At 43.1% G+C, this 288358-nt stretch overlaps 1 protein-coding gene across 3 annotated transcripts; it reads left to right on the plus strand.

Annotated features, from left to right (window-relative positions):
• The first annotated feature begins 11432 nt into the window (after positions 1–11432).
• STAT2 (signal transducer and activator of transcription 2) lies at positions 11433–129742 on the plus strand. Of its 3 annotated transcripts, none has more exons than XM_075852097.1 (24): positions 11433–11522; positions 21845–22038; positions 23788–23932; positions 25886–25981; positions 30517–30609; positions 48279–48357; positions 52464–52549; positions 53577–53725; positions 56511–56669; positions 62276–62368; positions 63855–63917; positions 71779–71799; positions 71931–72018; positions 72518–72574; positions 73101–73184; positions 100330–100428; positions 101989–102124; positions 106591–106640; positions 113704–113798; positions 117994–118133; positions 118284–118472; positions 118943–118997; positions 125128–125258; positions 129214–129742. In XM_075852097.1, the coding sequence occupies exons 2-24, from the start codon at positions 21908–21910 to the stop codon at positions 129345–129347; spliced, it is 2373 nt and encodes a 790-aa protein (XP_075708212.1). In that variant the 5' UTR covers positions 11433–11522; positions 21845–21907; the 3' UTR covers positions 129348–129742. The 3 variants fall into 3 exon arrangements, with proteins under 3 accessions (XP_075708212.1, XP_075708214.1, XP_075708215.1); XM_075852099.1 differs by having other exon boundaries at positions 11458–11515; XM_075852100.1 differs by lacking the exon at positions 11433–11522 and adding an exon at positions 11628–11649.
• The last annotated feature ends 158616 nt before the right edge of the window (positions 129743–288358 follow it).

A 288358-nucleotide genomic window follows, 5' to 3' on the forward strand; every position in this document is an offset into this window, starting at 1 on the left:
CTGAGATTTATTGCCAAACTCAATTATAATAATATCATTCAAAAGGGGTGTAGGCTTGAGGTTAACCAATCAGAGGCAATGTGACAATAACTCTTATTCAGCCAATAGCAGACGATAAGAATATTTCAAATGCATTATTATAATTCTTTATTATCAGGTAACACCTGGTCTATTTCTATTGGCAAGAATATAATAGAATCCTTGTAAGTTATTCTTTCCCATGAGGCCACTTCAGTGTCTATTTTATTCTCATCTCACTCTCCTTCTTCGTTATGAATAGTCTGTTCATACAATTGCAACTCCCCCAAGGTCAAACACACAGTTCTCTGTAGCAAACATTAGATAACTCAGAGAAACACATTTTTGCAAACTCAAGCAGAACTACACCACCGTTCAAAAGTTTAGGGTCACTTAGAAATTTCCTTATTTTTTAAAGAAAAGCACAGTTTTTTTCAATGAAGATCACATTAAATTAATCAGAAATACACTCTATACATTGTTAATGTGCTAAATGACTATTCTAGCTGCAAACGTCTGGTTTTTAATGCAATATCTACATAGGTGTATAGATGCCCACTTCCAGCAACCATCACTCCAGTGTTCTAATGGTACATTGTGTTTGCTTACTGTGTTAGAAGGATAATGGATGATTAGAAAACACTTGAGAACCCTTCTGCAATTATGTTAGCACCTCTGTAAACAGTTTTGCTGTTTAGAGGATCTATAAAACTGACCTTCCTTTTGAGCTAGTTGAGAATCTGGAGCATTACATTTGTGGGTTCGATTAAACTCTCCAAATGCTAGAAAAAGAGAGCTTTCGTGTGAAACTCGACAGTCTATTCTTGTTCTTAGAAATGAAGGCTATTCCATGCGAGAAATTGCCAAGAAACTGAAGATTTCCTACAACGGTGTGTACTACTCCCTTCAGAGGACAGCACAAACAGGTTCTAACCAGAGTAGAAAGAGAAGTGGGAGGCCCCGCTGCACAACTGAGCAACAAGACAAGTACATTAGAGTCTCTAGTTTGAGAAATAGACGCCTCATAGGTCCTCAACTGGCAGCTTCATTAAATAGTACCCGCAAAATGCCAGTGTAAACGTCTACAGTGAAGTGGCGACTCCAGGATGCTGGCCTTCAGGGCAGAGTGGCAAAGAAAAAGCCATATCTGAGACTGGCTAATAAAAGGAAAAGATTAATATGGGCAAAAGCACACAGACATTGGACAGACGAATCGAAGTTTGAGGTGTTTGGATCACACAGAAGAACATTTGTGAGACGCAGAACAACTGAAAAGATGCTGGAAGAGTGCCTGACGCCATCTGTCAAGCATGGTGGAGGTAATGTGATGGTCGGGGGTTGCTTTGGTGCTGGTAAAGTGGGAGATTTGTACAAGGTAAAAGGGATTTTGAATAAGGAAGGCTATCACTCCATTTTGCAACGCCATGCCATACCCTGTGGACAGCGCTTTATTGGAGCCAATTTCATCCTACAACAGGACAATGACCCAAAGCACACCTCCAAATTATGCAAGAACTATTTAGGGAAGAAGCAGGCAGCTGGTATTCTATCTGTAATGGAGTGGCCAGCGCAGTCACCAGATCTCAACCCCATAGAGCTGTTGTGGGAGCAGCTTGACTGTATGGTACACAAGAAGTGCCCATCAAGCCAATGCAACTCGTGGGAGGGGCTTCTGGAAGCATGGGGTGAAATTTCTCCCGATTACCTCAGAAAATTAACAGCTAGAATGCCAAAGGTCTGCAATGCTGTAATTGCTGCAAATGGAGCATTCTTTGACAAAAGCAAAGTTTGAAGGAGAAAATTATTATTACAAATAAAAATCATTATTTCTAACCTTGTCAATGTCTTGACTATATTTTCTAGTCATTTTGCAACTCATTTGATAAATATAAGTGTGAGTTTTCATGGAAAACACAAAATTGTCTGGGTGACCCCAAACTTTTGAACGGTAGTGTATGTAGAGGAAAAGTAATTAGAAAATGGAGAATAAATATCTTCATAATTCGGCATGCTTGATAATTCATAATGTAATTTAATACAGACAATATAAGCAAATTGACCATCCATCACAGGCCCATTTACCCGCTCGAGTTTGAGACCCCTTGCCTAAAGCAACTTAAAGGGTAATAATCATACTTGCCAACTCTCCCGGAAAAAGGGATGAACTTCCGGACTCCCTTAACCCCTTCCCGCACCTTGGCGTAAATGCACGTCCAGGTGAGCAGTAACTTCGCGCACCTGGGCGTGCAGTTACGTCCGCACTTTAACAGTTAACCACCGCGCGGAGCTACACCGCAGCGGCGGTTAACTATCCAGGGTGTCAGCCCGTTGCCGATCAGCGGCCTGTCGCCGCTGAAATCGGCAATTAACCCCTTTGATGCGGTGGTCGATTGCGATCACCACATGGAAGAGGTTTACAGCGGATCGGCAGCCCCCCACATGTATTTGCGGGGGCTGGCGATCCTTATCATGGCAACCAGAGGCCAGACAATGACCTCCGGGTTGCCATGTACAGAAGCCTCGGAGGATCAGCCTCAGGCCGGTCCTCCGATGCTTCCTGTCAGTGTGACAGTTACGTCACAATGACAGTTAGAACACATTACACTACGTGTGTAGTATAATGTGTTCTAGCAGCGATCAAAGCTGCAAGTCTAAGTGTCCCCTAGTGGGACAAGTAAAAAAAGTAAAAAAAAGATAATAAAAATGTTTTTAAAAAGTGCAAAAATAAAAGTTATAAGTGACATAAACAAAGAATGCTTTTTTTCCTATAATAAGTCTATTATAGGAAAAAAATTAACACGTTAAAAAAAGTACACATATTTGGTATTGCCGCATTCGTAACGACCCCAACTATAAAACTGTAATATTAGTTTTCCCGCACGGTGAACACCGCGAAAAAAATACACGAAAAACTGTGCCCGAATCACAATTTTTTGGTTACCAACCCTCCCAAAATATACAATAAAAAGTGATCAAAAAGTCGCATGTACGCCAAAATGGTACCAATACAAACTACATCCCGTCCCGCAAAAAACAAGCCCTTACAACGCTTTTTTGACTGAAAAATAAAAACGTTATGGTTCTCAGAATATGGTGACACAAAAATTTATTTATTTTATAAATAAGTGATTTTATTGCACAAACGCTGCAAAACATAAAAAAATTATATACATCGGGTAACGCTGTAATCGTATCGACCCGCAGAATAAAGTATAATGGTCATTTATAGCCCAGGGTGAAGGCCTTAAAAAAACGAATAAAAAACATTGTCAGAATTGATGGTTTTTGGTCACCTTGCTTGCCAAAAAATGGAATAAAACGTGATCAAAAAAATTTCTGGTACCCCAAAATGGTACCAATGAAAACCTACAGATTGTCCCGCAACGAATAAACCCTCAGACGGCTCCAGTGGAGAAAAAACAGTTCTGGCTCTCAGAATATGGCGATGCAAAATGTGCAGTGTTCCAAAAGCAGATAAGATCGGGCGCCATTTATCAGTGCGACACCGGCCACATGTCTGCAGATTATTATTTACTTACTGCATTATTATAACCTCTTATTATACCCTGATGTACCCCGCACAGATAACATATGCCCCCACATTATAAACAAATACCAGTGAAACCCCAAACAGAACATCTACCAAGCAAACTCTGCGCCCCAAAAGCCAAATAGCGTCCCTCCCTTCTGAGCCCTGCAGCGTGCCTAAACACCAATTTACGTCCACAGATATGGCATCGCCATACCCGGGAGAACCCGGTTAATATTTTATGAGGTATTTGTCTTCAGTGGCACAAACTGGGCATAACATGTAGTGCACTAAAATAGCATATGAGTGGAAAATTATAATTTTCACTCTGCACCATCCGCTGCATATTAACCCCTGCGCACAGCACGACATAGCATGTCTTAGTGTGGGGGGTGATGTATGGAGCGTCTCACGTGAAAAATAAAGCATTTAAAACAGCAAAATCACTGTTTTTTGGTCACCTTGGCTCTACCTAAAAATGTAATAAAAAGTTCTCAAAAAGTTGTATGTACCAAAAAATGGTACTAATAAAAACGACCGCTCGTCCCTCAATAAATAAGCCCTCACACCGCTCTATTGACTGAAAAATAAAAAAGTTGTGGCTCTTGGAACGCGGGGAGGAAAAAACTAAAAAGGAAAAGAAAAAAATGGATCAGTCTAGAAAGGGTTAATTACTTTCTAATGAAAAACCATTTATGACCACACGTGTGGTATAGCCGTACTCGGGAGAAATTGCTTTACAAATGTTGGGCAGCTTTTTCCCCCTTTATCATTTGTGAAATTGAAAAAATGCAACATTTTAGTGGAAGAAATGTTGATATTCATTTTCACGGCCTAATTCTAATAAATCCTGCAAAAGACTTGTGGGGTCTAAATGCCCACTATATCCCTAGATAGATTCTTTAAGTGGTGTAATTTCCACTTTTGGGGGGTTTCCACTGTTTTGGCCTCTCAGGGGCTTTGCAAATGCGACATGGCACCCAAAAACCATTTCAGCTAAATTTGAGCTCCAAAAGCCAAATAGCGCTCCTTCTCTTCTAAGCCCTGCTGTGGGTCCAAACAGCAGTTTATTACCACATATGGCATATTTCTGTAATCGGGAGAAATTGTTTTACAAATGTTGGGGTGCTTTTTCTCCTTTATTCCTTGTAAAAATAAAAAATGGCTACCTTTTTTCAGAAAAAAAGTCGATATTTACCTTTACAGAATAATTCCAATGAATTCAGCAAAACAACCGTGGGGTCAAAATGCTAACTTTACCCCTAGAAAAATTACTTGATGAGTGTAGTTTCCAAAATGGGGTCACTTTCCGGTGGTTTCTACTATTTTGTTCCCTCCAGTGCATTTCAAATGCGACATGGCACTGAAAACTATTCCAGCAAAATCAGAATTTCAAAATCCAAATGGTGCTCCTTCCATTCTGAGTTCTGCAGTGGGTCCAAACAGCAGTTTATTACCACATATGGGGTATTGCTATAATCAGGAGAAATTGCTTTACATATGTTGGGGTGTTTTTTCTCTTTTATTCCTTGAAAAAATTCAAAATGAAATGAAAAAAACTGTGGGTTCAAAATGCTAACTATACCCCTAGATAAATTCCCTGAGGGGTGTAGTTTCCAAAATGAGGTCACTTTTGGGGTTCTTTATTGTTTTGGCCCCACAAGACCTCTTCAAACCTGACATGGTACCTAAAATATATGCTAAAAAAAAGGAGGCCCCAAAATCCACTAGGTGCTCCTTTGCTTCTGAGGCCTGTGTTTCAGTCCATGACCGCACTAGGGCCACATGTGGGGTATTTCTAAAAACTGCAGAATCTGGGCAATAAATAATAAGTTACATTTATCAGGTAAAACGTTCTGTGGTATAGAAAAAAATTTATTACAAATGAATTTTGTAAAAAAAAAAATGAAATTTGTAACTTTCACCTCTACTTTGCTTTAATTCCTGTGAAACGCCTAAAGGGTTAATACACTTTCTGAATGCTGTTTTGAATACTTTGAGGGGTGCAGTTTTCAAAATGGGGTGATTTATGGGGACTTTCTAATATATAAGGCTCTCAAAGCCACTTCAGAACTGAACTGGTCCTTGTAAAAATCGCCTTTTGAAATTTTCTTGAAAATATGAGTAATTGCTGCTAAAGTTCTAAGTCTTATAACGTCCTAGAAAAATAAAAGAATGTTCAAAAAACGATGCCAAACTAAAGTAGACATGTGGGGGATGGTAACTAGTAACTATTTTGTGTGGTATTACGATCTGTTTTACAAGCAGATACATTTAAATTTAGAAAAATGCTAATTTTTGCAAATTTTCTCAAAATCTTGGTGTTTTTTACAAATAAATATTGAATTTATCAACCAAATTTTTTCCCTACCATAAAGTACAATATGTCACGAGAAAACAATCTCAGAATCGCTTGGATAGGTAAAAGCATTCCGGAGTTATTACCACATAAAGTGACACATGTCAGATTTGAAAAATCGGCTTCGTCCTGAAGGCCAAAACAGGCTCAGTCCTGAAGGGGTTAAGAGTAGACAAATCTACTGGGTGCCGCGCGTCCTTATAACACACTCACCTCTCCCTGTACCTGCAGTCCTCTTCGGTCCTGGGCACTGCCGCCACAGACAATGTGCTGACAACGGGAACCCCTGTAAGACCCGTCTGACATGGCCTTGGTTATATACTCACACGACCGTAAAACATCTCTGTAATTGCGGACCGTAATACCGTCCACAATTACGGACCCATTCGGTTCTTTTGGCCGCGGACACCTTTCTGTATCGCTACGGATTGGTGTCCGTGCCATAGAACTGTACCGCAAAAGATAGAACATGTTCTATCTTTTGCATTTTACGGGCCGTGCTTCCGTACTTTGTATGGCAGCACGGCCTGAAAATGCGTCCGTTGGCCTTGCCCGCAATCGCAGGCCATGATTACGGGCATGGTCGTGTGCATGAGGCCTTAGGCCTCAGGTCAGTGACCTTAGATACCTATCCCCTGTGCCAAGCCTGCAGCTGTTCTCTTTTGAACTGTTTTACATACCTGCACATTAACCCTTTATCTAACTGCACATTCCCTTTGTCCTGGCCACCTGGTATTTAACCCTTTACATACCTGCACATTCCCATGGTACTTAACCCTTTACTTCCCCTAGACAAACCTCTCTATTTACCCCAACCGTACAAAAGTTAACCCATTAGTAACAGAGACAGCTAGAGTCAGGTGGGGGTGGGACATAGAAGAAAGCGTGAGTGTACTGTATTTTATATGTATGTTTTAGTACGTGGGTGGGTATTGGGATAGTGTTGTAATATATTGTATTAAGACTGTGCCGCTTGTAGCGTCAGTGTATTTAATTCATATTGAGTTATTATGTGTATTGAGGTATATTGATACTATACTGTGAATATATATTTTGTGTATTTGTTGAGTGTTATTTGTTTAGGTAATAAACCTTTATCTACTATACAGTTGTGTCATGAATCACCGCGCGCAAACACTTAGGCTACATGCACACATTGCGTATTTTGCTGTGGAAAATACGCAGCAAAATCGCAAGAAATTTGCAGGAAAAAAACACACCTAAGGCCTGGTTTACACGAGCGTGTGCGTTTTGCGCACGCAAAAAACGCGGCGTTTTGTTTGCGCAAAGGGCACTTACCAGCTCCGTGTGTCAGCCCTGTATGATGCGCGGCTGCGTGATTTTCGCGCAGCCGCCATCATGATGACACTCCGTTTGGATGATTGTCAACAGAAAAGCACGTGGTTCTTTTCTGTTTGCAAACATACTTTTGACTGCTGTTGCGCGAATCACGCGCATCCCACGGAAGTGCTTCCGTGCGGTGCGCGTGATTTTCACGCACCCATTGACTTCAATGGGTGCATGATGCGCGAATAGCGCACAAATTTAGGACATGTCGTGAGTTTTTTTCAGCGGACTCACGCTGAGGAAAACTCACGGACTGTCTGCATGCCCCCATAGACTTATATAGGTCCGTACGACACGCGTGAAAAGCACGCGCGTCGCACGGACGTATATCACGCTCGTGTAAACGATGCCTAAAGATGTGTTTTTCTGTGCGGTTTTCCGTTTTGAGGCGCGTTTCTATGCTGCGGATTTTGGTGCGATTTTCCTCTGCACTAGAAAGATACAATTCGCAAGCAGAAACGCAAGGTAAGTTGACATGCTGCAGATTCTAAAAAACGCACAACAGGTCAATTTCAGTCCTGAAAACTACTGCAGCATGTACATGAGAACCTCATTGACTATTCTGGTACTGTATTATGCTTCGGACTTGCCGCACGCAAAACCGCACTTAATACGCATTGTCTGCATTGAACCTTGGGCTACATTTAGACGAGCGTGTCCGATTTGCGTGCGTAAAAAATGCAGCGTTTTTCCTACATTTCTAGTCTGTGTGCGTTGCGTATGTGCATCAGTGCGCTTTACGTGTGGCATGTGTTTTTCACGTCCGTGCAAGCACTTCATTTTTAAAAATAATTAATTATTTCTTTGCTTTTCAATGTATTTGATGCGTGAAACACGGACATCACATGTGGTTTTCACGTACACCCATGAACTTCAATGGGCAACTAGGTGCGTGAAAAGGCACCAATATAGGACATGCAGTGTTTCACACAACGGACACCCGCTGCGTAAAAAACAACGCATGTGTGAATGGCCCCATTGAATTGCATGGGTCCGTGTGCTGCGAGTGATTTGAACGCACAGAACACGGACGAGTATTAAGCCATTAGATAGGCCTCATGCACACGACCGTAAAAACACCCGTTATTACGGGTCGTAATTACGACCCGTAATAACGGGCTCATAGACTTCTATTGGCCACGGGTACCTTCCCGTTTTCTTACGGGAAGGTGCCCGTGCCGTTGAAAAAGATAGAACATGTCCTATTTCAGGCCGTAATAACGGCACGGACAGCCCATAGAAGTCTATGGAGCTCCCGTAATGACGGGTGGCTACATGTGTGCACCCGTCATTACGGGAGCGTTGCTAGGCGACGTCAGTAAATAGTCACTGTCCAGGGTGCTGAAAGAGTTAACTGATCGGCAGTAACTCTTTCAGCATCCTGGACAGTGAATTCCGATTAGAATATAGAGCAACCTGTAAAAAAATAAAATAAAAGACGTTCATACTTACCGAGAACTTCCTGCTTCCTCCAGTCCGGTCTCCCGGCCGTTGCCTTGGTGACGCGTCTCTCTCGACATCCGGCCCGACATCCCTGGATGACGTTTCTGCCCATGTGACCGCTGCAGCCAATCACAGGTCAATCCCAGGCTGCAGCGGTCACATGGACTGTCGCGTCATCCAGGGAGGTTGGGCTGGATGTGAAGAGAGGGACGCGTCACCAAGGCAACGGCCGGGTAAGTATGAATTTCTTTAACTTTTATTACAGAAAGGGCTGTCCCTTCTCTCTATCCTGCACTGATAGAGAGAAGGGGCTGCCGATTAGTGCAGTGCTATTTTGCAGCCAAAAACGTGCCCGTAAATACGAGTGGAATACGGGTGACACCGGACCCATATTTACAGGCACGGGTCCGTAAATACTGGTGCAAAACGGGTCGAATACGTGTGACCAAGGACCCGTATTTACGCCAGTATTTACGGGTGGGAAAAAATACGGTCGTGTGCATGAGGCCTTAGGAGGCATTCAGCTTAAGTTTTTTCAGCTGTTTTTCAGGGCGTTTACGGCTCGAAAAACAGCTGAAAATGAGCCATGTGAACATACCCTTAGGGTATGTTCACGTGGCCTATTTTCAGACGTAATTCAGGCGTTTTACGCCACGAATTACGCCTGAAAAGATGGCTCCAAACCGTCTGCAAACATCTGCCTATTGCTTGCAATGGGTTTTATGATGTTCTGTTCAGACGGTGTAATTTTACGCGTCACTGTCAAAAGACGGCGCGTAAAATTACGCCCGCGTCAAAGAAGTGCAGGACACTTCTTGGGACGTTTTTGGAGCCGTTTTTCATTGACTCCAATGAAGAACAGCTCCAATTACGTCCGTAAAAGATACTGCGAAAAACGTGAGTACATGCAAAAATGTCTGAAATTCAGGAGCTGTTTTCGCCTGAAAACAGCTCTGTAATTTCAGACGTATTTTGCGTTTGCGTCTGAACATGCCCTTAAAAATGGCTGAAAATCAGAGGCTGTTTTCCCTTGAAAACAACTCCGTATTTTATAGCCGTTTTTACCGTGTGAACATAGCATAAGGCTGGGTTCACACGAGCATGTTCCGTTCGTAAATGACAGAACGTATTTCGGCCACTAATCCCGGACCGAACACACTGCAGGGAGCCGGGCTCCTAGCATCATAGTAAGGGTATGTTCACACGGCCTATTTACGGACGTAATTCGGGCGTTTTTGCCCCGAATTACGTCTGAAAATAGCGCCTCAATAGCGCTGACAAACATCTGCCCATTGAAAGCAATGGGCAGACGTTTGTCTGTTCACACGAGGCGTATATTTACGCGCCGCTGTCAATTGACGGCGCGTAAATAGACGCCCGCGTCAAAGAAGTGACCTGTCACTTCTTTGGCCGTAATTGGAGCCGTTATTCATTGACTCCAATGAATAGCAGCGCTAATTACGGCCGTAATTGACGCGGCGTTCAAGCGCCTGCACATGCCGTTACGGCTGAAATTACGGGGATGTTTTCAGGCTGAAACATCCCCGTAATTTCAGCCGTAACGGACGCCCTCGTGTGAACATACCCTTATGTACAATGCTAGGAGTCCCTGCCTCTCCGTGGAACTACTGTCCCGTACTGAAGACATGATTACAGTACAGGACAGATGTCCGGCAGAGAGGCAGGGACTCCTAGTGTCATACATAACTATAATGCTAGGAGACCGGCTCCCTGCAGTGCGTTCGGTCCGGGACTTACGGCCGAAATACGTTCCGTCCTTTACGGACGTAACATGGTCGTGTGAATCAAGCCTGAGGCCGGATTTACACGAGCGTGTGTTTATCGCGCGCAAAAGGTACTTAACAGCTCCGTATGTCAGCCGCGTATGATGCGTGATTTTCGCTCAGCTGCCATCATTATGACACTTTGTATGTTTGTAAACAGAAAAGCATGTGGTGCTTTTCTATTTTCATTCATACGTTTTACTGCAGTTGCGCGAATCACGCACCCATTGACTTCGATGGGTGTGTGATGCACGAACAACGCACAAATATCGGACATGTCGTGAGTTTTACACAGCGGACACACGTTGCGTGAAACTCATGGACAGTCTGCACGGTCCCATAGACTAACATAGGTCCGTGCGAGGCGCGTGAATATCACGCGCGTTGCACGGACCTATTATACGTTCATCTAAATAAGCCCTAAGGGGCAATTCACATGCAGATTTGTTGCAGACATTTTTGCAAACGTCCCTTTCATTCGTATGAGGTTTGCAGAAATCCATTTGCCCGATGCAGAAAGAACTCGATTCAGATGAATGGTACTTATTTTCAGCCGCAAAAATTCCTGAAACAAATCTACCGGGTGTGAATAAAACCTAATACGTCAAATGCAGATAAGCGGATAAATCGTGCTGCAGCCGGCGAGTGGTGAACGCCTCAGGTTCCCTGAACATTAGGAAGAACCCAGAACATTCAGCGTCCCCGCCGCAAATCGTACATACTACATACAGCGTACAGACCGCAAGCTACACCCAGAGTCTGACGTAATACCTGGGAAATAGGAATGAAGCCGGCATAAGCCCCGCCCTTAACCTGACATTATGCCCGCCTACTCTAAGGTATCCAATCACTACTAATGATCTGCTAGAGGGGAGGGGTTTGTAGCAATCCTCTCGCCCCTTACCCCCTGTGTGTTATCCTGACTGGCTGCTGTCCGCGGATTGACGTTCAGGGCTACCAATGGCAGCGCTCTGGTACTGACACGAGCTGCTCTTGCGCAGGTTGAGAGGAGGACGAGCGCTGAAGTCGGTGGATGTGTGTGGTAATGTTATTCTCTGTCTCATCCTGTTTACCTTTATCCATAGCACGTAGACCCCGGTTCTGTCTGCTGCCTGAGCGGGCGATGAATGGCGCTTATATGCAGTACATTGACTGCGAGCACTTTACATGTGCGGGTAATATAGTTTATTTGCAGCCGGACTGTTCAGTCCTGAATGCGCTTCATATAACAGGGTGACATCTCCCTTACATAGAAAAGTTATGGTGTAACTAGCGACCAGTCACATTTCATAATCGCTGCCTGTTTCTCTAGCAGTCCTGCGGTTTGCATGCGACTTTGACAGCCATGAATGTTTTGCGACAAATATACACTATCAAAAGTGACAACCTACATGGCTTCACTTCCTCTTGTCACTTCTGCGGAAAATGACAGCCACAGCAAAATAGAAAAGGCTATTATCTCAAATTTGCGGTGGCCAATCAGTGTATACGCCGACTTGCCCGTAGACTAATGGTAAATGTGTATCACTAGGTAGGTGTAGGCCGTTTGGCATATGTATGGCCAGGATCCAGCTCTAGTCCTACTGCACGGTTTGATATCAGTGACGCTGATCTGTCTTCTGCGGAATAAATACAACATTAGGCAGAACACGCAAAATTGTGCTGATTGTTGGGGTTGCCAGAGGTCTGACCCCCGTGATCAAACGTTGATGGCCTATCCCAAATGTGACCAAGAACTATAATTTGGCTCCTAAATTGTTACATTTAGGAACCCAAATTGCCTAAAAGATTTAAAACCGAATATTCTGACTGCCTGCAGCCACCACTAGAGGGAGCTCCCAATAGTAAACACCTTTGTGCCCTCTAGTGGTGTTTGCCAGGACATAGATCGCATCATTTTCTGTAAGGGTGTATTCAGATGTGGATGAAACCGCATCAAAAATTTTGATGCCGATGAGGTTTTTACAGGTGAAACACATTTAAAGGGTAACTATAGTGACGTGTCAGAAGTTTGGGTATGGAGTGGCTGAGCCCGGTCCATATTCAGCGGCTTTTGGCTGTAACATACAGCCGACCCTTCACTATAACGGCCGGGATCGGAGATAACTCCGGTTCCGGCTGCTTGACTAAACACAAAACACAGTGCATTATATGGTACAATAAAAGGCGGCATTAGAAACTACAACTCATCCCGCAAAAATCAAGCGCTCATACGGCTATGTCGACGTGAAATGAAAAAAATTTGAGATTTTTTTTTAATTTGGCAAACAAAAAAATAGATTTGGCTACATTTTTAGATTCTATATATTTTTTTATGCCTAGAGCCCCGTATTTAGCTGCGTGCACTGTATTTTGCATAACTATTCTCAGATCTTTTCTTTGATGAAATATTGGGAATGCAAATAATGCTGAGTCACTAGGATATTGCGGCCGCACCTTGGGCATTTATTTGCAAGCTCAGGCTCCACAGGAATCCTATAGAAGTACAACCTCTATATTCCAAACCTGTTCTCGAATACCTAGAGCTTCGTCTGCTTACTAATGTACATTGTGTCCAGATATATCTGTATAGAAGCGTCTCGCGGGGGTGCAGGAAGAGGAGACGTGAGCGTTCCCAAACCTGACACCAGCGCTTGCGTTTTTTTTGCTTAGAAGGGCATCCGTCGTAGGAGCGTTCAGTTATGGCGGTCTCGTGCGTAGTGACCGGCTTATGCTGTATTCATGTAACGTCTGACAACTTGAGACGGTGGTTGTGCAGAGCTCGTCTTACTGGATGTTTTTTTTTGTTTGTTTTTTAATGGTAGTCTCATGAAGACAACCCCTTTCCATATATTAGTGTCTATAGAGGCTATAAAGGGGGGAGGGGGAGCGCTCGGAACCCCCCTCTATGAGGCAGACTGGAAAGCCGCTAATATAGAGTGGCTCTTACTCTAGTGCACCAGCCCCATTCATGTAATACACGGTCGGCCGTTTATCGGTCTTTGCTGTCATGTCTTCTCTATCTCAAATTTAATCTTTCTAAAACGAACCCCCTTCTATTCCCTTCATCATCTTCTTCACCTAAAGAAGATGATGATGACCCCCACTGTATGTGATGGCGCGCAGACCCCCGCTGTATGTGATGCCGCGCAGACCCCCGCTGTATGTGATGCCACGCAGACCCCCGCTGTATGTGATGCCGAGCAGACCCCCGCTGTATGTGATGCCGCACAGACCCCCGCTGTATGTGATGCCGCGCAGACCCCCGCTGTATGTGATGCCGCGCAGACCCCCGCTGTATGTGATGCCGCGCAGACCCCCGCTGTATGTGATGCCGCGCAGACCCCCGCTGTATGTGATGCCGCGCAGACCCCCGCTGTATATGATGCCGCGCAGACCCCCACTGTATGTGATGCCGCGCCGATATAGCTGTATGAGACCTTATGCACCACCAGATCAGTAATTGTGGATAAAAATACGGATCCATTAATTTCTATGGCCCACGGTCACCTTCCCGTATATTTACGGGTAAGTGTCCGAGCCATAGAAATGACCTGCAAAGAATAGGACATGTCCTATTTATTTTAATTTGCGGACCGTGCTCCTATACTTTATAATGGGAGCTCGGCCCGCAAATGCGGGTGACAGTCCGTGCCCGTAATCACGGACTGTGCACGCTGCTACGGCCTTGTGCATGAGGGATTTTTTTTTGCTAAACGAGTTGTAGTTTTTCACCACACCATTTACTGTACCATATAATTTACTGGGAAAAAAAAAATCTTATTGGGGTGAAATGGGAAAAGAACACTCTAAGAAAACTATGTTTTACTACTTTTATATAGAAAAAACTAATTGTTAAAAAATAGCGTGTAGTGTGGCGTAATCGGCACAGGCACAGAAGAGCGACCGGTAAAACGTTACTGCTGTACTGCCAAGCCGAGGTGCAGGCACGCTCAAAAGAATACAGCGCAAGGCGTGATCACGTCTTCTTTTTTTTTTTTTTTTTGCAATTATTTTTATTATAATTTTCAAATAAACAACAAATGTTACATACAGTGCTTCATATACAAGTATATATCAATGCTTCAAAGTAGTCCATCTTGCACGCAAAACTTTTAACAGAGAACCAGAAACAAGGGGAGGTACAGGGGGGAAGGTTAGGAGGGAAGGGAAATTGCTGATATCTGTGTTATCTCCATCTCCACTTTATGATATATTATCCAGGGATTCCAAAAGGCGATATAAGAAGCATATCTCTGTTGTCTTAGATAAAAAATGCGTTCATATACACAATGCGTTGACACCCTAGCTATTACCTCCTCTTGTGTGGGTGGTATTGGAGACTTCCAGGCTTTAGCTATCAATAACTTCGCTGTGAGCAAAACATGGCACACTAAGGGTCGGTAAATCGGCGGGAACTTTTCTATCTCCAAGGATAATAATGCTACCCCTGGCTCCTGGACAACAGGAATCTTCAAGACCTCTGATAGTAGTTGAAAAATGTTGGCCCAAAAGGTCCTCAGGTGGGGACATCCCCAAAATATATGATATAGCGAGCCCTCTTGACCACAGTTACGCCAACATAGGTTAGAGGTTTGAGGATATATCCTCGCCAGTTTGGTCGGAGTATAGTACCATCGCAACAGAACCTTATGGAAAACTTCCAAAAGGTTCATGCAAACTGAGGACTTCAAAGTCCATTTAATCGCTGTTTCCCATTGTGCCATGGAGAAAGATTTCCCCATGTCCCTTTCCCAGTTCAGAAAGTGTGCTCGCCTAGAAGTCTCCACATCCCCATTCATTGCATCATATATTCTAGCCGTAAGGTTGCTACCCCCCCAGCCAGATCCAGACAGAAGTGCCACCGCTGATTTGGATGCTTGGAGTCCGGTCAGAGGCGAGGACGTCAGATAAGATTTAATCTGAGTATATTTATAAATATCTCTCTCCGAGATCCCAAACTGTCTCTGAATGTTGTTAAAGGACTTCATCTCTTTCCCCAAAAATAGATCAGAAACGTACTGGATACCGTTCACCGGCCAGTGTTTGATTCCTAGGTTGGGGATTAATGTTTCAAGTACTCCCAGCGGTATCTGAGTCGTGCCTCTCCCCGGAATCCCCGCGGGTTGCGCCATGAAATAAAGCCAACATTGTATTGCAACTTTAATTGTAGGGATGTTGGGAAGGAGAAGGTCAGGCCTCAAGGCATAGGCCATCAGTACTGTAGACAACGGCAGCCCCCCTATCAATTGTTGTTCAATCGTTGGCCAGCTAACTCCAGAAGAGCAAGTAAACCATTTTTCAGATTGTTTTACTACAAATGTTCTATGATAAGCTAAGAGATTAGGTACTCCCAGCCCCCCTCTATGCTTCCGTTTCAACAGGAGGGACGTTGCTATTCTAGGCCTCCTTCCTCCCCATAAAAAGTTTTGAAGCTGCTTCTGGAACCTAGAGAACCATATTTGAGGTATAGGGATTGGTAGGGTGCGTAAGTAGTATAATATTTTGGGTAGTATGAACATCTTATAGCACACATTGCGTCCTAACCATGAAGGCTCGTGCAAAGCAATTTGATCCAATTCCCTCTGTAAGGACGTTAGAAGAGGATCAAAATTTATTTTGGGAAGTTGCGACAAGGGGTAGCTGATTTGAATTCCCAGATAAGGAATTGAAGAGTTTTCCCATTGATATGGGAACTCTGTTATTATAGATTGTTTCAGGGACGGAGAGATGAAAATCCCAAGAATTTGAGATTTAGATGCATTCACTTTATAGTAGGATACTAATCCAAATTTAGAGATGACTTGAGAAATTTCCCTTAGGGAGGATAAAGGGTCAGTGATGGTCAAAATTATATCATCTGCGAATAGTCCAATTTTATGTTGTCGAAACCCTACTGGGATACCCCGAATCAGCAAGTTAGATCTTATAGATTCTGCTAATGGTTCCATAACTAGCGTAAACAATAAGGGGGACAGCGGGCACCCCTGCCTGGTACCATTAGTAATGTTAAAGGGGGTAGATAAGTAACCATTAGAGAGAACTTTAGCTGTAGGTAGAGTATATAGTGCCTGGATAGCCTTAAATATGTTCCCCTCGAATCCAAATTTCATCAACGTCGAAAATGCGAACCCCCAGTGTATTCTATCAAACGCCTTCTCTGCATCCAGGGTGAGGAGGAGAGAAGGCGCTCGAGACAGACTTATTTTAGTTATAAGATCCACTACCCTTCTAGTTCCATCCGGAGCCTGCCTCCCCTTCGTGAATCCCACCTGATCCGAATGTACTAATGTGGGTAAAATGTCAATCAAGCGGGTGGCTATAAGTTTAGCGTATAATTTAGTATCACAATTAAGGAGGGAAATGGGTCTGAAGTTGGCCGGGATTGTAGGGGACTTCCCAGGTTTAGGGATAGTCACTATCGTGGCTTCCAGCATCTCTCGGGGCATATTACCTTCTGACATTGCCTTATTAAAGACTGCGGTTAGATGGGGGGCAAGAATGGTATTAAAGGTTCTGTAGTATTCGTTGGAGAACCCATCCGGACCAGGGGATTTGTTGGATTTAGATAAATTGATAATTTTGGACACCTCTAAAAGTGATACCGGAGCGTTTAAACTGGATAGTTGATCCGGAGATACGGAAGGCAACTGAACCGACTCTAAAAAGGTTTGGATTTCTTTATCCAAAGGTTGTGGAGTTTGGGGATCAGACTTCAAGTTGTATAGTTTAGAATAATAGGAGCTAAATTGATCTGCTATAGTTTGTGGGTTAGAGATCCTAGACCCATCTGCTGGATCGACTAAGTGAGTGATTTTAGTTTTTTGCTGACGTTGTTTAATTTTATTCGCCATCAGTTTACTGGACTTATTATAAGAAGTATAATAGTTTAATCTTAAGGCAGCAATCTTTTTATCAAATTCGTCTATAAGGAGGGCCTGCAGCTTCCTTCTAAGGGTCATGAGTTTGTTATGCAATGACGAAGATGGATTTAGTTGGAGTTCCTGTTCCGCAGAGCGTATATCAGACAGTAAAGAAGTCAGAGCAGCCGTTTTCATTTTTTTATATTGTGCCCCTTGCTGTATCAAGAACCCCCTCATAACCGCCTTATGTGCATTCCATAGAGTGAATGGGTTTAGGTCCGGAGAACCATTCAAAAGAAAATATTCTTGTAATTGAGAGTAGATTTTTTCCTTATATTTGGGAAGACTAATAAGAAAATTGTTGATCCGCCATGAGGATCTTGGTAAGGGGGCAGGCCCTAAAGAGAGAAGGAGATATGAGGGGGCGTGATCCGACCAAGTTATCTGTCCTATCTCAGAAGCTTTAATCCCTGCTATAGAATTCCTATCCACCAAGAAAAGATCTATTCTAGAAAATGATCGGTGTCTTGTGGAATAAAAAGTATATTCTCTAGAAGAAGAATTCATACATCTAAACGTGTCATATAAATCTTCCTTAAGTAACCATGGGGTCAGAGTCGGGGGAGATCTTCTCCCCTGTTTAGTAGAGTCCCATTTAGCGTCCGGGATTATATTGAAGTCCCCACAGACTATAAGTTTCCCTTGCATAATTTTGCGAATTTTGCGCATAGTCTTGTTGAGGAAACGTACTTGTGACGTATTGGGAGCATAAATATTAGCAATAGTGATGGGACAGTTGTTAAGCAGACCTACCAGTATCAAAAATCTCCCCCGCTCATCATTAATGGAAGACTGCAATTGAAAGGATACTGTGTCCTTAAAGCCTATCATCACTCCCGCCCTTTTCTTATCAGCATTAGAGAGGTAAATTAGCGGAAATTTTGGATGAGTAAATTTGGGACAATGGTCTTTGGCAAAATGTGTCTCTTGTAGACAGATTATATCAGAGTTGGAAGCCAAAGCATCCTTCCACACCGAAGCTCTCTTGAAGGGTGAATTTAGCCCTCTGGTGTTCAGAGATACAAATTTAACCGCCATAAATAATACATGTAAAATGCTTCATATGAATTAAACCCCATAATCGAGCTAGGATAGGATCATAACATAACATGCCTGGTATATATGACAATAATCGTATAACAGCAATTTTAAGGAAGGAGGACAGGGAAGGAAGGTAAAAACTTGGAAACTGTAGCAAGAATAACATCACGTAGTGAGAAAGTAACTCCGCCAGATATCCGGCTGAGAGTCACCGAAGACAAGTGGGGAAAAAGTCTACTTGGACACCATCTCGACCTCCATGTAGCAACCCATACCCCGGGACGTTTAAGGACGAGATTTCCCAATCCACTCCGGTGAGAGTCTCGAGGGGGACCTTCTAGTAGGAACTGTATTGGGCAGAATAGGCGTCAGTCCCCATTTATGAAGCAGGGCCGATCCTTCCTCTACATCCGCCATGGTATGCAGGACTCCATTCCTATACACCAGTAATTTGGTAGGGAATCCCCATCTGTATCCCACGTCGTTCTTCCTTAGCGCCAGTGTAAGAGGCAGAAATTTCCTCCTAGTTTGCAGGGTCGCTTGGGAGAGATCCGCATAGATGTGTATCTTTTCATAAGGTACAGGTAGAGCCGGTAATCTTCGTGCCGCAGACATGAGGGAATCCTTGGTATTATAAAAATGAATCCTTGCTATCACATCTCGTGGCAAATCAGCAGAAATAGATTTAGGTTTAGGGAGCCTATGGGCTCTATCTATGATAAGATCCGCAGGTTTGGAATTAGGCAATACATCCTTAATAAGTTGCTGTAAGTAAGCGGTGAGGTTGGAAGGTTGGACGGACTCTGGAATTCCTCTAAATTTGACGTTATTCCGTCTATTGCGATCCTCCAAATCAGCCAACTTGTATTTTAAAGCTTGCATTTCTTCCTCCAAAGACACATGAGCATCCACTATATCGTTATGTGCATTAGTGAGTTCACTCATTTTTGTCTCCACGTTGTCTACTCGGTCTCCTAAGTCGTCAATAGCATTGGAGAGTTTAGTGGTGAATCCTAATAAATCGTTGTGAAAGGAGCCTCGGAGGGCTAGTACCATATTTTTTATAAAGGCTTCTGAAGCCACTTGATCCGATGAGGGTATATCTTCAATGGCCACAGACTGTGTAAATATATCTTCCACCCTAGGAGCTTGTGCACTTGTAAGTCCTGCAGGACTGGGGGGAGGAGACTCCTCTGATACACGAGGTGAGGACGCCATCTTAGATATGGGGCTACTTGATAGTGCAGCAAAGCGTCCTTTCCCCATGGTTGCCTCTTTAGGCGATTCTGCTTCCCCTTCCCCCCAGGGCACAGACTCACCCTCGGCTGTCGTCTTAGAGGGGTTGACGTCCCGATCTTCTTCAGGCAAGGTAGGAGAGGCTGGCGGGACGTTGGTCTCGGAGGTTGTCTCGCCGCCATGCTTGTTTTCCCTGGCGGGGAAGAAGTCTGTAAGACGTTTAGGTCCCGTTTTCGAGGACTTCGTCCGGGTCATCATGCTGCCGCGGTTTCCAGAGGTGAGAGGGTTGTCAAACCGGAGGTATGTATCGTCGCTAATGTCGTAGCTGAGAGGTCTCGGAGCGGAGCTCAGGGAGATGCGACCGCTCTGTTCGGCATCCAAGACACGCCACGTCTTCTTTTTTTGATTGACAAGGCCAGGCAGTGTAGAAGAAAGACCGGATTCACACGAGCGTGGGCGTTTTGCGCGCACAAAAAAACGAGGCGTTTTGCACGCGCAAAAGGTCCACAAAAGCTCCGTGTGTCATCAGCATATGATGCGTGGCTGCGTGATTTTTGCGCGGCCGCCATCATTATGACACTCTGTTTTTATGTTTGTAAGCACGTGGTTCTTTTCTGTTTTCATTCATAGTTTTGACTACTGTAGCGTGCATCACATGCGGCACACGGAAGTGCGTCCGTGTGCCGTGCGCGATTTTCACGCACCCATTGACTTCAATGGGTGCGTGATGCGCGAAAAACGGGCAATTATAGGACATGTCGTGTGTTTCACGCAGCGGACATACGCCGTGGCCGTTATCAGCGTTTTTTTTGTCTCCCATTGATTTCAATGGAGTTTTTGTGGTGGAAAACACCTCAAGATAGGGCATGTCACTTCTTTTTCACGTGAGCGTTTTTTTCCGCTCACGGGAAAAAAATGCCTCCACCTCCCATTGAAAACAATGGGAAGCAATTTCGGCCGCTTTATGCTGCAGTTTCCGGCCTTAGACTTTTATGAGAGAAACGGCAACCACATTAAAACCGCAAGTAGTCCATTGTAATGACTTTAGTATTTGCGTCTATTAAAAATGGCTGAAAGAGCAGAACTTGTGTGGAGGAAAAAATTGCATCAACACCCCATGTAATATTAGTGCAGTTTTAGAAAATTGCATGAAACACCCATTGGATTATTACTAACTTTATGCATTTTTCATTCGGTTCTAAAGGGAAAAAAAACCTGACACAACTTTGTTCCCCGTACATAGTCATGGGCCGGAGCCTCGTCATTTCCAGTTACCGTAATACAGGAGAGAATTCAGCAACGTTTAGTTAAACTGATGGTCATTGTTTTGTGGGTGAGATAAGTGAACGTGTCTTGGGCGTATTGGCCTTTTGATTTCCATGGAGGGATGGAGTGCCCTATGCATATTGGCGGTAGTGGAGAAGGCTGGCAGAGTTGGACACGTCTCCTATCTTTTCCTAGTACTAATAATGCGGTGCATATTAGCACAACATGGCTTCTTAGGCCCTCTTCACATCAGCGTATTGCCTTCCGTTGGCAACTTACGTCCCAATGTTTACCTCTAACGGAAGGCTGCAACGAATCCCACTGTATAGTCACTATATCATCCGAGCCCTTCTGGCAGAGGGCTACCTAATGCCTTACAATGCGGGAGTTGTCGGGCAGAGCATTGGACGCACTCTGGCCCGGGACTCCGGTCCTGGGAAAACTCCTGAAGTCAGGAGCTTCCCCGGGGTGTGCTCTACCTGATGTTCTTTTTGGGGACTGTGGTCCCTCAGAAGCTCTGCCATGTATACATTCTAAGTATACCTGTGACGGATGCCTTACAGTGCCAACCAAAACATTTTGGCTCTTATGTAAAAAAAAAAATCTTAAAAATAAATAAAATAAAACGTATTCTAGTCCAATGGATGCCAAAAGGACACTCTTTTGGCCTCCATTGGGATATTCGAGCCCTATGGACACATTCAGCGTATACGCCAGGAGTTTCTCCATCGTTACAGTTTAATAATGACGTGCACTTGGCCTAATACATTCATAACTCTTGATAATGCTATTTGCCTCTTGTCCTTTCCCGACTTGTATTTTACACTTGTCAATGTGTTCGTTAATTTGACTATAAAGTAATACATTTATTTTTCTTACCAATTCGCAAAAAATGTAGGACGCTTTTTTTTTTGTGTAGTTTACTTGGCTTTCGTTCTCCATACTTTGGCGCTGACTGCTACCTTAGGCTTTTGGTCACAACATGAGCCAATGGGAAGCAATCTTGAAGCTAACTGGTGTATTCCAAGAACAAGCCCTTGCTGTCTACAGCCAAGAAATTGTTCCAGTGGAGGTGCGACAGTACCTGGCTCAATGGATTGAATCACAAGACTGGTGAGAAAGAGGATACTTTTTTTTCATGTATTTATTGCGCAGAATTAAAATAGCGACAACATATTCCAAAGCGCTGTACATAATTCACTTCTTGCCACCCATGGGGCTCACAATCTAATTTCTCCATTACAAACACTTTCTAGTTTCATATAATGGTAATAAACCTTACCACCTAATCTTAGGGGCCAGTTCACACGTTGCATACATACTGCGGATTTTCCGCAATGGAATTTGTTGCGGAAAATCCGCAGCAAATACAGTAGCAGCAAAGTGGATGAGATAAAACAAGTCTCATCCACACGCTGCATAAATACTCAGTGGAAAAACCGCTCAGAAATCGACCTGCGGTGCAGAGTTTTATTCCGCAGCATGTCCATTGTATTTACGTAAACGCTTCTTATTTGATGCAGGATTTCCCCATTGAATTCAATGAGGGGGTAAATCCCGCAACAAATAGCAGTTGTTGCGTTTTTCTTGCGGCGGGTTCGCAGCGATCCCGCCGCAAAAAACGCAACTCAGAAAACAAAAAATATATTATACTTTAGATATCATTATATTATCACCATTGATATCAATGGTGACTGAAACGGAAGCGGTAGTTTCACTTTCCGTTCCAGGGTTCACCCGACGGAAACCTCCGACGAAACCCCGGAACGGAAAGCGAACGATGATGTGAACAGGCCCTTACACACAACCTACGGACAAGAATGACACATTTATTTTTTTTAGAAGAAAGCAGCCATATTTTTGTAATCCTTGACGACACCTTTAATTGTCTTCTGCCCCTGTGCCCCAGCTTAGTGCCATTACTATTAACCTTGGCACCCCTGGGGATGTGTTCTGGTAAAACGTGGGGGGCTGTCAGTGCTAACATGTTTTTTATGAACAAGGGGATGCAATCCACCACTAGTAAGGGAGTAGATAGTGTGAGCTCAGCTCGTCTCCGGCTCTGGGAATTTTGCTCTCTTCAGAAAGCAGCAGAGTGTGTTACATCGTCGCAACGTAAGTCATCGTATGTCGTCTATTCAGTGTAAGCGGATCCCTATAATTGATGCTATGTGACCTATGTGGTATTTTCCAGCAGTGTTCATCTACTCTTTTATCTATACTGCTGCCTAAAGAGTCTAATTTTAGTGTCAGTATAAACTGCTGCCAATTGTTTGAGTGGCAATTTTCTTTTCTGTATATCGTCATAATAATTGGGGAATGACATCATGGGCGCCTCTATATTGAATCCATACATCTGTGGCCTGAACACTTCAATAATAATAATAAAACCTTTAGTGGGGCCAACAGGCCCAGTCTATGCCCGCTCTGGAGTTAGGTGCCCTTTATACATTCAGTTTATTCCCTGATGGTTGCAGTATGAAAGCTCCTGGCAAATACATCAAACGTATACATAGGCACCCTACGCCCGACGGAGGCTAAAAAAAGCGTTCTTCTGGCCTGCTTCATGCTGGTATACGTCGGTATACTTATTTTTTTGCAGTGTGGAAGAGCTATAGCAGACAGACAGTACGTAATAAGAAGAGACCAAAACACTAATGTGAACACTCCTTTAGTAATCACGGTTGTTTTCTTCCATTGACCTCGTATTGAGCAAAGATTTGGCATCTGCTGCGATCTACCATGTTGCTCCTTATTACAGAACTGTTCTGCTACCGATGGCTATTACCATAAAGGCAGTGCGCTTTATATTTCTGACCGTGGGCATTTCCGTTGTATAATTCTTTTCACTCCATATCGCAGGAAGCTGGCAGCAAGAGATCTGTCGTTGGCCACCGTTTTATTTCAGAATCTCTTTGAAAATCTAGACACGCATTACAGCCGGTTTACGGAGACTCATGAAGTGGTGCAGGCATACAGCATACGCAACTTCAAGTTGATAGTACAGGTAGTATACTTACCCCCCCCCCCCCACCGCACTTTTATGTTTTAATTGCACCTGATATTAAGATATGATGTGTGCTCAATGCCAACATGTCCACTACGATATCACTGATCATTAAAGGGAATCTGTCCCCTCTCTGACGGCAGCATAAAGTAGAGACCGATACGCTGATTTCATCTCTATTTCTGTTATATTTAACTAGTGTACTTTTTTAATTTTTTTACAGCACTCTCATGGTGCTGTGCGCGGAGTCCTCGGTATTGTTGCGAGCTCCTCCTTCCCGCCCGCCGTTGTTTGGTTTTTCCCTATTATTGTGCATAGGGAGGAAGCTGTCAATCAGCAGCGGGTGGCAGGGGAAACCTGCATGTCATAAATACATTGGACTCCTTTAACATAATGTACACCACAGACACATAGGACATGCTGTGTCAGGAGTCCAATCAGAGAAGGCTGCATAAATGTGGTGACAGATTCTCTTTAATCTGAAAGCGCACTCAGCGACCCCGCTCTGTAACTTTACGTGGACTCTCACTTCGTGGCTGAGTTTCTGTGGTTCCTAAACACTTCCACCTTGCAATAATACCACTCACAGTTGATCGTGGAATATCTAGGAGGATAGAAATTTCACAAACTGACCTGTAGCAACGTCGGCATCCTATTACATACCACGCTGGCATTCAGTGAGCTCTTTAGAACGACCCATTCTTTCAGAAATGTTTATAAAGGTGACTACACGGCGAGGGGCTGGATTTTATACACCTGTGGAAATGGGACTGAATGATACCCCTGAATTCAATGATTACGTGGTGTATCCCATTACTTTTGTCCATATAGTGTCTGCCCTGGTCATGTGACGGACACACAGGTGCTGAGCTCGTTACAGTGCAGTTATAAGAGCTGTGTCTTGTAATCAGCCAAGCACCAATGCGATCATCACATGATCAGGACACATGGTTAACCCCTGGAAATGAACAATGAATAAATGCAAGCAGAGATCTTGAAAACTACATTATATACGAAAATTGTATAGCTGTTCTCTATACAACGAATAAGATTTATTTGCTGAAACCCGTTTTATAGGGATTGTCCAGTGTAGAAAATCCATTTCCTTACACCCTATTAGGGAATTCTGCGTTTAGAGGGGGATGTTCTGTTCAGAATCCTCGTCTCTTGGCCAGAGTGGAGAGCGGTTACAGAGAGTGTCTCTTTCTGGGGGATCTGTCCTGTCCTGCATTACACAGACAACCCATTGATTCGAGTGGGCACTGTCTAATGGTTCATTTCCATAGTGGTGGCGCTGCAGGAAAACGGAACTATTAGGCCTTGTTCACATGGCGGATTTCGGCAGGAAGATTCCTCCTCCCATTGACTTCAATTGGTGGTTCGCGTGGAATCCGCCCAGAGATCGGGCAGGCCGCTTCTTTTTCTCGTTAGCTGAAAAAATAAGTTAGCGGGAAAAAGAAGCGTCCGACTCTCATTGAAATGAATGGGTGGCAGAATTTTCCGCTAAAGTTCCACCGCGTGAACAGGGCCTTGCCGCCGATCGATGAGACCGCTCGTTGATCGGCGATCGTTTGCTCCTATCACACGGAGCAGTGATTGAATATGTATAGGGACGAGCGCTACACAGGGAGATGTGCTGCCGACAACGATGACTTTTAATTCTGCATAGAAGAACATATAACCTAAGAACGAGCGTTTGTCCGATCATTGGCTCGTGTAATAGGGCCTTCACTGACCGGATTCCCCACAGATTACAGCTCATCGCTGGGGGGTCCTAAGCAGGGGGACACTTTGATCTGCTTATTGACAATCCCTTCAATCCAGTAGGGATTGTCCAAAATAGAGATCTCCTCTTAAGTTTTTTTGTTTTTTTTTCTGTAGAGGCCAATGATTGGAAAATATGTTTGATGAATGTGTCTGGTAACTTATGCAGCATGATCTTTCTTATTGCAGTCCCAGTACCAGGAAAATCCACAGCTCCTAGCAGAATTGATCCGTGCCCTTCTACAAAAGGAGAAGCAGATTCTTATGGAATCCCAAGACACACAGGTAGGTTTTATTTAATTTGCATTGTAAGCAGTCTGGGAAATGAATAGTCGCTGGTTCTCAAAAATCTTTAGAATCTAGTGCGTGATTTTACAAATGTGTAACAATCTTTGTAATGTGTAGAGATATTATACATGAAAGGGTCTCACGACGACTCTTCATTTTAAAAATGTCCAAATCAATGTGTCATAAAAAAAATTGTGCTGTTCCTTTAAAACACCCCTAAGAAAATGAATGCGGTGGACTACAACTTAGGAGTCCGCTGTATTCGTGAGTCAGTCATTTTCTTTGTATCGAATATTTAACAAACGCTATCATTTTTGGGGAGTGCGTGTCTGAGACCTCTTTGAACGTGTCTCTACGACAAATAACTTAAACTTTCATTTAGAGTCTTAATGAACAGTTGTTATTAGAGATTTTACATACGATTTTGGCCTTAAAGGTTATGTAAACCTTTGAATGGCTATTTATTTTTTTATAAAAATGTCAGTCCGGGTGATTGGTGCTAGTTTCTAAATAGTTTTTATTAAAAATTCTTTAGACTTTTTTTTTAGATACAGCTGCTCTGTATTCTCTATACAGAGTAGCTGTATCGTTTGCTAAATTCTGCTCCCGTCAGGTCTGCGGAACTGACGGATTCAGTGTCAGCGGTTCCTGCGTGTCTGACATGCAGGATGCACCTGTTAGGGCGGATTTACACGAACGTGTGCGTTTTGCGCGCGTGGCAGGTGCGTGACAACTCCATGTGTCATGTTCATATGGATGCACGGCTGCCTGCTTTTCGCGCAGCCGCCATCATTATGACACTCCGTTTGGATGTTTGTAAACAGAAAAGCACGTGGTGCTTTTCTGTTTACATTCATTCTTTTACTACTGTTGCGCGTCCCACGGAAGTGCTTCCGTGTGGTGCGCGTGATTTTCACGCACCCATTGACTTCAATGGGTGCGTGATGCGCAAAAAACGCAGAAATATAGAACATGTCGCGAGTTTTACGCAGCGGACTCATGCTGCGCAAAACTCACGGACACTGCCCCATAGACTTGCATAGGTCCGTGCGACCCGTGTGAAAACCACGCGGGTTGCACAGACGTATAAGCACGTTCGTGTAAATCCGCCCTTATCGTTCACATCTAAGTTCATAACAGGTGAATCCTGCATGTCAGAGACCATCAGGACCCGCTGTCACCTGTAACAGTCAGTCCTGTGGACCTGACGGGAGCAGGATTTAGCAAACCATGCATCTACTCTGTATAGAGAATACAAAGCAGCTGTATCTAAAAAAAAAAACTTGGACTTTTTTTTTTTAATACAAACTACTTAGAAATTTGCACCAATCACACTGACTAACCGTGTTCTCGAGAGATCACGCTGTGACGTCACTCACAGGTCCTGCATCGTGTCAGACGAGCGAGGACACCGGCACCAGAGGCTTCAGTTGATTCTGCAGCAGCATCAGCGTTTGCAGGTAAGTCGATGTAGCTACTTACCTGCAAACGCTGATGCTGCTGCAGAATCAACTGTAGCCTCTGGTGCCGGTGTCCTCGCTCGTCTGACACGATGCAGGACCTGTGAGTGACGTCACAGCGTGATCTGCCAGAAGCTGGGCGTTCTGAAGAGAAGTGGATGATACTTCTCATCAGAACGCCCAGCTAGTAAAAGTATTACAAACGCCCCGATGTACGCACATAATACACGCCCACTTGGACTTTTACTTTTAAACACGCCCACTTGGACTTTTGCAAGCCTCATTTGCATAACTACAAAAATGTTCATAACTTGGCCAAAAATGCTCGCTTTTTAAAAATAAAAACGTTACTGTAATCTACATTGCAGCGCCTATCTGCTGCAATAGCAGATAGGGGTTGCAAAATCTGGTGACAGAGCCTCTTTAAACTTCATTTGCCAAGTGGACGCCCAAACACTCAGTTTGTTTAAATCCGCTTGCAATTCACAAACATCTTCCATAGACTGAACAACACTACATAGCTTGGTGTCATCTGCAAAAATAGAAATAGTGCTATTAATCCCATCCTCTGCAGCCACTAGAATAAAATGTATACAGTAAAATGCAGCAGAGAAGTTGCACTACATGACCGTCGCACTCCAGCAGAATGTACATTTTGTGTGAATGTCGGTGATTTTCTTATGTAAAAAAATAACATTTGGTTGCAGTGTAGTCTAGATGTTGTTGTTGGCACTGAAAATCACTTAACCCGTTAGTGACCGGCCCATCGTGTTTCTACGTCGGTCACTAACGGGCCTTATTCCGATGCCATAGACTTTTTACGTCGCGGCATCGGAATAAGTAAACAGAGCAGGGAGCTGTCAAATCTCCCTGCTCTCAGCTGCTAGAGGCAGCTGAGGGCTGGGAGCGTCCCTGCTCTGCCGGGTGAGATCGATATTAGTATCGATCTCACACGTTTAACCCCTCAGATGCGGTGCTCAATAGCGAGCACCGCATCTGAGTGGTTTTGGAGAGAGGGAGGGAGCTCCCTCTCTCCCCCACCGACACCCGGCGATACGATCGCCGAGTGTCTGTGTCTCTAATGGCAGCCGGGGGTCTAATAAAGGCCCCCAGGTCTGCCTGTAGTGTATGCCTGCTAGGTCATGCCGCAGGCATGACCTAGCAGATGCCTGTCCGTGTTAAACGGACAGGCAGTAATACACTGCAATACAAAAGTATTGCAGTGTATTATAAATGCGATCGCAGAATCGCATATTATAGTCCCCTAATGGGACTAGTAAAAAGTGAAATAAAAGTTTAATAAAGTTAATTTAAAAAAAAATTTGAAAAAAAATGAAAAACCCAGCTTTTCCCCTTACACAATGCTTTACTATTAAAAAAACAAAATAAAGTTAAAAAGTTACACATATTTGGTATCGCCGCGTCCGTAACGACCCCGACTATAAATCTATTACATTATTTAACCCGCACGGTGAACGCCGTAAAAAATGTAATAAAAAACTATGGAAAAATTGCTGTTTTCTGTGAATACTGACTTTAAAAAAATGTGATAAAAAGTGATCAAAAAGTCGCATCTACTCCAAAATGGTACCAATAAAAACTACGAGTCGTCCCGCAAAAAAAAAGCCCTCACACAACTGCATCGGCGAAAAAATAAAAACGTTACGGCTCTTCAAATATGGAGACACAAAAACAAATCATTTTAAAAAAAAAGTGTTTTTACTGTGTAAAAGTAGTAAAACATCCAAAATCTATACAAATTTGGTATCGCTGCAATCGTAACAACCCGCTGAATAAAGTTATTGTGTTATTTATACCACACGGTAAACGGCGTAGATTTAGGACGCAAAAAAGAGTGGTGAAATTTCAGATTTTTTTCTATTCCCCCCCCCCCCCCAAAAAAAAGTTAATAAAAGTTAATCAATACATAATATGTACCTCAAAATGGTGCTATTAAAAAAATACAACTTGTCCCGCAAAAAACAAGACCTTATACAGCTATGTCGACGCAAAAATAAAAAGGTTATAGCTCTTGGAATGCGACGATTGAAAAACGTAAAAAATAGCTTGGTCATTAAGGTCCAAAATAATATATAATAAATATTACTTTTTGACTGTACATGTCTCAAGATACCTGCCTCTGCCAACCTGTATAATATATAAAGTTGTGTCCTTGAAAATGTAACAAACATGTTTTTATTATGTTTTATGGAAAATATACAAAATATATATTAATTGGACTTCAAGAGGTATTCCGGTAAAAACTATTTGTAACCAATCCACTGGATGGACAGATAAATGCTAAATCGGTGGGGATCCGACTGCTGGGACCTCCACAAATTACTACAATGGTGGACAATGGTCCCCTGTTAATTCCATCCAAAAGACCACAGTTAGGAAGAGTTTTAATGAAGTGGCGGTAAAGCTTGTGCCCTGCCGCCCTATTCAAAGTCTATGGCACTGACGGAAACAGCCGAGCAAAGCGTACCCCCCTCATTCTGGTATTCAGTCGGGGGCCCCTCGGTCGGACCCCCAACAATCTAGCATTTATCACCGATCTGGTGGAAAGGTGATAAATAGTTCTTACTGGAATGCCACTTTAAATTAGATACCTGTTTCTAAGGCTACATGCAAACGACCGCTTGAGTAGTTTACGGTCGTTAAACAACGGATCCGCAAAACATGAACCGCACACGGATGGCATCCGTGTGCTGTCGGTGGTTTTCACGTCACCATGCACTTGAATAGGTGAGACTGAGTCGCAAACACAGACTGGGATAGGTCCTGCTCTGGGTTTTGTGTCTCAGTCCCATGGCCCCCACACAGATCCGTGAAAACCATGGTAGTGTGTATGGGGCCATAGAAATGAATGAATGTGTGCTATTCATTAAAAAAAAAAAGGATAACAAGTCGTGTGCATGTAGCCTAATTCTAGGAAGCTTTTATAATTACGTTTTTTGTACTTTCTGTTGTAATATGCATAATAATGATATAAATGTTTCGAAATAATAATGTGATGCACATAGAACTACATCTGTTTCTTTACTGTACTAACTACAACTATCTCTACAGTCGCAGAGTGGACAGCAGGTGCAGTTACCAATGGAGACGGGACAGCAAAATAATATAGAGCAGCGGGTTAATGAAGCAAAAGAACGGGTTACGGTAAGGGGGTGTCCTGCACGGTTTCAAATCCTTTATTTAAGGGTAGCATTTTTTTATTTTTTTTGTATATGTTTAAAATCGTATTTTTAGGTCACATTCTGGCGCGGATTTGCTGCAGGTTTCAGTGGGGATTCCACAGCCAAAATCTGCAACAAATCGCAGTACAAATCTGCAGCAGGTTTCACCCTTTGCAAAGTAACAGATGAAATCTATGGCAAATCCACAAGTAAATAACACATCCAGAATATGCTGCGGATTCACATCAAAGTCCACAGCAGATTTTTTTTTCTGCCTACTCTTAATTTACCCCTAATTTTAGCCTTTCTACGAATACATAGTGCACTGTGTGTATGCTAAAAGATACTTCAATTGGTGCATTCAAATTTGCAATATTGTGGCAGTGTCCAGTTTAAAGAGAACCTTTCACCTCGCTAAACATGTGCAGCATGTTATAGGAAAGGCTTCACAAACCCGGTCTCACGTAAAATTATTTTTCTAACTCCCTCCGTTATTTACATATCGGTACCGTTATATTTGGCGCCTGATATGTAAGTAAGCCCCTGAACAGTCAATGAGGTGTTTCTAACTAACTAAAAGGCAAGGGGGCGTGATGTCTTCGCTCTGACACTGTCTAATCAGCTGCGGACAGTGTCAGGGCGGCTTGCGCTGTGTTCCCTCCTGCGAGAACACACAGACTTGGTGTTTGTGCTGCAGATAACATGCGCGCGCCCTCACGCATGCGCGCACGGCCATTCGCTCGCACATCGACGTCACCACTCCCGCCGCCACGGAACGAGCAGAGACGAGGAGGAGATCTACTTACAGCCGTCGATGTGCGTGCAAACGGCCACGCACGCCCACACTATCTGCAGCAAAATCGCCAAGTCTGTGTGTTCTCGCAGAAGAGAACACAGCGCTAGCCGCCCTGACTCTGTCCGCAGCTGTCAGGGCGGAGACCTCACGCCCCCTTGCCTTTTAGTTAGTTAGAAACGCCCTATTCACTGTTCATTTACATATCAGGGGGCAAAATATAACGGCACCGATATGTAAATAACGGAGCGAGTTAGAAAAATAATTTTACGTGAGACAGGGTTTTGTGAAGCCCTGCCCATTAAATGCTGCACATGTTTGGGGAGGTGAAAGGTTCTCTTTAAGGAGAATGCCAGAATATTTATATTAGGCCCTGTTCACTGAGGAGGTTTTTTTTTTTTTTTTCCAGATTCTGACCTGCCTGCAAATTTTTGCAGCTTTTTTCGCCTGCGGCCATTGAGCACCACGGGCAAAAAACGCAACGAAAATTGCCTTGGCCTCCCATTGAAATCAATAGGAGGCGGTTTCAGACGTTTTTTGCCGCTGATTCCGACGTGGTTTCTGCATCCAAATCAGCGTAAAAAAAAACTGAACTGGGCCTTAAATTTAGGGACATAACTCCTTCGTTGCCTGGGGTTTCATGACATTTTTCTCCATTTTGACATACATAAATGAAGCCTCAATTATAATATGGAAAAAAATGAATATCCTCTTACTCATATATTTTCTGAAAGTAGACAGCTGGCACATTTTGAAAATGCCACCCACCACTGTTCATTCATGGTCGCCTTCATGGGATTTTGCATCAAAGTGTAACGTTTTGTAAAAAATTGCATAAAAATTCATATTTGTTGCTGAAAGTCTAACCAAAACTGAGTCTCCAACAAGCAAGACCTCCTAAAAAGTTTGAGATGTGCAGAGTTCATACATGCCACTTATGCCAGTATCTTAAAAAAAAAAACAACAGAACTGAAGAGACCAAAAATCTCTTTGATCCATATGCCGGTAAACATTGAGTCAGCAAATGTTCTGATCAGTTCCAGGGGTTACTAGATGTACGGCTGCATGTGCCATGCCTTAAAGAGGCTCTGTCACCACATTATAAGTGCCCTGTCTCCTACATAAGGAGATGGGCGCTGTAATGTAGGTGACAGCGGTGCTTTTTATTTTAAAAAACAATCTTTTTTCACAACGTTAGGAGCGATTTTGGTTTATACTAATGAGCTTTCTTAATGCCCAAGTGGGCGTACTTTTACTTTCGACCAAGTGGCCGTTATACAGAGGAGTGCATGACGCTGACCAATCGGTATCATGCACTCCTCTCCATTCATTTACACTGCACTAGCGATATAGATATATCACTATGTGCAGCCTCATACACAAGCCCTAACATTACTAGTGTCCTGATAATGAATACACATGAAATCCAGCCTGGACGTCGTGTGTACTCAGAATCCTGACACTTCTGACTCTTTTTTTGTGAGATTCCGGCAAGTGAAACCAAATCTCGTTTAGCTCCGTGATCTCGCGAGATTTGGTTTCACTTGCCGGAATCTCACAAAAAAAGATTCAGAAGTGTCAGGATTCTGAGTACACATCACGTCCAGGCTGGATGGTCATGTGTATTCATTATCAGGACACTAGTAATGTTAGGGTTTGTGTATGAGGCTGCACATAGTGATATAACTATATCGCTAGTGCAGTGTAAATGAATGGAGAGGAGTGCATGATGCCGATTGGTCAGCGTCATGCACTCCTCTGTACAACGCCCACTTGGTCGACAGTAAAAGTATGCCCACTTGGGCATTAAGAAAGCTCATTAGCATAAACCAAAATCGCTCCTAACGTTGTGAAAAAAGATCGTTTTTTTAAATAAAAAGCATTACTGTCACCTACATTACAGCGCCCATCTCCTTATGTAGGAGATACGGCACTTATAATGTGGTGACAGAGCCTCTTTAAAGTCCTTATCCACTTTTAATTTGTTCTATTAATTTATTTTTGGAATAGAAAATCATACAGATTTCTGATATGATTTAAAATTCAGATCACATACATTTCTTATCAGTAAAGTTGCCATCATGTGACCACCGGCATTCAGGTTGGAGGAGTATAATGCAAATTTTATTGAACAAATCTCCTAATGATAACAGATTTTTTTTTTTAGAAGTAAAAAACTCAAAATGCGCTGTTTCAAATTATTATGCACAACAGAGATCAAAACATTTTAAAGGTTGTAAAGAGAACTAAAATGATAATTGGTTGAATTTGCAGCATCAGGAGGTCATATTTACAGAAATCAAAAGCTCTTTCAATCAAAAAAAACTTAGCAGGCCAAGTTACATGTTAACATAGGACCCCTTCTTTGATATCACCTTCACAATTCTTGCATCCATTGAATTTGTGAGTATTTGGACAGTTTCTGCTTGATTATCTTTGCAGGATGGCAGAATAGCCTCCCAGAGCTTCTGTTTTGATGTGAACTGCCTCCCACCCTCATAGATATTTTGCTTGAGGATGCTCCAAAGGTTCTCAATAGGGTTGAGGTCAGGAGGACATGGAGGCCACACCATGAGTTTCTCTTCTTTTATGCCCATAGCAGCCAATGACACAGAGGTATTCTTTGCAGCAAGATAATTTTGCTACGGAAGGCACGGTTCTTCTTTTTGTACCACGGAAGAAAGTGGTCAGTCATAAACTCTACGTACTTTGCAGAGGTCATTTTCACACCGTCAGGGACCGTAAAGGGGCCTACCAGCTCTCTCCCCATGATTCCAGCCCAAAACATGACTCCGCCACCTGCTTGCTGACGTCGCAGCCTTGTTGGGACATGTTGGCCATTCACCAACCATCCACTACTCCATCCATCTGGACCATCCAGGGTTGCACGGCACTCATCAATGAACAACACGGTTTGAAAATGAGTCTTCATGTATTTCTGAGCCCACTGCAACCGTTTCTGCTTGTGAGCATTGTTTAGGGGTGGCCGAATAATAGCTTTATGCACACTTGCAAACCTCTGGAGGATCCTACACCTTGAGGTTCACGGGACTCCAGAGGCACCAGCGGCTTCAAATACCTCTTTGCTGCTTTGCAATGGCATTTTAGCAGCTGCTCTCCTAATCCTATTAATTTGGCAGAAACCTTCCTCATTATGCCTTTATCTGATCGAACCCGTCTGTGCTCTGAATCAGCCACAAATCTTTTCACAGTACGATGATCACGCTTAAGTTTTCTTGAAATATCCAATGTTTTCATACATTGTCCAAGGTATTGCACTATTTCACGCTTCTCGGCGGCAGAGAGATCCTTTTCTTTCCCATATTGCTTGAAACCTGTGGCCTGCTTAATAATGTGGAACGTCCTTCTTAGTTTTCCTTTGATTGGGCACACCTGGAAAACTAATTATCACAGGTGTCTGAGATTGATTACAATGATCCAAAGACACAATAGTATCCATGAGTTTCATTGAAAAACAAATAATTAAGTGTTTGACACTTAAATCCAATGTGCATAATAATTTGTGTAAAATAAAATGTGTATACGCAGTGCCCACCAAAAGTTCCGGAACACCCTCATAACTTTTGAATGGCTGGAGGTAGAGGGTTGAAATTTAGTGGGATTTGATGGGGTCATAAATTCTCCCAGTTAACGCCAAACAAAAAACACCCCCACCCCCTTTGGGGTGTTGGGGTGGGCGGGGTATAGCAAAATCTTAAAAGGCACGGGGGGGGTGGGTCGAGTGGGGGCTCATTTGAAAGCTCTTTTCAATATAAAAACGATGCTGCAAACGATTTTGAGCTAGGATTTTTTTTTTTTTTGCTGAGATATTTAAAGTTCTCATCATCATTATCAGCTACCGCCGGTGATAGCATTACCCAAAATGTACCGCAAGGAGGTCGCACAGTCGGATTTGCATCTCATCGGGGTGCTAGATTAATGTGAGTCCCCTTTGCCTCTGACTTTTGTGTGTGTGCGTGCGTGTACACAGCCCGAGATAAGGACCCCGGGGTTCGTCATTCCCCCAGTATTTAACGACTCCAAACCCTGTGTGTGTGTGTTATCCAACCAACCAAAGCAAGACCGAGGACATGCATTGTGTATTAGTACAAACCTAACAATTACTGTATTAAATCAAATGTTCGAACTGATGTCCTTCAACAACTTGACAGTGTCCTAAGCGAACGTAAAACGTGTCAATAGCGTTATTTATAACATCTGGTGTGATTGAATTCGAAATGTTCACTAATCTTTCCCGCTGCTCGTCTAAGTTTGCGATCCTAGTCTCATAGACTTTACTTTTTAAATACCCCCAGTAAAAAAATTCTAATGGGGTCAGATCTGGTGATCTCGGTGGCCATTCTATCGGGCCTCTTCTACCAATCCATTGATTAGGATAATTATCGTTCAGAAGATTGAGCTTGCAGAGAAAAATGAGCCGGAGCTCCATCCTGCTGATACCAAACATTGCGGAAAGTTTCTCCAGCAATATTTTGAATAGCCGGTATCACTTGGTTTCTTAGCAAATTGCAGTAATTTTCTTTATTTGTTTCCTTCAATGAAAAACAGTCTTACAATATGATTGAGCAATATTCCGGCCCAAACGTTAACCTTCTGAGGATACTGGGTATGACTGTCTCTCATCCAATGTGGATTTTCGTCTGCCCAATACCTCATGTTCTGTCGATTTACAGAACCGTTTAGTTTAAACGTAGCTTCATCCGAAAAACAGGTCCAGTTGAAAATCTGATGATGATCATCAAATAGTGTCATCATTGTATGGCAAAATTCCACTCTTCTGTCATAATCATCTTCAGATAGCTCCTGAACTAGACGTATTTTAGAAGGATGATAATGACGCCTCTTCAAAATTTGACGGACTGATGTGGCGCTGATATCATTTTGTTGTGCTCCACTGGAGACAGATGTCTGAGGATTATCATGTAGAGTGAGCAGAACATCTAAAGCTTTTTCATCATTACTAGCATGTTTGGGTCTTCCGGACCTTGGTGCGTCTTTAATGGAACCGGTTATTTCGAAACGATGAACAGTTCTTTTAAATGTTGACAATGAAATTGGATCACGGATAGGATAAGTGGCATTGAATAAAGCCGCTACGTCTCGATAGGATCTTATTTTTTCTTCGCCATACCCTCTTATCAATAAAGTGATCCTTTCTTTTTCGGTCAAATGCATTTTGTGATAGGACAATAGAAATGTACAAAAATGAAAATTACTCTCCGAATTAGCGCTCTCTGAAATTCACAAGCGACTACCGAAATGTGTACACATGAAATCATGTTACAATCATAGACAAGGTCCATTTTGTATAGCCGAGGCCGATTGTAATACATAATTTATAGTCACATTGATGTGACATTCCCAAGCTCACGCACACATGCGCCCACACACATTTAGGATTTTACCCGTGCTGTACATTTTGGGTAATGCTAACACCGGCGGTAGCCGATAATGAAGATTATAACTTTTAAAGTTAAATATCTCAAAATCGATGGCGGCATTGTTTTCGTATTGAAAAGAGCTTTTAAATGAGCCCCCACTCGACCACCCGTGCCATTTTAAGATTTTTCTGCCTCCAGTGTAGTACATTAATCATCCTTAAAATTCAGAAAAGCTGGCACTCACCAATCAGGATAAACTAAGCTGCCTGAACAAAATATTCCATGTGTCGACTACAAAATCCTCGGTGTCTCAAGCGCCGAGTTGCACATGCCCAAGATCTAGCTGTCCATTGGGTAAGGCCTTCACGTGTTCTCTGGTTGCTATGACAATGCACAACGCTGCGATAGCTGACGTAACTGCAGTATTGTCAAAGGCCCAATCAGCCGCACGATCATATTCAAGTAAGTGGTTATGTCGCGCTATCTTTATTAGGGGCAGATTTCCAATAGTATAGTCTAAATGGATGTATAAATACACACAATGTATCCAAGTCATGGATAATGTGTGTTGCTTTTCACAAATTGCTTGGAAATGCTTCCATTGAGGAAGTGAAACGTTGCATTTGTTGGGTGAATAAAGTTCAAGTTTTTTTGCTTTGAGTGCTGCTTCCGTTGCTCTATTTTTCTACGTATTACACGGGGAGACGTCACTCCTCACTATTTTGAAGCACAGCACCAGCCAAAATTGGTTTTCTGTCACAGTGCTGCTCCTACCTTTGTTCTCTATTTCTTGTGTGTGTGTACATATATATATATATATATATATATATATATATATATATATATATATATATATATATATATATATATATATATATATATACACACACACACGTCCTTCTTGATGATTTACAATATCATCAAAAAGTTAACTTATTTCAGTAATTCAATTCAAAAACTGAAACTCATATTCTATCGATTCATTACACACAGTGATCTATTTCCAGCATTTTCTTCTTTTAATATTGATTTATTATGGCGAACAGTTAATGAAAACCCCAAATTTTGTCTCTCCGAAAATTAGAATATTGGGTAAAAGTTAAAGATTGTAGACTCCTGGTGTCACTCTAATCAGCTAATCAACACAAAACACCAGCAAAGGTTTCCTAAGCCTTTAACTGGTTGCCGACACAGGACGAGTATGCTCGTCCTGAGCGGCGAGCACTTCGCGCATTAGGACGAGCATACTCGTCCTGTGTGACAGCCGTCTCTGTGTGCGCGATCGAGAGCGGGGCAACGGCTGTAATACACAGCCACGGCCCCGCTCTGACAGCGGAGAGGAGAGAAACATCATCTCTCCGCTGTTAACCCTTTGAACGCCGCGATGACAGCTGATCGCGGCGTTCAAGGAGAGGGGACTGCACATTGATCGCGTCACAGAAAATAACTGACGCGATCAAAGCCCACAACTCGTATGGCCAGACAGCCCAGGGTCCAGTGAAGGACCCCAGGGCTGTCTGAACATATTTCCTGTTGTTAGGGCATACTGAGGTATGCCCTAACAACTGCCTGTGTACGATCAGTAACAGGCTAATGTACTGGCATATAGATCTATGCCAGTACATTACAGTTACAAAATAAAAGTCAAAATGATAAATCCCTTTATGGGATTAAAAAAAAAGTTAAATGAATGTAAAAAAAAAATAATGGTAAATAAATAAATAAAAAGTAAATAAAATACACAGAAACACACATTTTTTCTATAATAAATCAACTTTTTAAAATATAAGTCCCAAAACATGAAATAATATAGACCTATTTGGTATCGCCACGACCGTAACAACCTGTACAACAAATGTATACCATTATTTATTATGATCAGTGTATGGTGTAAAAAAAAAATTATTACAACTGCTGCGCAACTGCTTTTTTTCTGCATTTTAATCTAATTAAAAATGTATAGAAATTAAACGATAATGTATTTGTACCAAAAAATGGTACGTACATAAAGTACAACTCGTCCCGCAAAAAACAAAGTCTCATACAACTACGTCTTACAAAAAATAAAAGCGTTATGAGCGTCGGGATGCAAAGAGGGAAATGTAAAAAAAATTGCTCTGTCCTCAAGGCTAAAATTGGCCGTGTCCTTAAAGGCATGGTGTCGCCCCAAAAACATGTTTTTTTTTTAAAATTTAAACATTTAGTGTGTGGGTGATTAAACATTGTTCAAATTTTTTTTATTTTTTTCGCGAGTCAGGAAATATTATAAATTTTTTCAAATTTTTCAAAATTTATAATACTACCCATTTTTGGTCACTAGATGGAGCTGTTTGGAGCTAGTTCCCAAAATTGCAGCATTGCAACATTGGGTTAAAAGCTATCGCTCTAGTGAGCGCTCAGCATCCCCCCCTCCTTTATCCTGGCTAGTGCCGGGATAAACGAGGGGTTTGAAAGGTTTAACCTGCTACACTGTGTGTCGCCATTTTTTGAGGTAACTCACAGTGTAGTAGGTTTACATGCAGTAGTAAACACACACAAACACTAACATACATTGAAATCGCTTACCTGCTCCTGCCGCCGCGGCCCGTCCGCTCCCTTTGCTGCCGCTGTCCCATGTGCACTTGTCCGGAAGCCGCGACCGGAAGTAGTAATATCACTGTCCGGCCGCGACTTCCGGTCCACAGGAAAATGGCGCCGGACGGCGCCAATTTCGAATAGGACTGTGTGGGAGCGGCGCATGCGCAGTTCCCACACAGACGCCGTACACGGCAGTCAATGGGACGGGAGCCGTTCGCAGTCCCTATGGGACTGTGGCTGCCGTATTCCATGTCTGTGTGTGTCGTTAATCGACACACACAGAAATGGAACAAAAAATGGCAGCCCCCATAGGGAAGAAAAAGTGTGAAAAAAAGAAACAGTAAAACACAAACACACAAATGAAAATAAACGTTTATATTAAGGCACTAACATCTTTAACATATAAATAAAATATTTGTGATGACACTGTTCCTTTAAGGGGTTAAAGAGGCTCTGTCACCAGATTTTCAAACCCCTATCTCCTATTGCAGCAGATCGGCGCTGCAATGTAGATTACAGTAACGTTTTTTTTTTTTTTTTTAAAACTAGCATTTTTGGCCAAGTTATGACCATTTTTACATTTATTCAAATGAGCCTTTCTTATGTCCAAGTGGGCGTGTATTGTGTGTGTACATCTGGGCGTTTTTACTTGTTTTACTAGCTGGGCGTTGTGAATAGAAGTGTATGATGCTGACGAATCAGCATCATCCACTTCTCTTCGTTACCACCCAGCTTCTGGCAGTGCACAGACACACAGCGTGTCCTCGCTCATCCGACACGATGAAGTTCCTGTGGGAGGAAGTAAGTGATGTCACAGCGTGATCTCGCGAGGACACGCTGTGTGTCTGTGCACTGCCAGAAGCTGGGTGGTAACGAAGTGAAGTGGATGATGCTGATTCGTCAGCATCATACACTTCTAATCACAACGCCCAGCTAGTAAAACAAGTAAAAACGCCCAGATGTACACACACAATACACGCCCACTTGGACATAACTTTAAACACGCACAGTTGTACTTAAGAAAGGCTCATTTGCATAAATATAAAAATGGTCATAACTTGGCCAAAAATGCTCGTTTTAAAAAAAACAAAACTTTACTGTTATCTACATTGCAGCGCCGATCTGCTGCAATAGGAGATAGGGGTTTGAAAATCTGGTGACAGAGCCTCTTTAACCTCTTCCCGCTCCTGGACGTACTATTAGGTCATGGCAGCTGTATCGTTCGCGCTCCATGACCTAATAGTAAGTCTCGGGAGTAACGGCCGTTTCGGCCATCCTCCCGACACATACAGGAGCTGTGACAGCTGCTGTCTTGTTCAGCAGCTGTCACAGCTCCTACAGCGGGGACCGATCGCTGTGTCCCCGCTGATTAACCCCTTAAAAGCCGCGTTCTATAGAGATCGCGGCTTTTTAGGGGTTAAGCTGCCATCGCCGGCCTGCTACGCGATAGCGGCCGGCGATGGTGACTATGGCAACCGGACACCAAACAATGGCGTCCGGCTATGCCATAGACGGAAGCCTAGTGGGTCCTGACAACGTCAGGACCCACTATGCTTGCTGTCAGTGAGTAGCTGACAGTTCTAATACACTGCACTACGCATGTAGTGCAGTGTATTAGAATTGCGATCAGGGCCTCCTGCCCTCAAGTCCCCTAGTGGGACAAAGTAATACAGTAAAAAAAAAGTTAAAAAAAGATGTGTGAAAATAAAAGTTTTAAAAGTATTAAAAGTAAAAAAAATCCTTTTTCCCTTATCAGTCATTTATTATTAATAAAAATATATAAACAAACAAATAAACTGTACATAATTGGTATCGCCGCGTCCGTAAAGGCCTGAACTATAAAATTATTTCGTTATTTATCCCGCACGGTGAACGCCGTAAAAGCAAATAATAATAAACCGAACCACAATCGCAATTGTTTGGTCACTTCACCTCCCAAAAAATGGAATAAAAAGAGATCAAAAAGTCGCATGTACCGAAAAATGGTGCTGATCGAAACTACAGTTCGTTACGCAAAAAATAAGTCCTCGCACGGCTTTATTGATGGAAAAATAAAAAAGTTCTGGCACTTGGAATAAGGGAACACAAAAAGTAAATGATTGTTTACAAAACGTATTTTATTGTGCAAACGCCATAAGACATAAAAAAAAACTATAAACATCTGGTATCGCCGTAATCGTATCGCCCCGCAGAATAAAGTGAATATGTCATTTATAGCGCACGGTGAACGCTGTAAAAAAAATAGAATAAAAAAACAATAGTAGAATTTCTGTTTTTTAGTCACCACGCCACCTAAAAATAGAATAAAAACTGATCAAAAAGCCGCATGCACCCCAAGAAAACTGCAATGGATTCCTCAAGGGGTCTAGTTTCCAAATTGGGGTCACTTTTGGGGGGTTCCCAATGTTTTGGCACCACAAGACCTCTTCAAACCGGACATGGTGCCTAATAAAAAAGAGGCCCCAAAATCCACTGGGTGGTCCTTTGCTTCGGAGGCCGGTGCTTCAGTCCATTACCGCACTAGGGCCACATGTGGGATATTTATCAAAACGGCAGAATCTGGGCAATACGTATTAAGTTGCGATCTCTGATAAATCCTTTTGTGTTATAAAAAAAATGGTATAAAGAGGATTTTCTGACAAAAAAAAAATGTACATTTCACCTCTACATTGCTCTAAATTTCTGTGAAACACCTAAAGGGTTCATAAACTTTCTAAATGCTGTTGTGAATACTTTGAGGGGTCTAGTTTCTAAAATGGGGTGTTTCATAGGGGTGTCTAATATATGGGCCCCTCAAAGCAACTTCAGAACTGAACTGGAACCTAAAAAAATAAATAAATCAGGCAATACTTGGCTTCTTACATTATACTGATAATGAGCCGTGCTCACCCCGAGATGACCCCAGTTTTGACCGTTTGTATAAACAGAGACCCCTATTAGACCGTTTCAGTGCCCTGTTTTCCCAAGCATTCACCCCCGAGAAGTGTATTTCTATTGATGAGTCCCTGGTACATTTTAAAGGGAGGGTTCAATACCGCGAGTACCTGCCGGGTAAGAGGGCAAGGTATGGCGTGAAGATGTATAAGCTGCGAGAGTGCATCAGAGTATACCTACAGATTTAGGATATATGAAGGAAAGGCCACCCTCAAACCAGACTGCATCCTGGACTACAATAGGTACATGGGAGGGATGGACTTGTAAGATCAAATCCTGAAGCCCTACAGCGCCATGCGGTGTGGTATAAGAAGCTGGCCGGGCACATCATACAGATGGCATTGTACAATGCGTACGTGCTACGTCGATGTGCAGGCCAGACGGGAACTTTCCTGGAATTTCAAGAGGTGATTATCAAGAACCTAATCTTTAGGGACCAAGAAGGGGGGGCACCCAGTACTTCTGGAAGCGGGGCCACACGCATCGTACCAAGGCGGCAACACTTTCCAGGAGAAGTTCCCCAAACTGGCAAGAAGGGAAAAAGTCAAAAGAGGTGCAAAGTCTGCTATAAGAGGGCGATAAGGGATGACACAATATATCAATGTGACACGTGTCCCGAATAACCAGAGCTCTGTATGAAAGTCAGTTTTAAAATTTATCATACATCCCTTGGTTTATAATTTACCCCAATTTTACTTACCCTGATGCACTCCGCACAGCTTATCCCCCCTCGTCTTTCCCCTCTGAGCCCTGCTGTGTGCCCAGGCAGCTGATAACAGCCACATGTAGGGTATTGACGTACCCGTGAGAACCCACATTAAAGTTTATGGGGTGTAGGTCTCTGGTCAAAATGCTCACTACACCTCTGGATGAATGCCTTAAGGGTGTAGTTATTAAAATGGGGTCACTTCTTGCGGGTTTCAACTGTACTGGTACCTCAGGTGCTTCTGCATACATGACTTCGCACTAGAAAATCCCCAGTAGGCCAAATGGTGGTCCTTTGCTTCTGAGCCCTCCCATGGGCCCAAACGGCAGTTTATCACAACAAATGGGGTATTGTGGCACTCAGAACAAATTGCGCAACAGAATGGGGTATTTTGTTTCTTGTGAAAATAAGAAATTTTCAGCCAAAACTACATATTATTTGAAAAAAATTATTTTGTTTTCATTCCCAGCCCAATTCAAATAAGTTCTGTGAAGAAACTATGGTGTCTAAATGGTCACATTACCCATAAATGAATTCTTTGAGGGGTGTAGTTTCCAAAATGGGGTCACTTGTGGTGGGTTTCCATTGCTTTGATACCTCTGGGGCTCTGCAAATGCGACATGGCACCCGAAAACCAAACCAGCAAAATCTGCACTCCAAAGAACACACAGCGCTCCTTCCCTTCTGAGGCCTCCTATGGGCCCAAACGGCAGTTTATTGCCACAAATGGAGTATTGCTGCACTCAGGAGAAATTGGGCAACAAAATTGAGTATTTTGTTCCCTGTGAAAATAAGAAATTTTGATAAAAAATGACATCTTATTGGAAAAAATGTAATTTTTTGAATGTCACAGCCCAATTGAAATAGGTGCTGTGAAAAAACTGTGCGGTCAAAATGCTAACAACAACCATAAATGAATTCCTTGAGGGGTATAGTTTCCAAAATGGGTCACTTTTGGTGGGTTTCCATTGCTTTGATACCTCTGAGGCTCTGCAAATGCGACATGGCTCCCGAAAACCAATCCAGCAAAATCTGGACTCCAACAAACATATAGCGCTCCTTTCCTTCTGAGCCCTCCCATGGGCCCAAACGGCAGTTTATCACCACAAATAGGGTATTGCCACACTAAGGACAAATTGGGCAACAAAATGGGGTATTTTGTTCCCTGTGAAAATAAGAAATTTTGATCACAAATGAAATTTTATTGGAAAAAATGACATTTTTTTCATTTCACAGCCCAATTCAAATACGTGCTGTGAAAAAACTGTGCGGTCAAAATGGTAACAACAACCATAAATGAATTCCTTGAGGGGTGTAGTTTCCAAAATGGGGTCACTATTGGGGGATTCCTACTGTTTTGGCACCTCAACACCTCTTCAAACCTGGCATGCTGCCTAAAATATATTCTAATAAAAGAGGACTCAAAATGCATTAGGTGCTTCTTTGCTTCTAGGGCTTGTGTTTTAGTCCACGAGCACACTAGAGCCACATGTGGGACATTTCTAAAAACTGCAGAATCTGGACAATACATATTTAGTAGTGTTTCTCTGGTAAAACCTTCTGTGTTATAGAAGAAAAAAAATGAATAAAATTGAAATTCAGAAAGAAAAATGAAATTTACAAATTTCACCTCCACATTGCTTTAATTCCTGTGAAATGCCTGAAGGGTTAAAAAACTTTCTAAATGCTGTTTTGAATACTTTGAGGGGTCTAGTTTTTAAAATGGGGTGTTTTATCAGGGTTTCTAATACATAGGCCCCTCAAAGCCACTTCAGAACTCAAGAGGTACCTTAAAAAAAAGGCTTTTGAAATTTTCTTAAAAATATGAGAAATTGCTGTTTATGTTCTAAGCCTTGTAACGTCCAAGAAAAATAAAATAATGTTCAAAAAACAATGCCAATCTAAAGTAGACATATGGGGAATGTGAACTAGTAACTATTTTGGGTGGTATAACCGTCTATTTTACAAGCAGATGCATTTAAATTCTGAAAAATGCAATTTTTTCACAATTTTCTCTAAATTTTGCAATTTTTCACCAATAAACACTGAATATATCGACCAAATTTTACCACGAACATGAAGCCCAATGTGTCACGAGAAAACAGTCTCAGAATCGCTTGGGTAGGTTTAAGCATTCCGACGTTATTACCACATAAAGTGAAATATGTCAGATTTGAAAAATGGGCTCTGAGCCTTAAGGCCAAAACTAGGCTGCGTCCTTAAGTGGTTAAAAGGACTGGTCTGCTGCTCAGTGTCCAAAGTCCTGTTTTCAGATGAAAGTAAATTTTGCATTTCATTTGGAAATCTCGGTCCCAGAGTCTGGCAGAAGAGTGGAGAGACATCAATCCAAGTTGCTTGCGGTCCAGTGTGAAGTTTCCACAGTCAGTGATGGTTTGGGGAGCCGTGTCATCTGCTGGTGTTGGTCCACTGTGTTATATCAAGTCGAGTGTCAATGCAGCCGTCTACCGGAACATTTTTATACCACTTCATGCTTCCCACTGCTGACAAGCTTTATGGAGATGCTTTGTATTCCAGCAGGACTTGGTACTTTTGGCAGTGTGGGCAGGTGCCAATACCTGGTTTAATAACCACACTATCACTGTGCTTGATTGGCCAGCAAACTCACCTGACCTAAACTCCATAGAGAGTCTATAGGGTATTGTCTAGAGGAAGATGAGACACCAGGCCAAACAATGCAGACGAGCTGAAGGCCGCTATCAAAGCAACCTGTGCTTCCATAATACCTCAGCAGTGCCACAGGCTGATCGCCTCCATGCCACGCTGCATTGATGCAGTAATTCATGCAAAAGGAGCCCGACCAAGTATTGAGGGCATATACTGTACATACTTTTCAGTAGGACAACATTTCGGTATTAAAAATCATTTTTGAAATTGGGCTTATATATACACTAAATTTTGGGTTTTCATTAACTGTTAGGGTATGTTCACACAAAGTGTTTTCAGGCGTATTTCGGGGCACATAGAAAGACACCCGTGAAAAATAAGTGCATGTCACGTCTTGGGATGTTTTTGGAGGTGTTTTTCATTGACTCTATAGAAAAACAGCTCAAAAAATGGCCGTAAAAAAAGCCGCGAAAATTGCCGGTGGCTTAAAAAACTTCTGAAAATCAGGAGCTGTTTTCCTTTGAAAACAACTCTGTATTTTCAGACTGTTTTAGTAAGCGTGTGAACATACCCTGCGCGATAATCAACATTAAAAGAAAAGAATGCTGGAAATGGATCTCTCTGTGTGTAAGGAATCTATATACCGTATTTTTCGGACTATAAGACGAAGTTTTTAGCAAGAATAAATCTTGCTAAAAAGTCCCTGCGTCTTATAGACCGCAGTCAAGGGACCTGTGCCTCATGACTGCTTAATTGCTTAACCCCTTCCCGACCCATGACGTGCCGACACATCATAGAGCTGGAGGTGGTTGATGTATGGAGGGGGCTCACGCGCTGACCCCTTTCCATACACTGCAGGTGTCCGCTTCTGACACGCTGCTCTAACGACCAGGAACAGCAATTTTGCTGTTCCTCGCAGATTAAAGGGCTTGTGCCATAAAACACATGTATCCCCTATCCACAAGACACTGCAGTAACGTTATAGTGTGTTTAAGTGGCAGCACATAGCGATATAGCTATATCGCTATCTGCAGTGTAAATGAATGGGGAGAAGTGTATGACGCTGATTGGTCACTGATTGGTCAGCGTCATACACTTCTCTCCACAACGCCCACTTGGCCATATAGTAAAACACGCCCAATTGTCCATTGAGAAACTCATTAGCATAAAGCTAATATAGGTCATAACTCCGTCAAAAATGATCGTTTTTCTAAATAAAAAACACTGCTGTAATCTACATTACAGCGCCGATCACATCATGTACAATATCGGCCAGTAATAATGTGGTGACAGAGCCTCTTTAAGTTTGGCTTGGCTAGTAATTTCCTGTGAAGCGCCTCATCTCTGACACCACACACGCGTCTGTCTCTTAATAGGGACTCTAAACTGTTATTAATATTGCAGTTTTCTGACAATCTGCGCAGCTTAGCAATGTAAGCTGAAATACTTTCACCTGGAAGGCGGTTCCTTTTATTATAATTCAAACCCCTCACCGTTTCAGATGGGGTATGAACAAAATGATTTTTTGACACTGTAATGATCTCCGTAAAAGAATAGTCACTGAGTTTAGCAGGGGACACCAGAGAACAGGCAATATCTTACGTCTTGGGGCCTACGACACCCAGCAGCACGGATCATTTCTGAATAGCATCAGATAATTTGTTTGCTTCTAGGTAAAGCCTGAATCTTTCAGCATGTGAATTCTATAAATATGGGCTTGAGACATCAAATTCCTCCATTTGACCGATGGTAGCCATTTTATAGTTGTAGTATTGCATAAGCTGAGCAGTCTAGTAACTGGAATTCAATATTTTCTTTAATCAAATGAACTGTATATAATCTTACTACTCACAGAATCCCACCCTCGTCACCAATTATGTTTAGTAATGAATTATTATTGAAAATGACAACAACAATATGTTCTTTTTACTGGTTAACAAAATGGAGTATGAGACTAAATACCAACAAGTCTACATAGATGAGAACGAACATACAAATAACTGACATAACTTTTTTTAAAAAGCCTCCCAGTTACAGTGCCATCTAGTGTCACTGGACAGACATAACAGCCAATACATTACAATACCATAATACTGTGACAGGGGCCTCCTGCACTATAATAAATGTATGTGAGCAGAATGTTTAATACATGTTTATTAGAAAACTATGATTGTCGCTTGTTTTACACTGAATCAGTCCGTCCCACGGACCTGACATCCTCAGTGTAGGCGGGTTGGACATGCAGGATCCACCTGTAAATGATCACATCTAAGTAACTTAGATGTGATCGATTACAGGTGGATACTGTGTGTCAGAGACCCGCAGGACCTGCCGACGCTGAACCCGTCAGGTCTTCGGGACTGACGGATTCGGTGTAAAACGAGTGATACAGCTGCGTTTCATAGAGACTACAAAACAGCTGTATCTCAAAGTAAAACAGTTTCGTTTTTTTTTTTTTTTAAATAAAGACGAATTACAAAGTTACACTAATCACACTGACTAATCTATTTATATAAAAAAAAAATGCCCTCAAAGGTGTACTTGGCCTTTCAACTTTCTGTGCGGTAGATTTGTAATGTGTTAACACTCTGACAGATTTCCTCTGTGTTTTTCAGTCACTCCACAAAGAAGTTAAGTTTTTGGAAGACCAACAGGAAACTTTTGACTTCAGATATAAGACTTGCCAAGTACAAAGTGAGTGATTTACTGAATTTTCATCTTTATACCATGTCTGGCTAACGAGTATCGATATTTTTTCGGTTGACTGAAGATTTCCCACTCCGCAGCTCCTTAACGGCTGCTCGTAGAGACCCACAAACACAATTCCACAATCCTTTTTGCTCTGGAAATTAGCACCTTCTTTCCGGGTCACATAACCGCTCAGGAACCCAAACTGCTGGTTTTCACATACCATGTGACTGGAAGCCGAGGCTGGAAATGACAGAGCATTTAAAAACGTGACCCTATGGGGGAAAAATAGCCTTTTGGGTGGAGGAAAGGCTCTTTATACTTACCTGGTCTCTGCCATTCTGGAGATCAATGGGGATCTTCCTATGGAGTGGGGCCTCCTTCTCAACTGCCTTTTCAAGTCCCAAGCAGCGGCTTCATGAGCCCCTTAGAAACTGGTATAGGAAATCACTCTCTGCATGCACATGTGTATCCTAATATTTTAGGCAAAAGAGGCAAATTTTCAAATTACACTTCGCCACACCTTTTTTCTCTAGACCATTCTCTAAACTGTTGAGGTGAACGTAAAGGTATTGAAAAACACATAGTAAATTTGGCGCACACCAGGCACTCCATTTTCTTCACGCATTTTCCAATCGCATTCTGACACATTTTACATCTCCATGCGTGAGCAAAACACGACAGTATTAGTTGAGAATTGCATGGCAGTATTATATGAGCACTGCATGCTGGCATCGCTTTGGATACACTGTAGCACGCTTATCTAGCTCATTTATAGTAATATTATTAAAAGGGGGTTTCCTGAAAAATAAAATGATGTACCACTGTTCATTACCTCTATACATATTTAACGTATCAATATGCTTACCGTTGCAATTCCGTCCACTTCTACCGTTTCTGGGCCGCGTGCCGCAGGGTCGGAAGTTCTTTTGTTTGCACGTTGCAAGGAGTGTGTCGACACGTGCTTGTGCACGCTCAACACTCCTCCCCCAACTCCTGTGTCGGTATGTCACAGCCCGGTCAAGCTAGAGTGGCCGTCTTCCTAATGCTACTGCCTCCCCTTTCGCTACTACTTTCCCCTACACTGCTCATCCCCACGTCCCCTGATTTATGTTGCTGCTAATTTATATAAAAATGAGAACTATATTTATATCTACTGTGACCTCTATTTATTGTTGGCTATGAATAGAGCTCACCGTAGATATAAATATAGATCTAATTTTTTCTCATTTTTATATAAATATGATGTGTAATGTGACAAGTTGGGGGACAAATTAGCTCACAGGATCGCTATCTCCAGGATGAGATGGTTGGCACACATAGAAAGTTCAATCCAACATGCTGAATAAGGGTTTAAACCAGCCGCAGATAGCTTTATTGTCTTCAACACAGCAAGCAGTGTTGCAGCAAAACTGTACAAAGTAAACCCTAGGCCGTCAAGCCTCTAACTAAACATGAAGTGTCCCTCACTAGGTGACATTGAGCTTTGTGCCCAGTACCTCAAAAACCTTCACAGTTTTACCTCACACGGTGGTGCCTCTCACAGGCTAGCATGCCTGTCTTCCCCAGACTGAGAGCCCTGTGTGAACAGCACACACCTGAATTAAAGAGCTGTCTCAGGTGAAGCTCCTCAGACAGCCCAAGACACGGACTGTATGGTGTGGAAGCCCACCCTTCTCCTTCACACTCCAGCAAACCAGGCCCTATTCCGGGTTTTACATCCAAGCAACAGCAGAGAAAACCCTATCTGATGTACATGCTCCCAGGCTGCTTAAAAACCTGACCGTTGCTGCACTGCTACTATATATATATCGGTCACATCATTATGGCCACCTCCTACTTTCGACGACGGTAGCCCGTGAAGGAAGTGATGTGTCGTGGGCTGGTTTGGTGGGTATATAAGGTGTGGGATAGGCTGTGTGAACACATATGACTCATTGTTGGCAAGGGTAAAAGGGGCGATTTATCAGAGTTGCAAAAAGGGATGAGTATTGGCTTTCGGGCCAAGGGTGGCAGTATTTCTCAAACGGCGCAGCTTGTGAACTCTTCGCGTGATGCTGTGATGAAAGTGTATCGTGAGTGGACAAATGGCACCATTGGGAATAACTGACGTGGAAACTGCAGAGCACCACGTGCCATTGATGTGAGAGGTGGGTGTCTGCTACTAAGGTGCGCGAGGGCCGAACAACACGCTACAGTGGAGCAGCGCACCGTGAAAATCAACCAGGGGGCTACCAGACGTGTGTCTAAAACAGTTCAGCGAACCCTACTGCGTGTGGGACTGCGACGGATGGACACTGCTACTATGCTAACAAAGGTGCGTTGGAAAAAAAAAAAAAGCTTCAATTTGAATGGCACTATTGTAATTGGACCACCAATGATTAGCAAAGATTTGCCTTCTCCGATGAGTCATGTTTTCTGCTTCGTTGAATGGATGGACGTTGTAAGCGTGTCAGACGAGAAACATCAGAGGACAAACATCCTACAACCATTGCTGGAAGAATACAAGCTGGTGGCGGCAGCGTTATGGTCTGGGGAACTTTTCCATGGCATTCTCTGGGCCCACTCATCCATGTGGAAGGCACTCTGAAGCGATTTGTGTATGAATCCATAGTTGCAGATCACGTCCACCCATACATGATGTTTGTCTTCCCTGGGGCAGATGGAATCTTCCAGCAAGACAATGCGACATATCACACGGCTAGAAATGTCCGACAGTGGTTGGAAGAGCACGACCAAGACTTCCAAGTACTTCCCTGGCCCCCTAATTCGCCAGACTTGAACCTAATTGAGCATCTGTGGGACCACCTCGATCGTCTTGTTCGCTCTATGGATCCTCCCCCACGCACCCTCCAGTAATTGTGGGATGCATCTTTGCAGAGGTATTAGAGAGAGCAATACTGTGCCGATGGGTGCCAGATGAAAGTATGCTGTTTAGGCTTTGTTCACATCTGCGTCAGGTCTCCGTTCTGGCGTTCCGTTGTGCGAGGGTTTCGTCATTTTGATGGAATGAATAGTACAGTTGACTACAATATAGATTCCGTCACAGCGACAGAACCCTCGTACAACTGAGACAAACCGAAACCATTTGCACCGAATCCGTCATCGTTGAAATCAATGGTGATGCAATTGTTTCATCCAGGGTTCTATTCTGACGGAAAGCTCTGACGGAACGACAGAACGGAACCCTGACGCAGATGTAAACAAAATCTTAGCTTGTTTGTGGCAGGGAGATAATAATAATACATTATTGAGTTGTGGGGTGTAAATGGAGGCAGGGAGAATGCTTGAGTTTAGGGAAGCCGCTGATGTAATGAGCCTGTAAGGGAGCCAGGAAAATGACATGTATGGTGTACAGGGAAGGGAGAAAGACTGTACACTGTATGTGTAATTTCCCCATAGGTGGGAGAATAGACCTCTGAATAGGAGGTAGGGAAAGTGAGAAGAGATGGAAGACTAGGGGGCAGAGAGATATGGATAGTGTAAGCCTGTGAAAGGGTGCATCGGACACAGAAGTTAGGCCGCAATGTTAAATGGATTTTTTTTTTGCTGAGGTGCGCACCCCGCTTGTGGATCACCCAGTGATCGGAAGTAAAGGGGGCTTTGTAGTCCGGAGATGGTTACTGACCGCAAAGTAGAGATTTTTTTAAATTTACTGCTCGAACATGAGGGGGTGAACAAAGAACAGATAAGCAAAGCATTTTAAGGTATTTTTTTTCTTTTTTTGGGAGGGTCGGGCTGTCTGGCAGCCCCTTTAAGCACTGCATTATGTTAGCTTTCATGGTGGTATTATTTGTTACAGTGTGACATTCATTTGAGCACTGTCTGTTTACACATGGGATTGAAATTGTGTATATTATGTCAGTGTAAGAGCACCCTATGAAGTGCAAATTACTAGAGATTGTAGATACCAAAAACTTTTCTGTTCAATCTGCTTTGTTTGGTTTCCCAATGTTGTGTAAAAAGTGAGATTTTAATGACTGTTATTTGTTGTGCCAAAGGTTTTCCATCCAGAAACTGTTACCCTGGTGCCGTCTATGAAGATTTTCTGACATCTTGCAGCTTTAATGTAAGTAATTGCTGCTTTAATATTTTTGCTTTTTCATTTACAGTAACGGCACATCCTCAAGATCCAGGCCTCAGGAAAAAGTATAGTGAGCTGCAGCAACAGCTGAATGAGCTGGACAAAAAACGCAGGGTGAGATAACGTTGGATGTATAGAACGTGGTGTTTCAACTGATTCTGCAAAATATATATCACTGTCTATAAAAGTCTAGTAAAGCGTATGGCAATTGGCTGTGGCTGCTGTATGTTTGATGCAGTTGCTGCATGAAATAGGTTTTCCTTATAATGCTTACCATATGTGCATTGCTATGCTGCAGTCAACAGCGGGCATTTGGCTTAGGGTATTTTCACGCGTGCCAGATTTATTTTCAGAAATTTCTGTGACTAAACAAATCTGCCCTTAATTTCAGTGTATGTGGCTTCACAAAGACCTATGATGTAGGCATTCCCTCGACCAAATCTCAAAAATTGTATAATAATGTATGCTAGATTAGGCACATAAGTTAAAATGAATGACTGTGTAAAGGATCTGCCAGGCACTACGTCTGTGGATACTCCCAGGGTTAATCAGTCGACACCTGAGGCCAGACCTCTTAGACTGACACCGGCTCCCACCAATCAGGGTGGCAGGCTCAGGAGTGGGAGAGCCTATCGCGGCCTGGTCAGTCGGAGTTAGCTCCGCCCCCTGTCCATTTATACCTGCCGTTTTCTCTTCCTCATTGCTTGTTATTCTTCTTGGATTCCTGGCCCCACTGCTGCCTTGCTCCAGCCTGCTTCTGCCGTGCTTCTGCCTTGCTTCAGTTCCCGCTTATCCTGCTTCGCTCTGCCCCTGGCTTGCTTCCTGCTCCGTGCTCCCGTTTGTATACTCCACTACATCCTGATCCTGACTGGCTCGTTCACCACTCCGTTTCCTCACGGTGTTCCGTGGGCTACTGCCCCTTCCCTTGCTTGTTCCCTGTTTGTATCCCCTTGCACTTAGTCAGCATAGGGACCGCCGCCAAGTTGTACCCCGTCGCCTAGGGCGGGTCGTTGCAAGTAGGCAGGGACAGGGCGGTGGGTAGATTAGGGCTCACTTGTTCCCTTCACCTCCTTCCTGCCATAACAGACTGGTTCAAATAAATTGCTGTTATAATTAATTTTGTATTTTTTTTTAAGAAAAGGAGGTAATTGATCTGGTCAAGCAGCTCCTAGGGCTGTGCGAGACCCTTCTTGGTTTTCTGCAACAAGAAATTTCCAATTGGTTCGAAAGGCAAAGATTATTATGTATTGGAGCTGACACAGACACTTCTCTTAAGCATCTGGAAATCTGGCAAGTATAACCATAGATCCATCCATCCTTTATTTTACTTGAGCGGGTTCGGAGGCAGGGGACCAACGTAATAAATAGAATGGTGAACTACAATACTCAGATTATCAAAAGTAGAATTATATAGTTTAGAAAAAAAAGACAGCTGAGGGGTGAACTAATAACTATGTAAAAAATGTCAAAGGTCAATATAGAAATCTCGGTCATGATCTATTTATTCCCAGAACTGTACCTATAACTAGGGGGCAAGGAAGTGTCCGGCATTCGAAGCAGAAACCACGTAATTGCCCATGTGCCCCGATGACACCGGTTCTTGGCGAAAGATGTCGGTGGGGTATTGATCCTACATGTTTTTGAATTCAGACAACACACCGCCCCACTAAGAGAATGAAATGTTAACTGCAGTCACCTGCATAGTAGATTATTTCTTCTGCCGTTACCACTGTCGGCTGGCAGGAAAAAACAGTGATTAAATATAGCCTTTCAGTTTTGAGGCAGATCTAGCTAATAATACAGCCTATTAGTCTTTAGACCGTGTCGGAGTTTTAAGTTATGTGGCTAATTTTAAGTAATCCAGTAAAAGTTATATATTTTATCATTTACTCAAGAAAATTTATAACTAGACTGGAAATCCGGATATTTTTTGGTTTGCGGCAATTAGTTTTGAATTGATTGAGACCTTATTTGGCGATTTACACAGCATTGGTTCACAATTGCAGACTCTGATGTGAAATGGTAAAAGAAACCCTGTGACCCCCATTTTGGAAACTACACCCATGAGGACATTTATCAGGGGGTGTTCTGAGCATTTGGACCCCACTGGTGTTTACCAGAAATTAATATGCAGCGGGTGGTTCAAAGTAAAATTTGCAGCCCCCTCTGGGTGGCATTACCTGCAGGGGGCTGGGTGGCATTACCTGCAGGGGGCTGGGTGGCATTACCTGCAGGGGGCTGGGTGGCATTACCTGCAGGGGGCTGGGTGGCATTACCTGCAGGGGGCTGGGTGGCATTACCTGCAGGGGGCTGGGTGGCATTACCTGCAGGGGGCTGGGTGGCATTACCTGCAGGGGGCTGGGTGGCATTACCTACCAGGTGGGCTGTGGCATTACCTGCAGGGGGCTGAGTGGCATTACCTACCAGGTGGGCTGTGGCATTATCTATAGAGGGCTGTGTGTGGTAACAAATTGAAATGAAATTCATCCGACTTTAAAACGGACAAGGAAAAAAACGGTTGCAAAACGGGTCAAAATCGGCCGTTAAAAACTGCAACATGGCCCGGAAAGGAATCTGAACGGATGCAAAACGGCCGACACTCGGACCCTGTCGTGTGAATAAGGCCTTAGGCACGGCCGTGATTTTCGGGTCGGCCGGCTGCGGACTGTCAGCCGTGAGCCGCCCGCAAATCGCGGGACATGCACATGGCCGCGGCCATTATGTTCAATGAGCCCGGACTGCAGAACACGGCCGTAATAAAACAGGTCCGTTCTTTCTGCGGTGTGGGCTCCCGGACCGTGCACGGACCGTAAAAACTACGGTCGCGTGCATGGCCCCATAGGAATGAATGGGGCCGCAATTCTCCCGTGGATTTTCGGGGGAATTGCGGCCGCAAAAGCACGTTCGTGTGCATGGGGCCTTAGAACTTCGAGAACTTGCTTTTTGTGTTTTTGTTTTATTTTTTATTTATTTTCAATGTATCAAAATATTACGTTTTCTTCTATGTCTTATTTCTTTTTTGCATCGAGATAGAATCATTCCCTTAATCCAGAGTCAATGGAGCCTGGTGGTTGCCAGATTATTCTGGACTAATGGATAGTCATATAAAATTTTGTTGTTAGGATAGAGAACTTTCAGGTTTAATGGCTAAAATCAAATAGTAAAATATTATATTTTATTATGTCCTTGCTTTTTAGGATGGCGCTATACTATACACAGACGTTTTGTAGTGTGACCGTGGCAGCTTCTCTATTAACCATATAACTAAATCTCACAATAGTTACAATTTAAGTTGCTACATAAGGGCCTGTTTGCTTTCCGTCCCAGGGTTCCGTCGGAGGTTTCCGTTGGGTGAACCCCGCAACGGAAAGTGAAACTGAAACCACAGCTTCCGTTTACGTCACCATTGATATCAATGGTGACGGAAACATTGCTAATGGTTTCCATTCGTCACCATTCCGGCAGGTTTCCGTTTTACTGACGGAATCAATAGTGCAGTTGACTCCGCTATTGATTCCGTCGTTAAAACCAAACCTGCCGGAATGGTGACGAACGGAAACCATTAGCAATGTTTCCGTCATTGATATCAATGGTGACGGAAGCTGTGGTTTCAGTTTCACTTTCCGTTGCGGGGTTCACCCGACGGAAACCTCAGACGGAACCCCGGAACGGAAAGAGAACTGTGATGTGAACAGGCCCTTAGAGAAGTCTGTGTATCCCCAGCCCTGGTTATCTCTGCTTGGTCTCTTGCTTTCGGTCTTGTGAAATCCCACATTACAGTTCTATGTCGGACTCCTGTGTAAAAGGACGTTCCTTATAGTTCTATGTAATGGAATTCAGGCTGTATTCTACCCAAGCATAAAGCGTTGTCTCTGTGTAACATCATTACTGGTATGTTAACACTTTCAAAGGGCTTCCCTGTAAAATTAATTTTACTCGGAGTAAAAATTCTGCCACTTCTTAACACTGTCCAAAAGTCACCCTTGCAACTCGGATCTGCATTTTTTTTTTTTTAAAGGTTTTTGTAAAAATCAATTAAAACCCCTTTAAGTGACTCTTTCCATTCATAATTCAGGGTAACAAAGACAGAGGAAGTGTTTTTCCATTTGAGGCGTATCCTAGGTAATCTCGGTGAGCTTTCGAATCAAGTAACATATGAGGGAGACCCTCTGAAAATTGACCCTCCAAACCTACAGAAAAGACTTCTTGAAATGCTGCATTGTCTTCTACAGAGGTAAATCTAAGCCATCACTGCTGGAATACCGGTTTTGGTCCTGTTTTCAGCCAATAGAATTTGAGTAATCCTTATATTCTATTTATTTTCTGTTGGCTCTTTGGAATTTTTACATTTCGGAATTTCTCTAGGGCAAAGCTATGGTCAATGACTCTATCTGCATAATCCAATGGTACTCTTGAGTCTGTGGAATACTAACCAGTACAATAGCAGGTTAAATTACTAGTCTTGGGCAGTACTTACATGAGACGATTATGAAAATTGCCACAAAAAGCGGCCAAACGCTTCTCATGCTATTAACCATTAATCTCAACTTTTACCATCATGTTGGTTTTTAGGTCCTAAATTCCGTGCTGATAAATATCTTAATCTATCTTTATAGTGGGTGGACCTCCATTTTTCTGATATGCAACACCAAATTACCTGCATAGGCATAGATTTTAAAACATAACATGTTAGCTGCCTGTAATGACCACTAGAGGGAGCTTACTACATACTGTCTTATTATTGCGTTAAATGTATAACTGTATGCAGTTAGCGCCTAAACTCCTAAACATCGTTTTAATAAGTGCCGGGCTCGAGGAGAAGGGTCCACTGGGTGACTCCTCCGGCTTCTCCCTGCCCGGCTCATCTTGATTGATATGTCGTTCCCAATACACAATTAACAAGCACAGAATAATTATAGACGGCAGTCGAATAAACTACCAAAAAAATGGTTATTTAACAGACACTCTTATGCCATTGCAAAAGAGGTTGTCAAAAACAAAGGGTCTATCTGTTAAAAAGAATCTGTCAGCCATTTTGAGGCCTCCTAACTGCTGACAGAGCGATAAATGGGAGAGGAGGGAATTTTAAACTTACATTTTTTTTCTCGGTCATGCAAGAAGCTTGATCGAGAATACGTTGTTTAATTCCCCCGGCGCACTGATTGCAAGTGCCACTACGGTGGGACCTAACTGCACTCTGCAAGCCACGCCCCTCTGAGTTACGGCACTAGCGTTCTTTAGATTGGCTACTAGAACAGAAAGGGGCACTCGTGACCGCCACACCGGGGGAATCAAACGTTGGTTTCTCAGTCACGCAACTTGCATGACCAAGTAAACATGTATGTTTAAAATGAGGCCTCAAAACTGCTGACAGGTTCCCTTTCATACACCAAACACACCTGAACACATAATAGACTAAATGCCAAGCACTCAAGCTGGAAATGGAATTTAGTTAAAAATATATTTTATTATCAAATTTATTCAAGTGAAAGATAGAGGACAATTAGTCCAATATCTAAAGAAGTCCATTTGCCTTTCCCACAATTCCTACCTATCAAAAACTCATTGACCAGTAAGTGTAAAGTACATCGCACAAATAAATAATTTCATGAAAAAAGCCGCAAATATAATTGGTACTAGGGATGTCACGATACCAGAATTTGGACTTCGATACCGATACTTCGTGTGGTATTGCGATACTCGATACCAAAATGATACTTTTGCCAACAATAATTTTAAAAAAAACGTTCTTCCATTTTCTGATGTGAGGCGCGTGGTGTGATGAATTTTAAACCTCCACGTGCCTCACATTAATAGTAATTAACCCCAACATTGGACGACATTGGGTTAATGTGTGAAGTACATGATGGGGTTAATAACTATTAATGTGAGGCACATGGAGGTTCAAAATTCATAATACCTCGTGCCTCACATTAGTAAGTGAAAAAGCAGTTTTTTTTATTTTATAACCGCGTAAACATGAATGACGCTATAACTGTGTTATTACGGTCGCGACGATACCGAATATGTGTATATTTTATGTATCGAGAAATATTTTATTGTAAGTATGCCCTAACAGGAAATATGGTCAGACAGCCCTGGGATCCTTCAATGGACCCTGGGCTGTCTGCCCATATATGGTATGGCCCTCGATCTCGTCACAGGAATTCCCTGTGACGCGATCCAAAGGGCATTTCCCCTTCTCATTTTCCCCTGAATGCTGCGGTCCGCTTTGATCGCAGCATTCAGAATAGTGGCAGAGATGAGAGGTTTATCTGATCTCAGCCGTGGGGCTGCGACTGTGTAATACAGCCATTGCCCCGCACCTGACAATAAGTGCGCGCGAGGTCAGCATGAGGTAATGCGGCCGCTGCTGCACTAATGAGCGGCGGCACCGGCACTGAAGACAGAACATGGGGGTGTTTTGCAGTGTGCCCGCCATGTTCTCTGTCTTCAGTGCCGCCGCTCATTAGGAGCGGGGCAATGGCTGTATTACACAGCCGCAGCCCCGCTCTCATACATTCATGTATTACTATACTAAGCTGTGCGGCTTCACCGCTAAGCATCGAAATACATGAAATAACGGTATCGAATCGTTTGAGGGTGCACGGTATCGAAACAGTATCTAAGTTTCGATGCATCGTGCATCCCTAATTGGAACAAGACATAAATTCATGAATCAATGCGTAAATAGATACGGAGCCTAAATATATAGAGGAATTTCTTGAAAAAACAAATAATGAATATGATAAACACTACATAGGTCGTAGTTTTAATATTAAACCGGCATTCATCCATACGGCAAGTGCTTGAGTAAACAGTTATGATATTCCCAGACAGGGTTTACTCACAAACCACTGTTACCGATGTAAAGTGGCCGTAGTCAGGGCGTTCCTCAAAGTCAAGTCTGTCAGACGCTTTCCGTAAATGTCCAGTTTCAGGAACGCAACGCTCTAGCAGGAGACACGGGCAGGTCTCTCCTCAACTCTCCACTTGGTGGTACCGTCTTGTCACTGACACGTTTTGTCTGCTAGACGTACTTCCTCAGGGTGCATGCACAATAGGGTTTCCCCTAGCTTACATAAAGCAATTACGGTGCTTAAAGAGGATCTGTCACCAGATTTTCAAACCCCTATCTCCTATTTCATGTGATCGGTGCTGCAATGTAGATTACAGTAACGTTTTTTTTTTTTCAAAAACGAGCATTTTTGGCCAAGTTATGACCATTTTTATATTTATGCAAATGAGCCTTTCTTATGTCCAACTGGGCGTGTATTGTGTGTGTACATCTGGGCGTTTTTACTTGTTTTACTAGCTGGGCGTTGTGAATAGAAGTGTATGATGCTGACGAATCAGCATCATCCACTTCTCTTCGTTAACACCCAGCTTCTGGCAGTGCACAGACACACAGCGTGTTCTCGAGAGATCACGCTGTGACGTCACTCACTTCCTCCCACAGGAACTTCATCGCGTCGGATGAGCGAGAACACGCTGTGTGTCTGTGCACTGCCAGAAGCTGGGTGTTAACGAAGAGAAGTGGATGATGCTGATTCGTCAGCATCATACACTTCTATTCACAACGCCCAGCTAGTAAAACAAGTAAAAACGCCCAGATGTACACACACAATACACGCCCACTTGGACATAACTTTAAACACTGGGCGTGTATTGTGTGTGTACATCTCGGCGTTTTTACATAAGAAAGGCTCATTTGCATAAATATAAAAATGGTCATAACTTGGCCAAAAATGCTCGTTTTTGAAAAAAATAAAAACTTTACTCTTATCTACATTGCAGCGCCGATCACATGCAATAGGAGATAGGGGTTGCAAAATCTGGTGACAGAGCCTCTTTAAAGAGATTTTTCACGAATCTTTTTTTGTCAGAAAAACATTACTTTATATCTATTATTCAGAAATGGAGACCGTTCATAAATCCTTCCCTGACCCTGTATCTATGGGTATGTCCGTGGATGTTTGCCTTGGATCCTATGATGGCAAACCCAATAACATAAATTCATCTAAATAACTCAAAGGGGAAATACCCATACTGTAAGTGAACCCGTATGTGCCAGTGACATCCCGTGATTAGTCCATTGAGCAAGTGTTCGTATTAACTGCCTTTTGGGCATGCGGTTTTCATCTTCTATTGGATGGTTCTATTTGAGTGAAGTTTCTGGATCGCATCCTTACGGCCAGCACATGAATATTTATTAGTGGTTAATATATTGCATTATAACCGTATGTTGCTGCAAGTCCGATTCTATGGATATTACAGGCTGGAAGCTCATCGATGTGTTATAAGTGCTCCTTAATGATGATTGGGCTGATCAATATACTCCTCACCCCTTCTCAATGATTCCACGGCCTATGTAGTGTTCATCATTTCATTATTATTTTTTTCATGAAATTCCTCTATGTTTGGGCTCAGTAATTTATGCATACGTTGATTGATTCTATGAATTTTGCATTGATTCATGAATTTGTCTTGTTCCTTTTATATATTTATGCATTTTTCCATGAAATTATTTATTTGTGCTATGTACTTTATACTTACTGGTCAATGAGTTTTTGATAGGTTGGAGTTGTGGGAAAGGCGTTTGTGCTTCTTTAGATATTGGACTAATTGTCTTCTATCTTTCACTTGAATGAATTTGATAATAAAATTACATATTTTTAACCTAATATACATTTTTAGCTTGAGTGCTTGACATTTAGGGTATGTTCACACCGTCTATTTTTGGCTGTTTTTCGGGCCGTAAACGCTCAAAAAACGGCCGAAAAACCGGAAGCCAAATGCCTCCCAACATCTGCCCATTGATTTCAATGTTAAAACTTCTTTCTGTTTCGGCGGGCCGTTTTTTTTAACGCGCCCGTTTTGGAAAACGGACGCAAAAAAGAAGTGCAGGACACTTCTTGGGCCATTTTTGGAGCCGTTTTTCTTAGACTCTATAGAAAACAGCTCCAAAAACTTTCGCTAATAACGGCGCGAAAATCGCGAGTGGCTTAGAAATGTTTCCCTTGCAAACAGCTCCGTATTTTCAGACGTTTTTGAGTTTGCGTGTGAACATACCCTTATAGTCCAGTATGTTCTTGGGTGTGTTTGGTAGATTTGGAGTTCAATGGGCATTGAGCGCCATTCTGAGATTTTCTTGTATTATTTAGCTGGATTATACGTCTGTTTGTATTTTTTTCTACCCTCCTCTCTTAGCCAGGAGATTAGCTTCAAAGAATAGCTCGCACTCTGAAGTGCCCAACTTGTCCATGAATTACATAGTTGGCATCACGTTATCCTTCATGCAGCATACAACTGCTGTGCAGGGAAATTGTACATTGCTGCCAGGTTTTCCCACAGCTTACGTTTAAATGCTGGGGTCCTAGTTGCGGTACACCTTATATTCAGCTGATCATCAGGGTACTTGTCCAATGTAGAGAAGCCCGTTTAAAGTACACAAGCCATAACTAGAGCTATCCGCATCACCTAGCGTGCTTGTGGATCATTTTAGGCCCTGTTCACACAGAGTTTTTTTGGAGGTGGAAAAATTTGCCTAAAAATTCCTTCCACACCGTGAAAATTAATGGAAAATATGTAAAAACATACAAAATATAGTGCAACTATTTTACAAAGAGTACATATTATGTTTGCTGGCTGTCAATGTGAGAAACCTATAAAGACAGGCACATAGGAAAATTGGAGCAGTTGTCCATGGTGACCAATGAGATCCAGTTTCTCTCTTCCATTATTTTATTTTTATACATTTCTCCTTGTATATTACCAAAAGTGAAAATTGTATAGCTGCTTTGATTAAATAATTTAACCTGTTCGAATTGTTTCAATCAGATCATTCGTTGTATGTAAACAACCAATCATGACCTTTCCATGCAAGCGACCCTTGGTACTGAAAACCAGTACGCAGTTCTCTGTAGGGGTCAGGTGAGTAGAGAGTAAGTTAGATGTTTGTGGGAACAGATGTATTAATGTTTTTAGAGATATGACATGTCAGAAGTTTCGATCGGTGGGGGTCTCTGTACTGCGAACTCTACCGATGAAAACTTTTAACGTATCACTATGACATGTCAGAAGTTTTTCGAAAGTTTAGTTATCCTTCAAGGTATAATACACCACCGCCTGGAAGTAGAGTACATCGCCGGCCTTAGTGTATGGTGATGGTGCACTGTATAGCATTGTTATTTAGGCAACTGTTTAGAAATGTTTATTGGACAACATATGCACTTTATGGTACTTACAATAGATCATTTTTAGGTCTGGTTATTTGTTCACTGTTTGACAAAATACCATATGAGGAGGGGGGGGGGGGGGCGCCACCAGGGCAACATCAAACGTAAGGCCAGGCCTGGTAAGGTAATTTCCAGAATCATAAATTATCAACTATCGCAGGATAGGTGATCATTTTCAGATTGTGGAAAATTTCCCAACATTGGGACACCCACTGATAGCTAGTTCCTTCTGGCGCTCAAGCATGCGTGCTGCCACTTTATTCAAAGTCTATGGGAATGACAAACAGCCAAGTACAGGGCTCGGCTGTTTTGAGTCATTCTCGTTGACCTTGAATGGAGCTGCCGGCGCATGCTCGATAGCCACTCCATTAAAGCTCCTTCTCACTGTGCGGTGAGGAGGGTCTGGAGGTTTGTTACCCCCGTTCTCATTCTCGGCGGGTTTCCCAGCGGTGAGCCCCCAACAATCAGAAAATGATCGCCTATCCTGTGGATAGTTGATAATTTATGATTCTGGGTAAAGCCTTTAAAGTAGATTAACAAATGTATGGGCAGGTGGAAGGTTCTCTTTAATAAAAGGTTTTTATTACCTATGTATGCAGCGGAGTGCACCATGTAATAGGCAGTGCTGGACAAACCTTGTCTCACTTTAAAAAAAAAATAATTCTATCCTCCTCTGTTATTTAGATATCGGTACCGTTATATTTGGAAGCCCGATATGTAAATAACCCCCTGAACTGTCAATGGGGACGCTTCTTTATTTGTAAATGGCATGGGGATGTGTTACTTATCGCTCTGACACTGTCCAATCAGCAACGGACAGTGTGAGAGAATCTTGTGCTGTGTGATCTCTCTCTCTCTCTCGCGCTCTCTGCAGAACGACAAGACTGTGTGATCTCGTGAGAGAGATCACACAGCACAATCCGCTCTCACACTGTCCGTTGCTGATTGGACAGTGTCAGAGCGATAAGTAACACGCCCCCCTGTGATTTAGAAATAAAGAAGCGTCCCCATTGACAGTTCAGGGGGTTATAACGGCACCGATATCTAAATAATGGAGGCGGATAGACCAAGAACAAGGTTTGTTTAGCACTGCCTATTACAGGTTGCACTCAGCTGCACATGTATGGGCAGGTGAAAGGTTCTCTTTAATTTGAATTGCTTACTTGTTTTTCCTCTTATAGATTCCTTGTGAATTCAAAGGAACTCCGAAACAACAACATGAAGATCTCTTATAGCATAGATAAGTATGTCCCTCCCAAATCCATAGACCTCAGAATTCCACTGCTTATAAAACAAGTTTCATTTGTTATGATTAGTAGTCCCAGCGAATCTGCGCCTTTTCTGTGTGGATTCCTCGCGAATGACTGCTGTGGATTTTTAAATGTGCAGCGCGTTTATTATTTCTTGCTGATTTTATTTGATTTTTTTTAATATCTTTTTTTTCCCGCTGCATGTGAATAGGGTTTCCTTACATTGGATTCAGAACATCAGCGGGTTCAGTGAGGATTGAGCACCTAAATCCTCTTTAAATCCTGAACATGTGAACATGGCCTTAAGGTCCTTTTTAAACGGGCCAATTATCGGGCAAACGCTCATTCAGAGAACGCTCTTTGCCTATATTTGCCCTGTGTAAACCGGGCTTTGATCAGCAGATGAATGAACAAATGCTCGTTTATCTGCTGAATTGTATCGTTTTAAAAAATATTTTACACCCCAGTATACAAAATCAATATATAAGTGTCAAAAAAGGTAAAAGTGGATTCGCCACTAAAGCAAGTGCTGGCATGTCGCTAAGATTAAACGTTGGGGGTCCAATACACGGGACCCCCACCTATACAGGGGGACGTGCTGCCGACATGATGATAATGTATGGGGACGAGTGATCAAAGTAACGAGCACTCGTCCCCATACTAACTCCTTGTGACAGGAGCAAACGTGCGCCGATCAACGAGCTGTCTCGTTGATCGACGCTCGTTTACACTGTTCTGGACGGGCCGTGTAAGAGGACCTTTAGCGTTCTGCTCTTTCACCCCAGTGCTGGATTCACAGCAACACTGCTCATTACTGCTGTGTGTTATCCTCCATTCTACTGCTGCTTCTTTGTGATTTAGGATATGTTCACACGCTCTACAAAAAACGTCTGAAAATACGGAGCGGTTTTCAGAGAAAACAGCCACTGATTGTCAGGCGTTTTTGAAGCTCTATTGCAGTGTATTATGCCTGTCTGTGTAAAACGGACAAGCATCTGCTAGGTCATACACTACACTACAGGCAGACCTGGGGGCCTTTATTAGGCCCCCGGCTGCCATAGAAGATAGACACTAGGCAATCTTAGCTGTCAGTGGGATGAGAGGGAGCTCCCTCCCTCTCTCCAAACCCACTCAGATGCGGCGCTTGCTATTGAGCGACGCATCTGAGGGGTTAAACAGGTGAGATCGATACTACTATCGATCTCACCCGTTTGAGCAGGGATGCCACCAGCCTCTGGCAGCTGAGAGCAGGGAGATTTAAAGGCTCCCTGCTCTGTTTATAAATTCCGAATCAGCGCTGTAAAAAGGCTATTGCATCGCCCCTTATTTATTTCCTGTTGCTTATATATTGCCAACCTATTCTGCAGTGCTGTGCAGAGATTGTCATCAGCCCCTGTCCGCAATAGGGCGAACAATCTTAATTTCTCTATCTGAGAAACAAACACACCAGGGCTAATTCACTTATCTGTATATTTTTGGAGTGTGGGGGTATATACTTAGTACCTGGAGAAAACACGGGCCGAATATACAAATGCCATGCAAGTGTCGTCCTTGGTTGGATTTAAACACTGGACTCCAGTGCTGCAAATCAACGGTGATAACCATTAAGCCAACCATTGCCTAAGGCCCCATTCACACGGCCGTGCTCGTAATCACAGTCCGCGATTGCAGGCACGACCGCCGGCAGTTACCAGCATTTTCGGGCTGTGCTCCCATACAAAGTATAGGAGCACTCTCACTTTTCAGGGGCACCTGACAAGGCTGTCCGTTATCACCCGCCCTATTTGCAATTGCCATAGAGGCATTGGCGATTCGGCTCAGAGCCTCCCCAGACCTTACTGGTATACAATGGAAGGGCAGAACTTCTGTAGTAGGCCTCTACGCAGACGACATAGTCCTTTTTCTGGATAACCCAAACTCCTCGTTTCATGTGGCGGCCAGATTATTAGACGAATTTTCGAAGTACTCAGGTCTGAAAGTTAATTGGCAGAAATCGGCCATTTTATATACAGCTAAATATCCGACCCCAGACCCATTTATGTCACAATATGGCCTTGACACTGTCTCTAGCTTTAAATATCTGGGAGTGACTATAGTCCAAGATCATGGCCAAACTCGAGATACATCCTTAACCCCATTATTGACTAAGGTAGGAGACAGATTTAAGAAGTGGGCTAGACTCCCGTTATCTGTGGCAGGACGCATCAATTTGGTTAAGATGGTAGTCCAACCCTAATGTACGTATATCTTGCAACATATGACTGTTATAGTCCCCATATCGTTTTTCAAATCTCTTAATACCTTGATAACACGTTTTATATGGGGATCTTCTAGGTCTAAACTTAGTCTAGCCACACTGCAGCGGCCAAAACTTGAAGGGGGAATGGCCTTAACGGATTTCCACCTATACTACCTGGCAGGACAGCTCCGCAATATCCAAGGGTGGGTTCGAGATTCCCCTCTGTCTGACACAGATTACTATTTAGCCTCCCTGGTGGCAGGAAAAAATCTGATCAGCTTCCTGGAATACCCTAAGTTTACCCCCCATACAGACCTACTTCCTATACATGTTCTGGCATTGGCGGTCTGGCGGGCAGCCAAGAAAATACTGGTATATCATGATGTAATCCCGGAACTCCCTCTGTGGCATAATCCCACATTACTATGCCTCCAGTCATTGACTGATGCACGGGTGTGGCTGGATATGGGAGTCACCAAATTGGGAGATATGTATGATAGTGGTCTGATCCTTACATTCCTACAGGTCAAAGAGATACATAATATTCCAGATTTGCAGTGGTTCAAATATTTACAAGCACGTCACGCCATACAGACTCAATTCCCAACTCATTCCACAATCATCTCAGCATACCCACTTATAGGCATACTGAAATCTCAAGGCCCTAAGGGTCTTATCACAGCCCTATACACACATCTGATCTCGGCTAAAATTAGCCATACCCCACTCCCGGTCCTAACCAGGTGGAAGACACAAATACCAGACCTTTCACTAGAAGATTTGACTGACATCCTAAATTCACATTTGACAATATCTCCGGCTATCAATAATAAACTCATACAATTGTACATTATACATCAAGCTTATCTCACCCCAGTGAGATTACACCGAATGGGGAAAATACCTACTTCAGCATGTCATAGATGTGGTCAGTCAGAGGCAGATTTCTGGCACCTTATGTGGGAATGTTCATACATATTAACATTTTGGACGAAGGTATATGAGGTTATTACTCCGTTATTGCCTAGTCCTCTGACGTTTTCCCCGAAGATAGCCCTATTGGGACTCATTGATGACGAAAACTGGACACGACACACTGGTATTTTTATTAGAGAATCTTTATTTTTGGCTAGGAAAACAATAGCCATGCACTGGATGGCAGACACAGCTCCATCAATAATCTCCTGGAAACGATTGGTCAATACTGTTGTTACATATGAACAGTTGGTATAGTCCCACAGGGGGTGTCCGGACAAATTTCAGGGAGTGTGGGGAAATTGGTTAGACTCCAGAATAGCTCCTGATGATAACTTTACTCCGCAATAGGATAATTTAATCCCCCGATTCTCCGGCAGGGGATATGGCTTTAATATCTGTGACCTTGCAATGCGACATAGGCGACCTGTTTTGTTTTGTTTGGTTTGATCGATCTATATAAATGTTCCCTTTCATATATGGAAAACAGCATGTAATAATCCTGTAATTCACCATTTGATCGACATTTGACTAGTAGATTATTGCTATAAAGATATCTGTCTTTAATGGTTATATTATATACTGTATATATATTGTCATCATGGATATTGTCATGTTATATCCAATTGCTGTGATACTCTGTATGTGATATTTTGAATAAACTAATGAAAAAAAAAAAGTATAGGCGCACGGCCCGTAAAATTCAAAAGAACGGACATGTTCCATAATTTTCGGAACATTCCTAGCGATACAGAAAGGTGTCCGCGGCCAATAGAACTGAATAGGTCCGTAATTGCGGACCGTATTATGGTCCGCAATTAAACAGAATTTTTACGGTCGTGTGCATGGGGCCTAAAGGCAATTATTAGCTCTTACTGAAGCACCCTGAACCTTGAGACGCTCCTCGTTTTTTCCATAATTTAGAAAATCAGAACTTTGAGTCCGGATAGGAAACAAATTCTGATCTTCTTAAAACAATAGCCTGGGGTGCTCCTGGGCCCTCCTATAAATCTTTCCTTTTAATGACAAATGCAAGATTATTTTAGTTTGTAGTTCGTCATACCAAAAAATACATATTTATATTTCTCGTTTGTTACAATGGAGGACACAGACCGTGGGCACATGCTATTGCCACTAGGGGGCTTGACTCTAAGAAACATAAAGTGGCTACTCCTACAAGATACACCCTGCCGACACTGAGCTTTTCAGTCTTCGCTTATTGTCTGTGGGAGGCAGACACTTCTTTTCATAGCAGCATAGTCTCTACCAAGAATTATTATTTTTTTATTTATTTTTTACGTTTTTTTTTTCATTTAAGCATGAAGGTGGGGCACAGATTTGACTTTGTCTTCCTGTGTTTCTCCCCTTGGTGGGCGTACGGTGTCATATGCAAATGCACCGCTGTCCAACTTGTCAATGAAGACAAGTGCATCAGCTCCTCTGTCACCCACTAACCTAAGAGGCACCTCTACTCTCGTTTATTCACGCTGGTTTACACTGTCTAGGACGGGCTGTGTAAGAGGACCTTTAGTGTTCTGACAAGTGCATCAGCTCCCCTGTTACCCACTAACCTAAGGAGCACCTCTGCTACTTCTCCCACCAGTGTCCCCTTAGTAAAGGAGGTAACAATCGGGGTGCTCATGCTAGTCAGTTCGCCTGGGAGATGGAGAGCAGCGCAGAGTGAGTGTTATGATTGCTGCGCAGTGTGAGTGATATTTTTTGGTTCCTTCTCTCCCACTAATTTAGTGTGAAGTCTTGTAACCCCCTCTACTGCCATGTCTAAACCCCTAAGGATGATCCCTCATGCCAGACAACTTTTGCAATTTATTTTTCCTGCTCTAAGTGCAATACAAAATTTTCTTGTGGTCATTCTACCTCCTTATCCGATGCATGCCGGCCTTCTAGCCAATAGCCTGTGGTTTCTGCACCCCTGCCGCCCTTGCGCAACCTGGTTCAATGGATTGGACCATGAATTGTCCAAATCCCTTTTCCAGACGGTTGATAACCTGGCGAACATCACTCATTCCATTTTAGGCGGCATGTCTGCCCGCCCACCTCTAAACTCCTGTTCCCTCATATCATCATGTGGACGCCCCCGTTCATGTCTTCTTCTTGTGGCCAACCACAGAAGCGAACCAGGTCTTCTCTCCTGTCTTTGTTTTCACCGTCCTCTTCCGTTTCCCCTCCTCCACCAGAATTTAGATTTTGATGCTTCCTCTCCACCTAGAGAGGCTTTGTCTGAGGGCGAGTTATCTGATTCTGACTCCGTTCAGTTGGTAAGGGTTGTACCCACTCCCCACCTCCGGTGAAAGTACTTATTGAAGCAGGCCGTGACATCCTTCAGGTCACTGATTCAGCACCTTCCGCTGACTCAGTTTCCTACCTTCAGCCTCAACGTTCCCGGGCAGTTTTTCCAGGCCATTCGGAAATTTGAGTGTATTGTCCTTCAGGAATTAAAAAAGCACCAGGACAAGAAGTTTTCTCATTCCAGCCATTTAAATGTTTTCTACCCCTTTCAAGAAGGAAATTATTCCACATAGGTTAGGTCTCTGGCGGTGGATCTTCTGGGTTCTTGTTTAGCCAATGCCACTACTTTGCCTATGGTAGACTCCACTACATTCAAAGATTCTCTGGATTGCCGTGTGGACTCCTTTTGCTAAAAACACTTTTGCGGCATCTGGCTATGCCATCCTCCCGATTTTCGCATCTGTTTGAGTTAGCAGAACTATCACTGAATAGGCACACAAACTCCGTCATGGCCTACTCTAGGGTCCTCCAGAGGAGGAGCTAGTAGATCCCTCACCTTATCTCAAATGCGTCCAAGTATACCTGTGGGGTTGCCCGTGACACTACCCATCTGACGATTCAGACTTCAGCTTCTTACGTTGCTATCCGCAAGACTACCTGGTTTAAGGCTTGGTCTGCTGATTTGGCCTCCAAGCGCTCCCTGACTGCACTCCCTTTTGCAGGTTCCTGTCTCTTTGGACCTAGATTGGATGAGATAATCTCCGAGGCTATTAGTGGCAAGAGCACTCATCTTCTTCAAAACAAGCCCAAGCGCACTACTCCGGTCAAAAAGGCAAGTCCTTGTTTTCGCTCCTTTTTGTGCGTTCTCCAATACCACATCATCCAGGCCGCAGCCTCACCAGGATAAGAAGGCCAAATCTTCCTTCAAGGCTAGTCTCTCCTGTTGTTCCCCAACATCCACCTGCGAATGTTGGAGATATAAAGGCCTCATGTGCCTGAAGATGTGCCCCCACTTAATCCACCTTTGATGGGGGGGCAGCGTTCTGCACTTCAAGGATGTCTGGCTCTCTCAAATTTCGGATGCCTGGGTTCAGGAGGTGGTAACCTCCGGATACAAAATCTAGATTTTGGGGTTTGCCTGTGACACTTAGCTCCTTGAAGGGACAGGTGTCTGCTCTCTTGTTCGGTCGCCTGTTAGCATCTAAAGCGGATGTCAAGACTTTTTTTTTGTTTGCAGTGGCTTATGCCGTCCCCCTTTATAGTGATCCGATCCCCTCTTGGGATCTGAATTTGGTCTTGGATATCTTTATAGTCCGTTCTCTTTGAACCCTTGAGAGATCTCTCTCTTAGTTTTTTGTAATGGAAGTTGTTTTTTCTGGTCACGGTCTCAGAGGGTCTCTGGGTTGGCGGCTCTCCTGCAGTTCTCCATTTCTGACTCTTCATCAAGTCAAGGCAGTGCTCCGCACGGTACCTTTTTTTTTTTTTTGCATAAGTTTGTTTCTGCCTTCCACATGAATGAGGATATTGTCTTGCCATACTTTTTCTCATTCTCCTAATCATCAGAGGGAGCAATCCCTCCACATCAAGAATGTAGTCTGTGCCCTCTCGGTCACTGCTTTTTTCCGAAGGTAGATTACCTGTTTTATCCTGCCGGAGGGTCCCATGAAGGGTTTTGCGGCCTCTATGGCCACCATTGCTCGCTGGATTCGATTTTGTATTTTCATGAGTCCTATCTTATATGGGGAAAGGTTCCCCATTTCCGTGTCACCGCCCACACTACCGGAGTGGTTGTTGCTTCCTGGGCTGTGCGCCATCAGGTCCCTGTTTTTCAATTGTGCAAGGCAGCCACGTTGTCTTCTTTGTCTACCAGGTGCACACCTTTTGCTTCTGCAGATATTTTCCTGGGTCGCAAGGTCTTGCAGGCCTCTGAAATAGCTGACCATGTCCTTTGTACTGTCCCCACCCCTGTAATGAATGAGAAAACTGAATTTATTGAGTACTCGCTGTAAGATCCTTTTCTTGTCCAGTTCATTGGGGTACACGACTCCCACCCATTGTATTTTTCAAGGTTTCTTTTTTTTCTTCTTTTTACTCGTCCGTTTGTGGAATTCTCCCCTAGTGTTTGACATACTTATCTTACCTTGTATCTGCTTCTCCTACAGCTTGCGGACAGACTGAATAGCTCAGTGTCTGTAGGCAGGGTGTCCTCTAGGGTTGTCCCCTTTTTTTATTTCTGAGTGTCAATACTCCTAGTGGCAACCGCATATACCCACAGTCTGTGTCTCCCAATGAACTGGACAAGAAAAGGATTTTACGGTGAGTACTCAAAAAATCATGTTGCATGTCTTGGATGTATTTATTTATTGTGTTTTTCTTTTTTATCATTTTTATTAGGGATCCCCCAGACATCAAAGGGTAAGACTCTCTTTAAATCATTCAAGTGCTGAAGTACACCAGCATATCCTCTTCGTTTCAATCATTCTTAGACCCTTTTCTGGTGTTTTAATACAAATGTGACAAGTTCTTTTCCTCCTTTTTTATTTTAGATACCGCAGATTTAATTTGCTCGGTCCACAAGACAAGACCTTGGAATATGTCCAGGGAGAGGGACTGGCAGTAGAGTATAAACATTTGGTATGTCTACATGTTAGTGTTTTTTCTTTGCCTGTGCTTCTTCTTGGACACTACGAACATGTTTCTAAGATCAGGGGTCACCAACCAGCGGCATTCCAGCAGTTGTGAAGGTAGAAATCCCAGCATGCTGCTGTCAAGCACTTGCTGGGAGTTGTAGTTTTACGACTGCTGGAGTGCCGCTGGTTGCTGACCCCTTTCCTAGATGATGGACTAACACGGTATGTCTACATGTGAATTTACAGGACTGGATGTTTTATTTACACATTTTTCTAATTTTTACAACGGCATTGTTTTCTGCAGAAATCATAAGGCTTTAGCACCTATAATAGGCTAGCCAATAGAAGCACATTGGATGTGGTATGATATTACATAAAACGCAAGAAAACCAGTGACATTGAAATGCCAAGATTTACTTCTAAGCTGCCAGAGACTTCAAGTGACCCACCAAATTATCTTAGAATTTGTCATTTTGCAGCCATGTAACTGACTTTTTCTTTAGAACCTGAAAGAGCAAAGAGCTGGAGGAGGAGGAAAAGGAAGTAAAGGTTCAAGTGATGTAAGTACTGCCAGGGACGTATGTAAGGCTCTGTTCACATCTGTGTTGATTTAAACAATGCCCATTGTTTAAATCAAGTTTTTGTGTTTATCCGGAATTCTTTGTTTATTCCATGTTACTATTTATATATATATATAAAAAAAATAATAATCCTGAGATATTGCAGTTTTCACTTTGGCCACTGAGCCCTCAATAGACGGACCATTCCTATTCTCTAGATTCGTCAGAGAGCACTCCCAGTCATATTTTGGATACGGTTTCTTATGTCCATGTAACTGCTGTAAAGCATCTCTCGGTTGCACCTCAGGCATGATGGCTGCCTCCACAATTATGTTAAGATAGAGCAAAAAAAAAAAAATAGAAAATGCAAACCGATCTTTCTCCCTTTCTCTCTTTCTCTCTCACACGCGCACGCTCTTTTTTTTTTTTTTCTTTTTCTTTTTCCCTTCCCATCTTTAGTTATGTTAAAAGTATTTTTTGTATCTTACTGTATTTCTCAATGTTATCCTGTCTGTTTTGTTTTAAGGGTTCGTTGAGTGTCATGGAAGAGCTTCACATAATTACCTTGAAAACAGAATTTAAATATGAGGGCGTGAAGTTGGATCTAGAGGTAAATTGTGGCCCAATCTGTTGAATTTTTTAAAGGGACACTTCCGTCAACCAAATTTTTTTCACATTAACAAGCAATATGTGACTATTATATGTAATTGAAAAAAAAATTTTTTTTTTTTTTTGTTATAATTGTTTTTAAACTTTGTATTGGGACTGGTGAGATAGAGGAGTTGAGCAGACATGTCAGCTTTGCCGTCTTCTTTCTCCTTCCTCCTTGCAAAACCCTGGCTGTCCCTCTCCACCTTCCCTTACTAAGGGTACCTGCATCCTCAACACCCGTGCTATATTTTCAAACGCTGACCATGAGTTCAATGTATCTGTCTGGTGGGCAACAACGCTGCAATATAATAGCGTGGACAGTTTGATAAGGATATTGTAATCCAGGTCCCGAAGTGCTTTCTTCATGTTGAGAGAAACCCAAATACTTAGTACTGTACAGCTAAGACCTGATTCACATTACGTTTTAGCCCTATGTTTAGGTTGTACGTCGAAAAAATTTCCCGATGTGCACTCTAAACGTGTCCATAGAGCTCCATTAGTCCTACGGATGCCAAAAGTGTAGCCTTTTGGCCTCCATCGGGCTAGTTTATGTAGGTATACCTTTTTTTGGAGGATGGAGTAATGTAGTAGACTATCCCATTCCATCTCTAGGGATCCCACACAAAAAAAACATTCTTTTTTTCAACATTGGAACCTTTGCATGATGGATCCTTCCGGGGCTTCCTCCGGGCCGATGTCCTGGGGATTCCGGGACTGGAGAAGCCACTGACGTTACTGTACACAGGGCCGGCCTTAGGCTACAGGGTGCCCTGTGCGGAATTGCACTTTGGTGCCCCCCCCCCCTCAATTTACCATTGTTATATATTGTAGGCATTTGGTGCTTTTGTTTGTACTGTATGTTTTGTTAAGGCTGCTTTTACATTACGTCCTGCCTGCCCGTTTTTATCATATCAGCGGAAAAGCTCCTGTTGACTCAAAATATGTGCAGTATAATTTTTTTTTTTTACTGGACGCCACTGGATAAAGTAGCGCAGTCCCACCCGAACTGAGGCTTTTTTTTTTTACCCTCCATCAGGCTTATGTGACTGTTTACCATATGTTCTGGTAGCTTTCCCGGTGAATACGTTAAACGGATGTAATATAAAATTATCTTTACTCCGTTTTCTCAAAGGCTATCTTTTGTCTGACATAAAATATATTAAAACTGCTGTCCACGTGTGCAATGTTGGACAGCAGTACTTTTTATCACTTCCTTATGGACATGTCCATAAACAAGCATCCATCCCCATATGACCGGAGAGGAGCACCTAAATATTGCGTGCGTATATATATATATATATACACATATACACTACCGTTCAAAAGTTTGGGGTCACCCAGACAATTTTGTGTTTTCCATGAAAACTCACACTTCTATTTATCAAATGAGTTGCAAAATGACTAGAAAATATAGTCAAGACATTGACAAGGTTAGAAATAATGATTTTTATTTCAAATAATAATTTTCTCCTTGAAACTTTGCTTTCGTCAAAGAATGCTCCATTTGCAGCATTGCAGACCTTTGGCATTCTAGCTGTTAATTTGCTGAGGTAATCGGGAGAAATTTCACCCCATGCTTCCAGAAGCCCCTCCCACAAGTTGGATTGGCTTGATGGGCACTTCTTGCGTACCATACGGTCAAGCTGCTCCCACAACAGCTCTATGGGGTTGAGATCTGGTGACTGCGCTGGCCACTCCATTACAGATAGAATACCAGCTGCCTGCTTCTTCCCTAAATAGTTCTTGCATAATTTGGAGGTGTGCTTTGGGTCATTGTCCTGTTGTAGGATGAAATTGGCTCCAATAATGCGCTGTCCACAGGGTATGGCATGGCGTTGCAAAATGGAGTGATAGCCTTCCTTATTCAAAATCCCTTTTACCTTGTACAAATCTCCCACTTTACCAGCACCAAAGCAACCCCAGACCATCACATTACCTCCACCATGCTTGACAGATGGCGTCAGGCACTCTTCCAGCATCTTTTCAGTTGTTCTGCGTCTCACAAATGTTCTTCTGTGTGATCCAAACACCTCAAACTTCGATTCGTCTGTCCATAACACTTTTTTCCAATCTTCCTCTGTCCAATGTCTGTGTGCTTTTGCCCATATTAATCTTTTCCTTTTATTAGCCAGTCTGAGATATGGCTTTTTCTTTCACAAACAGAAAAAATGGGGCATAAATATCAAAACCACAAAAAAGGCCATACTCACTAGGTAGGTGGGTGGGTGAAAACCCGTTCCCATCAGGACGCAGACGGGTCAAAGAATGCTGCAGAAGGAGTGTGCATTAAATAGTGATAGCCCCTCCCACTAGTCTTGAGGGGAGTGGCGGACTAAGTGCTCAAAGGTGTGCGATAAATGTGTGTCAGTGTAGTGCTAGGGTGTGAATGGATGGTAAAAAATAAATATGTATGTATGAAAGTGTCAGAACTGTGTAATAATGTAATAAAAATAAATAAAATAAATGTGATGAATAGGGGTCAGTGCTGTGAATAGTACATGGGGTGTCAGTACTATGTGTAATACGTGGAGGGATAATGTGCTGGTCGTCAGGCATGGCGTATCTTGCCGAATAACAGCCTATTTGTAACGCCGCTAGTGTTAGCTAAAGCGGGCTGCTCTGCATTCCAAACCAAACGCCAGCACATCATGCCCTCCCAGCATATAAGACCCGGCTGCGTCCTGAAAAAAAGTGTAGTATACGTAGTAAGAAATATCCATGAAACATGGGGTATTAGTTGTTATTTTGGCCAAAATACGCAAAGCTCGCAACCCAACGTCAAGGGTCCCCAGTGCCTTGCGAGTCCCTAACCAGAACTTTTCGTTCCTAATTTAAAAACACAAACAGAAAAAATGGGACATAAATATCAAAACCACAAAAAAGGCCATACTCACTAGGTAGGTGGGTGGGTGAAAACCCGTTCCCATCAGGACGCAGACGGGTCAAAGAATGCTGCAGAAGGAGTGTGCATTAAATAGTGATAGCCCCTCCCACTAGTCTTGAGGGGAGTGGCGGACTAAGTGCTCAAAGGTGTGCGATAAATGTGTGTCAGTGTAGTGCTAGGGTGTGAATGGATGGTAAAAAATAAATATGTATGTATGAAAGTGTCAGAACTGTGTAATAATGTAATAAAAATAAATAAAATAAATGTGATGAATAGGGGTCAGTGCTGTGAATAGTACATGGGGTGTCAGTACTATGTGTAATACGTGGAGGGATAATGTGCTGGTCGTCAGGCATGGCGTATCTTGCCGAATAACAGCCTATTTGTAACGCCGCTAGTGTTAGCTAAAGCGGGCTGCTCTGCATTCCAAACCAAACGCCAGCACATCATGCCCTCCCAGCATATAAGACCCGGCTGCGTCCTGAAAAAAAGTGTAGTATACGTAGTAAGAAATATCCATGAAACATGGGGTATTAGTTGTTATTTTGGCCAAAATACGCAAAGCTCGCAACCCAACGTCAAGGGTCCCCAGTGCCTTGCGAGTCCCTAACCAGAACTTTTCGTTCCTAATTTAAAAACACAAACAGAAAAAATGGGACATAAATATCAAAACCACAAAAAAGGCCATACTCACTAGGTAGGTGGGTGGGTGAAAACCCGTTCCCATCAGGACGCAGACGGGTCAAAGAATGCTGCAGAAGGAGTGTGCATTAAATAGTGATAGCCCCTCCCACTAGTCTTGAGGGGAGTGGCGGACTAAGTGCTCAAAGGTGTGCGATAAATGTGTGTCAGTGTAGTGCTAGGGTGTGAATGGATGGTAAAAAATAAATATGTATGTATGAAAGTGTCAGAACTGTGTAATAATGTAATAAAAATAAATAAAATAAATGTGATGAATAGGGGTCAGTGCTGTGAATAGTACATGGGGTGTCAGTACTATGTGTAATACGTGGAGGGATAATGTGCTGGTCGTCAGGCATGGCGTATCTTGCCGAATAACAGCCTATTTGTAACGCCGCTAGTGTTAGCTAAAGCGGGCTGCTCTGCATTCCAAACCAAACGCCAGCACATCATGCCCTCCCAGCATATAAGACCCGGCTGCGTCCTGAAAAAAAGTGTAGTATACGTAGTAAGAAATATCCATGAAACATGGGGTATTAGTTGTTATTTTGGCCAAAATACGCAAAGCTCGCAACCCAACGTCAAGGGTCCCCAGTGCCTTGCGAGTCCCTAACCAGAACTTTTCGTTCCTAATTTAAAAACACAAACAGAAAAAATGGGACATAAATATCAAAACCACAAAAAAGGCCATACTCACTAGGTAGGTGGGTGGGTGAAAACCCGTTCCCATCAGGACGCAGACGGGTCAAAGAATGCTGCAGAAGGAGTGTGCATTAAATAGTGATAGCCCCTCCCACTAGTCTTGAGGGGAGTGGCGGACTAAGTGCTCAAAGGTGTGCGATAAATGTGTGTCAGTGTAGTGCTAGGGTGTGAATGGATGGTAAAAAATAAATATGTATGTATGAAAGTGTAGTGATAGTACTGACACCCCATGTACTATTCACAGCACTGACCCCTATTCATCACATTTATTTTATTTATTTTTATTACATTATTACACAGTTCTGACACTTTCATACATACATATTTATTTTTTACCATCCATTCACACCCTAGCACACTCCTTCTGCAGCATTCTTTGACCCGTCTGCGTCCTGATGGGAACGGGTTTTCACCCACCCACCTACCTAGTGAGTATGGCCTTTTTTGTGGTTATGGCTTTTTCTTTGCCACGCTGCCCTGAAGGCCAGCATCTTGGAGTCGCCTCTTCACTGTAGACGTTGACACTGGCGTTTTGCGGGTACTATTTAATGAAGCTGCCAGTTGAGGACATGTGAGGAGTCTATTTCTCAAACTAGAGACTCTAATGTACTTGTCTTGTTGCTCAGTTGTGCAGCGGGGCCTCCCACTTCTCTTTCTACTCTGGTTAGAGCCTGTTTGTGCTGTCCTCTGAAGGGAGTAGTACACACCGTTGTAGGAAATCTTCAGTTTCTTGGCAATTTCTCGCATGGAATAGCCTTAATTTCTAGATTAAATAGATTAAATTAATAGACTGTCGAGTTTCACATGAAATCTCTCTTTTTCTAGCCATTTTGAGAGTTTAATCGAACCCACAAATGTAATGCTCCAGATTCTCAACTAGCTCATAGGAAGGTCAGTTGTATAGCTCCTCTAAACAGCAAAACTGTTTACAGTGGTGCTAACATAATTGCACAAGGGTTTTCAAGTGTTTTCTAATCATCCATTAGCCTTCTAACACAGTTAGCAAACACAATGTGCCATTAGAACACTGGAGTGATGGTTGCTGGAAATGGGCTTATATACACCTATGTAGATATTGCATTAAAAACCAGACGTTTGCAGCTAGAATAGTCATTTAGCACATTAACAATGTATAGAGTGTATTTCTGATTAATTTAATGTTATCTTCATTGAAAAAAACTCTGCTTTTCTTTAAAAAAATAAGGAAATTTCTAAGTGACCCTAAACTTTTGAATGGTAGTGTATATTTAATTAACCCCTTAATGACCGGGCCATTTTGCACGTTAATGACCAAGGATTATTTTTTGTTTTTTCATGGTCGCATTCCAAGAGTCGTAACTTTTTTTTATTCCGTCGACATAGCCGTATAAGGGCTTGTTTTTTGCGGGACGAGTTGTATTTTGTAATTGTACCATTTTTAGATGCTTATAATATATTGATTGACTTTTATTAACTTTATTTTAGGAGAGAATTGAAAATAAGCAGCTATTCCAGCATTAATTTTCACGTTATAAATTTACGCCGTTTACTATGCAGCGTAAATAACATGTTAACTTTATTCTATGGGTCGGCACGATTACGGGGATACCAAGTATGTAAAGGTTTTATATGTTTTCCTACGTTTGCACAATAAAAACCCTTTTAGAAAAAAATTACTTGTATTTGCATCGCCGCATTCCAAAAGCCGTAATTTTTTTATTTTTCCGTCGATGTGGCCGTATGTGGGCTTGATTTTTGCGGGCCAATGTGTAGTTTTCATTAGTACTATTTTGGGGTACATAGGACTTATAGATTAACTTTTATTTTATTTTTTGTGGGGGGAGTGGGAGAAAAGAGAGAATTTTGCCGTTTTTTTTTGCGGGTTTTTTTTGGACGCCATTCATCCGACGGTTTAACTAATGTGTTCATTTTATTGGTCAAGTTGTTACGATCGCGGGGATACCATATATGTGTATGTGTTATTTGTTTTGACACTTTTTCTAAATAAAACCACTTTTTGGGCAACCACTTTTTTTTTTCATAAACTTTATTTAACTGATTAACTTTTTTTTTTTTTTTTGGCCCACCAGGGGACTTCACTATGCGATCTGTTGATCGCATATATAATGCTTTGGTTTACTTAGGCAATAATGCTTTGGTATACTGTCAGTGTAAAACTGACAGGCAATCTATTAGGTCATGCCACCGGCATGGCCTAACAGGCATTTACTGAAGGCAGACCTGGGGGTCTTTGTTAGGCCCCCGGCTGCTATGGAAACCCGATGGTGATCCGCGATTTCTTTGCGGGTGGCGCCGATGGGGTGACAGAGGGAGCTCCCTCCCTCTGTCAAATACATTAGATGTCGCTGTCACTATTGACAGCGGCATTTAATGGGTTAAACTGGCGGAATCGGAGAGCGCTTCGATTCCGGCAGTTGCAGCAGGAGCCAGGCTGTCTAGAACAGCCGTGCTCCAGCCGCTGATTGCGTGGGTACAGTGACAGTACCCGCGCCATCACAGGACGGATATATCCGTCCTGCGCGAACTAGCAGCTGCAGAGGACGGATATATCCGTCCTTCGGCGTTAAGGGGTTAATTAATGAAAGATGACTGCATCTAAAAATGAGAAATATATTGCAGAACCAGTAACGCATATATATATATATATATATATATATATATATATATATATTTATTTTGTGAAATTTTTAATTTTTTTTTTCCACAATTAAATTATAGCATGCAAACAAATATGAAGGAAGAGGGTCTGGCCCACAGATCTAGCAGGCATAAGAGACAAAACCATGAGGGGTAAAAAGCCAGGTTTAAAAATTAGGCTATAAAGGAGAGTGAACATTTAACCCAAGATTCAAAATGGCACTGCGGATAAGTTTCTGGAAATAAGTACAACGCACCAAGTGAAACATGTTTTGAAACTGCAACAACTTTGATTTTTGAAGGTATCATTAACCCCTTAGTGACTAAGCCTGTTTTGGCCTTCAGGACCAGCCCCATTTTTGCCAATCTGACATGTGTCACTTTATGTGGTAATAACTCCAGAATGCTTTTACCTATCCAAGCGATTCTGGGATTGTTTTCTCGTGATATGTTGTACTTTATGATACTGAAAAAATTTTGTCATTAAATTCAATATTTATTTGTAAGAAACGCCAAAATTTAGAGAAAATTAGCAAAAATTAGCATTTTTCTAAATTTTAATGTATTTACTTGTAAAACAGATAGTAATACCACACAAAATACATACTAGTTTATATTTCCCATATGTCTACTTTATGTTTGCGTCGTTTTTTGAACATTCTTTTATTTTTCTACTACGTTACAAGGCTTAGAACTTTAGCAGCAATTTCTCATATTTTCAAGAAAATTTCAAAAGGCTATTTTTTCAGGGACCAGTTCAGTTCTGAAATGGCTTTGAGGGCCTTATATATTAAAAAGTCACCATAAATCACCCCATTTTGAAAACTGCACCCATCAAAGTATTCAAAACAGCATTCACAAAGTATTTTAGCCCTTTAGGCGTTTCACAGGAATTAAAGCAAAGTAGAGGTGAAATTTACAAATTTCATTTTTTTTCTTCAAAAATTCATTTGTAATAAATTTTTTCTGTACCACAGAAGGTTTTACCCAAGAAATGCAACTCAAGATTTATTGCCCAGATTCTGCAGTTTTTAGAAATACCCCACATGTGGCCCTAGCGCGGTTATGGACTGAAACACAGGCCTCCGAAGCAAAGGAGCACCTAGTGGATTTTGGGCCTCTATTTTATTAGAATATATTTTAGGTACCATGTCAGGTGTGAGGAGGCCTTGTGCTGCCAAAACAGTGGAAACACCCCAAAAGTGACCCCATTTTGGAAACTATACCCCTCAAGGAATTTATCTATGGGTATAGTTAGCATTTTGAACCCAGTTTTTTTGCTAAATTTATTTGAATTAGTATGTGAAGGTGAAAATCTACTTTTTTTGTGAAAAAATTAGGAAATTTTAAATTTTTACAAGGAATAAAGTAGAAAAAACACCCCAACATATGTAAAGCAATGTCTTCCGATTATAGCAATACCCCATATGTGGTAATAAATTGCTGTTTGGACCCACAGCAGGCCTCAGAAGAGAAGGAGCACCATTTGGATTTTGGATTTCTGATTTTGCTGGAATAGTTTTCAGTGCCGTGTCGCGTTTGCAATGCACTGGAGGGAAGAAAACCGTGGAAACCCCCCAATAGTGACCCCATTTTGGAAACGATACCCCTCAAGGAATTTATCTATGGGTATAGTTAGCATTTTGAACCCACAGTTTTTTTGCTAAATTTATTTGAATTAGTATGTGAAGATGAAAATCTACTTTTTTTCTGAAAAAAGGTAGCCATTTTTAATTTTTACAAGGAATAAAGGAGAAAAAGCGCCCCAACATTTGTAAAACAATTTCTCCTGATTACGTAAATACCCCATATGTGGTAATAAACTACTGTTTGGACCCACACCGGGGCTTAGAAGGGAAGGAGCGCTATTTGGCTTTTGGAGCTCAAATTTAGCTGGAATGTTTTTGGGTGTCATGTCGAATTTGCCCCTGAGAGACTGAAACAGTGGAAGCCCCCCAAAAGTAACCCCATTTGGGAAACTACACCACTTAAGGAATCTATCTAGGGGTATAGTGAGCATTTAGGCCCCACACGTCTTTTGCAGAATTTATTAGAATTAGGCCGTGAAAATTAATATCAACATTATTTCCACTAAAATGTTGAATTTTTTCAATTTCACAAAGGATAAATGAGAAAATGCACCCCAACGTTTGTAAAGCAATTTCTCCCGAGTACGGCAATACCCCACATGTGGTCATAAATGTTTTTTCATTAGAAAGTAATTAACCCTTTACGAACTGATTCATGTTTTGCTTTTTCGTTTTTCCTCTCCGCTTTCCAAGAGCCACTACTTTTTTATTTTTCTGTCAATAGAGCGGTGTGGGGGCTTATTTTTTGCGGGACGAGTTGTCGTTTTTATTGGTACCATTTTTTGGTACGATGCCATATCGGTGGACATAAACGGCTGTTTGGGCACGCTGTAGGGCTCAGAAGGGAGGGACGCCATTTGGCTTTTGGAGCGCATATTTTGCTTGGTAGTAGCTCTGGCGTTTTGCTGGTATTTCAGTTTATAATGTTGGGGCACATGTAGGCTGGGCAGAGTACATCAGGGGCATAATAAGAGGGTATAATAATGGGGTAAATAAATAATAATCCACAGATATGTGGCCGGTGTCACACTGATAAATGGTGCCCGATCTTATCCACTTTTGGAACACTCTGCACATTTTGCATCGCCATAATCTGGGAGCCGGAACTTTTTTTATTTTTTCACCACCGGAGCCGTGTGAGGGCTTATTTGTTGCGGGAAAATCTGTAATTTTCATTGGTACCATTTTGGGGTACATGCGATTTTGTTGATCACTTTTTATTCAATTTTTCGGCAAGCAAGGTGACCAAAAACCATCAATTCTGACAATGATTTTTATTTATTTTTGACAGCGTTTACCCTGGGCTATAAATGACTATTATACTTTATTCTGCGGGTCGGTACGATTACGGCGATACCATTTGTATATACGTTTTTTTATGTTTTGCAGCGTTTGCGCAATAAAATAACTTATTTAGAAAATAATGTATTTTCTGTGTCACCGTATTCTGAGAGCCATAACTTTTTTATTTTTCAGTCAAAAAAGCTGTGTAAGGGCTTGTTTTTTGCAGGACGGGTTGTAGTTTGTATCGGTACAATTTTGGCGTACATGCGACTTTTTGATCACTTTTTATTACATATTTTGTGAGGGGTGGTGACCAAAAAATAGTGATTCTGGCATTGTTTTTCGTTTATTTTTTTTGCGGCGTTCACTGTGCGGGAAAAATAATATTATAGTTTTATAGTTGGGGTCGTTACGAACGCGGTGATACCAAATATGTGTACTTTTTTTTTACGTGCTCATTTTTTTTCCTATAATGAAAGACTTATTATAGGAAAAAAAGCAGTTCTTGTTTATATCACTTCTAACTTTTATTTTTACACTTTTTTTAAAACATTTTTATTCTTTTTTTTTTACTTTTTTCACTTGTCCCACTAGGGGACACTTAGACTTGCAGCTCTGATCGCTGCTGGAATACATTACACTACACACGTAGTGTAATGCATTTCAACTGTCATTGTGACGTGACAGTCACACTGACAGGAAGCCTACGACGACCACCCTCGGGGTGGTCCTCATAGGCTTCTGTACATGGCAACCCGGAAGCCATTGTCTGGCGTCCGGTTGCCATGGGTACCATCGCCAGCCCCCGTGATTTCACATGGGGGCTGCCGATCGGCACTAAAGACCTTAATTGTGGCGTTCAAAATCGAGCGCCGCAATTAAGGGGTTAACTGCCGATATCAGTGGCGACAGGCCGCTGATCGGCAACGGGGAGAGCAGGGCTGACACCCTGCACAGTTAACCGCCGCTGCGGTGTAGCGCCGCGCGGCGGTTAACTGTCAAAGCAATGACGTAACTGTACGTCAAGGTGCGCGAACTTACTGCTCACCATGACGTACAGTTACGTCATGGTGCGTTAAGGGGTTAAAATACAACTCTTCGTGCTTTAAGTATGGTTCACCGCCTGAAAGAACGATTAAAAAGTATAGTTTATTAATTGTATTTATAAAATTGTGGCTCAACCAGCCACTGATACCAGACCAGGCATAAGCAAGCGATTTGCGACAGGAGAAAATGGTTCAGAGTGAATGATGTCTCTCACACCTAAATACCAACTCTCCTGCTTATAGTATAAATTCCGCTATATCCTTGCCATAAATCACTATCTATATAGATCCTACGCGTTTCCTCATCACACTTAAGGTGATGTTTCCTCAGGGATTCATAGATATAAATTGTTTAGTTGTAGTTAAATTCTAAAGTGTTTCAATAGTTGCAATGTTACAGCACTGGATAGCACTGTTCGTGTGCTGATTGTTAGCCTCCAGACGCATGCACGGCTCTGATACACTGGCCGTACACGCGCCGAAGAGACCCATGGTTTAAAAGGCTGAGAACCCGCCCTCAAAAGGTCGTCCCCGGGGCAAACCACCAATCCGCGTCATGCACGACAATCTGTGACGTGCCGGAGGCGGCGCCCCGCGGACCTAGCAACCAGTGAGGGTTCTTGAACGACGAACGCGTCCATAGTAACTAGGGGACGCTAGACGCGGCTCCTGAACTGTCAGTCGACAGCAATACACATATGGATATAGTTAATGTAGCACACGGCAGTGTAAAAGAACAAGGCCGTGTAGGTACATGGGGAGAAGTAAGTCATGAGAGCCGTCTCGGTCAGAGACTACACTCCCGGACGTGACACAGTTAGTGTCCTTTTATCCCAAACGTCAGCCAGGGATCACAGATACAAACAGACAGCGTCCATAGCATCGCCGAAAAAGTATGTTAGATAAAAGGTATGGGGGATGCGGTCCATAATATTAATCATCCCGTCCCAGTTTTTCCTTCAAAAGGTCACACGCACAGGCACAGCTCGTGCCCACTGACCGGTGATCCACAGAAAACATCAACTGGTGACCTACTTTAGGGGATATCAATACCAGATGTACGAGTATACAGGGTCAGAGAAGGTACAACAAAAACCGGGAGAACTAGAACGCGGAAAAACGCGGTCAAAAAACGCATGGTGTGCATGGAGGACAAGGGCCGATTAATCAAAAATACCCAAGAGTGGCATATATTCGCATGGTATATATGGAAGACTCCCTAAATGTCACAGCAAGCCATAGGGTCACAATATGTGACTAAAGGAAACAAGAATAAGAGATTTGTTTGTTAATGCCATGAGGGTTAATTGTCTGCATTCTAAATATCCATTCTGCCTCTTTTTGTAGTATTTTCTTATCCAGGTCCCCACCTCTCAGGAGGGGTCTCACATGTTCTATTCCCTGGAAAACAAGAGCAGTGGCATCCCCATCATGGCAGGACCACACGTGTCTTGATACCGGGGTGTCCACTTTCCTTCTGACATCTCCAATGTGGTCACGAATCCTTCTCCTAAATTCCCTTTTGGTCTTACCCACATATTGTAGGCCACACTTACAGGTAATCAGGTAAACAATGCCCTTTGTTTTGCAGTTTATGAATGACCTGTTGTCAAAGGTTTTACCAGTTTGGGTGCTCGTGAAGTTCTTGCTACATAATATGGACACACATGCTTTGCATGTTCCACATCTGTATGTCCCTTTGGTACTGTTAACCAGCCAGGTACTACACGGTGTCACCGGTTGTAAATGGCTATGGACCAGTCGGTCCCTGAGATTACGTCCCCTTCTATAGGTAATGAGCGGGGCGTCCCCAACCAGGGCCCCCACATCCGGATCTGCCTTAAGAATGCCCCAAAAGCGTTTGAGCACTTCCCTGACCTCTCTGTTGGCCGAGTCAAAAGTACCAATGACCCTAATTTGTTCTTCATTCGTTTCCTTCGGTTTGAGGTTAAGCAGGTCATCTCTATTGCACCCGAGTGCATTCTGATATGCCCCTCTCAACACATCCCTCGGGTATCCCCTATGTCTAAATCTGTTCTCAAGGTCACGTGCGGATATCCTAAAATCCGTAATGGTAGAGCAATTCCTCCGTGCCCTGAGATATTGGCCCTTTGGTATCCCTCTCTTCAGGTTAAATGGGTGCCAGCTTTCCCACCGTAGTAGGCTATTGGTCGCCGTCTCCTTGCGATACATATTGGTCTCCAAAATCCCTGTGTCCGTCTTAGAGATCGTAATGTCCAGGAAGGTGATCCTAGTGTCTTGAATTTCAGATGTAAAAAAGAGACCTAATTCATTGGCATTCAAGATCTCCACAAATTCCTTAAATTCCTCCCTGGTCCCTGTCCACAGGATCAGGACATCATCTATGAATCTCAGCCAGAGCAAGATAGATGATGACCATTTGTCCATCAAATCACTGAACACAACCTCTTTTTCCCACCAACCCAGATATAGGTTGGCAAAGGTGGGTGCACATGGACTACCCATGGCCACTCCTCTGAGTTGATGGTAGATCTTCTGATCAAATAAAAAGAAGTTGTGTTCTAGGACAAACCTTAGTAGTTCAATCACAAATTTATTGTGGGCCTGGTATTGTATCCCTTTATCCATCAGGAAGTGTTCAATAGCTCTACACCCCTGACTATGTGGAATGGAGCTATATAGGGACTCAACGTCTAAAGATGCCAATAGAGTCTCACCATCGCAGCGTATACCCTCAAGTCTTCTCAGCACATCCATTGTGTCCCTCACATAGGATGGCAGGGACACAACGAACGGCCTAAGAACCTGATCAAGGTACAGGCTAGCATTTTGTGTGAGGCTGTCAATCCCAGATACAATGGGGCGACCCTTCAACGGGTTCACCCCCTTGTGCACCTTAGGTAGGCTATACAACTCTTCGTGCTTTAACTCTTGCAAATTCATCAATGACGCTGTTCAGGTCCATTGAGTTTAACACATGGTTTTCAATAGATAACACTGCAAGAGAAGATCATCTCTCCTCCGACATAGTTGACCTCAGATACGTCTTTATCAGTTTCAGTTTTGAAAAACTGCGCTCCCCTGATGCAACGGAAACAGGAATTGTCTGCAAAATTCGAAGGGCTATCGACATGTTTGAAAATGTATCTGTGAGGCCATTTTTTGTTACAAAATTGAGACTCTGCATTGGTGTTACAGTTTCCTCAGGAAGAAGTATCTGAATATGCCTGAGCTCATCAGCTTGTTCAGCACCATTTATATCACAAGCGCTGCCACTTGTCAGTCATGTTTGCAATTGAAAACCGCTTTTCTAATTCATCTCTTGTTGGAAGGCTCTTAATATTATATAGAAACCCCCAAATTTGATTGTGAATTTCCATTTGTTGAAAACGTTCTTCCAAAGAGTTAGTAGCTGTATCCACCAAAACATTAAAAAAGTTAGCCCTGAATTTTTGTATTGGCTCTGTAACAGGTTGATCCTTTCCTTCATAGTCAAAGAAGGTCTTTTTAATTCGAATTCGGGAATTTTTTTTAAACACAGGCTCCACACCATTGTCTTCAGCCAGTTTCTTTGCTGCCTTCAATGAACTCTCAAAACCTGTTTCTCTGAAATTCTTCAGAAATTCATAGTTTTTTTTGATGAGATGTGTGGCTGAGATCAGGTCAGCACTTTCATATTGCATGGCTTTACTGACTATGTTAATCTGGAATAAAAGGTCATACCAAACTATTAATGCCACTATAAACTCAAATTCAACAATTTGTTGAGAGAGAGTGTGTGCCTCATGACTCTTTTTTGGTTCTGTACTGGGATCCTCTGCAAGGGCAAATAATGCCTCCTGGATACCTCCAATGTTATGTATCAATGGCTCGATACAGTTTATTCTACATTCCCATCTTGTGGTACACAGAGGTTTCACAGTAAAACTAGATACATGATCTGACAATCTTCCATCGTTTTGCCGAACCCGAAAAAACATTGTAAATGCACTGAATAATACCAAAAAGATCTTTTGACAGTTGGTTAGATCCAGCTGCATGGGCCACTACTAAGTTTAGGTTATGACAACCACATGGCACAAAAATAGCCCTGGGATTTTTTTGGAGTATGTTGGCTGGAACACCATTTTTTTTTCCTGCCATATTGGCTCCGTTGTCATATCCTTGACCACGGCAGTTATCAATGTCTAAATCTTTGCCTGCTAAGAAAGTAAGGATAACCTCTGATAATCCTTTTCCTGTTGTGTCATTCACACTTTTGTAGCCAGGGAAGTGGTATTCTGAGGACTTTTCCTCAAGAAACCTAATTGTAAAAGACATTTGCTCCAGATGACTAATGTCTGTAGTAAAATCGAGTATTAAAGAATAGTACTTAGCCTTTTTACATTGGTCAATAATTGTATTGATAACATGTTTGGCCATTAAAATAATTCATTCATTTTGAATTGTCTTTCCACAATAGTGGTCAACAGTCTTTTTGGATGTGATTCGACTAAGGTGTTCTGCAATTACCACATCATGTTTCCCAAGAAGCTGAACAATGGCAAGAAAATTTCCATTGCTAGGAGTGAAGAGTCGATCTGATGAGCCTATGAATGGCAAACTCCTTTCAGCTAACAGCTGGGTAATTTGTATGAGACGCTCTAAGACATCTCTCCAATGCTTCCGTTGCTGGACTAGTCTGTTTTGGAAGTGTTGGTCAATGGTGTTTATATTTTCCAGCCTAAGTTGTGTTTCCATCCATTTTTTTTCAGACAATAAATGGCTGGTAGATGTTTTATGTGATTTCAAAATGGAGTACATATGAGTCCAGTCTTGTGACCCTTCTGTTGTCAATGACGAGCGAGCATTGTAGTCAAACCGTTTACAGCAAAAACAAAATACTCTATTTGCAGGTTTGGAATAAACCAACCATCGTCTAGGTTGATACTCCCCATTGTCCAATTATCTCTTGTAAAAGTCTTTACAGAAATGGCGATTCCTTTTATCTTTTTTAAATTCAATATTTTTAACCTGTACAGGTCCTGTTTGTACAATTAAATCTATTATGGCAGAACTTAATTTGGGCCATAGAGCTGGATCTGGGTCTACGCTAACAGATGGGGAATTGTTTTCTGTATCCTGTGGATCATCCAAATTTTCATCACTGTCGATACTCTGACTCTTCGTTTATTATGCATGTTGAAGATGAATTGCCCTGGTCAACTGGAGCATCAACATCAGCTTGGCCCCCTGTACATGTATCCCACTCTATTGTGCGCTGTATAGGCGCAAGAGTATCATCAATCTCCTCTAGGACATCAACGTGGTCTTCTGTTTGAAACTGATCACTATTTTCTTGTGCAGTATCTGCAGTTTGGCTACTACATTCTACTGACTTCTGAGAAAGATTTTTCAAAGAACCTGCATACTCTTTGTCGTCTTTTTCAAACAGAGCCTTTCTTTTCCTGTTCTGGGCCCCTGATGGCTTTTTTGGACCCATTCTGACTTGCAAATGTTTCCCTAGAACAAACATAAAATAGTACATTATTGGTATTACACTGCCTCTAACAAGTTCCTAGAGCTCCAATGGTTAAAAAAAGCTAAATGTGGATCCAATGTAATAAATAATGAAAGCTTCCATTCCACTGGTGTTTCAGTGGAAAAAAAATACTCCGTGCATACGTGTTCCTGGAGAACCAGTGTGATAAATACCTAGGGTGGCCATGTCCCTGGAGATCCAATGTGAAGTACTGAGTGCATCCATGTCCCTGGACATGGCCGGCCTTGGATACGTTCGACCAGTGCGGTCGCACAGGGCGCCAGCCGCCAAACTGCAAGAGGGGCGCCAGCGACGAGTGTGTATCCCAGCGTCGTTGCAACTGCCAGCGGGGATATACACACTAACTGCAGTCGCCTTTCCACCCGGGCGCTTCTTCACTTAGTGGCCGTCGCTACCGCTGTAGCAGCCAAAGCGGCTGCTAGCGCCGACTCCGGGCAGGAGGGCGGTGGCGCCGCTAGCAGCTGCTGCGGCTGCTATAGTGGTAGCGACGGCACTATAGCAGAGCAGGGAGGTATCTCCCTGCTGTGCTATCTACTTGCGCCACTGTAGCTCCTTGAAGGAGCGGAATCCCCGTGTGGCCGGGGATTCGGCTCCTGGAGCGCTGCTTGATGTTTCTGTACATATATGGACAGTGACATCAGGGGAAACTCCTGAAGCGGAATCCCTGGTCACAGCGTTGCAGATGCTATGACCGGGGATTCCACTCCAGTAGAAGCCAATGACGTCATGGTCACAGACGACAGGAGCTTCTCCTGGAGTGGAATTCACGGTCATAGCGTCTGCAACGCTACAAGGAGACTGTGTGGCGCGATCTACAAGGGGGCTGTGTGGCGCTACCCACCAGGGGGCTGTGTGGCGCTACCCACCAGGGGGCTGTGTGGCGCTACCCACCAGGGGGCTGTGTGGCGCTACCCACCAGGGGGCTGTGTGGCGCTACCCACACAGGGGGCTGTGTGGCGCTACCCACACAGGGGGCTGTGTGGCGTTACCCACCAGGGGGCTGTGTGGCGTTACCCACCAGGGGGCTGTGTGGCGCTACCCACCAGGGGGCTGTGTGGCGCTACCCACCAGGGGGCTGTGTGGCGCTACCCACCAGGGGGCTGTGTGGCGCTACCCACCAGGGGGCTGTGTGGCGCTACCCACCAGGGGGCTGTGTGGCGCTACCCACAATGGGTCTGTGTGGCGCTACCCACAATGGGACTGTGTGGCGCTACCCACAATGGGGCTGTGTGGCGCTACCCACAAGGGGGCTGTGTGGCGCTACCTACAGGATGAATTTCCGCCTCTGACCTCCAATTGAAATTAATAGGAGGCAGAAAATACCTGCGGCGCTCGTTTGGAGCTTTTTTTTCCTGCGTCTTTTGCATTCGCTTCAACAGCTTAAGATAAAACATAAAAAACAGGTCAAACAACTTTTTTTGCCTTACACAACACGTGTGTGAACTGACCCTATGAGTGTAGTGCTTGTTCGTAGCTGTTTTCTGTATTTCTCGAAACAATTTTTGGTAGGGGGGCCCTGAGGAAATGTTGTTTTTCCAGTGCTGCCTCGAGTCCGAAACGGTTGGGAAACTGTACTAGGCTACAGAATCCCGTCATGGAGCAGCTCAGTTCGTCATGGGAACGGGGCCTAGGTGACTACAGTTTTTGTTTGGGGGCACTGCCTACAAGGGGGAGGTGGGGGACTGTATGGCACGGTCTACAAGGGGGAGGTGGGAGGGCTGTATGGCACGATCTACAAAAAGGAGGTGGGGGATTATGGCACTGTCTACAGGGAGGCTATATGGCAATATGGCAAAAGCACTATATTCTGTGTGGGCCACTAAGCGGACATTCTACTGTGTAGGGGTACTACAGGTGGCATAATACTGTGGGCACAATTAGAGGACAAAATACTGTTTCTTTGAAGGGGTTGTAATATATTATATTATATTATTAAAGATTATTTTTATACTGTTAGGGGGCACTAGTTCCCTTGCTGGCTATCGGCGACGCGACGACACATACTCACAGATGCAGCGCCGACTTCTTCTGGTCTGGTTGCTAGTCTCACGGGTTCTGCGAAGTCGACGCAATGACGTCGCAGATCGCGTGAGACTATCGACCAGACCACCGGAGACGGCGCTGCATCGTGAGTGTGTCATTGCGTCGCCGCAGATCCCGTGAAGACTAGGTACCTTACCTAAAGACAGCGCTGCATCGGTGAGTATGTAGGGCATTCATGTCTGGCTGTGTGGTATAATCTACATCGGGGCTGTGAGGCATCTACATCGGGGCTGTGAGGCATCTACATCGGGGCTGTGAGGCATCTACATCGGGGCTGTGAGGCATCTACATCGGGGCTGTGAGGCATCTACATCGGGGCTGTGAGGCATCTACATCGGGGCTGTGAGGCATCTACATCGGGGCTGTGAGGCATCTACATCGGGGCTGTGAGGCATCTACATCGGGGCTGCGTGGCACCTACATCGGGGCTGCGTGGCACCTACATCGGGGCTGCGTGGCACCTACATCGGGGCTGCGTGGCACCTACATCGGGGCTGCGTGGCACCTACATCGGGGCTGCGTGGCACCTACATCGGGGCTGCGTGGCACCTACATCGGGGCTGCGTGGCACCTACATCGGGGCTGCGTGGCACGTACAGGTAGGCCTTGTGGCACGTACAGGGATGTTTGTGGCACATACATGGGGGCCTTGTGGCACATACAGGGAGGTGTGTGGCATCTACAGGGAGGTGTGTGGCATCTACAGTGAGGCTGTGTGGCATCATATACAGGGGGTCTGTGTGGCATATACAGGGAGGCCTTGTGGCATCATATACAGGGAGGCCGTGTGGCGTCATATACAGGGAGGCCGTGTGGCATCATATACAGGGAGGTGTGTGGCACTGAATTATGTGCCCATTTGCCATCGTTCAATGCCACCTTGATGCCTATTTGCCATTTACTGTCCCTTTACCCTTTGTCACAGAAGAATAAAGGGGCAATAATTGGCAAATGAGCATCAAAGGGGCAATGAACAGAAGGCCACTAAATGGGCAATAAGTGGGAAATGGGCACCAAGGTGGCACTGAACGACACTGACGTGTTAATAGCAAATGGACATCAAAGGGGCAATGAACAGAAGGACACTAAAGGGGCAATAATTGGCAAATGAGCACCATTATTGCCCTTTTTTGACCCCCATTCAACTAAAGCCCCCAGTCATTGACTGACCTGATAGGATTTCACAAACCGTGCACAGCGGCTGCTAATACATGCTGCTGGAGCAAGCTGCCATGGAGAATTTGCAGTTCAGGAGCGCATGGGATGATAGTCTCCTCCCTCCAGTGCTTTGATTATTACTTCCAGCTCCCTGTCTTGTGTCCTGAATGATGTCATCACGCGGCTCACGCTTGATCATCATTCAGGACGCAAAACAAGGAGGCGGGGCAGCCAGTGTTAAAGTCAGTGAGTAGTAGCGGACATGCTGGCGCCCCGAGCACTAGCCATAGCGTAGGGTAGATTCACTGTGCTGCGCCCCCCTTCCAGCATGATAGCCGGCGCCCTCTGCGACCGCACTGGTCGCACGTAGCTAAGGCCGGCCATGACTGTACATATATGGAAAGTGATGTCAGGGGGCTTCCCCAGTTTGAGTCCCCGGCCAGTGGGCTGTCGGTGACTCCGTGGTTTAAAGCTCCCTCCAGAAACGGAATCCGGATACAAAATAGAGCCCCTGGACCTTCCCTCAAGTCACTTTATTATCCCCCCCCCCTGCCCCCTTCTCGAGCCCCAGAGCATTCCAGGCTGTGTGTTACCTCCTTCATCAGGAGTGATTGTTCTCATTTCTGCATTGAAACATTTCCAAAGGTTCTACTCGGCCTTTTCACAGTACCAAAGAATGTCAGGGCCATTCTGGACCTGAAGAAGTTAAACTGCTTTGTATGCACTGGGCGATTTCTGGTGGTCGCCTTGTTGGAACAAGGCAAGTACCTTTCCTCCATAGACATCCGGGGTGCATACCTTCACATCCCTATTGCAATAGCTTTCCAGAATTTCCTCTGCATTTGGGTTCATTACTGCTCCTAGGGTCTTCACCAGGTCCTGGTGACTCCCAATGCTCTTCTCCGCACCAATTGAGTTGCTGTTAACTTTTACCTGGACGACCTCTTGGGGAAGGTCCCCTTCAAAGGGGACAATGTTTCCAGACTCAAGATCACCCTGGATGCCTTGAAGAGTTTAGTCTGGGTCATTAACGAGGAGACGTTGTCTCTGGTGCCAGATCAGCAAATGGAGTTCCTGTGCATGGTTTTCTAAACTGTCGGCGAGAGTTCCCCTCCCAGTGGACAAGATCAGAGCCATTTAAGCCGGGGTGGCTCTCCTTCACCAGGGATAGGGATCTGTTTCCAATTAGTTTCTGCATGAGTGTTCTGGTCAAGATGGTGTTGGCCTTCGAGGACATTCCCTATGCTCCATTTCACACAAGGTCTCTCCAGAAGACAATCTTCACATGCTGGGACAACTCCTAGTAATTCACGAAACAAGATGATTCTTCTTTCCCTACGGGTTTACTAGGAGTTTCCCTGATGGGCGACCTCCCCGGCCATTTGGTCGTTCCTGCCTTTCCGGTGGCTGGTTATTTCAACAGATGCCAGCGTCCTTGGACTGACTGGGGGGGGGGGGCGGTTCGGCCTGCTCAGGGCACGTGGTCCAGGGACAGGGCACTGTTGCAAATCAATCTTCTGGATGTGAGGGCCATATTTCTGGTGCTCTGTCATTTAATGCCTCTTCTCCAGATGCTCAACCGTCAGGGCAGCACTAGGAGATGGGGGGCCAGGTGGGAATCATTTTGGATTCTCCACTGGGCAGAGAGTCACGTCCCAGCTTTCCACATGGCATGTGTGAACAAGTGGACAGTCTACTTCCTCAGTTGGGAGAAGCTAGATCCCGGGGAATGGTCGCCTTATCCGGACATTTTTAACAAAATCTGTCAAAGGTGGGGTACTCCAAATGACAATCTTTTTGCGTCTCCGCTAAACCACAAAGACACAGTCTTAGAGTCTGGTCTGGAGCAGACATCCTTACAGCTATTTCTGGAAAACACCTGTGGTGTTAAAATGCTCTTTACACCCCTTGATAAATGCCTTGAGCTGAGGTTACTTCATTTTTATTTCACCTAGGAGCCAATGCATTTGTGGTTAATGCTGTGTAAATCATCAAATGCGCATGGTGCTCTTTCAATCCTGAGCCTTGTCGTATGTCCAGGCAAAGGCTTAGTGGCACATATTCGGTTTTTCTAAAATCCGGAAACACAGCATAATTAGAGAGCTGTCTTTTTAGAGTGGCACAAACTCAGCACAACATATTGAGTACTGAAATGGCAAATGGGAAAATGTAGTTTTTACTCTGCATTATCCATTGTACACTAGTTCCTTCAACATAACGGCGGGGTCAAATTGCTCACCATACCTATAGATAAATTCCTTAAAGGGGTGCATTTTCCAAAATCGTTTTTGTTTTTACTGTACAGGTACCTGCAAATGCAACATTGCTTCTGCAAACCCATCCACCAAACTCTGTTCTCCAAAAGTCAAATGGCACTCCTTCACTTCTGAGCCCTGCCGTGTGTCCAAACAGCAGTTTATGACCACATATGGGGTATTGCCATATTCGCGAGAAATTGAATAACAATTGGGTGTTTTTGTTTTTTTCCTATATTCCTCGGGGAAATTAAACATTTTGAGCTAAAACTAAAAATTATTGGGAAGAATATATTTACGGTACAATTTTAATAATTTTGTATGAAACACCCATGGGGTCAAATTGGTAGTTACACCCCTAGATAAATTCCTTGAGTGGTGTAGTTTCCAAAATGGGGAATTATGTTTTGGCACCTCGATGCCTCTAAAAAACTGAATTGTTGTCTGGAAATCATCCTAATAAAACGGAGGCCCCAAAATCCACACGGTGTAGCTTCATTTCTGCGGCCTGTGAGCCTCAGTGCTTGCACACTAGGGACACATTTGATTTGGATATTTCTAAAAAATTTGAGTAAGGTTTATTTGTCAGCACCTACAGTCCTACAGAATTTTTTAAATTAAAATGTAAATATCTACAAATAAAAAAAAAATATTACCTTCACTTTGCCTTTAATTCCTGTGTAACGCCTAAAGATTTAAAAACTTCATAAATGCTGTTTACATTTACCAGTAAAATAACGTGCAAGGTGTCACGAAAAAATAATCTCAGAAATCTCTTGCATAAGTAAAAGCATTACAAAGTTATTACGACATGAAGTGACACATATCCGATTTTGAAAAATTGGGCTGGGCCATGAAGTCCACAATGAGCCACATCCTGAACCCCTTCCCGACATCCACCGTATATATACAGCAGAGTCGGGAGGGAGGGAAAGTATGGAGCAGGCTCACGAACTGAGCCCACTGCATTATTTGCAGGTGTCCGTTGTATGTCACAGCCGACACTTCACTACAACGAAGGATCATATATTTCTACGATCCTGCTAGTTTAACTCCTTAGAATCACACATTAACTTTTGACCGTAGTGTCTAAGTTGTTAAAAAGAGAAAGCGACCCCCTCCAATGGCCCATCGCACCGCCGCCAAAATATAAAAAGTTGAAAAACCCTACTTTTTACCCTGAAAGCATTGTTAAAAAACCCGAAATTAACATAACTGGTATCGCCACGTCTGTAAAAGTCAAATATAACAACATTTAATGTGGACAGTGAACGCAGTAAAAATAAATATATTAAACCGCATTTTCCTTGGTCACCTCATCTCTCAAAAAATTGAATAAAACAGATCAAAAAGTCTTATGTACCCAAAAATGATACCAATTAAAAAAATCTACGGCTCGCCCCACAAAAATTAAGCCCTTACACTGCTCCATCGACAGAAAAATAAAAAAGTTATTGATCTCACAATATGGTGACAGAAAACAAATTTCATTTTTAACAATTAATATTTTTTTCCTTGTAAAACAAACAAAAAAATAAATAAATAAATATCTATTATACTTGGTACCACCATATATAACCAGAATGACGTTAACTCATTAGTGACCGCCCATAGTTGTTTTTATGATGATCAAAATCTGTGGTACTCTGCAAGTTCTTCTGGGTGGTTTGGGTAGGGTTCCCACCCCGTAAATCTTAAAGAGGTAAACTCAAGGACTCCTTGGGTTGATTTGCAAAAAGTGGTTTTATTTAAGTGGTTTTATTTAGAATTCTAAAGAAAAACCACTTTTGCAAATCAACCTAAGGAGTGCTTGAGTTTACTTCTTTAACATAGTTGTTTTTATGGCGGTCACTTACTAGCTTTACTCTGATGCAGTAGCCTTTTTACGGCAACGCATCTGAATAAAGACAGGCAGACGGGAGCGGTAAAAGTTCCGTGCTCTCGGCTACAGGATCCTGCCCGTTTAAACCCCTCAGATGCGGCTGTCAATAGCGACCACCGCATCCCAGTGGTTTTAGAGGGAGGGGGCAATCTCTCTCACCCCATCGGCACACTCGTGATGCGATCGCATAGTAAAGCCCCCTAGTGGGACTAAAAAAAAAAATTTCAATAAATTTCAATTCATTTCATAATAATTAACCAGTTCAGGACTTTTTTTTTATCATCTTTCTACACATCCTTTTTGCTATTTTAGAATTTTTAGGCTTAAAGTTTGAAAATAATAGTAAAAAAATAAGCTTTTTTACTTTTCAGCTATTTTTTTTTTGGTAATAACATAGTTTTACCCTAAAATAGACCTTTTATTCGTGGTCGTCCTTGTCTACCGTAAATTTTAATATATTACATGTCTTTATTAGGGTAATTGGGTCAGGGCTAGTGTTCCGACAACGATTGGCGGGGGGGAACGTTTTTTTTTGGGGTGGGTATTTTATGTGTATTATTAATTTTTTTGCACTTTACTTTTATTTTTTTTATTACTATGGACTGTCCCTCACAGGTCAGAAAAGACCTTTGGGGGACTTTTACATATTTTTTTTCTTTCTTTTACACCATCTTTTTCCAGCTGCTTCCATCTTCTCCGCAGGGTCCCCGGCAGTCACTGACTGCCGGAGACCCGACTTTCAGCTCGGGCAGCAAGTTAAAACCCGCGCCGAAAATAGTCTATGGCGCGGGTTTTAAGGACCTGGTCCCTGACCGCTGGCCGTAAAAACACATCCAGCAGTCGGGAGCCAATAAAGTTAAAAAAAAAATTAAACCCACTATTTCCCCTTTACAAAATGCTTTTATCTAAAAAAAAAAAACAAAAAAAAAAAAACTTATACATATTTGGTATTGCCGCGCCCGTAACTACCTCTACTATAAAACTATTACATTATTTAAAACACACGGTGAACGCCGTAAAAACCAACATAGAAAATAATGCCATAATTTATGTTTTCTTCTCATCCTGCCTTCAAAAAAATTTGATAAGAAATGATAAAAAAGTCGTATATACTACAAAATGGTACCAATAAAAACTACAAGTCGTCCCGCATACAGCTATGTCAGAAGTAAAATAACAAAGTTATGGCTCTTGAAATATGGCGACACAAAAACAAATAATTTTGAAAAAAGTGTTTTTACTGTGTAAAAGTAGTAATACATAGCTATGTATGCCATTAAAAATACAGCTGTCACCCCAAAAATACAAGTCCTCATACAGCTATGTCGACAGAAAAATAAAAAAGTTATAGCTCTTTGAATGCGACGATGGAAAAACGTAAAAAATTGCTCATCATTAAGGCCTAAAATAGGCTGGTCATTAATCCCTTCCCGCGATTGGGCATGACTGTACATTCAGAATCAAAGTGATTTCCCGCAATAGGTCGTACAGTTACGCCAAGCTTTAAACTGTTACCGTGTCAATAGACACGGTGACAGCATCCTGATCGCAACGGTCATAGACCGTTGACGAGCAGGACTCTCGGCACAGGACCAATCAGAATGGTACCATGCCGGCAAGCGCTGTGATTGGCCAGTCAGTACTGACTGGCCAATCACAGCACAGGAGGCTGGTTTTGTCGGCATCTCCGGCTCTGACCAGCTCATTTCTGTCAGAGAGCTTGTCAGTCGGAAGTCAGTGAAAAGACAGCGGAAAAGAGATATAAAACCCAGCGATCTGCCCCTTTGGTGCCCATTGATTAGCAAATATATCATTTCAGTCACCCACGGTGTCCTTCTGCCGTACTGTGATCTGTGCCCAGCTATCGCCTGACGCAGTACCTGGTTGCCATCACCCTGCTGTGTCCCTAGTTTGCCCACTGCCCGAGTTCCCTGTTAGGTAGCAATGCCACGTCTCATTTAGTTTTTCCCCTGGTAGGTAGGGTACCCTTACTCATTGAATAAAGCAGTGTCGCTGGGCGCTGGACTGTTCTCATTCCCCAGTTGGGAGTAGCGCTGTTTATTTTTTTGTTAAAAAAAAAAAAAGTTACAAAATTTTTTTCCGTTAGTAGCTGAAAACGAAACTATTCAATATGGCCAAAAGAGTCTTCTCAGCCGGGGAAGCATAGAACTGAACTGTTCCCTAAAAAAATGGGCATTTGATATTTTCTTGAAAATGTGAGAGATTGCTGCTAAACTTGTAAGCCTTGTAACGTCCTAGAAAAATAAAAGGATGTTAAGAAATAAAATGATGCCGATCTAAAGTAGACATATGGGAAATGTTAACTAGTAACTATTTTGTGTGGTATCACTATCTGTCTTACAAGCATATACATTTGAATTTAGAAAATGCTTTTTTTTTTTGCAAATTTTTTCACTACCAATATGTCACGAGAAAACGATCTCCGAATCGCTTGGATAGGTAAAAGTATTCCCAAGTTATTACCACATATAGTAACACACGTCAGATTTAAAAAAATGAGGTTCTGTCATTTGGTCCAAAAGTGGCTGCGGCGGGAAGGGGTTAAGGGTAAATATGTTTATTTTTACCTCACAATGAATTCTGTAAAAACAAAACCCACAAAAACAATGGAGGAACCGTTTTTTTTTCCCATCCCAACCCACAAGGACATTTTTTTTTCTAGTTTCCCAGTACGTTATATGGTACACTAAATGGTGCTATGAACAGCTACAAGTCGTCCCGCAAAGAACAAGTCCTCAAATGGCTGTATCGACAGAAAAATCAAAAAGTTATGACTTTTGTAAGGTGGGGAGGAAACCCCGAAAAATGGCTCCTTCGGGAAGGGGTTAAGGGGTTTTACATATATATTGTTAAAAATATTGTTTTCCATGAATATTGAGATTCAAAAAATACCCCTTTTCGACAGAAGTGTCGCTTTTAAGATTTAACTAAAACATTCTGTTCTTTATTTTGACTTTGGGAGAGCATGGATAAATCTCTTGTCATCTTGTATCTCATAAGTGCCATTACTTCAGTAAGCATTTTTGGAAATGACAGATTGGTACGTGTCATATGAATGTACCCTTGCTTTAATTTGCTTTACTCCTTGGGAGTTCGAAGCATTATAGTGGTTAGGTTGGATCCCATTGCTTTTGGTTTATTAAAACTGCCTCGAGTAGAATTCAGGTTTCTGTGCAGTAACTGAGTAGCAAAGTCATCTATTAATATAATATATCTACGCAAACCAGTTATCTTATAAATCGAGAGTATACAGTGATTTTTTAGTCTTCTCCCTAGCGTACTTAGAAGGCCTTTCTCCAAAATGTTGATCTCTTCCTTCATAACATGATTGTTGCAGTGTTTCTCCCCCTACTCCACAAACCTTTCCATGTTAATGTCTTTGACACGTCTTTTTTTAGGCTACTACCCTGCCTTTTGTTGTGATCTCCAACATCATTCAGTTTGCACGAGCATGGGCATCAGTATTGTGGTTCAACTTACTTAGCTCTAATCCCAAGGTAAGAGTCGCTGTGGCTAAGTACTGTATTTACACTATTAAAATTATACACAGAAACATTCGGTTTTCTTAGTCAGAGATCCTGTAGTGTGCAAAGCCTAAAGGAAAGGAAGAAAACATGGCGCCACATGGTGCAGGTTACCCAAGGTAATGGAGCAAAATATAACAGTAAGATGAATAATAATCACCTATTGAGGTTGTGCAAAAGCAGGTACGACACTGGTGTAGGTAAGTAAATGGATATGATAAAGCTGCGGCTAGGTCCGATCCGGTCAGCACAAAAGTAAATGCTAGACCATACAATAGTGCTGCTAACATCAAAGAGGCATCCAAGTAAGTAATATTGACAGCTTTATTGGTAAAAGCAAGAGGCTACGCGGTTCAACGCCGGACTAGCGTCTTCATCAGGCCAAGAGGGTAGTGTGCCAAGTGCATGTCGACTCTGCTTGATTAGAATGACCCCCTACTTCTTTTAGTGTGTCCTGCCCCTCTATTAGTCATAGCGTGGAGCCGCTAATAAAGAGCGTCTCTGAGGCAGACCTGGACTGTCTTTGTATTACATGTTGTCTTTCCCTTTCAGCTCAGACTCGACTGGTAATGTATGGCCAGCTGAGTGCTCACGCAAAAGTGGTTTTGGGGGTTTGTGGAGTTACTTCAGTGAGGTCAGCTGGATCACTCTTAATTTTTTGGGTGGTGCAGAGTGGTGGAAGAAGTTGTATTTAACTGTGGAAAAAGGATTTCCAGCAATAAACAATTATCGCTTATCAATTAGAATTCCTTGGCATAATGATTAGATGTCTATCACCACTTACTCCTTTTGGCACTAAAGTTCTGCAGCCGTAATTTGCGTACAGCATGAACTTTAAATTGGTGCCAGTTTAGATTGGTATAGAAAATCCATTTTAAAATACTCTATTAAGAAGTTACAAAGGTTTTCCCATCAGAAGACGTGACGGTATATCAGTAGGATTTCCCATAGTTAGATGGCCAGACCCCGACCGCTCATAAAATGAGGGCATATCCCAGTGATAATGACATTACTTTTTAAGAAAGTAATAACTATTTATAATGTGCAGGATACACATATTAGTCAGAGCAAAGCGTTCTACAAAGAGCATCTATGGCCCCCGAAAAACCTGGCATGTACGTCCAGAGGATATGCCATAAATGTCTGATAGATGCGGGCCGCCGATTCTAGACGGTGACTAAGTGGAGAAGTGGCAACTCATGCGCGCGGCTCTATCCATTCTGTTCTATAGGAGTTACAGAAAGAGCCGAGCAAGCACTGGGACCCGCATCTATCAGACATTTATGGCATATCCTGGGGACATGTCGTAAATGTCTGAGATGGGAATAACTGTTTTATTAGGGAAATGTTATGTCTTTCGCATTGAATTACTGATTTTATGTGAGATATTAAATGTTGAACAATAAAGCAATAACTTTGTAGTTGCAGATAGATAAAATCGACTCTAGTGCCTAAAAGTAATTGTTCGCTTCTTGTATGGAGCAACCCTAAATAATTGGCTTCATAAATTTGTATGTATGTTTTTATTTTTAGGATGTGACTTTTTTCTCCAAACCTCCTGCAGCATCTTGGAATCTCATAGCGGATGCTCTCAGTTGGCAGTTCTCATTCTGCACAAAACGGGGTCTGAATGAAGACCAGCTGAAAATGCTGGGAAAGAAGCTCTGTGGTACAGATTTTTAGTTGTTTAGTCTACTTTTTTATCACAATATTTTATTTCATTTGAGATTGGTGCAGGCATATTCCCTATTATTTATGAATTATAGGGCTTCCATACTTGTGTTTATCTATTAAGTCTTCATAGTTCTCAAATACAGTATGTGTACTACTTTTCATATTTGTTAAATTTGTAAAGTGCATAAAGTGTAAAGACCCTTTTTTGGGGGGATTATTAGGCTTTTATATAAAGGAAGTTTAGTTATCGCAGGTATAATTAAAGGGGGGATATCCAACTAGTACATACTACTTCCTTGTGGCAGCCCCCCTAACCCCTTAAGGACTGAGCCATTTTTAATGTTTTTCACTCCCCACGTTCCAAGGGCCATCATAACTTTTTTATTTTTTCTTCAATAGAGTGGTGTGAGGGCTTATTGTTTGCGGGAGGAGTTGTAGTTTCTAATGGCACCATCTAAAGTACCATTTAATGTACTGGGAAACTAAAGAAAAAAAAATATTTGCGGGCTGAAATTGGAAAAAACGGCGATTCCTACATTGTTTTTTGGTTATAGTTTTTTCGCCTTTCACTATGCAGTAAAAATGACAACTTAAAGGGAACCTGTCACCAGCATTTCACCTATTAAACCAGCAATACTTGGTGGTAGTGGTTGAAAAATCATTTCTATATAACCTATAATTGTCTTCTTAGTCAGCTCTGTAGCTTTAGTATTCCGTTTTTTAGTGTTTCCACACCGTATCCTAATGAGCATAAGAGTCAAATCTTCATTTGAAAAGAGTCATATCTTCATTCCTCAAGTCTTCCCGAGTTTTCCCGCCTCCTCACTTTTGATTGACCGCCCCTCGCCTTCCCCCAGCACACAAAATCCCGCGCTTGTACATTGATGTCCTCTTTTGATGTGACACCGGATTATTACGATTAAAGGCGCAAAATGCTTGCAGACCGTTATTTACAGTTGGAGGAGGAGTTTAGGAGAGGGGATAACGGCAATGAACTTTTGATAGCAGCGGCCAGTGAGGGATAAGTAAAGCTCAATAGGTGACATGCTGGTGATAGGATCCCTTTAACTTTATTCTGTGGCTCAATACGTTTACAGTGATACCAAATTTATATAGGTTTTTTGATATTTTATTACTTTAAAAAATAGTACTTTAAAAAATAGTATTGTTTCACCACATTCTGAGTCATAACTGTTTTTTATTTTTCCATTGATCAAGCGACGTGAGTGTGTGAGGGCTAACTTTATGCGGGACAAGCTGTAGTTTTTATTGGTACTATTTTTTTGGTACTTACAACTATTTGATCACATATTTTTTATTGAACAGTTTTAACAAATATAAAAACATACTCAAAAAGAAATCTACAAACAGCTACAATCTACAGCTCATCTACAAAACCCAGCAAACAGACCTTAGGGACCCTGGGCATTGACATAGGAAACACCCTCCACACAAATGTCAAGAGTCCGGTCCAGAACAGATCTAGGTTTGGGCAATTCCACAGCATATGGAGGAGATCAGCAGGGTCCAGACCACATCTCGGGCACGTAGCATCAGGCCGAACCTCAATACGCATCACCGGCGTTTTATAAACACGATGTAGTATATACAACTGAGAGAGTCTATTACCCTCACTCAAAGAAACATTAGGGACAGCCTCAATTATAGCAGAATACTGCTCCTCATCCAACCCAGGTATGTCCCAATCCCATTTTTTCATAGCAACTAAAGGATATTTATCCAAAAATTTGGACAAAAGCAGCTGATACACCCCCAATATAGTTCCTTTCGTATATTTCCAGCAGGGCCCAGGATTTGAATAAGAGCATCCTGTTGTATAACCACCGAAGACTGGGAGAATTGTTTCTGATAGGCATGCCTTAATTGTAAATACCTGTAAAACCTACTATGGGGAATATGTAAATCATCCTGAAACTGCCGGAAGGATTTAAAGTCAGGCCCACTAACCAGTTGGGAAACCCTCGTAACCCCCATCTCTTTCCAGTATTCCAATCCATCTAGCGCAAAAAATTCTGGGAGCGAACCATTCCCCCACAAGGGAGTATATTCCATGTGACCTTGCACCCCTCGCAGTTGTTTAGCCTTCCTCCATGTTCTGTGGCTAAAATCCAACGTTGGACACACAACGCGTCTACCGGAGAGACGTCCACCCTCAACAGCCTCTAGCAACACATCACATGTCAAATGATATTGCAGCATCAATGCCGAGGCCCACGCGTACCCAGCCTCTGAGGTGTTAGGGAGAGCAAGCCCCCCCCCGAATCCTTGGGCCTCTGCAATATTTCCAGCCTCAATCTAGGTTGACCTTTGCGCCAAATCAAATCACGAAACAGAGCATTTATCCTGTGAAACCTATTGTGCGGGATCCACACCGGTGCATTATGCAATATGTAGAGCAACTACGGCATCCGTATCATTTTAATAAGATTTACCCGACCCACGACGAAAGAGATAGCTTGCACCATGCACCAATCTTACGTTTAAACTTCTGTAGTATAGGAGTCAGGTTAAGATCTTCAAAATCAGACAGTCGCCTAGTCACCTCAATACCCAAGTATCGTATCTGCTCAACACAATGGGTCCCCATTCCCACCAAAGGCCGTGGGTAAGGGATCAATTGGGAGCAGTGCCGACTTTTGCCAGTTAATCGTAAGACCAGAAAGGATTTGATCACTTTATTACATTTTTCAACGTTTCACATTTTCCGTTTTTTATGGCGTTCACCATGCGAGTTAAATAATGGTATATTGTAATAGTTCAGACTTTTACGTATGTAGCGATACCAATTTTTGTTTTTTTAACTTTTAATAGTTTTTCACTACTAATAACTGTATTTTGAATACCTATATAAATTCAAGCCCAAAAAAACTTTTAACAATAAACGTGTGTGTGTGTGTGTGTGTGTGTATGTATGTATGTATGTATATATATATATATATCTCAAACTATAGACAGAATAACCATAGACATATATATAGAGACATATGTATGAAAATTAAACCATAACCTATAGTACACAATTTTGTACCATACAATCAGTTATTGCTTGATTTTCATACATATGTCTATATATATGTGTATGTATGTTTATGGGTATAATCACCATTATTAAACTTTTTATTTATTTATTTTTTTACACATTTTATTAGTACCCCTAGGGGATTTGGACCAGCGATCTAATACTAAAGTTTTGCAGTATATTGTCATTTTTACAGACTTCTGTTAAGCCGTGCCAGAGACACGGCTTAACAAAGGCAGACAAAAGGCAAACCTGGGGGCCTTCATTAGACCCCTGGGCTGCCATGACAACCACAGCCCCCTCCTGATGGCGGTGTGGGGGCGCCGATTAGCTGTCGGAGGAGGCCGCCCCCCCCTCTTTTCAACGCATCCGATGCTGCGGTCGCGATTCACCGCATCTTTTGAGGGGTTAAACGGCCATTAACAGCGCAATCGCTGTTCCCGGCCGTTAGTCCTGGGTGTCCGCTATAAAACACCGCTGACCCCTGCAGCGTATGGCGCGCACTCAGCCTCCCAATGACGCTTATCACGTAGATGTACTTGATAATGCATGAAGGGGTTAAAGGAAGACTTAACATAGAAAATGCATGAAAAAAATATATATATATCCCAGCACTAGCTCCCTTTATCTTCGCCTTTCCTTTTGATCTAATTTGTCTTATATGACAATTAAAATGGAGAAATATATAAAGAAATCTATATTCTCTGTGTCCCCAGAGCTCAGCCACCTCAGTGTCCTGTGTCTTGCTGTAAAGCAACCAGTCCTGCAGATTCTCTGAAAATGTTCAGAAACCATGTCCGTTACCAATGATCAGTCTAGTAAAAAACAATACGGATGCGCATGCACGCTGTGGTATTACCGGCAAAATCGAGCGACACTTGGTTTGTTCGCATGCAGCTGCCGCAGTGTGAGAGCAAACTCTAAATAGAAAATGGGAGAGGTGAGGGATGCAGCTGCAGCTTATCAGCCTTTCAATAAAACTACAGCGGGGAAGACATCTGATTAGCTCATACCACACCATATAGCTCCGAAATCACCCAAGGAAGAGCCCACTCATCAAGTATGGACAGAAAAAAAGATTACGTTTACAGAAACCAACACAGAAAAGTAAAAAGATCCAAAAATACGCAGGTTAGACACATTTCTGGCTGCATTACATCTAACTTACATATGCAGGAGGTTTCTTCTTAAGGATTGGTACACCTTAAATGATCAAATCCGGTTATGTATTTGGTGGCGTGTGATTTTATTTTGTGTTTAATTAAAATATGATATTAATATTAAGCATATGTCAAGAACTGGAAAGACATTAATTGCATTTATAGTGTGTATGTTTTTTTTCAGTAATTTTTTACTTTTCTCTTAAAATATTTTGCCCTTAAACAGATCTTTAACAGTTTTTTGTTTTTTTTTTTTGCAAGGGGCAGTACCAAATGAGCACAGCGTTGTGATGTGGAGTAAGTTCTCAAAGGTAAAAGTACATATTAGCTGTAACTGTAATAACACAGATTTTTATTTTTAAGTTTTAAATGAGTTAATCCGATACTTTCAACATTTTTCCTGGGCAGGTAATGGTATAAAAGAATAAACAATCTGATACTGCCTCATGAAATGCCTGCCCCGCTCCAGTACTGTGGCTCTGGTCCCAGAAGCTCCTGCTGCTGTCAGTGATTGGCTGCAGCAGCACATGACCAATGAACGGCACGTGACTGATGCAGGAGCTTACAAAACTAAAGCAAAAGGAACCTGAAGCTGTTGCGGTGGAGCAGGGTGGGCATTTCAGGAGTAAAAATCTCCATATAACCCCTTTTAAAGGGATATTCTTGCCCCTTTTTACTAACTGTTAATAAACATTCATTTATGTCAATTAGTTGTATTTGCCCCCCCCCCCCCCTTAAATACCCCATCCTATTGGTTTGTAGCTACAATGCTATCCTGGGTTACGTTCTCCACTCTACACTCTACACTATTTCGGTATAGTGGGTCTCTTCCTCTCTGGCTCTATTCAGTGAGACTGAGCATACGCAGTTTACCTAAGGGCACAGGAGAGTGCAGGGTGCGCCTCGGTAATGTAGTTTGCGGGCTGTCACGTGCTCTGAAGTGCTGGACCACCCATTCTGCAAGCTTTCTTTGGAGATGTAACAAAGCCTCGGGGTGGCCGAATTGGAAACTGATATGACATAAAAGATAGGTGAAGGCATAGTTAGTGTGCATTCACAATATCTGCATGAATCTTAGCGTTTTAAGAAGAACAAAAAAAAATAAAAAATACATGGAATTTTGGAACAACTCCTTCGAGTGGTTTTACCACCATACCGTTTATTATCAATGTTAAAGTATGCAGTAAAAAAATAATTATATTTGTAATTTACACTATTTCAAAATTATGCACATTATATGTACTATGAAACAGATACCCCATATCCTACTCTTAGTTCATTTCTCTCACTATTAGAGGACGAGCATGCGCAGTGTATATCTAAAGTAGCATTTCTTCCCTTGCTGGGTCTCTGTAAGGCTCGACTCACACGAGCGTGGCGTTTTGCGCGCGCAAAAACCACTTGACAGCTCCGTGTGTCATCCGTGTATGATGCGCGGCTGCGTGATTTTCGCGCAGCCGCCATCATAGAGATGAGGCTAGTCGACGGCAGTAAATAGTCACTGTCCAGGGTGCTGAAAGAGTTAACTGATCGGCAGTAACTCTTTCAGCACCCTCGACAGTGAATTCCGATCACAATATCGAGCAACCTGTTAAAAAAAAAAGAAGACGTTCATACTTACCGAGAACTTCCCTCCCGGCCGTTTCCTTGGTGACGCGTCCCTCTCTTGACATCTGGCCCCACCTCCCTGGATGACGCGGCAGTCCATGTGACCGCTGTAGCCTGTGCTTGGCCTGTGATTGGCTGGAGCTGTCACTTGGACTGAATTGTCAGACTGGAGGAAGAAGCAGGGAGTTATCGGTAAGTCAGAACTTCTTTTTTTTTTTTACACTTTCATGTATATTGTGATCGGAAGTCACTGTCCAGGGTGCTGAAACAGTTTAACTCTTTCAGCACCCTGGACAGTGACTAGCTCCTGACGTCGCGTACCGAAAATTTTTTTGCCGGGTTCGGTCAAAACGAGTTCGGCTGAACCTGGTGAAGTTCGGTTCGGTTGTCCGTATTTGCTCATCTCAAAGACACTCCGTTTGGATATTTGTAAACAGTAAAGCACGTGGTGCTTTTCTGTTTACATTCAGAGTTTGACAGCTCTTGCGCGAATCACGCAGTTCGCACGGAAGTGCTTCCGTGCGGCATGCGTGGTTTTCACGCACCCATTGACTTCAATGGGTTCGTGATGCGCGAAAAACGCCGAAAGAACGGACATGTCGTGACTCGCGCTGAGTAAAAATCACGCACATGTCCGCACGGCCCCATAGACTAATATAGGTCCGTGCAAATCACGCGCGTTGCACGGACGTGATTTCCGTTCGTCTGAATAAAGCATAAGGGAAGCCAAATCCTACATGCATGTTGCTGCCATCCTGGCCACAGCACTATGTACAGAGCGGGCATACATGGTAGTGTTGGATATGTCGTTTAGGAAGGGCAATGAGCAGTCACGTGGCTCAATAAAAATGACTGTCCATTATGAATGCGATAGCCAGAAACAACAGCGGAACCACAAGGGAGAGGATGGCAAGAAAGAAAATTGCTTTGAACATACTAATGAAGCATTTTGACTATTTGGGGACAGGAAAACGCAAGTTGGAATTAAAAAAAAAAAAAATGAAATGTGGTAAAACCCAGTTTAAAGTAGCTAAATGTAGCAGGTGAAACAAGCTGACAACCTTTTCCCCAAAGGTTATATTCAAAAGCAGTTTTAAACAAAAATGTAAAAGCTACCTATATGATAATTATAGAAGGGCCCATGTAGGGTTACAGAGCACCCCTTTCCCTTAAGGTAAACTTGCCTCACTTTACTGCAGCTGCTTTTCTCAGACTTGTGGGTCAGCTTTTGCAGTGTTTGCCTGTGTTTAACTCGGTGCAAGCTGTGATGTAAGGGTATGTGCACACACACTAATTACGTCCGTAATTAACGGACGTATTTCGGCCGCAAGTCCCGGACCGAACACAGTGCAGGGAGCCGGGCTCCTAGCATCATACTTATGTACGATGCTAGGAGTCCCTGCCTCGCTGCAGGACAACTGTCCTGTACTGTAATCATGTTTTCAGTACGGGACAGTTGTCCTGCAGCGAGGCAGGGACTCCTAGCATCGTACATAACTATGATGCTAGGAGCCCGTCTCCCTGCAATGAGTTCGGTCCGGGACTTCCGGCCGAAATACGTCCGTCCATTACGGACGTAATTAGTGTGTGTGCACATACCCTAACATTAACAGAATCGCTTACCTCCGTCTCTGTTCACACTTGTGTCATGGTTTCCTTTTATAACGGAAAACACACTGCATAATTCGACCCATCGCACGACAGATACCACCGGCACCTGACAGACCCTCATGACTTTAAATAGGATCTGTCAAGTTTCGGCATGGTTTCTGTCATTTGAATAGGAAGAATAGCGCTGCGTGCAGAACTATTCATATAGTCAAATCTTCGATGACTGCCGACAGAGACTCAGAACGGAATGAAATACATTAAACTTTGCAAATACAAATAATTGACATGAATATGTTAGAAGATATCACCCCCATCGTGTTTCTACGTCGGTCACTAACGGTCCTTATTCCGATGCCATAGACTTTTTACGTCGCGGCATCGGAATAAGTAAACAGCAGGGAGCTGTCAAATCTCCCTTCTCTCAGCTGCCAGAGGCAGCTGAGGACTAGGAGCGTCCCTGCTCTGCCGGGTGAGATCGATATTAGTATCGATCTCACCCGTTTAACCCCTCAGATGTGGTGCTCAATAGCGAGCACCGCATCTGAGTGGTTTTGGAGAGAGGGAGGGAGCTCCCTCTCTCCCCCACCGACACCCGGCGATACGATCGCCGAGTGTCTGTGTCTCCAATGGCAGCCGGGGGCCTAATAAAGGCCACCAGGTCTGCCTGGAGCGAATGCCTGCTAGATCATGCCGGAGGCATGACCTAGCAGATGCCTGTCCGTTTTAAACGGACAGGCATAATACACTGCAATACAGAAGTATTGCAGTGTATTATAATAGCGATCGCAGAATCGCATATTATAGTCCCCTAGTGGGACTAGTAAAAAAGTTTAATAAAGTTAATAAAAAAAAAATGAAAAACCCACTTTTTCCCCTTACAAACTGCTTTACTATTAAAAAACCAAAATAAAGTAAAAAAGTTACACATATTTGGTATCGCCGCGTCCGTAACGACCCCGACTATAAATCTATTACATTATTTGACCCGCACGGTGAATGCTGTAAAAAATTAAATAAAAAACGACAGAAAAATTGCTGTTTTCTGTGAATCCTGACTTTAAAAAAATGTGATTAAAAAGTGATCAAAAAGTCGCATCTACTCCAAAATGGTACCAATAAAAACTACAAGTCGTCCCGCAAAAAAAAAGCCCTCATACAACCGCATCGGCGAAAAAATAAAAACGTTACGGCTCTTCAAATATGGAGACACAAAAACAAATAATTTAGAAAAAAAAGCGTTTTTACTGTGTAAAAGTAGTAAAACATACACAAAATATACAAATTTGGTATCGTTGCAATCGTAACAACCCGCTGAATAAAGTTATTGTGTTATTTATACCACACGGTAAACGGCGTAGATTTAGGACGCAAAAAAGAGTGGCGAAATTTCAGATTTTTTTCTATTCCCCCCCCAAAAAAAAGTTAATAAAAGTTAATCAATAAATAATATTTACCTCAAAATGGTGCTATTAAAAAATACAACTTGTCCCGCAAAAAACAAGACCTTATATAGCTATGTCGACGCAAAAATAAAAAGGTTATAGCTCTTGGAATGCGACGATTGAAAAACGTAAAAAATAGCTTGGTCATTAAGGTCCAAAATAGGCTGGTCATTAAGGGGTTAAATAACCCATCCTATTTATTTGTTGTTACCATGTTGTCCTGGGTTACGTCCTGCAGTAGTTTGCCTTCTCTCAGGCTGAGCATGTGCAGTCATTCTCCACTCTCTGCTATTTCTGTATAGTGGATCTCAACCGTTCTCTCTCGCTTTCTCTCTCTCGCTTTCTCTCTCTCGCTTTCTCTCTCTCTCGCTTTCTCTCTCTCTCGCTTTCTCTCTCTCTCGCTTTCTCTCTCTCTCGCTTTCTCTCTCTCTCGCTTTCTCTCTCTCTCGCTTTCTCTCTCTCTCGCTTTCTCTCTCTCTCTCTCTCTCTCTCTTTCTTTCTTTTTCTTTCTCTCTCTCTTTCTTTTTCTTTCTCTCTCTCTTTCTTTTTCTTTCTCTCTTTCTTTCTTTCTCTCTCTTTCTCTCTCTTTCTCTTTCTCTCTCTTTCTCTCTCTTTCTCTCTCTCTTTCTGTCTCTTTCTCGCTCTCGCTCTCTTTCTCTCTCTCTCGCTCTCTTTCTCGTGTTCTCCCTCTCTCTCTCGCTCTTTCTTTCTCTCTTTCTCTTTCTCTCTCTCTCTCGCTCTTTCTTTCTCTCTTTCGCTCTCTTTCTTTCTCGCTCTTTCGCTCTCTCTTTCGCTCTCTCTTTCTTTCTCTCTCTTTCTCTCTCTCTCTCTTTCTCTCTCTCTCTTTCTTTCTTTCTCTCTCTCTCTTTCTTTCTCTCTCTCTCTTTCTCTCTCGCTCTTTCTTTCTCTTCTCTTTCTCTTTCGCTCTTTCTTTCTCTCTTTCTTTCTCTTTCTCTCTCTCTTTCTTTCTCTCTTTCTCTCTCTCTCTCTGTCGCTCTTTCTTTCTCTTTCGCTCTTTCTTTCTCGCTCTTTCTTTCTTTCTCTCTCTTTCTTTCTCTCTCTCTGCAGTGAGACTGCTTCCTCTTTAATGCAAGATTTAATATTACCCCATTGGTGGAACAAAGCTCTGTCTGGGAGATGCAGGTCCTGTAAGACTCTGTTCACGCCACATTCGAGGCTTTAATTATTTGGGGGACACATTTGAAAAGTGCAGCCCAACGCGTGCCCCAGAAGTATGCAACTGTATGCCTATAAAGTTGCATACATCTGCCATTGACTGTCCGCATTGACATAATGGTCCTGATGTGAACAACGCATATGGGTTTAAGGCACATCGCTTATGCTACATCAGGAATGGCTGGTGCAACATGAGTGTCAATGGTGGAGTGTGTACAAGAAGGGGTATGTAAATAATGTTGTGTTCAGTGCTTGCGCCTCGAGGGGATAAAGCATTACTAAATATATCAGAAAAAGAGCTGTGGGAATAAGTTAGTCATGGACGTGGCACACAGCGCTCTTAAGGCCACTAATACTAGCATAGCCCACCAATTCCAAGTGAATACAGTGCAACTGACAGAAATAATAAGAGGTTAGGTAGGTCTCTCGAGCACTTCTTAATTGATCTTTTCTTAGTTTTGCTGGAATATGCCTGTAGTTCCTATATTGGACAAATATGTCATTCATTGAATATTTATATTTTTAATAAGAATTGATAAATGTGTGGCATCGGCTTATTGATTCATTTTTTTTTTTAAAGATGTGTATTTTGATCTTAAATGGGTTAGTAACCTGGCTCTTCATTTTTGTAGGTTGTTTGTGTGTATATACCTAGTGTTCCCTTCTTATAATGCTATGTGGTATGTCATAAAATTATGATTGGCGAGAGGGAGTCCTTCTACTAGGACCTTTTTGGTGGCTTTTTTTTTTTTTTAAATGAATTGTATGTATTTTAGCATGGAAGGGGTTTTCCTATGAAGGACATTTGACATATTCACAGGATATGTCATAAATGTCAGATGGATGCGGGTTCCACCTCTGGGATCTGCACCTATCTCTAGAACTTGGCCCCCTAAACCCCGTTCTACCTTTCTCTGCTCCCGCTGCCTCAAGGCCACTTCCTGCCTATATGGTCGGGAGTTATGAAAACAGCGTAGCTGTTTCCGTAACTACCGTTCAGTTCTATGGGACTTACGGAAACCACTTAGCTCAGCGTTCTACGCTGTTTACTTCTTCATGGTCGGAAATCAGCCGGAACACAAAGAGCAAAGGAACCGGGGGCCCAGGAGCTGCGATGATGTACTGGGAAAACTCTGAAGAAGCAGCAGCGCTTAACTGTTTTGGCGATAGGTGGGGTGTGTGGTAGTCGGGCAACTACTGGCCGACAAGTTATGGCATATCCTATTGGTATGCTATCACTTATTATCATGGGAATACCCGTTTAACCCGGTAAATGAGAGTGCGTCATGGTATGACTGAATTACAGTTGCCCGGCCTGTTACGAGACCCAGCTCTTAGAACTGTACAGGAACTAATGAGCTGAGCACCTGTGTGATCCATCACATGACCAGGACAGAGATTTATCCACTCAAAGTAAACTATGACTGTTCCTATTGATTGACAGCAAGCAGAGATCTTGAAAGCTCGTATGGTATGCAAAATGTAGTGAGTGTACAGCAATCTATAAATTTTCTATGTTTACTACTTTGTTTAACAGGAAAGTATGCCAAAGGTTAGCTTCACCTTTTGGGAGTGGTTTGATGCGATTTTGACCCTTGTGAAAGCACACCTGGAAAAAATCTGGAGTGATGGGTAAGTATTAGTAGGAGATAAACCAGTTAGCCATAACATTAAAACCACTTGCCTAATAGACTTTTTTTCAAGCACATCCCACAGATGCTCGATCGCTTTGAGCTCTGGGGAATCTGGAGGCCAAGTCAACATCTGTCATGTTCCTCAAGCCATTCCTGAACAATTTTTGCAGTGTGGCAGGGCAGATTATAATGCTGAAAGAGCCACTGGCATTAGGGAATATGGTTGCCACAAAGGCATTTATTTGGTCTGCAAAAAATGTTTTTGTAGGTGGTACGTGTCAAAGTAATCATAAATGTCTGGACCCAAAGTTTCCCAGCAGAACATTGCCCAGAGAATCACACTGCCTCTGCCGGCTAAACTACATCTTCCTGGTACAATCTCTTTCTCAGGTAAGCGACGCACGCGCACCCGATTGCCAACATGATGGAGAAAAAAAACCTGATTCATCAGACCAGGCCAACTTATTCCATTTCTCCATGGTCCAGTTCTGTTGCTCACATGCCCATTGTAGGAGCTTTTGACTGTGGACAGGGGTCAGCAGTTTTTTTTTTACGCGTTTTCACGCACTTTTTTGGGCGCGTAATAAGACTCCCAATGACCATGGGAATTGACCTGACGCTTCTTTTTTTACGTGACGCATTAAAATGCGCGCGTAAAAAAAAGCGTTTTAAGCACTACAATGCTTTTTTCCATTGATGTCAATTGGAAGCTTAAAGCATGCTTTTTTGGAGCGTAAAACGCGTCAAATACACGCCGTGTTAAAAAGGCCTTAGAAAAAATTTAATTGACAGCTATACTTTAAGAACATGAAGCCACCACTAAAGAGACCTTACTGCGTACTGATTATACATTGAACTCAATAACACATTATGCAGTAAGCTCGGTTTAGTGGAAGCTGCAGGTGTCCAGAATGACATATTTTAACTCTAGGTCTGTTAAAACATTAATCCAACACATCGGAGGGTGAATATGTGCATCCACCCCCCTCAACGCCACCCCCCACCACAATATCCCTGGCATAGTGGGAGCTATTTTTCCTCCTCGAGCGAGTCTTTTATGCTCTGGAGGGCTCCTTATTCTGTCGGGCTGGTATCAACAGCCGCCTCTCCACCAGCAGGACCTAACACATTTAGTTCCTGGCGGACTAGGCCAGGTTTCTCTTCAATGGTTGCTCGGCCACTGTGCTGACTGCTAGGGGGCGAGCCCTGGCATTGTAAGTGGCTTATCAGCGCAGGCTTTTTTCTGGGTGGTCTCTTCTCAGTGTAGTCTTCCAGTAAGGTGGTTCTCCCTTCATCCTGCGCAATAGATAAGTCAGCACCATCTACTGGGCCTGTCAGACCTACTCCCTACAAATCCTCAGCCTCCTGGTTGGTGGAACACAGAACCATGGACCCGGCAAGCCAGCCCTGTGTGCTATTTTTTTCCCAAAAGGGGGGTTCCCTTCCACTGACACTTGGTTAAGGGGGGATACCCTCTCTTCCAGCATGTCTTCCTCCCAGGAGGAGGAACTGGCTGATGTGTCGGTTGTGGTGGCCTGCCTAACTACCTCACTATGCTCCAAGTACCTGCAACCTTGGACAACACACTGTCTCAGGATGTGGCCACCCCCCGACTGGATCTTTCCCAGACCAGAGCAGAGTCTGGAACATCTGCCATGCCAAACAGCGGGCCAGCTCAATGCCCTCCTTGAATCTCCCCTAGGGACAGCACACCCTCTTCCCTGTGGTAGGCCACATAAGGGGCCCAAAAGCGCCGGGACAGATCCCGCTCTTCTTTTTGTTATTCACAAACCTTACCAGTTAGGACCACTAAAGCAGCTGTCTGTCTACAGGATCAGTCTGTCTTCTCTGAGGAATCCTCTGACTCTGATTCAGAGCAAGATATAAATTGGCAGCTGCTATGCAGGACTTGATATGTTCTGTCAGGGATACCTTACATGTTAAGGGTGACTGTCCCTCCCAGGGAGAGGTGTCTTTCTGCTATCACTAGTGCCAGCCTCTGGTTTTCCCCAAACCAGTCTCTTAGGAATGGAAGCAGGCTGACAGGCACTTGGCCGCCTCCAAGAGGCCTAATATACTCTTCCCCTTTCTGGAGGACATGGTCTCCAAATGTGCTGTCTTTCCTTTGGTGGCTCCTTTTGTGTCGCGACTGTCAAAGAGCACCACACTACCGCAGTCAGATGCAGAGTTTCTTAGCATTTAACGTGACAATTGATTGGGCTCTCTGGGTAAAGCTGCATTTGTGGTGACCCTTCGCCCAGCAATTGCCTCTTCCTGAATTAGCAACGACTGCACCGTCTAGACTAAACCTCTTCACTGATCTGGCCTCTCCATTTATACATTCTTCCAAGTTCTTATGTGGGGACTCCCTTGAGTCTGCCCATTTCGCTGCCAGAGCGACAGCTAGTTTGGCGGCGATACGCCACTCAGTTTGGCATAAATGTTTTTTTTTGTTATGGACCATGTTTCTAAGAAGGCCCTTACTGGCCTCTTAGCTGGGGGTAGACTCGTTGGAAAGCATCTGAATGAAATTATCGCTAAGGCCACTGGCGGGAAGAGTTCCCTCCTGCCTCAGAATCGTCCTCGATGCTAACAGCCTTCCCAACATTCTCAGAGGTTTCGTTCCTTTTGTAACTTCCTGTCGTAGGTCAGAGAAGAAGACTAACCATCCATCCTACGGAAGTCAGACGTCCATCCTTCAAGCCTAAGTCCTACTTGCATGGCCGCCACAGGCACCAGAAGCCCTCCACTTTCAAAACTTCTTCACATGAAGGTGTCTCTGTTTTCAAGCCTTTTCTTTGGATGTGAGGAAGATTTCAATTCATTCAGGCGATATGGCTTGCTCACGTTTACGATCCCTGGGTTCGAGAGGATGGTTGGGCAGGATACGAGATAGAATTCCTGACCCTTTCCCTATGTTGGTATTTTCTGTCATCCTCGCTTTAAGCCTAAGAGTGCGCTTCTTCTTTTTTTCAGCCTGTTCGTTCTTTTCTTCTTCTGGAAGTGATCATCCCCATTCCAGAGTCGGAACATTTCCAAGAATTCTGCTCAAACCTCTGTACGGTCCCCAAAGAAGGACAGGTCAGTCAAGCCCATCTTGCACGTGAAAAAGTTTAATTGCTTCGTACGAGCTGGAAGGTCACAGATGAAACCCCTGTGGTCAGTGGTCACCTCATTGGAACAAGTCAAGTTGAGTACTTTTCCTCCATCGACATCCGTGATGCCTACCTCCACATAGCTATCACAAGGACCCACCAGTGTTTCCTTTGCTTCACTGTGGGTACTCCAGAATTTCCAGTTTGTCACACTTGGTTTGCAACTGCTCCTAGGGTCTTCAACAAGGTCCTGGCGACTTTCATGGCGCATTTCTGCACCAGGGGAGTCGCTGTTATCCCTTATGTGAACCTTTTGGTGAAGGCTCCCCCAGAGAGGACAATCTTTCCAGTCTCAGGATCACCCTGGACACCTTGAAGAGATACGGATGGATCATCGTCAAAGAAAAGCTGACTAATGCAATATGCAGTGTACATATTGTCTTTCATTCTATGCTTGCTTTACCATGTTTGCCTCAGAGATATAACAGTATAACCGTGCTCTTATACAGATTGCCCCATCTGGTTCTTATTCTGTTTTTTCTCCTTTAAAATAAATGTTCTGATTTAAAATACTTCATTACATAAAGAAGACTTAGTATCTGTAAACATAAAGTATACACAATCGAGTAGATTCATTAATACTAGCACACCACATGAGCGGTGTAATGTAAGAAAAAGCGGCCAGGAGTTTCATAAATGTGCAGTTTGGCCCAAACGTCATATTTTTCAATGTAAAACTAGAAATAGAAAAATATTTATTGACATAAACTCCACTTACATCATTTAAAATGGAATAGAGGTACTCTATCTAACAATCTTAGGGGCTAACACCATGATACGTGGATAACATAAACCCCTGTACAAACACTATTCCCCTCAATACAAATAGCTGCTATACAATGCAATTCTGTGATCTATATGCTGAAAATGGAAAACAATACAAAGAATGTTGCATCAATAAAGCAGTAAGCAAGCAAAGCAGAATATACCAATGTTTGGGGATAGTGAAGAAAAACAAATAAAGCAACTTTTTTTTGTAGTTATTAGTAAACACGAGTTTTTCCTTTTTTCAGTGTTGTTTTTTTCTCTTGGTGACAGTTATGTGATGGGATTTGTGAGTCGAAGTACGGAGGATGCTCTTTTGAAGACTATGAAGCAGGGCACTTTTCTTCTCCGCTTTAGTGAAAGTTTGCGTGATGGAGGGATTACATGTTCCTGGGTGGACCATCAGCTTGATGGTATGCTCTACCAAAATATAATTGTTATGGTGTGATCTTATGGTGAATTGTGTTAGTTGGTGAACTTTGTTTGCCATTCTTAGCCATACCTTGATGTATAATATGTTAAACACCTTACGATACCACCGTTTTTACCATATCTCCTCACAGGAACCTACTTAATCCGATCTGTTGAACCTTATACCAAGAAAGAGTTAGGCAATATCCCCCTTATAGAGATCATCCGGAACTACCAACTTTTAGCTGAAGAAAACATCCCAGAGAACCCACTGAAATATCTGTACCCCAATATCCCCAAGGATGACGCTTTTGGGAAATATTACGAGGAGAGTTGTGAAGGTGAACGGAGTAGACTTAATATGTGCAATCTTCTCTAAAACTTATATCCCAACCTTTTTTCAACAAGAATATAAAGCGTATCTGAAAATATGGCGCTGAAAATGTATTTCTCCATTTATTTCAACATTTTTCTTACAGCTTTTTCTTCATTTTCCACTAAAAGTATAGTAAAGTTAGACGGTTGCAGGATTAAACAGAACTGCATGCAAACTATACAAGACTGGTCACTGATCATTTAGCCTGATTTGTACATTTGTTAGTCAATAGAATACGATGGGAGAGTCAATTTGCCTATTATTCTCTAAAATTGACCAAAATTCAGTCTGAAAGCTAGTAGATCAATTTGCTCATCTGTAGTTGGAGTTCTGACACTCTGAGCTCCCTGGGTAACTAGATCTTCATTACCTTAGTTTCCAAATATGAAGTGTCTGTCAAACAATTTATATACTGTATATTTTACTTTCTTGCAGCAACTATGGAATACCAAAAGTACATGAAGCGCAGACTCATCATGGTTTCTGAAAGGTATGAAATGGGAAGTGTGACATCTTTAATTACTTGAAAGTTTTTATGTATGACTCGCTCTTATGCTTTCTATTCTGGCATCCGCATAAATAGACTTTGCCTACCCTTTGTCCTGACACTTCATGTTAATTTTCAAGCTACATTTTAAATTATTGCAACATTATATATTCAACTAATAAAAATACGGAAGTTCAAGGGTCACCTGTACATGTGCCTTGATTCACGAATGCAGATTGGTTACTTTTCCATTTAGAAATGACGCTATATGGCACAAAGACCTTCCCTTTGAAATTAGAATGGATATCCAGTGCTTTTTTTACACCTTTTCGATATTCTCCATATCTGTCTTTCAAAGCAAACCGTATCAAGCAGATGAAGATATTAGTCATGATTATTTTGCAGCTTAAAAAAAACACAGGCTTTTTTTCTAAATGTATGTATTTTGTGCTTATAAATGTTTTTCGAATTGACTTATTAAAAAAAAAATATATATATATTTTTGCGATGAAGCTTCTATGTATTCACTCAGTGGCGGATTATCATTAGGGTGGTTTGGGCGGCCGCCTGGGGCCTGAGGCTCCCAGGGGGCCCATAGCCACCCGAACCCCCTCATGCCCAGTGGCGTCGCTAGCCCTGGAGGGAGCCCCGGTGCCAGGACCTCACCTGTCATGAGACGAGGGGAGCTTCGCTCCTACTTAGCAGCCGTGGTCTCTGCTGCTTTAGAAGCTCCCCCTCCAGCCCCCCTTCCCTGCTCTAAACATCTCCTCCTGCTGCTAGCTGTCGGGACATGGGGGAGGGGAGACTGTCGGCGGGCTCTGTGTCGGGCTGTGAGCAGGAGAAGAGCTGCAGTGAAGACTCACAAATATCCTGCATAAAAGGTAAGTGCATGTGTGTTTACAATGTGTACTTTATATGTGTATAATGTGCATACTCGTGTGTGTACTTTATATGTGTATAATATGCATACTCGTGTGTGTACTTTATATGTGTATAATGTGCATGCTCGTGTGTGTGTCTGTGATGTGTATAATGTGCATACGTCACCATCCCCCAACATTGAGAAAAACGCAGCAAAATACGCACCATTTTCTGCAGCAAAAATGCAGGAAATGGTGCTTTTTTTCTGCAGCAAAATTTCTGCTAGTTTCTGCGGAATTGCTGCAGAAAAAAAGCACCATTTCCTGCATTTTTGCTGCAGAAAATGGTGCGTATTTTGCTGCGTTTTTCTCAATGTTGGGGGATGGTGACGTCTCCTCTGAAGAAACGCATCAATTCTGTCCACTTTCCGCATCAGGAATTGACATGCTGCAGTACGAGAAATACGCACCGCAGGACAAAATGTCTGGTCGGAAATTTTACGCAGCGTCAGGATAGGGATGTCACGATACCAGAATTTGGACTTCGATACCGATACTTCGTTTAGTATTGCGATTTCGATACTTTGCCAACAGTAATAAAAAATAAAAAATTCTTCCGTTTTCTGATGTGAGGCGCGACGTGTGATGAATTTTGAATGCGCCTCACATTAATAGTAATTAATCCCATCATGTTTCTCAGTCATAATGGGTTAATGTGCGAGGTACATGATGGGGTTAATTACTATTAATGTGAGGAACATGAAGGTTAAATTCATCGCACCTAGCGCCTCACATTAATAAGTGAATGAAAGCAGTGTTTGTTAATTTTTTTTTTACAGCGTACACATCATAAATGATGCAAAAAAATTGTTGTGCGTGCCATTACTGAATGTGTGAATATTTTATGTATTGAGACTTATTTTAATGTTTATTGTAAAAAAGGTGAATGTATATATTTTTTTAAATTTAACAATACTTTGTTTTTACTTTATTTTTAAACTTTAATGTACTGACATACAGTGAAGGAAATAAGTATTTGATCCCTTGCTGATTTTGTAAGTTTGCCCACTGTCAAAGACATGAACAGTCTAGAATTTTTAGGCTAGGTTAATTTTACCAGTGAGAGATAGATTATATTTAAAAAAAAACAGAAAATTACATAGTCAAAATTATATATATTTATTTGCATTGTGCACAGAGAAATCAGTATTTGATCCCCTACCAACCATTAAGAGTTCAGCCTCCTCCAGACCAGTTACACGCTCCAAATCAACTTGGTGCCTGCATTAAAGACAGCTGTCTTAAATGGTCACCTGTATAAAAGACTCCTGTCCACAGACTCAATTAATCAGTCTGACTCTAACCTCTACAACATGGGCAAGACCAAAGATCTTTCTAAGGATGTCAGGGACAAGATCATAGACCTGCACAAGGCTGGAATGGGCTACAAAACCATAAGTAAGACGCTGGGTGAGAAGGAGACAACTGTTGGTGCAATAGTAAGAAAATGGAAGACATACAAAATGACTGTCAATCGACATCGATCTGGGGCTCCATGCAAAATCTCACCTCGTGGGGTATCCTTGATCCTGAGGAAGGTGAGAGCTCAGCCGAAAACTACACGGAGGGAACTTGTTAATGATCTCAAGGCAGCTGGGACCACAGTCACCAAGAAAACCATTGGTAACACATTACGCCGTAATGGATTCAAATCCTGCAGTGCCCGCAAGGTCCTCCTGCTCAAGGCACATGTACAGGCCCATCTGAAGTTTGCAAATGAACATCTGGATGATTCTGAGAGTGATTGGGAGAAGGTGCTGTGGTCAGATGAGACTAAAATTGAGCTCTTTGGCATTAACTCAACTCGCCGTGTTTGGAGGAAGAGAAATGCTGCCTATGACCCAAAGAACACCGTCCCCACTGTCAAGCATGGAGGTGGAAACATTATGTTTTGGGGGTGTTTCTCTGCTAAGGGCACAGGACTACTTCACCGCATCAATAGGAGAATGGATGGAGCCATGTACCGTCAAATCCTGAGTGACAACCTCCTTCCCTCCACCAGGACATTAAAAATGGCTCGTGGCTGGGTCTTCCAGCACGACAATGACCCGAAACATACAGCCAAGGCAACAAAGGAGTGGCTCAAAAAGAAGCACATTAAGGTCATGGAGTGGCCTAGCCAGTCTCCAGACCTTAATCCCATCGAAAACTTATGGAGGGAGCTGAAGATCGGAGTTGCCAAGCGACAGCCTCGAAATCTTAATGATTTACAGATGATCTGCAAAGAGGAGTGGGCCAAAATTCCATCTAACATGTGTGCAAACCTCATCATCAACTACAAAAAACGTCTGACTGCTGTGCTTGCCAACAAGGGTTTTGCCACCAAGTATTAAGTCTTGTTTGCCAAAGGGATCAAATACTTATTTCTCTGTGCACAATGCAAATAAATATATATAATTTTGACTGTGATTTTCTGTTTTTTTTAAAATATAATCTATCTCTCACTGGTAAAATTAACCTAGCCTAAAAATTCTAGACTGTTCATGTCTTTGACAGTGGGCAAACTTACAAAATCAGCAAGGGATCAAATACTTATTTCCTTCACTGTATATCAGATATGTGCCAGTACATTAGCCTGTGGACAGATAGCACACAGGCTGTTGTTAGGACATACCTCAGTATACCCTAACAACAAGAGATATGGTAAGACACCCCTGGGGTCCGTCAATAGACCCTGGGCTGTCTGCCCATATATGGTATGGCCCTCGATCGCGTCACAGGAATTCCCTGTGACGCGATCCAGGGGCATCCTCCCTTCTCATTTTCTCCTGAATGCTGCAGTCCGCTGTGATCGCAGCATTCAGGGGAATAACGGCGGAGATGAGAGGTTTCTCTGATCTCCACCGTTATAGAGCGGGGCTGCGGCTGTGTAATACAACCATTGCCCCGCTCGAGAGACAGGAAGTGGGTGCGTGGTCAGCATGAGGAGGTGCAGCCGGCGCTGCACTAATGAGCGGCAGTTCAGGCACTGGAGACAGAACATGGGGGTGTTTTGTAGAGCGCCCGCCATGTTCCGTCTTCAGTGCCGCCACTCATTAGTGCAGCGCCGGCCGCATCGCATCATCCTGACCCCGCGCACTTATCATGACTCAGGAGCGGGGCTGTGGCTGAATTACACAGCCGCAGCCGCGCACCCATACATTCATGTATTACTATACTGAGCTGTGCGGCTGCGCAGCTCAGTTTCGAAATACAGGAAATAGCGGTATCGAACCGTTTAGGGATGCACAGTATCGAAACAGTATTGAAGTTTAGATGCACCGTGCATCCCTACGTCAGGATGAGATTTGGTAAATCTCACTCACTTTGCTTCTACCGTATTCTGCGTATTTTACGGGCGGAAAATACGCAGCAATTCCATTAAGTGTGGACAAGCCCTAATACAGTAGCAGCAGAGTAGATTAGATGTGAACAATTCACATCACACGCTGTGTAAATGATAAGTGGGGGAAAAAAATAGCTCAGAAATTGACCTGCGGTGCGTTTTTTATTCCGCAGCATGTCAATTGTATTTGCGTAAACACTGCTCATTTGTTTCGGGTTTTCCCCATTTAATTCAATGGGGAGGTAAAACCTGCAACAGATAGCAGATGTTATGTAAAAACGCAATTTAGAAAAAATAAAAATCTTATACTTGCCCAGAATTCTGTTTCTTCGTCCGGGCCGGCCTCCTGGGATGACGTTTCACCCCATGTGACCGCTGCAGCCAATCACAGACTGCAGCAGTCATATTGGATAAAATGTCATCCCAGGGCTGCAGTGTAGCGATGCTGTGTAGCACTATATACAAGGGGGGGGGGGCACTGTGTGGCACTATATATAAGGGGGAGTGCTGTGTGATGCTATCTATAGGGGGCTGTGTGACGCTCTCTACAGGGGGTTGTGTGTGTGGCGCTATCTACAGGGGGGTGTGTGGCGCTATCTACAGGGGGTGTGTGTGTGTGTGGCGCTATCTACAGGAGGGTGTGTGTGTGTGGAGCTATCTACAGGGGTGTGTGTGTGTGTGGCGCTATCTACAGGGCTGTGTGTGTGTGGCGCTATCTACAGGGGGTGTGTGTGTGTGGCGCTATCTACAGGGGGGTGTATGTGTGGCGCTATCTACAGGGCTGTGTGTGTGTGTGTGTGGCGCTATCTACAGGGGGGTGTGTGTGTGTCTCGCTATCTACAGGGGAGTGTGTGTGTGGCGCTATCTACAGGGGGTTGTGTGTGTGGCGCGATCTACAGGGGGGTGTGTGTGTGTGGCGCTGTCTACATGGGGGGTTGGCGCTGTGTCCCTGCACAGTGTCATACTGTCAGTATGTAGGGACACAGCCCTGTGAAAGGGGAATCGTAACACCCATTTGTTAATGCTTGTGCAAAAAGGTAGTGTTCTCAATGGTTACGGCGCGGCAGGGTGGCGGTGGAGAAGGGGGGCCCAAGTTTGGGTGACAGCCCAGGGCCCATGGTCTTCTTAATCCGCCACTGTATTCACTATACATAGAAGCTGCATAGCGCCGCTTTAATCCGAATTTGTCAGTCTGCTGGACCGATTCCTTGGCTAACGGCGACATCTGTTTGCCTCTAACACACAGTATAACCCTAATATCAATCACATTGAAGTTCATGAACTTAGATGTGATCGGTATTACGATTATTCTGTGTATGAGAGGCAAACAGAAGCCGCTGTCAGCCGAACCTTCAGTCCATCACACTGACAGATTTGGCTTACATCGGCGCTGCGCAGCTTCTATGTATAGTGTATACATAGACGCTACATCGCAAAAAGTAAGGAGCATTTTTTTATTTAAAAAAAAGTGAATTAGAAAAAATATTTAAGCACAATATACATTTAAAAAAAAGAATAGTTACAAAGGTTAACATAGCCTTTAATGGAAAGCTCTTTTGCATAGTACATTAAATGAGCGGTCTAATTTCAATAAACCCTTTCCATATGACCCATTAGGAAGTATGGATGTTTTAGAGGGGGTCACCCATCCGGGACCCCCTTCATGAGCCAGAGGGGAGAGATGCTATCAAGAAGGTCCCCATGTATTACATGATCCATTCATTTGAATCACTGCATGTGATACTACATTTCCCTCGTTGCAGCCACTGCTGGGGAAATGAGCAGCCAAGTAATTTCTTCCATATTGTAGGGTTCAAATAAACTGTCTTTATTTATTTACCCTTTTCTGCTTACACCTGCATAATATTTAATATATTTTTAATTCTAGGAATGTGGATGACTCACAGAGCAGTATGGCTTCAGGAACACCCCAATATTTTTCAGAGGATCATGAAATGCTTCCACATGACCTAACTGAGTATTCCCAAACTGACTCAAACCTGGACGATGTCATTGATCGTGAGTTGTACTCTCAATTGCTTCATATTTTCTGTCTTCCCTTTAAATAAAGTTGATTACGACACACTATTGTGCTTAAAGGGGTTTGCCCATCAGGAACATTTATAGCATATCCACAGGATATGCTATAAATGTCAGATAGATGCGGATCCCACCTCTACGACTCATATCTATCTCTAGAACAGGGGCCCCTAAACCCCGTTCTACCTTACTCGACTACCTCCCTGCCACTTCCTGATTAGATGGTCGGGCGTTATGAAAACAGCATATCATGCCAGCTTCACTGTTTCCGTAACTGCCATTCACTTCTATGGGAGTTACAGAAACACTGTTTTTGTAACTCCGGACCATCTAAATCAAGAAGTGGCCAGGAGGCAGTGGGAGCCGAGAAAGGTAGAGCAGGGTTTAGGGGGCCCCGTTCTAGAGATAGGTGCGGGTCCCAGAGGTGGGACCCGCATCTATCTGACATTTATGGCATATCTTGTGGATATGTCATAAATGTCCCTGATGGGCAAACCCCTTTAATAGTAACCATTAGCTGATCTATGTTACCCTCATCATTTTTCTCTCGGTAAGTGCCCACACCTAAAGATATTTGATGTTCAAGCTCATAATCCTTGTCTTTTCCACCTTTGTTGTTTTCTATCCTAGTAACTAGTGGGGGTCCTATTCTAAGGCCCGATTCACATGAACACTGTATACGTCCGTGTGCTGTCCGTTAAAAAAAACAAACAGCACACGGACCTATGCAAAAAAATTGGCCTATTCACACATGCATTGTTTTTCACGCAGTGTGTGTCCGTTGCGTGAAACTCACTGCATGTCCTATTCTGTTTCGTTCTGCGGACCACGTCGCCCATTGAGGTCTATGGGTGCGTGACAATTACGGAAGGCACACGGACGCCATCAGTGTGTGCGGTTTGTGATTCACGCACCAGTTGCTAAAGAAATGCTGAGAAAAAAAAAAATGTAAACCAACACTGACATGAAAAACTGACGCCACACGGAACTGCAACGCATGAAAAACGTGACTATTCGTGAAACTGCACGTAACCTTGTAGTCTCTATACAGCAGCCCCAGCTTCTGATGACCGCAGCATTAACTGTTTTGATGGTCTCTGGGGCGAACTAATTGGAAGGCAACCGAGTATTAAATATGCAGAGGGAGACTGGTACCTGCAAAAATACAGATTAGTATGGAATATACAGTATATCTTTTTATTGACTTCTCCTCAGCAGTGATACCCAACCTGGGGCCTGTATGCGATCTTTGTCCCCTATATATGTATTTTGTATTTTTTCTTTTTCTAATAATGGAAACCCTAAATCTCCTGAGTGTAAATGTAATGGCTTATTCAGCAACAAAGGCAATCATGGTATTGGTTATGTGGTGTGTTATAAGCGTATTTCGCAGTGCTGTACAAATGAGGCTGAATTTGCTTCAGGTGGGTGGGGCTGGCAGATATCTATATATCTCTCCTATTTCTCGTGTTTGCTCTGCCCAGTTAGGCCGTACCATTCCCACAGCCCTTGGCCAATACATTTTTTATCCTAGTGTCATAGGCAGCCATGACCTGATACTCAGGTCTGCTGCTATATTTATTTTCATAAACTGTGTCAGAGGTGGGGCTACTCAGATGTGGATCTCTTTGCGTCCCGTCTCAACCACGATGTTCCGACCTAAGTGACCAGGGCAAGGGATCCCAAGGCCATCACAGTCGCTGGTCACTCCATGGAGAGCGTTTTCTCTCCTATATGTCTTCCTTACACTTCTACTCTTTCCCAGAGTGCTCAAGAGGCTGGAAGGAGGGCGTTTCCGTGATTCTGGTGGCTCCAGGCTGGCCTTGCTTGTTCTGGTAGGCAGATTTAATCTACTTTCTTCAGACGCACCATGGTATCTTCCGTTTCTTCCTGAACGCCTTTCCCAAGGTCTGCTATTCCACCCCACTTTGCCTCAGATGCATTTAAACGGTGTGGCTATTGAAGCCAAGGTTCTAAAGGCTCAGGGTCTGTAAACCAGTCACTTAGACGATGTTAAAGGCCAGAAATGCTCAATCAGACGTTTCCACTGGTGTGAAGCGCTGACCCATCATGGTTTCTGAACGGTTCGAAATGGGAAGAGCGACATAATTTTCGTCCTTTGAAATGTTCCACACCTAGAGTCCTGTCCTTCCTGCAATCAGGCCTTGAACAGGGACTCGGCTTATCTTCCCTGAGGGGTCAGATTTCTGCTCTGTTCATTCTTTATCATAGGATTTTGGCTTTTCGTTCTAAGGTGAGGACTTTTTTGCCACGAGTGGCTCATGCGGTCCCTCCTTTCAAAGATCCCATTGAGCCTTGGGATCTTTTTTGTTCTCGGTGCTTTTCAGGTGACTCCTTGAGAGACATTTTGCTGTGTCTCCTTTCCTGTATGGTAGCTTTTCTGGAAGCTATCTCCTCCATTATGCGGGTTTTGGAACCTGCTGCCTTGACCTGCAAGTCACCGTTTTGGTCATCGTAGGGATCAGGTGGTGTTTCAACCTGTTCAGTCTTTTCCACCAAAGGTAGTCTCTACATTTCATATTAATAAAGACCATGTCCTCCCTTCCTTTAGCCCCTCCCCATCTCATCTGACGGAACAGTCTTTACATTGACTTGATTTGGTAACAGCAGTATGCATCTATCTCGATGCGACAGTTGTTTCGATGGTCCAATTCTTAATTTTTCCTTTATTTTTTTTTTTATTTTTTTCGTTCCTGAAGGGCCACGCAAGGGTTTGACAGCATCCAAGGCCACTATTGTGTAGGGCTAAATAGCATTTTCACCGTAATGAAAAATTATTTTGTGTGTGTATAATATATAGTATTTGCATAAACATTAAAATAAAGAATCGTCCTTAAATTTGAAAATAATCAAGACTTTATCTTTAGTCTAATCGCCCTAACTATATGTTATAGTATATTATCTATATTATGTCATTTCATGGGCAATAGAAGTATTTACTTAAACAAGCATATCAGGAGAGAGAACGGGTCCACTTAAATTTAAATATAAATAGCTGGGGCATCTTTTCTTGGGACTATATGTAGTGCCGTTCCTCTTGTATTGTGTGTGTGTGTGTGTGTGTGTGTGTGTGTGTGTGTGTGTGTATAAATAAATTGGACATTACCATTCCCCTCATCATTATGGTGTGTCCTACACACTCAAACAGCCAGCACTGATTGGACAGTGTCAGAATTTGTAGGGACACCCTGTATTCACAAGGGGAATGGAAACAATAAGTTGTCAATTTAATCATATTCCAGGAGGAATAGCAGAGTTCTAAGAAAAAGATGATCCAGTAATATTGTTACATGGGGAATGCAAGTATTTGCTCTCCTGTCTGTTTTAGTAGACGGGCCCTCTTGAAACAAAATGGACTTCTCAATGTGTCCTAAATGTATTCACCTACTTCTGGGTGCATGCAGCAAAATAGTTTGCAGAATTATGGATGTATAAACACCTCCATGGAATAACACTGGCTTCCTAGTCTGCATCTATTCCATACAGACAGAATACAGAGCTAACACACATGGCCTTAGCCCGCTTTCTCACGTGGGTTAATGTAGAGAAGTCTGGGAGGCTAAATCCTATGTCGGTTATGCACTTAGATGTGATTGACATGCAGGATCTACCTGTTATCCGAGACAATCCAGACCCGATTTCACTGAACCAGTCAGTCCCGCAGACCTGACTAGTATAGGATTCAGTGAACGAAACAGCTGCTCTGTATACAGGATACAGAGCAGCTGTACCTCAAAAAGTAAAAATAATTTTTAATAAAAACAAATTATAAGGTTACCCCAAACACTTTTTTTTTTTTAAATTTATTTAAAAAGAAAAAAAAATCACTTTCAAAGTTTTTTGGGTAGATTGTTATATAAATCCAGTGGTGTAAGAATGTGCTGAATATGTAATATGACTTATTGTTTTTCAGGAATGACCATGGATAACGTTTTCATAAATCCAGGCACCGATCCAATGTTGTCAAATCTGTCCACAATTCCTAATGAAGTCTCCCTGGAAACTTCCATTGACTACAGAGTCCCAGAAAACTTTGATTTGTTTTAATGTACAGAATGATGGAAAAAGTGTTTCTGTTTTCGGTGAAAGAAAGAAAACTTTGTGTTGCGTTTCCTTATATCAAATTTCACACTCCTATTTCATTATTGACATCTCCTTCTTGTGACCATGTACAAAAGCGGAAAAACAATGGACCAAATTAGATAAATGGAAGAGTTGTTTATATGCACCCCTAGATCTGAAATTCAGAAGGGGCCCCTGGTAAGGAATGTTCCCTACCCTATGAAAAAAAAAAGGCTTATAGAAAGCACGTGAACCTTTTTTTGCATTCTCAGTCCAGTATAGAAGGCATTTTCACATGCAGTACATCAGTGACACATACAATAAGGACAGGTGCATTGTACCCTTCAGTCTCATGAATAAACCATTTCATATTTGCACTATTTGGATTGTATGAACTTGTTTGATCTTTTTTGCAAGCCTTTATACAATCAGAAGTTGAGGGCCGGTGTGTTATTTTAATGAAGTGTGAACTTTAGACTATTTATATGTTATACTTCATAACTTCAGACTAACTTTGAATCCACCATCTGATGGTCCATAATTCATGCTATTCAGGCAAACAATCCCCATAATAATGTATTTTCTTAGGCCTGTACAGATAAATGCAATAACGTAATGTTTTCAGGAATGTGTGTTATTATTTGACATCTGATCTTTGTCTTAGCTGTTGTATTAGTAGAAAACTTGTTGAAGTAGTAGGGTTTTTTTTACTTTTTTTTTTTTTTTTACATTTAGAGGACTTCTCTGCACTTCTGACATGCCTTTTTTTTTTTTTTTAAGTAAATACTTGTATTCCCCATGAAAAAACTAGTGCAGAATCTTTTCTTAGAACTCTACATTGTGCTGTTCCTCTGTTATTTCTCCTAGAAATTTATGAATAAATTGACAACTGGGTGTTATGTCCCTTGTGAAAGGGGCGTATCCCTGCACAGTCCAGCATTGTCAGCACTGATTGGACCATGTCAGATTGTATAGCGGGACTTTCTAAGAAAAGATGTTCCAGCATTGTTATATTATAGGGAATACAAGTAAAATAGACATGTCAGGGAGGTGACCAGTCCTCCTTAGCTGCATGGCCCTGCCGCTAACATGCCCTCATGACAGCATGAACTTTGTGTCCGATAATATCCTTACTGAGGAAATTATCTGACAAACTTATTGCTTGTAGTTCATGGGTGTTGGGCAGTACTGAAACAATAGACTTGTTCTTATTCATAGCCGCCAGCCTGAAACAGCAGAACTTGTAGTGGTGTAAGGACAAGGGGCAGGTAAGAGGCAACTTACGTGATACAAGAACTTCCTACTTGTGATGGCTTCTGGTTGACATTGTAACTGCATTATTGATCTGCACTAATAGAGCGAAAAAGCATTTATATATATATATAGAATTTGAAGACCACACCTTTACTTCTTCAAGACTAAACCATGAAGTGGCATAGACTTCAGGAACGTGTTCTCATCAGCATTGTTGGTTACTGCATTGTAACTTCCACCGGATGGGAAATTTTATAGTCATGGCCTAATAACCTTCTTATGAAATGTCAGCACACATGTGATTGTAACATTTTACCCCTAGTCTTTTTATAATTGTATGTTTGAGCGGTATGAAATGTAAATGCAGTGCATGTATATTGTTTTGCAACTTAATACTTGCGCAGTTTTCAACAAATGGTGTTCAGTTGCCATGCTTGCTTCATTTTTGCATGGTTTTCTGATTTGCAGACGGTGCTGTGGAGAGAAGCTGCATGCAAACAGCGGCTGATGTAATAAAACTTGTCCATTCTAGATCATAATCGTTGCGCTCAGCTGATGTACTCATGTGACCACCTTATCCATATTTCTCATACGCTATATACAGAAAGTATAGGGACACACCTCTACATCATTGAAGTCAGGCGTTTCATTCAGTCCCATTGCCACAGACGTATAAAGTCCAGCACCCCGCCATGCAGTCACCTTTATAAACATTTGTGAAAGAATGGGTAGTTCTAAAGAGATCACTGAATTCCAGCGTGGTACTGTAAGACATATGTAAAATGCCACTGTTGTAACCAGTCAGTTTATGAAATGTATTCCCTCCTAGATATTCCACGACTGAGTGGTATCGTTGCAAAGTGGAAGCGTTTAGGAACTACAGAAACTCAGCCAGCCACAATGTGGCAGACCACATAAAGTTACAGAGTGGGATCGCTGAGTGCTGAGGCGCATGCTGATAAAAGTCGCCAACACTCTTGATGACAAAATTGAAAGCAAATGAAGTCAAGGTCTAAGGCTGGGTTCACACTTGCGTCGGTGCTTCCGTTGTTCTGCTCTATCGGTGGAGCAGAATAACGAAACTACCGGAACCGCCAGTTTAAACGGACACCGCGGCGCCTGTTGGAACCCATTGACTTTTTTTTTTTTTTTTAAATCAAACCAGTTTTTATTGATAATACAACATATATCATACATCTCATGTACATTAACTTGGTTCCAACCGTCAATACATTTTCAGTTTTGTACAACATATACAGTTATATGTATCATAACTCCCACTTCCCTCCATCCCAACTCCCCCCCCCCCCCCCCCCCCCGCAGTACCTCCTCCTTTCCCTGACTCATATAACCATTCTCTCTCCTGCCTCCTACTGATATATCCATACTTGCCTCCTGATCATTCCACCTTAAGGTGTATTCTACCTCCCTGTAGTGCCATAATTGTGTTCCCATTTTCCCCATTGCTTATCGTATTTGTGTATTGCCCCACGTTTTAGGTATATCCGATGTTCCAATGCCACCGTGTGATTAACGTATTCCACTAGCTCAGACACCTCCGGGGGATCCGCATTCAACCAATATTTTGCTATTAGTTTCCTAGCATGATACAAAACCTTTTTTATGGCCAGTAATTCAGCTCCATCTCCTCCCTCCTCCCCCATGCAGCCCAACACATAAATCTTAGGTTCCAACGGAAAAACTCTCCCAAATACCCTCTCTACCATACCTCCAACCTCCTTCCAGTAATCATTCAGCTTCGGACAACTCCAGAACATATGCTTTATGTCTGCCCCCTCAAACGAACACCTGGGACACTCCTGCGTTGGTCTGAGTCTCATTTGCATTAACACTTTAGGCGTCCTGTACACTCTATGTAGGAGAAAAAGTTGTGACCTCCTGTGTGCTACATTAATGGAGAGCATTTTGGGCGATTCCAGTATCTCCTCCCACTCATCATCAGTTATATTCCCCACATCCTCTTCCCATTTGCATCTGATCACCCCCATCGGATCTCCAAGGAATTTGGAAAGTAATGTACCATAGATCACAGAAATAATCCCTTTAGTGTCTTTTGCTCCCAACACCTGTTCCATCACTCCCATAGTAGAGCAGCCCAAGTCCACCAATCTACCCTGGGCCTGCGCCGCATGCCGCAACTGGAGGTATTGATAAAACATCCGATGTGGGAGTCCGAACTCCTCCTGTAACTGTGAGAACAATTTGAGACTTCCCCCCTCATATACCTGGTATACATATCTGACCCCAGCTTGTTCCCACTCCTGAAAGCCGTCCAAGATATGGAATTCCCATAAGTATGGATTATCCCATAGAGGCATATAATTGGAGCACCCAGTAACGCCCAGTATTTTTTTGCATTCCCACCAGACCCTATGTATCAATAGCAAAGTCGGTTTCCCTTTCGCCTCCCTCCTCAGTTTATGAGACTCCATTGCCTCTAGTATATCCTCGCCCCGACTCAAATGATGCACCAGTTTCCCACTAGAGTCCCACTCTTCCCTATTCTTCCAACCTTTAAAATGTTGTGCTTGGGCTGCTAAGTAATATATCCACGCATTTGGAATAGCTAATCCTCCCTTTTCCGTTGGCAATTGTAATTTTTCCAATTTAATCCTGGGGATCCCCCTTTTCCACACTAAGTCCCTAAACAGATTATGTATTCTCCTGAACCAGTATTTAGGCAACCACACTGGGGCATTATGCACCACATAAAGAACCTGAGGCATCAGAATCATTTTAATCAGGTTTGCTCTTCCTAGCGCTGAAAGTGGTAGTCCAAGCCATATTCTGGTCTTATCTTTTAGTTTGTCCAATAATGGTTTCACATTCAGCGCAACAAAATCCTGCACCCTCCCCGAGACCTTAATCCCCAGATATTTAAATTCCTTAACACACGGTACAGCAATTCCCCCCACCACCAGTGGCACCTCCAATGGTTTGAGTGGCAGCAATGTCGACTTACTCCAATTAATTTGAAGCCCTGAAAATTTGCCAAACCGTTCCAATATGGTCATTATCAACGGCAGTGACCGAACTATCTCTCCCAGGAATAGTAAAATATCATCCGCATATAATGCTATGCGTTCCTCCAGCTCCCCACATCGAAACCCTTCTATACCCGGATGTTGCCTTACCACATTTGCCAGAGGTTCGATCGCTAGAGCGAATAATAGCGGGGAAAGTGGACATCCCTGACGCGTCCCCCTCTCTAGTCTAAAGGAATCTGACATCCGCCCATTGGCTCGAATCCTAGCCACCGGTTCCTTATACAGCAATTTTACCCATGTTATAAAATTATTCCCAAATCCGAACCGCTCCAAAACAGCCCACAGATACCCCCACTCCACACTATCAAATGCCTTAGCCGCGTCTAAGGACAACACTGCTCTACCCTGTGTATCTGCAGCCTCTGTCTGCAAATTCAAGAATAATCTTCTTAGATTGACTGCTGTAGATCTTGATGGCATAAATCCCGACTGATCCGGGCCCACTATCTTAGTCACCACTCTTGTCAGCCTATTAGCCAGAACCTTTGCCAAAATTTTTACATCTGCAGACAGCAGGGATATTGGTCTATAAGAATCCGGCTGTGTTCGATCTTTCCCCTCTTTAGGAATGACTACTATTGCCGCTTCATACATAGTCTGTGGCAGTCGTCCATTGGCAAAACTATCTTGGAACACCTCTAATAACTCTGGCAGAAGCTCCCCCCCATATGTTTTGTACATCTCTGTAGGTATACCATCCATGCCTGGAGCCTTTTCATTTGCCATAGAACTCACTGCTTCCTGCAATTCCTCCAATGTAATTGGCTCTTCCAGCCACTCTCTCTCCTCCTCCCCTAAGGTAACCCACTCCATTTCCTCTAGATAGTCGGTCAATAGATCTTCCGGATAATCTACCCTCGTACGATACAGCTCGGTATAGAAGGACTTCAACACATCCAGTATGTCCCCTGTTTCTCCAACCAGTGTCCCCTCTTTATCCTGCAATTGGTGGATGAACGCACCCTCCCGCTGAGGCCTAGCCATATTTGCCAACAGTCTGCCCGTCATTTCCCCCTCCTCATAATATTTTTGCTGCAAAAACAACCTTTTATTAGCTGCCTGTTCCAGTTGATGTTCCTTTAGTAATTTTAGGGCTACCTTCCACTGGGCCTTCGTTTCTGCTGTATTATTAGCTACATGAGTCTCCTCGGATAATGTCACCCTTTCCAGTAGATGTTTTCCCACTTGTCGTGATCTATTTTTAATGGTCGTGATTTCCCGGATATACACCCCCCTGATATTCGCCTTCATAGCATCCCATAAGATATCTATAGGTACCGTACCTTTATTAAACTCAAAGTACTCCTGCAAGCTCGCAGTTATTATCTCCTCCCCTACTAGTCGTATCCAGAATGGATTTAGCCTCCAATGCAGTCTTAGCCCCCCTATCTGCGGACTAGTTCGAACTTTCAATATCATTGGGGAGTGATCAGACAGTGACCTTGGCAGATATTCCACCCCTTCCACACACTCAATCCCTAACCCGTTACTAAACATCAAATCTATTCTAGACAACGATCCATAAGTAGATGACACACAAGAATATTGCGTAGTAGAGGGCCACTTTGCCCGCCAAATATCCGTGTACCCCACCTCTATCATGTACTTCCCAAACCGCGTCAGAACAGCCTCACCTACCCCCCCCCCCTTTTGGAAATTTATCACGTCTTATATCCATTACATTGTTGAAGTCTCCCATAAGTATAGTCGGGACCATCGGCCAACTAGCCAGCCTTTCCAACACTTCTCTTATTGGAACCACCGAGTATGGGGGAGGCACATACAGTACCACAATTATACATTCCCAATTAAACAACTTACAATGTACCCCTACATATCTGCCCTCTCCATCTTTAAAGGAAGCCAAACAGCAAAAAGGTACATCCCTATGAACCAGGAGACTAACCCCCCTTGAATATGTGGAATGATAGGAGTGAAAGCTGTGTCTAATCCACACCCTATGTGCCTGTTGCACAGTATCAGCGGTAAGATGCGTTTCCTGTAGTCCCATCACTCCAGCAGACTGCCCTTTCAGAAAGTCAAATATAGCTCGCCGTTTTGTTGCCTCTCCCATACCTCTCACATTCCAGGACAAAAGATTTACCCTACCCCCCATCTATCCATTTTTTTTATCTGACAGAGGCCATTACCCTTGAATCCAGTGCCAATCAGAGCGTACTGCATTTCCAACTCCCTTTCCCTCCAAAACATTCTCCTCCCTCCACCCCCCTCCCTAGCCCGCCCAACATTCCAGAAACTTACCCTCCAAAGAGGGCCCGGGCTGATGAAGAAAACTCCACCAATGTGACTGTTCAGCTTCCCACTTACACTGCAGAAACACATCTTTTCCCACAATATAAACCTGAGAACCACAAACCTCCCGCCACCTTACTACCATAGATATATAGCATTTTAGTGACTCCAACATCTTCAATTAACCTGACATCTCTGTCTTTCCTTCAGCATTATAAATATAGAGGCTGCAGCCCCAAATTAGAACAGTAAATAAAATGCAGAAAAAACAATGCCTTATTCCCCTGTGCGGCGCATCCTCCTTTTTCATAATAAGCAGAGTCCCCTCTTCAACCATCCACCTGATAATCACGCAGCAGCTTCCTCTCGATTCTGACGAAGGCGATCCTCGTGACTGTCCAGCCATCTTAACGCATCTTTTGAGTTCTCAAAAAATTGTACAGATCCCAGCGCCGCAACTCGAAGTTTCGCCGGGTACAACATGGAGTATTGAACACGCAGATCCCTCAGTCGTCGTTTGATATCCAGAAATTGCATCCTTCTTTTCTGGACCTCTACAGAAAAATCCGGGTAAAATGACACTTTCACACCATTCACCCGTATATCCTGCTTTTCCCGGGCCTGGCGAAGAATTAAATCTCTGTCCTTATAATGAAGCAGCTTTACCAGCACAGGTCTTGGCGGCCGTCCAGGTGGACCCGGGCGAGTTGGTACTCTATGGGCTCTTTCCACCGCAAACAATGGTGTCAACGACTCCTTGCCAAACACCTCCAGTAACCATTTTTCGAAATAGGAATCCGGATTGGACCCTTCCACTTTTTCGGGTATTCCCACCATCCGTACGTTATTGTGACGTAAACGGTTCTCCAGGTCATCCGTTTTAGATAACAGATAAGTAACATCCACAGCTACCGCATTTACATCTCTCCTCATGGGCAGCATTCTGTCTTCCACATCACTGACTCTACCTTCCACCGCTGTTGTACGCTCCGACACCTTCTGCAGATCGTGCCGTATTATGGAAATATCCTCCTTTATTCCGCCCACCTGGCAAGTGAGTTTAGCTAGTGTGGCATTACATAGGCTTACCGCCGAAAAAACATCTGCCAACGTAGGCCCAGGCTTATTTGAATTGTGCGGGCCTCGATCCAGCCCTCCTCCTGAGCTGCCTGCAACATCTTCTCCATTCTCCTCCTCCTCCTCCTCTGAGTCCACCTGTGCCCGCAGCGGTTCATATCTGGACCCGGAGTAGCCTGCCTGCTTTTTCCCTCCTCCTATCATCTCTCCTCCAGCATCTGCCTTCACGGGTGTCTTTCTGGCAAAGCGCTCCAGTCGGGATGCCGCCGCCCCTCTCAAGTCTCTGCTCTCTGCCATCACGCACATGTCGGCGCCATCTTGTAATCCCAGCTCACCTTCCTCTGCCGCCTTAGACTTCCTTGAACGGGTCATTACAGCCTCCAGATTCTACAGAATAGTGTCACCAGGTTCTCCTCCTTCTCCCCTCTCTGCACAGGTATGTCTTTGTTAGAGAAATTTAGCCACAGGATGTGTTTCAGGATATCGGCAGCGGGAGCTCCGGTTCCTGCGTCCGCTCACATATGCCGCTAAGCCACGCCCCCAACCCATTGACTTTAATGGGTTCTTTCGTATTTCCTTCTGGATGTCCGTGGTTTTACCGGACACAATAGTGCAGCATGCTGCGCTATTGTTTCCTGTATTTTCGGTCGGATCTGTGACAAAGGCCCCTAACTCTGCCTCCAACATAGATGTGAACGAGGCCTAATAAAGCGGATTTACAGTCATTGCAAAAAAAAATAATTGCCTGTACATATTCCTCAGGATCCTAAATTACAATATTATATTAGAAAGTATCTGACCTGATTCAAATTTAGTGTAGAATTTTACAGAAGAAGCCATAAAGAAGAGAAGAGACCATGATTCATTTATTTCTATGATGACTCTGTGACAGAATTGCAGATCAATATAGGCTAAAATGGCTGCCGCTATTAACTATTGTTTGGTCTCTGCTGCAAGAGGGAAGAAGTAGTCAGGACTTGGATAAGATAGAACCCACAGCATAACAAGACAAATTCATATGATAGATTTGCTTGTGATTCAGAAGTCATCCATGTATGCTACATCATAACTGTATTTAATATCAACCACATGCATTTATTTATGCTGCACGGTCTCGTTCCTTCTACATGACACATTTTACCTGAGACTATAATTTTCTCTGATTTTTACCCTTACCTCGTTATTATAATGTTTTATTTATGCATTATGACAAGGAAATAAAGATCAATTATGAATTTAAGGGTGTGTTGATCCAGGAATGTTTGGGATGTGACCTCATATAAAGGGTGAATCCTTGTTCGTCTCCTGTATGGCAATCAGAAAATTCACTTCTTTAACGATTTAGCCTAAATTTGGCATACAATCTCTGTACAGGGTAATACTTTATAATGAACTAGAAATTGTCATGTGTATAGAGGGAGGATTTCCTCACTGCTGGTTCCACCTCCCGGGGATGTGCCTGCCAAGTGTCTAGGAGAACACAGGCATTGCATTCCTGAGAAAGCGACTCGTGCTATAGAAAAGGGGAGTTTACCCAGTTCTTCCTCTCCTATATTCAGTTCCTCAATATAAATAAATAGAAAAGATGAGCAGGGAAATGCCCAAGAATGTGAATAATTTAAATGGGGACACATGGACGAAGAATGTTCAAAACTGGCCACATCAACCACTAAGTGTAGCGCACAACGGAGAGTTGTTTGATTAGAAATGTTCTTTTCTCTATTGGATGGGGTCACGATAATAATTGGAAATTGGCTCCTTAAAGGAGTTGTGCCAGAATCGACAATTATCACATATCCACAGGATAGGGTATAATTGATTGCTGCAAGTCCCCCTGCTGGGACTCCCACCGATCTCGAGAATAGATAGATTTGCATGCCATTATTTTGTGCCTGTGCATAGAAATAACTAAAGGTGCCTATTAGGGCATACTATAAGTTTATACATAGAATTATGAACATACTCATCTTGTTGCGGAATAGCCACGGATTTCACCCTTTGAATGTGTAGCGTGAAATCTGCTGAAGATTTCTACCGCTAAGTCTAGAAGTAGTCTAAGGCTGGATTCACAACTATGGTTATAGCTGATTTTCGAGGCGTTTTAAGGGGTGGAATAAGCATGTCACTTATATGGACACCACAACTTCTCGTATGATGACATTCCAGGGATTCGATGGGGGCCAGAATGTCCCATCACAGTAACTGAATGGACAAATTCTGTTCCACTGTTATAATAAAGAAGAAGAAACAGTTCAGTCTCCTTGGCTCTATACGTACATAGTTGGTAATGGTTTCTGGGGTCAGAAGAAGGCATTGCCACAGATGATTTTTCAACTCATGGCTGTGCAGGAACTCATGTATACAATTTTATTTATATTTTTTTAACTATATTAAATTTTCCTTTGGATTTTTATCAGCTTTTATTCTATTTTTTCCCTTTATTTTATAACCGTAGTGGAGCAGGGGCTCAAACACGAAAGGCCCCTGGAGGAACATTTCTTTTACATGGTTATAAAGAAAAGCCGAGAGACAGAGGAACTGGAAATATAAAGTGGAGCAGAGAACACAAAGGAGGAAAAGTGGGGCACCCAGCACAAGAACAGATCTGGGGGAGCAGAGCACACAAAGGAGAGTGGGGAGCGGAGCACAAGAACACAAAACCACTCTTGGCAACAATGATTAACCCCTTAAAGAGGCTCTGTCACCTGATTTTGCAACCCCTATCTGCTATTGCAGCAGATAGGCGCTGCAATGTAGATTACAGTAACGTTTTTATTTTTAAAAAACGAGCATTTTTGGCCAAGTTATGACCATTTTTTTATTTATGCAAATGAGGCTTGCAAAAGTACAAGTGGGTGTGTTTAAAGTAAAAGTACAACTGGGCGTGTATTATGTGCGTACATCGGGGCGTGTTTACTACTTTTACTAGCTGGGCTTTCTGACGAGAAGTATCATCCACTTCTCTTCAGAACGCCCAGCTTCTGGCAGTGCAGACACAGCCGTGTTCTCGAGGAATCACGCTGTGACGTCACTTCCCCAGGTCCTGCATCATGTCAGACGAGCGAGGACACATCGGCACCAGAGGCTACAGATGATTCTGCAGCAGCATCGGCGTTTGCAGGTAAATCGATGTAGCTACTTACCTGCAAACGCTTGTACTTTTACTTTTCAACACGCCCAGTTGTACTTTTGCAAGCCTCATTTGCATAAATACAAAAATGGCCATAACTCGGCCAAAAATGCTCGTTTTTTAAAAATAAAAACGTTACTGTAATCTACATTGCAGCGCCTATCTGCTGCAATAGCAGATAGGGGTTGCAAAATCTGGTGACAGAGCCTCTTTAAGGACGCAGCCACTTTTGGACCTTATGAGACAGCCTCATTTTTTAAATCTGACGTGTGTGGTAATAACTTGGGAATGCTTTTACCTATCCAAGCTATTCTGAGATTGTTTTCTCGTGACATATTGTACTTTAAGTTAGTGAAAAAATGTGGTCGATATATTCAATATTTTTGTGTGAAAAACACCAAAATTTAGAGAAAATTTGCAAAGAATTAGCATTTTCTAAATTCAAATGTATATGTTTGTAAGGCAGATAGTTATACCACACAAAATAGTTACTAGCTAACATTTCCCATATGTCTACTTTAGATTGGCATCGTTTTTTGAACATCCTTTTATTTTTCTAGGACCTTACAAGGCTTAGAAGTTTAGCAGCAATTTCTCACATTTTCAAGAAAATTTCAAAAGCCTAGTTTTTTAGGGACCAGTTCAGTTCTGAAGTGGCTTTGAGGACCTTATATATTAGGAACCGCCACAAATCACCCCATTTTAAAAACTGCACCCCTTAAAGTATTCAAAACAGCATTTAGAAAGTTTCTTAACCCTTTATGCGTTTCACAGGAATTAAAGCAAAGTGGAAGGGAAATTTGCAGAAATTCCATTTTAATCAATTTTTCCTGTAATACAGAAGGTTTTACCAGAGAAACGCAACTGAATATTTTTTGCCCTGATTCTGAAGTTTTTAGCAATATCCCACATGTGGCCCTAGTGCGCTACTGGACTGAAACAAAAGCACCAGAAGCAAAGGAGTACCTAGAGGATTTTTGGGCCTTCCTTTTCTTAAATTATATTTCAGGCACCGTGTCAGGTTAAAAGAGGTATTGTGGTGCAAAAATAAAGGAAACACCCCAAAAAATACCCAATTTTGGAAACTACACCGCTAGAGGAATTCATCTAGGGGTATAGTGAGCATTTTGACCTCACAGGTATTTCATAGATTTCATTAGAATTGGGCAGTGAAAATGAAAAATTACATTATTTTCCAATAAGATGTAGCTTTACTTCAAAATTTTTATTTTTTTCAACAAATAAATGAGGAAAAACACCCCAACATTTGTAAAGCAACTTCTGCAGAGTACGGAAATACATGCGGTCATAAACTGCTGTTTTGGCAAGCGGCAGGACTAGAAAGGGAAGGCACGCCATTTAGCTTTTGGGGTGCTGGATTGATTTCTCTGCACCATGTCGCATTTGTAAAGGTACTAGTGCAGTGGAAACCCCCCAAAAGTGACTCCATTTGGGAAACTACACCCCTCAAGGAATTTTTCAAGTGGTATAGTGAGAAGTTTGACCCCACAGGTGTTTCATACACTGGGCAGTAATATAATAAAATGTAACATTTTTTTCAAAGAAAATGGTGCTTTAGCCCCAAATTCTAATTTTCACAAGGGGTTAAAGGAGAAAAAGCACCCACAGTTTGCAATTTCTCCTGAATACGGCAATACCCCATTTGTGGAGATAAACTGCTGTTTGAGCACGTGGCGGGGCTCCGAAGGTAAAGAGCACCATGCAACATCTGAGGCCTAGTACGATGGCATTTACTGCCCTGTGTCATGAAAACAGAGGCTCTGGGGTGTCAAAACATTAGAAACCCAGAAAAGTGACCCCATTTAGGAAACAAACCCCTCAAAGAATTCATCTAGCAGTATAGTGAGAATAATTAGATTGTAATGTAACACCTTTCAAGGTATTCATCTAGGGGTATAATGAGAATTTTTAATTTGTGAAGTGACAACCCTCTAGGTATTGATCTAGGGGTATAGTGAGAATTTTTAATTTGTGAAGTGACAATCCTCTAGGTATTCATCTAGGGGTATAGTGAGAATTTTTAAATTGTGAAGTGACAATCCTCTAGGTATTCATCTAGGGGTATAGTGAGAATTTTTCAATTGTGAAGTGACAAGCCTCTAGGTATTCATCTAGGGGTATAGTGAGAATTTTTAATTTTAGTAAATAAGGAGGACAACCTGGAAAACCCGCAATGGAGGGAGAGGGAATGGCAGGTCCCACTACCAACCTACCCACCATTCCATAAAATCCAGCCCAAAAAATAAATCAAAGGCCTCAGCCAAAAAAGATTTGCTGAGACAACCAATCTCATCTGGATTTATTCCTCTCACACAGATTTGCAACCTGGATGAGACGGACACTCCCTCGGGTCCTTGGTATAGTGAGAATTTTTAGTTTTGTTTTAGGTGTTTTTTTACAAATTTTAAATGATCAAATTTTAAATGGAGCTGGTCAGTAAAAAAATGAATAATTGGTCATGGCCAATATGAGAGACAGAAAAGCTGAATGAAGAATAATTAAATTAAAAATTCAAGGAGGTATGATATATTTTGAAACATTGTTTCATGCACAGACCGGGATTTGTGGGACATGTCTCGCAATGGTATGTGGTGTCCTTACGAATGCCTCGCTTGGCGCACACACGGCATTTTTTTGGGGCTTCTGTTTTTTTTCAGTGGGAGGGATTTCTGTGGGGAAATGTTGACCAAGAATTATCCTGCTGACGGAAGAACCGGATGAACTGCCCTCCCCTTCCTGGTCACCAAATATCAGGGACTTGATGACCTTTTCCTGAAATTGCAGGACAAAGGCGTTGTATAAAGCCATCTGTGTAAGATGCACAGACAGCTTTTTATACCATACCCTGGTCTTGCGCATGGCGCTGTACGGTTTTATAACCTGGTCAGACAGGTCAACGCCACCCATATATTTGTTGTACTCCTGTACGCAGAATGGTTTGGGTGGTGGATCCGCGTACAGGGACAAGGCTACCTCTGCTGTCGTGTATGCTGGTCAGTATAAGGACGTCCCTTTTATCCCTATACTTCAGGAGGAGCAGATCATCGCTGCAGACAGCTCTGCTCTCCTAATTTTAGGATCTGACCCAGCAAAGTTTTGGGGAGGCCCTTCTGATTTTTGCAGATTCTTCCGCACGCCAAGGTGGATCTGGACGAGAGAACTTTTAACAATGGGACACTGTTATAAAAGTTGTCCAGATATAAATGATATCCTTTGCCGAGCAAAGGATGGATAAGATCCCATACGAACTTTCCACTAATTCCTAGGAAGGGGGGGCATTCTGGGGGATCTATTTGGGAGTCTTTTCCTTCATAGACCCTAAAGGAGTAGGTGTAACCGGTGGCACTTTCACACAGCTTGTAGAGTTTTATGCCGTACCGGGCTCTTTTATTGGGTAGATACTGCCTGAAGTTCAGTCTACCCTTGAAGCTGACTAGTGATTCATCCACCAAAATATTTTGTTGAGGGGTATAAACTTGGGAAAAAATTTGGGAGTAGTGGGCAATTAATGGTCTTATTTTATACAGCCTATCAAAATGTGGGTCCTGTGGGGGTGGGCACTGACTATTATCATTGTAATGAAAGAACTTTAGGATGGCTTCGAATCGCATCCTTGTCATTACTGTGCTGTACAGGGGGGTGTTATATAAAATATCAGTGGACCAATAGTCTCTAATACTGGGCTTTTTTATGAGACCAAAACGTAAAAATAAGCCCCAAAACTTCCGCAATTACACTGGGTTTGTGGGAGTCCAATTTTGGCTTCTCCCATAAAAAGAGTCGGGGTTCTGAGCGATAAATTGTTCAGCATAAAGGTTGGTCTGCTGGACAATTACTTCTAAAAGGGCGTCTGAAAAAAAAAGTTTAAAATAATGGGGCTGAAATCCGTAATTTCAATTTGAATGCCTGAGGGGGCTGTAAATTCAGGTACCTGGGGGGTATAATTGTCCGCAACGTCCCAGGTCAGCTCAGGCAGAGCAGGACCTACGGCTCTTCTGCGCCGACTGGGGGGGGTGCAGACTCAGAGTCACTGGATGCAGAGGAAGATGGAAGCACAAACTGCTTCACCTTCACTCGCGCTGTCCGTATCGGAACACAGCATTTCATACGCTTCCTCGGCTGAGAAGACTCTTTTGGCCATGCTAACGAACTATTGCTACCTAACTAACAAACCTTACAGGGGGCAGTTCAGTTGTGAAGTGGCTTTGAGGGCTTTATATATTAGAAACCCCGAATAAGTCACCTCATTTTAGAAACTTCACTCCTCAAAGTATTCAAAACAGCATTTAGAAAGTTTCTGAACCCGTTAGACGTTTCACAGGAATTAAATCAATGTAGAGGTGAAATTCACAAATTTCCTTTTTTTTTTTTTTTTTTGCAGAAATTCATATTTAATCCATTTTTTTGCAACACAGAAGGTCTTACCAGAGAAATGCAACTGAATATTTATTGCCCAGAGTCTGCAGTTTTTAGAAATATCCCACATGTGACCCTAGTTTTGTAATGGACTGAAGCACCGGCCTCAGAAGCAAAGGAGCACCTAGTAAGTCTTGGGGCCTCCTTTTTATTAGAAAATATTTTAGGCACCATGTCAGGTTTGAAGGGCTCTTGCGGTGCCAAAACAGTGGAAACCCTCCAAAAGTGACCCCATTTAGTAAACTAGACCCCTCAAGGAAATTATATAGGGGTATAATGAGCATTTTGACTCCACAGGTTTATTGCAGAAATTATTGGAAGTATGCCGTGAAAATTAAAATCTACATTCTTTCAAAGAAAGGTTTAGCTCATTTTTTTCTCATTTCCACAAGGACTAAAGGAGAAAAAGCACCGCCAAATTTGTAAAGCAATTTCTCCTGATTAAAACAACACCCCACATGTAATTTGGCTTTTGGAGCTCAAATTTAGCAGGAATGGTTGGCGGAGGCCATGTCACATTTGCAAAGCCCCAAAGGGACAAAACAGTGGAAACCTCCCACAACTGACCCCATTTTGGAAACTAGACCCCTTGAGGATTTAATCTACGGGTGTAGTGAACATTTTGACCCCACAGGGGTTTTATAGATTTTATTAGGATTGGGCAGTGAAAATAAAAAAAATCCTTATTCTTCAATAAGACGTAGCTTTAGCTCAAAATTTTTCATTTATTTATTTCAATAAATAAAAGAAAAATAGAACCACAACGTTTGTAAAGCAGTTTCTCCTGAGTACGGCAATACCAGATATGTGGTCATAAACTGCTGTTTGTATGCACAGTAGGGTTCAGCAGGGAAGGAGTGCCATTTGGCTTTTGTAGTACAGATTTTGCAGGATTGGTTTCTGTGCACTATGTCATATTTGCAAAGCCCCTGTGGGACCAAAACAGTGGAAACCCCCCACAAGTGACCCCATTTTGGAAACTACACCCCTCAAGGTATTCACCTAGGTTTGTAGCGAGCATTTTAACCCCGCAGGTGTTTTGCAGAAATTAGTGTGCACTCGATGTTGCAGAGTGAAAATTGTATTTTTTCCATAGATATGCCAATATGTGGTGCCCAGCTTGTGCCCCCATAACAAGACAGCTCTCTAATTCTTATTCTGTGTATCCCGGTTTTAGAAACACCCTACATGTGGCACTAATCTTTTGCCTGGACTATCGACAGGGCTCAGAAGTGAGAGAGTACCATGCGAAATTGAGGCCTAATTTGGCAACGTACACAGTATTGGTTCACAATTTCAGAGGCTCTGATGTGAAATAATAAAATAAACTGTTGAGAAGTGACCCCATTTTGGAAACTACACCCCTCAAGGCATTTATTAAGGGGTGTAGTGAGCATTTTCACCCCACAGGTCTTTTCCATAAATGATTGCGCTGCGGATGGTGCAAATAAAAATTTAACATTTTTCCCTAGATATGCCATTTCAGTGGGAAATATGTTGTGCCCAGCTTATGCCACTGGAGACACACACCCCAAAAATTGTTAAAAGGGTTCTCCCAGGTACAGCGATGCCATATATGTGGAAGTAAACAGCTGTTTGGGCACGCTGTAGGCCTCAGAATGGAAGGAGCACCATTTAGCTTTTGGAGCGTGGATTTTGCTTGGTAGTAGTTTTGTTTGGAGTTTTACTGGTGTTTCAGTTTATAATGTGGGGGCACATGTAAGCTGTGCAGAGTACATCAGAGGCATAGTCAGGTGGTATAATAATGGGGTAAACAATAAAATGATCCTTAGATGTGTGTTACGCTGTGACACAATCCTTTCTGCATAGGCCAGTGTCGCACTGATAAATGGTGTCCTTTCTTATCCACTTGTGGTCCACACTCCGCATCCTTGCAGTTTTGGGAATTTTGCTGGGAAAGTGTTGTCCGGGTATAATACGGGCACCCTCTCTTCCAGCAGATATGTTTGGGCCCTCCCCTTCCTGGTTCCCTAATTTTAGGGCCTTGATAATTCTCCTCTTGAAACAGAAGAAATGTTCCCCTCAGTCCGGCACAATTGAATATTTTTCTTTCCTGACTTATTGGAGCCTTAACTTATTTTATTTTTTCATAGACGTAGTGGTATGAGGGCTGTTTTTTTTGCGAAACGAGCTGTAGTTATTATTTTTACCATTTTGGGGTACATGCAGCTTTTTGATCACTTGTTATCCTTTTTTTTTGGGGAGGCAAGGTAATAAAAAAACAGCAATTCTGCAGTAGTTTGTTTTAGGTTTTTTTATACAGCATTCAACATGCGTTATAAATTACATGTTAACTTTATTCTGCGGGTCAGTACGATTCCGGCGATACCTAATTTATAGAACTTTTTTATGTTTTACAACTTTTTGCACAATAACTTTTGTAAAAATAATGTATTTTTTCTGACGCCAAGTAGGGATCTGATTGTTGAAAGGCATCAGTCAGGAGAAGGGTACCAAAGAGTTTCCAAGGCATTAGATATACCATGGAACACAGTGAAGATGGTCATCAAGAAGTGGATTACATTTGGCACAACAGTGTCATTACCAAGAACTGGACGTTTCTGAAAACTTGATAAAAAGACAAGACGAAAATTTGTCAGGGAAGCTACCAAGAGGCCTACAGCAACATTAAAGGAGCTGCAGGACTGGTTGTGTAGTGTATGTGACAACAATCTCCCGTATTCTTTATATGTCTGGGCTGTGGGGTGGCAAGACGGAATACTTTTCTAACAAAGAAAAACATCAAAGCCCGGCTATGTTTTGCAAAGACCTACATCAAGTCTGCCAAAAGCATGTGGGAAAACGTGTTATGGTCTGATGAGACCAAGGTTGAACTTTTTGGCCATAATTACAAAAGGTATGTTTGTCGCAACGCCAACACTGCACATCGCCAAAAGAACACCATGCCCACAGTGAAGAATGGTGGAGGCAGCATTATGGTTTGGGGCTGTTTTTCTGCAACTGGAACTGGGGATTTAGTCAAGGTGGAGGAAATTATGAACAGTTCCAAATATCAATCAATATTGGCACAAAACCTGCAGGCCTCTGCTAAAACAGCTGAAGATGAAGAGGAATTTCACCTTTCAGCACGACAACGACCTAAAGCACACCTCCAAATCAACAAAAGAACGGCTTCACCAGAAGAAGATCAACATTTTGGAATGGCCCAGCCAGAGCCCAGACCTGAATCCCATTGAAAATCTGTAGGGTGACCTGAAGAGGGCCATAGACAGGAGATGCCCTCGCAATCTAACAGATTTGGAGCGCTTTTGCAAGGAAGAGTAGGCAACAATTGCCAAGTCAAGATGTGCCATGCTGATAGCCTTCTACCAAAAAAGACTGACTGCTGTCATAAAGTCAAAGGGTAATTCAACAAAGTATTAGTTTAAGCGTGTGCATATTTATGCAACCACATTATTTTTGTTCTTTATTTTTATTTTTCAACCCTAAAAGATTTCAGTTTGTTTTTCAACACAATTGTACAGATTATAGGTAACATCTTGTACTTATTTTGTAACATGACAAAAATGTGATATCTTAACAGGGGTGTGTAGACTTTTTATATCCACTGTATTTTGTATTCCATTTCCTCTAACAAACCCTGTATTCCGCCCTCACAAAGGAAATTTATGGTGAAGGGTAAAGTTGTTTTTAAATTCCAAGAAGAAATCTATAGACAAACTCTGGGTACTTCTATGGGGATGCGCTTCGACCCCGAGTTTCACCGATTCATATATGGGACATTTCAAAGAGATCTTAATCCTTAACAACATCCCTGGATTACTAATATGATTATTTTTTAAAAGAGTTATATTGACAATCTTATTTTTATCTGGAATCTGATCTCACTGCTTTTGTCACTTATCTGAATTACAACGCCTGCTACTTGAGCTTTACCGAAACACAATTCAAAACCTAAATGAAAAATCTTGACATTAGATTGAGTATCGAGAACCGTAAAATCTTAAATAAAACTTATTTTAAGAAGGTAGATAGCAATAGCTATCTTAATTTTAAAAGTGTACATATAAATTTTTTTTTAAAATTAGCCAATATTTAGCCAATTAAAAAGGCTTAGAAAAAAATGTACCAAAAATGGGGATTTCATCAAACAAAATAAGTGCTTGAAAACCAGATTCAGGTTAAAGTGTTGCCAATGAAAGTAGCAGAAGCCGCTTAAACTAGACTACAGCTTTGAAACGTTCTCATTTTGATTGCTTGAAGCCAGCAAAAAATATAAAATAGCCTGATAGGCCCTGTTCACACAGAGTTATTGGTGTGGTTTTTGGCACGGAAACCACGGCAAAAAATGGCCGAAATCTACTCCCATTGATTTCAATGGGAGGTGGAGGTGTTTTTTTCCCACAAGCGGAAAAAAATGCTGGCAGGAAAAAGAAGTGACATGCCCTTTCTTTGGGCATTTTCGTCTCTGACCTCCCATTGAGGGGTCAGAGAAAACTTTTCTCACCGCGATTTTTGCCTGCGGCGCTCAATTGCTGCGGCCAAAAAACTACATGGAAAACACGGCAAACGGCGTGCAGGCAGGTCAAAATCTACCTCAAAATTCCAGACGGAATTTTGAGGCAGAATTTTATGCCTGCAAAAAACTCAGTGTGAACATAGCCTTACACATTTGTTACTAGTTTTATTACCATGTTTAATACTATTCACAACTCCATACAAAACATTTTAAATTAACACTGGTCCATTCTAGTGACTCACACTATCAGAAAGGTTTCATCCTATCAAGACCGACAATCACCAATCGGAACGCCAAAACGGAAATGTATCACCTATATATTTTTTTTACTAATTAAAACCAGATATTAAAACACCGTTTTCTTGTTACATAGTTACATAGTTTGAACGGTTGAAAAAAGACACATGTCCATCAAGTTCAACCAAGGGATGGGAAAGGGGAAGTAAAAAATTTCTACACATAGGAGCTAATATTTTTTTGTTCTAGGAAATTATCTAAGCATTTTTTAAAGCCATCTACTGTCCCTACTGTGACCTGCTGCTGCGGTAGACTATTCCATAAATTCACGGTTCTCACAGTAAAGAAGGCTTGTCGCCTCTGCAGGTTGAATCTTTCTTTTTTCAGACGGAGAGAGTGCCCCCTTGTTTTTTTTAGGGGGTCTTAACATGGAACAGGATTTCACCATATTTTTTGTATGTGCCATTCATATATTTATATAAGTTAATCATGTCCCCCCTTAGTCGTCTTTTTTCAAGGCTAAATAGGTTTAGTTCTTTTAATCTTTCCTCATAACTTAGAATCTCCATGCCCCTTATTAGCTTCGTTGCTCTTCTTTGTATTTTTTCTAACTCCCGGGCATCCTTTCTATGAACTGGAGCCCAGAACTGAACTGCATATTCTAGATGAGGCCTCACTAATGCTGTGTAAAGTGGTAATATTATATCCCTGTCCCGCGAATCCATGCCTCTTTTAATACACGACAATATCTTGCTGGCCTTTGAAGCAGCTGATTGACATTGCATTCTGTTATTAAGTTTATAATTTACAAGTACACCCAGATCCTTCTCAACACGTGACTCCCCCAGTGTAGCTCCCCTGAGGACATATGATGCATGCAGGTTGTTCGTACCCAGGTGCATAACTTTACATTTATCTACATTAAACTTAATTTGCCAAGTGGACGCCGAAACACTCAGTTTGTTTAAATCCGCTTTCAATTCACAAACCTCTTCCATAGTCTGAACTATATTACATAGCTTGGTGTCATCTGCAAAAATAGAAATAGTGCTATTAATCCCATCCTCAATATCATTAATAAATAAGTTGAATAATAGTGGTCCCAGCACTGAACCCTGGGGTACACCACTTATAACCCGGGACCATTCAGAGTAGGAATCATTGACCACAACTCTCTGGATACGGTCCTAGAGCCAATTCTCAATCCAATTACAAACTATACTGTAAAGGATTTGCCAGACACAGCATCTGTGTCGACGCCCGTGGGTAATCAGTCTGCACCTGCTCCTATGTCTGTGAGACTGACTCCATCTTCCACCACTCAGGATGGCAGGCTTAGGAGTGGGAGAGCCTATCACAGCCTGGCCAGACGGAGCTAGCTCCCGCCCACTGTCTATTTATACCTGCCTTTCCTGTTCCTCCTTTGCCTGTGATTCTTCTATGCTTGTTTCCTGGCTTGCTGCTGCTGCTTGTACTACTCATCATCTGCTTGTTATTGACCTTGGCTTTCTTACCACTCTCCTGCTCAGCGTTTTGTACCTCGTTCTCTCCTGGTTTGACTCAGCTCGTTCACTACTCTTGTTGCTCACGGTGTCTCCGTGGGCAGCTGCCCCGTTTTCCCGAGCTTCTGTGTACCCTTGTCTGTTTGTCTGTCTTGCACTTACTGAGCGTAGGGACCGTCGCCCAGTTGTACCCCATCGCTTAGGATGGGTCGTTGCAAGTAGGCAGGGACTGAGTGGCGGGTAGATTAGGGCTCACCTGTCTGTCTCCCTACCCTGTCATTACATAATCACAGGCCCATATACCTAGTCTACCCTGGTCCCTGACACATCTATGGACCCCCTTGAGACCCTGGCTCAGCAGATGCAGGGCCTCTCCAAGCAGGTACAGGCCCTGGATCAGAGGGACAACCTGTGTGATGCTTCCCTGGTAGTGCCCCCACCTCACCTCTCGAACCCCACTTCGAGTTGCCTGACCGGTTCTCAGGGGACCGGAAGACTTTTTTCTCCTTTCGGGAGAGTTGTAGGCTCTTTTTTCGCTTAAAGCCCTACTACTCAGGATCTGAGAACCAGCGGGTGGGTATAATTATGTCCCGGCTCCAGGACGGGCCCCAAGAATGGGCCTTCTCCTTGGCTCCTGACGCCCCTGAACTTTCCTCCGTTGATCTTTTTTTTTTCTGCTCTCGGGCTCATTTATGACGAGACTGACAAGACTGCCTTTGCCGAGAATCAGCTGGTGACCTTACGTCAGGGTAAGAGACCTGTAGAGGAGTATTGTTCTGACTTTAGGAAGTGGTGTGTAGCTTCTCTGTGGAATGACCCTGCCTTGAGGTGCCAGTTTAGGTTGGGTCTGTCGAACGCCCTGAAAGACCTGCTAGTTAGCTATCCCTCTGCTGACTCCCTAGATCAGGTTATGGCTTTAGCGGTACGACTTGACCGATGTGTCAGGGAACGACGACTTGAACGTTTATGTGCCTTCTCCTCTGACTCCCCCATGATGCCTCCCGAGGTTCCGTTGCTTCGTTCTTCCACGGAAGACTCGGATGTACCTATGCAACTCGGGGCCTCTGTGTCCCCCCAACATCGTAGAGAGTTCCGCAGGAAGAATGGTCTCTGCTTCTACTGTGGGGATGACAAGCATCAAGTGAACAACTGTCCTAGGCGTAAGAATAAGCAGCCGGAAGAACTTCCGCGCCTAAGTGATCATCGGGGAGGTCACTTGGGCGCACAGGTATTTCCCGTAAAGATGAAACCTAATAAAATCTTGCTTCCCTTTCAGGTCTCGTTTGGTGGTAGGTCTGCTACCGGCAGTGCCTTCGTGGATTCAGGGTCTTCTGCTAATATTATGTCTGTGGAATTTGCTATGTCTCTAGCTATGCCATTGATTGATTTGCCTAAACCTGTACCGGTAGTGGGTATCGACTCCACTCCTCTTGCTAATGGTTATTTTACACAGCATACCCCTGTTTTTGAGCTCCTTGTTGGCTCCATGCATTTGGAGCAGTGCTCTGTACTGGTGATGCAGGGATTATCGTCCGATTTGGTTTTAGGCCTTCCCTGATTACAGATGCATAATCCCATGTTTAACTGGAATACTGGGGATCTTACCAAATGGGGTAATGAATACATGACGTCATGTTTTTCTGTAAATTCTATTTCTCTCCCTGAGGAGGTGAACACTCTACCTGAGTTTGTTCAGGACTTCGCTGATGTTTTCTCTAAAGAGGCCTCCGAAGTGTTACCTCCTCATAGAGAATACGATTGCGCAATCGATTTAGTGCCAGGACGTGAAGTCCCGAACGTGAAGCCATGAGAGAGTATATCCAGGAATGCCTGGCCAAGGGTTACATTCGCCCCTCTACTTCTCCGGTAGGTGCTGGCTTCTTCTTCGTAGGGAAGAAGGATGGTGGTCTTAGGCCGTGCATCGACTACCGGAACTTGAATAAGGTCACTGAAAGGAAATAGTACCCCCTTCCTTTGATTTCTAATCTCTTCAATCAGGTTCAGGGGGCCCAATGGTTCTCTAAGTTTGATCTACGGGGGGCTTATAACCTTATCCGCATCAAAGAGGGGGGTGCGTGGAAAACTGCGTTTAACACACCCGAAGGTCATTTCGAATGCCTCGTCATGCCCTTTGGGTTGTGTAATGCTCCCGCGGTCTTCCAGAATTTCATAAATGAGATTTTAAGAGACTACCTGGGGGTATTTCTTGTAGTGTACCTTGATGACATACTTGTGTTTTCCAAGGACTGGTCCTCCCACATTGAGCATGTCAGGAAGGTGCTCCAGGTCCTTCGGGAAAACAAACTGTTTGCTAAGACCGAAAAATGTGTGTTTGGGGTGCAAGAGATGCCATTTTTGGGTCAAATCCTCACTCCTCATGAATTCCGCATGGACCCCGCCAAGGTCCAGGCTGTGGCAGAATTGGTCCAACCTGCCTCCCTGAAGGCGTTACAGTGCTTCCTGGGATTCGCTAATTATTACAGGAGATTTATTGCTAACTTCTCGGTCATCACTAAGCCTCTTACGGATCTCACTCGCAAAGGTGCTGATCTCCTCCACTGGCCTCCAGAGGCGGTCCAGGCTTTTGAGGTCCTTAAGAAGTGCTTTATCTCGGCCCCAGTGCTGGTTCAGCCCAACCAAATGGAGCCATTCATCGTGGAGGTTGACGCCTCCGAGGTGGGAGTGGGTGCTGTCTTGTCCCAGGGTACCAGGTCCCTCACCCATCTCCGTCCCTGTGCCTACTTCTCCAGGAAGTTTTCGCCAACTGAGAGTAACAATGATATTGGCAACCGCGAACTCTTAGCCATTAAATGGGCATTTGAAGAGTGGCGCCACTTCCTGGAGGGGGCTAGGCACCAGGTAACGGTCCTTACCGACTACATTAATCTGGTTTTCTTAGAATCTGCCCGGAGGTTAAACCCGAGACCAGCTCGATGGGCGTTATTTTTTACTAGATTCAACTTTTTGGTTACCTATAGGGCTGGGTCTAAAAATATTAAGGCTGACGCACTGTCGCATAGCTTCATGGCCAGCCCTCCTTCGGAGGAAGATCCTGCTTGTATTTTGCCTCCAGGTATAATCATTTCCTCTATTGATTCTGATTTAGACTCCGAAATTGCGGCTGATCAAGGTTCAGCTCCCGGGAACCTTCCTGTGAACAATCTGTTTGTTCCACTGCAACTCCGGCTAAGGGTACTTAGGGAAAATCATGACTCTGCACTATCTGGCCATCCAGGCATCCTGGGTACCAAGCACCTCATTGCCAGAAACTACTGGTGGCCTGTGTTGCTTAAAGATGTTAAGGCCTACGTTGCCGCTTGTGAGGTTTGTGCTAGGTCCAAGACTCCCAGGTCCTGACCAGTGGGCTTACTATGTTCTTTGCCCATTCCCCAGAGACCTTGGACCCATATCTCCATGGATTTTATCACCGATTTGCCTCCATCTCAAGGCAAGTCGGTGGTGTGGGTTGTAGTAGACCGCTTCAGTAAGATGTGCCACTTTGTGCCCCTCAAGAAACTACCCAATGCTAAGACTTTAGCTACCTTGTTTGTCAAACACATCCTGCGTCTCCATGGGGTTCCTGTCAATATTGTTTCTGACAGAGGGGTACAATTTGTTTCATTGTTTTTTGAGAGCCTTCTGTAAAAAGTTGGAGATTGATCTGTCCTTCTAATCGGCCTTCCATCCTGAAACTAATGGCCAAACTGAGAGGACTAATCAGTCTCTAGAACAATATTTAAGGTGTTTTATCTCTGACTGTCAACGTGATTGGGTCTCATTCATTCCCCTCGCCGAATTTTCCCTTAATAACTGGGTCAGTAACTCGTCAGGGGTCTCCCCCTTTTTCTGTAATTTTGGGTTTTATCCACGGTTCTCCTCCGTTTCACCTGGTAGTTCCAACAATCCCGAGGTAGATGTCGTTCATCAGGAACTGTGCACAGTCTGGGCCCAGGTTCAGAAGAACCTAGAGGCGTCCCAGAGCATGCAAAAGACTCAGGCAGATAGAAGACGTTCTGCTAACCCCTTGTTTGTGGTCGGGGATCTGGTGTGGCTATCCTCTAAAAATGTATGCCTTAAGGTCCCATCCAAGAAGTTTGCTCCCCAGTTTATAGGGCCGTACAAGGTCATTGAAGTCCTTAACCTTGTCTCCTTCCGACTGGAGTTGCCCCCGTCTTTTCGAGTGCACGACGTCTTTCATGCCTCCCTCCTTAAACGCTGCTCCCCGTCCTTGGCTCCCTCGAGGAAACCTCCGGTCCCTGTTCTCACCCCTGAGGGGGTAGAATTCGAGGTGTCCAAGATTGTGGACAGCAGGATGGTCCAAGGCTCCCTCCAGTACCTGGTCCATTGGAGGGGATACGGGCCTGAGGAGAGGACTTGGGTACCCGCCCAGGATGTTCACGCTGGGGTATTGCTCAGGAGGTTCCAGCTTCGTTTCCCCAATAAAGCAGGTCCACCTAGAAAGGGTCCGGTGGCCCCTCATAAAAGGGGGGGTACTGTAAAGGATTTGCCAGACACAGCTTCTGTGTCGACGCCCGTGGGCAATCAGTCTGCACCTGCTCCTATGTCTGTGAGACTGACTCCATCTTCCACCACTCAGGATGGCAGGCTTAGGAGTGGGAGAGCCTATCACAGTCTGGCCAGACGGAGCTAGCTCCCGCCCACTGTCTATTTATACCTGCCTTTCCTGTTCCTCCTTTGCCTGTGATTCGTCTATGCTTGTTTCCTGGCTTGCTGCTGCTGCTTGTACTACTCATCATCTGCTTGCTATTGACCTTGGCTTTCTGACCACTCTCCTGCTCAGCGTTTTGTACCTCGTTCTCTCCTGGTTTGACTCGGCTCGTTCACTACTCTTGTTGCTCACGGTGTCTCCGTGGGCAGCTGCCCCGTTTTCCCGAGCTTCTGTGTACCCTTGTCTGTTTGTCTGTCTTGCACTTACTGAGCGTAGGGACCGTCGCCCAGTTGTACCCCGTCGCTTAGGACGGGTCGTTGCAAGTAGGCAGGGACTGAGTGGCGGGTAGATTAGGGCTCACCTGTCTGTCTCCCTACCCTGTCATTACATATACTTTCTAAACCCATAGTCCTTAATTTACCCATTAGACGTCTATGGGGGACTGTGTCAAATGCCTTTGCAAAGTCCAAAAACACTATATCCACAGCGACCCCTCTGTCTAGGCTTCTGCTCGCCTCTTTATTAAAACAAATCAGGTTGGTTTGACAGCTTCTGTCCTTAGTAAAACCATGCTGGCTGTCACTTAAATACTATTTATTTTCACATAATTATGTATATAGTTGCTTAATAGCCCCTCAAACATTTTCCCCACAATGGATGTTAAGCTTACTGATCTATAATTACCCGGGGAAGACCTAGAGCCCTTTTTGAAAATAGGCACCACATTTGCCCTGCGCCAGTCACTTGGCATTATATTATGAAGAATGGGAAAGAAATAACTGAACTAAGCTCCTTAAGATCTCTAGGGTGTACCCCATCTGGTCCCGGGGCCTTGTGTACGTTTATTTTATTTAAATTAGATTGCACCATATCTACATTCATCCAATTCAGTATATCAACTGATATATTAACTGCACTGGCACCAATTACATCAACTGCTCTTTCGTATGTTGTATATACAGCTGAAGAACCCATTACCACTATCTAGGGGTCTTACATGTTCAGACCTTGGCTTTTTTGCATTTATATACTTGAAGAATTTTTTGGGATTTGTTTTACTATCCTTGGCCATCTGCCTTTTATTTTGTATTTTTGCTGATTTTATTACCTTTTTACAAATTTTATTAAGCTCTTTATATTTTACAAAGGCTACAGCTGTACCCTCAGATTTGTATTTTTCAAATGCCCTTTTTTGTCATATATTGCCCTTTTTACAGAAGGTGTAAGCCATGTGGGGTTTAATTTTAGTCATTTATACTTGTTACCTATAGGAATAAATTTTGCACTATAATTACCCAAAGTAGATTTGAAAATCTCCCATTTATCATTTGTACCATTACATGACATTAGTTCTTCCCAGTCTATATCCTGAATTGCAGCCCTCATCCTGGGGAAATTAGCTTTCTTAAAATTAAGTGTTTTTGCCCTCCCAGCCTGTGTTTGTTTTTTACAGTATAGATAAAAGGTAACTATATTGTCATCACTGCTACCGAGGTTTTCACGAACATTGACGTTCCCAACAAGCTCTGCATTATTAGAAATGACTAGATCCAACAGAGCTTCACCTCTAGTCGGGTCTTCCACAAACTGGCCCATGAAGTTTTCCTGCAACAGGTTGAGGAAATGTCTCCCCTTTGCAGTTGATGCCGAACCATGACACCAGTTAATATCCCGGTAATTAAAATCTCCCATTATCACTACAGTACCCGCCTGTGCAGCCCGCTCCATCTGTTTATATAGGTGACATTCCATCTCCTCAGTTATATTGGGGTGTCTATAGATTACACCAAAAGTAATTTTTTCAGTGTTTACCTCCCTTTGTAATTCCACCCACAAGGTTTCAACCTCCTCACAATCTTCACCCTCTTATGTCTCTTTCACACTCGCTTTCATATCACTTCTCACATACAGGCATACACCACCACCTTTCCTATTCGCCCTGTCTTTCCGAAACAGTGTAAAACCCTGTAGATTTACAGCCCAATCATGTGAAGAGTCCAGCCATGTTTCAGTAACACCAACTATATCTATATTTTCTTCCAGTACCAAGGCCTCCAGCTCCCCCATTTTGCTTGTTAGACTTCTGGCATTTGTGAACATACTCTTCAGTATCAGAAATGTGATTATTTGAAATTATTTGGGCATTTTTGTATTTTCACTGCTGTTTTGTAACGAAAGGATCTCCTTATCTTGTTGCCTAGTCCTCTCCCCTTGTGTATTTTCTTTTTCTGATAGTAGAATTTTTTTTTAATTGTATTTTCTGTACATGATTAAGTGGACAGCCACATCTTGCCTGAGCTGCTGTTAACCACATTTGCTTTAGGGAAAGTCCAAATGGAGCGGCCCTCACCCGGCCATGTTATTGCGTGTAAGACGGCCCTTTACCTGCAAAATTGTATGGCCATAAAGGGTGTACTAATTAATGGGCACACAATTTTGCATGTAAAGGGCCGTTTTACCTGCAATAATGCGAGGCGTTAGCAGGCTATTTGACAGCCGCACCGCCCATGGTTGTTGGCTGTGTTGCGACCAGGTCAGGGAAATCTTATTTGGTCTTACCCTCACAGCAGCCACATGGATTATTGGAACCTGTAGACTGGAGATGACTCCTATGAGATTGACTTCTATGGGAGAGTTTTCTAGGCATGCTCTGTGACCAGTGCAGCGATCATTGTGCAGGGAGGAGGAAGAAGGGCGCATCACCTAGGTTTCCATCACCTATTGTCAATGGTGGATCCTGTGTTATCTATATAGTGCCTTGCAAAATTATCCACCCCCTTTGGTGTTTTTCTTGTTTTGTTTGACATTAAAAAATGTTATACTCACCTCTCCACTTCTCTGCTCCCCTCCAGCTCCCTTATCACTGGGACGGAGGTTCACCTTCTAACATGACAATGACCTTAAACATACTGCTAAAGCTGCACTGGAGTGGTAGGGGAAATATTTAAATGTCTTGGAATGGCCTAGTCAAAGCCCAGACATCAATCCAATGGAGAATCTGTGGCATGACTTGAAGACTGCTGTACAACGCAACACATCTAACTTGAAGGAGTTCGAGATGTTTTGCCTGGAAGAATGGGCAAGAATCCCAGTGTCTAGATGTGCTAAGCTAATAGAGACCCCAAGAAACTTGCATCTGTTGTTGCAGAAAAGGGTGGCACCACAAAGTATTGATTTTCAGGGAGCAAAAATGTATGCACACTAAAGTTCTCTGTTTTTTTTGTTTTACTTATTGTTTGTGTCACAGTAAAAAATATTTTGCACCTTCACAGTGGTAGGCATGTTGTGTAAATCAAATGGTGCAAAATCCATTTTAATTCAAGGCTGTAATGCAACATTACAGAGCAAAAATGGGGTGTCAAAACTTTCGTAAGTTTCTATATACAGAGGTGTTACAGGTTTTTTTTTTGTAATCCTGCCTGTAACGATAAGACGACAACTGAAATGTCATCTCTGTGGAACTGGAAGAGTCAATCTATTATGAGGATCAGTGGCCAGAGTGAAAATGCAAAAGGCCCCATGACACGGCTGTGCCCGTAATCACGGCCCACGATTGCGGTCACGCCCGACGGCCGCCCGCATTTTAGTGCCGTACTCCCATACAAAGTATAGGAGCACAGCCCGTAAAATGCAAAAGAATGGACATGTTCCATCATTTTCAGAACATTTCTACAGCACGGACACCCATCCGTAGTGATACGGAAAGGTGTCCGCGGCCAATAGAAGTGAATGGGTCCGTAATAGCAGAACATATTACAGGCCGCAATTATGGAGAGTTTTTACGGTCGTGTGCATTGGGCCTTAGTATTTCTTTTTTTAAATCTAGATAGTAATTTGTAAACATTTTTTAAAAACTAAATTTTTGAAAAATAAAGTTTTAAACCTCAGGTAATTTTCTGACAACACATTTTCTTTACGAATATATTAAAGGGGTTGTCCAGGCATAGGGCAGTTTTTTGTTTTTTTATACTAATGACTTATTAACAGGATAGGTTATCAGTATATGATCAGTAGGGGTTCGACATCTCGACCTCGCACCAATCAGTTGTTCCGGCTGCCTCTGAACGCCAGAAGTTATGCAGTGGTTGGTACTGGAAGCAGATGGCTCCGGTCACAGTATAGCAGCCTTGCTGTAGTACCGCAGCTCTGCTCCTATTCAAGTGAACCTTGCGCAAAAACTCGAATTGGTCAGGTCAGCAGGACTGACGGCTTTGGTCACAGAGAGTCCTAAGGGTCAGGATCTACCTGTTAACGATTACATCTAAGTCATGAACTTAGATGTGATCGATAACAGGTGACCTGCTAATCTGACGGATTGGGGTTTGAACGCAATATACAGCGTCTATGTATCCAGGATACGTAGAGGCTGTATCTCAAAAAGTAAATATTTTTTAAATAAAAAAACAACTAAACAGTTGTTTTAAAGCCTCGAATATGTTGTTTTATTTTTTAAAAATGTACTCAAAGGTTTACATAGCTTTAAAAAGCAAAAAAGTATATTGTTTCCTGATTTATTTTATCTTATGCCTACTTCTCGGCCCATCCAATTACAATTATTCCTTGTAATTGTCTATTGTTACTAGGCAAAGTTTATTTTTACCACCAATTAGCTTTTGTTTTGCCTACATCAGCTGTTGCTGGGTAGATTAAATGGAGTGTCCTATAATTTTCATCTTACTATACTATACTTATATTGGACCTACTGCTCTGTTACATTGCCTCTTTTGGAATATTGGTTTTATAATTATGTTTAAAAAGTATTTATGGAAAAATTTAGTTTAACCTCTTCCCTCTTTGGCCACTTTTGTCCTTCCTGACAGAGCCTCATTTTTCAAATCTGACATGTTTCACTTTATGTGGTAATAACACTAGAATGCTTGTATCTATCCAAGCGATTCTGAGATTGTTTTCTCGTGACTTATTGGACTTTATGTTACTGGCAAAATTTGCCCGATACATTCAGTATTTAATTGTGAAAAACACCAAAATGTAGCGAAAAATTTCAAAAATTAGCATTTTTCTCAATTTAAATGTATCTGCTTGTAAGACAGGCAGTTATACCACACAAAAATGTTGCTAATTAATATCCCCCATATGTCTACTTTAGTTTGGCATTGATTTTGTATATCCTTTTATTTTTCTAGGGCGTTACAAGGCTTAGAACTTTAGCAGCAATTTCTCACATTTTCAAGAAAATGTCAAAAGGAAATTTTTACAGGGGGCAGTTCAGTTACGAAGTGGCTTTGAGGTCCTTAGATATTAGAAACCCCCAATAAGTCACCCCATTTTAAAAACTGCACCCCTCAAAGTATTCAAAACAGCATTTGGAAAGTTTCTTAACCCTTTAGACATTCCGCAGGGATTAAGGCAAAGAAGAGGTGAAATTTACAAAGTTCATTATTTTTTTCCAGAAATTCATTTTGAATCTATTTGTTTTGTACCACAGAAGGTTTTTACCAGAGAAACACAACTCAATATTTATTGCCCAAGTTCTGCAGTTTTAGGAAATATCCCACATGTGGCTCTAGTGCGCTACTGGACTTAAGCACTGGCCTCTGAAGCAAAGGAGCACCTAGTGGATTTTGGGCCTCCTTTTTATTAGAATATATTTTAGGCACCATGTCAGCTTTGAAGAGGTCTTGTGGTACTAAAACAGTGGAGACCCCCCAAAAGTGACCCCATTTGGGGAACTACACCCCTCGAGGAATTTATTTAGGGGTATAGCAAGCATTTTGACCTGCCAGTTTTTTTGCTAAATTTTTTGGAACTAGGCCCTGAAAATCTACATTTTTCAAATAAAATGTAGGTTTAGCCAATTTTTTTTCATTTCCAAAAGAACTAAAGTAGAAAAAGCACCACAACATTTGTAGAGCAATTTCTCCCAAGTAAAACAATACCCCACATGTGGTAATAAGCGGCTGTTTGGACACACGGCGAGGCTTAGAAGGGAAAGAGCGCCATTTGGCTCTTGGAGCTCAAATTTAGCAGGAATGGTTTGCGGAGGCCATGTCGCATTTGCAAAGCCCCTGAGGGATCAAAACAGTGAAAACCTTCCACAAGTGTCCCCATTTTGGAAACTATACCCCTTGAGGAAATTATCTAGGTGTATAGCGAGCATTTTGACTCCACAGGTTTTTTGCAGAAATTATTGGAAGTAGGCCGTAAAAATGAAAATCTACATTTTTTCAAAGAAAATGTATGTTTATCTAATTTTTTTCATTTCCACAAGGACTGAGGAGAAAAAGCACCACAACATTTGTAAAACAATTTCTCCCGAGTAAAACAATACCCCACATGTGGTCATAAACGTCTGTTTGGACACACGGTAGGAGCACCATTTGGATTTTGGAATGGTTTCTGGGCGCCGTGTCGCATTTGCTGAGCCCCTGTAGTACTAGTACAGTGGAAAAAAAACAAAAGTGACTCCATTTGGGAAACTGCACCCCGTGAGGAATCCTCTAGGGGTATAGTGAAAATTTTGATCCCAAAGGTTTTTTGCTGAATTAATTAGAATTAAGCCATGAAAATGGAAAATATATTTTTTTCCAATAAGATGTAGTTTTAGATCAACATTTTTCATTTTTACAAGGAATAGAGAAGAAAAAGCACCCCAACATTGTAAAGCAATTCCTCCCGAGTACGGTAACACCCCATATGTGGTTATAATCGGCTGTTTACATATATGAGAGCATTCAGAAGAAAAAAGCGGTATTTATATTTTGGAGCGTAGATTTTGCTGGAATGTTTTGCGGACGCCATGTTTCATTTGCAAAACCCCTGATGTACCAAACAAAAGTGACCCCATTTTAGAAACTACACCTCTAAAGGCATTTATCAAGGGGTGCAGTGAGAATTTAGACTCCACAGGTGTTTTTCCAGAAATTAATACGCAGTGGATGGTGCAAAGTGAAAATTGCAATTTTTCCACTGATCTGCCTATTCACCGAACGATATGTTGTGCCCCTGGAGAATCTTAACCCATAAATTGTTAAGCGGGTTCTCCCGGGTATGGTAATGCCTTACTTGTGGACATAAATTGCTGTTTGGGCACACTGTAGGGCTAAGAAGGGAAAAACCGCCATTTTGAGCATGGATTTTGCCTGGTAGTTTTGTTTGAGTTTTGCTGGTATTTCAGTTTATAATGTGGGGGTATATGTAATCAGGGCATAATAAGAGGGTATAATAATGGGGTAAATAATAAAATTAACCATACAATTATCCATAGATGTGTGTTACGCTGTGAAACAATCCATTATGAACAGGCTGGTGTCGCATTGATAAACAGTTTTCTTTCTTATGCCCCTTTTGCAACACTCTGCACCTTTTGGGGACTTTTCCTCCTTCATAGTTTGGGAAATTTTGCTGGGAAAGTTTTGCGCTGGTATAATACGGGCCCCCTCACTTCCAGCGGATGTGCTATGTCCCTTCCCTTTCCTAGATACTTCCTAAAAACTAGGGCCCTGAAACTAAAAGAATGTTCCCCTCCGGCCTGCGCATTGAGATGTTTTTTCATCACCGCATTACTAGTGCCATAACTTTTTTATTTTTCAGTTGATTGAGCGGTGTGCGGGCTTGTTTTTTTGCGAGACAGGCTGTAGATTTTATTGGTACCATTTTGGAACACATCCGAATTTTATTAGAAAATATAACTGAGCAGATAAAACATCTCCCGAAATTGCAAAAGTTTGCACGCAGTGCAATACAATGAATTCAAACTGTATAAAATGTTACAAAGACATATAAACATATAAACAATGGTAGGAGGTAACCTCCCAACCAGCATAGTAATGGAAAGAAAATAATAAAATCTAGTGGTAATTAACAGTACCATATTCACAGCAAAGATAGTGCAATATTTAGGGAAACCAGTCCCAAAAAACGAGTAATAATGACACGGTTTAGTGCAAATTTTAACACAAAGTTACATAAACACAAGACGACAAAGGGAAACACAAATGGACAAAAGCACACAGATTTTGGCTATATGAGCAGTCAACAAAAAAGGCCATCCAACCAGAGAGGCAGATCAGCACCACCCAGGAATCCGGACCAAATTGACCAAGTTCGAACAAAGATCTCTGATGTACCCCGATCAGCAGACATCAATTCCTCCATCCTCATAATCCTGTTTAAGCTCCGTAACCCATTCCTTCAAAGAAGGCATAGTACTAGACTTCCAATGATGTGGGATGACCGTTCTAGCTGCAGTCAGAAAATGCCTAAAGACACCCTTTTTGAGGTGTGGGAGTGATCCAGGAACTATGGAAAGCAACCCAATAGAAGCCGAGGTAGGAACGTCAGTGCCAAAAAGTTTGTTGCCAAGATTAAAGATTTTTCCCCAAAAGGGACGTAGCTTGGGGCAATCCCACCAAATGTGCAACATAGTTCCAGGAGCCTCCCCACACCTCCAACAATCGGCAGACACATCAGGAAATATCCTATGCAAAAAGGAAGGACAGCGGTACCATCTGTTAAGTATTTTATAGTTTTTCTCCTGAGCAAAACAAGAAGTCGGTAACTTATGAGCCAGTAAGAAAGAAGTTCCCCATTCCTCCTCAGAGTGTCGAACCCCCATTTCCTCATCCCAAGCTGTGGTGAATGTCAACTGAGAGTAGGAATATCCTGCTTGGAGGACACCATGTAAATAGGACAGCACATGAGAAGGAGCAGGTCAAAGACAGGTAATGTTCCAGAGGAGTCTTACCCTGTAGCACCACAAGACAATCACCCATGGAAGAGAGAAAGGAACGCAGCTGAAAATAAGACCACCAGATTGATCGTCTCCCCGGGCAGGCCTCAGAAACAGCAGTCATCGACAAAATTGTACCATCAGGTGTAAGGGTCTGAGCCAAACATCCACCGTCACGTCTCTCCCAACCGAGGAATGTATCCACACCCACCACCGGAGGGAAGGAGGGATTATCAAAGAGAGGAGTCAAAGGACCCGGACAGTGAACAAGGTCCAGAGTACCAATGATCCGTTCCCAAACTACAAGAAATTGACGTGTGAGGAAAGGCAAAGACGACGTTGGTCGCTGAGAGGCAGTCAACCAAGGCAAGGAGGACAATGCGAGGGAAGACATTCCCTTCTCAATGCGCACCCATTGCTTACCTGCATCCGAGCGGAACCAGTCCACCAAGCGCATGAGGATCGCAGCTTGGTGATAACGCTTAAAATCCGGTAAACCCGCGCCTCCTTCCACTTTCGGTCGGCTAAGGACAGAAAATCGAATGCGAGGCTTAGAGGAACACCACACAAATTTGGCTATGGCCCTATGTAAGGACTGGAAGAAACACCCTGGCACTACAATGGGGACGGTCTGAAATATGTACAGGAATTTGGGCAATATATCCATTTTAACATCGTTAATATGCCCAAACCACGACATGCGGTTCCCGCCATACGTCCACATCCGACTTTTTGATCACTTTTTATTTCTTTTTTTGGTAAAGGAAATTACCAAAAACAAGCAATTCTGGAATAGTTTTTTATTGTTTTTTTTTCGGCATACACAGTGCGCCATAAATTACATGTTAACTTTATTCTGCTGGTCGATACAATTACGGCGATACCAAATTTATATAGTTTTTTTAATGTATTGCATCTTTTGCACAATAAAATCACTTTTTTTTATAAAATCATTTGTTTTCTGTGTCGCCATATTCTAAAACCCATAACTTTTTTATTTTTGCGTGGACAAAGCTGTGTCAGGGATTATTTTCTGCGGGACGGATTGTCGTTTTTATTGGTACTATTTTGGAGTAAATGTGACTTTTTGATCATTTTTTATAGCATTTTTTGGGAGGAGATGTGACCTAAAAACAAAGATTCTGGCGTTGTTTTTCATGTTTTTTTTTTACGGCGTTTGGGTCGTTACGGATGCGGCGATACCAATTATGTATAGTTATTTTTATTTTTACGCTTTTTCCCATAATAAAAGACTTACTATGGGAAAAAAGGCAGTTTAGCTTGTTTTTTTACTTGAAACTCGTGTGTTTTTATTGTTTTACTGAATTTTTATGAACTTTTTTTTACCTTTTTGACTTGTCCCACTAGGGCACTTGAGGGCCTAATGCCCCGATCGCTACTCTAATGCATTGCACTACATACGTAGTGCAGTGTATTAGCGATGTCAGTTATTCACTGACAGCAAGCCTGTGAGGACTCGCCGCAGGCTCCCATACAAGGCAGACTCGGACACCATTATTTGGCCTCCGATTGCCATAGCAACCCAGCGATTGCGTCGCTGGGTTGCCGGTCGGGTTGAAACCTATCAGATGCTGCGCTCTATTGAGTGCAGCATCTGAGGGGTTAATCAGCCGGATCGGAGAATAGCTCCGGTCCTGGAAGTTACAGGAAGGGGGCAGCTGTATAATACAGGTGATGGTGCCGGCTCTGCTTCTGAGCCCGCATCATCACTGCGACGTAACTGTACTGCGGTTTGCAATATCACCTTCCCGACAGCGCCGTATATATACGGCGGGTGTCGGGAAAGGGTTAAAAAATAAAGTACAAAACATTACCCATACACAGAGAGTCTAAATATACATAGGTAAAGCAGCAAAATTTTACATAGTAAAATTTGAGCTGTACAGAAAATAGGAGGAGTTGCTTCCGGCACTATATAGGACACTGTGCTCATCAATAAAGACAGTTAAATTGGCAATTACTATGACAGAAGCAAGCATTATATTGATATTAAAAAAAGATAAATGCCCAGAAAAAGTGGACTCATATAGACCCATCTCACTATTAAGTACAGATGTCAAACTTTTTGCAAAAGTATTGGCAATTAGATTGGCAAAAATAATTACAATGGTAATTTATGAGGATCAAAATGGTTTTATTCCAGGCAGAACAGTGCGGCAAAGTGTCAGACGAGACTTTGGCAATATTCAGGTGACTTCTCCATCCTGTCTTTGCACGCAGTTAAAGCATTTGACAGGGTGGAGTGGGGATACCTTTGGGCAGTGTTGAGAAAATTGGATTTTGTCAAATTTTTTATTGGATTGGTTAAATTACTATATGCCGGTCCCAGAGCCAGTATCTGGCTCAATGGAAATATGAAAAATTGAGTTTTTTTTCTTAAAGTGGGGTACGAGGCAATGCTGTCCTCTCTCTCCCCTGTTATTTGCCTTGGCGGTTGAACCTCTGGCCATCTAGTCAGGGCAGATCAGTATATTGAGGGAGTGTCCGGCTGCCAGTTTGGGTGTGATTGTACAAATAGCAGCTGGCAGAAGACACACCAAACGGCTAAGGGTATATTCACACCCTTACTAAACAAAGGAAACTTGAGTTTTTGGCAGCGTTTTTTATGGCCGTTTTTTTAGCTGTTTTTCTATAGAGTCAATGAAAAACGGCTCCAAAAATGTCCCAAGAAGTAATATGCACTCCTTTTTGGCGGGCGTCTTTTTACGTGCCGTTTTTGGAAAACGGCCGCGTAAAAAACGCCCCATCGGAACAGAACGCCATATTTTCCATTGAAACCAACGGGCAGATGTTCTAGGCGTTCTGCTTCTGGTTTTTCAGCCGTTTTTCGGGACGTTTACGGCCCGAAAAACGGCTGTAAACACTGCATGTGAACATACCCTTAGAACGATGAAAGTGAAGTGAATGACTTTTCAGTTGACAGGTTCACATGGGTTGTAGTTGACCCGATTTTGTTTTTTTTTGCGCATTTTACGTGCCAAAAAACGCATCAAAAAACGCTTGATTACACTTGATTTTGCATGTTTGAGGGGATTTGAGTATGTATGTGTGGAGGGGGGTGCTCGCCGCTGATTCTTCAAAACAGCTGATAAGCGGCTATGAAGGATCAGCGGCGCCCGTGCATACTCCGCTGCACAAAAATAGGACACAGCTCTGCTGTGCAAGTGCACACTACACACACAGCTCTGCTGCACGAGCGCACACTACACACAGCTCTGCTACGCGAGTGCACACACACACACACACACACACACACACACACACACACAGAGCTCTGCTACACACAGACACACACACACTCAGCACTGCTACACACACACACACACACACACACACACACACAGCACTGCTACACACACACACACACACACACACACACACAGCACTGCTACACACATACACACACTCCGCACTGCTACATACAGACAAAGCCACAGTTACAGCAGGTGTGGGTGGGGCGCGTTGGGGGGGGACGTGGGGAGTGTTGGGGGGCCATCAAAGGGGACCGAACGGTGAAGGGCCCAATCAGGGGGGTCCACCGGGGGTCACGAGAGCGGGGGTCTGTGAGAGAGAGGAACAGACAGAGACACACACCTTACCTGCAGTGCAGCCGGTCTTCATAATGGCGCCTGCTCTCTCCCTACAAATCAGCTTCTCTGCTGTGTGACTCTGACCTGCGGCGATGGACGGCTCCCGTTCATTGTGTCCTATGCCCTGTGCTGCCGTATTCCATCTGTGTATGTGTCGTTAAGACACACATGAAATACACACATGAAATAAAACATGGCAGCCCCCAGTACAGTAAGAAAGAGTTAATAAAAAAAAACATTGTGTGTGAAAAATTAACTAAAGTCAATATAATATTTTATTAAATAAAAACACAAAGTAATAAAAAAATAAAATAAATCATGACACTGTCCTTTTGACCTTACCCCTAAGATAAAGGAACTGAAGAAAAAAACTAAAATCTGGGGTAAACTACCTGTATCAAAAGCTGAAAGAATTATTCTTATAAAAGCAGTTGCATTACCTAAATTATTGTTTATTTTTGGAGTATGCCCAGTCGGGATCCATGATAAGCACTTCAAAAGAATTATTAATGGCATAATTTATGGTTAGAGCAGCCCAAGGATATCTCAGAGCTTCCTCTCCTAAGACAAAAAGGAATAAGGTGTATACTAGACGAAGTGGAGGAGGGAAATATTCTCCTATGTTCAATTAAAACATAACCTTGATTACTTGGACAATAAATTGCTCCTCAGTTTTCAGGCGACGTTCACTGCTATAGCAGATATATCGATGACATACTCATCATATGGGACAGCGATGTATCTGCCATACCACTGTTTATGACTACTATGTTTCCCTACTATGGGAGACATTTAATTATGTCACATTCTATTTACTGTCATTAACAGATTTTCCATGGGGCTCTGTGGAAAACACATCCAGGTTTAGTCATTTAAATTACTAAAATTGATGTATGTAATTACAAATGCTTAAGCTATATGGGAGGAACTCTTCCATTTCTGCTGATTCCGTGCAAGACTCGGTGTGGCCACTAGGTGTCATACTTTGTTTAGGAAGCAAATAGGGGAAGTTGTACATTTAGAGGATCTGTTCGGGCATGTTCACACAAACAACAAGAAGTGGTTGAAAATTATGAGGCTGTTTTCAAGGGAAAACAGTCTCTGATTTAAAGACGTTTTTGAAGCTGAAAATTAGGCATGTTTTAAAAAAAAAAAAAAATAATTCATGGTAGCAACTTTCTCCTATGCTCAATTAAAACACAACCTTGATTACTTGGACAATAAATTCACCAATTGATACAATTTAATATAGTTCTCTCCTCTTATATCTCCCCCCTGTAATGTCCATTGATATCACATAATAATAGCCTGGACGTGCTGGGAGTTGTTTTTCTTATTCCTCCTTACTTATTCCTTCCCCAGGAGTAAGCACACTTTACCAGAGGGGCAGATGGTCATTTTATCGGGGCCGATGGTGGCTTTACTGGAGGGCCGGAGGGCCGCTATGGCTGCTACAGCACGATGCCACTGAACACTACGGCAGAGCAGGGAGGTATCTCCCCGCTCTGCCATTAAACGAAAGACATGTATCCTCTATCCACAGGATAGGGGATACATGTGTGATCGCTGGCAGCGATAGGGAGAATGGAGGACTGAAAGTCCCCTGAAGTTCTGCATCACAAACCTCGGACTTCCGGGGTCTGGGTCGGCAGCGATGTAGAAATGAATGGAGCGCCGGTCGCGCTTGTGCGCATGCGTGACCAGCGCTCCTTTCATTTTTATTGAGCTGCGCAGATGCCGACATCAGAGGTTAGTCATGGAGAACTTTGGGGGACTTTCGGTCCTCCATTCTCCCTATCGCTGCCAGCGATCACACATGTATCCCCTATCCTGTGGATAGGGGATACATGTCTTTTGTAGGACACACTGTAGGTCACATTTTTTTGGGGGGTTGGGGACGCTGTATGGCGTTCCCTACAGGGGGGGGGGCTGTATGGCATTTCCTACAGGGGGGGCTGTATGGCATAATCTACAGGGGGAGGGCTGTATGGCGTAATCTACAGGTGCAGGGCTGTATGGCGTAATCTACAGGGGCCGGGCTGTATGGCGTAATCTACAGGGGCAGGGCTGTATGGCGTAATCTACAGGGGCAGGGCTTTATGGCATAATCTACAGGGGGCTGTATGGTGCTATCTATAGGGGAGCGCTGTGTGGCGGAATCTATAGGGAGGCGCTATCTACAAGGGGGTGGGGGTTGTGTGATACTGGGCCCCAGTCAAAAGTTTACTATGGGGCCCAGTCTTTCCTAGTTACGCCCCTGTGTGAGTGGGGGGCTGATGGTCATTACTGCGAGTGGGGGGCTGATGGTCATTACTGTGAGTGGGCGGCTGATGGTCATTTTACTGTGGGCGGGGGGCTGATGGTCATTTTACTGTGAGCGGGGGGCTGATGGTCATTTTACTGTGAGTTGGGGGCTGATGGTCATTTTACTGTGAGTGGGGGGCTGATGGTCATTTTACTGTGAGTGGGGGGCTGATGGTCTTCGAGTGATTTCCGCCTCTGACCTCCCATTGAAATTAATAAGAGGCAGAAAAAACCTGCGTCGCTCGTTTGGTGCTTTTTTTGTCTGCGGTTTTTGCATTCGCTTCAACGGCTTAAAAAAATGTGGGCAAAAAACACAGCAAAAAAAAAAGTCAAACAACGCTGTCAATTCAAAATCTGCCTCAAAATTCCTAAATGAATTTGGAGGCAGATTTTTAGTTTCTGCCTTACAAGAAAACATTGTGTGAACAGACCCTAAGAGTGTAGTGCTTGTTTTTAGCCATTTTTTGTCGTTTTGTAAACAATTTTTGGTAGGGGTGCCCTGATAATATTTTTATTTTCCTGGGGTGCCTCGAGCCTGAAAAGGTTGGGAAACTCTGGCTTAAGCTATATGGGAGCAACTTCCATTTTTGCTGATTCCGTGCAAGACTCGGTGTGGCCACTAGGTGTCATACTTTGTTTAGGAAGCAAATAGGGCAAGCTGTACATTAAGAGGATCTGTTCGGGCATGTTCACACAAACAACAAGAAGTGGTTGAATATTATGAGGCTGTTTTCAAGGGAAAACAGTCTCTGATGTCAAGGTGTTTTTAAAGCTGAAAATTAGGCATGTTTTAAAAAAAATTCAATCATGGGAGCAACTTTCATTGGTTTTTGATCTATCCTCAAAGGAAACATTCTCCTATGCTCAATTAAAACACAACCTTGATTACTTGGACAATAAATTGCTCCTTTATAAGGATGTTACGAATGGCTTCTATTCAAGCCTTTTCATCCAAGAAGTCGGGATCAAGGCCTTATCTAATATTTATAAAACATTGCTAGAGGTTAATTCAGATAAATTCGAATTTAGGAGTATTTAAAATTGGGAAAATTACCTGAAATACGTAGGGAAGCCAAAATGGGATATTATATATAAAAACATTAGCAGAAGTCATTAAAGTAGAAGTCATTAAACAGAAATCACCAATTGATACAATTTAATATAGTTCACAGACTTTATTATACTCCGGTTTTCCTGATTAGACTTTATAAAAAAAAAGTAATCTAACTTTCCCAGATGTGGGGTAGTGGAGCCAGACTATATGCACATCCTTTGGAGCTGCTCGTTTTGAGAATACCGGGCCACTTGCAGGACACACGGGATGTCCTTTGTAGTTTCCACACCAAAATATGGTGTCAGAATTTTACCTGGTTTTCGGTCAAAGGTTTGTCACGGTAGATAATACCCGACGCAAAAATAGCACTAATGAATACATGGTTTATTATCAATACAAATAACCTCCTTTGGTCGAACTATGTTTTCCATCACATACATCGTATACTTTTGTTTGACAATTGTATCATTGTGACTAATTGTCCTTGTTTCTCTATATATTTTTATATTTTGTTTATATTTTATCTTTGCCGATTGCAAGGATCATTGTTTTAACTGTTATCAACACTAAACATCTCTTTGCATCTATATCTTTCCTATATATTTTTTTTAAATATAGTGAATGCAATTCAAATCTTCCCGTTGGAATAAGTGTAATTTTGGTAAGGGTATGTTCACACGATGAGAGGCAATTACGTGTGAAAAGACAGACTGTTAACAGCTGCCTCGTTTCACACGTAAATGCTCCTCCTCGCATTTTGCGAGCCGTCTGAGACGCTCGTAAATCTTGAGCTGTGCTTCATTGAGTTCAATGAAGAACAGCTCAAATTACGTGGCAAAGAAGTGCCCTGCACTTCTTTGCCGAGGCAGTCCATTTACGCGTCGTCGTTTGACAGCTGTCAAACGACGACGCGTAAATGACAGGTCGTCTGCACAGTACGTCGGCAAACCCATTCAAATGAATGAGCAGATGTTTGCCAACATATTGTAGCCCTATTTTCAGACGTAAAACGAGGCATAATACGCCTCGTTTACGCCTGAAAATAGGTTGTGTGAACCCAGCCTAATACCTACCTTTTTCTGGGTTTCAAGGGTAGTGGTAAAAGTTTTAAAAGTCATATTGTAGTATAAAACGTGTATTGTAATACTTCATTTTAAAAATTATTGTATTCTTGTTGAAATTTCACAATGTGTTGAATAAAAATGTAAAAATTATTAAAAAAAATATGCAAATAAACATCTACGGCGAAACAATAAAAATCTAAAAAAAATAAGAACGTAAACAATAAAAATAGAAACTACGGCTGTGTATATTAGACAGTGATAAAACAGCAATATATCAGGGAAAATCTCACAAACTATTTGTTTTACATTCTTTGTTTTATTTTATGAAAAAACACTGTGATGCATGTTTTTATGATTTTTTTTTCGCAGTAATTGCTTTATTATCTTATATATTCATTCATTCATTGTCGATATATTGACATTTAGGATGATGTCGTAACTACATAATCCTAGCAGGATTATTGACTTATTTATATGCTGTATGCTGCGCAGGTAATTTATCATTTCTACGCCAGATTTATGTCAGAAAAAAACCCTCAAAAGGGGCAAAAAGTTGCAATTTGGTATTTTTCCTCACTTTTGTAGAAAGGAGGCGTGGCCACCGAGGCCTGGCAAATTGATTATAATTTACGGCAGAAAACTGGTGTAGATTACACTATATATAAAGTAGAAAGGTAGAGGCCCGAGCTGGTCCCCCACTTTGCCTTCCTACCTCTCCCCCCAATTAGACTGCCCCCCCATTGGACATAAAAAAAGTTATACTCACCTCTCCGCTCCTCTCCGGCTCCCTCATCACTGCTCATACAACGTAATGACGCTGGGTCAGCGTCAGGTCGTATGTGACACAGCACTTATAACGTCAACGTGAAGCGTTGCATACAAGGCCCTGACACTTCCCAGCGTTAGGACCTTGTATGAGCAGCGCTGGAATGATGAGGGAGCCTGAAGAGAGGTGAGTATGTGTTTTTTGTTTTATGGCCAATGAGGGGGGGGGGGAATGAATAGTACATGGCCGTGGTCCTTGCGGCATGATTGTGGTGCATGGCCTGGCCGTAACATGCAACACTTGTTAAGAGCCTTTCGCCTCTTAATAAATGTGTTGCAGTTTACTCTAACTTTTCTTACTATTAAGACTGACGTGTGAGACACCAGTCTTAATAAATTGTCCCCTATGTGTTTGTATATGTCTCGTCAGCTTGATAAAGGTGTCTTGCGTACAGGGCCGCCATCAGGGGGGTACTGGGGGTACTGCAGTGAGGGGCCCAGGAATAAATTAAAAAAAAAGGGGCCCGCACTCTGCCGCTGGAATTAATATTCTCACGGCAGTGTGGCTCTTACGATTACATTTCGGTGAAAGGAACAGGTCCCATCACGAAGCAGGGGCCCGTTCCTTACATCAGAATAAAACCGTAAGGGCCCGCTGGAGAGTGAGATGTGCCCGCCCCTCCTCCTCCACAACAGCGTGACAGCGTGTGGGGAGGAGACAAGGGGTGGAGACATCACAGCAGCGGGAGTTATGAGCTCAGCCTCGGAGGATACGTCCAGCAGCAGCAGTCGTCGTCTTCTTCAGACACAGTGAGTACTTACTTATGTCTGTGTCCGGCTGCTGCTGCCCGGAGCCTCATGAAAAAATCTCCTCCTGCCCCCATAGAAAGTAAATATCCTATCCACCTCTGTATTATGTTAACACCGCAGCATAGGATTGTATCAGCTCTACGGCTCTTATCTCCCGTCCTGTGTAACATGTGACAATAAACCTGTCTTCTCCCTCTGTTTACCCAGGACAGGAGAAAAGAGCCGTTGTAGAGCTGATAGTGATACAATCCTATGCTGCAGTGTAAACTAATACAGAGGTGGGGAAGATTTTTGCTTTCTATGGGGAGGGGGTAGATGATAATGGGGGCAGGGAGATGATAATGAGGCAGGGAGATGATAATGGGGGCAGGGAGATGATAATGGGGGCAGGGAGATGATAATGAGGCAGGGAGATGATAATGGGGGCAGGGAGATGATAATGGGGGCAGGGAGATGATAATGGGGCAGGGAGATGATAATGGGGACAGAGAGATGATAATGGGGGCAGGGAGATGATAATGGGGGCAGGGAGATGATAATGGGGGCAGGGAGATGATAATGGGGGCAGGGAGATGATAATGGGGGCAGGGAGATGATAATGGGGGCAGGGAGATGATAATGGGGCAGGGAGATGATAATGGGGCAGGGAGATGATAATGGGGCAGGGAGATGATAATGGGGCAGGGAGATGGCATTGGGTAGGGAGGGAAATGATAATGGGGCAGGGAGATGATAATGGGGGCAGGGAGATGATAATGGGGGCAGGGAGATGATAATGAGGCAGGGAGATGATAATGGGGGCAGGGAGATGATAATGGGGGCAGGGAGATGATAATGGGGCAGGGAGATGATAATGGGGGCAGGGAGATGATAATGGGGACAGAGAGATGATAATGGGGGCAGGGAGATGATAATGGGGGCAGGGAGATGATAATGGGGGCAGGGAGATGATAATGGGGGCAGGGAGATGATAATGGGGGCAGGGAGATGATAATGGGGGCAGGGAGATGATAATGGGGGCAGGGAGATGATAATGGGGGCAGGGAGATGATAATGGGGCAGGGAGATGATAATGGGGCAGGGAGATGATAATGGGGCAGGGAGATGGCATTGGGTAGGGAGGGAAATGATAATGGGGCAGGGAGATGATAATGGGGGCAGGGAGATGATAATGGGGGCAGGGAGATGATAATGAGGCAGGGAGATGATAATGGGGGCAGGGAGATGATAATGGGGGCAGGGAGATGATAATGGGGCAGGGAGATGATAATGGGGGCAGGGAGATGATAATGGGGACAGAGAGATGATAATGGGGGCAGGGAGATGATAATGGGGGCAGGGAGATGATAATGGGGGCAGGGAGATGATAATGGGGGCAGGGAGATGATAATGGGGGCAGGGAGATGATAATGGGGGCAGGGAGATGATAATGGGGCAGGGAGATGATAATGGGGCAGGGAGATGATAATGGGGCAGGGAGATGATAATGGGGCAGGGAGATGGCATTGGGTAGGGAGGGAAATGATGCTAGAGTGGGAAGGAGATAATAATGGAGGGAGGATGGCACTTGAGTAAGGATGCACGATGCATCAAAACTTCGATACGGTTTCGATACCGTGCACCCCCAAACGGTTCGATACCGTTATTTCATGTATTTCGATACTAAGCTGGCTGCACAGCTCAATATTGTAATACATGAATGTATGAGAGCGGAGCTGCGGCTGTGTAATACAGTCACGGCCCTGCTTCGGATTCCTGACATGTGCGCGCCGCCAGGATTATGTGATGCGGCCAGCACTGCAATAATGAGCGGCGACACTGAAAACAGAACATGGCGGGCGCACTACAAAACACCCCCATGTTCTGTCTTCAGTGCCTGAACCGCCCCTCATTAGTGCAGCGCCGCCCGCATAACCTCGTGCTAACTGCGTGCGGGGCAATGGTTGTATTACACAGCCACAGTCCCACTCTATAAAGGCAGAGATCAAAGAAACCTCTCATCTCCGCCGCTATTCCCCTGAATGCTGCGATCAAAGCTGAGTGCAGCATTCAGGGGAATATAAGAAGGGGGGATGCCCCTTGGATCACGTCACAGGAATCCCTGTGACGCGATTGAGGGACATACCATATATGGGCAGACAGCCCAAGGTCCAATGAAGGACCCCAGGGCTGTCTTACCATATTTCCTGTTAGGGCATATTCAGGTCTGTCCTAACAACTGCCTGTGTACTATCCGTATATAGATATATACCAGTACATTAAAGTTTAAAAAATAAAGTAAAAACATAAAGTAATGTTAAATAAATAAAAAAATACACATACACCTTTTTTACAAAACACATTAAAATAAGTCTCAATACATAAAATATACACATTCCGTATTGGCACGGCCGTAATATCCTGCAGAACAATTTTTTTGCGTCATTTATGATGTGTATGCTGTAAAAATATTAAATAAAAACTTCTTTCACTTAATAATGTGGGGCACGAGGTGTGATAAATTTAACCTCCATGTGCCTCACATTAATAGTAATTAACCCCATCATGTACCTTACACATTAACCCATTATAATTGAGGAACATGATGGGGTTAATTACTATTAATGTGAGGCACATGGAGGTTAAATTTACCATCACACCTCACGCCTCACATAAGAAATCGAAAAACTGTTTTTTTTTTATTACTGTTGGCAAAGTATTGCTTTGTTATCGAAATCGCAATACTACACAAAGCATCGGTACCGAAGTCCATATTCTGGTATCGTGACATCCCTCCACCGGAGGAGGTATTATACAATGGGGGGGGGGGGGTAATAATTGGGTGAAAAGTGATGATATCTGAAGGGAGGGGAGAAATTATACATGGGGAGGGGTAGAGGAAGGAGAGAGTATTCCTGGGTAGGGGGAGAAAGCTTATGCTGGAGGCATAGTTAACAACAGTCCTGAATTTGCAGGGACTGTCCTGAATCTACAGAGGCAGTCCCGGCAAATTACTGTCCCAGACGTGTCTCAGCCGCTGCCATATTCAATTGTATCTGCGTCCACAGGATGCAGATACAATTGAATACTATGGCAGAGCAGGAAAGTATCAGCTTCCTGCTCTGCCATTCACCCATCCAGGAGCGGAATCCCCGGCCAGAGAGTTGCCGACACTCTGGCCGGGGATTCCTCTCCTAGAGGTAGCCCCTGAGGTCACTCTCCATATATGGACAGTGAGGTCAGGGTCTCCTCCTGGACTGGAATCCCCTATAGAGAGTGCCACACACTCCCCTGTAGTTAGTGCCGAACATACCCCCTGTAGATAGCGCCACACACACACTCCCCTGTAGATAGTGCCACACACACCCCCCCCTGTAGATAGTGCCACAAACACCCCCCTGTAGATAGTGCCACACACCCCCCCTGTAGATAGTGCCACACACACACCCCCCTGTAGATAGTGCCACACACACACCCCTGTAGATAGTGCCACACACAACCCCCTGTAAATAGCTCCACACACAGCCCCCCTGTAAATAGCTCCACACACTGCCCCCTGTAGATAGCGCTACACACACTCCCCTGTAGATAAAAGTCTAAATGCTAAACTCTGGCCACAGGTAGGGGTCTGGTGGAAAGGTGTCTGAATTACCTAAAAGGTCTGGTCTAGGATCTGAATTTTTTTCTGGTTTGGTGTCTAAATTAATTTTGTTGTGTGGTTTTTACACAGATAACGTGTGTGCAGCGTGTGAAGAGAATGCAAAAGCATCATCCAGGCATGCCCGTGGCGGTGGGAGATCTTAGGGACTACATTTTGGTGAGTGACTCTGCTGTGTATAGGGCTTCAGTGCAATGATTTTTGTTTATATTGCCCTCCTACACCCTGACAGATTCTATACACACACACACACTCACTTTCCCTTTTTGCCCCCCACAGAGCCGCTGTCTCTTGTCTCTTCCCTGTCACTCCATAGAGCCCCTGTGAGGTTGCGTTTCCCCCCTGGCTACCACTGCTACATTCAGTTCTCCCAGCCCTGGCACTTAGTCTCTCCCCTTTGCCCTCCGACACCCACCTCCTGTCTCTGTCCTGCTCCTCCAGAGAGTTTTCTTTTTAATGTGCCCTACCTCCCGCCCCTTTGCATTTCACCCAATGAGGGGGGCGGGGGCCCAGACTCATTGGCAGTATGGGGCCCAGAAATTCCTGATGGCAGCCCTGCTTGCGTACCCCGAAACATATTTTTTGATAGTTACTGAATAAACTTCATCTTCTAAATATCAGTTTGAATCTCCAGATTGATCGCATGAGGAGTGTGTCAATGTGGATGTTCTAACATCTAGAGCTAGGTTTATACAGCCTTCAGAATTTTACTACCTCTACCTACTAACTACCCACCATCATCTATGCCACACAAGGTTGCAAAGTTTTTTTTTTTAGTTTTTTTTAATGAATTTAATAATATAAAGGCACAATTTAACACAGTTTATAATAAATAAATTTTCAGTACAAAGTACATAAATAATGATATATTAATATAGTGTCTTACAATAGTTATAAATAAATATATAAATTAAACCGCTGGTATATAAACTGTTATAAGTTACAATACAAATATTTAGTTAGCACCTAGTTAACAAAGATTAAAATACAAAATTTCATTTATAAACCTATAATCAAAGGATCTAGTTACGTTGGGCTGTTCACCTGCTTTATGCAACATAAAAGTTGACAAGTTGGTGCCCATGACAAATTTTGCCAAACATTCTTACTATATATCATTTGATGATTTTCTACTGTAACATAGTTACATTATAACCTTATACAACTATGTTAATCAAAAATATTCTCTAACTTTTTCTTCTTCAAAAATCTGATTAATAAAGCATTAAGAAAACTAGCTTCGCTTTGATCGCTGCCAAACCTACTTTCCACTTCTCTGCCCAAAGCTTGGGGCCACTTCAACCTTGAGCTGATGACCTAAGTAATTTGAGACAGACTGGTTATAGGATAACGCTGCCTGAGAAACCCATATAAAAGATTAAACTGTGTCCCTAGCAACCAGTCTGTCTTAAATGACTGAGTTGTTCAGTTCAGACCTTGATTGAAACTGAGCTGAAAGTACAGAAGTGGAGAGACAGATTGGCAGCCATTTCTCATCTCAGCCTGCATTATTAAGATGTTTATGAAGATACATTTAGGCAGAAAACCTCTTTAGGATATATTCACATGTGTTTTTACCACGATTTCTGTGCCACGTGCTTTTTTGTGTGTTTTTTACTTCTGTTGGAAAAAAACTGCACAAAAACGCACTCTGTGAATGCATCCTTAGGCTACATGCACATGTTGCGTAATTTGGTGCAGAAAATCTGCATACAAAACGCAGGTAATTCCGCAGGCCAAATGCATCAAAATGTCAAAACCACACCTAGAACGCATCAAAAATTGCACTATTAGGGTATGTGCACACACACTAATTACGTCCGTAATTGACTGACGTATTTCGGCCGCAAGTCCCGGACCGAACACAGTGCAAGGAGCCGGGCTCCTAGCATCATACTTATGTACGATGCTAGAAGTCCCTGCCTCGCTGCAAGACAACTGTCCCATACTGTAAACATGATTATACTACGGGACAGTTGTGCTGCAGCAAGGCAGGGACTCCTAGCGTCGTACATAAGTATGATGCTAGGAGCCCGGCTCCTTGCACTGTGTTCTGTCCGGGACTTGCGGCCGAAATACGTCCGTCAATTACGGACGTAATTAGTGTGTGTGCACATACCCTCAGGAGCGGATTTAACCTGCGGAATAAACTGTTTATCTGCAGTTTAGATGCAGATACATTAAATTCCGCAACGTATGCATTTAGCCTTAGGTTGGGTTCCCACAGTGCAGATTTACTGCAGATTTTGCTTGCGTTTTTTTTAAGCCAAAACCAGAATTGGATCCAGGAGGAGACCTACAAGGCTTTTCTTTATATATCTTCTGTTTAGGTTCAGTTCCATGTTTTGGAAAAAAAAAAAAAAACGCATGTCAAATCTGCACTGTGGGAACCCAACCTTAAAGTGACATAATTAAGAAATGAAAATAAGGGTGTCATAACGGTATTTCTAGGACAGATGCACATGCTTGTATTTTATAAAATAATATATTATAAATCCTTTTCAGCCTGCATTGGAGGCATAAATGATTGTATTAAATATATAATATTTAATACCATTAAAATCAGTGTGGGTCAAGTGCTAATGCCTTGGGTGTATTGTGTGGTTTGCTGGATTCCCAGGTGAAAAGACTCGGGCTATGTGGATGCTGACAGATAAAAGTGGAGAGCCAATCTTCGTTTTCAAAAAATTTTCTGTCACCGTTTGGGGTGTTTTCAGACTTCCATCTGTATATTCACAGACCTATAGGAAAAAAGACAAGATGTGATTCCTGTACTAAACTAAGGAGCTTTTATATGAAAAATGAGAGAATCCGGGCCAGGCCATAAGCTATTGATCAACTGATCAAAAACTTCATCCAGAAAGAATCTGTGACAGAAAGGACATGCTGCGGATTTTAAAAACTGCAGCATGTCCTCAACTCCGCACAGATTATTATTTTTTTTAAAAACCATTCACATATATTGAACTGTATATAAGGGAATGTATCATCATAAAATAATTGTAACTATCGAGCTACACCTCGAATACATTGAGTTGCATGCAATGTCATGGACTGTAGCTGTCATTCGAATCAATAGGAAGGACTACAAGACGTCTCCGTGTAGCCTTAGGGCTTATTCACACGAATGGCGTCTAATCGGATGTGAAGAACTGCCTTTTTTACAGCCGATTTGCATCCGTGTAGGATCCGTTTTCATGGATCCCTCATAGAATTGGGTCTATTGAGAGATCCGTGAAAACAGGCAAAAATAGCCGTTGTGACGGCCGTAAAAAAAAACATCCGCCACACGGTCTATTTAAACGTCAGTGTGAATAAGGCATTTGTCATAATAGTACAGATAAAAGGTGTCAGCTCTGCTCACCAGGTGCAAGATTTGGACTATACTACTGTACTACTGATCTACAGGCCGCAGGTAGCAGTCATTCCAGGATCACACATGCTGTTTTTGATGCAGTTTTTGATGCAGTTTTTTCAGCCAAAGCCAGAAGTGGATCCAAAAGGAAGAAAATGTATAAAGAAAAGACTATTGTATCTGCTTTCTTTTGTGTCCACTTCTATGTTTGACTTGAAAATGTCACCAAAAACTGCATCAAAACTGTGTGTGATCCTGGCCTTATAGTGGTAAAATTCTGCTTTTTGGCACAACCAATCGCATAGTACTATAAGGCCCAGTTCACACAGAGTTTTTGGCCGCTGATTTTGCCGCGGAAAGTGCTTCAGAATCACCGTAAGAAAAACTGCTGAAATCGCCTCCATTTGATTTCAATGGGAGGCAGAGGTGTTTTCTTCCCGCCATGTTCTTTCTTGCAGCGGTTCCGCCTTTTGTCGTGGCAAAAAAGCACAGGCAGGTAAAAATCTTCCTCAAAATTCCTGAAGGAACTTTGAGGCATATTTTTTTATGCCTGCAAAATACTCTGTGTGAATGGCGGAATGTCTACTATGTTTCCCTACTATTCTTGACATTTAATTATGTCACATTTTATTGACTGTCATTAACAGATTTTCCATGGGGCTCTGAGGAAAACACATCCAGGTTTAGTCATTTAAATGACTAAAATTGATGTATGTAATTACAAATGCTTTAGCTATATGGGAGGAACTCTTCCATTTCTGCTGATTCCTTGCAGGACTTGGTGTGGCCACTAGGTGTCATACTTTGGTTAGGAAGTAAATAGGGGAATCTGCACATTAAGAGGATCTGTTCGGGCATGTTCACACAAACAACAATAAGCGGTTGAAAATTGCGAAACAGCCCCTGATTTCAAAGGGTTTTTGAAGCTGAAAATTAGGCTTGTTTTAGTTTGCAGCTTCTTTTAAGGCGTTTTTCATCGTTTCAATGGAAAATCAGTTCCAAATATGTCTTTTTACGAGGCGTTATTTTAATTTAGCAGGGTAAAAATACGCCTCATGTTAACAGCAGTGTGTTTCTCATTGAAATCAATAGGAAACTGTTTGCAGGCTTATTTCAAGTGCATAAAACGAGGCTTATCTGCTCCAAAATATGCCTGATAATAAGCTGCGTGAACATACCCTCATGCTCCTGCGCCCTCTGTACACACCATCCCAGCACGAGGCCATAAGGATTGCTACTAATTTTGTTTACCTTTAAAATTACTAAATCCAAACATTTCTGGGAGCGGAGCACAGGGCTCGAGAACACACATGTAGGGCAATTTTGTAATGCAATTTTCTTCGAATCATGTTTTCATTCTGCTTACCTGTAGTAAACGCAGAAGATCCGAAATAATCTCTTTCACCTTATTAAAGTCTTCATTTTGACTGCTGGTCGGTAGAGTTGATAGAACACTTTTATAATATGACAATACATGGAAGATTCGCTTCAGACAAGTCTGTACAGGAGATGAAAAAATACATGAAATAAATACATCATTAAATGAATTAACCAAATTTTATATTTCTGCTGTCATGACAGGCAAAGTCCATTAGTTATAACAACACTCTATCTGTCTATCTGTCTATCTGTCTATCTATCTATCTATCTATCTATCTATCTATCTATCTATCTATCTATCTATCTATCTATCTATCTATCTATCTATCTATCTATCTATCTATCTATCATCTGCGCTTGTATGTCAGTTATTCTGTTAAGTCATAGGAATAGAACAGGCAAAATAACAGAAGTGCCGAATCTATCAAATGATGGACACCAATGACGCCTGACAGAACCCATTGACTTCAGCGGGTTCCTTCATAGTGCCGGTTGTTTATCCAGATAAAACAGTGCAGCATGCTGTGCTATTTTTTCCGGCATTCTTGACCGAATCTGCGATGGAGCATTATCTATCTATTTATCCTGCCTTTTATTTGGACTGTATTGTTTACTCATTTTTATTTATAGATGTAGCAGAGCTAAACTTATCATTCAACACAATTCGATAACTAGAGTGTCTTCTATAGTTCCTCATTGGACTGCAGGCAAATCTACTAAGTCATTATACCCAATGAGTTATAATTGTGCAAAAAAGGCACACATTTTGGTCTGCTATATATATATATATATATATAAAATTATATTTTTTTATTTTACCGCTACCATTGCTAAATGATGTGCTAAGACAAAAATAGAGCAATATTTGTCATGTAGGAGATAAGTGTCATGTAGGAGACAAACATGATTAATACAGATATGCACAAGCCATATTCTGAACACTACATCTTCACTACATCCAGAATTTTTCTTGTCCTCACGTTATGAAGCCTTTTTTATTTACAACCTCAGAATTTGAGATTCTCTTATTTAAAAATGGTTAAAAATGTGTAAAATTAGGAGGTGGGTGAGCCCCGGAGTGTACACAGCGATCTTGAGGTAAACTAGTGCATGTATCACCACTCTTCCCAGTTTACATTTGCGCAATATCTGCAGCAGGTGACTTTCGTGGAATGTCTGTGCCAGATGCCAGGTACCTGGTAATCTGGGATAGGAATATTAAGGAGCTGTGTAATGTTGGCACCAGTTGAAAGTGAATAACGCCTTCCTATCCCTCAGAGCTAAGTGATTCCACTAGAAAGCGTTTCCTGGACTGTTCTGTTACCTGTGGGAAATTCTACAAGAAAATAGTGATGTCATTTTTGATGAGCAGCGTCCTTAAACTAGCACAAACACACGCCTCAGGTGATGTCACTGGATCCCAGTTTATGCACAGTCTGCAATCTCATGAATGTCCCTTCATCCTGAAGAAGAGCTGTATCTGCTGAGCATAGTCAATGAGCACCAATATTTACATAGACCCCCGCCTGTATTGTGAAGATATAGGCACTAGCTGGCACACATGGGCAATCCACTGTATATTCACTTCAGATTGTGGAACTGCAATTACCTCTGGGTGTGAAACAAGATGTTCAGGTCCGCAGTGATGTTGGCACTCAATTCTGGGAATATCATCGAGAACTAAGTCCTTTGTGGAATTCTGCAAAAGACAAGAAATTGGTATAATACATAAAATATTTTCTAAATTATATAAATGATTTAACAAGTGATATTACAGACTTTGTAGTATGGATAGATTAATTATGTGATTCAATGCTGTGACATTCCTGTCATATGAAGGACACCAACGGCAGCCGAAGGATCTCATTCACTTGAAAGAGTCATTTTACCGTAAAAAATGATTGAAGGAATTTGCAACAAAGTCTCTAACGCTGATGTGAATAAAGTCTTTAGTATACATGCACTATTTTGAAATTTTGTTACTTCGAGATGAATGTAATAATCATAGAAAAAAATGTAATATGTTGTGAATGCAGCAGAGCTGAGCTTGTAATTTGGAACTATTCATCACAATTTGTTTTATCAAAATACAAAAAAAAACAAAAAACGGCAAATACAGCTCTGCTACATCTGTATAACATTTTTGTTTTAAATTATTCTTTAAATAATATTAACATAATACATTATAATGGCTTTATTAAACATCTGATATCCAGAATAAAATCACGGTGGAAAAAAAAAAAAGTCTCAGCAACTTAGTATTACAATGAGAGACAGGAAAGCCGAACAGCTTTTTAGTTACAATAGAATTAAAAATATTATAAATAAATCGATGTTATTATCTCGACATGAAACTGGGGTTCTTACCGTAGGGTCATAAATCTTCAGTGCCTGAATATAGAGGTTTTGTGTCAGGTGCTTGAATTCTGTCCATGGACAATTAACAGGACGGGTAATATGTATCGGACTCGAGACCCCCATGTCCGGGTGTTGGGCCATGAAAATGACCAGTAAAAGCAGGAGGTTTCTGGAAGGCATGATCTGCTGTCTGTTCACCGATGTGGAGGCACAAGTTGTGGAGGTATCCTGCCCAGGGCACTGGTTGTAAATACTGAGCTGTACTTTCTGCATATATATGCTGTTCTTCTGACTCAGACCTGCAATGGGGGCATCCCCTATTGTATGCACCTGAGTTGTGGGGCAGGCCCACTACTTACATCAAGGCTTTGGTGACAATATGCCTACCACTCAAAGACACAGAGAGGAGGCGGTTGAATCATTCTCTTGTCTGATGGGGACACTTTTTGTTGTTATTGAATTGCTCAACATACAAAAATTCCATCTATGCTTGTCCCTCTAAATCTTTTAGTTTCATCCTGTTATTAAAGGGACAAACCTGTGGCCTCCTCTTCTGTAGAGTCCCATTGTGTGCTAGCCACTTAAATTAACTATTACAGGAATGCACTAGAAAATAAAACTTGGTTTAATTAAAAATATGTAGTTCATTAATAATAAAAGCAGACTTTACAGCTTGGAGGTGGTGGACTGAACTAACCATAAAAATGTACTATAAACTATGGACCTGAAAATAACTTTAACGACTGAAAATGTAGCTTTAGTGGGTTTCCGTAAAGGAGTGATAAGCCAGTATATTTTTATATGGGGGTCCTAGATTCCAGTTATGGGCTGGGTTACCAGGTGTGAACCATTGTTCAGCACTGCTGTGCATGTCAGATCCAGAGACTTGGACGTGTGGACCCTAGAGCAGACCCCTAAACATATACAGACTCCAGACTAGACCCCTGAGGGTGGCTTCACACACAGCGTTTTGAGAAAAAGGGCCAGATATTAACTTGAAGTCAATAGGGAAATAAAACGCACTACAAACGTGTTTTTTATTTATTTTGTTTTGCGTTTTTTATCGGTCAGTGGCGTTTTTTCAAAATTGCAGCAAGGCTGGCTCTGGTTGTTTTTCCATCATTTAGTGGAGATTTTCTACAAAGGACCTCCATAGTTTTTTTTTTAGCATTTTCGAAAAAACGCATGTGTCAATATGTGTTTCGTTTTTCTATGGGATTTTCAGTAACATTTTTTTCTGAATAAATCATGTGTTGCAAAAAAAAATCTTTGCGCCACATGATCTTTGAATCACATGATTAGCAATGTGAATGCCATGAAAAAACGCATGTACCTTTTTAGTAAAAAAACTTGAGGGTTTTTTTAAGGTAAAAAAAAGGCCACACAAAAAGCGTAAGGGTATGTTCACACGTTTAACCAAAAACGTCTAAAATACAGAGCTGTTTTCAAGGGAAAACAGCTCCTGATTTTCAGACTTTTTTTTAGCAACTCGCGTTTTTCGCTGCATTTTTTACGGCCGTTTTTGGAGCTGTTTTTCTATAGTCAATGAAAAGTGGCTCCAAAAATGGCTCAATACCTGCACTTTTTTTTCGCGGGCAATTTTTTACGCGGCCGTTTATTAAAAACACCCCGTCGGAACAGAACGCTGTATTCCCCATTGAAATAAATGGGCAGATGTTTGGAGGCATTCTGCTTCTGATTTCTCAGCCATTTTTTGGGACATTTACGGCCCAAAACACTACGTGTGCACATATACCTCAGGAAGCCTAAACTAATACAAACCCCAGACCAGACTGCAGATACAGGAGCTTGTCTGTGGTGGCGCCTGGGATTGAAGAGGAGAGGTAAGTACTTAGTCGAGAAAGCAGTCCGGGTGGTCTCCATTATTTCTGGAAGTTGGCAAGTAAGGAGTTCACACGTCACAGATTTGTTACAGATTTTCATTGCAGATTTTACTGATCTGAGCCAAATCCACAACAAAATCTGAGACAAATTCGGAAAAAATCCGCGACGTGTGAACTCAGCCTAAGGGGGTTAAGCACTATAAGGCCATGTTCAGACGTGGCAGAATTTTTCCGCTGCAAATGTTGGTGCAGATTCGGGGCAATTACGCAACGAATCGGCACCAACATTTGCATATTTGACAGGTAATTCAGACGTTGCAGATATCACAGCGGACTTGCCACAGATTTCAGTTTTTGCATTGCAAAGGCTGAAATCTGCAGTGAAATTCCGCTTCTCCGCAATGGAATGACCAGGCTGCGGAGGGAAAATTCTACACCGCAGCCTGATTTCCGCACAGTTATTTTCTGCAACATCTGAACTAAGTTTCCTAAAAATGTATAGAAACAAATGTAAAAAAACTTCTGCGGCAGAATTCCACTGCGGACTGTCCGCAGCAGAATTCAACAGCAATTCCGCCACGTCTGAATGTGCCCTAAGAATATTTTATTCGGGATGGAACACGAGGACCTACAGCTATAGACACTGTGGGGGAGATTTACCAAACTGGTGCATAGAGAAAAGTGGAAAAGTTGCCTATAACAACCAATCAGGTTACAGGGTTAAAAAAAAACAACATTTCCTCTGTATAAGTTTTCGTAAATCTACCCCTGTAGTTATTGAACAGGGCATAAACAAAGTATATAGCAGCCTTTTCCTACATAGTAACGAATGCCGAAGTAGGAGGTTCACTTTAAATGCGCTGATTTAAATATGTCTCCGAATAGTTGGACACGCTATAGGTCTTCACTTATAATGGTGAGTTCTATTCTTCTGCTATTGGCTGGCATAGAAAATGAAAACAGCTATTATAGTATTCTGCGTTATATTTTATAGAATATCTGTTCTAATAAATATTATCTAATTATTCATTGTAAACATTTTTATTTTTTAATAATATACATATATCAGTCTTATTAATTCATAGCGACATGACAGCTATGACCGATTCATTTTTAAAGAGTAACTACATTTTCAGAAAACGTTTGACATGTCATAGTGACATGTCAGAAGTTTTGATCAGTGGGGGTCCGAGCACTGAGATCCCCGCCGATCACTAAAACGAAGCTGCAGAAGCGTTTGGGTGAGCGCTGTGCCGCTTCATTTTTCCTCGGAAAGCCGACTGAGCTGTGTACGGGCTCATAGACTTTCTATTGAGTAAGTAAACGAACTGCTCGGCTTTCCGAGAAAAGACAATCAGAAACCAAGAGGCTCAGCGCTCACCCGAGCGCTTCTGCCGCTTCATTTCAGCGATCGATGGGGGTCTCAGTGCTCAGACCCCCACCGATCAAAACTTCTGACTTGTCATTATGACATGTCAGAAGTTTTCTGAAAGTTTAGTTGCCCTTTAAACAGATCCCAAGAATCCTGGCAGATCCCATTGACTTATAATGGGGGCTGTCATGTTTCCTCGGGGAGCCATATTTAGTATGTTCTAACAGCATTGTATAAGTTTTGTCATCGTCTTCCAGGAATGTGGTTAAACTTGTTATCTGGTAAGCACTCCGATTGCTAATTGATTTTCCATGTCTGTCTTCAGCAATCCATATCATTATTCATGCAGAAATGAAGGAAATTACATTGCTGGAAGTTTCATTACATGCTGGGAAGAGAGATGCTATTCATTTGTGGATTTCCCATGTCATATTACATTTCTGAATCAAATACTAAAGGCAGCTAATAAAAAAACGTGTTCTGCCGGAAGAGGGCGAGTCTCATTATGAATGTATGAAATCCAGAATTGACAGCAAACGATAAACCACATATACCTAGTTGTTTGTGTGGTCTTTTATGGCTACATAATGAGATCTATGGTAGTTGTGTAGCACCAAAAACCAGTGTATTTCAGGCTGTACTGCTCAATATTGTGACGTAACCATAGAACAGGACTGGTTATGTGAATCTAATGGAAGAATTCAATTTAACATAGAAAGCCCTACTTCACACACTTGTCTGGCGGTTTAAACGGCATGTAAACCATGTGTATTTTATGGTGTTTTTACATGCATTTTTGGCTGTTGTTTTTTTTAATTTAGTGTCATTTTATTTTCCTGGCACTTTCTGAAAAAAAAAAAAAACGCCACAAACCAAAATGCTGTGTGTGTACAGGCTTTCTCATATTTTACCATATACTTTAAAGCGAAAAATGCGAGTAAACCCTGTGTGTGAATCCAGCCAAATAGAGGAATATATTTGTGCAGCTTGGCATATCTGCCTGTGTAGCAGGGCACCAATCAGCATTTGAGGGTTGTTCAGTGGAAGCAGTTATGTCCTTTCTAAAAGATGCCCTAATCTATATTATGGGCAGTAGATGGCACTATACGTATATATACGGCTATGTGGTGTACTCAGAGACTATATGCTACTTTTGTTCTTGTAATTGGTGTGCAATGAAATAAAGAAAACGTGTGTCTGACACTTTATTTGAACTAATATATATATAGAGCGGCAGCATTAGGAGGGGAGATGCATGAGCAACCTGGCAGTGAAGCGGGAAAAAACACCGCGCCACTGTTAGCTCCAGTATTCAGCATTAGTTTACACTATGGAGAGAACTGTGCAACTGTAATACAGTCACACAGTCCTCTATGTCTCCGGCTCTGCACTGATCTGTATGATACATGTAGGGCAGGGAGAAGAAGCTGACCACTATCATCCGGAGACAGCCTGTTATAGCAGGAGAGCTCTTTTCAAACCCCTTTCAGCACTAGACAGGACTTTTTAGCAGACGAGTGCTGGTTCCAACTACTGAAATCAATTTCTCTACATTCAAGTTGGTGTCTGGAATCCACCAGGACTGTGCACCGAGATGAGGTGAGCAGGATTCAAGCCCCTTTTTTCTATTGTTATACATATGGTATGTCCGCGATGTCTCAACCCTTTCGTAAACTGTATTTTGTATTTTATTTCTCGTGTGCGACAACCCATTGTTTGCTATAGTACAAAGAGAGGTACAGGGCTTAGTCATGGATTTTGCGCACGTTTTTTGCCAGTGATTCTTTCAAATTAGGAAATGACTGAGTATACAAACATGTAGGCATTGCCAGAATGGCTACTTCTTGACCAGGAATAGGACACTACTAAGCCTCTATTGGCTAGTTGGGTAACTATTATCTTTAAATTTACAGCTTTACGTCACTGGCTTGCTGCCTATAGGATAAGATATAACTAAGCCATCTAAATTGAATATACTTGCCCATCATTACCATGAAGAAGCTGGTGGCCCACAAAGATTTGAAAATGTAAATATTTGGACAAAGACTAATAAATATATGTATACAAATATAATATGTTGCATGTTGTGCTTATTGTTTTCTTTTTTCCTTTCATATTGTGTACATCACTCATTTGTAGGATAATGTTCTACATCAGTGTCTGTACAATTCAATGTACACCATATATACGTTATATGGCCAAACGTATTAGGAGCCCCCCCTAATTATCGAGTCCAGGTGTTTCAGCCACACTCATTGCAAATACAATTGCATGCAATCAAGCAATCTTCATAGCTAAATATTAGTAGTACTATGGGTCGTACTGAAGAGCACAGTGACTTTAAATGTTGCAACTTCACAGGATGCCACCTTTGCCACAAGTGGAAGGGTCTAGGAGTAATAACATTGCATAACAATTGCTAAACTTCTTCAGCAGGGCCGACTTCATGTTTATGTGGGCCCCTTTGCGGGGAATCTCACGGCGGCAGTAAAATGGCAGAAGACGTCACTTTGTGGCCCCATATAGAAGTTAAGCCCTGTTTAAGCCCCCATAAAGAAGTTAAGCCCCCAGTTTGTTTCCCCATGAATTTAGTGCCCACTGTAGATAGTGCCACAAAGCCCCCCTCCCAGGTAGTGCCACACAGCCCTCCTCCCTGGTAGTGCCACACAGCCCCTCCTCCCAGGTTTTGCCACAAAGACCTTCCTCCCAGGTAGTGCCATACAGCCCCCCTCCCAGGTAGTGTCACACAGCCCCCTCCCAGGTAGTGCTACAAGCTCCTCTCCCCGGTAGTGCCACACAGCCCCCCTCCCTGTAGGTAGCACCTTTGGGGCTGCCTCTAGGAGTGGAATCCCCAACCAGAGCATTGCGGACACTCTGGCCGGGGATTCCGGTTCAGGAGGAGTCCCTGACGTCACGGTCCTTATATGGACAGTGATGTCAGGGGCAACCCCAGAGCCAAAGTCCCAGGCAGAGAGCTACTTGCGCTGAGCCCGGGACTCCTGTTATGGTCCTGACATCACTGTCCATATATGGACAGTGATGTGTGTAGCAGAGCTGAAGTCCCGGGCAGAGCGTAAGTAAAGGCTCTACTCCGGTACTCCTGCTCTTGGGAAGCCCCTTACATCACTGTCCATTTATGGATAGTGATGTCAGGGGCAATGCCAGAGCCAATGTCCCGGGCAGAGAGCTTCTAGCGCTCTGCCTGGGACTCCTTCTCTCCTCCTGGCATCACTGTCTATATATGGACAGTGATGTGATGTCAAGGGCAACCCCAGAGCTGGAGTCCTGGACAGAGCACTATTAGCACTCTGCTGGGAGTCTGTAGCCTAGTAAATGACAGAGTGGGGAGCTACCTCCCTCCCTGCTCTTCCGTAGCGTTCCATAGTATCTGTGTCCTAAGGATGCAGATACTATTGAATGTGGCCTCGCTACCGCTGTAGCAGCCATAGTGGCTGCTAGCGGGACCACTGGGCATGGGGGGGCCTGTGACTGCGTGAGGTAGTTACACCGCCTCCTAGACAGGGCTCCCTCTAGAAGCAGAATCCCGTCGGCAACACTCTGGCCAAGAATTCCACTCCTGGAGGAGCCATGATAGCAGGGTGAGCTCCCGGTTGCCGAGGGGACATATCGAAGGGTAGTGGACCCTGGCACTTGCCTGGGTTCGCCGGGTGCTGATTGACGCCGGCCCTGCTCTTCAGCGTTCTAAACTCCCTCTAGAAGGGACATCAGCACAAGAACTGTGCGTCAGCAGCTTCATGAAGTGGATTTTTATGGTTGAGCAGCAGCACACAACCCCAAGATCACCATGCACAATGCTAGGCGTCGACTTGAGTGTTGTAAAGCATGCCGCCACTGGACTCTGGAGCAGCGGAAATGTGTTCTCTGGAGTGATGAATCACGTTTTACTATCTGCCAGTTTGATAGATGAATCTGGGTTTTGGTAGGAAAATGCTATCTACCGGAATGCATGGTATCTACTGTAAAATTTGGTGTAGGAGGGGTAATGGTCTGGGGCTATTTTTCAGGGTTTGTGCTCCTTATTTTCAGGAGAGGGTAGTATTAATGCTACAGCATACAAAGACTTAGACAATTGTATTCTTCCAACTTTGTGAAAACAGTTTGGGGGAAGACTCTTTCCAGTTCCAGTATGACTGTGCCCCTGTGCACAAAGCAAGGGCCATAAACACATGGTTTGATGAGTTTGGTGTGAAGGAACTCTAGTGGCCCGCACATAGCCCTGTCCTCAACCCCATTGAACACCTTTGGTATGAATTCACCCACTGTGAGCTAGACCTTCTCATCCAGTATCAGTGTCTGACCTCACAATGGATCTGTTGGTTTAATGGGCACAAAGTCTTACAGGCACACTCTAAAACAATGTGGAAAGCCTTCCCAGAATAGTGGAGGTATATTTTATAGACGCAAAAGGGGGCCCAACCCCATATTAACGACCATGGATTTGAAATGGGATGCCCAACAAACTCATATTGGTGTGATGGTCAGGTGTCTATATACTTTTGGCCATATAGTGTATATTCCCTTGCGGACATGAGTCCCCTCATTGTAGAGCATTCAGAATATGTTGGAGCTTTATAAATAATAGTATCATAGGGTATGTGCATTTTTGCAACCATTTTCTTCTTTGTTCCAAAGCATTTAAAATAAAAAATGAATAAACTTTGTAAATAAAATTTATTAAAAATATTCTACAGTTTGATGTATACGGGCTCCTATAAGGACCCATGCGCACTTGCTTGACGCAGCTGCTAATTACAAAAAAAACCCTCAAGTTTCTGATCCTGCAGTCATGTATTACTGCCTTGCTTCTTGCTACCATCAGGTAAAAGGCACAGCCATGGGCACAGTTTGTGCACCCACTTATGCAAATTTATTTCTAGGGTGGTGGGAAGACACTTTAATTTTTAACGAAGATTTACTTTTTTTTCACATGTCACATACTATTCTGGGGGAGGTATATTGATGATATACTGATCTTCTGGGATGGTGACACTACACTTTTTCTTGATTTCATGGATATACTCAATCACAATGATATTGGCATTAAATTCACTCACCACATAAATAAAAACACTATTGACTTTCTTGATCTTCAGATCTCTCTGGATTCTGGTGGTGGTGTCCACACTAATATCTTTAGAAAAAAGACCGCTACCAATAGTTTTTTACACTATGGTAGCTTTCATCCACCGGCACTCAAGAGGGGAATACCCATTGGTCAGTACCTTAGGGCCAGAAGGAACTGTTCCGAGGAACACACTTTCAAATTAGAATGTGATGCCCTCTTCCACAAATTTTTGGCAAGAGGCTACCCTAAAAAAACTCTACATCGAGCCTATGCTAGAGCTAAGGCCACTCCAAGAGAGGAACTGCTCTATGGTAGAAAAACTAACACAGAGGAAAGACCTGAAAACTCCACTATCAGATGTATAGGTAATTTTGACACCTGTTCCACTCAGGTCTCTAAGATTCTAAAGAAGCACTGGGCTATTCTACGGTCTGATCCAGACTTAGCGGACGCTATTTCCGACATTCCGAATGTGACCTTTCGACGTGGTAGAAACCTTCGTGAATTTCTAACGCGGAGTCATTACTCCAGACCACTCATCCCTCGTGATACATGGCTCTCATCTCCTACGGTGCGCTCCTTCCCCTGTGGCAGATGTTCCTTCTGTACATACATGCCTAAGACCAAGTGTTTCACCAACCCCCTAAATGGTTATAAATTTACCATCAGACATTTTATCAACTGTCAGACCACTGGCGTTGTATATGCTGCCAGATGCCCTTGCCCCAAATTGTATGTTGGCAAGACCACCCAGCAACTCAGGAGAAGGATCTCTAGACATGTCAGTAGTATTAATATGAAAGAGGACACCTCCCTTTCCAGACACGTGAGATCTTTCCATGAGGGCGACTCCAAGGTCCTTCAATTTTGGGGCATTACACAATTAAAACTCGGTCCTAGGGCTGGCAATCTAGATAAGAGGCTACTGCAGGAGGAGGCCTGATGGATACATAGGCTTGGCTCTCTGAGTCCTAATGGCCTAAATGAGGGGTTCACTTTTATGGCCTTCCTGTAGGAAACACCCCCTTCCCCCCCCTTCTTTTGTTGAAATAAACCTTTCTTGCTGAATATACTTTTTTCATGTGATACTTCTGTCAGACTGACAGTTTATGAGATACACTGACTACTATACATATAGTCTTGATGCATATCTATTTATACCATATTAATGCTTAGCAAGCAGTTATATTATCATTGATTGTTGTCATTGATATGACAGACAACTTGATTTGATCCCTGCTCTCTCCTACCATCTAGTCTTGTTCATTAGACTCGTATATGGACATATCCTATTATGCACCTGTGGACATTAACTCTATATGTGACGTTGTGTAATTGCATCTGTGCTCTCTCTGCGGATACTGTGACGCTCACACTGTAACTAATACATAATTTTATGCGCTACTCCTCTGTGGCATTTATTGTCACTACTTATGGAGGATCCCGGCGGCATTCACTCGTTCGGACTATCGCAGTGTGATTGGGCGCCGTTCTGGGCTCTTTATTGGCTGCCGCTGCTGTCACTCTCTCCGCATACAGAGCAACACCGTGAGCAACAAGAGTAGTGAACGAGCCGAGTCAAACCAGGATTGTACGAGGTACCAAACGCAGAGCAGAAGAGTAGTCAGTAAAGCCAGGGTCTATTTGAAGCAGAGGTCAATAGTACTAGCAGGACCAGCAGAGCCAGGAAACCAGACAGAATCACAGGCAAGGAAGAGCAGGAATTAAAGGTATAAATAGACAGAGGGCGGGTGCTAGCTCTGTCTGGCCAGGCTGTGATAGGTTCTCCCACTCCTCAGCCTACCAGCCTGAGTGGTAGCAGATGGAGTCACTCTATCAGACCTAGGAGCAGATGCAGACTGATTAATCACAGGCGTCGACACAGAAGCTGTGTCAGGCAGATCCTTTACACCGTAGGTGTCCCTTTGCATCAACATTGATTTCAATGGTGAAGGATCCGGTGCAAATGGTTTCCATTTGTCACCATTGTGTGGAATCAATACCGTAGTTGACTGCGCTATTCAGCTAAAATGAAACCAATGAACAGAGTCCGCAGATGTGAATGCAGCCATAGAGTTATTCACACACAGCATGTCATATATCCCATTTTATCCAAGAAATAACAGCTTGTACAGCAATATTGGTGCGAGAGAGGGCAGGGAGAGGAGACATTGCACTCATGCTGGAGCATTGAGAGACAGAAGGGGACAGAAACTGAATATTTACAGGCTCTGAACTTGCAGCTCCACAAGCAGCCATTTTAGAGATAGCAGGTCTTGAAAATAAATGAAGAAAATATCAACAGCACCATGCTACTTCAACCTTTCCAGGACCACAGACATATATCGAAAAATATACCTTTAACTGTAATTAGTTGAGTTAATCCAGTTTTTGTTTTGCAATATTTTCATGCGGTCAACACATCTGCCGATGTAAAGATCAAGTATTTGAGAACAGCTTTAGGCCGGATTTACACGAGCGTCTGCGTTTTGCGCACGCAAAAGGTACTTAACAGCTCAGTGTGTCAGCCCCGTATGATGCGTGGCTGCTTGATTTTCGCGCAGCCGCCATCATTATGACATTTTGTTTGTATGTTTGTAAACAGAGAAGCACGTGGTGCTTTTCTGTTTTCATTCATACTTTTTACTGCTGTTGCGCGAATCACGCACGTCACACGGAAGTGCTTCCGTGTTCTGTGAGTGATTTTCACGCACCCATTGACATCAATGGGTGCGTAATGCGCGAACAACGCACAAATATAGGACATGTCGTGAGTTTTACGCAGCAGACAGACGCTGCGTAAAAATCACGGACAGTCTGCATGACCCCATAGACTAACATAGGTCTGTGCGAGGCGTGTGAAAATCACGCGCGTTGCACGGACGTATTATACATTCGTCTAAATAAGCCCTTAAGGTCACTGTTAAATAAGTTTAAAGGAGTTGTATGCATTTAATTATTTTTATGGCTAATTTAACATACAGTATTAGTGAAGAAAGTTAGCAGTATGCGATTGTTGAATATTTGGTCCCTAAGCTGACGTTTTGGGGATAATGACCTTATGGAAGTACTGTCTTTGTTCAGACATGAATGTCAGTATAACAGCTTTTCATGATCTTACAGTAATTCATAAGGCATGAACCTTCTATCCGCCATTGGACCCTCATAGAAAGGAAATACAACAAACTGGTGAATTTTATTTATGAGATGCTCTCACTAAAAAAAACATGAATAAGTAACATTTTGTCAAATGGCAAATTCTTACCATTCCTGCTATTCAGCTTACCACCTGCAGTTGATTCCACCTGACCTGACTGCTCACTATGCCCAATCAGCTGGCCCCCTTCACCCAGTGACTCCTGGGACAGTAATTAGCCACTTGGCCTACACACATGGCCACCACCATTGACCACTCAGGAACTGCCACACAGAAATATCTTCCCCACTGACCTTACTAATATGGCATCTGGCCAGCATTGTTCACATAGTGCAGGTTTGGTGCTGTTTTTATTTTTGACCAAAACAAGGATTGGATCCAAAAGTATTTCCTTTCTTCGTTATAGGATCCGCTTTGACTTGAGAGAAAAAATAAAACTGTACTGTGTGAAGAAGACCTAACTGACTGATACACAGTAACGCGAGAGTGGAGCAAGTGGGAGTGCTAAATGAAAACAAGGAATGTCTCCATTCACTTACAGCAACCAGAGATTGATACACTAGAGGAAAAAAAAAATAGGAACATTGTTTGACTTTTCGTTATACAATGAATACACTTTATTTGCATAAGACTATACAACCCATTTGATATGAAAACCTAATCCTCAGACCGCATTTTCACTGAATTCCCATCTTTGAAAAATTCTCTAAAGGTGGAAGGTCGCAGACTTGATAATGAAACTTCATAATTAAACTATAGTGGATCACTAAACTAGGAAAGATATGTGATTGGTACAACAGGTTTTAAACTTTATGGGTATGTGCACACGATAACGTCAATTACGGCTGAAATTACAGAGCTGTTTTCAGGAGAAAACAGCTCCTGAATTTCAGACGTAATTGCTCGTACTCGCGTTTTGCGAGGCGTTAATTACGGCCGTAATTTGGAGCAGTTCTTCATTGAAGTCAATGAAAAACGGCTCAAATTACGTCCCAAGAAGTGTCCTGCACTTCTATGACAACACTGTTATTTTACGCGCCGTCTTTTGACAGCGACGCATAAAATTACAGGTCGTCGGCACAGTACGTCGGCAAACCCATTGAAATGAATGGGCAGATGTTTTACGACGTATTTGAGCCGTGTTTTCAGGCGTAATTCGAGGCGTAAAACGCCTCGTTTACGCCTGAAAATAGGTCGCGTGAACCCAGCCTATGGATGAAACATAGGTACTATACTATTTTTCAAACGGCCGCGTAAAAAAACGCCCCATCTGAACGAAAACGCCTCATCCGTTTTTCCCATTGAAATCAATGGGCAGATGTTTGGAGGCGTTCAGCTTCCGTTTTTTAGGTGTTTTTCGAGGTGTTTACGCCCCAAAATATATCGTGTGAACATACCCTTACACTTATAGGTTATGGATTCGCTATGTAATATTTTCCATAGTATGTCAGGAACATTATCTCCTCAACCAATATAATGTAGTAAAATTGTGTCTGATTCCTACTTTATAGGTTATACAGGTAAGTTGAAGCTATCTGTACACCAGTTGCGTCCAACATGTGGCTCGCCAGCTGTTGCAAAATTACAACTTCCAGCATGCCCTCACAGTCTGTGGCACTGAACTTTATTTGTGACCTATATCATATGGATCCTAAGTATAGTGATAATGCATTTCAATGAGACCATGGATAAACTGAAGCAAAACACAGATGTGAACAGACCCTAAGCATAAATATCTATTAACTGTATAACCAGTGATATCAGTTTTGTATACCTTAACTGTTTTTCATTTCTAGGCTTTATGTGTAAATAAGGTCTTTGCTATCATTAGATTTGTCAGTTTATGTTCATAAATTAAGGCCTCATTTACACGAGCGTGTGCATTTTGCGCACGCAAAAAACGCAGCGTTTTGCGTGCGCAAAAGGCACTTGACAGCTCCGTGTGTCATCAGTGTATGAGATGAGGCTAGTCGACGTCAGTCACTGTCCAGGGTGCTGAAAGAGTTAACTGATCGGCCACTTTAGCTGGTGAATCAGGTCTGTGAAAACGAACCTGATTCTCCGATCCGTGGAAAGATAGGACATGTCCTATCTTTCCATAGATCACTGACGGGACCCGGCCGATGCACACTGTCGTGTGCATGAGGCATAAGGCATATACTTTTCTTCATAAGGTCACTGTCAAAATAGGATCAGTCCTTTTTTTGGTTTACCTTTGTGTAAAAGTTACCCATGTCGTGCTGAACCATAGGTGGCATATTATACCATATTTTCATTGCAGTGGCTACTGCTGGAGAAGTTTGTGACTGATGGGACAACCCATTTAAATTGGGATTTGTAGCCTTTTAATTTGTATAATATAGTTTTGTTGTTTGCTTTGTTTTCTTTTTCAGGTCTTTTAGTCTTATTCATTGGGTTATAGTTGTTGCTCATTTGATTTTATCAAGCTTGAATAGCTATTTTTTTTAATGATTGTATACAATTGATTATTTCTCTTCCACTGAATATGAATGTATTTGCATTTGTTTGAATATTACATTTTATATTCTTCTGACTTATATTTTTTTTTTTTTGTCAAACTTTGTTTATTGTTTTTTTCCCAATTTTTTTTAACATACATGTTATAAAATACAATTCGGATGAATCATTTGTACTAGAGATACATATAATTCCATTGTTAATTACATAACACTTTAATACCTTTCGTGACAACATCATACAAGATTCCCCTATTCCATTTAAATTTGCATCAAATATTTCTCTTTTACTTCTCTACTTCTTAACTTGCCATCAACTGATCCACATATTGTCTCTGTATTGGTGTTGTGACTCCTTACCATTGGTAGACACATCATTCGATCTCGTTACTACTTTGTATGGCGATGAGACCTACAGATACCCACTGTTTCATTCCTCTAAGCATTCCATATATCCCTTTGTGTCATTTAGGAAGTTCAACCAAGGTTGCCAAATACTATAGTATTTACCTACGTTTCTTAAGGCCAGATAGCTTAGTTCCTCTAGTCTCGACATTTGAGCTATTTTGTTTAACTATTGGGTAATTGATGGGGAGGTTGTCTTCCTCCAATTTAGCGGTATCAAAGCCTTTGCTGCTAAAACTAATTGTGGCCACAATTTCTCCTGTGAATGACCTGAGGGGTTGACAGAATGAAGGTTCAGCAGTAAATAGGTAAGTGTTAAAGTCTGTGCTGTGGGGCAAATAATTGTCAGAATTCGTTGTACTTTTCTCCAAAAGGATTGAATATTTGTACACTCCCACCAGATGTGCGTATATGTTCCTACCTGTTGGTTACATCTCCAGCAAAGGGGAGATATCGTTGGGTCTATACGATGCAATAGTTCCGGCATTTTGTACCATCTAGTGACTAATTTATAGGAGGTTTCTTGTAGGTTTATGCATCTAGAGGGCCCGCTGCTGGATTTATAGATATATTGTATTTCCGCCTTTGTAAATTGAACCTTCAGCTCTTTCTCCCATGATAAGATATGTGGTAAATCGCTCTTTCCCTTCATGGAAGCTAGCTTCTTATATAGTAAGGAGAGGAATTTCGGTATTGGTGTTGCTGAGGACAGCAGTGACTCAAACCATGTCAGTGGTCTGATAACAAAGCCATGTTTTACCAGAAATTTATAGTTTGAGAGCAGTTGTAAGTACTCCAGATAATGTATTCTCATTTGAGGGTATTTACCTTTAATGTACTCTAACGAGGGAAATTTATCCATGTGTACAATGTTTCCTAATGCCACTTCTCTCAATTCTGATCCCATGGAGATATGAGCCCCTTCCCTCTTCTCTTTAAGCCCTAATAGATCACCTAGTGTTGTCAGTAATGTAGGAGTGTGACAAACATCTTCTTCTAGTGACAACTTTTTCCATACAGCTAATACCGCTTTTGTGAGGATATTAGTTGTTGTATCATTCATGCCAGGCAGCACTGACCGTATTAACCTCTGAGTTAAAGGCCTACCACTCACCTCTTCTTCTATATATACATATAGTTTGTGTCGTGTTACCCCATACCAGTCTAGTATTCTGTTCATCTGAGTAGCTTGGTAGAAGGTTTGGAGGTCTGTGAAATTTATTCCTCCTAGTGCTTTTGGTCTAATCAAGGTCTTGAACGCCAGCCGATGTCCCCTTCCGCCCCATATGTATCTTAGCAGTTTCTTGTTAATGTTATGAAAGTATTTTTGTGGTAGGTAAATTGGCATTGTCTGTATCAGGTAGGTTATTTTGGGAATTATCAACATTTTTATTAGGTTACATCTGCCTAGCCAGGATATATATGGTAATTTCCAATTCGTCAGTATACTATCAATTTGTGAGATCAAGGGTTTATAGTTCATTGAAAACCATGAGTCCGGGGAAGGTGCAATCTGTATGCCCAAGTACTTAATCGAGTTTAATGCCCATTTAAATGGGGACGAAAGCTGGGTCTCCGCTACCACCTCTTCAGAGCACGTGATGTTCAATGCAACCGACTTATCTGGGTTAATTTTAAAGTTAGAGATTCCTTCAAATTTGACAAACATGTCGGCCAGTATGGGGAATGAGATTTGTGGGTTTGAGGTTAATATCAAGAGATCATCAGCGAAGGATGCCGTCAGGTGTACTCTGCCCCCAATCTCCACCCCTTGAATCTGTTTGCATTGACGAACTTGTTGAATCATCGTTTCAATAGCTAAGACAAATAAAAGAGGCGATAGCGGACAACCCTATCTCGTTCCATTTATAATCCGAAAAGGGGGGGATAGGATACCATTCACTCTAACCTTTGCTGAAGGACAGGCGTATAAGGCCATAATTTGCTTAATCATGAGTTCCGGTAAGCCAAATTTGTGAAACGTTTTGACCATAAAAGTCCAATCTACGCGGTCAAACGCCTTTTCGGCGTCGGTAGATAACAGTGCCAAGGGAATTTTACGTCTACGAGCCAGCTGTATCAGATGTAGTACTCTCAGTGTGTTGTCTCTTCCCTCCCTCCCCGCTACAAACCCCACTTGCTCCATATTTACCAAATTCGGTATCAGCAGCCTCAGTCTATTCGCGATGATTTTAGCATAAATTTTTATATCTACATTTAGTAATGTTATCGGTCTGTAACTACTACAAAGTGCCGGGTCTTTTTCGGCTTTGGGGATTATAGAGATGTGTGCTTCTAAAGTCTGACGGGTAAACCCACTACCCTCAGACATTGAGTTATATGTCGAAACCATATGTGGCAAAAGCAATTCTTGAAAGGTTTTGTAGTATACCCCTGGGAATCCATCAGGTCCCGGGCTCTACCCCAGAGGCATACCTTTCAAGGCCTCTTCTACTTCCGTGGGAGAGAAGGGTCGAGACAACACTTCCCTCTGATTGTCGTCTAGCCTAGGAAGATTTATATTCTCCAAAAAATTATCTATTTCTTCGCTTCGCTGTGCAAATTGTTCCCCGGATTCCTGTGCTCTTATCCCATATAAAGCCTCATAGTAGGTTTTAAATTGTTGTGCAATATTTTCTGTTGTTGTGTGTATTTTCCCATTTTCTGTCTTGATTGTTCTAATATAGGCTTGGTCCTGTCGTTTTTTAGCCATTAGGGCCATGAGTTTTGACCCCCTATTCCCGTGAAGGTACACTGCATGTTTGGAGTTTAAATATGCTTTGGAGGCTCTTAAGTTAAGTATCTGCTTGAGGTGTTCTCGTTGTGTAACTAACTCTCTTTGGGTCTTTGCTGCCAAGGATAATTTATGTTGTCCCTCTAACTCTAAAATTTTCCTCATAGTCTCATCTATTTCCTGCATATGAATCTTTTTAGCACGAGAGCCAATAGAAATGAACTCACCCCTAATTACTGTCTTGTGTGCCTCCCATGTGTTAGCCATTGATATATCTTCATTTATATTTTCTTTAAAATAGTGACTAAGGCTATCTGAAATCCTCTGTGTGTGTACCAAGGACCTCAGTAGTGTTTCATTTAATCTCCAGACATTTGACGATTTGGGTAGAGACATTACCTTAAAGCCCATAACCACCGGGGCATGATCTGATACTACAATTTGTTTAATTGTTATTGCGGACACCTTAGTGAGCTGTGGGGCTTGAACAAATATAATAGTCCAGCCGTTGATAGGACTGATGGGGCGCAGAAAAGTGTGTATAGTCTTTAACCGTTGGGTGAAACGACCTCCATGTGTCTCTCAATTGTAGGTCTGCTAGTGTTTTTTGTAGCAATCTAAGACTCCTATACGATTGCTGTGAGCTACCTTTGGACGAATCTAGTAATGGCTCTAGAGTGACATTTAAATCACCTCCTAAAATACATATCCCATGTTGGAACAGCTTCAGTTGTTTCAAAGTGGTTACCAACCATTTGACTTGTTGAGTGTTTGGCGCATAAATGTTCGCAAACGTGATTGGTGTATTCGCAATCAAGCCTTTAACAAAGAGGAATCTCCCTTCTGCATCAGAAAGCTGAGATATATATGTAAAGGGCACTGATTTTTTGATAGCTATTGATACACCACATTTTTTTAAATCAGGATGTTGTGAATGAAACCACTTGTTAAAGTATGTTGTGGATAGCTGGGGCATTTTCCTCTTTGTTAAGTGCGTTTCTTGCAACATCGCCACGTCTGTGTTCTGAGATCTCAGGATCTGGAAAAGTCTAGATCGCTTTGTTGGTGAATTCATCCCTTTTACATTCCATGTTGTTACGTGTATGTCGGACATATTTGGTGTAAGTTTAGCAATGTGTTGTGCAAGATCAATGACAATATCCTATACAAGTACAGTGGATTACTTAAATAGGTATTTCACAATACGTGATGAACCAGGAGAGGAGAGCATAGAATAAACTGAGCTAAATACACAAAACCTTCAAAAGTGCAGATATTGACCATATATGGCGTAACTCCTCGCGTCTAACTCAAATTTAAAAATTAAACATTAAACATTCCTGCATAATATTTTAGAAACATTTCGAAAACACACATTCCAGGTAAGGATACGAGTATCTCTTCAAGGAGTCTTCTCTGGGTCAACTTCTGTTTGGGTGGAAAGTCTCTTCCTACTGTTATGTCCCCATGCCGTTATTCCTGATGCAGTGATGGTAGGGATCGGGGGTCTCGGAAGCGATGCGAGATCCACGATTTGAAGCCAGGACAACGGTCGTCGCGAGTCCATGCCAAGCTCATCGTATAAAGGTGTTAAGTCACCCGGACATCTTATGGTTTTCATAGCCCCATTTATTCCGAAGGCGATCCCAAAAGGAAATAACCATCTGTACTGGATACCTTTGGCTCTTAAAGCTTCCGTCAGCGGTTTTAGTTGTCGTCTTTTGTTCATAGTAACTGGAGAGATGTCTTGAAATATTGTGTAATTATAGCCATTGTACATTAACGTATGAGCTTCTCTGGCTGCTCGGAGAATTTTATCTCTGTGTGATGAGTTTAAAAGTCGGCAGATAACATCTCTTGGAGGGTCTCCATCCTTTGGCTTTGGCCTCAGCGCCCTGTGCGCTCTTTCTACTACTAGAGTGCCGCCTTGGTCGTCTGGTATTAACACTTGTAACATTTTGCTTACTGTCGACGGGATTTCAGTTGGCATGACCGTCTCTGGAATACCTTTTATTCGCAAGTTGTTTCTCCGCCCCCTATTATCTTGATCTTCTACATAGGAGAGAATACTATTAAAATGAATTTGGCAGTTCTCCATTGCGGTAGTTGTTGCTGCACTGTGCGTTATCAATTTGCTTTGGGTTTCCTCTAGTACTTCGACCCTCTTGTGCATTTGTCGCACCTCTTGCTTGAAGTCTACAAGTTCTTTCAGAACCGGTTTCAAAGCGTTTTCAATTATCTTTTGCATTGCCGCTGTGGATATATTTATTGAACCAGCACCTCTTGGAGCTTCCTCATCTGAACTCTCATCTGAAGATTCTAACTGATCTACTTGTTGGGAGGGCACTTGCTCACTTTTGCGGCCTTCTTTTTTCGATGTAGGAGATTTTTTATGTAGGAATTTATCCATATCTGTCTGTCCTTTTTTCTTCTGTTTGGGGGTGTCCCAGCTATCCATTTTATGTCCTCTGACCATTTTTGAACGCTATGTTTGGTAAGACTCAAAGTATATGTCTTGTGCTTGTCCACCAGTTTCTCCTCTCCTAGTTTCACTTCTCAGACTGGTTCCATTATATAAATAGTTCCAATTTGGGAAAAAATTGGGCCTATGACCCTAATAGGTGTTTTATATCAGTGTTCGTATTAGAGGCTTGAGTAGTCCTCAAGAAAAATTTGAGCTATGCCCATATACCCAGGTGTATACACAGTCCCGCTTGTGTCAATCACTGCTGCTATGTAGCCTCTCTCACCCGTTCACTCCTGTGTGCGCCTGTGTTGCTAATTGAGGTCCTGGTCTCACAGTACCAACAGGCCTCCGTCGCAGGGTTACAGTCTTTTAATATATAGGTATAGTAGTGAGTGAGTATGTAAACCCCACCAAGTCTGTTTACTCACGGCTCAGCAGAGATCTCCTTCTGTCCAACTTATGCTGATATCTTAAGTTGTTGCATTAGCGGTGTAATGGCGGCGTAATGGCGTCGTAATGGCGTCGTACTGGCGATGATAACGCTGTCTCCTTCTTCCCACCTCAAGTGCTGCTGTGTGAGAGCAATGCAGCAGGCTTTCGTTCCCACTGCCTGGCAGTAGTAATCCGTCTCCGTGTTCCGGTATTCTCCGGTAACACTCTCCGATGTGCTATCCGGAGGGGGAGAGATCTGGGGGAGAGGGTTGCTAGCAGGAGAGGTCTCCTCGTGTCGGCTACTCTTATCGCAGGCCTGTGGCTGGTCTCGTGTTACCACACCACCTTCTCCAGCCGTCTGATTTTTACCTCTTATCACTCCTGATGTCCTCACCGTAAGTGTCAGATGGATCAGGGTGAGTTCTATTCTGCTAAATCGGTATAATCTGGTATTTTTCCTCAGTCACCGGGAGAGCTCTCCTTTCACACGTCCATCTTGTTCAGCGCGCTAGCCCCTTCTGACTTATATTTTAATGCGGTAAAGCAGTTTTGTAGTAACAGGTTACAATATCTACAAATCTGAAACCAGAATGAAGATATATACTACATATATATTTAAATCCACAGTGAAGTGGGGTAGATTTGCTCAAAATGTTGACATCAAGCTGGACAAATCCGTCATATTCCTGTACATCATCCTTATTCCTGTGGTATAGTACCTTCTCTGGTAACACTTTATTTAGTTTGATTGTGAGTTCAGTTTAGAATGAACATTATAAGACCTCCTTACACGCACTATTTTTTTTTTTTACTGTTTTTAAATGCTTGTAAAAAGTGGTTGTTTAAAAAATGAATAAATATACATACATATATATAATATATGTGTATATATATATATATATATATATATATATATATATATATATATAATTTTATTTTTGTATAATGTTGTCCAGTAGATGTGTGAAATTAAAGAGTCCTCAGTAATTGATACCTTTTAAAGGCTAACTAAAAGTAGTCTCGAAAGCTTGGTATTTGTCATCATCTTTTCAAGTATCAACTAATGAAGACTCTCATTTTTCATCTTTTCTTGAAATTCAATGCATTCTTCATCATGTTTTATACAAGCGTATTTTTAAAGCATGCTGCATTTAAAAAAAAACAAACACCTCTGACCCCAAAAATGGCACAAAAAAATGCTGTGTATGTAGAGTTTCTATATTTCACTATAGACTTTAAAATAACATCTGTCTGCAGCGTTTTCTGTTTTTTTTTGTCAAATCTGTTTTTATTTAATAAGAGTACAAACAATACACCATGTGCAACATGGTAAATTACATACATTCCTGTAAGCATCTCTAACATGTCTTTGAAACCTTACAGAAAATCAATGTACATGTCAAAGCAATACAATTGTAGTAAACAAGTACGCAAAGGTTTACAAACAAGAAAAAACAAAGGTGGGAGTGTGGGCAATAGGGGAGACGGGGGTAAGCATACATAAGAATACAGTTAGATATCTCTTTAAGACATATCGGACTCAATGTGCGAGAAGTACAAAATTATGTGTAGCCTGTCGTCTAGTTAACATGCATTAAATCAAAGCAATCTGGACCTATATTCCATCCATGGATTCCAAATACTTAGAAATTGTGTGTGTTTATGGTCTTGCCAGCTGGTCAACTCCTCAAGTCTACAAATCTGACAAACCTTCTCGATCCATTGTGTTTTAGATGGAGAAGAAGTCTGAAGCCAACAAACTGGGATTAAGTATTTAGTAGCAGCAATCAAATGTGTTGCTAGATGCAATTTAGAAGGTTTGAAATCTGTAGAAGGTAGTGCTAGGGCTATCAATTCTATAGAGAGTGAGATATTAGATTTGCAAATCCTATTAATCTCAAGGCTCACTTCCGTCCAGAAATCCGTAACCAGCGGACAGTACAGTGGCGTAACTACCGCCGTAGCAGCAGTAGCGGCTGCTACGGGGCCCGCGGCATGAGGGGGCCCGTGTCGCCCGCCGGCACGGGCCCCCACCATGGCCGGAGGCTCCGCTAGCAGCCCCTATGGCTGCTACAGCGGGACGCCACTGAACACTACGGCAGAGCAGGGAGGTATCTCCCCGCTCTGCCATTAAACAAAAGACATGTATCCCCTATCCACAGGATAGGGGATACATGTGTGATCGCTGGCAGCGATAGGGAGAACGGGGGACTGAAAGTCCCCTGAAGTTCTCCATCACAAACCTCGGACTTCCGGGGGCCGGGGTCGGCAGCTCCGTAGAAGTGAATGGAGCGCCGGTCGCGCTTGTGCGCATGCGTGACCAGCGCTCCTTTCATTTTTAGTGAGCTGCGCAGACGCCGGAAGTCAGAGGTTAGTCATGGAGAGCTTGGGGGACTTTCGGTCCCCCGTTCTCCCTATCGCTGCCAGCGATCACACATGTATCCCCTATCCTGTGGATAGGGGATACATGTCTTTTGTCGGACACGCTGTAGGTCGCATTTTTTTGGGAGGGGAGACGCTGTATGGCGTTCCCTACAGGGGGGGCGCTGTATGGTGTTCTCTACAGGGGGGAGCACTGTATGGCGTTCCCTACAGGGGGGGGGACGCTGTATGGCGTTCCCTACAGGGGGGGATCTGTATGTCGTTCTCTACAGGGGCGGGCTGTATGGCGTTACCTACAGGGGAGGGGGCTGTATGCCATACAGCCCCCCCTGTAGGGAACGCCATACAGCCCCCCCTCTAGGGAACGCCATACAGCCCCCCCTGTAGTGAACACCATACAGTGTCCCCCCCCTGTAGGGAACGCCATACAGCTCCCCCTCTAGGGAACGCCATACAGCCCCCCCTGTAGGGAACGCCATACAGCCCACCTGTAGGGAACGCCATACAGCCCCCTCTGTAGATAACGCCATACAGCCCCCTGTAGATAACGCCATACAGCCCCCTCTGTAGATAACGTCATACAGATTCCCCTGTAGATAACGCCATACAGTCCCCCCTGTAGATAACCCCATACAGCCCCCACTGTAGATAACGCCATACAGACCCCCCTGTAGATAATGCCATACAGTCCCCCCCTGTAGATAACGCCATACAGCCCCCCTGTAGAGAACGCCATACAGCCCCCTGTAGATAACGCCATACAGCCCCTCTGTAGATAACGCCATACAGCCCACTGTAGATAACGCCATACAGCCCCTCTGTAGATAACGCCATACAGACCCCCTTGTAGATAACACCATACAGCCCCCTCTGTAGATATCTACAAAGGGGGCTGTATGGCGTTATCTACAGGGGGCTGTATGGCGTTCTCTACAGGGGGGGGATGTATGGCGTTATCTACAGAGGGGGCTGTATGGCGTTATCTACAGGGGGTCTGTATGGCGTTGTCTACAGAGGGGGCTGTATGGTGTTATCTACAGGGGAGTTGTATGGCGTTATCTACAGAGGGGGCTGTATGGCGTTATCTACAGGGGGGGGGGGGTTGTATGGCGTTATCTACAGGGGGGGTTGTATGGCGTTATCTACAGGGGGGGCTGTAAAAAAGGCACTATCTACAAGGGGGGGCAGTGTGACACCCAGGGGAGAGGGGGGCCCCAATCAAAAGTTTGCTATGGGGCCCAGTCTTTCCTAGTTACGCCCCTGGGACAGTACCACCATATGTGAGACAGTTTTCCTGTGGCCCTCTGACAGCGCCAACACAGCTTAGAATCTGACAAGCCAAGATAAAACATACGTTCCGGCGTCTTATACCACCTCGTAATTAGTTTATAATGACTCTCTTGCAGTTTAATACACCTGGAGAACCCATGTGAATATCTCAGAATCCATTTTTTATCTTGCTCCGTAAACTTGCTATTTAGCTCCGTCTCCCAAGACAATATAAAGGTGGGAGTCGAGTGTGAACCACTACTAAGTAATAAAGAGTACAGTTTGGATAATTTGCGTTTCGTCACTGATTTGGCAAGTAGCTTTTCCAGGTCACTGAGAACCCTAATCCCTTTCTGTCAGGAGAGGAAAGAGGTGCAAACATGTTGTACGTGCTCAAGTTGTATAAAGTTTAAATTGATAGGTGACACCAGAGATCGGATCCCTGCATAGGAAGGAACTTTATTATCTTCTAGAAGGTCGGCAATGTTGGAATATTTTCCATATGTCATTCGGTGGAGAATCCGTGATAGTACAGGGGATTAAAGAGGCTGGCATTATTGGTGAAGAGATCAGGTAAGTATTAGCCGAGATTTTATAGGAATTCAAAACCGATAGAGTGCCTTTCAAGAGAGAATTGTAAAGGATTTTAAATCCCTATGATCTGGTATCCATAATAATCTCAAGGAGTCCTTCCCCATAGCAGTTGTCTCTGCTGACGTGCACCAAGCTAACTCACCCGGGGATATCAAATCAAACCATCTCTGTAGGTGAATGTCCTTGTAGTACACCTCCACATCTGGCAGGCCCAATCCACCCCTATCCTTCCTTTGTGATAGCATCTTATAGGACAAGCGTGGTCTACGCTGGTTCCACAAAAAGGACGAAAGAAGTTGTTTCACTATTAGAAAGAAACTTTTTGGTAGGTGAAATGGGACCATGGACATCACATATAAGAGAATCGGCAATATATACGTCTGTAAAAGATTTTTCCTTCCCATCCGGGACATGAAGGGTATGTGGTAAGAGGTAAGTTGTGTTGACAATTTTTGTAAAAGCGGCTGATAATTTAGTTTATAGAGATCCTGTAAACTGACTAGGTATTTGAACTCCTGGGTACTTAAAGAGGCTCTGTCACCAGATTTTGCAACCCCTATCTGCTATTGCAGCAGATAGGCGCTGCAATGTAGATTACAGTAACGTTTTTTATTTTTTAAAAACGAGCATTTTTGGCCAAGTTATGACCATTTTTGTAGTTATGCAAATGAGGCTTGCAAAAGTCCAAGTGGGTGTGTTTAAAAGTAAAAGTCCAAGTGGGCGTGTATTATGTGCGTACATCGGGGCGTTTTTACTACTTTTACTAGCTGGGCGTTCTGACGAGAAGTATCATCCACTTCTCTTCAGAACGCCCAGCTTCTGGCAGTGCAGACACAGCCGTGTTCTCGAGAGATCACGCTGTGACGTCACTCACAGGTCCTGCATCGTGTCAGACGAGCGAGGACACATCGGCACCAGAAGCTACAGTTGATTCTGCAGCAGCATCGGCATTTGCAGGTAAGTCGATGTAGCTACTTACCTGCAAACGCTGATGCTGCTGCAGAATCAACTGAAGCCTCTGGTGCCGATGTGGCCGACACGATGCAGGACCTGTGAGTGACGTCACAGATCTGCACTGCCAGAAGCTGGGCGTTCTGAAGAGAAGTGGATGATACTTCTCGTCAGAACGCCCAGCTAGTAAAAGTAGTAAAAACGCCCCGATGTACGCACATAATACACGCCCACTTGGACTTTTACTTTTAAACACACCCACTTGGACTTTTGCAAGCCTCATTTGCATAACTACAAAAATGGTCATAACTTGGCCAAAAATGCTTGTTTTTTAAAAATAAAAACGTTACTGTAATCTACATTGCAGCGCCTATCTGCTGCAATAGCAGATAGGGGTTGCAAAATCTGGTGACAGAGCCTCTTTAATAGAGTGAGGAGGCCAGGAAAAGGGAGAGTTTCTTTTTAGATCATGTGCAACAGTAGATGGAAGGGATATATTAAGTATTTCAGATTTGCTGTAGTTTATTCTTTTTTTTTTTTTAAAAGGCTTTGTTTTGAAAACTTTTTGCTGTACAAACATGTACAAATAGACAAGTTAGACAAGTTAGACAAAACTAAAAGACAGTGAGAGAGGCATCACTACAGTGAATACAGAGTCAATTCAAAGCAGATACATTGCATATATAGGAGTTACAAAATGTATAGCCCTCAATGCCCCAACTCAGTCAAACCTTGCATACACACACATTCATCCTAGTGCCCCAAACCTCCCACCCCCAAGAACCTCTACCACTCATGTAAATCGCGGCTAAACCACAGTCTCTAGAGTCTCTAACCACCATGACCAAATTTTACCAAGTTTAACTGGACATCGTCTGTTTAGATATAAAATTTGATACATAGGTACCATATTTTTCGGATTATAAGACGCACCTGACCATAAGATGCACCCAGGTTTTAGACAACAGAAAATAGGAAAAAAATTATTTGTTAAAAAATTATTTATTCTGTTTCAGCAGTCTGAGAGACCAAACTTTTTTTAATATTTTTTTTATCGATTGAGTGATGTGAGGGCTTATTTTGTTGCAGACAAAATTATTTTATTTTTTACATTGTGCTTGGCGAAAAATGGGAAAAGGTTTTTTTTTTTTTTACGCTCCTAAAAATGTATCTAACATTTTATTTTTTACACATTTTATTATTTCCCCTAGGGGACTTGAACCAGCGGCCACTTGGTTACATGTGAAGTTACTGAAACAGCGTAACTACGCTGTTTCCCTAACTCCCATAGTAGCGAATGGCAGTTACGGAAGCAGTGTAGCATGCGAGCTACGCTGTTTCCGTAACTACTGTTCAGTTCTATGGGAATTACGGAAACCGCGTAGCTCTGCAAGTTACGCTGTTTCAGTAACTCCACATGTAATCAAGTGGCCGGGAGAGCACAGAAAGCTAGAACGGGGTTTAGGGGGCCCCGTTCTAGAGATAGGTGCGGGTCCCAGAGTTTTTTCTACATTTTACTACTTTTACAAGTAAAAACCTAAGTGTAAAAAAGAAAATTTATTTTGTGTTGCCAAATTCCGAGAGCCATAACTTTTTTATTTTTCCGTCGATTAAGTGGTATGAGGGCTTATTTTTTGCGGGATAAGCTGTAGTTTTTAATAATACCATTTTGGTGTACATGCGACGGTTTGATCACTTTTTTTTTCATTTTTTGTGGGAGATTAGGTGACCAAAAAATAGAGATTCTGGCGTTTACAATTTTTTTTTTACGGCGTTCACCGTGCGGGTTAAATAATAATATATTGTAATAGTTCAGACTTCTACAGACGCGGCGATACCAATTATGTTTATTTATTTTTTTTTTTACTATGCTCTAGGGGGAAAATGGGAAAAGGTTTTTTTTTTGAGCTTTTAATATATATCTATTTTTTTTTTACACAAAAAAAAACTTTAGTTAACTCATTTTTCATTTTTTTTATTAGTCCCCCTAGGGGACTTCAACCCTTCTAACCCAATCGTTAGATCGCTTGCACGATATACTGCAATACTAATGCATTGCAGTATATCGTGATTCTGACAGGCATCTATTATGCCCTGCCAGGGGAGGGCTTAATAGGTGTACAAAGATGGGGGACCTGGGGTGCTTCATTAGGCCCCCAGGCAGCCATAGCAACCATCGCCCCCCCCGCTATTGCATTGCGGGGGGTGCGATGAGCTGTTAGATGGGGTCGCCCCCTCTTTCTAACGATTTAAATGCTGCGGTCGGTATTGACCGCGGCATTTAACAAGTTAAACGAGCGGGATCGCGCTCGAGCGCAATGCCGCTCGTTACTCTGAAGTGTCGGCTGTAACAAACAGCCGACACCCGCATCGTATGGAGCGGGTACACTAGGTGAGCCCGCTTCATACTTCCCCTACCCGACTTTGGCGTATGGATACGTCAAATGTCGGGAAGGGGTTAAACTCGGACCCTCTGGATTCTTCCAAGCCATAATCACAAGCTTCCTAGCACAGAAAAGAACAAATCGAAAAAATATCTTATCATAATTGTTTGGTATGACTTCATTCATAACAGCCAATAGACACATCTGAGGTGTAAGAAGGCGCGGAAAATAATAATGATCATGAAGAAACTCCACTACTTTCGACCAAAAGGGGGCAACTCTGGGACATACCCACACACAATGTAAATAAGTACCAACATCCGACTGCCAGCGAAAACAACTATCAATGCCCCCATCCTCTGGAGTCTGACTGGTGTGTAATAGATCCTATGTAAAAACCTAGATTGTTTTAGAAAACCCCTTGCACTTACAACCGAGTCAAAAAAAGAAAGTTCCACCTCCCTCCAATCCTCCTCCGCCAAATCAGGGATATCACCCCTCCATATAAATGCCTTATCAAAGGGTCTTTACCCCAGGGAGGACATTAAGGTGTATAATTGGATGAGGACCTTGGAAAGATCTGGAGTGCCAAGAAGGTCCTCCAGCCCAGAGAAACCAACCAGAGGTAACATAGAGCCAAATTGGGCACACCAAGCATGACGCAGCTGGAGATAATGGAAAAAGGCCATCTCCGGAATGTCAAAGCTATCCTGAAGTGCAGAAAAGGATACAAAGCCAGAGTCGGCATTAAATACCTGAAGTAGAAAGTTACCACAGCACTGGACCACCAGAATGGTGCATGCCTCCACAGAACCTGGTCCACGGTCCTCAATATCAGGCAAACAAAAATGGACAAGGAGGCAGCACTTCCAAAAATGTAACAGCCTTTCATCACCCATGCAACGTTTCAGTCCACCAGGACCTTTCTCAAGCATAGTAAAACACATCAAAAATCAAGTGAGTGAGAGACATGTCTAATCAATGAGTGTGTGCCGAAATCCCGCAAGATAACGCTAAGTAATTCTCGCGCATGTGCGGTCAATCAATGACTGTCGCGGCGGCCATCTTGAAAGATGGCAAGAGGATCATCCAAGTGTTTGCAAACTCGTTATCCCAGATTGGCTGCAAAGCCACACCAAGGAAAATCACACTACAGGATCAATTTCACACCATAGAATAAAAGAGGAATACAGGGAAGGAAAGAACAATGGGAATTTAAATTAATCCCACCACTACAGTGCATGACTATAGGTCAAGGAATGCTGCATATAAACTGATGTGTAAACATCCAGATACATGCAACAATTGATGTGTACCAGTCCCTGGTTTTTCCATATACCAAGCTGCTTTTCAGTAGCCACAACCAAAGGGTCAAGGTTTAATTCACCATACTTTGACACCTTAAGAGAGACCCTAATCCCCAGGTAGGTAAATTGGGAAACTATTTGCAATGGTACAGAAAGGCAATAACCAGGAGTAAGGGGAAACATAACAGATTTAGCCCAATTCACCGATGCCAGAAAAGCTGCCAAATGCATCTATCAGTGTAAACAGAGAAGCCAGGGAAGGACCATCATCCGCCAAGTATACCAGAGTGTTATCTGCATATAGAGATATTTTTTCAGTTATGCGGCCTCTAGTAATACCATGTATGTCAGAGGATTGGCATATAGCCACTGCCAGGGGTTCTATTGCGAGGACATATAATAACGTGGAGAGCGGACAGCCCTGACAGGTACCACGTCCCATCAAAAATGAGTCGGATATATCCAGATTTGTCCTCACCCTAGCACAAGGCCCCTCATAGAGGAGGCGAACAAGAGCCATAAATCTTGGACCAAAATTTAATCTAGAAAGAAGCATCCATAGATACCACCATTCAACTGAGTCGAAAGCCTTATATGTATCCAGAGAGAGAACGATCCCTGGAGACACATCATCTCTGGCCGCATCAATATTCAAAAACAGTCTATGTATATTAATGTCCGTACTCTTCCCCGGCATAAAGCCCGTTTGGTCAGGGTGAACTAAGGACAATATAATCTTCTTTAGTCTATTGGCAAGAACTATGGCCAGTATCTTAGTATCTGAATTGATAAGTGAAATAGGACGATAGGAATGCGGGAGAGTAGGGTCCTTTCCTGGCTTCAATATCACCACAACAAGTGCCTTCCGCATAGAGGCCAGCAAAACGCCCAACTCAAAAGCACTAGAATAGACGTCCCTAAGTCTCGGCACCAGAGTATCACCATTGGCCCTATACCACTCACCCCCAAGGCCATCAAGTCCAGGTGTCTTGCCCGATGGTAATGACTGAATAGCGGTCTCTATTTCTTCAACCATAATTGGGCTATCTAACTCCGTTGCCTGAGCAGCTGACAGACACCATAAGGGAAGTGATTGTAAAAATTGTTCTGCATTGCTTGTTGGACCACAACATTTAGAGCTATATAGCTCAGAATAAAAATCATAAAATACCTTATTTATCTCCTTCGAGGTATTACATATCACACCCTCCAAGAACAGAGCAGAGGGAATGGATACACAGTGATGCTCCGACCGCGACAGATATGCCAGGAGTTTACCATTCTTAACCCCAAATTCAAATATAGATGCCTCGGTAGCCAGCACTCGCTTCCTAGTCTGCTCACTATGCAAACGAAGCAACTCCCTTTGGGCTCTTGCTCATTGGCTCTTGGTGTCAGCTTGGGGGTTCGTAATATTATCTTGCTCAGCCCTATGAACCTCATATGTCAAGAACCTCTCCTTTTCCCTGGAGGTTTGCCAGGGGCGTAGCTAGAGGCTCATGGGCCCCGATGCAAAAATTCTTACTGCCCCCCCCCCGCAAACTTCTCATGGCCGACGGTCCGCTTTCAGCTGCATCGCTGGGTCTCCTAAGTGACCCAACAATGCAGCACTAGCAGCCGGGGGCGTTACTAAGGCTGGGTTCACACACACTATTTACGGACGTAATTCGGGCGTTTTAGCATTGAATTACGTCCGAAAATGCGGCTCAAAAGCGTCGGCAAACATCTGCCCATTCATTTGAATGGGTCTTACGATGTTCTGTGCCGACGGTCATTTTTTTTACGCGCCGCTGTCAAAAGGCGGCGCGTGAAAAAGTGCCTGTCACTTCTTCAGACGTAAATGGAGCCCTTTTCCATGGACTCCATGGAAAACCAGCTTCAATTACTTCCGTAATGGACGCAGCAAAAGACGCCTGCACATGCCATTACGGATGAAATTACGGTGCTGTTTTCTCCTGAAAACAGCACCGTAATTTCAGCCGTAACAGACGCTGCCGTGTGAACATACCCTCAGGGCTTAAAATGTCTGGGAAATAGCCCCAATACATATGTGTCCGCCCAAAAAAAAAGTGTGTATATGAGACAGCATAGCATATCTATAGCACTACGACCCTATAAACTATGGATAGGATTAGATACAGTGGCTGAGCAGACAGTATCACACATGATAGGATTAGATACAGTGGCTCAGAAGGCAGTATCACACATGATAGGATTAGATACACAGCTCAGCAGACAGTATCACACATGATAGGATTAGATACAGTGGCCCAGCAGACAGTATCACACATGATAGGATTAGATACAGTGGCTCAGCAGACAGTACCACACATGATAGGATTAGATACAGTGGCTCAGCAGACAGTATCACACATGATAGGATTAGATACAGTGGCTCAGCAGACAGTATCACACATGATCGGATTAGATATAGGGCCCAGAAGACAGTATCATACATGATTGGATTAGATACACAGCTCAGCAGACTGTATCACACATGATAGGATTAGATACAGGGCCCAGCTCGCTGACATTGCGGCTCCAGCGCTGGACCCAGGATAGGTTAGAATAATAATTTTGCTTCTTTATGTGTTACTGATTATTTTTGTGTGTTTGTGTTTTTTTTACAGGTTCGGTTGTTGGACTTCGGATACGAGGACTTCAATGACGGCGTTTTTTTTATTCTCAATAAAATGGTTAATGAGGGTTGTGTTTTTTTATTTAAATAAAATATTTTTTCTATGTGCTTGTATCTTTTTAAACTTTATTATCACCGCCTTAGTAATGGCCGCTGGCTGATTGACAACCTCCATTACTAAGGCGGGGCTTAATGTTAGCAGGTGCAGAGGCCAACACTAACCCCCATTATTACCCCGGTACCCACCGCCACCAGGAGTACTGGGAAGAGCCGGGTACGAACCAGTACCCGACCATCTGTAGTGACGGGCAGGAACCGGGGTGGCCGCAGGCTGGTAGTATTAGGCTGGGGAAGGCCAAAAACAGTGGCCCTTCCCACCCTTGTAATGCTGCCTGCTGCTGCTGTGTTGTATCTGGCTGGTTATGAAAATTGGGGGGGGACCCGACATCGTTCTTTCCAATTATTTTTTATTTTTATTTTTTTTAAATGACGTCGGGTCCCCCCCATTTTCATAACCAGCCAGATACAATAAAGCAGCAGCAGGCAGCATTACCAGGATGGGAAGGGCCACTGTTTTTGGCCTTTCCCCTCCTGATAATACCAGCCTGCGGCCACCCCAGTGGCCGACAATCACTACAGATGGTCAAGTACTGGATCGTACCCGGCTCTTCCCAGCACCCCTGGTGGCGGTGGGTACCGGGGTAATAATGGGGGTTAGTGTTAGCCTCTGCATCGGCTAACACTAAGCCCCGCCTTAGCAATGGACGTCGTCAATCAGCCGGCGGCCATTACTAAGGCGGTAGTAATATAGTTTAAAAAAAAAACAAAGACATAGAAAAAATATTTTATTGAAATAAAAAAAAACCCCACACAACCCTCATTAACCATTTTATTAATAAAAAAAAAAGCTGTCATCGAAGTAGTCCTGGAATCCGCCGTAGTCCAACGACCGAACCTGTAAGAAAACACACAAAAAATGATTAGTAACACATGTGTTAGGGTATGTGCACACACACTAATTACGTCCGTAATTGACGGACGTATTTCGGCCGCAAGTACCGGACCGAACACAGTGCAGGGAGCCGGGCTCCTAGCGTCGTACTTATGTACGATGCTAGGAGTCCCTGCCTCGCTGCCGGACAACTGTCCCATACTGAAAACATGTTTACAGTATGGGACAGTTGTCCTGCAGCGAGGCAGGGACTCCTAGCATCGTACATAACTATGATGCTAGGAGCCCGGCTATGAGTTTCCCTCCCTTGGCTCCATGAGCATATATCTGCTGTTTATAATAGAGTAAGTTTTTGGCCAATTTTTGGGTTAACATATCTTTCAGTTTCTCCCTTAAGGAGCTAAGTTCATTTTGAGCTGCTTGAGCTGTCGATCTTTTATGAATCTTTTCTAATGCCGAAATTTGAGCCAGTAAAGTGTTAATGGCCTTGCATCTTTGTTTTTTAACCTTAGTACCCAGAAAAATAAAAAGGCCCCTCATATATGCCTTATGTGCTTCCCATACAAATGTGGCCGTAACTTCCTGAGAAGTGTTAGTGTCAAAATAAAATTTTAACTGATCAGCTAAATTGTCTCTATTTGTAGCATTGTCTAAAAGAGTATCATTAAGGCCCCATGCACACAAACGTATTTTTTACTGTCCGTAAATACTGGCGTAAATACGGGTCCTTGCTCACACGTATTCTACCCGTATTGCACCAGTATTTACGTACCTGTGCCCGTAAATGCGGGTCCGGTGTCACCAGTATTCCACCCGTATTTACGGGCACGTTTTCGCTGCAAAATTGCACTGCACTAATCGGCAGCCCTTCTCTCTATCAGTGCAGGATAGAGAGAAGGGACAGCCCTTTCCGCAGTAAAAGTAAAAGAAATTCATACTTACACAGCCATTGTCTTGGTGACGCGTCCCTCTTTCGACATCCAGCCTGACCTTCCTGGATGACGCGGCAGTCCATGTGACAGGCTGCAGCGGTCACATGGGCTGTAACATCATCCCAGGAGGCAGGACTGGAGGAAGAAGCAGGGAGTTCTGGGTAAGTATGAACGTCTTTTTTTTTTTACAGGTTGATCTATATTGTGATCGGCAGTCACTGTCCAGGGTGCTGAAAAAGTTACTTCCGATCGTTTAACTCTTTCAGCACCCTGGACAGTGACTATCTCCTGACGTCGCCTAGCAACGCTCCCGTAATTACGGGTGCACACACGTAGTCACCTGTAATTACGGGAGCCCAATAGACTTCTATGGGCCTGCCCGTGCCGTTATTACGGCCTGAAATAGGACATGTTCTATATTTTTCAACGGCCCGGGCACCTTCCTGTAAGCATACGGGGAGGTACAGTGGGCAATAGAAGTCTATGGGCCCGTAATTACGGCCTTTTTTTACGTTCGTGTGCATGGGGCCTTAGGCGCCATGACCATTCCCTAAAGGGGAAACCAGATAGGGATAAAGTAATGCTCACAGGGGAATGATCCGAAAGTGAAATGGATCCAATTTTGGCCAATTGCAAAACCGTGAGTAGACTCTCATGAATAAACATATAATCCAACCTCTGGTGTGACCTATGTGCTAAAGAGTAAAAAGTAAAGTCTCGAGTCAAGGGATGGAGCGTCCGCCAAGCATCGACTAGTTGTAGGCCCTGAATTTTTAGTTTAATTCTACTTAGTGCAGCAAGCGACATCGCAGACCTGTTAGTAGAGGAGTCAATGAGTGGATTCAATGTGACATTACAATCTCCTCCTAAAATAATAGGTCCTTCTGCAAAGACAGTCAGAGTGTCTAAGGTCCTTTAAAACTATCTAGATTGGGAACTATTAGGAGCATATAAATTTACAAATGAATATACTGCATTACCTATATGTCCTTTTAAAAAAAGTGCTCTGCCATCAGTGGAACAATATTGTGCAATAAGAGAAAAAGGCACCTCTCTATGTATCGCAATGGATACTCCCCGTGATGCAGAGCTATTTGAACCAGAGTGGAACCATTTATTGAAATAATGAGTTGGTAATTTAGGTCTCTTTCCCTCTTTAAAATGCGTTTCTTGAATAAATACTATAGAAGCATTCTCTTTTTTTAACAGAGTCAACACATGGTTCCGCTTATTAGGGGAGTTCAAGCCTTTTACATTATAAGTAACTATATTAATTGAAGCCATAAATTCGCGAAAGTGTCTGATCCGTGAGAACTAGTATCACTAACTTTAGTATGATATAGATTGGCAAGAATAGGAGGGGGTGGGAGAGCGAGATGACACAGGGGACACAACGGGGAAAAAAACCTTATATATACATAACAAGGGGAGAATGCAGTCAGGGACTAAGGATCAATACTCTGTTAGGAAGCTCTTGACCCTCAGACCCTGGGGCAATCAAGTGAACATGGCTCAAATAGAAAACGTTACCAGTTAGAATGGTAAAATACATAATCTATGTAGTATTATGGTATCCACTACTGAACCAAGACTGTGGCTGGCAGTTGTCAGAGTAGTAATGAGCATAATAAGAGTATGGGGAACGGAGAAACATGTACCCTGAGCTGTAAGTTATCGGGCGTATGTATGATGATTCTTTTGCCGTTTTTCCAACACTGCCGAACCGAAGGGATACATCCAGTTGTATGAGATTTGCATGTCCTGCAGTATGAGCAGCAAGTCATTCTGCGCTTCGTTAAAGTGGATGTCGCTCTATCTTGAAAGAGTTGGACTTTCACGCCTTCCAACATAATATCTGCACGTGCTCTGTTGGCTTGTAGGATGGCCGACGTGTCTACAAAGCTGAGTAATCCACAGACAACGTCTCTAGGAGGGTCTGACGCTTTCGGTGCTGGACGCAGTGCCCTGTGGATCCTCTTAATAACAATGGCGGACGATCGTGCCTGCCCCAGCAGGTCCGCAAATGTCTGCATAGCCACCGCATGCAATGCCTCAGACGCAAAAGACTCGGCGATGCCCTTGAATCTGACGTTCTATCGCCTGCTTCCATTCTCCTCATCTTCCAGGAGAGTCAACACATGATTGATTTGCTGTTGTACCTTGTGACTCAGTGAATCGCAGAAGTGCTCCACGCGGTTGCGAATATAGCGGACATCCGCCCTGATGACTGAGAGGTCCTTCATCATTGGCGTAAGTGCTTGTTATATAGTTTTCTTAAGATAAGCCCGAGAAATCAGAGCTCTCTCAGTGCGTGAGGTGGAAGAGGCAGAGGCAGTCTCCTGATCACTGTCCTCCTCAGAGTCGTCCTCTGGTCTCCTCTCTGGGATGACGCGTGGCACCATTTTAGGATGGCGGGCCGGGCTTTGAGACGGTTTCATTTTCAAGAATTTGTCTAGATTGGCATGACCTTTGGGGGTTTTCAGCATCCCCTGTTGTTCCCTGGTGTCGTTCTTGCCAAATTTGACCATTTCGGTAGTCGTGCCGTGTCGTGAGGAGCTAAATAACTAAATTGCCATCACTCTCTGCGGTCAGGCCCACTGTCTGCAGCGTTTTTGACCAAATAAAAAACAACGCTGCAACCTACAGACAGTGAAGCTATTTTCTTTAGGGTAAAACTAGCCATATATGTAAAGCTTTACCCTAGATACTACCATTTTTAGTACCATGGACTTACCAATTATTGTTAAATGGGTTGTATTGGATAAAAAAAAGGCCTGTTGTATTTTTTTTTGTTTTTTTTAATTCAAGATTTATTTATTTTTTAGAATTCAACAATATAGAAATAAAGAAAAACAGCATTTTTGGTGCAGTTGTGGTAAGGTTGAGAACCATGTAAAAAACCGTATCTAAAATCCGCTTGCTTTTTTTCACTTATAGGGTGTGATTTTTCATTGTGGTTATTTTGATGTGGTTGTTTTTTTTATGTGGTTATGATGTCGACATTATAGTGAGACAGACAAAGACGTGCTGCAGCTTCTGGTTTGATTTCTATGTCACCCCAGTTCTATATATATATATATATATATATATATATATACATACATACACTACCGTTCAAAAGTTTGGGGTAACCCAGACAATTTTGTGTTTTCCATGAAAACTCACACTTATATTTATCAAATGAGTTGCAAAATGACTAGAAAATATAGTCAAGACATTGACAAGGTTAGAAATAATGATTTTTATTTGAAATAATAATTTTCTCCATCAAACTTTGCTTTCGTCAAAGAATGCTCCATTTGCAGCAATTACATCATTGCAGACCTTTGGCATTCTAGCTGTTAATTTGCTGAAGTAATCGGGAGAAATTTCACCCCATGCTTCCAGAAGCCCCTCCCACAAGTTGGATTGGCTTGATGGGCACTTTTTGCGTACCATACGGTCAAGCTGCTCCCACAACAGCTCTATGGGGTTGAGATCTGGTGACTGCGCTGGCCACTCCATTACAGATAGAATACCAGCTGCCTGCTTCTTCCCTAAATAGTTCTTGCATAATTTGGAGGTGTGCTTTGGGTCATTGTCCTGTTGTAGGATGTAATTGGCTCCAATCAAGCGCTGTCCACAGGGTATGGCATGGCGTTGCAAAATGGAGTGATAGCCTTCCTTATTCAAAATCCCTTTTACCTTGTACAAATCTCCCACTTTACCAGCACCAAAGGAACCCCAGACCATCACATTACCTCCACCATGCTTGACAGATGGCGTCAGGCACTCTTCCAGCATCTTTTCAGTTGTTCTGCGTCTCACAAATGTTCTTCTGTGTGATCCAAACACCTCAAACTTCGATTCGTCTGTCCATAACACTTTTTTCCAATCTTCCTCTGTCCAATGTCTGTGTGCTTTTGCCCGTATTAATCTTTTCCTTTTATTAGCCAGTCTCAGATATGGGTTTTTCTTTGCCACTCTGCCCTGGAGGCCAGCATCCCGGAGTCGCCTCTTCACTGTAGACGTTGACACTGGCATTTTGCGGGTACTATTTAATGAAGCTGCCAGTTGAAGACCTGTGAGGCGTCTATTTCTCAAACTAGAGACTCTAATGTACTTGTCTTGTTGCTCAGTTGTGCAGCGGGGCCTCCCACTTCTCTTTTTACTCTGGTTAGAGCCTGTTTGTGCTGTCCTATGAAGGGAGTAGTACACACCATTGTAGGAAATCTTCAGTTTCTTGCCAATTTCTCGCATGGAATAGCCTTCATTTTTAAGAACAAGAATAGACTGTCGAGTTTCACATGAAAGCTCTCTTTTTCTAGCCATTTGGAGAGTTTAATTGAACCCACAAATGTAATGCTCCAGATTCTCAACTAGCTCAAAGGAAGGTCAGTTTTGTAGCTCCTCTAAACAGCAAAACTGTTTCCAGCGGTGCAAGGGTTTTCAAGTGTTTTCTAATCATTCATTAGTACCATTAGAACACTGGAGTGATGGTTGCTGGAAATGGGCCTCTATATACCTATGTAGATATTGCATTAAAAACCAGACGTTTGCAGCTAGAATAGTCATTTAGCACATTAACAATGTACAGAGTGTATTTCTGATTAATTTAATGTTATCTTCATTGAAAAAAACTGTGCTTTTCTTTAAAAAATAAGGAAATTTCTTAGTGACCCTAAACTTTTGAACGGTAGTGTATATATATATATATATATATATATATATGTGTGCAGGGCTGCCATCAGGAATTTCTGGGCCCCATACTGCTAATGAGTCTGTGCCCCCGCCCCCCTCGTTATTAGGAGGAGGGGGTGAAATGTAAAGGGGCGGGAGGTAGGGCACATTAAAAAGAAAAACTCTTTGGAGGAGCAGGGCAGAGACACTAGGTGGGTGTCGGAGGGCAAAGGGGAGAGACTAAGTGCCAGGGCTGGGAGAACTGAAGGTAGCAGTGGTAGCCAGGGGGGAGACGCAACCTCACAGGGGCTCTGTGGAGTGACAGGGAAGAGACAAGAGTGTGTGTGTGTGTGTGTGTGTGTGTGTGTGTATATATAATCTGTCAGGGTGTAGGAGAGCAATATAAACAAAAATCATTGCACTGAAGCCCTATACACAGGAGAGTCACTCACCAAAATGTAGTCCCTAAGATCTCCCACCGCCACGGGCATGTCTGGATGATGCTTTTGCATTCTCTTCACACGCTGCACACACGTTATCTGTGTAAAAACCACACAACAAAATTAATTCAGACACCAAACCAGAAAAAAATTCAGATCCTAGACCAGACCTGTTAGGTAATTCAGACACCTTTCCACCAGACCCCTACCTGTGGCCAGAATTTAGCATTTAGACTTTTATCTACAGGGGGGCTGTGTCTGGAGCTATCTACAGGGGGCAGTGTGTGGCACTGTCTACAGGGGGGGGGGGTGTGGCACTATCTACTGGGGGGTGTGTGTGGCACTATCTACAGGGGGTGTGGGGCACTATCTACAGGGGGTGTGGGGCACTATCTACAGGGGGGTGTGTGGCACTATCTACAGGGGGTGTGTGGCACTATCTACAGGGGGGTGTGTGTGGCGCTGTCTACAGGGGGGTGTGGAGCGCTATTTACAGGGGTTGTGTGTGGCGCTATCTACAGGGGGCTGTGTGTGGCGCTATCTACAGGGGAGGTGTGTGGCGCTATCTACAGGGGAGGTGTGTGGCACTATCTACAGGGGAGGTGTGTGGCACTATCTACAGGGGAGGTGTGTGGCACTATCTACAGGGGTATGTGTGGCACTATGTACTGGGGTGTGTGTGGCGCTATGTACAGGCGGGTGTGTGTGGCGCTATCTACAGGGGGCTGTGTGTGACGCTATCTACAGGGGGCTGTGTGTAGCGCTATCTACAGGGGCTGTGTGTGGCGCTATCTACAGGGGGCTGTGTGTAGCTCTATCTAAAGGGGGCTGTGTGTGGCGCTATCTGCAGGGGTGGGTGTGGCGCTATCTACAGGGGGGTGCGTGGCGCTATCTACAGGGTAGGTGTGGCGCTATCTACATGGGATTGTGTGGCGCTATGTACATGGGATTGAGTGGTGCTATCTACAGGGGGCGGTGTGTGGCACTATCTACAGGGGAGTGTGTGTGTGGCGCTATCTACAGGGGGTATGTCCGGCGCTAACTACAGGGGAGTGTGTGGCACTCTCTACAGGGGATTCCAGTCCAGGAGGAGACCCTGACCTCACTGTACCTATATGGACATATATGTCCATATATGGACAGTGACCTCAGGGGCTACCTCTAGGAGAGGAATCCCCGGCCAGAGTGTCGGCAACTCTCTGGCCGGGGATTCGCTCCTGGATGGGTGAATGGCAGAGCAGGAAGCTGATACTTTCCTGCTCTGCCATAGTATTCAATTGTATCTGCATCCTGTGGACGCAGATACAATTGAATATGGCAGTGGCTGAGACACGTCTGGGACAGTAATTTGCCGGGACTGCCTCTGTAGATTCAGGACAGTCCCTGCAAATTCAGGACTGTTGCTAACTATGCCTCCGGTATAAACTTTCTCCCCCTGCCCAGGTATACTCTCTCACTCTCTCCTTCCTCTACCCCTCCCCATGTATAGTTTCTCCCCTCCCTTCAGATATCATCACTTTTCACCCAATCATTACCCCCCCCCCCCCATTGTATAATGCCTCCTCCAGTGGAGGGATGTCACGATACCAGAATTTGGACTTCGGTACCGATGCTTTGAGTAGTATTGCGATTTCGATAACAAAGCGATACTTTGCCAACAGTAATAAAAAAAAAAACAGTTCTTCCATTTCTTATGTGAGGCGCGATGGTAAATTTAACCTCCATGTGCCTCACATTAATAGTAATTAACCCCATCATGTTCCTCAATTATAATGGGTTAATGTGTAAGGTACATGATGGGGTTAATTACTATTAATGTGAGGCACATGGAGGTTAAATTCATCACACCTCGTGCCCCACATTATTAAGTGAAAGAAGTTTTTATTTTATTTTTTACAGCGTACACATCATAAATGACGCAAAAAAATTGTTGTGCAGGTTATTACGGCCACGCCAATACTGAATGTGTGTATATTTTATGTATTGAGACTTATTTTAATGTGTTTTGTAAATGTATATTTTTTTTATTTAACATTACTTTATGTTTTTACTTTATTTTTTAAACTTTAATGTACTGGTATATATCTATATACGGATAGTACACAGGCAGTTGTTAGGACAGACCTGAGTATGCCCTAACAGGAAATATGGTAGGACAGCCCTGGGGTCCTTCATTGGACCTTGGGCTGTCTGCCCATATATGGTATGTCCCTCAATCGCGTCACAGGGATTCCTGTGACGCAATCCAAGGGGCATCCCCCCTTCTTATTTTCCCCTGAATGCTGCAGTCAGCTTTGATCGCAGCATTCAGGGGAATAGCGGCGGAGATGAGAGGTTCCTTTGATCTCTGCCTTTATAGAGTGGAACTGCGGCTGTGTAATACAGCCATTGCCTCTCACGCGCTCAGCACGAGGTGATGCGGGCGGCGCTGCACTAATGAGCGGCGGTTCAGGCACTGAAGACAAAACATGTGGGGGTGTTTTTTAGTGTGCGGCCGCCGCTCATTAGTGCAGCGCTGGCCACATCACATGATCCTGGCGGCGCGCACATGTCAGTACTCCGGAGCGGGGCCGTAACTTTATTACACAGCCGCAGCTCTGCTCTCATACATTCATGCATTACAATATTGAGCTGTTCGGCCGCACAGCTTAGTATCGAAATACATGAAATAACGGTATTGAACCGTTTGGGGGTGCACGGTATCGAAACCGTATCGAAGTTTTGATGCATCGTGCATCCCTACTCAAGTGCCATCCTCCCTCCATTATTATCTCCTTCCCACTCTAGCATCATTTCCCTCCCTACCCAATGCCATCTTCCTGCCCCATTATCATCTCCCTGCCCCCATTATCATCTCCCTGCCCCATTATCATCCCCCTGCCCCCATTATCATCTCCCTGCCCCATTATCATCTCCCTGCCCCCATTATCATCCCCCTGCCCCCATTATCATCCCCCTGCCCCCATTATCATCTCCCTGCCCCCATTATCATCTAACTCTACCCCCATTATCATCCCCCTGCCCCCATTATCATCCCCCTGCCGCCATTATCATCTCCCTGCCCCCATTATCATCTAACTCTACCCCCATTATCATCCCCCTGCCCCCATTATCATCTCCCTGCCCCCATTATCATCTAACTTTACCCCCATTATCATCCCCCTGCCCCCATTATCATCTCCCTGCCCCCATTATCATCTCCCTGCCCCCATTATCATCTAACTTTACCCCCATTATCATCCCCCTGCCCCCATTATCATCTCCCTGCCCCCATTATCATCTAACGCTACCCCCTCCCCATAGAAAGCAAAAATCTTCCCCACGTCTGTATTAGTTTACACTGCAGCATAGGATTGTATCACTTAGCTCTACAACGGCTCTTTTCTCTTGTCCTGTGTAAACAGAGGGAGAAGACAGGTTTATTGCCACATGTTACACAGGACGGGAGATAAGAGCCGTAGGCAGTGGCGTAACTACCGCGGTAGCAGCAGTAGCGGCTGCTACGGGGCCCGGGGCTTGAGGGGGCCCGGTGGCGCCGCTAGCAGCCGTTATGGCTACTACAGCGGTAGCGTCGCTACTGTGGGGCCCGCGACGCCGAGCCTTACACAGGCCCTCTCATGCCTGTAGGTGTCGCTAGCACCGGAGGGGGCCCCAGTGCTAGCGGCAGCCAAATACATGTATTAGCACTGAATGGCCGGTCATGTTCCGTGCCTGACCATCCAGTGCCTTACAATGACACTGATTGGCTAGCGGCGCGATGACATCATCGCGCCGCTTCCATGCTTGGAAGATGCTGATTGGCGGGGCAAGTCATTCTGCCCCGCCAATCAGCGTCATTGGAGGACGCTCGTTCAGCTCCTGCAGACATGCTCAGAAGAGAGCATGTCTGCATCGCCAGTGAACAGCGTGGGAACCGGAGAATGTGAGTATGTCAAGTTTTTGTTTTTTTTCCCTCATAAAAATGTGAATGGCATTATCTATAGTGGGGGGGGGGGGTCATCTTTATGTGGGCTATTATATATAGGGGGTCTATGTGTGGGGCAGTAGCTACAGGGGGGGTCTAGATGTGGGGGTGTGGGCCATTATATACAGGGGGCTCTATACGTGGGCCATTATATACAGGGGGCTCTATATGTTGGCCACTATATACAGGGGGGGTCCATATGTGGGCCACTATATACAGGGGGGTCTATATGTGGGCCACTATATACAGGGGGGTCTATATGTGTTACACTATATACAGGGGTGGGTTACCTGTGGGGCACTAGCAACAGGGTGGCTATATGTAGTGCACAGTCTACAGGGGTGGGCTATATGTGGGACACTATATACAGGGGGAGCTATATGTGAGACACTATATACAGAGGTGGGCTATACGTGGAGCACTAACTATAGGGGAAGCTATATGTAGGGCAGCACGGTGGCTCAGTGGTTAGCACTATTGCCTTGCAGCTCTGGAGTCCATATGTGGGCACTATCTACAGGGGCTTCTATGTAGGTCACTATCTACAGGGGGCATGTTGTGTGTTTGTGACAGTTATATTTAGATGTGTTGAGAATTTTAACTTCGTTTTATAGGTGCAGAAATGTTTTAATAGTGAGAAGCTGAAGACATCTAAACGGAAAACTGCAGAAATGGGTCATGGCCGGGAGAAATCCATCATAGATGTCTGAACCGGAGGGAGAAGAAAAGAACTAGAATCTGAGACGTCACCGGTGAGTCACTTAATGTAAATGTTTATTCTGCCTCTAATCAGTAATGTAGTCACTGTATGATCTGCAGCGAGATGATGGTGATAGGATTTTTTTTGTGAAACCGCATCTCCCAGCATATCCTTACCATTGTTCCGGCCATGCTGGGAGCTGTAGTTTTACGCCGTACAAACCTATACGAAGTGGCGTAACTACCGCTATAGCAGCCGTAGCGACTTCTACAGGGCCTGCAGCATGAGGGGGCCTGTGCCACCCGCCGGCACGGCCCCCTCCCATGGCCGCAGGCTCCGCTAGCAGCCGCTATGGCTGCTACAGCGCGACGCCACTGAAGGGGTTGTTCCTACATAAAGACATGTATCCCCTAACCACAGGATAGGGGATACATGTGGGATCGCTGGGACGCCCAGCGATGAGGAGAACGGGGGACCGAAAGTCCCCCCTAAGTTCTCCATGACAAACCTTGGACTTCCGGGCTCTGTGTCGGCAGCTCCGTAGAAATGAATGGAGCGCCGGTTGCGCTTGTGCGCATGCGTGACCAGCGCTCCTTTCATTTTTATTGAACTGCGCAGACGCCGGAAGTCCGAGGTTAGTCATGGAGAACTTCGGGGGACTTTCGGTCCCCCGTTCTCCTTATCACTGCCAGCGATCACACATGTATGCCCTATCCTGTGGATAGGGGATGCATGTCTTTTGTAGGACAAACTATAGGACGTTTTTTTTTGGGGGGGGGGGGCTATATGGCGTTATCTACAGAGGGGTTCTGTATGGCGTTATCTACAGGGGGGGCTGTATGGCGTTCTCTACAGGGGGGACTGTATGGCGTTATCTACAGGGGGGGCTGTATGGCGTTCTCTACAGGGGGGACTGTATGGCGTTATCTACAGGGGGGCTGTATGGCGTTATCTACAGAGGGGGTCTGTATGGCGTTATCTACAGGGGGGCTGTATGGCGTTATCTGCAGGGGGCTGTGTATGGTGCTATCTATAGGGGGCGCTATGTGGTGGAATCTATAGGGAGGCACTATCTACAAGGGGGGGGGGGTTGTGTGATACCCAGCAGAGGGGGGGCCCCAGTCAAAAGTTTGCTATGGGGCCCAGTCTTTCCTAGTTACGCCCCTGGCCGTAGGGCTGATACAATCCTATGCTGCGGTGTTAACATAATACAGACGTGGGTAAGATATTTACTTTCTATGGGGGCAGGAGGAGATCTTTTCAGGAGGCTCCGGGCAGCAGCAGCCGGACACAGATATAAGTTAGTACTCACTGTGTCTGAAGAAGAAGACGACGACGACTGCTACGACTGCTGCTGCTGCTGCTGCTGGACGTATCCTCCGAGGCTGAGCTCATAACTCCCGCTGCTGTGATGTCTCCACCCCTTGTCTCCTCCCCTCACGCTGTCACGCTGTTGTGGAGGAGGAGGGGCGGGCACATCTCACTCTCCAGCGGGCCCTTACGGTTTTATTCTGATGTAATGAACGGGCCCCTGTTTCGTGATGGGACCTGTTCCTTTCACCCGTAATGAAATCGTAAGAGCCACACTGCCGTGAGTATATTAATTCCAGCGGCAGAGTGCGGGCCCCTTTTTTAAAAATTTATGCCCGGGCCCCTCACTGCAGTACCCCCAGTACCCCCCTGATGGCGGCCCTGTATGTGTGTGTGATCAATAGAGATAAGAGAGCAGGATTCTGCTCTTCTACCTGTGTAGTGTATAGAAGACATGATAGGTTTTAGGCTCCGCCTACTAGTTTAGAGACAACTGAGATTTAGAGATAGGTCCTGCAGAGAGGAAAACTGCTATATAAAGCAGAATACAAGTCATATAATGGTCAGAAATAGTGTTATTCCCCATGTACACACATATGACAGCTTATTCTGAAAAGTCCCCTGAAAAGTAAGGTACGATTTAAAAGGGTTTTCCAGTGATCGATGGGGGTCCGATTCTCGGCACCACCATCGTTTAGCTGTTTTGAAGGGGCTGCAATGCTTGAGTGCTGCTTCCCCTTCGTTCCTGTCACTGCTATGTACTGTGAAACGCCGTCACACTTGTAGCGGAGGTGCCCAATATCCAAAATGAATGAGAGAATGCTGTAATACTTCTCCCCCTGATTGTGTTAAACGAAGTAGTACAATGTATGGCAATAGCTGCAGGAGAAACTAACTCAGATAAATAGAAGCATGCCGAGTATGTTAACTAAAATTTAGTAACTGTATTGGTAAAAACTAAGAGAAGAGATGACTTAGAAATGTGTCTGAAACAAATGCAGATTACTACTACAGAATAGAACAAACTAGGAAGATCCAGTTTTAATAAACAGATTAGTCAGTGTGTTTATAATTATTTTTTTATTCAAAATATGTTTTACTTTTTTAGATACAGCTACTCTGTATTCTCTATATAGAGCAGCTGTATGTAGTGCTAAATCCTTTTCCCGTCAGGTCCACGGGACTGACAGGTTCACTGTCAACAGGTCCTGCATATCATAACTTAGATGTGCTAGATCACAGGTGGATCCTGCATGCTAGAGACACACAGGACACGCCAGGGTTGCCAACCACAAATTGATATTTTTCTGGACAAGTTGGCCCAAAATCACGGGCAGCCAGAAATATTTATGGACAGTTTAGAATTGAGAATAACATGTTTCTCGAACTTAAAACATTAATATAACCAGGTTAGCAATGTTAATTGGGAATTAGAAAGTGATAATAGTTAAAGATCATAATAATAGGGTCAGGTAAACTCAGTCTGCATTTTCACTTTTTGTAATGTTCTGGTTCAGTTCAACTAGGCTGCACGACGCACCCAGCTCTAGGAAGACATGTGCAATTTATAAAGAGAGTGCGACATGGATCACAGGAGATATAGCAATATATTTAAAACTAAGCGGGATCCCTGAAGTGCTGATTATGTACTGACAGTCCCCCCCTCTTCTTGTTTTCTGCCATCACTTTCTTAACTAAACTCCTAAGTATAACCGCTATAGAAGAAGTTGCTAGCTAAAAACAAAATTAGGAGGGGACTGTATCTATACTATTATAGTATATATACATATATATACATTATATTAGAATAGATAGTATAGTATTACTATACTATATATACGATATACAATAACATAATGTATATATACTATAATCACCATCCTCTCCTGACATTTTCCTTTCCTTCCTAAATCTTACTGGTACGCAGTTCGCCCACTTGCCCATATCCTCTGCACTTCTGCTACAGTGAAGGAAATAAGTATTTGATCCCTTGCTGATTTTGTAAGTTTGCCCACTGTCAAAGACATGAACAGTCTAGAATTTTTAGGCTAGGTTAATTTTACCAGTGAGAGATAGATTATATTTAAAAAAAAAAAACCAGAAAATCACATTGTCAAAATTATATATATTTATTTGCATTGTGCACAGAGAAATAAGTATTTGATCCCCTACCAACCATTAAGAGTTCAGCCTCCTCCAGACCAGTTACACGCTCCAAATCAACTTGGTGCCTGCATTAAAGACAGCTGTCTTACATGGTCACCTGTATAAAAGACTCCTGTCCACAGACTCAATTAATCAGTCTGACTCTAACCTCTACAACATGGGCAAGGCCAAAGAGCTTTCTAAGGATGTCAGGGACAAGATCATAGACCTGCACAAGGCTGGAATGGGCTAAAAAACCATAAGTAAGACGCTGGGTGAGAAGGAGACAACTGTTGGTGCAATAGTAAGAAAATGGAAGACATACAAAATGACTGTCAATCGACATCGATCTGGGGCTCCATGCAAAATCTCACCTCGTGGGGTATCCTTGATCCTGAGGAAGGTGAGAGCTCAGCCGAAAACTACACGGGGGGGAACTTGTTAATGATCTCAAGGCAGCTGGGACCACAGTCACCAAGAAAACCATTGGTAACACATTACGCCGTAATGGATTAAAATACTGCAGTGCCCGCAAGGTCCCCCTGCTCAAGAAGACACATGTACAGGCCCGTCTGAAGTTTGCAAATGAACATCTGGATGATTCTGAGAGTGATTGGGAGAAGGTGCTGTGGTCAGATCAGACTAAAATTTAGCTCTTTGGCATTAACTCAACTCGCCGTGTTTGGAGGAAGAGAAATGCTGCCTATGACCCAAAGAACACCGTTCCCACTGTCAAACATGGAGGTGGAAACATTATGTTTTGGGGGTGTTTCTCTGCTAAGGGCACAGGACTACTTCACCGCATCGATGGGAGAATGGATGGAGCCATGTACCGTAAAATCCTGAGTGACAACCTCCTTCCCTCCACCAGGACATTAAAAATGGCTCGTGGCTGGGTCTTCCAGCACGACAATGACCCGAAACATACAGCCAAGGCAACAAAGGAGTGGCTCAAAAAGAAGCACATTAAGGTCATGGAGTGGCCTAGCCAGTCTCCAGACCTTAATCCAATCAAAAACTTATGGAGGGAGCTGAAGATCCGAGTTGCCAAGCGACAGCCTCGAAATCTTAATGATTTACAGATGATCTGCAAAGAGCAATGGGCCAAAATTCCATCTAACATGTGTGCAAACCTCATCATCAACTACAAAAAACGTCTGACTGCTGTGCTTGCCACCAAGTATTAAGTCTTGTTTGCCAAAGGGATCAAATACTTATTTCTCTGTGCACATGGCAAATAAATATATATAATTTTGACAATGTAATTTTCAGGTTTTTTTTTAAATATAATCTACCTCTCACTGTTAAAATTAACCTAGCCTAAAAATTCTAGACTGTTCATGTCTTTGACAGTGGGCAAACTTACAAAATCAGCAAGGGATCAAATACTTATTTCCTTCACTGTATGTGCTTGATTCTTGAACCTCTATGCTTTTAAATACAGCTATGCAGAAAACTACTCACAGCCCTTTAACAGGATTTTCAAGAGCGAAGCAGACTGCTGTGCAGGGTCAAACATTGCTCCTCCACATTGTGTCATGGGAAGTAGGGGGAGATTTATTGCTGAGCTCGTGCTGACAAGTAGGAGCAGCAGGTCCCAACCTTCCTGCTATTATAACACACTGTACTAGTAATACACACCAGACGTGGTGCGCGGAGGCTGGGAAGGCTCACTAACAAGGTAGTTCAGGAGAGGTCATCACGCAGCCTGCGTGTGACGCAGGCACATACTTCTCCTTACTCCAACCAACGGAACGTGCACTTTGGACAAAAAAAGTAATAGAAATCACGGACACATTCTTTTTATTCCGGACACAACGGACAGTTGCCAAAAGTCCTCTAAGTTCACGGACTGTTCGTGAATTAACGGATGGTTGGTAACCCTGGGACCCGCTGACATTGAACCCGTCAGATCCGCGGGACTGACGCATTCAGGTCATAGTGGAAAATACAGCTGCTGTGTATAGAGAATACAGAGCAGCTGTATCTAAAACTAATTTTTAATAAAAACTAATTATAAAATTACGCCAAACACAGTGACTGAACTGTTTATTAAAAAAATAAAATGCCCTCAAAGGTTTACATAGCCTTTAAAAGAAGGGAATCTGTCATAGATATTATGCTACACTTACGGAAGGCAGTATAATGTAGTGACAGCCACGCTGATTTTAGTGATCTGTCACTCATTTTCTTAAGTTAAGCCGTCTATGAGAACTTATCTGCAGAGCCCGGGCAGCCCTGCCAGAGATGAGTCCATATTCATGAGCTGCCACTTTCTCCGCCCACTTTCCGCTAGCTAACTGATTAACAGATGTCTCCCTATGCAAAGTAATAGGAAGACATGTCAATCAATAGAGCATGGGCGGAGCTAATGGAAAGTGGGCAGCTCATGAATACGCCGGACTCATCTCTGACAGGTCTACACGGACTATGCAGGTAAACATCTTAACTTAAGCAAATGAGTGTCAGACCGCAGAAATCACTGCGTATGTCACTACATTATGCTGTCCTCAGTGAGAAGAATTGGTAGAGAAACCGTAAGAAAGATATGTCCATTTTTTAGAAAAATATTGTGGGATAATTACAGGAACAATCCATTCCTGAAGAGACCAGTACCAGCAGACAAAATGCAGTGGGCCCGCATGGGTTATGGATTTGAAGCAGAGATACCGTAGAATGTATGTTTGCAGATCCCAGCAGAAAATAGTAAATTTAAATAAGTGGGTGAAATAAACGCATTTAACCCAGGAAACTCCCCCTTATATCTTTTTGTCAGCTTCTAGCAGATTAAGTAAATTTAGCAGTGGCTCATCAAGCAAATAATCAGAGTAAAAAAAAAATGCAAAAACATAACAAATTAATGAATCGACAAATTCAGACATCAGGCGTGATATTAATTTTTTTCCAAGAAATATTTTCCAAATAATTTATATCTAATGATTTAAATTGACATGTTTGTATATCCTTTCGGGTAATGAAATGTTTTTGTTTTTTTAAGGCCTTATTCACACGAAATTGTCCGTTTTGCGGACGCAAAAAACGCTGTGTTTTGCACACGCAAAAGTTCAGTTTAACTTTTTCCACACGCGTAGCAAGGACGTAATACACGTTCGTGTGAATAAGGCCTAAAGACTAGCAGATTGTAATTATGTTATGATACCTGTATTTAGCAATATTTCTCCCCTAAGTAAATTATTGCCTATTGTGAGTCAGAATAGTAGATTATTCTGTTAGGGACTTTATGACCCTCACTTATAGTACAGCTAAAGGGTCCTTGTCTAGTATTATAATATAAAAAAAAAAATAATCAGTCCAATCTACAAGGTGTAGAAGATTGAGTTATTTTTTAAATCCTAAAACAGTGCAGTAAGGTTTTTACCTTTGTCATAGGTCAAAAGTAATAAAATCTGTGACAGCATCCATGTGACAAAAGTTCAAGTGTTTATTAACACAACCCAAAATATAAGCATACAACATTTTAACCCACGCAGGTCTAAAATCTTTTTTTTTTCGGTAAGGTGAATTTTTGCATCCGGAGATATGTAGTTTTACGTGAGTGCTGCTAGCGACCAATCTTTTGTTATAGTTCAAGTCACACAATCATATAGTAGGTAACTTTCCTTCATTTTGACTTTGGAGACAGAAACAGTGCACATCTATAGTAAATACATAATTGTCTACTGTGTATGTGTAATGTTGTGTATCTATATGATCTTATGTTAATTGTTATTAGGGATAAAGTAAGCACCCGGTAAGGATGGTCGGGCAGATGCTTGGGACTACTGAAAGAAGGAGGACCTACTTCTGCTCTCTGCCCTGAATTATGCCCTGGGTAATTTGTCTTACACAGGATAGTAGAAGAAACTACACAGGACATTGCTGTGTTTTCTACAGAACGTTGGGAAAGGGGCCTCCCAGCACTCTGACAGTTCTCGGGGCAGAGGCATAACTAGGTTCTCCTGCACACGGGGCAAAGACTCAGTTTGGCGCCCCCCCCCCAACATCTTTTCAGACATCTCCTTCCCCCTCGGCATGTTTGCTCTCTCTACCAATCAATGAGATGTAATTTTTTTTTCACATTTTTTTTTATGTTACTCGAGCATAAAACCATTTGTACATTTTACAAGCAATATAGTTATACAGTGTAAGGTAGTTATCATAACAATAAATTAAAAGAAAATAAATTTAAGAGGTCAGTGTGCCTGACTAAAACAGATTGTATAACTGAAGCAAATGGGAGTATATGACATAATGAACAGCTTCCTCCTGTAGATAGTGCCATACAGCCCCCCCTGTAGGTATTGCCACTCCCCTTGTAGATAGTGCCACACAGCCCCTGTAGATAACACCCCAAAAATAAGTTGATGTAGAAGGGGGCGCAGCACGCACCCATCGCAGTCCTGGACACCTGTTTCTAAAACTTTTTATTGAAGACAAAAATACTTCTGTTGTAATATAAATTCCAGAAGATCCAGCAGGAAATAGTCATGCATTCGGTTAGAAGATCGCTGAGAATCCCAAAAAAACATAACTGCCTCAATACCACCCGAGTGCGCAATGTTTGAGTACAGTGAGTCTGTGTCCCATATGATAAGTGACATTCTTATGGAATGGCATTTTTGGCTGAACTAAATGTAAACACCAAGCATGTCTTCCTGACCTCCAACATCTTCACAACGACAGTTGATTTTCTGGACGTCAGATTGACGGTTCAAATGGGTAAGATAGTAACTACTCTCTATTGGAAGCGCGGATATGGTCAGCCAGATACATTTTTCAAGGTTCCATCTGGAAAACGTGAAAAAATGAATACCAACCGGACAATTTGCGAGTTCCTCGGACGCAGATGCATGTGAAGTGACCAACAGATTAAGGGTACGAGAATACCCCAAGAGGGTTATCTCTAGGGCCTTTAGTAAGGCACGCAACTGCAATATATTAGAATTTCTAAAACAAAAGTTGAAGTAGCAGGGATCGAAAATAAGAGTGATCACAACATACAACAACCAATGGAGGGCATACCAACTTGAATACGCATTGGGACATCTTACAGACTCACATCTGAGCTCGTTCCTTATGCCAAAAACCAGCATAGACGGCAAGACTGGAACCTCAATGATCGATTATCACATAGTAATTTCAAGATTACTGACTCATCGACTTAATAGGGGCATTGCCCTGAGGGAATCTTACTCATATGACAATTACTCCATCTGTCCTTACATGATGCCAACATCTGAGGTTTTTGTTATCCTGGGGACCAGAAAAAAAACATCCTTTAAAACAATATATAAACTGCAGTACATAGAATGTTATTTAGGGACATGTATGCCCCTGTCTGAGGTTACATGTTGGACAGACAAGCCTAACAACGTCTGTCTACCATCGGTCTGGTGAACCGTGATATCCAAAAGGATAAAGCACTCACGTCTGTTGCATCACATTTTTTTGCGACAGAACAAAGGTAAATTGATCGGACTGCAGTTGGTGGGCTTAGATGGTATACAGCTATCAGTCAGACGGGGGATGTGGCATCACAACTATTACAACTGGAACCCAGATCGATTGATCAATTAAAAAGGATGTCCCCAAAGGGAATAAATTCACCCCCCCCATGGATAGGGGCCATCACTTTTAACATCAATAATTTCCTCCAAATATTTTTCCTCTAGGTTGATTCAATTGCAGGTGTCCACTTTTTGGCATTCCTGTACACTTTATCTATGTATATGCCCCAACATATACATAATGATTTTCATATTCCATCATACAGTTTATAGTATTATGCAACACATATTTGGCATTTACATGTAACAAATATTTGTTAACAAGTTTTATTTTATGTTTTAAAGAGGTTTTATTTTAGCAGATACTAGGTTTTATTGTGATATATTTTTTGTTTCCTTCCTTATCTCCTCTTCCTTTTTTTCTTTCTATTCTATTTTTCTTTCTCCTCTGTCCTCCCTTTTTTTCTTCTCTGTTTATTTGCTTCTTTTCCCTCCCCCACCCTCTTTTTTTAAAATGTATTCCCCCCCCCCCCCCACTTCCTTCCTAAGTAAACAAATCTATTATTTCTAATACCATCTTCTTTATGTTGACATAGCCTTCACGGGATGGTCTAAGGATGCCCTTTAGATGTTGATGCAGTGTATCTCAACCCAGGAATTAGGGGGCCTAGGATCTCAAACCCACCAAGCAAATTAGATGGGTGAAATAAATGGTGGGTGATGTCTGGTATATTTTGGAAGAAAGTTCAGCCAGCCCCCTACTTCTGATGTTCCCCGAGGAACCCATGGACTCCTCTATTGGTGACTAATTTTTAATAAGAGATATGGAAACTCAGCTTTGGGTGTAGCTGTAGTGCTCAGCCCATCACTTCACTGGACAAGGATGATTACCACTACATGGACTATCCATAAGGAATATTTATTGTCTGGAGGGTCTTAGTTTAAGTCATGTCCTTGGTCTCTACCTTCTAGGTGAGACTCATACTGAATTCTTTTTTGTAGTAGTTCATATTTATGTATATACATATTTTTTGACAGCAATCATATGTCTAATGCAGCACCCTCTCTAAAATGAGATTGAACAGATATGTGTGGGATGATTGGTGCGGGCACACGAACAAATGGCAGTAATATGTATGATTGTTATAGTGGGCTTATGTTTTTTTTGTAGAGGATAATTGAGGAGACCTTCCTAGGTTTTTCTTACCTTCGTGGGTTTCATCTGTTTGCACGTGCATGAACTGTGGCGGTGCTCTCTGTGCAATCCATGTGCCTGCGCACATATGCACACATTTGGGCTACACGTCTTATACACTTGTGTGTATGCATGTTGGTTATATGTTTTCATATATGTATCTACATATTGAATTACTTTTTCAATGGTGCATTTCCTATGCATTTTTAGATATTTTTGGCAGATGCACAACTGTACATCAATTTTTAGCCTAAAGATTGAGCCAGAGAATGCAAAATGTGTAAAATATCCATTTATTTGCTTAATAGCAATCTCATATTCTCACTAGCCCCAATTGGCTGACAGGGCTATGGCTATGCAGTCTACCATGGTGTCATGAATAGACCGCATAGTGATTTTTAATCCAGCATGGGTCATTGGAGATTGCCTTTTGTTTGTTTCGGTTGCTTGGCAACTGATTTACCTAACAAATATACTTTTCTAACTTACTGCTATGTTATCCTTCCATGATAGAAATGTGGGTGGATCACGTAATGTAATGTTATATAGTGACATCTTTTTGGATTGGGGAGGTTGCCCGGCAACTGGCTGATCGGACAAGTTCATAGGTTAGATGGGCCACGTGACCTGCTTCATGGTACGCGATTGGTCTGTCACCAATAGGGTAGAGCCGGTTCTATTGTGATGTTGATGACGTCATTTACCCACGCTGGAGAGGGGATCCATGCTGGAGCATGAACACTGGAATCTAAGTTACTTCCTTAATCATAGGATTCATCACACATGTGAACTACTTATATAAGAAAATATTGATAGTATATTCATTGTACTCTGACCTCTGAGGAAGCTGCAGAGGCGGCGATATACGCGTGGGGTAACAGATAGACGCTTCTGACAGAGGAATGTACAGTATTTACCTTTATTCACACAGGCTGGCATATTTTCATGCGCTTACATTTTACCTGATGTCACACTGATATATGCTATACTCTGGGCAGGCAGAATTATACATATATTTTTTTATTTTGTAACAAGTAGCGTTTATACAGGAAGTTTATTCCTATTCAGGATTATCTCATATTGGAGGAATTTGTGTTTTTAAATATTTAAATTTTTTGAGCTTACATGTGTTTTTGTACTTATGGTCTAAATCAACTTTGTATGTCATTTTTGCTTTCATATTGGTATGCAAGTCCCTTTTACACAGTCAATCTTGTCCTTCTCTTGGCAATAATTTTGTATACATTGTACATAGTGTATGACACTCAGCACCAACAAACATTTAGTCATTTGCTGTGCCCGCCATTGCCTTTATTCACTATTGAGCAAACTTTATGTGCACCTGCGCAATCACTGTAAAAACCACAACACTACTCAACCTGCGATCTTTAGTACAGAATTTTATGCTCCCAATTGAAATAAATAGACCAAACATGCAGCATCTCCGTACAGAATATGCAGCATCTCCGCACAGAATATGCCGCATAAATTGACAAAATGCGGATTTATGAAAGTCGCACCACAGTACAGTTTCCACATTACGTTTAGGTATTTTTTTTTTCTTTTGCAGCTTGTGGTTGAGATTTGCAAAATCTCATCCACTTTGCTGCTACTGTACATGCTGCCGAATTTCCACACAGAATTCTGTTGCGGAAATTCCGCAGTGTTTACGTTGTGTGGGAACCCGGCCTTATGGAGAATAGTTCTGTAATACGGCATCTGACGGAAAATGACACAATTTTCCTGTTGGATTTATAGGGAATTAAAATCTTCTGTATGTAATTGTAGGCATGCCGAGGTACTGTTTAGCCGCATTGAAGTTTATAGGCATCATACTACGGTTCCATACAGCTAATGTGGACATTTCCGTTTGATCCGAGGAACTGTTATCACAAGCCTACTATCCTATCCCTTTCATTTGCTGTTTTGGTCTTGGTTTGAAATATTTTATTTGTCTTATCTAAAGATTGATCATGGCTGAGTTTGTCCCATATAGCAGGGATGAGTGTACACCCAATGACGCCCCAAAAAGCTAAATGATGAATCAGCACAATGCAAGTCTGATTCTATTGCAACTTTCGTTTATTCACAGAAAGTTTAAATACTAGTCATAAGCCTGTGAGTCACATAGGTCACAAAAGTGATGACTGTGACATTTTCTTTCACACTCTGTCACAACAGCGTTTTGTTTTTTATCTCTGCAGCCTGTCATAGCGCTTATCTGCTGCTTCCCCTAAAATCGAGTAGCCTAATAAAAATTTGCTTTTTTAAAAAAAACATAATTAGCAATTATCCTGTTTACACAGCCTAAAATTGTGACAAATAACATAGAAAATGTAATTAATTATGTATTCAGTTATTAAGCAAAACAGAAAAAAAAAAGGTAACATAAGAATGCTATAAGTAAAAAGTACAGGTTTAGCAAAGCTTGGTCTGTCCGTAGAGCAACTCATGTGTTATCTGTGGTTTTAAGTATGATTTCAGATAAACCTAACGTATTAAATAACAAGTACAAAGAACACAGCTCCATAGGGTCAATTGACAAATTCTGCTCCTCTGAACCTGTAAATACGCTCTGGTTGATTTCACACACGTAAGAATGATATCTGGTAGCCATCTTTTCATCAGATTGCTCACAGCCTGACCAAGACTCTGGTGATTTTTTTTTCAGGGGCGTAGCTAAAGGCTCATGGGCCCTGGTGCAGGAATTCAGCTTGGGCCCCCCTACTCCTCAACACCACCAGACATCTGGGCGTGCCTATGTCCAGCCACCTTGCCCAACAGCCTCCATGGTATAATGCTCCCCATAGATGCCCCCACAGTATGCCACCCATAGCTGCCCCCATAGTATCATAGTATAATGCCCCATAGCTGCCCCCACAGTATAATGCCACCCATAGCTGCCCACACAGTATATCGGTCCCCATAGCTGCCCACACAGTATAATTCCCCCATAGCTGCCCCCACAGTATAATGCCACACATAGCTGCCCCCACAGTATAATGCCCCCCCCATAGCTGCCCACATAGTATAATGCCCCCATAGCTGCGCACACAGTATAATGCCCCCATAGCTGCTCCCACAGTATAATACCCCCATAACCAGGGCCGGTATTAGACAAAGTGTGGCCCTGGGCAAGGTTAAAAGTGGGACCCCAAATGCTAAATTACGGCCTGTTCACATCTGCGTCGGGGGTTTCCATTGATGGCTTCCGTCAGACCTTTCCATCAGGGGAACCCATGAACGCAAACCAAACGGAAACCATAGCTTCCGTTTGAATTACCATTGATTTCAATGGTAATGTTTCCATTGCAAATGGTTTCCGTTTGTCTCCGTTCCGTAAGATTTCTGTTTTTTTGGCGGAAACAATAGCGCAGTCGATTACGCTATTCCATCCAAAAAACAGAAACCTTACGGAACACAGCAGCATCAGGCTAGCATTAGCAGGGTGGGAAGGCCCACTGTTTTTGGCCATTCCCAGTCTAATAATAACAGCCTGCGGCCAACCCATGTGCTCGACCATCACTACAGATGGTCGGGTACTGGATCGTACCGGGGATCTTCCCAGCACCCCTAGTGGCAGTAGGTACCAGGGTAATAATGGGGGTTACTGTTAGCCTCTGCTAACTCTAAGCCCCGCCTTAGTAATGGATGCTGCCAATCAGCCAGCAGCCATTACTAAGGCGGTAGTAATAAAGGTTAAAAAAATCCAAGGACATAGAAAAAATATTTTATTGAAATAAAAAAACCTCCACACAATCCTCCTTAACCATTTTATTCAGAATAAAAAAAATGCTATAATCGAATTAGTCCTCGAATCCGAAGTAGTCCAACAACTGAGAACCTGTAAAAAAACTCAAACACAAAAAAAAAAATTGTAACATAAAAAAGCAAAACAATTATTATCTTACCTTTCCTAAGTCCTGCGCTGGATCCGCAATGTCAGCGAGCTGGTCCCTATATCTAAGCCTATCATATGTGATAGTGTCTACTGAGCCACTGTATCTAATCCAATCATGTGTGATACTGTCTGCTGAGCCGCTGCATCAAAGGGCATTTTCACACGCAAAACGAAAAACGGCTGCAAAATACGGAACTGTTTTCAAGCAGTTTTAGAAACCACAAACTTTTTTTGAGGCGTTTTTTGCGGCCCTTTTTGGAGCTGTTTTTCTATTGACACAATGAAAAACGGCTTCAAAAATGTCTCAAGAGGTGACATGCAATTCTTTTTACGGGGCGTTTTTTTAAGCGCCGTTTTTTCAAATGGCTGAGTAAACAAACGCCCCGTCAGAACGCAACACCATTTTTCCCATTAAAACCAATGGGCAGATGTTTGAAGTCGTTCAGCTTCCGTATTTTCAGCGTGTTTTTCTGAACGTTTACGGCCGTGTGAACATAGGCTTAGGGCATCACATGTGATGAAGTCTGCTGAGACAATGCATCCAATTCTATCCAGTGGTGTAGCCCTTTGGGCCCCCCAGGCTTAGGGGCCCGGTCACAACTGCGACTGCTGCGACTCCTATAGCTACGCTACTGAGGGTAGCGTAGCTATGACTAATGCAAACGATTGTGTAATGTGATTGATTGTTCAGCAATACTGTCCAAAAACTTGTAGCGGTTATTCGATTTTATGATCCAAAATGCATTGCGGTTACATGACTCAGTAGGCATTGGAAAATCTAAATATAGGAGGTCCAAACTAGTCGCATGGGAATGTTTACACACTGTAACAATTATAATTACTTGAAACTTATGCATTACTGCAGCATGTACATCCACCCTAAGCCGGGTTCCCATGTAGCCTAAACGCTGCAAAATGTCTGCAACTGAATTCTGTGTGGAAATTGTGCAGCATATACAGTATCAGCAAAGTTAATGAGATTTGAAAAATGTCAAACCCACGCTGCAGAGAAAAAACACAGAAAAGTCGTACAGAAAGTGTTCTGCGGTGTGATTTTCAATTTTGTTTATGCAGCTGAAACGCAGTAAAAACCTCTGCAAATCCGCAGGTACACATATAATTTGCTATAATCGATGCTTGACACCAATTCCAATGGTAAAACGGCTGCAGAAAAAAAAATCGCTATTTAGTGTAGATTTCTGTCACAGATTTACGAGCGTTTTTTTGAGATTCCGCTGCTTATTTTCTGTTGTGTGGGAACATAGCCTTAGGCCCTATTCATACGACAGGGATATGCGGCCGTGTGACAGCCGTTCTTTTACTGGCAGTCGCACAGCTGCAGTAGGAACAATAGACCCCAAATGGGGCTATTAACATGGCTGATTTAACACCGGGCCGTCAAAAAATGGAACATGCCCTATTTTGGGTTGTTCTCTTGGCCGCACGGCTCCCATTGAAGACTATGGGGCCGAGTAAAGCATGTCTGCCACTTGGATGTGATCCGAGTGATGGTCGTGCTTTCTGCCGCTCGTTCTCTCTCTTCTCCTCACAGTGCAAAGTGCATGTGAGGAGGAGGAGGAGATTTCTTTGCTCCCTGTAAAAGCGGAATCCCTAATCCCCGGCCACAGTGTTGCCGAAGCTGCGGCCGGGAATTCCGCTCCAGGAGAAGTCCCTGACTTCACTGTCCATATATGGACAGTGACGTCAGGGACTGTTCCTGAAGGGGAATGCCCAGTCACAGCCGTCCCTGACACTGCTGTGGCTGGTGATTCTGCTCTACGAGAAGGCACTGTCCATAAATGGACAGTGAAGTCAGGGATTTCACCTGAAGCAGAATCACCTGCCGACAGGCTGCTGTGGCCGGGGATTCGACTTCAGAAGCAGGGGACCGCTCCAGGAGAAGTCCATGACGTCACTGTCCATATATGGACAGTAAGGTCAGGGACTTCTCCTGGAGCGGTCCCCTGCAGTGGCGCTGTATACGGGGGGTGCCATGTTAGAAAGCGTTCCCTGAAGTCCCGGGACTGCAACACCGCTGTGAGAAATGGCCATGATACAGAGTCAAACGCCTTTTCCGCGTCAAGTCCCAGCAGCATGGTCACTGGGGAGGAGGGGTCTAGGGCAGATACCGTGGCTGCTACAGCCTGGCGGATACCTTTAGTAGAATGTCTATTCCTCAAGAAACCTAACTGGGTTGGGGCCTTGATCGGTCCAAGCATGGTTTGGAGACGGTTGGCCAAAATCTTTGTTAGGAGCTTATAGTCTTGGTTTAAAAGGGAAATCGGGCGATAGGAGGAAAGGAGAGTTGGATCCTTATCAGGTTTGGGAAGCAATATGGTCCTGGACTCATGAAAGTTAGGCAGGTCGATCTCCCCACTAAATATGGCTTGTAAGGTCCTCGTCAATGTTGGTACAATATCTGGCAAAAGTTTGTAATATTCCGCCGATAGGCCGTCAGGACCTGGCGTTTTATTATTGGGTAGGTTAGAGATTGCTAAAGCAACCTCCGCCTCCGTGATATCATTATTTAAAACCGTTCTATTGTCTTCAGTTAGTTTGGGCAGATGAAGCTTCGATAGAAAGGATTTAGTTTCCTCCTGATCATATGTGGTTGTTCGATAAAAGTCCGCAAAATAATTCACAAACTCCCGTCGGACGAGATCCGAGTCCAAAATCTCAGAGCGAGACTCCGGATCCACTAATTTCACAATGTTGTGATTCGAGTGCTTAGGTCTGTGAATCTTTGCCAGCAGAGAGCCGACACGATTACCCCATCTAAAATATCTGTTACTGGTCATATCCACGCCCCATCTAGCCTGACTCTGTAGGTAAGTCTCCAATAGAGATTTAGTTGCTAAATCTTGAATTAGGCCACGAAGCCAGTTCTGACACCAATAATGCAGTCAGCTTCTTCACTCATGGGTGTCAGCTCTTTGTCCAAATAAGATGATTAAGGTGCGGGTGATCCCAAGGTCTATTCTAACAGGATATATGGTCTATTGAAATAAAGCGGAAAATAACTGATGAGAGCTGGATCTCTTCCATCAAATCACAATTTAGGAATGGATGTAGATTTGAAGCCTGGAGCAGCGACTCCATCAGTACTAATCTGACTAACCAACTGTGGAAGTCTGTGAAATGCTTGACAATGTGTACAATTATTCAGGCATATAGTCCAGGTTACTAACATTTTCTTGCCATTCATCACAAGGATTTCTATGAGTAAATAGTGGTAAGAATATGATGACTTAAAGGAAATGTGTTTTGTATTCATTAATTAGATTTAGGTATAAAGACGATAAATAAGGTGCACATCTCCTCCATCATCTCTGTCTACCACCCTACTCGCTCTCTATGTATTGCCAACGACAATAGATTAACATCCTACATAATCCGAACCTCCCACTCCAGTCTCCAAGATTTCTCTCGTGCGGGTACGGGATTCTACCAATAATTTATGAGCCTTGATAAGGTCTGTATTCAAGGAATGAAATTTCTTACGATATTCCCTTAGTTTAAAATTAACATAAGAAATTATGTGTCCTCTCATAACCACCTTGGACGCGGACCAAAAAAGGGCCGTATCATCTAGGTGGGCAATATCGTCATCTACGTAATGAGACCAGTGGACTGTCAGATATTTGCGGAAATCCTCAGAGGTCAACAGATAGGAAGGAAACCGCCAATTCCGACTATAGGATGTTGGAGTGCCCGTGGTAAATTCCATGCATACTGGAGCATGATCTGATATACATATGGGCATCAGGTCTACCGAGGTGAGTGATGGAAAAAGGGAATCCGGTATAAGAAAATAATCAATTCTCGAGTGAGTGTTGTGAACATGCGAAAAATACGTGTAGTCTCGTGAGGAGGTGTGGGTTACACGCCAGGGATCACACAAGGATAGGTGTTCCATGAGTGTAAGGAGTACCGAGGCCCCCGCGCGGTCCTGTGTGGTCGGTTTGGACCGGTCGATGTCTGAGTACAAGGTGAGATTAAAGTCGCCTCCCAAGATCAGAGTGTGTGTTTGTCTCTAGTAAAAAAGTGAAAAGAGAGGAGTAAAAGTCTGCGTTAGGGTACACAGGTGCGTATATGTTAACAAGGCTATATCTGTGCGTGTTAATAGTAGCGTCGATTTACAGGAAATGTGCCCCCGGGTCTGAGTATGTATTGTGAAAAGTCAGGCCCAGAGATTTATGAAAGAGAGTTGCCACCCCCCCTAGATTTAGAAGTGTAGGAGGCTGTATAACAGTCACCCAACCATGGGGCCTTCAGTGAACCCCCATCGCCCTCCCGCCAGTGTGTCTCCTGTAAGAAAATTACATGGGGTCCCAGTCGCTTTAAAGAGGCTCTGTCACCAGATTTTGCGACCCCTATCTGCTATTGCAGCTGATAGGCGCTGCAATGTAGATTACAGTAAAGTTTTTATTTTTAAAAAACGAGCATTTTTGGCCAAGTTATGACCATTTTTGTATTTATGCAAATGAGGCTTACAAAAGTCCAAGTGGGCGTGTTTAAAGTAAAAGTCCAACTGGGCGTGTATTATGTGTGTACATCGGGGCGTTTTTACTACTTTTACTAGCTGGGCGTTCTGACGAGAAGTATCATCCACTTCTCTTCAGAACGCCCAGCTTCTGGCAGTGCAGACAGCGTGTTCTCAAGAGATCACGCTGTGACGTCACTCACTTCCTGCCCCAGGTCCTGCATCGTGTCGGCTACATCGGCACCAGAGGCTACAGTTGATTCTGCAGCAGCATCAGCGTTTGCAGGTAAGTAGCTACATCGACATACCTGCAAACGCCGATGCTGCTGCAGAATCAACTGTAGCCTCTGGTGCCGATGTGTCCTCGCTCGTCCGACATGATGCAGGACCTGTGAGTGACGACACAGCGTGATCTCTCGAGAACACGCTGTCTGCACTGCCAGAAGCTGGGCGTTCTGAAGAGAAGTGGATGATACTTCTCGTTAGAACGCCCAGCTAGTAAAAGTAGTAAAAACACCCCGATGTACGCACATAATACACGCCCAGTTGGACTTTTACTTTAAACACGCCCACTTGGACTTTTGCAAGCCTCATTTGCATAAATACAAAAATGGTCATAACTTGGCCAAAAATGCTCGTTTTTTAAAAATAAAAACGTTACTGTAATCTACATTGCAGCGCCGATCTGCTGCAATAGCAGATAGGGGTTGCAAAATCTGGTGACAGAGCCTCTTTAAGTGAGTTACAACCTTTTTACACTTGACCACAGTAGATCCCACGATGTAGCGACCTAGGAGGATAACACGTGTCCAGGGAAGAAGGGGGTAGGAAAAAACCTGAGTTAAGAATAAAACATATTTAAATAAAGTGAACAATATGTGCACCACATAATAATAAAAATTAGCAATGCAAGGCATAGTAAAAAAAAACAATAGCAGCACTACAGTGCAAATACGCAACATGTGGTAAGGCACTGAAAAACATGAGGTAGAAGAGTCCCCACGCTGCATGCTTTTACACAGCGTGTCTCCCCCATCTGAACTCAGCCTCATCGTGACTCATGTATGAATTATCAACTTTCTAAATCTTTCTACAAGAAGTCCGATGTTTTATTATCATAATCAAAACTGAGGTTACATAATCATAGAGTTTACAAGGAAGCTGGTGTAAGCCTCACGTCACAATGCTAGCTCTGTACACAATGTTTATCTCTGCCTGTAAATCTGGAACTTGGCCAAGTCAATAATAGACAATGCAAACTTGGACAAGGTGGTGAGAAAATGCACCAAATTGATCAAAGAGGTGCATGTTGTATGATAAATTTGGGGCATCTTGCTAGACATTCTAGACGCTTTTCTGTACGGTGTCGCATTTCAACCCATGCCCCTTTGGCTGATCCACGCCAGTTTCCGGCGAAGCCACACTCTTGTCGAGCGCGGTGCAACGAAGTAATTAAACAGTTAAACAGTTAATTAATGTGGTGCATACCATATATGTTAGATTTCTGGCTCCATTTAAGCCAGAATTCCGGCGCATTTTGAATAGTAAATATGCTTTGGACACCTTTGTAGTATTTTGTCTCAAATTATTATTAAAGATAAGTTTTCAGAGTTTTCTGATGTTTTTGAAATTTGCTTTTATTGAAGAAATTTGATTGTGTTTTGCATGCAGTTTCTATGTATCCTCTATACATGCATTGTTCGCTATTAGCTGATTCCGTCAGTGAACTGACGTCTTGACTGAGAGCAGATTCTGTGTGTCTCTTTCACACAGGATGACCATAATATCGATCACATCTAGTTGTATGTATAGAGGATACGTAGAAACTGCATCTCAAAAATGATCGAATTTTTTTTATAAAAGTAACTTTAAAAAAACGTCATAAATCACCTAAATACATTTTAAAAAAAACAAAAAACACAAAGGTGTCCACAGCCTTGAGGGTATGTGCACACGTAGTGACCAAAAACGTCTGAAAATACAGAGCTGTTTTCAAGGGAAAACAGCCCCTGATTTTCAGAAGTTTTTTGAGCAACTCGCGTTTTTCGCTGCGTTTTTCGCGCCATTTTCGCTGCGTTTTTTATGTCGGTTTTTGGAGCTGTTTTCATTGGAGTCTATGAGAAAACGGCTCCAAAAACTTCCAAAGAAGTGTCCTGCACTTCTTTTGACGAGGCTGTATTTTTACGCGTCGTTGTTTGACAGCTGTCAAACGACGATGCGTAAATGACAGGTCGTCTGCACAGTACGTCGGCAAACCCATTCAAATGAATGGGAAGATGTTTGCCGACGTATTGTAGCCCTATTTTCAGACGTAAAACGAGGCATAATACGCCTCGTTTACGTCTGAAAATAGGTCGTGTGAACCCAGCCTTAGGCCGGATTTACACGAACGTGATATACGTCCGTGCGACTCGCGTGCTTTTCACGCGGGTCGCACGGACCTATACAAGTCTATGGGGGCAAGCAGACAGTCCGTGAGTTTGGCTCAGCGTGAGTGCGCTGAAAAAAACTCACGACATGTTCTAAATTTCTGCATTTTTCGCGCGAACTGCGTGATTCGCGCAAGAGCTGTCAAACTCTGAATGTAAACAGAAAAGCACCACGTGCTTTTCTGTTTACAAACATCCTAATGGAGTGTCAGTTTTTATAGATGAGCAAACCGAACTTCACCGGGTTCGGCCGAACTCGTTTTGACCGAACCCGGCAAAAAATTTTCCGGTACGCGACGTCAGGAGACAGTCACTGTCCAAGGTGCTGAAAGAGTTAAACTGGTTCAGCACCCTGGACAGTGACTTCCGATCACAATATACATGAACGTGTAAAAAAAAAAAGAAGTACTGACTTACCGATAACTCCCGACTTCTTCCTCCAGTCTGACCTCCCGGGATGACAATTCAGTCCAAGTGACAGCTGCAGCCAATCACAGGCCAAGCACAGGCTGCAGCCAATCACAGGCTGCAGCGGTCACATGGACTGCCGCGTCATCCAGGGAGGTGGGGCCGGATGTCAAGAGAGGGACGCGTCACCAAGGCAACGGCCGGGAGACCGGACTGGAGGAAGCAGGAAGTTCTTGGTAAGTATGAACGTCTTTTTTTTATTCACAGGTTGCTGTATATTGTGATCGGAATTCACTGTCGAGGGTGCTGAAAGAGTTACTGCCGATCAGTTAACTCTTTCAGCACCATGGACAGTGACTGACGTCGACTAGCCTCATCTCTATGATGGCGGCTGCGCGAAAATCACGCACCCGCACATCATACACTGATGACACACGGAGCTGTCAAGTGCCTTTTGCGCACGCAAAACGCTGCATTTTTTTGTGTGCGCAAAATGCACACGCTCGTGTAAATGAGGCCTTAAAGTGTTTCAGTGTCTCTCATTGCAAACAGGTACATACAATTAAGTACACATACATGCAATCTCCATAGGCAAACATTTCTAGCTTTATGGGTCGTACTGAGCAGTTCAGTGACTTTAAATATGGCACTGTCATAGGATGCCATCTTTGTCACAAATCCGTTAAATTTTTAATCTTGTAGATCTGCCTCGGTCAACTGTAAATGTTATTATAGTGAAGTGGAATCATCTAGGAGTACCAACAGCTCAGCCACAAAGCGGTAGACCACGCAAATCACAGAGTGGGCCAGCTGAGTGCGGAAACTGCAATACTCACTACAGAGATCCAAACTGCCTTTGTAAGAGCCACTAGCACAAAAACTATGGGAATTTAATAACAATGTATGCTAGTTTTCTGGCGTAGAAAAGTAGCAAAGTGCACAAAAGTTGAAATGTGCAATAAAATGTACGACTTTTGTGCTGTTTCCACTGCTCACTGCTGGGTAGAGCTTAGTGGACACGGCAGGGAAGTCCGCAGCTCGATTAATTTATCATAATTTATGCCAGAAACTGGCGTAAGTTATGGCGTGAGTCTACGCCTGCTCATGGCTGGTGCAAGGACAACCAGAGATGCGCCTAATTAACCCTTTCATGACCAAGGGTCATTGATGCCCCTGTGTCCAGGTCAAATTTTCCATTTCTGATGTGTACTTCTTTAAACGATAATAACTTTGCAACCGTTTTGAATATCCTAACTATTTTTACTTTGTTTTTTACAAGACTTTTGAGGCTTTAATTTTCTAGATTAGTTTAATAAATTCCATGTTTTCAATTTTTATTATGAGCAGACAAATCACTAAAAATGTGAAAAAACACTTTATGTTTACACACACACTGTTGCATCTCTCTAAGGGTATGTTCACACGCACTAATTACGGACGTAATTCGGGCGTTTTTGCCCCGAATTACGTCCGAAAATAGCGCCTCAATAGCGCTGACAAACATCTGCCCATTGAAAGCAATGGGCAGACGTTTGTCTGTTCACACGAGGCGTATTTTACGCGCCGCTGTCAAATGACGGCGCGTAAATAGACGCCCGCGTCAAAGAAGTGACCTGTCACTTCTTTGGCCGTAATTGGAGCCGTTATTCATTGACTCCAATGAATAGCAGCGCCAATTACGTCCGTAATGGACGCGGCGTTCAAGCACCTGCACATGCCGTTACTGCTGAAATTACGGCGATGTTTTCAGGCTGAAACATCCCCGTAATTTCATCCGTTACGGACGCCCTCGTGTGAACATACCCTAACAGTAAGGGTATATTCACACGCTGAGCCAAAAACTTCTGAAAATACGGAAATCTGAAAATAGGGCTACAATACGTCGGCAAACATCTGCCCATTCATTTGAATGGGTTTGCCGACGTACTGTGCAGACGATCTGTTATTTACGCGTCGTCGTTTGACAGCTGTCAAACGACGACGCGTAAAAATACAGCCTCGTCAAAAGAAGTGCAGGACACTTCTTTGGACGTTTTTTGAGCTGTTTTCTCATAGACTCCAATGAAAACAGCTCCAAAAACGGACGTAAAAAACGCCACGAAAACGGCGCGAAAAACGCCGCGAAAAATGCGGGTTGGTCAAAAAACGTCTGAAAAGCAGGGTCTGTTTTCCCTTGAAAACAGCTCTGGATTTTCAGACGTTTTTGGTCACTACGTGTGCACATACCCCAACTCACATTTTTCGCTGCGTTTTTCGCGCCGTTTTCGCGGCGTTTTCGTGCCGTTTTTTCGGCCGTTTTTGGAGCTGTTTTCAATAGAGTCTGTGGTGTTATAGGTAAGAGAATCAAAAGTAGGTTAATAGGAGGTAATTTCATAACTCCCTCTGACACAGAAGATACATCTGATTTGCATAGGAAATGCAGATCTTTGGCCATCAAAGGATGTCCACTGTCTGACAAATGTTTAATTGGCTCTTTCCTCACCAAGGTGCGAGATGTGCTGATTAAGGATTTGTCACTAGGGCTGACCAAACATCCTGACCAAACATCTAAAGCTATGCAAATGGATGCCTGTGGTGTGTCTGTCTGTGGACCAGGAGAAACATGGGAGAATGGCATGGTGTTCAAAGAAAGTATGATACATCAAGGCAAACCCCGTCATAATTTATATTTGTAATGACCCACATAGCTAGTTATGATCAGGGAAAATAGCCCTCATATATATGTCAAATTCAGATCCCTACCCTCAGAGGAACTACCGGGGATTGGCTATTGGCTAAAAACATGGGCCTATTATAGTGGTGTTTGATATGCCCTGGTTGGTAAATGTCTGCACAGGTGAATGCAGGTAATATTATATTTCTAGGGGATTCCTGCAAGGACACATGACCACTTATATGTTTCTCTATAGAAATACAACTGTGTAATGGGAGGAGTACCCTTCATTATCATATGAACAGCCTCCTCTCAGTGACATCACCAGCCAGTGAACTGGAGGGAAAAAACTGGGTTTAAAATGCTATGAGAAGTGAGGGTCAGTGTCAGTCGTTGGGGATCCATATCTCGGTTGGAGTGACTGCCCATATTTTCAGCTGTCCCCACAGCCAGGATATCGCCGCTGTACATCAGTAAGGTTTTGTTCTGTTTCTTTTATCCCTTTTATTTTCATAAACTGTTTGATTGCATTGTAACTGTATGTATATTTTTTATCTTTTATTCTGACAACTATTTTATGTATTGCACTGCACTATTGTGTATTAAATCTGAAATATTTATAAGTCTCTTCCTTGTAGTCTTACAGAACTTAATCTTCCGAAGGTGAGGAACGTTACCTGTATTTTATGTTCAATTTAGATAACCTGTGTTATAGGAACTGGTGTTAAGGGAACATAGAGACTTAGGCCCCTATTGCCTAGATAAGTATAGGTGGTGGTAGCATACTGTGGTATAAATTATTGGGGTGTTGGAAACTACGGGAGTAATTTAGCATAATCCTGTCATCTAGAGTAGGTGGGCGTGGATTTATGAGGTAAATTAATAAACTCAGTAGTGTAGTTCACCCCTGTGACGTGACCTGAGATCGGCGATCGTCACAGAGTGGTGGCAGCGGTGGGATAGTGTTATTGTAATTTACACTGTTAAAGACGTTAAGTGTTTTGTTTAAGAAATTAACCTTTACACTTAAGGGCTGGAGTATCTTTGAAAATAATACAACAGTCCACAAGGAAGAACTCAGTGCATACTATTTGTCAGCTAACATACATACGTGCAAAACAGTTTCCCTTCCCCTTCTTGTTTTTTCTTTTCTTTCTTTTATTTTTAAAAACCACTGATAAGATGGCAGAGGTGTATAGAAATAAGAGGAAAGATGAACTGCTAGTCCTCTGTGAGGAGAGAAGGCTGGACGGAACGAACAAAAGTAAAGCGGATCTGATCCAAGCGTTGGTGGCAGATGATACACAGCTCCACCATCCCGAGGGACCAGAGCAGGAAACTTCAGCCTCAGAGGAACGGACAGGAGACTCCAGTCAGGAACTGGCTGGGCATGGCAGTACCAGCAGTACCAGGTCTCAAAACGGTATGGAGTCTTCTCTTTCTCTAATCCTCCAGCAGATTGGCAACTGTGATCCGAATATGCGGATGCAACTGGTGATGCAAGAGCGCCAAGCAGAGCGAGAAGCTGCACAACGCCAAGCAGAGTTTGCACAACGCCAAGCAGAGTTTGCACAACGCCAAGCAGAGTTTGCAGAACGTCAAGCGGAGCGAGAAGAACGCCAGGCAGAGCGGGAGTACCAGCTCAAGTTGACCCAAATGCAGCTGCCAAGTGCTTCATCCTCACCTCAGAGTGAGTCCACAGGCACAATCAACCTTAAACCCCGTCTAGAGCGTTTCCCTGTCATGGAGAAAGACGGCGATCTGGATGTTTATTTGAAAGGTTTTGAAAAGGTCTGCAGACAATTCCAACTGCCACCTGCAGACTGGGCTAAGTATCTGACTCCAGGGCTGAAAGGCAAAGCTCTGGAGGTGTTTGCAGCCCTGCCCACAACTATCGATCAAGATTATGAGGCTATTAAAAAGGCCTTAATCCAACGATTTAACCTCACCCCAGAGGTATACAGGAAGCGATTTCGGGCTTTGCAGCGCGCGGGTACTGACAGTTACTCAGACCTGGCCGATGGACTAAAGAACCACTTCAGGCAGTGGACGCAGGGATTAGCTGTCAACACTTTTGAAGATTTGGAGGATCTGATGATCATGGACCAGTTTCTCCACACCTGTCCTATGGAAGTACGACAGTTTATTTTGGACCGTGAGCCCAAGACCCTGGATAAAGCTGCCCAGATAGCGGATGTATATGCCGCCAACAGAGCGCCAGAGGCGCGAAAGCCTGCTGTTCCAGGCTGGAAAGGGGGAAAGCCCCCTCTTAACACTTTTGCCCCTACTCGCAGATCACCAGGAGGTGTTGCCCCTGCCCCACTTCCCAGGCCTGCTGTTGATAATCGCAGGTGTTTTGGATGCAACCAAGTGGGGCATATCAGCACTGCTTGCCCAGAGAAGAGGAAAACTACCCCTTTGCCCAAACCATCTATTTTGTCCCCAGCAGTTTTGTTTGTGGGTGGGAGGGAGAGGGCATCTTGTGACAATTTACAAGCGGTCACTGTGGGCAAGACGGTTACCATGGGACTGAGGGACACTGGTGCCGAAATGACTCTTGTCCACCCAGAGCTTGTTTCTTCAGAAGACATCCCAGGAAAAACTCTAACTGTTTCTGGAGTTGGTGGTCTGATCCCGGCCTTACCCATGGCACGAGTTTACCTGGATTGGGGGGCGGGAAGAGGGATGATGGATGTGGGAGTGACGGATAAAATCCCCACTAATGTGTTACTAGGAACCGATCTGGGACGTTTAGTCTCCAGATATATTTCTTCAGACCTTGAGGAGGACTCTAGCGTACTTGCTGCCCCATGTGTGTCACCGCAGGTAGTATATGATAATAATGAAACTGTCAATAATATGGAATGTGATGACCCTGTGTCCAGCAATGTTATAGACTTACATAATGCTACTGTGCTTAGTGATAACCTAGACTCATCTAACAATGCATTGGATATAGACTGTATAACTAGCAATGATGTAGGATGTGGGGATTGTATAGCGTCCGATAATGATTTGTGTGTAGATTTAGTAGCGGAAAACGTCATAAACATGCATGAAATCCCTGTCACATCCACACACACAGCAGTACACCAAGACGGGGAGAATGTTGTGTCCATTTCTCCTGTGACACGCAGTCAGGGTGCCTGTAACACAAACCTGTGTCTGGGTTCTGGGCCCCCTACTGTGTCTGCTACAGAGGAAGTGGGGACAGCTGACAGCCCGCAGCCAGCGGCAGAAGTTAGTCAGAATGTGTTGCTATCAGCCAGTACAGACGCAGAATGTCAGTTGTTTCAGACGGCCCTACGCACTGACGATAGTCTGCAGAAGCTGCGACAGCTGGCTGATCAGACCCCAGAGGAGGGGGACACTGAAAAAATAACCTGGGACCAGGGGAGACTGTATAGACAAAGTATTTCCACTGACCCCCAGCAGGATGCATTAAAAGACAGGCAACTAGTGGTCCCACGTCAGTTCAGGGAACAACTCCTGCGGGTGGCTCATGAGATACCACTAGCTGGTCACCTAGGGATAAGTAAGACTAAGAGTCGCCTAAAACACAACTTTTACTGGCCTGGCCTGGGGAATGATGTGACAGATTACTGCCGTTCCTGTAATGTGTGCCAAAGGATGGGGAAGTCGGGACCTGTGCACCGGGCCCCCCTCATTCCTTTGCCCATAATTGATGAGCCTTTTCGACGGATTGCTGTGGATCTGGTAGGGCCCTTGGCCATACCCAGCAGTTCTGGAAAGCGCTTTATCCTGACGGTAGTGGATTATGCCACACGTTACCCAGAAGCCATAGCATTATCCTCCATCAGGGCTGATAAGGTAGCAGACGCCCTTCTGACCATATTTTCCCGTGTAGGATTTCCCAGGGAGATGCTCACAGATCAGGGGACCCAGTTTATGTCAAATTTGATGCAGTGCCTCTGTAAGAAAATACAGGTGCAACACCTGGTGGCCAGCCCTTACCATCCTCAGACTAATGGTCTGTGTGAAAGGTTTAACGGGACCCTCAAGCAGATGCTACGAATGCTTGTGGCGTCCCAAGGGCGAGACTGGGAGCGTTATCTCCCGCACCTGCTATTTGCTTACCGAGAGGTACCGCAGGCATCAACCGGTTTCTCACCCTTTGAGCTCCTGTATGGAAGGAGGGTACGGGGACCCCTAGATCTCATGAAAGAAGCATGGGAGGGAGAATTGGTTACACCAGAGGTCTCTGTGATAGATTATGTCTTGAAATTCAGAGAGAGGATGCAGGAACTGACAGGCCTAGTACATGAGAACATGGTACAGGCAAGTCAGAAGAGGTGGTATGATAGGAATGCCCGAGAGAGAGTGTATGCGGTGGGTCAGAAGGTATGGGTACTGGTCCCTATGACCCAAAACAAACTCCAGGCGGCATGGGAAGGCCCATATCCAATTCATCAACGCCTCAACGATGTGGACTACGTAGTCACGATCGATCATGTTCGCAAGAAACACAAAGTTTTTCATGTGAATATGATCAAGGCGCATTATGACCGGGATATGTGCGCTCTGCCAGTCTGCAGTTTGCCAGAGGAGGGAGAAAGTGAAACACTGCTGGATTTAGTGGCTTCCGCAAAGGAGATAGGATCCATTGAGGATGCCGTAGTCAATTCACAGCTGTCTGAGGGTCAGAAGTTCCAGCTGCAGGAGGTACTTAACCCCTTCCTTGCCACTTTTACAGGGAGACCTGGGAGAACTCCGCTAGCAACTCACCATGTAGACACGGGGCATCACCAACCTGTTAGGCAAGCAGCTTATAGAGTTTCCCTAGAAGTGAGGGCTGACATGAAGAAAGAAATAGAGGAAATGTTAGGGCTGGGCGTGATCCAGGAGTCTCAAAGTGCCTGGGCATCACCTGTAGTGCTTGTCCCCAAAAAGGACAAGACAACACGATTTTGCGTGGACTACAGGAAGTTGAATACCATCACTGTGTTTGATGCGTATCCAATGCCCCGCATAGATGAGCTTTTGGATCAGCTAGCCGGTGCCCGGTACCTAACAATTATGGATTTAAGTCGGGGGTATTGGCAAATCCCTATGTCCGTGGAAGCGCAGGAGAGGTCCGCTTTCATCACCCCCTTTGGAGTCTATGAGTCCAAGGTAATGCCCTTTGGTATGAAAAATGCTCCTGCCACATTCCAGCGCTTGGTGAACAAGCTGTTAGAGAAGTTTGAAGGGTTTGCTGTCGCTTACCTGGATGACATTGCTGTATTCAGTCAGACCTGGGAGGATCACTTGACCCACCTGTCACAGGTGCTCAGGCGTATCCAGGATGCAGGACTGACCATCAAGCCTGGAAAGTGTCAAATCGGCATGACCGAAGTGCAGTACCTCGGGCACAAGGTGGGTGGAGGGACACTAAAGCCAGAGCCAGGAAAGGTTGATGCAATTTCTGCCTGGCCCACTCCTAAGACCAAAAAACAGGTTATGTCCTTTTTGGGGACCGCAGGATACTATAGAAAGTTTGTTCCTAACTATAGTTCCCTAGCAAAACCTTTGACAGACCTCACAAAGAAGAAACAGCCTCAAATAGTTAATTGGACTGCCGACTGCGAGAGTTCTCTGTCAGCTTTAAAAGCTGCCCTTGCTAGCTCCCCAGTCTGGCAAAGCCCGGATTTCACTCGTAAGTTTGTGGTGCAGACTGACGCCAGCGCCTATGGGCTAGGCGCAGTGCTCAGCCAGGTCAATCCAGAAGGGCATGAACATCCAATAATGTATTTGAGCAGAAAGCTTCTACCGAGGGAGGTTGCGTATGCCACTGTAGAGAAGGAATGTTTGGCCATTGTATGGGCCTTGCAGAAATTACAGGCATACCTCTATGGGCGCAGATTTACCGTAGTGACCGACCACAACCCACTTAGTTGGTTGCACAGGGTAGCAGGTGATAACGGGAAGCTGCTGAGATGGAGTTTAGCCTTGCAACAATATGATTTCACTATCCAGCACAAAAAGGGCAGTGAGCATGGCAACGCAGATGCTGTTATCGCGCCAGGGGGAAGCTGCGGAGATCGGCTTGGGATATTGATGGCTATATCAATGATCCCATGCCATGTCTTAAGGGGGGAGGTGTGGTGTTATAGGTAAGAGAATCAAAAGTAGGTTACTAGGAGGTAATTTCATAACTCCCTCTGACACAGAAGATACATCTGATTTGCATAGGAAATGCAGATCTTTGGCCATCAAAGGATGTCCACTGTCTGACAAATGTTTAATTGGCTCTTTCCTCACCAAGGTGCGAGATGTGCTGATTAAGGATTTGTCACTAGGGCTGACCAAACATCCTGACCAAACATCTAAAGCTATGCAAATGGATGCCTGTGGTGTGTCTGTCTGTGGACCAGGAGAAACATGGGAGAATGGCATGGTGTTCAAAGAAAGTATGATACATCAAGGCAAACCCCGTCATAATTTATATTTGTAATGACCCACATAGCTAGTTATGATCAGGGAAAATAGCCCTCATATATATGTCAAATTCAGATCCCTACCCTCAGAGGAACTACCGGGGATTGGCTATTGGCTAAAAACATGGGCCTATTATAGTGGTGTTTGATATGCCCTGGTTGGTAAATGTCTGCACAGGTGAATGCAGGTAATATTATATTTCTAGGGGATTCCTGCAAGGACACATGACCACTTATATGTTTCTCTATACAAATACAACTGTGTAATGGGAGGAGTACCCTTCATTATCATATGAACAGCCTCCTCTCAGTGACATCACCAGCCAGTGAACTGGAGGGAAAAAACTGGGTTTAAAATGCTATGAGAAGTGAGGGTCAGTGTCAGTCGTTGGGGATCCATATCTCGGTTGGAGTGACTGACCATATTTTCAGCTGTCCCCACAGCCAGGATATCGCCGCTGTACATCAGTAAGGTTTTGTTCTGTTTCTTTTATCCCTTTTATTTTCATAAACTGTTTGATTGCATTGTAACTGTATGTATATTTTTTATCTTTTATTCTGACAACTATTTTATGTATTGCACTGCACTATTGTGTATTAAATCTGAAATATTTATAAGTCTCTTCCTTGTAGTCTTACAGAACTTAATCTTCCGAAGGTGAGGAACGTTACCTGTATTTTATGTTCAATTTAGATAACCTGTGTTATAGGAACTGGTGTTAAGGGAACATAGAGACTTAGGCCCCTATTGCCTAGATAAGTATAGGTGGTGGTAGCATACTGTGGTATAAATTATTGGGGTGTTGGAAACTACGGGAGTAATTTAGCATAATCCTGTCATCTAGAGTAGGTGGGCGTGGATTTATGAGGTAAATTAATAAACTCAGTAGTGTAGTTCACCCCTGTGACGTGACCTGAGATCGGCGATCGTCACAGAGTCTATGAGAAAACGGCTCCAAAAACGTCCCAAGAAGTGTCCTGCACTTCTTTTGACGAGGCTGTAATTTTACGCGTCGTCTTTTTGACAGCTGTCAAACGACGACGCGTAAATTACAGGTCGTCGGCACAGTACGTCGGCAAAGCCATTCAAATGAATGGGCAGATGTTTGCCGACGTATTGGAGCCGTATTTTCAGGCGTAAATCGAGGCATAATACGCCTCGTTTACGCCTGAAAATAGGTCGTGTGAACCCAGCCTTAGCCTTCTTCACTCTCCAGGAGAAAGAAAAAGACTAAAGAGTTAAAACCAAACTTTTGGTACCTTATCTGCCCAGATAAGCACACTGGCTCTGGCTAGAAGCCAACCGAGGGAGAAGGAGGGGGGAGGTTCCGATACACACGGGAGAGAGAGAGAAAAGTGCAGACTGCTTCATTGTGAGCAGAACTGCACTTGTAACTTTAGTTTCATTAAAAAAAAACACGTTTGTTTTATGAAACAAGAGGTGACAGTACTTGTATAGGGAGCCGACACACAGATTAGTGCAGAGCTGCTCACGCTGAAGCAGCTTCTGCACTCATTAAGCCCCGATGCACTCTTCAAACGTCTATATACGTGCTAACTGCACGGTACATCGGCAGTTAGAAAGTACATAGCCGTATGGCATTCATGAAGGGGTTAATTAAGAGGCGTGCGCCTCTTAATTCTATAGGCGCATTTTGCTCCAACTCTCTTTATATTAAAACTGGTGTATGAAGCGCCAGTCTTAATAAATTCTCCCCTGTGTGTCAAGAGCTTCATGAAATGGATTTCCATGGTTAAGCAGCTACACACAAGCCTAAGATCACTGTGTACAATGCCAAGCATCGGCTGGAGTGGTGTAAGGCATTCCACCGCTGTGCTCTGAAGAAGTGGAGAGCTGTTCTGTGGTGTGATGAATCATGCTCCTCTGTCTGGCAGTCGGATAGACGATTTTGGGCTTGGCAGATGCCAGGAGAATGCTACCTACTGGAATGCATAGGGTAAAATTTGGTGGAGGAGGGATAATGGATAATATTTTTTCATGATTTGGGCTAGGCCTCTGAATACTGTAGTATTAACATTACCCTTCACTGGAAAAAAAATTACATTTTATACAATTGTATGCTTCCAACTGTATGGCAACAGTTTGGGGAAGGCCCTTTCCTATTACATCATGACTTTGCCCCTGTGCACAAATTAAGTTCTATAAAGACATTGTATGATGAGTTTAGTGCGGAGAAATTCGGGTTGCTGCACACAGGGCAGGGACCAAAGTAGGCGAGGGTAGGCGACGGCCTATGGCGCAATCCCACAACAGACATTGAAGGAGGAATTTTATTGAGAAAAAATAATATTGTCCTGCGGCATTGCACCGCCTAACCCTGTTACAGGCATTCCTCTTTGAAGCTTTGGTCAGCAGTGCTTTAACCTCTTTGCGCAATTTCACGCAACTGTATGTCGTGGGATGCGGTCTATTGCCGCTTCCCCACGTGCAGTTATGTGATCAGTGTAACCCTTTCAGGACCGAGCTCATTTTGGCCTTCAGGACCAGCCCCATTTTTTCAAATTTGACATGTGTCAATTTATGTGGTGATAACTCTGGAATGCTTTTGCCTATCCAAGCGATTCTGAGATTGTTTTCTCGTGACATATTGTACTTTATGCTAGTGGAAACTTTGGTCAATAAATTCATTGCTTATTTGTGAAAAACACCAACATTTTAAGAAAACGTGCAAAAATTATGGTTTTTCTCATTTTAAATGTATCTGCTTGTAAAACAGATAGTAATACCACACAAAATAGTTACTATTTCACATATTCCATATGTCTACTTTATATTTGCATTGTTTTTTGAACATTATTTTATTTTTCGAGGACGTTACAAGGCTTAGAACTTTAGCAGCAATTTCTCACATTTTCAAGAAAATTTCAAAAGGTTATTTTTCAAGGACCAGTTCAGTTCTGAAGTGGCTGTGAGGGCCTTATGTACTAGATAGACCCCATAAATCACCCCATATTAAAAACTGCACTCCTCAAAGTATTTAAAACAGCATTCAGAAAGTTTCTTAAGGGTATGTGCACACACACTAATTACGTCCGTAATTGACGGACGTATTTCGGCCGCAAGTCCCGGACCGAACACAGTGCAAGGAGCCGGGCTCCTAGCATCATACTTATGTACGATGCTAGAAGTCTCTGCCTCGCTGCAGGACAACTGTCCCGTACTGTAAACATGATTATACTACGGGACAGTTGTCCTGCAGCAAGGCAGGGACTTCTAGCGTCGTACATAAGTATGATGCTAGGAGCCCGGCTCCTTGCACTGTGTTCGGTCCGGGACTTGCGGCCGAAATACGTCCGTCAATTACGGACGTAATTAGTGTGTGTGCACATACCCTAACTCTTTAGGCGTTTCACAGGAATTAAAGCAAAGTAGAGGGGAAATTTACAAATTTTATTTTTTTTGCTGAAATTCATTTGTAATCCATTTTCTTCTGTAACACAGAAGGTTTTACCAGAGAAACACAACTCAATATTTATTGCCCAGATTCTGCTGTTTTTAGAAATATCCCACATGTGGCTCTAGTGTGATAATGGACTGAAACACAAGCCCCAGAACAAAGAAGCACCTAGTGGATTTTGGGGCCTCGTTTTTTTAGAATATATTTTAGGCACCATGTCAGGTTTGAAGAGGTCTTGCTGAGTCAAAACAGTGGAAATCCCCCAAAAGTGACACGTTTTGGAAACTACACACCTCAAGGAATTTATCTAGGGGTAAAGTTAGCATCTTGACCCCACAGGTCTTTTGCTATATTTATTGGAGTTTGTCTGTGAAAGTGAAAATCTACTTTTTCTCTGAAAAAATATATTAAAAAAAAATATTTGCAAGGAATAAAGAATAAAAAGCACCCAAAACTTGTAAAGCTACTTCTCCCAATTACGGCAATACCCTATATGTGGTACTAAACGGCTGTTTGCACCCACAGCAGAGCTCAGAAGGGAAGGAGCGCCATTTGAATTTTGGAGCGCAGATTTTGCTGGAATAGTTTTCAGTGCCATGTCGCGTTTGCAACACCCTGGAGGGACCAAAACAGTGGAAACCCCCAAAAAGTGACCCCATTTTGGAGACTACACCCCTCAAGGAATTTTTCTAGGGGTATAGTTAGCATTTTGGCCCCACTGTTTTTTGCTGAATTTAGTAGAATTAGACCGTGAAAATGAAAATCTACTTTTGTCTGAAAAAACATAGAAATGTTTAATATTTACAATGAATAAAGGAGAAAAAGCACCCCAAAATTTGTAAAGCAATTTGTCTTGATTACAGCAATACCCTATATGTGATAATAAACTGCTGTTTGGACCCACGGCAGGACTCAGAAGGGAAGGAACAATATTTGGCATTTGGAGCTCAAATTTAGCTGTGTGAAGGATGGTTTATTTGCTTATATTCTCTGTATGAAATTACATTATGAATTATCAAGCAGGATGCCGAATTACTAAGATATGTATTATATGAAAGTGATTATGATAATGTTCTAATGATTTAGTTTCGTGCAGCAGCCATCTTGTCTGGAGTTCCCATCTTGGTTCTTTTGTAGTGAATAGGAAAGACATTGTTCCTTTAATACAAGTAATGTTGATTTCGTATGTTTTATCTTTGACCTTGGTTCCCATGCGAAACTTGCAGAGAAGAAACAGGGAGTGAGAAGGGAGGGCCAAGAATGCGTGTGGGAGAGCCATCTTACGGGGACATTCTGCCCAAGAGAGATAAGGCCCCCTGCAAACCTGATGTGTGAAGAATTATAATGATGTATCTGGGATGTATTTTATTGTATGCTTTGTACTGAATAACAAATATTCTCACATTGTCTCTGATTGGTTAACCTCAAGCCTACACCCCTTCTGAATTTCAGTATTACAGTTTGAGCTTGGAAATAAACTTTCAGAGGAGTATTTTGAGCATATCAGCAGCGTCTGTGTGTTTTCTTCTCCTCTCTCGATATATATCGGTGAAATATCCTAATTAGGATACTGAATAATGGGGCCTGGCCTGAGAGTCTGTTTGGACTCGTATGAATTTCAGTCTAATATATTTTGAGCCATTGATTTCCACGACAGCTGGAATAGTTTATGGGTGTCATGTTGCATTTGCAAAGCCCCTGAGTTACCAAAACAGTTGAAACACTCCAAAACTGACCCCATTTGGGAAACTACACCCTTTAAGGAATCTATCTAGGGGAACAGTGAGCATTTAGACCCCACAGGTCTTTTGCAGAATCTATTAGAATTAAGCAGGTTTCACACGAGCGTGTGCGTTTTGCGCGCGCAAAAAATGTGCCGTTTTGCGCGCGCAAAAGGTCCACAAAAGCTCCGTGTGTCATCAGCATATGATGCGTGGCTGCGTGATTTTCACGTAGCCGCCATCATTATGATACTCTGTTTTTATGTTTGTAAACAGAAAAGAACGTGGTGCTTTTCTGTTTTCATTCATAGTTTTGACTACTGTAGCGCGCAGTGCCGCATCTGCCATGAGGCCAGGTGAGCCGACGGCCTCAGGCGGCACCACCTACCCAAACCGGGGGGGGGGGGGGGGCGGCATTTTCAGCCCGGGACGGACTGGACCGGGGGGAGGGGCCATGCAGACGCACATAGCAGACGTGCCAAACGTCTGTAACACTCCTCCTCCTCTCTGACGCTGTACACAGCACATGCAGCCAGAGAGGAGCAAGTCTGCAGGAGGAGCGACGAGCAGCACGAGCAGCACGAGGTAAGTCCTGCCTTGCTGGGACCTGGATCCGTGACGTGAGTATACTGCAAGGGGGAGTCTGGGCATTTTACCGACAGCAGAGGGCTCTATGGGGCTGGAATAATCCACCCCATAGAGCCCTCACATCACTATAATGGAAGGATTAGTGTGGGTGGGGGAGGGTCTGAGCGTCTGTCTGACTTACTGCAGAGAGCTCTATAGGGGGGGGGATTCTGCCCCCCCCTTTAGAGCAGTCAGTCAGATGCTCAGACCCCCCTAAACTTTCAGTATAGTAACTAGTCAGGGCTCTATGGTGGGGGGATAATTCCCCCCTATAGAGCCCTCTGCTGTCAGTAAAACGCCCACACGCAGCAGAGACAGGAGAGACTAATAATAAACCCTCAATTACTACAGTTTCAGACACTTTGACTATGACAGCTTCTATAGTGTAGTGGTTAGCTTGTCTGCCTTTCACATGGAAGGTTGCTGGTTCAAATCCCTGCTGGGTTTTTGTATTTTTATATTAATATTTTGTTTTGGGCTTTGTTCACACTAGCATTAATATACGTTTACCTCTCTTCTGTCAGAGGAAGAGAGGATCGATACGTTAAACGGAAAGCAACGGCTCCATTAGAATTACCATTGCTTTCAATGGTAATTCTTTTGTATCAGTTGCTTTCCGTTTGTCTCCGTTCGCTAGGTTTCCGTTCTTTTGAACGGAAATAAAAGTTCTGCAGACTGCACTTTTTGTTTCCTTTAAAAAAAAACGGAAACTTAGCGAACGGAGACAAACGGAAAGCAACTGATACAAAAGAATTACCATTGAAAGCAATGGTAATTCTAATGGAACCGTTGCTTTCCGTTTAACGTATTGATCCTCTCTTCCTCTGACGGAAAAGAGGTAAACGTATATTAATGCTAGTGTGAAAGAAGCCTTAGGGCCTGTTCACATCAGCGTTGGCTTTCCGTTCTGGGGTTCCGTCGGAGGTAACCCCGCAACGGAAAGTCAAACTGAAACCACAGTTCCGTTTCTGTCACCATTAGCGCAGTCGACTGCGCTATTGATTCCGTCACAAAAACGGAAACCTGCCGGAATGGTGACGAACGGAAACCATTAGCAATGTTTCCGTCACCATTGATTTCAATGGTGACTGAAACGGAAGCTGTGGTTTCAGTTTGACTTTCCGTTGCGGGGTTCACCCGACGGAAACCTCCCACGGAACCCCGGAAAGGAAAGCCAATGCTGATGTGAACAGGCCCTAATCCTTCCCCATAATCCTGCCCCCGCTAATTAAAATAAATATTTTATATAATGTATATAGCGCTGTATCCGTCAGGTCAGCGGGACTGACTGATTCAGTGTCAGCGAGTCCTGCAGGATCGAGCTGTTACCGATCACATCTAAGTTCATAACTTAGATGTGATCAGTAATAGGCGACCTAATGCATTCAGGTCTCAGCGCTATATACAGCTGCTCTGTATACAGGATACAAAGCAGCTGTATCTTAAAAAGTACAAATAATTTTCAATAAAAAGTAATAAAAATTTGCACCAATCGCATTAATAGATATCTTTATATATCATAGTGACATGTCTGAAGTTTTCATCGGTGGGGGACCGAGCACTGAGGCCCCCACCGATCGCTAAAACGAAGCAGCAGAAGTGCTCGGGTGAGCGCTGTGCCGCTTCATTTATGATCGACTTTCAGCCGAGTGAGTGGTGTATGGACTCCTAGACTTTCTATTGAGCCCGTACACTGCTCCAAGGAAAGCCAAACAGAATTGAAGCGGCACACCGCTCACCCGAGCACTTCTGCTGCTTCGTTTTAGCGACTAGTGGGGGGTCTCAGTGTTCGGACCCCACTGATCAAAACTTCTGACATGTCAAAAGTTTTCTAAAAAGTTGTTACACTTTAAAGAGAATCTTTCACCTGCCCACAGATTTTCATTTGAGTGCAGCGTGTAATGGGGAGGGCTGCACAAACTCTGGGGCACTTTATATATTTTTTCCTACCCTCTTTCCTTACTTAGATATCTGTGCTGTAATATTTGGCGCCCGATATTTAAATAACCCCATGAACTGCCAATGGGGCGGTAATTGGCAAGGGGGCGTGTAACATCGCTGTGACACTGCCCAATCCGCTACGGACAATGTCAACAGCAAGAACTGGAGAGAGGAGATCATGTGCGCGCGCACGCTCTCACTCTTCAGCTCTCGGCAGGCAAGTACAAGACTGTGATCTCAGGTGAGAGATCAGTCTTATCGTCCTTGTCTGCCGAGAGCTAAAGAGTGAGAGCGTGCGTGGGCACACAGCTCTGATGCCATGGAACAGAAGAAGAAGAATTCACACTCTTATTCTCCTCTTGTGTTCCTTAGTGGTGGCGGAGCTGCGCGCACGCGCTCTCTCCAGCTCTTGCTGTAATGCTGACCGTAGCTGATTGGACAGTGTCATGGCGATGTTACACGCCCCCTTGCCAATTACCTCCCCATTGACAGTTCATGGGGTTATTTAAATATCGGGCGCCAAATATTACAGCACCGATATCTAAATAACGAAGGAGGCTAAGAAAAAAATCTAAAGTGCCCCAGAGTTTGTGCGGCCCTCCCCATTACATACTGCACTCAGCTGTACATGTATGGGGAGGTGAAAGGTTCTCTTTAAAAGAAAGGTGTTATAATTATTTTTTTTTATTTGATATGTTTTATTTTATTGGCCTAATTTTTCTAATTATTTTAATATGTTTCCGAAGGTAGCTATTTATTCATATGTTTGTACGTCTGTGGGGACAGCCAACTTTATTTTTATTTTTCATACTGCTCATTTTTGTTTTGCAGGTTCCGCTGGACCATTTGGACTACGTCGTAGATTCGTTGGACTACTTCGCTGATTTAAGCTTTATTTTTTTATTTTTAATAAAATGGTTAAAGTGGATTCTGTGGAAGAGTAGTCATTTCAATAAAATACATTTCTTTATGTCTCTGTTTTTTAATACTTCATTACCGCCTTAGTAATGGCTGCTGTCTGATTGAGAGCGTCCATTACTAAGAAGGGGCTTAGTGTTAGTCAGTAATAAGGCTAGCACTAACCCCTATTATTACCCCGGTACACACCGCCACCAGGAGTACTGGGAAGAGCTGGGTACGATCCAGCACCCGACCGTCTGAAGAGAAGGGCGGGTACTGGGGTGGCCGCAGGCTGGTACTATCAGGCTCGGAATGGCCAAAAACCATGGCCCTTCCCACCCTGGTAATGCTAGGCTGCTGCTGCTTTATTGTATCTGGCTGGTTATGAAAAATGGAGGGGATCTCACGTAATTTTTTTTCTATTATTTTTTTTTTTTAAAAGACGTGGGGTTCCCGCTATTTTTCACAACCAGCCAGATACAATACAGCAGCTGCAGCCTAGCATCACCAGGGTGGGAAGGGCCACGTTTTTTATCCCTTCCCAGCCTGGTAAAACCAGCCTGTGGCTGCCCTGCTGCCTTACCGTCGCTTCAGATGTTCGGGTACTGGATCGTACTCCCCTCGCGGCAGTGAGAACCGGGGTAATAATAGGGGTTAGTGATAGCCTTTTTACTGGCTAACACTAAGCCCCTACTTAGTAATGGACGCTCTCAATTAGACAACAGCCATTACAAAGGCCATAATAAAGTATTAAAAAAAACAGACATAAGAAAAACTTTTATTGAAATCTAAACTCCCCCTTGCAACCCTCTTTCACCATTTTATTTTTTTTTAAAAAGTAGATCATCGGAGTAGTCCAATGAATCTACGACGTAGTCCAAACGCTCCAGCGAAACCTACCAAAAAAAAGCAGTATAAAAATTTTAAAAACTTAAATTTGCCACAATGGTCACTCGATATAACTATACTGTAATCACTTATATGGTCTGCAGATATCTTGTGTATAACTGGCATCTACCTCTATAAGGTCACTATATGGTGGTAATATTGGTCTATATATAGTGTGATTTATTCACGAACAGTATGGTGGGTTTTTTCTGACACTATGTTGTAGTAATATGCGATCATGGTTTGGTAGTTTTATTCAGTAACCGTATGGAAGTATTATTCAGTAACAGTATAAAGGTATTATTCAGTAACAGTATAAAGGTATTATTCAGTCACTATGTGGTTATGGTGTTGCGGTGTTATTCAGTAACAGTATGGGGGTATTATTCAGTAACAGTATGGGGGTATTATTCAGTAACAGTATGGAGGTATTCAGTAACAGTATGGGGGTATTATTCAGTAACAGTATGGAGGTATTATTCAGTAACAGTATGGGGGTATTATTCAGTAACAGTTTGGGGGTATTATTCAGTAACATTATGGAAGTATTATTCAGTAACAGTATGGAGGTATTATTCAGTAACAGTATGGGGTATTATTCAGTAACAGTATGGGGGTATTATTCAGTAACAGTATGGGGGTATTATTCAGTATCAGTATGGAGGTATTATTCAGTAACAGTATGGGGGTATTATTCAGTAACAGTATGGGGGTATTATTCAGTAACAGTATGGGGGTATTCAGTAACAGTATGGGGGTATTATTCAGTAACAGTATGGAGGTATTATTCAGTAACAGTATGGAGGTATTATTCAGTAACAGTATGGGGGTATTATTCAGTATCAGTATAGAGGTATTATTCAGTAACTGTATGGAGGTATTATTCAGTAACAGTATGGGGTATTATTCAGTAACAGTATGGGGGTATTATTCAGTAACAGTATGGAGGTATTATTCAGTAACAGTATGGGGGTATTATTCAGTAACAGTATGGAGGTATTATTCAGTAACAGTATGGAGGTATTATTCAGTAACAGTATGGGATATTATTCAGTAACAGTATGGGGGTATTATTCAGTAACAGTATGGGGGTATTATTCAGTAACAGTATGGGGGTATTATTCAGTAACAGTATGGGGGTATTATTCAGTAACAGTATGGGGGTATTATTCAGTATCAGTATAGAGGTATTATTCAGTAACTATGGAGGTATTATTCAGTAACAGTATGGGGGTATTATTCAGTAACAGTATGGGGGTATTATTTAGTAACGGTATGGGGGTATTATTCAGTAACAGTATGGGGGTATTATTCAGTAACATTATGGGGGTATTATTCAGTAACAGTATGGGGGTATTATTCAGTAACAGTATGGGGGTATTATTCAGTAACAGTATGGGGGTATTATTCAGTAACAGTATGGGGTATTATTCAGTAACAGTATGGGGTATTTTTCAGTAACAGTATGGGGGTATTATTCAGTAACAGTATGGAGGTATTATTCAGTAACAGTATGGGGGTATTATTCAGTAACAGTATGGAGGTATTATTCAGTAACAGTATGGGGGTATTATTCAGTAACAGTATGGGGTATTATTCAGTAACAGTATGGAGGTATTATTCAGTAACAGTATGGGGGTATTATTCAGTAACAGTATGGAGGTATTATTCAGTAACAGTATGGGGGTATTATTCAGTAACAGTATGGGGTATTATTCAGTAACATTATGGAGGTATTATTCAGTAACAGTATGGGGGTATTATTCAGTAACATTATGGAGGTATTATTCAGTAACATTATGGAGGTATTATTCAGTAACAGTATGGGGTATTATTCAGTAACAGTATGGGGGTATTATTCAGTAACTGTATGGAGGTATTATTCAGTAACAGTATGGGGTATTATTCAGTAACAGTATGGGGGTATTATTCAGTAACAGTATGGAGGTATTATTCAGTAACAGTATGGGGGTATTATTCAGTAACAGTATGGAGGTATTATTCAGTAAGAGTATGGAGGTATTATTCAGTAACAGTATGGGATATTATTCAGTAACAGTATGGGGGTATTATTCAGTAACAGTATGGGGGTATTATTCAGTAACAGTATGGGGGTATTATTCAGTAACAGTATGGGGGTATTATTCAGTAACAGTATGGAGGTATTATTCAGTAACAGTATGGGGATATTATTCAGTATCAGTATAGAGGTATTATTCAGTAACTGTATGGAGGTATTATTCAGTAACAGTATGGGGGTATTATTCAGTAACAGTATGGGGGTATTATTCAGTAACAGTATGGGATATTATTCAGTAACAGTATGGGGGTATTATTCAGTAACAGTATGGGGGTATTATTCAGTAACATTATGGGGGTATTATTCAGTAACAGTATGGGGGTATTATTCAGTAACAGTATGGGATATTATTCAGTAACAGTATGGGGGTATTATTCAGTAACAGTATGGGGGTATTATTCAGTAACAGTATGGGGGTATTATTCAGTAACAGTATGGGGTATTATTCAGTAACAGTATGGGGTATTATTCAGTAACAGTATGGTGGTATTATTCAGTAACAGTATGGAGGTATTATTCAGTAACAGTATGGGGGTATTATTCAGTAACAGTATGGAGGTATTATTCAGTAACAGTATGGGGGTATTATTCAGTAACAGTATGGGATATTATTCAGTAACAGTATGGAGGTATTATTCAGTAACAGTATGGAGGTATTATTCAGTAACAGTATGGGGGTATTATTCAGTAAGAGTATGGAGGTATTATTCAGTAACAGTATGGGGGTATTATTCAGTAACAGTATGGGGTATTATTCAGTAACATTATGGAGGTATTATTCAGTAACAGTATGGGGGTATTATTCAGTAACTGTTTGGTGGTATTATTCAGTAACATTATGGAGGTATTATTCAGTAACAGTATGGGGTATTATTCAGTAACAGTATGGGGGTATTATTCAGTAACAGTATGGGGTATTATTCAGTAACATTATGGAGGTATTATTCAGTAACAGTATGGGGGTATTATTCAGTAACTGTATGGAGGTATTATTCAGTAACATTATGGAGGTATTCTTCAGTAACAGTATGGAGGTATTATTCAGTAACAGTATGGGGGTATTATTCAGTAACAGTATGGAGGTATTATTCAGTAACAGTGCGGGGGTATTATTCAGTAACAGTATGGGGGTATTATTCAGTAACTGTATGGAGGTATTATTCAGTAACAGTATGGGGATATTATTCAGTAATAGTATGGAGGTATTATTCAGTAACAGTATAGGGTATTATTCAGTAACAGTATGGGGTATTATTCAGTAACAGTATGGGGGTATTATTCAGTAACAGTATGGGGTATTAGTAACAGTATGAGGTATTATTCAGTAACAGTATGGAGGTATTATTCAGTAACAGTATGGGGTATTATTCAGTAACAGTATGGGGTATTATTCAGTAACAGTATGGGGGTATTATTGGTAATGTTGGTCTTACAATCTATGTAAATTACTGTGGTGGGGGCTGTGGGGAAGTGTGTGCGGCAGCAGATGATCAGGGTAAGAGACAGTCTGCAGAGTGGCATGTGATGTACTTTGACATGTAGGTGATACTTACGTGTGGGATGTGGGCCCATAACTTGTGTACAGCCCAGGGCCAAAGATCATATGAATCCACCACTGGCATCAAGTCAGCACAGGCAGACCACAACAATACAGCAGGTAGATCAAAGAAGCCAGCCCAGGACGTGCCGCTTCAAAACAGCGCTAAGGGCGATCCGTCCTGGACTGGCCTGAATGTAATTGCAGAGAGTGACGCCACAAATTCTTAAAATATTTTCCATACTTCAAACAGCACTTTAAGGCTGTGTTCACACTGAGTTTTTTGCAGGAGGAAAATTCTGCCTCAAAATTGTGTTTGGGATTTCGAGGCAAATTTTGTCCTTCCTGCACGTCGTTTGCCGCGATTTTCACCGCGTTTTTCGCTCGCGGCCATTGAGTGCTACGGGCAAAAAACTCAGCAAAATACCCTTTCTCTTCCTCCCATTGATGTCAATGGGAGGTCAGAGGCTTAAACGCGCGAAGATAGGGCATGTCCCTTCTTTCTCGGGAGGCATTTTCGGCCGGTATTTGACGAGTTTTGCGGAGCGGTTTCCGCGCCCAAAAACTCGTCAAAATACTCCATGTGAACACGGCCTAACAAATAAACATCAAATGCTTTCCTATTTAAAAAATGTATATATAGCGTGTTCGATGTGTAAAGCTAGGAATGAGAAAACTCAGATGGATTTTTTTTTTTGGGGGGGGGCGCCTTTTTATAGTTCGCCTCAGGCGGCAGACAGGCTAGGTTCACCCCTGGTAGCGCGCATCACGCGCGGCACACGGAAGTGCGTCCGGGTGCCGTGCGCGGTTTTCACGCACTCATTGACTTCAATGGGTGAGTGATGTGCAAAAAACTGGCAAATATAGGACATGTCGTGAGTTTTACGCAGAGGACATACGCTGCGTGAAAATCACTGACAGTCTGAACGGCCCCATTGACTAACATAGGTCCGTGCGACGCGAGTGAAAATCACGCGCATAGCACGGACGTATTATACGTTCGTCTTGATAAGCCCTAAGGCCGTGAAAATGAATATCAACATTTTTTCCACAAAAATGTTGCATTTTTTAATTTTCACAAAGGTTAAAACAGGCAAAAGCACCCCAATATTTGTAAAGCAATTTCTCCCGAGTACGGCAATACTCCACATGTGGTCATAAATGCTTTTTCAGTAGAAATGAATTAACCCTTTCAGGACTGATCCAATTTTTGCTTATGTACTACTAATGTATTGCAGTATAATGTCATTTTTACAGGCTCCTGTAACAGCGCGATCGCTGTTCCTGTCCGTTAGTCCTGTAATACACAGCTGACACCTGCAGAATATGGAGCGGGCGCAGCGCATGAGCCCGCTCCATATATAACCCCCCGCACCACGACATGCTATTAAGTCGTGGTGCGCGAAGGCGTAAATGCGCAGCGGATGGTGCAAAGTGAAAATTAAAATTTTCCACTGATATGCCATTTTAAGGCACAATATGTTGTGCCCAGTTTGTGCCACTGAAGACAAATACCTCATACAATGTTGAGCGGGTTCTCCCGGATATAAAATGTCATATATGTGGACGTCAGCTGGTGTTTGGGCAAACTGTAGGGCTCAGAAGGGAGGGAGCGCCATTTGGCTTTTGTAGCGCAGATTTTGCTTGGTAATAGTTCTATTTGGGGTTTTGCTGGTATTTTAGTTTATAATGTGGGGGTATATGTAAGCTGGGCAGAGTACATCAGGGCATAATAAGAGGTTATAATCATGCGGTAAATAAATAATAATTCATAGATATGTGGCCGGTGTCGCACTGATAATTGGTGCCCGATCTTATCCGCTTTTGGACACTCTGCACAATTTCTGTCGCCAGAACTGTTTTTACACTTTTATAAAACATTTTTATAACTTTTTTTTTTTTTAACTTGTTTTACTTGAAGACCTGCAGCACTGATAGATGCTATAATACATTACACTACCTAGGTAGTGTAACGTGTTATAAACTGTCAGTGTGACGCTGAGAGTCACACTGACAGGAAGCCTATGAGGACCGGCCTCCGGCTGGTACTCATAGGCTGCCATGCATGGCAGACCCGGAGGCTGTTGTATGGCCTCTGGTTTTGGCATGCAACCGACTGCAGCACCCGCAATCGGTCCACGTTAAAGTTTGTTGTAGCATCAAACTTTCCAGTTTGTTACAGTAAGGGTATGTGCACACGTAAACTGCATTTACGTCTGAAATTACGGAGCTGTTTTCAGGAGAAAACAGCTCCGTAATTGCAGACGTAATTGCTCGTCCTCGCATTTTGCGAGGCATCATTGACGGCCATAATTTAGAGGTGTTCTTCATTGAATTCAATGAAAAACGGCTCAAATTACGTCCAAGGAAGTTTCCTGCACTTCTTTGACGAGGCAGTCATTGTTAAGGATCTGCCAGGCACAGCTTCTGTATTCACGCCCATAGTCTGCACCTGCTTCTATGTCTGTGAGACTGACTCCATCTTCCACCACTCAGGATGGCAGGCTTAGGAGTGGGAGAGCCTATCACAGCCTGGCCAGACGGAGCTAGCTCCCGCCCTCTGTCTATTTATACCTGCCTTTCCTGTTCCTCCTTTGCTTGTGATTCTTCTCTGCTGGTTTCCTGGCCCTGCTGCAGCTTCTGTACTATTTGACCCTGCTTCATATGACCCTGGCTTACTGACTACTCTTCTGCTCTGCGTTTGGTACCTCGTACACTCCTGGTTTGACCCTGGCTTTACTGACTACGCTCCTGCTCTGCGTTTGGTACCTCGTACACTCCTGGTTTGACTCGGCTCGTTCACCACCCTTGTTGCTCACGGTGTTGCCGTGGGCAACTGCCCCGTTTCCCTTTGTTCTGTGTTTCCTTGTCTGGTTGTGTGTCATGCACTTACTGAGTGTAGGGACCGTCGCCCAGTTGTACCCCGTCGCCTAGGGCGGGTCGTTGCAAGTAGGCAGGGACTGAGTGGCGGGTAGATTAGGGCTCACTTGTCTGTTTCCCTATCCCTGTCATTACAGTCATTTTACGCGTCGTCATTTGACAGCTGTCAAACGACGACGCGTAAATTACAGGTCGTCGGCACAGTACGTCGGCAAACCCATTCAAATGAATGGGCAGATGTTTGCTGACGTATTGGAGCCGTATTTTCAGGCGTAAAACGAGGCATAATATCCCTTGTTTCTGCCTGAAAATAAGTCGTGTGAACCCAGCCTTACAAACTTTCCAGTTCGTTGCTACAACAAACTTTCCCTGCGATCACATGATCGGGACCTGAACCAATTAGGTCCCGCTCATGTCTCCGGGACCAGAAGCAGGGGTTAACAGCGTGATCCGGGTGTCAGCGCTACTCTGAGACACCCGGATTGCACTTTTAACACCCACCGTGAATTCACTTCGGCACTGCACAGAGCCCAGCAAGTGCAGACGTGAATTTACTGTCGGCGGTCGGGAAACGGTTAAACTGCCCGCGCACTGGGATGTGTGGCGGGAGTTCCGTGAAGACAGTCTGCGACAGCCTAGCAACCACGGATGCCGGCTGAGGACCAATCACAGTAGTCCCCAGTGGCAAATGCTGTGACTATTCCATTAGTGCAGCTGGACCATTTACAGTTTAGTAAGTCAGTTGGAGGGGGGGTTTAGTATAGTCTCCATCACTGATCCCTTCATTTCGGTCTGGGAAGCGATCAGAGATGGAGCTATTGAAGTAACAGGGGTCCTGTGCACATCACTAGCCATCTGCACCACAGAACAGTACCCTTGGTGCCTTATCATAAGACTGGCAGCCTCCTGTGCCTTATCCAGCCTCCTGTGCCTCATCCAAAGTTTTACTGCCCAGCGTAAAAAATAAAAAAATCAACTCCTTTAAGGGTATGTTCACACGGCAGCGTTCGTAACGGCTGAAATTACGGGGCTGTTTTCAGGAGAAAACAGCCCTGTCATTTCAGCCGTAACGGCATGTGCAGGCGCTTGAACGCCGCGTCCATTACGGACGTAACTGGAGCTGGTTTTCCATGGAGTCCATGGAAAACGGCTCCATTTACGTCTGAAGAAGTGACATGACACTTCTTTGGCGCGGGCGTCTATTTACGCGCCGTCTTTTGACAGCGACGCGTAAATATATGCCTCGTGTGAACAGACAAATGTCAGCCCATTGCTTTCAATGGGCAGATGTTTGCCAACGCTATCGAGGCGCATTTTCGGACATAAATCGAGGCGTAAAACGCCCGAATTACGTCCGTAAATAAGCCGTGTGAACATACCCTTATAGTCCCATCGCCAACCTCCTGTGCTGCATACTAGCGTCCTGTGCCTGATTGGCTCCTATACTAGCCTACGTGCCTCATTAGCGTTCTGTGCCTCATCCCCAGTCTTCTTGGTCACCTGTATTGCGCTGCCCAGCGACCTGTGTGCGTAGTGGGGAAAAAATAAATTAACCCCTTCTTTGCCTCATTACTACCCTCCTGTGCCTGATTGGCACCAATCAATCTCATCAGCACTCTGTGCTTCCAGTCTCCTGTATCACCTGTGATCCCTGTAATTCACTGCTCAGTGACAGGTGTGAAAAGTGGTGTAAAAAATTTATTAACCACTTATTTGCCTCATCGCTACCCTCCTCTATCCTGTGCCTAATTGGGACCAATCTGTGGCTCATACCAAACTCCTGTACCTCATCTCCCTCCACCTGTGCCTGATACCTGTTACATGCGAGTTTTTGAAGCTAGAGGGATAGCGATAAAATAATTACATTGGGTTTGGGGAATTTGTTTTATTGTTCTATAAAAAATATATATAAAAAATACACAAAAAAAGTTGTTACGTTAGTCTTGACACCTGTGACACTTGTTACTAACTGCGCAGTGCTACAGGGAGTTTTTACTTTAGGTTTGGGGAATTAGTTTTTGCAAAAAATGTTAATTTTAAAAAAAGGCAAAAAAAAAAATTGCAAAAATAGTTTTACATTAGTTTTGCACAAGAAAAAAAATGACTAAGTGGCCGTTTAGTGCTGAAGAGGCATATGCCTTGCTCTTTGAGGAATCTGATTCCGGCAGTGGGGATGAAGTGACATTTTTAGTGTCATGTTCCTCAAGTGACTCATCTAATGATGAACCACCACGTAGGCATCCAAAGGTAGGAGTCAGTAGTACACAATCACAGCCCAGTACAATTTATTCCACATGGATCCCTGCAGATAATTTTGTGCCCCAGCTACCTGAATTTACTGCGACTCCAGGCATCAATGTAGATACCTCAGGTTTCAGTGAAATTAACTTTATTTAACTGTTCCAGACTGATAACGTTGTGAACTTGATGGTGACACAAACAAACGGATCAATTTATTGCCTGCAATCCAAATTGTTATTACTCCCGGTCCAAAAATTGGACCCCTACAAACCCCACTGAAATTTGCACGTTTTGGGGCCTTTTATTGAGTATGGACATTACCAAAAAGCCCACGATACGTTATTTTTGAAACAGAGACATGCTTTATCTCTTCCCTCTATTTTCTTGCAATGCCCTGGGCCTGTTTTGAAAGTATACTAAAATTCTATCCTATTTTCGGCTGTTTTTCGGGCCGTAAATGCCCGAAAAACGGCTAAAAAATTGGAAGCATAACGCCACCAAACATCTGCTCATTGATTTCAATGGGAAAATGGCGTTTTGTTCCCACGGAGCGTTTTTCGCAGCGTTTTTTTATGCGTAAAAAAACGGCAGCGAAAAAGAAGTGCAGGACACTTCTTGGGACGTTTTTGGAGCCGTTTTCCATAGACCCTATTGAAAAAAGCTCCAAAAACGGACGCAAAAAACGCAGCGAAAATCGCGAGTGGCACAAAAAACGTCTGAAAATCAGAGACGTTTTTGACTCTGCGTGTGAACATACCCTAAAAATAATGATGAGTGCCCACCGCCAAACGACTGTATGATTAAAATTAGACCAGTATTTGATCATGACAACTCAAAATTTTGGCAGGTCTATACCCCCCAAAAATGCTTAGCAGTGAACGGATCCCTAATCCACTTTAACCCCTTCACGACCAGCCCACGTAGATTAACGGGCTGCAGTGCTGGACCTTTGTCCTGCAGCCCGTTAATCTAAGAGTGCATAGAGCTCTCCCTATGCCCTAAATCTCTCAGCACACGCTGCTACTAGCAGCTTTAGTGCTGAGAGAAGACATCAAGACTGTATTGGTGCCGGTCCCGATGACGTGATCACCATGATAAACCCATAATATTGTTCACAGCAAAGTTTGTTGCAGCAACAAACTTTTGTGCTGTTAGTTACAATGTTTCTCCTCCCTCCCTGTCAGATCGTTCTGAGACAGTGAGAGAGAAGCACTGTGCCGAGCAGCTGCTGTGTGTCTCGTATAAAGACACACTGACTGTGAAAAACACACAAAAACCACCTCCACATAGATAGTTTACTGTAGGCAGCTAGTTATAGTTTAGGTAGTCTGTTAGGTAGATAGTTTAGATAGCACTCAGATTAGGGCAATTAATTAATAATCAATTAAGGCTTGTAATAAATGTATGTATATATCTATAAAATCATACATATATATATATATATATATATATATATATATATATATATATATATATATTTATATACTGTGTGTGTGTGTGTGTGTGTATATATGTATATATATATATATATATATATATATATATATATATATATACATACACACACACACACACGTAATATATATTATATATAGACATATTTGAAATTTGTTAATACTAAAAATTAATAATTAGGGATGTTATACATCTATAATATCATATAGATATATACGTACATGTAATATATACATATACACAGATATACTTATATAAATCTCTTCATATATTTTACACGTCTGTAAATTGTAAATACATTGATTCATTGTTAGGGTTGTTCATAAATGTATTATTTATTAGGGTTGTCATAATTTAGTTGTGATTTAATTAATTACATACACTACCGTTCAAAAGTTTAGGGTCACTTAGAAATTTCCTTATTTTTGCAAGAAAAGCACAGTTTTTTTCAATGAAGATAACATTAAATTAATCAGAAATACACTCTATACAATGTTAATGTGCTAAATGACTATTCTAGCTGCAAACGTCTGGTTTTTAATGCAATATCTACATAGGTGTATATAAGCCCATTTCCAGCAACCATCACTCCAGTGTTCTAATGGTACATTGTGTTTGCTAACTGTGTTAGAAGGCTAATGGATGATTAGAAAACACTTGAAAACCCTTGTGCAATTATGTTAGCACCGCTGTAAACAGTTTTGCTGTTTAGAGGAGCTATAAAACTGACCTTCCTTTGAGCTAGTTGAGAATCTGGAGCATTACATTTGTTCGATTAAACTCTCAAAATGGCTAGAAAAAGAGAGCTTTCATGTGAAACTTGACAGTCTATTCTTGTTCTTAGTAATGAAGGCTATTCTATGCGAGAAATTGCCAAGAAACTGAAGATTTCCTACAACGGTGTGTACTACTCCCTTCAGAGGACAGCACAAACAGGCTCTAACCAGAGTAGAAAGAGAAGTGGGAGGCCCCGCTGCACAACTGAGCAACAAGACAAGTACATTAGAATCTCTAGTTTGAGAAATAGACATCTACAGTGAAGAGGCGACTCTGGAATGCTGGCCTTCAGGGCAGAGTGGCAAAGAAAAAGCCATATCTGAGACTGGCTAATAAAAAGGAAAAGATTAATATGGGCAAAAGCACACAGACATTGGACAGAGGAAGATTGGAAAAAAGTGTTATGGACAGACTAATCGAAGTTTGAGGTGTTTGGATCACACAGAAGAACATTTGTGAGATGCAGAACAAATGAAAAGATGCTGCAAGAGTGCCTGACGCCATCTGTCAAGCATGGTGGAGGTAATGTGATGGTCTGGGGTTGCTTTGGTGCTGGTAAAGTGGGAGATTTGTACAAGTTAAAAGGGATTTTGAATAAGGAAGGATATCACTCCATTTTGCAACGCCATGCCATACCCTGTGGACAGCGCTTGATTGGAGCCAATTTCATCCTACAACAGGATAATGACCCAAAGCACACCTCCAAATTATGCAAGAACTATTTAGGGAAGAAGCAGGCAGCTGGTATTCTATCTGTAATGGAGTGGCCAGCGCAGTCACCAGATCTCAACCCCACAGAGCTGTTGTGGGAGCAGCTTGACCGTATGGTACGCAAGAAGTGCCCATCAAGCCAATCCAACTTGTGGGAGGGCCTTCTGTAAGCATGGGGTGAAATTTCTCCCGATTACCTCAGCAAATTAACAGCTAGAATGCCAAAGGTCTGCAATGCTGTAATTGCTGCAAATGGAGCATTCTTTGACGAAAGCAAAGTTTGAAGGAGAAAATTATTATTTCAAATAAAAATCATTATTTCTAACCTTGTCAATGTCTTGACTATATTTTCTAGTCATTTTGCAACTCATTTGATAAATATAAGTGTGAGTTTTCAAGGAAAACACAAAATTGTCTGGGGGACCCCAAACTTTTGAACGGTAGTGTATATATCTACAATGTGGTATAGATATACAGACACGTAATATATATATATATATATATATATATATATATATATATATATATATATATAAATCCCAAAAATGAGCAGCAACTCCAATGTAAAGGGTGAAAAAGTGGGTACTTTAATGCCCGTGCTCGGGCACGGGCATTAAAGTACCCACTTTTTCACCATTTATATTGGAGTTGCTGCTCATTTTTGGGATTTCTGTGTATCTGGGACTCGGTCTGTCCCTTTGAGCTTGCACCCACACGCTGCTGGTGCTGCTGGACTTTGTGTATATCTATCTATCTATCTATCTATCTATCTATCTATCTATCTATCTATCTATCTATCTATATATATATATATATATATATATATATATATATATATTTACACATACAAACATTCATATAAATTATTAATTTTATTAATTCCACATATCAAATAATTTATTGTAAGGGTTCATAACGTTATTAATTATTAGTCGTTCAACAATTGATTAGTTGTAAAGATTCAATTGATTATATATGTATATGTAATATATACATATACACACATTTATTCCTATATTTTACAGTTCTATTAATTCTAGATACTAATTGATTAATTGTTGGGGTCGTTTATAAATTTATTGATCTATTGATTAGTGGACTTTTTCTTTGTTACTTTTATTAAAATTGTTACAAAAAATAAATTAAAGAAAAATACTTAAAAAAATAGCACGCAAGTTATATACCGCTGAAGAGGCATTTACTCTCTTGTGGTCACTTTTGGGGGGTTTCCGCTATTTTGGTCCCTCCAGGGCGTTGCAAATGTGACATGGCACCAAAAACCATTATAGCAAAATTTGAGCTCCAAAAGCCAAATGGCGCTCCTTCCCTTCTGAGGGCTGTAATGTGTTAAAACATAAGTTTATGACCACATATGGGGTATTGCCGTAATCAGGATAAATTTCTTTACAAATGTTGGGGTGCTTTTTCTCCTTTATTCCTTGCAAAAATTAAAAATGTCTATGTTTCTTCAGAAGAAATGTAGAGTTTCATTTTCACAGACTAATTCCAATAAATTCAGCAAAAAACCTGTGGGGTTAAAAAGCTCACTATACAACTAAATAAATTCCTTGAGGGGTGTAGTTTCAAAAATGGGGTCACTTTTTGGTGGTTTTCACTGTTTAGGCACCACCAGACATGGAGCCTAAAATATATTGTAATAAAAAGGAGGCTTCAAAATCCACTATGTGCTCCTTTGCTTGTAAGGCCTGTGTTTCAGTCCATTACCACACTAGGGCCACATGTGGGATATTTCTAAATACTGCAGAATCTGGGCAATAAATATTGAGTTGAGTTTCTCATGTCAATCCTTCTGTGTTACAGAAATTTTTGTATTACAAATGAACTTCTGCAAAAAAAAATTACATTTGTAAATTACACCTCTACTTTGCCTTAATTCCTGTGAAACGCCTAAAGGGTTAAGAAACTTTCTTAATGCGGTTTTGAATACTTTGAGGGGTGAAGTTTTTAAAATGGGGTGATTTATGGGGACTTTCTAATATATAAGGCCCTCAAAGCCACTTCAGAAATGAACTGGTCCATGAAAAAATAGGTTTTGGAAATTGTTGCTAAAGTTCTAAACCTTGTAACGTCCTACAAAAATAAAAGGACGTTCAAAAAACTATGCAAACATAAAGTAGACATATGGGAAATGTTAACTAGTTGCTATTGTGTGTGGTATTAATATCTCTTTTGCAAGCAGATACATTCAAATTTAGAAAAATGCAATTTTTTGCAAATTTTCTCTAAATTTTGGTGTTTTTCACAAATAAATACTGCATTTATCTACCAAATTTTTCCACAGACGTAATGTACAATATGTCACGAGAAAACAATCTCAGAATCGCTTGGATAGGTAAAAGCATTCCAGAGTTAGGGCATGCCCCCACGTGGCGGTTTTCCTCCGCAACTGTCCGCATCAATGCCGCACAGAATCTGCGTTGCAGATTCTGCGGCGGATCTGCCCAAAATGTGCAGTAAATTGATGCGGACTAGCTGCTGTGGACTGCGGGAAAAGTGCTTCCCTTCTCTCTATCAGTGCAGGATAGAGAGAAGGGACAGCACTTTCCCTAGTGAAAGTAAAAGAATTTCATACTTACCAGCCGTTGTCTTGGTGACGCATCCCTCTTTCGGCATCCAGCCCGACCTCCCTGGATGACACGGCAGTCCATGTGACCGCTGCAGCCTGTGATTGGCTGCAGCCGTCACTTACACTGAAACGTCATCCTGGGAAGCCGGACTGGAGACAGAAGCAGGGAGTTCTCGGTAAGTATGAACTTCTATTTTTTTGACAGGTTGCTGTATATTGGGATCGGTAGTCACTGTCCAGGGTGCAGAAACAGTTACTGCCGATCACTTAACTCTTTCAGCACCCTGGACAGTGACTATTTACTGACGTCTCCTAGCAACGCTCCCGTAATCACGGGAGCCCCATTGACTTCCTCAGTCTGGCTGTAGACCTAGAAATACATAGGTCCAGCCAGAATGAAGAAATGTCATGTCAAAAAAGCAAGACGCATTCGCAGCACACATAACATGTGCATGACAGCTGCGGACTTCATTGCGGAATTTAGAATCTCCATTGAAGTCAATTGAGAAATTCCGCCTTGAGTCCGCAACCAGTCCGCCACTGGTCCGCAACAGACAGAGCATGCTGCGGACACCAAATTCTGCTGCGCAGCCTATGCTCCGCAGCGGAATTTTACGCATCGTCTAAACGAACACTTCTAAATAGAAGTGGAAGTCAATGGAGAAACGGCTCCGCTGCGGATTAACGCTGCGGAGTGTCCGCAGCGGAATTCAAGTGAAATTCCGCCACGTGTGAACCCAGCCTTATTACCACATAAACTAACACATGTCAGATTTGAAAAATAAATAACGCACAGCACACGGACCCATTGATTTCAATGGGGCTATTCACACATGCGTGATTTTTCACACAGCGAGTGTCCGTTGCGTGAAACTCACTGCATGTCCTATATTGGTGTATTTCACACACTTAGCCGCCCATTGAAGGCAATGGGTGCATGAAAACCACGGACAGCACACGGACGACATCTGTGTGCTGTCCGTGTTTCATGCATCAATATACTGAATAAAACAGTGCTTGCGAGTGCGTGAAAAACACATGCCACACGCAAAGCACACTGATGCAAAACGCACACGACCAGATTTACGCGCATTTTTTACACACGTAAATCTGTCACGCTCGTGTGAATGTAGCCTTAGATACAGGGCTCCAGCAGTAAGTATCCTTGTGCTAAACCTCAGGGGCAAATTTGGCATTTCTGGAGCCCCAAGCAAAGTTATGTCTCGGGCTCCAATCAAAGACACCTGTAGAGTGTTACCCACATAATGCCCCCTGTATATAGTGTCAAAACCCTCCTATTTGGTTCCACACTCAGTCCCCCTGCCATACATCCCCCTTGTAGACAGTGCAATGCAGTCCCTTGTAGGTAGTCCCACATACCCTCCTTGTCTCCGCAGACAGTATCATACATTATAGGCCCAGCAGACAGTATAACACAGGATAGGCTTAGATACATGGCCCAGCAGACAGTATTACACATCATACGCTTAGATACAGTGCCCCAGCAGTCAGTATCACACATGATAGACTTAGATACAGTACCCCAGCAGACAGTATCACACATGATAGACTTAGATACAGTACCCCAGCACAAAGTATCACACATTAGTACAAGGATACTTACTGCTGGGGCCCTCTATCTAACATATGTCCACCCCCCCCAAAAAAAATGTGTGTGTGTATATATACAGGTGGACAAACACTTTTTGATCAAAATGTGCACTAAGAACCTCCCTATTGTAAGTAGATTTAGCAGTGATGCATATTTATTTATATTTAGTGGTTTGCGCCCCACACAACCCTCGTTAACCATTTTATTGAAAATAAAAAAGCTGTCATCGAAGTAGTCCTCGAATCCGACGTAGTCCAACAACCGAACCTGTAAAAAAACACAAACACAAAATAACAAAAATTAGTAACACATGTGGTAGGCTTAAATACAGGGCCCATGTGTGATACTGTCTGTTCGACCCTGTTTCTAAGCCTACCACATGTTAGGCTTAGATACAGGGCCCCAGCAAACAGTAATCTTATATGGTATAAGATTACCATCTGCTGGAGTGCTGTGTCTAAGTCTGCCTTGTGGGAAGCTTAAATACATGGTCCAACAGACCGTATCACACATCTAAGCCCAATGTTACACTTACCCAGCTCTTCGGTGGAGCGGATGTCCCGACACCATCCAGCATCGAGACGTAATGCGCACTGCACAGCGTCATGACGCGAGAAGACGTCAGGACTACCGCTGCGCTCGGGAAGAAGGGTAAGTATGTGTAGTCACTATAGTAACAGGGGCCCGTGTATTCTATGACATAGACATTAGTTACTATAATATATTGCTATAGACTTGGCCCGGTCGCAATCGCAACCTCTGCAACCCCTGTAGCGGCTGTTGCCCGGGGATCTGGGGCACCAGGTCAAATATCCGGGGCTTGGGCCCCAGAGGTCCGGTGCTAGCAACACCACTGGTGTAAGGCCTGCCAAAGTGTGTCCAGGTATACACTGTGCTTTTTTGTATATGAGGGGTAGGATTCAAAGATCGAGCCACCAGACTGTCCCCCTGCCCCAGAAAGAAGTGGGAGGATAGTATGGGATTTTCTCCACCCCATACTGGATCTCGGATACCACATGTATTTGGAGAATTATTACAACAGTGTGCCCTTCTTGAAGTGCCTTGCTGCCAGGGGCACACTAGCATGTGGAAAAATTCGGCAAAATCAAAAGGGTCTCCCCAAGTCGTTTATAGCACAGACTGTGGGGAAAGCGGGGCTTTTTTCTCCAAAAACGTAATTTTTGTCAAATACAAAGACAAGCGTGATGTTATTGTTTTGCCCACACTCCATCCTGATCGATCTACCCCAGTCCCAGTCCGGGGAGCCATAGAGCAGACCATCAAACCAATTCTACAGGTATATCCAATTCATGGGAGTGGTGAATCTTTCGGACCAGGTGCTGCAGCCCTGTAGGGCCCTAAGAAAATGTGTGGTATAAAACATTGACTGTATACCTCACGCAATTTGCACTATATAACACCTTTGTTCTCTACAGAACAGCCAGCAATAAGGAGACTTTCCTGGGATTTCAGTAATAAATTATAAAAAATCTATAGAAATGTTTTAACTGGGAGTATTGAAATATGTGACGCGGTGAGGGCGTTTCAGCCGGGCAAGTAGTAGTTAATGGGAGCAAAGAAGAATCGGATAGGACCTGAGTGAAATACATGGGATTAGTGGAAGACATGCATAAGAAGGAGAGACGCGCCTCCCCAGCAAGAAAAGCTGGGTTGTTGGTAACAGGGGTCAGTGGCCCCAGTGGATCCACGAGCGAACCCCCTATCCCAGAAGAGCGTAGCGCCAGGAGGGTATGAAAAACAACAAAGGAGTTGGGTCTCGGTCTGTTCCCAGGCAGGGTCCATGGCAAGGTAGATTGGGTACGGGCACAGAGCCGTTGGGCAAATTCAACCCAGAGTTTAGGCTCATGATTATGAAAAAAGTCGAGAACACAAGCATGAGTCGACGTCAAATAATAAAGACGACAGTCCGACAGACCAACCCCACCCGTGTCCCTGGAGCGAGTAAGAATTGCCCTACTCAGGCGGGGGTGACCTGCTGGCCAGATGAAGAATCCAAAGCACTGCTGGATACGCAGCCAATAAGAAGAGGGGATGGAGAGGGGGATCGTCTGCAGGAGATACAGCAACTTGGGGAGGAGTGACATTTTAATGATATTAATACAGCGAAACCAGGAGAATTCGTTTTTATGCCACGAGGTGAGATCAGTGCGGAATTTGCCTAGCAAAGGGGCAAAGTTATTAGTAAGCAGTTGGGAGAGGTCAGAACTTATACGCGCTCCCAAATACGTTATACCCCTAGAAGGCCAGGAAAAAGGGAAATTACTTTTGAGGAAGGATAGTGTTGAAGGCGGAAGAGATACATTCAAAGCCTCGGACTTGGAGAAGTTGATCTTATAGTTGGACCATGATCCAAAACGGGACAGCTCGGACATCAACGATGGGAGAGATACATGCGGGTTCCTAAGATAGACCAAAAGGACATCAGCAAATGCGGAGCACTTATATTCCATCCCACCTATGAGAATACCCTTAACATCCGAGCTGCTCCGGATGGAAGCCATGAGATGTTCCATGACGAGGACGTACAGCAATGGGGAGTGATGGCAACCCTGTCTGGTACCATTATGAATAGCAAATGGCGCAGAGAGGGAGCCGTTTATTTTTATTTGGGCAGATGGGGAATGATAAAGGGCCATAATTTTACCTATAAAGGAAGGACCAAAACCCATTTGTTTGAGAGTCTGTTGAAGGGCGGGCCAGGATATTCTATCGAATGCCTTTTCGGCATCCAGGGACAGCATCATGAGAGGGATGTGGTGGGACTGGGCATGATGAATAATATCTAGGGTTTTCAGGGTATTATCACGCGCCTCCCGGCCAGGCACAAAGCCCACCTGATCCGGATGAATTAAATGGGGAAGGTGTTTATTTAGTCTGTTAGCCAGCAGTTTGGCATAGATTTTTAAATCCACGTTGAGTAAGGAGATGGGGCGATAGCTGGAGCAGATCTGCGGGTCCTTACCCGGTTTAGGGATGACCGTAATATGTGCCAAGGTGGAGCCCATGGGGAACAAGACTGCAGGGGAAATAGAATTAAAGGCGTGGAGAAGAAGTGGCGCCAGACCGTCTGTCAATGTCTTATAGAATTTGGCAGTATATCCATCCGGTCCGGGACTCTTCCCCCCCCCCACGGAAGATCCTTAATAACTGCGAGGAGCTCCGACAAGGTAAAATCAGCATCCATCTCCTCAGCCACCGCACCAGATAAGGGCGTGAAGGGAGAGGGGAGAGAGGCTCTATCCGGGGAGGAAGAACCAGTGGAGGATCGAAGGTTATACAGTTTAGAGTAAAAGGTGTGAAAACAATCCGCAATCTCGGGGGTCGCGTGGACTACATGGCCAGAAGGGGATTTAATGTTTAATATATGGGATTGGGCCTACTGAGCCTTTAACGACCTGGCCAAAATGCGTCCATTTTTGTTACCAAACTCATAAAACTTACTCCTACAAACTTGGAGGGCATGCTGCTGGGTCAAGTCTAACAGACGTCTAGCCTCTTGGCGGGTGCTCTGTAACTCCCGTAGGAGTGGGAGAGAAAGCGCACGTTTGTGGGCCAATTCAAGGGAGCTGATTTTTTGGAGGGAATGTTTCAGGGAGTGGGCCCGTTCTCTTTTAAGGCGTGCGCCGTGTTTAATGAGGACACCGCGGAGCACACATTTGAGTGCCTCCCACTGCATCATGGGAGAAGTGGTATCATGGGCGTGGTTAGACATAAAGTGTTCAACCGTTTGTAACAGCTCAGTACCACAGACCCCATCAAGAAGCAGGGACTCGGACCAGGGACCTTTAGTGAGAAAAGGAAGGTGTAGGGTACAAAACACCGGGGCATGATGGACGTGCCTATTGACGTGGAAACCGCCCAGGGGAGGGCATGATGTAGTCTAAGTGACTGTAGGTGCCATGCGGGTTAGAGTAGAAGCTAAAGTCTTTATCAGAGGGATGTTGAAGGCGCCAAGCATCACATAGTTGAAGTTGTGATAGCGTCATAGGCGATACTGGAGCGACCAGTGGAATTATCTAGGGTCGGGTCCAAGGTGAGATTAAAATCACTGCATAACACCACAGTCCCCCGTACAACTGGTATGGCAGTGTCTATGAGCTGAAGGAGGAAAGGACCTGACCAGTATTAGGGGCGTAGGCATTGATCACTGGGAAACTCACATCCACCAATGTTCAAGACTAGGATGACATATCTAGCGTCAGTGTCGGTGACAATATTGATGACCTGAGGTATTTATGCAGAGCTATGGCTACTCCACAGGATCTGGAATGTGGATTGTTACTAAAGTGTGTGTAAAATTTGTGTCTAATAGGCGGGGAGTGACCCTCCTTAAAGTGTGTTTCCTGGAAACAAGCAATATGTACCTTACACTTATGGAGGTGGTGCAGGATTTGCGCTCTCTGCTCAGGCGTATTCAACCCCTTCACATTGAAGGAGGCTACAGTGAGGTCAGCCATGGACGCATGCAGAACCACATTCTGAAATGTTCCGGAGAGAACAGGAGAGGAAGGAGTCCAGGATCACCACAAGGAAGAGGACGAGAAGAGGGTGGAACACTCTAGGCAAAGAAAACATTGCGTGAGAGAAAAACAAAAACAACAAAATAAAAGGCAGCAACACAGAGACTTCCGCATAACCGAAGCACAAAAATATGAGGGACCAGTAAGCAACAGCTGCGCTCTGGATTGGTCCAGTACCTACGGGGGGAAAGCGACAGCTATTCATGAGAGCGACCCGCTCTTGGAGCATATAATAACATAAGTATAAATATACACAGCTATTGTTATAGATACATTGAGAATAGAGGGGAAGGCATATGGCAGCAGTAA

This window comes from Rhinoderma darwinii, chromosome 2 (genome assembly GCF_050947455.1).
Source record: "Rhinoderma darwinii isolate aRhiDar2 chromosome 2, aRhiDar2.hap1, whole genome shotgun sequence".
NCBI classification, from domain to species: Eukaryota; Metazoa; Chordata; class Amphibia; order Anura; family Rhinodermatidae; genus Rhinoderma; species Rhinoderma darwinii.

Bases quoted from the DNA above. Each gene is read 5' to 3' on its own strand.
- STAT2 (XM_075852097.1), top strand. From the start codon at position 21,908: ATGAGCCAATGGGAAGCAATCTTGAAGCTAACTGGTGTATTCCAAGAA. The intron at 72,019-72,517 runs GTATGTCTACAT...CTTTTTCTTTAG, and splicing joins CAGTAGAGTATAAACATTTG to AACCTGAAAGAGCAAAGAGC. The intron at 106,641-113,703 runs GTAAAAGTACAT...TTTGTTTAACAG, and splicing joins TGTGGAGTAAGTTCTCAAAG to GAAAGTATGCCAAAGGTTAG.